Source organism: Sciurus carolinensis, chromosome 14, assembly GCF_902686445.1.
Source record: "Sciurus carolinensis chromosome 14, mSciCar1.2, whole genome shotgun sequence".
Taxonomy (NCBI): Eukaryota; Metazoa; Chordata; class Mammalia; order Rodentia; family Sciuridae; genus Sciurus; species Sciurus carolinensis.
Window position 1 is genome coordinate 63341672 of NC_062226.1, and position 288358 is coordinate 63630029.

A 288358-nucleotide genomic window follows, 5' to 3' on the forward strand; every position below is an offset into this window, starting at 1 on the left:
CACCTATAGAATGTACAACATAAAGAGTGAACAGTAGTGTAGAGGAAAGACTTTAGTTAATGTATAAATATTGGTTCATCAATTGTAATAAACGTGCCTCACACTAACTCAAATGTTAGCAGAAACAACAGGGGGAAATAAAGGAACATATGGGAACTCTGTACTTTCTTCTCACCTCTCTATAAACCTAAACCTACTAAAAAATAAAGACTGTTGATTTAGAAAGAAAAATTTGCAACTTCATCTGATAGTAGAGAAAATTATTAGAAATTTTTTAAGCCAGGAAGAGCCATCATCATATTTTTGTTTTTATGATACTGTATCACTCCGACAAATGGAGGACAGGCATGAGCTCAAGTGGAAATGCAGACTCGAGTTAGGAGATGAAGGTGGTAGTCCACCAAAAGTCCAAGGCCTTTTGAACTACAGTATGACCATGATGATCTACAGAAGCATACAGAGTTGGGCACAGAGGTGCAGTCCTGAAATCCTAGCCACTGGGGAGCCTGAGGCAAGAAGATTGCAAGTTCAAGGCCAGCCTGGGCAACTTAGCAAGAACCTATCTCAAAATAAAACACCTCTGGATTTAATCCCTAATATGAAAGAACAAAATAAAAAAGTATGTAGATTCATTTGAAAGGTATGATCCTTGGGTGGGAATAGATTTGATGTGATGAGATGATTAAGACTACTGCTGCGGGCTGGGGAGATAGCTCAGTTGGTAGAGCGCTTGCCTTGCAAGCACAAAGTCCTGGGTTTGATCCTGAGCACCGCAAAAAAAAAAAAAAAAAAAAAAAAAAAGAGAGACCACTACTTAGGGCCTGTGGGGTTGTGTAGCTCAGTGGTAGAGCATGCCCAAGGTCCTGGGTTTGATCCTCAACACTAAGGGGAGAAAAAAAAAAAAAAAAAAAGACAGTTGGCAAGTTTTCAAGTTTTTCTGAAAGATTCCTCTGACTTCTGCCAGGAAAACATTTATTTTTCTCTCTTGAGTAAGGCTTTCCTATTCAGGATGCAGAAAGTAAACATTAAAAGTTTAATCAAGATGGACATGGTGGCGCATACCTACCATCCCAGGATTTTGGGAGACTGAGGCAGAAGGATCACAATTTCAAAGCCAGACTCAGCAATGTAGTGAGGCCCTAAGCAATTCAGTGAGACCCTGTCACAAAATAAAAAATAAAAAGCGCTGGCTCAGCAGTTAAGTGCCCTGGGTTCAATCCATTGTACTTCCCTCATAAATAAGTTTACTAAATAAATAAGTTTAACGAAGTCCAGCTCAATGGTGCACATCTATAATCCCAGAGATTCAGCAGGTTGAAGCAGGAGGATCACAAGTTCCAAGCCAGCCTCAGTGAGATCCTGTCTCAAAACAACATAAAAAATTAGTGATCTGTTCAGCGTAGAGCATCGCTGGGTTCAATCCCTAGTATCACAAAAATAAACATAAATAAATATTCAATCAAAGTGAAACTTAACAGAGGCCAACAAAGTGTCAGATGAGGGGGAAGGGAAATACCTATAAAAAACAGTTAAGGAAAAACTGCACTGTTTTTTGAGTTCTTCAGGGAATCAGAGGAATGAGAGGAGTCTCTGTTGAGGACCTCTTTTTTGGACTCAGTCCCTGGTAGTTCTCTCTTGGCCCCTTACCCTTCCCAGGTCTTCTGTGTCATCCTGGCTTCAGGGATCTGGCTTCCTATTGTCTGACCCTCACCATGGTCACCAGTGTCCTCTGTGTGACCCAGACTTTCTCCTCCCTTTGCACTGAGTCCTGTCTAGTTTAAGCCTCTGAGACCAGAAGCCAGTGCCTCATCTACCCTGATTAGATAAAGCTTTGGTAGCTGTTAGTAGCTACCCGATGTTGAGCATCCGCTCTGCACCAACCACTTTTCTCTGCTGAGAAGTTATTTTGTCTTGTTGAATCCCTTTAACAACTCTGAGGAAGAAGCATCAGTGATGACTGATCACATCTTAAAGTTAGGAAACATGGAGAGATGAGGACCAAGGAGTTTAAGTATCCAGCCCACGTTTATAATGCCGTATTTGGCAAGGCAGAGGTTCAATTGCCAGTCCACCCCACCCTATAACCCTGACTTCATGGGGTGCTGGGTCTGCATTAGTCTCTTTCACCTCTAATGTGTGAGGGTTCCTTGACTCTGCCTGTTTGCAGACCTGTATGGGGCCACCACTGAAGTATTTGGCACCCTACCACTCCGGCATGGCACCCTACTAACTCTGCCATCCTGGCATACAGAGAAAGGGTAAGACTCCACCTCTGAGAAAATCACTCTGACAATGTCAGTCAGAACACTAAGGACAAAAGGATTAATTCTTGGGCAGTTTAGTGTACTTGATCATTTGTTCTGTTCCTGAAGTTTTTTGTTGTACCCATTACTTCCTTCTTCTCCTTCTCCTTCTTCTCTTTTGGATTGAACCCAGGACCTTGCACATGCTAGGAAACACTCTACCACTGAACAATGAACTATATCACCAGCCCCAGCCTTTTTTTAAAATTTTATTTTATTTTATTTTTATTTATTTATTTATTTATTGTAAACAAATGGGATATATGTTGTTTCTCTGTTTGTACATGGTGTCAAGGCATACCATTTGTGTAATCATAAATTTACATAGGGTAATGTTGTTTGATTCATTCTGTTATTTTTTTCCCTTCCCCCCAACCCTCCCACCCCTCTTTTCCCTCTAAACAGTCCTTCCTTCCTCCATTCTTGCCCCCCTCCCTAACCCTAACTCTAACCCTAACATTTTAAATTTTATTTTGATACAGGGTCTCACAAAGTTGCTTAGAGCCTCACTAAATTGCTGAGGCTGGCCTCAAACTTGTGATCCTTCTGCCTCAGCCTCTGAATTGCTGGGATTATAGGCATGCACCACTGTGCCTGGCCCTTCAAGACTCTTGATAAAAGCATTTTTCCATGTTCACTATTATCTTCCTCTGAAACTCAACACAGACATAGGTATTAGTCTGTGTGTACAGTTATTTACCTCAGCTTTATCTTGTCTCAGTAAGAGTCTGAAATAAACCACGTGTCCGTATTAAATCTAATATAGTAATTTGTAAAAAAAGAGCTCAATGCAGTCACTTTAAAAAGTTACAGAATAATTTTTCATGGAAAAAATGTTAAAACTGTAGGTAAACTATTGCATAAAAACAGACACACAGACCAGTAAAACAGAATAGACAGTCTAGAAGTAAATTCACACATCTAGAGTCAACTGATTTTTATTTATTTATTCAATTTTTGGTTTTGGGAATTGAACTCCAGGGTACTTAACCACTGAGCCACGTCCCCAGTTCTTTTGATGTTTTATTTTGAGACAGAGTCTTGCACTGAGTTGCCCAGGACCTTGCTAAATTGCTGAGGCTGGCTTTGAACTCTCCATCCTTCTGCCTCAGCCTCCTGAGCCATTGGGATTATAGGTATTTGCCACGGCGCTTGGTGCAGCAACTGACTTTTAAAAAATTTTTAGTTGGCAATGGACCTTTATTTTATTTATTTATTTTTATGTGGTGCTGAGAATAGAACCCAGTGCCTCACACATGCTAGGCAAGCACTCTGCCACTGACCCACAACCCCAGCCCTCCAACTGACTTTTGACAAAGGTGCTAAGAACATCCTTGGGGAAAGGACAGACTTTTCAATGGATGGTGCTAAGAAAATTGGATATTCACAAGCAGAGAAGGAAGGAAGCTAGACTCCAGTTACAAAAATCAACTCAAAATACAAAAGACTTAAATGAAACAATGACGCTACTAGAAAAAACCTAGGAGAAATGCTTCAGGACATTGGAATGGGCAAGAACTTTTTTGGACAACACCTTCCAAAGCACAGGAAACAAAAGTAAAATTAGACAAATGGAATTAAATCAAAAAGGTTCTGCACAGCAAAGAAAACAATCAACACAGCATGGAGACAACCTATGGAATGGGAGAAAATATTTGCAATGTATACATCTGGGAAGGGACTGATATCCAGAATATATAAGAAACTCCAAAAATAGTAAAACAAACAAAACAAATAAACGAATTTAAGAATTAACAATAACGGTAGCTGACAAGACCAGCGAGCTCTCCCAAAGTTTTCCATGTTGGCTTTGAATTTGTGATACCCCTACCTCAACCTCCTGAGTTGCAGGGATTACAGGGTCTTGCTAAATTGCTTAGGGTCTCCCTAAGTTGCTGAGGCTGGCTTTGAACTCAGGAGCCTCCTATCTCAGTCTCCTGAATCCCTAGGACTGCAGGCAAGAACATCACCTCAACACAGCGACCTGACGGGACCTGGTGCAAGCAGTGGAGGGTGAAAGAAGGCTCTGTGCCCTAGGACGAGGTCTCAATGTCTGAAAATAAGTATGTGAAGTTTTTCAAAAGTAAACCAGAGTTACCTCCAGGGCTCAGCCCTGAAGCCACCGCTCCTGTTACCCCATCAAGACTGAAGGTGGTGAACTAGGCCTCCCCAAGACAGTCAATATGAAAGGAGAGGCAGCAACAGAAGAAAGGAGAGGCAGAGAACTTGAACTGGACTCCTGATAAGGTGTCACTGGGACAGACAGTCCAACTCCCCAGTGATTTACAAGTCTCCCAGGTAGCCCCAAGAGCTGCTTCTGATTCAGCTGCCACCACCGAGGAAGTCAAGAAGATAAAGAACCTAAAGGAAAAGCTTTGGCAGGCGTAAGAGCTGCAACAGCAGCTCCAAGCTGGAAAAGTCATTCAGCCCAGCAAAGAGCCGCTGGAGAAGCCAGCACGGAGGCGGGCGCTGGAGGAGGAGCTAGAGGACTTGGAGCTAGGCCTGCAGAGGCCTTTGGGAATAGGGCATGGACTGCAGAACAAACCATGGACTCTCTGGGGTCCAGGGAAGTGTGGGCAGCAGCAGTCAGGAGGGGAACCCCTCATACTGACTCACTTCTTGCTGCCCAACTCTGCCCTCCAGAGCCTAGTTTCTCCTCATTTCTTCCCTTTTCTTCCAACTCCTAATATTGGGACTTTCTCCCTCTCATTCCCAGTGTTCAAAATCTCAGTCTCTACCCCAGGTACCTTTGCTGCTGATTTGGGTGTCTTCTTTAAAAGAAAATCAGGTGGGTGGGACTCTCTTGGAGAAGTGAGGTGGAGGGTAGAGGACGGACGCCCAAGTCTTGGAGTCTTGGTTCCTGTTCACAGAGTTTGAGTTACTTCCCTGCCCGTCCCTAACACACCTGTCTCCCTCCTTCCTTCCCTCCCTCCCTCTTTCTCTCTTTCTCTCTCTCTCTCTTTCTTTCTTTTTTTTTTTAAAAGAACCAGAATAAACTCAAGTTGACATGTCTGTCTTTGTCTCTTTCTTTTCAGCTCCTAGTAGTTATTTTATCCCATGAATTTGGCACAGGAAGACACATGTCGGGAATAATATTCCTTCTAGTTTAAAAAAAAATTACGAGTGTATGACCAAATTAGCAACACTGGTTTCTGTACACGTCTGCTCAGATATCAGTATGGAGAAATTAGTCTTAGAATCTAATGAAACTTGGAAGTTTTTTTTTGTTCTTTTTAGATAAACATCACAGTGGAGTGTACTTTGACATTATACATACACGGAATATAACATTCTAATTAGGATTACATTCTTGTGGTCACACATGATGTGGAGATTCATTGCGGTGCATTCATATATATATATATATATATACACACACACACATAGGAAGGATTCATTCTACTGTCTTTCCTATTCCTATCCCCCCTCTCTTCCCTTCATTCCACTTTGTCTAGTCCGCTGAACTTCTGTTCTTCCCTTCCCCCTGCTTGTTGTGTGTTAGCATCCGCATATCACACAGAACATGTGACCTTTGTTTTTTTGGAATTGGCTTATTTCACTTAGCATGATAGTCTCCAGATCCATCCATGTACTGGCAAAAGTCATAAGGTCATTCTTTTTTATGGCTGATGATAATATTCCATTGTGTATATATACCTCATTTTCTTTTTTTTTTATTGTAAACAAATGGGATACATGTTGTTTCTCTGTACATGGAGTCAAGGCATACCATTTGTGTAATCATAAATTTACATAGGGTAATGTTGTTTGATTCATTCTGTTATTTTTTCCCTTCCCCCCACCCCTCCCACTCCTCTTTTCCCTCTATAGAGTCCTTTCTCATTTTCTTTATCCATGTGGACAGATTTTTTTTGTGTGTGCTAGGGATTGAACTTATGCTAGGCAAGAACAAATTTAATTTAGCCCGTTAATTCATGTGTTGTTATTTAAAAAACAAAATTTTAGTGGTAGATAAACACACTGCCTATTTATTTATTTATTTATTTATTTATTTATTTATATGTGGTGCTGAGGATAGAACTTAGTGCCTCGCACATGCCAGGCAAGCACTCTGCCACTGAGCTGCAACCCCAACCCTCATGCGTTGTTATTATTGTGCCATAATAGCAATGGGACTTCTGTACATTGTTTCTGAAGAAAATCTTGACCTACTTCACAGCTGCATCTAGGGCAGCTCTTCTCAGATACCATACTAACATGGCACTATGGGGTAAACTAATGATATGGGTAGAGAATTTATAGAGAATTTATAATGATATGAGTAGAGAATTTATCTACGTGTTATTTAATTTTTTATTACCTGTGATACCCACACCCTCGGTTAATCACAGTCATTCTTTCTAGCTAGCTGCTAGTGAAGACATGAAGGGAGGAAAACCTCGGCTGAAATCAACTATCTCAAGAATTCAGATTTCTTAACTTGACCCGCAGTGTCCTACGTAATCCAATCTTACTTAACTCCAGCATCATTTCTTTCCATTTTCCAACTCTGGTCAAATTATACTCCAAATAAACTGAACTGCTTTCAGTTGGAAAAAAAAATTAATAATAATCAGATATGGTGGCACACACCCATAATCCCAGCTACTTGGGAGACTGAGGCAAGAGGATTACAAATTCAAGTCCAAAATCAGCAATTTAGCTAGAGTACAAACACTAATTCTTCTTAGTAGTTTCAAAGAGGAAAGCAAATTAAACTGTCTAGGATTTATTTTCTCATATTTTGAATAGAAATAACAATTAACTCAGAAGGCTGTGGAAGACCTGAATGAGAATATGCCTATGTAGCAACTGATGCATGAAAATTCTCAGTGACCACCACATTACTGCTAAAAGTAAAATTCCACAAACCGGGGATCCAATAATAAAACAATATTAAAATGGTCCTTGCCAAGGACAAGTTCTGAATTATAGAAAGTATCTGATTTTTAAAGTGAACACTAGATGGCAGCATTCAGGCAGGATTTTCTGAATGAGCCCAAATAGGTTTTTTCCCACCAGTCTCCAAATGGCCTCCTCACACTCCACACACACACACACACACACACACACACACACACACACAATCCTCTGATGATCTGGGTTGCCTCTGTTGGAACAGCAATTGAGGGACAGGAACTAAACTAAAAGGGTTACACTTGGGAAAGGAGGGGAATAATAATAAAGGCATAAGGGCATATAGTATTTCCTTGTGCCAGGCCTTCACTGTTTTAAGCTACTTTTTCTTTTTCTTTTTTTTTTTTTTTTAAGCTACTTTTTCAAACAAAGAGCAAATAAATAAAACTCCAGCCCAAAACCCCCTCCGTATATATGTGTGTTTTGTGTATATATGTATTGTGTTTATATGTGTATGTATAATACATATATATATGTATATACACACATATATATTATACTTAGAAAAAATAAACAAGGTGATTTTATCTTCAGTGTGTGGAAGGGCAGGTGGATTTTTTTTTTTTTTTTTTAAGTTATAGATGGACACAATACCTTTACTTTCTTTTTTTTGCGGTGCTGGGGATTGAACCCAGGACCTTGTGCTTTCGAGAACAGCACTCTACCAACAGCTATATTATATCCCCAGCCCCACCTTTACTTTTTATTTATTTTTATGTGGTGCTGAGGATCAAACCCAGTGCCTCATATATGTGAGGCAAGCACTCTACCACTGAGCTACAACTGCAGCCTCAGGTGGATTTAAAAAAAAAAAATCCTTTCATTCCAGAGCCAAGTCGCACTCTTGTAATCCCAGCATTTTGGTAGGCTGAGACAGGAGGATCTCAAGCAGAGCTAGGCTCAGCAACTCACTTAACATAGAAAAAAGGAAAAGGTGCCCCTGGGTTCAATCCTCAAATTAAACAAAAAAAAAAAAAAAAGAAAAAAGAAAAAAAGAAAAACACTATTCCTTGTTTCTCTTTTGTTATTACTTATTTTTGCAGGAGGAGGGACAGGGGGCAGTACCAGGGATTGAACTCAGGGCCACTCAACCACTAAACCACATCCCCAGTCCAATTTTGTATTTTATTTAGAGACAGTCTCACTGAGTTGTTTAGCACCTCACTTTTTGCTGAGGTTGGCTTGGAACTCGTGATCCTCCTGCCTCAGCCTCCCAAGTCGCTGGGATTATAGGTGTCTGCCACCACCCCCAGCTCTTTTGTTATTACTTTAATTCTTGCTTTCAACAGATATTTCTTTTTTTGTTTGTTTGTTTGTTTGGTTGGTTGGTTTTGGTTTTCGGTACTGGGAATTGAAACCAGGGGCATCTAACCACTGACCCACATCCTCCCCAGCCTTTTTTTTTTTTTTTTTTTTTTTTCCTGAGACAGGGTCTTGCTAAGTTGCTGTGGCTAGCCTCAAACCTATGTTCCGCCTGCCTCAGCCTTCAGAGTTGTTGGGATTGCATGTATGTGCCACTGTGCCCTGCAGTCATTTTAAAGAGTAACAGAAGAGAGATTTTTCAAAGTCTCCCAGAGACTGATGATGCCTGTGAAGTACATAATTTACAAGAGTTCTCCATTTGACCCAGCACTTTTCTCTGGATCAGCCCCTGTGTGTGTTTTCCCCTACAGTTGAATAGTTTTGACTTACTCAAACACATGCCTTTTTACTTTGAAGGCAAAGACATGCCAAGTACTGGGCTGTGAGGTATGTGTACAAATGTAAACTTTATGAAGTCCCTGCTTTGGGTCATTCCCTGCAAAGCTTTGTTAAATTGACAATTCCTAGAGAATTGGGGAAGGGGGGGGGGCACATGTGGAGTGCCCCCTTTGTATTTTCTTGCATATATGGATGGTAAAGCATGGGCTTCAGAGTCAGACAAACCCAGTTTCCATTTCATTGAAACGGAGTGAAAAAGAAAAGTCGAATTTTTTTCTTTTTCTTTTTTGTGGTATAGCGAATTGAACCCAGGGACTTGCACTTGCTAGATATTGAGCTACACGCCAGCCCTTTAAATTCTTTTCTTTTTTTTTTGAGATGGATCTCTAAATTGCTAAGGTTGGCCTCCAACTTGTGATCTTTCTTGCCTCAACCTCCCAAATCGCTGGGATCACAGGCCTGCACCCACTTGGAGCTCCTATTCTGAAGAAGCACGTGTTCTATTCTGAAGAATATTGACAGCGACACTGTGCTGCTGCTTTCTTAGTCTCTGTGTGCTTTTGCGCACACTTAAATTTCTTGATTAGTATGTGCGGGCTTCAAGCTGCTGAAGCCACTAAAAGCACACAGTCTCTGCTCTCATGAGGTGTGCCTCTCTTAAGGAGTGCCTTCTCACCAGGAGTGCTCCTGGTCATTCTTATCCTGGGGTCAGGCCAGCGCTCCTGCTCCTGCTTCTACGGAGAGAAGAGCATGGGACAGGGAAATCATTCCTTTGGAGACTGAGTTGGTTGGTGTCTAACCTCTCGTGATCCAGAGCTTCTCTCAACCCCAGTCTTCTCTCCTGCTGGGATAATTAACAGAAGAGACAGAGGAGTGCCCATGGCTAATAGGAAGGGATTAAAGATGTAATTGGCAATGAAATATTAAAGGAGCAGAACCCTGAAGGTAGCGGATGAAATCTAGATCCATTAAGGTGGAAATTTTCATTAAAAAGGGAAAATATGGTCAAGCATGGTAGCACTTGCCTGTAATCCCAGAGGCTCCAAAGGCTGAGGCAGAAGGATCGCAAGCTCAAGGACAGCCTCAGCAACTTAGCTAGGCCCTAAGCAACTAGCAAGACCCTATCTCAAAGTAAAAAGGGCTGGGGATGTGGTGGCTCCATGGTTAAGCTCCCCTGGGTTCACTCTCCAGTACAAAAAAAAGTGGGGGCGGAATGTGTTCTGTAGTGTAGCTCCTGGTCATTCTTGTCCTGGGGTCAGAGGTCAGCACTCCTGCTTCTACAGAGAGAAGCCCATGGGGCAGGGAAAGCATCCTTTGGAGACTGAGTTGGTTCCTGTTAGCTACTGCTCTTTGCTCTTCTGAGCTAAGAGGCAGAGCTCCCTGGACAGGCCCAGTTCTTCAACTTGCCTCTGCCCTTGGGACCCTTTCTAGTACTGGACGAGAACCCAAATCCTGGGATGAGGTTAGACTCAGGAGCCAGGAAGCTCAAGGACTCACCTGACTGAATGTATCCCTGGCAGTGTTTGACCTGGTTTGGGTCCCAAAGCCCTCTCACTTGGTCCCCAACTACCGGCCTTGACCACCTCAGCCTCAGGTTCATCTGCAAGTCTATACCTCAGCAGGGAAAATACTTAAGAGCTGAGATTCTTGATAGCATGAGGTGAAGGGAGGAGTGGGGGTGATCACTGGACCTTGTTCTGTCCTGTCGCTGGTAGAGTTCCTGTAAAGGAAGACTGACTCAGGACAAGTGGGGTCCTTGGCAGGTACTAGTCAGAAACACAGATTTACTTAGGAAAGCAGATACACTTTCAAGGGAGAATGCAGGCTATCCCAAGATAGAGATGTCTTTTTAAAATTTTGACACAGGGTCTCACTAAGTTTCTAAGGGTCTTGCTAATTTGATGAGGCTGTTCTCAAATTTGCGATCCTCCTATCTCAGCCTCCTCAGTCACTGGAATTACAGACATGTAACACCACATCTGGTTCAAGAGACACATCTTTTGGGGGTTGAGTGAGAAAAATACATTCTAGGGAGAATGTGGGCCATCTTTAGAGGGAGGTACATGACCCCTTGGGGCGGGGCATTAATATTTATAGAGATGCAGTATCTAGAGACTGGGATAGAGGTAGAATTAGAGCAGAGTTACAAGATTTGGTGTCCTTTTGTTTTTGAGCTTGAATCATCCTATCATGCAACTTCCTTCAGACAAGGATGTGGGCCAAGGACATAAGCTAAGGACAAGGGCTGGGTTACTCAAGAGTTGCTTATTTTGCATCTCAAAGGTGCATGGGTCTTTCCTGCATTCCAATAGTTCATCAACTCTTTTGAAACTTAGTCTATCTATTTTTTTCTATATCCCCAAATTCCTATCTCACTTCCAATGACCGAGTATGCCTGGAATATAGCTCCTACTTTGTACTTCAGTTTTACCAACAGTTGCCTAGCATTCAGTATCCTGCCACCCAGATGATCTGCAGCTCAAATGGGGTTCCCATTACCCCAGTGTCTCTAGGGCTTCAGCACTGCTTCCTTGCAATGTAGGAGTCTGTTCTCAAATTCAAGTGTCAGGATCTTTCTTTAGGTTATGGCCTGCTAGAACCTCTGGTACTACAATTTAAAAGAAAAGAAAACAAAGAAAGATTGCCAGAGGCAAGTTCTCACTACTGGTTGTGAAAAGCCTCTACTCACCCACAGGGGACTACCTCTAACAGTTGAACATCTCAGATTCCAGCCTTCTGAAGGACTTGGCCCTACCTTTATATCTGAACTGTGAACTGGCCCCTGGGCTCCCATCCCCCAGGCGCTCTAGGCCACTCCACAGGAAGCCCCCTCTCACCACCACCAACCAGTCGGACCCTTTCAAAATTAGGGGTTTTCATGTTGTGTGGTTGAAGGGTGCTAGATTATGTTACCCCCAAATATACCTCTTTAGCATTTGAGAACCCTTGAGAGTCAGTAGATGCAAGAAAAGTTCTAAACCTAAGGCAGAAGTTTTTCTTTGTTAAAGAAATGTACCTTTATAAATGACATTACCATTTGTAACTACTCTTATTTATTGGGGAGGCACCAGCTTAAATCTGCTTAACGATCCTTACTAAACAACCTTTGTTCACTTTACTTTCCCAGGTCACTTTCCTAGCACTTGTCTCCCTCACCCTGGCCCCAAAGCTCCAACATCTTTTCCTTTTTTGTGGTGTGAGATGTTTTAGAAGCCCAGAGTCTAAATTTTCTTTTGGGTTATTCATTTGGGCATACCCATGTATACTTTCAAAGATGCATTTGTTTGCCTTGCTGTGGCTAACCTATCTTTTGCCAGCCAGTTCATAGGGCCCCAGATGTAGAACCCCATGGTTAGAGGGCAAACATTATTTCTCCTCTCCGTTTGTTTCGCCTTGACTCCTCTCCACCTTTCCCTCTCATTTATTGAGAAGACTGTCAGGGCTTCAGCCTCCCCAACCGTGGATGTGCTGTTCATCTTCTTGCAAGGTCTTTATATCAAAAGTACTCACTTTCCACAACATGCAGAGGATTTTCTGTGTGCTATTCCAGAGGTCATTTTTGTAGAGATAATGGGATTTGAGAGAAAACACCCATGGTTTATTTGCTCTTTTCACAAGTTGGCCACCAAGTGAACTTTGGAGTTGACTCTGTGATACCTGTTGATGTAAAGCTCTGACCAGGAAGTGCTGGGTTACACCACCAGAGCCAGCACCAGCCAGGAAACCCATGTGGAAAGACCCACATGAATGTATCACCCACTGCCATGGAGCCCAGGGAATGTCTGTTTTGAAAACTTTCTCCACATGGTTCTCTTGAGCTAACCTGGGATTTTCCTCCCATCTTTATTCACTAAATATCTTGAGCAGAAGACTGGAATATGCTGCAGTCCTTCCTCAAAATTCACTCTTTCTAGCCCAGTACGGACAGGCTCTAACCCCGGGAGTTGCTCCTGGGATTTCCTCCAGTGTATCTTTTCCTGTTTCTCTTCCCTTTGAGTTCACTGGGCCTCTGGTCTCAGTGTCTGTTTTAGTCACCTTTTCATCACTGTGACCAAGAGACCTGCTAAGTACAATATAGAGGAGGAAAAGTTTATTTTGACTCACAATTTCAGAGGTTCAGTCCTCGATTGGCCAACGTCATAGTTCTGGGCCTGATGTGAGACCAAACATCATGGTGGATGGGTATGAAGGAAGAAAGCATCTCAGGACACAGTAATGAGAAGGCAGAGAGCTGGGCTCACCAGGAACAAATTATAAACTCCAAAGGCATGCCCCTAGTGACCTACCTCTTCTAGCCACACCCTACCTCTCTAACCACAATTACCACCCAAGGTAATCCATGTCAGTGGACTCATCCACTATTAGGGTATAGCTCTCATAATCCAATCATTTAATCTCTGAAATTTTTGGGTGGGGGTACTGGAGATTGAACCCAGGAGCACTTAACCCCTGAGCTACTGCCCCAACCCTTTGTATTTTTCATTTTTCACTTTTATTTATTTATTTTTTGTACCAGGGATTGAACACAGAGATACTTAACTGCTGAGCTACATCCCCAGCCCTTTTTCTTTTTTCTTTTGAGACAGGTCTTGCTAAATTGCTTACGGCCTTACTAAATTGCTAAGGCTGACCTTAAACTTGCCATCCTCCTGCCTCAGCCTCCTGAGTCACTGGGATTATAGGTGGCAACCTTTGAATGTTCTTGCACTGTCTCACATCTGAGCTTTTGGAGGATACCTCACATCCCAACCATAAGAGTATCCTAATCAGTGGCTGCTATTTTTCTCCTCTCTCATCTCCAGGACTCTATGCTATCCTGTCACCTCTTTCTCAAGAATTCTCCTATGTCAGGCATGGTGGCACATGCATGCCTGTAATCCCAGCAGCTTGGGAGACTGAGGCAGGAGAATCTCAAGTTCAAAGCCAGCCTCAGCAACTTAGTGAGATGCTAAGAGACTCAGTGAGACCCTGTCTCTAAATAAAATACAAAAATGGGCTGGGGATGTACTCAGTGTTAAGTGTCCCTGAGTTCAATTCTCCCTACCCCCCCAAAAAAGAGAATTCTCTATGTTTCCTTCAGGAGACCCTCAGGTTTGGTCAAAACTGTTTGGGTGAACCCAAGAGAGTCTACTAGGATACACTTGGTTTCCTAACCCCTCACCCCATCCAGAGGTAGGCGGCTCTCAGGCCTCATCCTAAGATCTGACTTCTGACCTCCACCCAACATTGGCATTGGCCTGGTGTCCTTCCCCTTGAATTTCTCCCCCTCAAACTCACCTTTTTGGGGCCAAAGTCAGCTTCCTGCAATCCAAAATCCCTCTTTTCTAGACTTTTTTTTTTTTTTTTTTTTTTTTTTTTTAATGTCTGCCAACATCCCTCCTTTTTCTAGAGTCAAAACTCATGGTTTGAGGATGTGGCTCAGTGGTAGAGTACTTGCCTGATGTGCATGAGGCAACTCCCAGTACTGCAAAAACAAAACACATCCTCTTTTCTTCCTCTTGTCCTTTGCCTATAAATAGTAAGGGTCTTCATTATATCTTACTAATATCAAGTAATAGTTTTTGTTTTTATATTCTTTCCTGCTACAATCCCCCTTGCACTTAATATGGGGCTTATTTATATATCTTATTTATTTCTGTGTCAATGTCTTATTTTATTTTTAGTATTAAGGGTTGGAACCAGGGCTGCTTTCCCAGTAAGTTGTAGTCCCAGCCCTTTTAATTTCTTATTTTGAGACAGGATATCTCTTAGTTGCTTGAGGCAACTTATTACTACTTAAAAATACAACCATGCTTGAGGCCCTGGGTTTAGTCTGTAGCACTGCTAAAAAATAAGTATGTAGTCAAATATACTTCTATTCGACTTTAAGGGAGTCCCAACTCCCTTCTCCTTGACCCGTCTATAAATATACAGGCTGGAAAAGTATAGACTCTCCAGTATGCAGGAAAGGCCATGTGATCCAGTTCTGACCAGTTAGATATGAGGAAGTCTGCTGATTCATCTGTTGTATGAGGGCTTAAATATATGCTGACTCAATTTCTTAACCCAATCCCTATATTTCCTATTAAATAAACAGAATAATTTCCCTTAGGGGGTTCATGTTCTGTAATCATGGTCTATAACCTGGCCTGTCACTTAAGGTCAGAGAGACAACCTCTTAGCCTATACCTGCCAGTCTCCATGGATTTTGGTAAGAGAGATATAATCAAGCAAGAGTCCCAGGGGCACAGAAAACAGGTGGGTGATTACCAAAGTTGGGGAGAAGTAACTGCTAACTAGGTATGGATTTTCCCTTTGAGGTGATGAAAACATTTTGAAACTAGGGAGAAGAGGTGGTTCCACTGTGTTGTGAATACAATGGATGCTGCTGAATTGTTCCCTTGATTTATATATTTATTTTTGGAGCTGGGGATTGAATCCCAGGCCTCACATGCACGCTAAGCATGTGCTTTATCACTGAGCTATATGCCCAGTCCCAAATTGTTCACTTTAAAATTATTAAGGAGCCTGGTCGATGGTGCCTGCCTATTATCCCCACCATTCAGAAAACTGAGGCAGGAGACTTGAAAGTTCAAGGCCAGCCTGGGCAACTTAGTAAGATGCTGTCTCAAAATAAAAATATTGTTCAGTGATAGAGCACATGCTTTGTGTGTGCAAGGTCCTAGATTCCATCCCCAACACCAGGGGGAAAAAAGGTCAATGTTATGTCATATGAACTCCTTAATGAAAAAAAAAAAAAAAGTTGGCACCAGCAGAAACATCATCTACCCATTCTCTCTTTTAAGGAAAACGAGATGGATGATGGTGTGGTACCAGAGGTATATGGGCCCATGAATCACAGATGGATCAAGACCAAGAGTTATGCACCCTCTTTAGTTTTTCTTCCAAGTTTCATTTTGGGGTATTGACAGGGAAATGGACTGGCACATGTCAGACTGAAGAGAAGAAGAAAAAACTCTTTAGTGACAGGAAAAGCATGTAATGAAAAACATTTTCGTTATGAAAGGACTCATAAAATACATATGAAAAAGGAGTTAGTTACTTGACAGAAATGTAAAAATCCTTTGGTAAATAGCTGCTTTTTTTTTTTTTTTTTTTGCTGTGCTGGGGATTGAATCCAGGGCCTTGTACTTGTGCAAGGCAAGCACTCTACCAACTGAGCTATCTCCCCAGTCCCGTATATAGCTTTTTAAAGTTATTATTTGGGCTGGGGATATAGCTCAGTTGATAGAGTGCTTGCCTCGCAAGCACAAGGCCCTGGGTACAAATACCTAGTACCACAAAAAATAAATAAAAATAAAGTTATTATTTAAAACGAAGTTCCAGAATAATGCTCTGGTTTATATAATTCTGAGAAAGAGATTCAGCAATTCACCCAGAAAAATCACTTCCAGGGCCATTTTCATTTCATTCATGCCATCAAGACCATTCTCAGAGGTCCTCACCCCTTGAATCATTGTAAAAACCCTCAACTGTTCCTCAGCTTTCAAGATTACTTCCTTTCAACAAAAGACTATTTATAGCCATGTCCCATCATGCTGAAAGGAAGGTCCTGACTGGCCTGGGACTTGTATGTCTTTTTCTCCTCAGCTGGGACCAGTTACCCTGTACTTGCAGGCCTGGTCTGGTGCCTCAGTCCCTGGGACAATTCCAGAGTCTTGGCGGGTAGCAAGGCCTGCTGGAGACAGAGTACACCCCACTTCAGCTAATAATTTGGAGTTCTTTTTGATACTTTCCCGGAATTTCTTTAATGGGATCTATGCTGATTCCTTTCAGGGAATGTCTGTTTGTTTGCTTGGTTTGTTTATTTCTATTTATTTTATCTTTTAACTTTTATTTATTTACTTTTTCATTATCTTTTTTTTTGACAATGATAAATATTTTTTATTTTTTAATTTTTAAAAAATTTTTTTGCGGTGCTGGGGATTGAACCCAGGGCCTTGTGCTTGCGAGGCAAGCACTCTACCAACTGAGCTATCTCCCCAGCCCTAAATATTTTTTAAAAAGAATTTTTTTTTTCCTGTTCTTTTTAATTCTCCTTGGAGGGAGTAGAACAAGTTGAGTTTTGGCTGGTGTATAAGTGCTTCTTTAGAAACCTGGGTGATGGGTCAGCCCCTTGAATTGGTGCTCAGGTCATGGCTTAAGTGATCCACCTGTGATTTGGACCTTTTTCAGTACCTAAGTGACTTAATATCAAATCAGTATTGAGGTTGTCCATCCTGGGATTACAGGTGTGCACAACTGCACCCGGCTCATTTCTCAGATCTGGGAACAATATGGCTTTTGCCATTTTGACATTTATGGCATTTATAGCAAGATTTTGACCCACTAAATGACCAATTTCCAATTGCAATGTTCCAATTGCATCATGTAGATTTACCCAAGTTAGGAAATTGTGATGAAAGCAAAATAAAAATAGCAGTCTCTTTAAATATTTGGAGTTGTGAAGATTAACACTTGTGTAGTACAAGAGGAGGAAGGGAAGGAATATGAAAAATATTCCTAATTCAAAATGATTATATTTTACATACGAATAACAGGTAGAGCAAGGTTAAATGATCTGCTACAATGTATACTTTTGGGAAGTGGCAGAGCAGGAACTTAGCCATGGGGATCTGGTCAGAGCTGAGTTCCAACTTTCCCTCTCTGCAAATGGGTCATTTGCTTAGGGTAGTTTGTTTAGGTCACCTGGCCAGGGCATGAATGTCTTTGTGATTTTTTTACCATGAAAAAGTATACTGCATTTTAAAAAATAGTTCTATTTCTAAAACAAAGCTTCAAAGAGAAGAGATAAAACAAGAAGAAAGAACAGTACTTACTATTTATGCAATGAAATTTGCATTCTGAATGAGGCAGTTCAGATAGAGCCAAGCAGTGGTATTGATCCAGTGACCAGCCCTGCACTGACATCCTGTTACATAGAATTGCCCTCAATATCCACACATTCCGCATCCAGCAGACCAGAAATATTTGGCCAGGCCAGTGGTGCACATCTGTGATCCCAGTAACTTGGGATGCTGAAGCAGGAAGATGGCAAGTTTGAGGACTGCCTGGGCAATTTAGTGAGACCCTAGCTCAAAATAAAAAAATAAAAAGGACTGGGGTGGCTGGGGTTGCGGCTCAGTGGTAGAGCACTTGCCTAGCACAGGTGAGGCACTGGGTTCGATCCTCAGCACCACATAAAAATAAATAAATAAAATAAAGGTATTGTGTCCACTTACAACTAAAAAAAAAAAAAGAAAAAAGAAAGAAAGGAAAAAGAACTGGGGAAGTAGCCCTGTGTTCAAACCCCAATACTAAAAAAATTTTTTAATATTTTAAAAATTCAGTTGTGGTGGGCTGGGGAGATAGCTCAGTCAGTAGGGTGCCTGCCTTGCAAGCTCAAGGCCCTGGGTTCGATCCCCAGCACCGCAAAAAAAAAAGAAAATTCAGTTGTGGTGGGAGGTGCTGACACAGTGTCTATAATCCCAGGAAATCGGGAGGCCGAGGCAGGAAGACCCCAAATTCACAAGTTCGAGGCCAACCTTGATAATTTAAAAGACTTTGTCTCAAAATAAAAAATAAAAAGGGCTGGGGATATAGTTCAGTGGTGAAGCTCCTCACTCATGAGTGAGGCGGAACATGTGTAGACTTGTCATTATTCTCAAAATAATATAGCATAACAACTGTTTACATAGAACTTACATTGTATTAGGTATTATAAGTGTTCTAGAGATTTTTAAAAGTATATATGAGGGGCTGTGGTTGTGGTTCAGTGATAAAGCACTTGCCTAGCATGTGTGAGACACTGGGTTTGATTTTCAGCACCGCATACAAATAAATAAATAACGGTTCATCAACAACTAATAAAAATATTTTTAAAATAAATAAAGTATATATGAAAGTGCACTTAGGTTATATGCAAATGCTACACCTTTTTAGGTTTGTGGGTTTTGTTTTGTTTTGGTGCTGCGGATTGGACCCAGAAGAACATGTGTGCTAAACATATACTCTCCCACTGTACCCTCGGTACTGTTTTTGGTGCTGGAGATTGAATCCAGGGGTATTTAACCACTGAACCACATGCCCAGCACTTTTTTATATTTTATATACAGTCAGGGTCTGGCCAAGATGCTGAGGCTGACTTTGAACTTGCCTTCTTCCTGCATCGGCTTCTCAAGCCACTGGGATTACAGGCGTGCCTGGCTCCTTGATACAGTTTTATATAAAGGAATAAAGCATTTGTGGATTTGGGTTTCCTAAGGGAGACCTGGAAACAGTTCCCCATAGATGGTGAGGACAACTCTATACCAGAACAGCCCAGATCTGGAAGCAAAGGTTGTATGTACATTGCTTATCTTCAAAGTAAATTAGTGGTCTCTGGGCCTTGAATCAGTCTGTGCTCCCACACTGTTATGCAGGTCAATGAGAAAGACTTGAATTCTGATTCTCTTAAAATGTATTTTCTCTGCACAGGTCACAGCTCACTTTCTACATCTGCCTTCCTTCTTTAATTGTAATAAATGGAGACAGTATCTAATTCATAAGGTTGATGTTTGCTAAGTCCAGGGATTCCAGCCAGATCCTTACAGGGCCTCAGTGAGAGCTGAGTCGATTGTCTGTTTAAAAGAATTCATACTAAGTTGTTAATGAGGCTCAGCAGGGCAGTAATTGCTTTTAAAAGAGAAACTAGTTAACATGCTTCTTATTGGTTTGTACCAGGAAGGGATAATTTTTTGGACAGAGGCCACTGGTATTCTGTTTTCCAATCTCCCACAACATCCTTAGCCAGGAAAGAAAATTTAGGCACCCATCTGGCATCTAAATCAGTATACAATTCTGAATATCTGGGAAAACAAAGCATCACCTGGGAGCCAGTCCTCCTTGGGAAGCTATAATTTACATATGTCATAATTCCATCTTTCATAAAAGAACCTGCAGATTCACAGCATGGCATCCTGAACTGAAGTTCTCTGAAGAAGCTGTATCAGTACTGAAGATCCTGGAAACTTGCTTTGGCTAGGACAAAGTGATTGTAGAGAGATAGGATGTTGTAGATTAGGATCCCAGATTATCTTGGGCTGTCTTTAGTCCCTTTTAATAATCATTTACTACCTACCTCTGTATCTGAACTAACATCCTGAGGACTGCTAGGTTAAACTCTTAAGAGTGTGCCTAATGCTTCCACCAACATAGCTAATAAATGTGTGGATTTATGGCTTTTGTCCTGTGGCTATAAAAATTCATGTGATCTCTTCCACGGTGAAACACGTCACTCAGGGTAACTGGAATCCATGTTCTTGGGCATGATAACTTGTATTTGACTCAGAATAACGATTTTCTTATTTTCTTTGAAGCAGGTTGTTATGTCAAAAGCATTAAATTCAGTGCTGTAACGATGGCATTCAATTAAATTCGTCCTCATTCCTGGTATCTCACAGTTAACTTAGGAGCACTCATGGAAAGGAGAAATGTGACAGAGGTTTTAGGACTTGGGATCTAGATGCTACTAAATTATGGTTTCTGCCCCTCCTTTCTAGCTTTGTGACCTACATACGTCATGTATACAGAGAAGTCACCCAAAGGAAAAATATGTGAAACTCACAAAAAACTCAAAAGAGGTGGTTTTGAATTCAATCTTAAATGTCTGAGACAAAGAAAGAGGGGTTATGGAGGAGGTGGCCAGGAAAAGCACCTCAAACAAGGGTAAGGTTGGTTCTGCAGAATCGAGTTGCTGCTTTCTCTGCTCATTAAGAGTTCCTAGTGTTTTTAGACCTTCACAAAAGTAAATAAAAAATAAAGCCTTCTCTTCTCATATGAACAGGAAGCACCCTTATAAATGGAGATTTCCTTTATAGATGCAAATCTCTCTCACAAAAAGGAATTTCTACTCTATTTTCACTATCTCCCGGTGTCTGCTCTTTCCCAGAACTACCAGTTCAAAATAATCCTTGCCTCAAAGAGGTATATTTTGAGGTAATATATTTCACACCTTTACAGTCATCTTTTTAGGCAGTGTGTTTTGGACCCCATCTGCCCAATGGCCCCAAGTCCCCTCAGAAGTCACCTTCTATCATTGTGGAACATGTTTCCTGGTCTGTGAGTACTGGTGTCTGTGTGAAAGAGATCGTTACTTGTCCTCTTTATTATTTATTTATTTATTTATGTTGGTAGTGACAATTGAACCTGGGGGCACTTTATCACTGAGTCATAAGCTCTCACTAAGTTGCTTAGGGCCTCTCTTAGATGTTGTCTTAGCCTCAAATTTGTGATCCTCCTGCCTCAGTCTCCCAAATCGCTGGGATTATAGGTGTGCACCACTACACCCAGCAATAGCTATCTTCTTTAAGAGGTTTTCTGTCACTCATGACCTAAACTAAATAATAAGGTCCACCTATCCCAAAGGGCAGGAATTCCGGGCTTGACAACTCCTTAAAAGAATACAACCCCTGTTAGTTTCCTTTTAAAGAAGATAGTAGATGCTAAATCAGGATATCATTTAGTTCTGGTTGCAGAGAAAACTCTTAATATGGATCAGGCATAAAATATTTGGAGGTGTAAATATCATTAGAATTTGAAGGGAGAGGTTGGGTGCCATGGGGCATGCCTGTAATCTCAGCAATTTAGGAGGCTGAAGCAGGAGGACCACAAGTTCAAGGCCAGCCTTGGCAATTTAGGGAGAACTTGTCTTAATATAAAACATAAAAAAAAAGGGCTTGGAGACATAGCTCAGTGGTAGGGCACCCCAGGGTACAATCCTCAGTACCTGCCTCCACAAAAAAAATTTTGAAGGGAGGAGGAAAAACACCAGTAAATGTTGATGTTTGGAATGTTGGTTTCATTTCTCTGACTGCTATTCCTTTAGGCTCATGTCCCATTGCCCTTTTTTTTTTAATGGAATTTTCCCACACAAAGGAAAAGAAAAAAAGAAAAAGTTAACATAACAAATACGTCTTTCATTGACTTAATTCAACAACTACATACTATTGGCCACATTTGTTTTATATGACTGTCTTTTAAATATCTGTACTACTTCAAAATGAGTGGCAGTCATCATAACTGCTCTTTCTAAATACTTCATAGGTGTCTCCCAGATATAAGAATATTGTCCTACATAGCCATTAACAGTTAGGATAACAAACACAAATTCCTTAATGTCATGTAATATTCAGTGTTTTAAAAGTCCTGTCCTCAGAAGACATGGAGACATACCCATATAAGTACAGTAACCTCATACTAGACAAAGGTGCCAACAACTTACAATGGACAAAAGATAGCATCTTCAACAAATGATGCGGGAAAACTGGAAACCCATATGCAGTAAAATGAAATCAAAACCCCATCTCTCGGGCTGGGGAGATAGCTCAGTTGGTAGAGTGCTCGCCTTGCAAGCACTAAGGCCCTGGGTTCAATCCCCAGCACCGCAAAACAAAAAACAAAAACACCCCATCTCTCACTCTGCACAAAACCCAACTCAAAATGGATCAATGATCTAGGAATTAGACCTGAGACTCTTCACCAAATAGAAGAAAAAGTAGGCCTGAATCTTTATCATGTTGGCTTAGGACCAGACTTCCTTAACAAGAACCCCATAGCACAAAAAATAAGTGCAAGAATTAATAAATGGAATAGATTCAAACTTAAAAGCTTTTTCTCAGCACAGGAAACAATCAATAATGTGAAAAGAGAGCCTTCAGAGTGGGAGAAAATCCTCTCCACACACACCTCAGACAGAGCACTAATCTCCAAAGTTTGTAAAGAACTTAAAAAATGTTACAGTCAAAATACAAAGAACCCAATCAATAAATGGGCTAAGGAAATGGGCAGACATTTAACAGAAGAAGATTTATAGGTGATGAACAAATATATGAAAAAGTGCTCATCATCCCTAGTAATTAGAGAAATGCAAATTAAAACCACCCTAAGATTTCATCTAACTCCAATTAGAATGGCTATTATCAAGAACACAAGCAATAATAAGTGTTGGTGTGGATGTGGGGAAAAAGGTACACTTGTACATTGCTGGTGGAGTTGCAAATTGGTGCAGCCACTCTGGAAAGCAGTGTGGAGATTCCTTAGAAAACTTGGAATGGAACCACCATTTGACCCAGCTATTCTGCTCCTCAGTCTATACCCAAAGGACTTAAAATCAGCATTCTACAGTGATACAGCCACATCAATGTTCATAGCAGCTCAATTCACAATAGCAAGATTGTGGAACCAACTGAGATGCCCTTCAATTGATAAATAGATAAAGAAACTGTGGGATATATACACAATGGAATATTACTCAGTCATAAAGAAGAATAAAATTATGGCATTTGCTGGTAAATGGATGAAACTGGAAAATATCATGCTAAGTGAAATAGGCCAAGCCCCAAAAAACCAAAGGCTGAATGTTTTCTCTGATAAATGAATGACAATATATAACGAGGGGGGGGTGGGGAGAAGAGAAGAATGAAGGAACTTTGGATGGTGTAGAGGAAAATGGGATGGGAGGGGGTGGGAGACAGAAAGATAGTAGAATGAAACAGACAGTATTACCCTATGTATATGTATGATTAGATGAATGGTGTGAATCTACATTGTGTTCAACCTTAGAAATAAAATGTTGTACCCCATTTGTGTACAATGAATCAAAATGCAATCTGTAAAAATAAAAAATAAAATAAAATAAGTTATTTAAGATCCTTAAAAAATAAAAAAGAAATAATAAAGTTCTATCCTCATTACGTTTTTTTTTTTTTTTTTTTTTTTTTTTTTTTTTTTGAGACAGGGTCCTGCTAAATAGCTAAGGCTGATCTTGAATTTGCTGTCTCCTGCCTTAGCCTCCTGAGTCTTTGGGATTACAGATATGTGCCACTACACCTGGCCGATTGTTTTCATTTTTACAAGTCACAAATAATGAATTTTTACTTCTATTTGATACTTCACACTTGGGGTGTGTATGTGTGTGTGTTACTGGGGATTGAACCTAGGGCCTCACATATGCCAGGCAAGTATTCTATACACTGCGATACATATCCCCATTCCCTTTTTTTTTCCTTTTTTGGGTACCAGGGATTGAACTCAGCCCTGGGGATTGAACTCAGGGTCACTCAACCACTGAGCCACACCCCCAGCCCTACTGTGCATTTTATTTAATGACAGGGTCTCATTGAGTTGCTTAGCACCTTGCTTTTTGCTAAGGCTGGCTTTGAACTTGCAATTCTCCTGCCTGAGCCTCCCAAGCTGCTGAGATTACAGGGGTGCACCATGGCGCCCAGCTCCCATTCTTTTTAAATTTTATTTTATTTCAATGTAGGGTCTTGCTAAATTGTCCAGGCTGGCTTTGAATTTGTGATCCTCTTGCCTCAATCTCCCAAATAGTTGAGATTACAGGTGGGTGCCACCTTGCCTAACCTCTTTATGTTCCTTCTTTATTTCTTTAATTTTTTTTTACAGGACACAGTTAAAACAGTTTAATAAACCATAAAGCGGTAAATCCAAAGCAGTAAAGAATATTCTAGACACTCGTGGTATCTAAATATGTACTTGGGTTCAAGGAGGACATCCGAAAGGGAGGAGCAGTATCTTTAAAGATTGAGCTTCTCTTTCATTAACTGTAATCTGGAGCTCTTCCAAGTCCTATGGATTTAATGTGTACACTTTTGGTGAAAAACAAGAAATCACACAAGTCATCAGAAGGAAGTGGTAAAGAAGCAGCTTTCTGACTAAGTCTCTAACACGTACAGCAATTCTTCTGGCCTTTGTTTCCAGGAGCTAGTGAGGGGCTATGGGTTCTTGTTAGGACGAGTTGAGAATTGCTACTTCAAAATTCACTTAGAAGAGCTTTTAACATGCCTGTGTGGGCACAGCATTAAATTGCATTGGTTTTCTGTTGTCACTACAAACTTGATGGCTTAAAAGCACACAGATGTTTTATCTTCCAGTTCTCTAGATCCAAAGACTCACAGTGACCTCACAGGCTCAAATCAAGGGGATTCTGCAGGGCTGTGCTCCTCTGTGGAAGATCTAAGGAAGAATTAATTTCCTTACTTTTCCACCTTCTATAGAGGTCACTCTCGCAGCACCATTCACCGACTTCCAAGCCAGCAATGTTGTAACCCTCTTCTGTAATCACACCTCCCTCTGGCCACCAATGGGTTTGAAGTCTTATATCATTACATTAGACCTAACCAGCTAATACAGGATAATTCTCAATCTCAAGGGCCTTAACTTAACCTTACATGCAAAGTCCCTTATGTTATGCAAAATAATTTAGTCACAGGACAAGGACATCTTTTGGAGGACTTTATTCTGGCTTTCATATTAGCTAAATAATCTTGTTTTGACCACATGATAAGCTGCTTTTTTTTTTTTTTTTTTTTTTTTTGGTACCAGGGATTGAATCCAGGAGCACTTAACCACTGAGCAATATCCCAGCCCTTTTTATTTCTAATTTTGAGACAGGGTTTTGCTAAATTGCTTAGAATCTCACTAAGTAGCTGACAGTGGCTTTGAACTTGAGATCCTCCTACCTCACTCAGTCTCCCCAGTCATTGCATTATGGCATGCAACACCGAGCCTGGCTTAATGAATTTTCAAGCTTGAATATAGGGCCATGGTTTCCAGTGTGAAATAAATCTGTCTATCGTGGACATCCTTGTTTGTTTCCATACTTGTTTCACAACCATTTATTTATTTATTTATTTATTTATTTATTTGCGGTGCTGGGGATTGAACCCAGGGCCTTGTGCTTGCGAGGCAAGCACTCTACCAACTGAGCTATCTCCCCAGCCCCACAACCATTTATGATGCTTACTGTATCCATCTAGAACACCTTTCAAAGTATCTTTTCATCCACTGAGTAGCTTACAACTCTCTTTAGTTATATTCTGGTTCTGAAAGAAAAATCTTAATTGAACTTACATGTTTCTTAGGAATACTCCAGATACCATATTTACACATCACTTAGAGCTGAACTCAAGGAAGCGACTACACAAAAGAGGATCTGGGTGTCTGGGAGTGTCTGCTTGGACAAACCTAAACCAAAGTGTGGGTGACCAGCAGAGACGTTTTTGCTAAGCTGGGAAATGGTAGATGGTGGAGACTGACCCCAAGGCTGTCCAGGACCTCATCTGGGCAGTGAAGACACTTCTGCAACAGATGCAAGATAAATTTCAGGCCATGTCCAACCAGATCATTGGAAGAATTGATGATATAAATAGCCTCATTGATGATCTGGAGTAAAACAGACCTCATGACCCAGGCTGGGGTGGAAAAACCCTCAGGTGAAAACAGAAGAGTTGAAGGTTTCCAATTACACTGAAATCTGTGACACATTTTTTCCAAGCCAAGAGAAGACTGATTTTTTTGCAACTGTGTATAGACAGGTTTTTATATTATAGTGCATTCTTATCACATAATATAGAGAGAGTTGTTAGAGTGATTCCTCCTCCTTCCCCATTTTCTCAAACATGTTATCTTCACATCTTGGAACTTGATCCGTTGTGCTATTAATTATTAAACACTAAAATTTTGACAGTTCCTGGAAAAAATAATCAACAGTGAATGGAAAAGATAGAGGAAAGAATCAATGAACTTGAAGGCAGAGCAATACCAATTACCTAACCTAAAGAACAAAGAGAACAGATGGGGAAAAAAGTACTCAAAGAAATAATGTCTGACAATGTCACAAATGTGTGTGTGTAATGGGAATCCTGCATATTTAAGAAATGGAGTGAAAGCTAAGCCCAATAAGCCCAGTGAAATCTATGCCAACACAAATCATAGTCAAACGTCTGAGTAGTAGAGACTGAAGAAAAATTCTGAAAGAAGTACAAGAAAAATGACATCTTATCCATTGTGGGTAAATCATTTGAGTGACAACAGAGTTCTCATCAGAGATCACACAGGCCAGAAGGAAGTAGCACAACATTATTCAAGTACTGAAAGAAAAAAACTGTCAACCCAGAATCCTACTTCTCATTATAATAATATCCTGTGGGAATGGAGGAATATAAGTCATTCTTGGGGCAGGTGGTGGGGGTGGGGGGGAACTAAGAGAATTAGTTACTGACTTAAAAAAAAAAAGGTCAAAAGGAACTTTCTGTCTCTCCCTCCCTCTGCTATTCTCTCTCTCTCTCTCTCTCTCTCTCTCTCTCTCTCTCTCTCTCTCTCTCTCTCTTTGCATTGGGGATAAAACCCAGGGACATTTTACCACTGAGTTATATCTCAAGCTTCCCCCACTCCCCCTGCTTTTTAAAAAGTTTAAATTTTGAGACAGGGTCTTGCTAAGTTGCTTAGGATTTCATTAAGTTGCTGAGTCTGGCCTCAAACTTGCAATCCTCTAGAGTGGTGGAATTACTAGTATGTGCCATTGCACCTGCTTAAAGGAAGTTCTCTAGACAAAAAGAAAAATGATTAAATAAGGATTTGTAACAGCAGACAGGAACAACGAATATTGGAAAGAGAAAAACTATAGATAAATATAGGACACTTTGCTACTCCTACATTATGTTTCATAGCTGAAGCAAAAAATGGCAAGACTGTCCATCTACTGTGAATGGGGGAAGAGAGGGAGAGAGGAAAAGAGGGACAGGGAGAGAAAAAGAACACTTCCGTGATACCTTTGAACCTTTTAATTCTTTGATCATGGCACAAATAAACATAGGTTATTCCCCAACAACGCATTATTATTGTTTCTGGTTTCCTATTTTGGGGAACAGCAATTCCAACTTTCACTTGGAGCCAGGCCACACCTATAATCCCAGCAATTTGGGAGACTGAAGACAGGAGGATCACAAGTTCAAGGTCAGCCTCAGCAATTTAGCAAGGCCCTGTCTCAAAAAAATAAATAAATAAAAAGGGCTGAGGGTGTAGTTCAGTGCTAAAGTGCCCCTAGGTTCAATTCACAGTACCAAATAAACAAACAAAAGATAAATTCAAAGGCCCACTGTCTGTCTGCACTGTGAGATGAACTTAAAACAAGTCTTCATTTAAATTTGTACACATTAGGTGTAGTGGTGTGGTCCTACAGTCCCAGCTAATTGGGAGGCTGAGACAGGAGAATTGCTTGAGCCCACGAATTCCAGACCAATCTGGATAACATGGTGAGATACTGTTTCCAATAAAAATAAGGGGTAAATATGTATACATTAAAGAATACTCTTTGTGTTACAGGTTTTGATCCATACATAGTGTTATGTGTCCACCACTGCAGTATCATACAGAATAGTTTCACTACTCTAAAAAAAGTCCTCCATGCTTCCTCTATATTACCCTCCCTTTCCTCTTCCATCTCCCCACTGCAACTACTGATCTGTTTACTATCTTTTAGTTTTTTTTTTTTAAATGTTTAGATGTTAGTAGACCTTCATTTTATTCATTTATTTATATGTGGTGCTGAGAATTGAACCCAGTGCCTCACATGTGCTAGGCAAATGCTCTACCACTGAGCCACAACACCAGCCCTTACTATCTTTTAGTTTTGCCCTTTCCAGAATGTCATGTACATGGAATCATCTGGTATATAACCTTTTCATACTGGATTCTTTCATTTAGTAATATGCATTTAAGATCTCTCTACATGGCTCAATATTTTATTCCTTTTTATCCCTGTATTCTATCGTGTGGGTGTGCCAGTTAGTTTACCCATTCGTTTACTGGAGAGCTTCATTGCATTTGGCTTTTGATGCCTATGAATAAATCTACTATAAACATTTGTATGATGAGTTTTGCACGGATATACATTGTATTATTAGATGATTAAATACCTAGGACCATGATTGCTGAGTCAAGTGATAAGAGTGTGTTTAACTTTATAAGAGACTGCCAAAGTATCTTCTGAAACACAATTATTATTTTTCCCCCACATACCATTATCATTTTTTAATTCTCAACAATGAACATGAGTTCCTGTTATTCTTTGCCAACAATTGGTATTTCCAGTTTTTAGGGTTTTAGCCATTCTAATATGTGTGCACTTATATCTCATTGTTTTATTTTGTATTTGTCTAATGACAAATGATGTTGAACATCTTCTCATATGCTTATTTAACTTCTGTATATCTATTTAACTAAAATCCATTTTTTAAAAATTTGAGTTGTTCTGCTTTTCTTTTCTTTTTTTTTTCTTTTGGTAGAGAACGGAACTCAGGGGCACTTTACTACTGAGCTACATCCCCAGCCCTTTTTAAATTTTATTTTTAGGCAGGATCTCTAAATTGCTGAGACTGGTCTTGAACTTGTGATCCTTCTGCCTCAGCCTCCCTAGTCTCTGGGATTACAGGCATGAGCCACCATGCCTGACTGTGTTTTCTTTTCATTCTCTCTTTTTTTTTTTGGTGGGGGGAAGGTACTGGGGATAGAATCCAGAGGTGCTTTACCACTGAGCCACATTCCCAGCCTTTTAAAAAAAAATATTTTAGATACAGAATCTGGCTAAGTTATTTTAGGGCCTCAAGAAGTTGCTGAGGCTGGGTTTGAATTTGAAATCCTTCTACCTCAGCATCCCAAACTGCAGGGATTACAATATATTTTTCTCTATTTTGTGAATTATGGTCAATTTTTTTGGTGATGGAAATCAAACCCAGGGCCTTATGCATGATAAATAGGCAAGCGCTCTACCACTGAGTCAAATCGCCAGCCCCTATTTTGTGAATTATGATTTGGTGTTATATCTACCAATTCATCACCAAACCCAATGTTACACTGGTTTTATCCTAGATGTCTTATAGCTTTGCATTTGACATTTACATCTATGATTTATTTTGAAATAATTTTTGTCTGAGGAAGACTTTCTCCTCTTTTGAAAAATAATTTCATTGGATAGAATTCTAGGTTTTTTTTTTTTTTTTTCTCTCCATTCCCCCAGTACAGAATTGAACCCAGGGGTATTTTTACCACTGAGCTACATCCCCAGACATTTTTAATTTTTATTTTTAGTCAGGGTCTCACTAAATTGCCCAGGCTGGCTTCAATCTCCCAAGTAACTGGAATTACAGGTGTGTACTACCACACCTGGTTTAGGCTTTTAAATACTTTAAATATTTTATTCTATTCTTTTCCTGCTTGCATTCTTTTCACCCCCACCCCCATCCCCCACCCCTGCTTCAGTGCTGGGGATTGAACGCAGGGCCTTGTGCTTCCGTACCAACTGAGCTATATCCCCAGCCCGAATTCTTTCTTATAAGAAGTCTGCTGTCATTCTATCCTTGATCTTCTGTAAGTTGCTTGCTGTTATTTTTTTATTCTCCTTCCTAGCCTGGCATCTTTTTTTTTTTTTTTTTTTTTTTTTTTTTTGTAGCGGGCAGTGGTTACTGGGGATTGAACTCAGGGGCATTTGACCCCTGAGCCACATGCCTGGCCCTATTTTGTATTTTATTTAGAGACAGGGTTTCACTGAGTTGCTTAGCACCTGGCTTTTGCTGAGGCTGGCTTTGAACTCTCAATCCTCTTGCCTCAGCCTCCCTAGCCACTGGGATTACAGGTATTGGCCACTGCTCCCTGCCCAGTCTGGCATCTTTTAAGATTTTTTTTAATTGTTTTTGTTTTCTGCTATTTGGAGTGCTTGGATGTTCTGGTCTTTTTCATTCTTTGTATTTCTGTGTGGAAAGCTCCTATCAACCTATCTTCAAGTTCACTGATTGTTTTCTCAGTCACATCAATTCTACTCATGAGCATTTATAAGGCAGTTGCATTCTAGCATTTATTCTTTATTATTTATTAAAATCTCCTTATCTTTGCTCACAATGATCATCTGTTCTTGTCTGTGTCTACTTTTTCCATTAATCTTTTCTTTCTTTCTTCCTTTTTTTTTTTTTTTTTTTTGGTATCAGGGATTGAACTCAGGGACACTTGACTACTGGTCCACATCCCCAGCCCTAATTTGTGTTTTCAATTAGAGACAGGGTCTCACTGACTTGCTTAGAACCTCTCCGTTGCTGAGACTGGCTTTGATCCTCCTGCCTCAGCCCCCCAGCCATTGGGATTACAGGTGTGTACCTCCACACCTGGGGTTACTTTACATTTCTTACCTGGTAATTCTAACATCTGTATCACATCTAAGTTGTTCTAATCATTGCTTTGTCTCGTCAAACTGTGTTTTTTCTTTCTTTTGGACTTCTTATAAGCCTTGTATTTTTTTTTTTTTTAAGTCTAATATGCTATATTGGGTAAAAAGAAATGAGGTAAGATTTAGTGTGAGGATTTATATTAATTAGGTTAGGAGTTAACTGTGTTTAGTTTGTTGTGGCTAACAATGCCAAAGGCTTCATAGTCCTCTAGTGACCTTGTATTTTTTGTCTCCCTTGTTGTTTTGGGGTTTCCCTACATTTTCTTTCTCAGAGAAAGTCTGTGTCTTGTATCCCCATTAGCTGTAATTATTGAACCCTTGTTGGGCTTGTGGTAAGTTATAGGGGAGAAGGAATGTTTTATAATGTTCTGATTAAATGTGTGTGTGTGTGTGTGTGTGTGTGTGTGTGTGTGTGTGATTTTTGGTTTTTGCCTTTTTTTTTTTGGTACCAGGGCTTGAACCCAGGGGTGCTTAACAACTGAGTCATATCCCCAGTCCTTTTTATTTTTTATTTAGAGACAGGGTTTTGCTAAGTTCCTTAGGGCCTCACTCAGTTACTGAGACTGGCTTTGAACTTTTGATCCTTCTGCCTCAGCCTCCAGAGCTGCTAGGACTACAGGTGTGCACCGCCACACCCTGCAATATTAGTGTTTTCATAGGCTTGTATCTTGGGCTGTGAACTTCCCATATTTCTCCAGTGATACCACGTTTTTCACCTCTGCCTTACTCATTCCCTACCTGCAATTGATTTCCTCTCAGCACTTACCCTGTTGATTATGTTTATTTTTCCATTATGTCAAATGAGAAGGCTGGGGAGGAACATAGTGAGGAGAATTCAGTTACCCAGTTGGGATAAAGTTCTGGTAAGATACTTTTTCTTGGAGAGTAGGCCTTTTTTATGAAGAAAGCTCTGGACGTATTTCACAATGGTTATTCCTCATCTTCGCAGTCAATACCATGAGGTGATATTCCTTGAATCTTCATCATGGAAATTTAGCAGGGTTCCTTGAAGTAAAGCCCATGAGAACTCCTCCAGGCCTTCATTCCCAGGGGTTTCTTCCCCTCAACCTAGCCCAGCAATTCATCAAATCATCATGTGCACAATCTTATCAGTTTATGGCTCCAGCAGCTTCTGCTCTGGTAAGCAGATCTTAACAGATCTGGTAACTACCAGATTTTACCAGAAACAATCATGTATTTGTAGGGAATCACATATGTTTATTTATGTCATGATCAAAGAATCAAAGATTAAAAGATATCATGGAAGTGTTCTTTTTCTCTCCCTGTCTCTCTTTTCCTCTCTCCCTCTCTTCCCCCAATGATAGATAGTCTTACCATATTTTTGCTTTGGCCATGAAACAATGTAGAAAACTCAGGAGGAGGAAAGTCACTATTTATCTATATATCTATATGTTTTTTGGTACTAGGGATTGAACTCGGGGGTACTTAACTACTGAGCCACATCCCCAGCCCCTCCCCCCTTTTTAAAATACTTTTTTAGTTGTCAACGTACCTTTATTTTATTTATTTACATGCAGTGCTGAGAATTGAACCCAGTGCCTCACACATGCTAGGCAAGCACTCTACCACTGAGTTAAAACCCCAGCCCCTCCCCAGCCCTTTTTTGTATTTTATTTAAAGACAGTCTCACTGAGTTGCTTAGTGCCTTGCTAAATTGCTGAGACTGGTTTTGAACTCGTGATCTTCCTGCCTCAGCCTCCTGAGTCTCTGGGATTATAGGTGTGTGCCAACATGCCCGGCTACTTATCTGTATTTTTGCTCTTTCCAGTATTTGTTTTTCTGCTCTCATGTTACAAATCAATCCTTCTTTTATCATTTTTCAATCCTTCTTTTATCATTTTTCTTTCTGTCTAGAGAACTTCCTTTAAGCAGGTGCAATGGTACATACTGGTAATCACAGTCTTTTGTTTGTTTGTTTGTTTGTTTTTGGTATCAGGGACTGAACCCAGGGGTATTTAACCACTGAGCCACATCCTGAGACAGGGTTTTACTAAGTTGCTTAAGGGCTTTGCTAAATTGCTGAGGCTGGCTTTGAACTTGTGATCCTCCTGCCTCAGCCTCTGGAGCTGCTGGAATTACAAGCATGCACCATGGTGCCCAGTACCCCAGCCACTCCAGTACCTCTTAAGACTGAGGCAGGAGGATTACTGGATCAGGTAGCTAGGATTACAGTTGTGCACCACCACGCTGGTTGGATAAGATCCTTTTTCAAGGATCTTGTCTTTCTTTTTTGTTTTTGTTTCTTTAAATTTATTTTTTCCATACTTTTTTATTGGTATATTATGGCTGTACATAATGGTGGGATTTGTCATACATGTATACAAATAACAATATAATTTGGTTAATATCATTCCTCAATATTTCTTGTGTCCCTCCCCTCCTCCCTTCCCCTAGTCCTTTTCCTCTATTCTACTGATCACATTTACTTTCATGAGTTCCCCTCACCCAACACACACACCTTTCTTTTCCTTTTTCCTCTTTAGGTTCCATATATGAGAGAAAACATATGACCCTTGACTTTTTGGGGGGGTACTGGGGATTGAACCCAGGTGCACTTAACCACTGAGCCACATCCATAGTCCCTTTTTATATTTTATTTTGAGACAGGATTTTGTGAAATTGCTGAGGGTTGTTTTGAACTTGTGATCCTCCTGCCTCAATCTCCTGGGTCGCTGGATAACTGGGTTCCAGTTATCCTTTCTTTCTTTCTTTTTTTTTTTTTGTGTTGGGATTGAACCCAGGACCTTGTGCATGCAAGGCAAACACTCTACCAACTGAGCCATATCCTCAGCCCCATTGCATTTTTTTTTTTTTGAGGAATATGAATGAAAACTTTATTTGCTCATTTCTTGCATTTGAAGTACTCTTCGATGACATCCTTGGCCTGAGATTCTTTGCCATAGTCCTTAAAAATAAAAAATAGATCATATGCAATTTCTTATTAACACTTCAGTTTTACCCAAGTTCTAAGCACTAATCACATACTAAAGTCTTAAAAACTGAATGTCTTATGAAAAATGTTCCTCATCACTATTTGTAGCCATTTTCAGGGACCTTAAAGACTTCAGTGTCCTTAAGGCTCGTAACATGGCATTATTATTGCCAGCTTTTCCTAAAATTTCTGCAGAAACACATGCAGGTAAGCAGAGTCACTAGCTGGCTTCCCATTGTATTTTTAAAATACCATTTTGTTCTGAGAGATGAGAAGACAAATGCTCAGAAAGGTTGAGTAATCTTCATAATCCCACAAATATAAAAGATCTCATTTGCTCATAAGGTTCCCATGAGATATGTCAGGAACAGATACCCTAAAATTAAGGAATGGATACTAACTTTTCGTTTATGTTTTGTAGTGTAAGGGTTTAAACCTAGGACCTCATTCATGCAAAGCTAGAGCTCTATCACTGAGCTATATCCTCAGCGCCTAACGAAGAAGTCTTTGAGTTTGCCCTTGCTGTGAGAATCATCTTCCATTTCAGAGTAGTGCCGCAAGAAACTTCTCCGGGACTCTTAGGGCTGTCTACCCTGACACTCTGGCAGGGGGCACACGGCGCATCCCGAATCCGGCATCAGCCAGTGATGGAAAAGGAGGCTCCACCCGGGATGGCAGACTCCGGGCCAGGAGCTGCAGTACTCCACCGAGGGGCTGAGAAGAGGGTAGGAAGAGGGGAAGGGGCGGAAACAGCCCCGCCCCCGCCCCTTCGTCCACTCCCATTGGCCAAGGGCTTCCTGGCCCCATCCCCCGCCCGCCTCCCGGGCGACGCTTAAAGTGTGCGGAGCAGGTGCTTCGCGTGCACTAACAACTTTGGGCCAGTGTTGGGGTTGACTGCTGCCCTCATTCATTGCTCCCAGGCATTTATCGTCTGTCCCGCCGCAATCCGACTGGAAGGGGCTCAAGGCCGGACGCAGCTGCCACCCAGGGACTGAGGCCAAAGGAGGAGCCCAGAGTTTCGCTGAGCCTCGCGGGTTGGGGGGGAGAAGGCGACTGAGTCCATGCAGTCGTGTGCCAGGACATGGGGGCTGCGCCTGGGGCATGGAGTCGGGGGCGGCCGCCGCCTGGCTGGGGGCGCGGGACCGAGTTGGGCGCCGCGGGGCCGAGACAGCAGTAGCGGCGGTGGGAACAGCGGCGCGACTGGGGCCTCGCGCCTCCTCGAGCGCCTCCTGCCCAGACACGACGACTTTGCTCGGAGACATATCGGCCCCGGGGACAAAGACCAGAGAGAGATGCTACAGGCCCTGGGGCTGGCGGTAAGGACCTCCACCTGGCCCTTGGGCCTCCGCTCCGCCCTGCGCGGATTCTGCCAGCCCAGCCTCTGGGCTCCAGCTTTAAACTCTGCTGCCCTCCGCGTGGGTCCCCGGCCTGAGCTCACGCATTTGATCACGGCTCCTTCCACAGCTTACTTTCCGCCCGACCCGCTCTTCTTGTCTCAAAACCGTGCATTTAAAAACCGCCCCTAACCTAAGCAGCCAGGCAGATAAGCTGTAACTTCGTAAAAAGAGCAAACAGAAAGACCCCCGGATTAGAGAGGGTTTATCCCGTTATTTCCCAGTTGCAGCCTAAAATCCAACCCTGATTCACCACCCGCTTCATGATTTTTTTTTCTCCAAGTGATTTCTGGTTTGCACAAAGTTTTTCTTTTTAGAAAGAACACCTAATTAGGCGATTTAAATGAGGCTCTCACAAGCCTTTGTAGAGTCAAAACACAGAGGTGCCTCTTAACTCAGGGGCAGCTTACTCTGCCTTTAGTATTCACCTACTTGCCTTTTAATTTTAGAGCATTGATGAACTGATCGAGAAGACGGTCCCTGCCAGCATCCGCTTGAAAAGACCCTTGAAAATGGAAGACCCTGTTTGTAAGTGGCCTTGGAATCTCTCTTGAGTTCAGCTTGCTCAGGCCTATTTGCCTTCTGTAATCTCGGAAGATTCAGCTCTCGGGATAGGATTGCTCAAAATTGGAAATATGTTGACTAAAATAAAACAGTGACTGTTACCTTGGAGACCCGTAGAGAGTGGGATAGTTGGTTCCGGGAGACAGAGACGCTTTCTAAGCCGTTATCCTAGGGCCCAGCTAGGCTTGTGGAAGACTCCCCACTTCCTAGGCACCCCCACGTGCAGGGTTCTCCCTTCGTTTGTGTTGAGAATTGTCATCTCTTTGCAAATCAGGATAGAGTCACAAAGGAAAAGGGAACTGGCTAAAATCACGCCAAGTAGGGAAGAGACAGACATGGGAGGAGACCCAGACATCGCCGCCTCCCCGCCCCAGCCCAAGGTTCTGTATATCACAGTAGCTTCAAGTAGTTTATCTGATATCCAGATTTTGTGCTACTGAAAGGCAGCAGGACTTTTCAGGTCCCAACGATTTTTTTTCTAGAAAAACACACAAGATTCATGCTTGTTTATGAAAACTCAGTTTACTCAGACTTTCTTAGAATTTTATATTTGAGATGATTTTAATGGTCTAAAGATTGCCCTTCAGAGGTATTTATGAGGATATTTGCCTTTCTTGGAGTGAGGGAAGAATCTACAAGTCAAGGGCACAGGCAGCGCTGAAGAGCTCTTTTAAAAAAATGGGGTTGGGAGTGGGGATCTCACCTGGTCATCTCATTTTCAATCAAGGAGGTACTTGGCTCTTTTACTTCTTGGAGTAAAATGAAGAGAGCAACTGTTTTGTTTCGGTGATAGAAAAAAATTGAGTGCAAGCTTTGTTTTGTTTTAAAGCAGAGGACCTGAGATATCTCTCCCCACACCACTGGCAAATTCTGTTCCTCAAGCTGTGCTGAGGAGAGTTGCCCTTGTTGCTCTCCAATCTGCTGGCAGGGAGCTTGCTCATAAAAGAAAATCTTCACTTTTGTTGAGTTAAACCGATTGATACCTAGAGATAACTGGAAGCCTTATCTATTTCAATTTCTGAAAATCATAATTCAGATTCATTGTGTGAAAAGTGAAGGGTTGTATATTGTGAGTCTTAGGTGAGTATTTGAAAAAATGAATGCCTTCCTGAGACTTTCAAAGTCAGAATATTTGTTACTTTTTTTTTTTTTTTTTTTAACAATGTAATTAAAATAAGATGTTCTTTTAAGAGCATCAGAACCTGGGAAATACATCAAAATTGTCTATTCTTTCTTAGTTCAGCTACTTTGTTCTGCTGAGTAATTTGACCATTAGGTGATTCCTGTTTCTTCTCTCTTTTTGAAGCAGTCTCATGAGTACTTTGCAACTTGAGTGTAAACTTTAAACCTGGAAACTTCTGTGACATTTTGGTTTGGTTCCATCTGGTTAGTCTGAGGCGACTCAGAAAATACTGCATGGTCAGGAGTCCCCTTGCCCTGAAGTGGACAGGCTCTCCAGAGGCTGGGGGAGGGTACATTTGCAAGACATGAATGTTTTACTCTGAGGTGTGCTCATGTCATGGCTAATGAATGTTTTCCTAGTAGTGGGAGTAAATTGGTCCAGGTAACCTCTATAGGCAACATTTCCATTTAATAGTGGAACAGCATTGTCCAAACTTGATTTCATGTGAGTGTGCATTCTAGTGTAGTCAGAGAGGAATTTTGGACCAAGTATTTGCCATGTACAACCATAGCTGTAGTAAGAGCAACTTACAGGAGTCTTAAATGCCCTTATTGCTGACTAAAAAGATTGTGAAAATTTTGAGCAGTGTGGAGGTAGTTGAGCTAGTTCTTATGCATAACTGAATAATCTCAAACATTTATGTAGGGCTTATCATGTGCCCTACACTGCTTTACAGTGCTTCTCAGCTGGTCACGGTGGTATTTGCCTTTCTCAGTGACTTGGAGGCTGAGGCAGGAGGATTCCAAGTTCCAGGCAACTTGGTGAGAACTTATCTCAAAATAAAATTTAAAAGGGCTGGGGATGTAGCTCAGTGGTAAGGTGCTCTTGGGTTCAATCCCTAGCTTCCCCTCTCTCACAGAAAATAAAGTGCTTTTCATGTTTTATTATTACTTAAAAATGTCTTTTTAGTTGTAGATGGACACAATACCTTTATTTATTTATTAGCATGTGATGCTGAGGATCAAACCCAGTGCCTCACACATGCTAGGCAAGTGCTCTACCACTGAGCTACATCTGCAGCCCCTCATGAATTATTATTTGATCCTTATTATAACCCTATAAGGTGTATAGGGTTATTATTATCTATTTCTGCTCTCTTCTCTATTTCTCTTTTATTTGTTTTTTGAGATAGGGTCTTACTATGTTGCCCAGTCTGGTCTCTGACTCATGAACTGAACTGATTCTCCCACCTCAGCCTCCCAAGTAGCTGGGACTATAGGCATGTGCCACCATGCTCGGATATTATCTACCTTTTAGAAAGGTAGAAATCATGGTATACAGAGAATATGTAACTTGCCCAGGGTCACGGCCTGTGATCTTTTGGTGGAGGCAAAATACAAACACAGCTCCACTGCCCACACTGCAGCCACTACTCCGTATGTCTTCATGGTGCCCTATGCAAAGTAGAAAACTCCTGCCCTGACTCTTCTGAAGTACCTAGATAACAGAAATGCACAAACTCCTAGAGGAATCACTATGCCATGTATGTCAGCACCAGTGGACATGTTAAGGACTCTGTTGTGAGGGCACCCACGAGAACCACCTGGGTGGTTGAACTGTAGTACTGAGGCTAAGTAGTGAAGGAGCTCTGATGCTCTGCTGGAAAATCCTAGAGATACTGCTACAGGTAGAAGGACCAGCACTTACAGGGCAGAGCAGCCTGCCAATATTGGGGAAGTATAAGTGGTTCCATCAGCCAGGAGGGATGGACCTCCCCTAAGATACATGAGAAAGTGCTTTGAGAAAATGCTTTATCAATTAGCCTCTTAGTCATTATAAATAGAAACAAGCAAAACCACTCAGATCAAAACCTTATCAGTTTAATCCTAATCAGATAATTTTCCCTCTCTTATCCATAGATATCACCACCCCCCAACCAAAAAAAAAAAAAAAAAATTGAGAAGAATATATTTCAATGGGAACATTGGTTTCTCTGTTGTCATCATTTGTGATTTTAGCCTTTTCATTATTTTGCATATTCTGTCATACTATGTATTCATTTTGTAATTGATACAAATTAACTTTTTTTCTTTTGGTTCAGAACTAGATCTATATCTTCAGTTCTCTGTATTTTGAGGCAGAGTCTCACTAAGTTGCTAAGGTTGACCCCGAACTTGCAATCCTACTGCCTCAGTCTCTCAAATTGCTAGGATTACAGGTGTGTACCATGGTACCTGGCTAATTAATACAAAATTAAAAAATACTTGATTAACCAAGCCAGTCACTTTTAGCCACAGTATGCCTTGCTGTGTGGTGTTTTCAGTGAAGTCATCTTAAAATAGCCAGATTGAACTAGACTGAAATAACTTTACAAAATCTGCAGGGATTAAAGTTTACACAAAAGTACATTGCTTTTCATGGGCATACTTTGGTAGAAACTAAATTCCCTAATGTTCAAATTATTGAACTAGAGCTGAGGAGCTGAGCTGTTGGAATGAGACATCTGATAGACTTGTGAGAACTGAATGTTCTAATCATTTTAGAGTAATTTTTTTTTTTTTTTAAATAAATGGTTAATGAGGGCAGTGATCAGAGGGAAGGGGCATTGTGTAATGCAGCTGCAGGTGGTGACTTCTTCACCCCAGTTGGGTTGGACACGAGTTTTGGTCAAAAGGCAAGCCTTAGAGCTGTGAAAGGGAAACCTGTTGGCCCTGGAAACTGAAGGAGGGTAAACTAGAAGTGGAACATCCAAAGTGATTGGTTAGGGGTGCATATTTGGCTTCATCTGGTTGGTCCTAACTTGGAAGTGGGAAAAAAGTGGAGAAGCTGCCAGTTACTTTAAAACAATTGTTATGGATGTTTTTGTTCAGTTCCAGGATTGTCACTAGGGATAGCAATCTGGCTTTCTGCAAAGCTAATTTACAGTATGCTGTCTTCCTGGGTGTTTTTTTTTTTTTTTTTTTTTTGGTAGATTATTAGTTTACTGTATAGATTGTGGGTGAGAGTTCTGTTTTGAAATAGGGGAAGGCTCTTGCCCATATTAGTCCCTTACAACAGAATTTATCTTATCCTTATGTTTTTGTCATTAATTCTTTTTTTTGGGGGGTGGGGGGTAGGTACTGGGGCTTGAACCCAGGGTTGTTCTACCGCCGAGCTACATCTCCAGTCCTTTCTGTTTATATTTAAATTTTGAGAGAGTCTCACTAAGTGGCCCAGGCTAGCCTTAAACTTGTGATCTTCCGGTCTCAGCCACCCAAATTGCTGGGATTACAGCTTGCACTTCCACACCCAGTTTGTCTTTATATTATTAGGCATATACCTGATGATCTGACTAATACCTTGAACAATCAACCTGTTGCCTAAATTTTTTTTTTTTTTGTTTTGGGCCCTGAATTCAGGGGCACTCTACCACTAAGCTACTACATTCTAGCCATTGGAAAAAAAAAATTATTTTATGTATTTATTGGTTTTAGGGATTGAACCCAAGGGCACTTAACCACTGAGCCACATTCCCAGCCCCCATCTTTATTTATTTATTTTTATTTTTTATTTTTTTAATTTGAGACAAGTTCTGGCTAAATTGCTTAGGGCCTTGCTAAATTGCTGAGGCTGGTTTTTTATTTTGCATTGATTTTTTTTTTTTTTTTTTGAAAATATTTGTTTATTTTCATTAACATTTTGACAGTGATAAATTAAAAAAAATTCTTTTCATACGTGTATATAGGGTAATAATGTCTGTCTCACAATCTACAGTCCTTCTCCTCCCCACCCACCCTCCCCCTCCCCTCACTTTCCTCTGTACATTCCAAAGTTCCTTCATTCTTTCCTATCTACCCCCACCCCCCCACTATGGATCAGCGTCTGCTTATCAGAGAAAACATTTGGCCTTTGGCTTTTTGGGGGTTGGCTTATTTCACATAGCATGATACTCTCCAGTTCCATCTGAGATTGGTTCTGAACTTGAATTTTCAATCCTCTTGCTGTAGCCTTCTGAGTCCCTGGGGTTACAGGTGTGGGCTACCACACCAACTTTATTTTTTTATTTTGAGACAAGATCTCACTAAATTGCCCAGGCCGACCTCAAACTTGCCATTTTCCTGCCTCAGCCTCCCAAGTTGCTGGGATTACAGGCCGATACCATCACAACTGGGTGCTTAATTATTAAATGTTTGACTCTCTACTATAGCAAGCCACTATGAGGATATGCTTATGAATAAATATGGTCACTATCTTCAAGGTGCTTCTATCTTGCCTTCTTAATATGAATTAAGTGAGGATGTTAAAATGTTCCAGGGTCACCTGTAATTCCAGTGACTCAGGAGGCTGAGGCAGGAGGATCACAAATTTGAGGCCAGCCTTAGCAATTTAGCAAGTATCTTAGTGAGACCCTGTCTCAAAATGAAAAAGAGAAGGGCTAAGATGTAACTCAGTGGTAGAGATTCCTTCAGTGCAATCTCTGGTAATTAATAAATAAATAAATAAATTCCAGATGTCATGAGAACCTTGAATTAAAAAAGGTTGGGACTGGGGTTGTAGCTCGGTAGTAGAGTGTTTGCCTAGCACATGTGAGGCACTGGTTTTGATTCTTAGCACCACATGAAAATAAATAAATAAAATAAAGGTATTGTGTCCATCTATAACTAAAAATAATATTTTAAAAAATGTCATTATTCAGAAATGGAGTAAAATTGGGTGGGAAAATAGGGATTTCTGAATTTGAGTAGTAGTTGAAATATATTTTGTTAGAAGCAAAGATGATATATATATATATATATATATATATATATATATATATATATACTTTTTTTTTTTTTTGCAGTGCTGGGGATCGAACTCAGGGCCTTGTGCTTGAGAGGCAAGCACTCTACTGACTGAGCTATCTCCCCAGCCCCAAGATGATATTTTTGTATTGAATTTTTGTGTGTAAATGTGTTATACAAGAAGGGACAACCTCAAAGGCAGTAACTTCTTTGAGAAAAAGAATGGAAAAATGCAACATGCCAGGCATAATTGGGAAGTACTTGAGTATTTCTGCACTATCATCTTTGCTGGAATCTAAGAATAATGCTGTTAATCATTTGTGGACAGGTAAATGTGGAAGTATATCCTGATAGCAGTGGAGGGGTGAAAACATTTACTTTAAAAGAAATGAATCCTAAATCATAATTATTCCTCCCTTTCTCTTAAAATTAGAACACCATATTATAAATAAATAAATAAAATAAAGATCCATTGGCAACTAAAAAATTTTTTTAAAAAAGAATAAATTCATTTCCTTGAAGTTTAAAAAAATGAAATAAAATAAAATTAGAACACCAAATTAGAAATACCAGTCTTTATAAATACAATTTTTGGTATTAAAATATTTTGGGTTTTCTAATTGTTTGGTATATCAAGGGTATAAGCATGCTGGCATACAGTGATGAGGGGCCAAACAGGTCATGCTTGTCAGACAAAAAACTTAAAATGTAAACATTTTCCTCTGCAACTTGTTAAAGGATCATGGAATTCATTCAGTATCATCAAAGACAGTTTATATTTCAAAATCATAGTTTACAGAAATGATATCATTTCCTTAACTTTTTTTTTTTTTTTTTTTTTTTGTAGTAGGAATTTTACCCAGGGACACTATACCACTGATCTACATCCCCAGCCTTTTTTGTTTTTTATTTATTGCTGAATTGCTGAGGCTGGTCTTGAACTTGTGATCTTTCTGTCAGCCCTGGAAGCTGCTGGGATTACAGGCATGTGCCACCATACCTGGCCTTACATTTTTTAAATTGACTTTTTTGGAAAAGACATTGTATAGGCTATCCTTTGCTACATAAGAAATTACTGCCAAATTTGATAACTTAGCTGGGTTTGAGGCTGCATGCTTATAATCCCAGCTACTTGTGGGACTGAGGCAGGAGGAGCCCAAGGTCAAAGTCAGCCTGGGCAACTTGGTGAGACCCTGTCTCAAGATAAAAAATAAAAAGGGCTGGGATGTAGTTTAGTGGTGGCGTGCCCGTGGGTTTGAAAAAAAAATCGATGGTGTACAACAATAATAAATACTTAATTATCCCCAGTTTCTGGACTAGTAATTCAAGAGCAACCTGGCTTGTGGGCTCTGGCTTAGAATGGGGGTTGGAGTCTCAAGGGAGACTGCAGTCACATGTTGGTGGACACTCAGCTGAACTAGAGGATCCAGTCCAAGGTGACTCACGAATAAGCACAGCCTCCTTCATTATCAATGTCTCCCATCAGATTGATACATTTGTTACAATTGATGGTCCTACACTAATCATTATCATCACCCAAAACCCATAGTTTACATTAGGGTTCAGTCTTGATGTATATTCTAAAAGTTTGGATAACTGTGTAAAAGACCTATGTCCATCATTATAACATCATACAGAATGGTTTTACTGCCTTAAGAATCCTCTGCAAGCATACTTCTAAAATTATTACATCCATTGAAATTTGTACATGCTCCATATTTTAAATTATAATGAATTTTATGTAATTCTAAAAATGTTCATTGCTATCAAAATGAAATCAATTACATTGCATTGTAAATGTGGTATTATCCTTGGGATTAGTAAAGTACATAGGACCATTTGCCCATACATGAAATGCCATAGACTACTCAGCTTTATGGGTTTTTTTTTTTTTTTTTTTTTTTTTTTTTTGCAGTACTGGGGATCGAACTCAGGGCCTTGTGCTTGCGAGGTGAGCACTCTACCAGCTGAGCTATCTCCCCAGCCCAGCTTTATGGTTTTTGCGTGGAGTTTCCCATCACCTTTACCAGCAGGTTATTGAGTTTCTATTACCAAATTTGCTTCTACAGCTTCCTCTGTTTCTATTCCACATTTATTAAGAGATTTCTATGGAAGTACTGTTTTAGATTCTGACTGTGTAAGAGTGAGAATAAAGATATGGTCCTGGACTATAGGTTGTATCTGATAGGGAGATAGATAATGTAATGGTTCTGCAGATGGGATCAATACTCTGACCGAGGCTAAGGCATTAGCACAGGAATGGAAATATGGGAGGATGTGGATATTTTAGGGATGGTTAATAGACCATGTGAGTAGACTGTTAAGTTGCAGAGGAGTGTGGAAAACAAGGTATGGGACCCTGTCTGTAATGCGCAGAGCTGTAAAGGATTCCCCCACCTAAGCAATGGGGAAACTTTAGAAGTTATCACAGAAGCCATCATTAGGATTCAGCCTAGCATTTCATGCAGTGCAGTTTTGCAGATTGGAGGCAGAGAACCAGTTGAGAGATTGTTGGCAAGTTTAGATGTGATATATTAAATACTCACTAATTCTTTCCCACAGGAAGCAGACACCAAAGACAAAGTTAGATACATAAGACATTTATTGGTGATGGTAGCAGGAGAAGGCAGGAGTACTCAACTGATGCAGGTCTGAACCTGGTGGAAGGAAAATTAGGCAGAAAGAGTCTTCCACTGCTGCACAAATCTAAGAAAGGTTCATTCAGACCAAGAGGGAGTTATTGAGCTAAAGCAACCCACCTGAGAAGTCTCATGTCTTGCAGGAATGAGTCTGCATTTGTTCTCCTTTTGGACTACGTCAGTGGCTAGGGACAGTCTGTGGGAAGTATGGTTCTGGCACAAACGTGGTGGTTGATCCAGAAGGGCAGTAAGTAAGATGGTCAATTTCTAGACTGGGTGTTTCGTGGTGATGGTGATGTCATTAACAGGGAGGAAACAGGGTCCTAGAGAAAGGAGAGATCAAATTTTTCTTAAGTAGAATTAGATTTGAGGTGCTCCTGGAGCATTTGAAAAGTTGGGACAAGAGTCCAAAAGTAAGAGCTCAAGAGAAAGGAGATGACATTGCAGACTTAGTGAGTCTTTTGAATGATTTCATGGAAATGAGTGATATTACCCAGGGATGGAGTGTAGGGAAGAAAGTCAAAGCTGAGATGTTGGCAAATAGAGCATGTGGAGGATGGAGGCAGTGCAACCTGAGATCAAGACATCAGGGTCAGGAAGACAAATTTTCAGCAGGGAATTGTGGACCTTGTGCTGTATTCTAGACTTTTCTAAGATACAAGAGGGAAGAAAGTTTACAAGAAAACACAAGGACCCTCTGAGAGGGAGGAGTTGAGAGTCTGCCTAATGATCTCGCTGCAGAGGGGCAAGAAGGATTGAGACCGAGCACTAGGGAACAGTAGAGTTTTAGAAAAGCTATTGTGCATATCTGGGTGGTATGAAAGTCAGCCTGCATGGAGGACCTGCTGAGATTGAATGGCATGGATTTATAAGACTTGTCAGGGTCTCTTCTCCCTGAAATCATTTAGTGATTTTGGAGCAGGAAGAGAGGAATGTGGTGACTGGGTTCAGCTGAACTTGAGGATTGGCATTGCCAAGGACTTCAAGGTTCGCTAGTCAGTTCAGGTCAGCTGGTTTGGAGAGAGGTGAGGCAAACCCATCTATCCTTCGAGGGTCAATGCCCAACTCATGAAATGTGAACTTAGGGCCTGAGCTGCTTATTGTGATTCAGGAGCAGGTGCTTGATGACAAGGTTACAAGCAGTTTGGGGTCTGATTTCTTTAGTCCTCTTTCCACCCTGATTTACTTTAATCAGTCTCAGTTATATAATTATATAATGAATGAATAACTTTGATCTCATTTTGGCAGTTTAGGTTTATTTTGCCTATTTAGCAGAGAATTTTATTTCATTTATTTATTTTTGTAGAACTCGGGATCAAACCCAGGGCATTGCACATGCTAGGAATTCTACCACAGAATTATATCCACAATCCTCTTTTGTTTTGAAATGGGGTCTTTTTAGCCAGGCGTGGTAGTGCACACCAATAATCCCAGCAGCTCAGGAGGCAGAGGCAGGATGACAGGTTTGAAGTCAACCTCAACAACTTACCAAGGCTGTAAGCAATCTAGTGAAACCCTGTCTCAAAATTTAAAAAATGAAAAAGGGTTGGAGATGTAGCTTACAAAAAATAAAAACAAACAAACAAACAAAAAAAAACAGGGTCTTACAGGCATGGCATGCCTGGCTAACCCCAGAATTTTTTTTTCAAAACAAAAATTGCTATCTGAGAATTTTTGTAAGGATTCTCAATGCTTGCTCAACATACTAATTGATTAAACAACGAGAAAGTAAAAATCTTTCGGTGATGGGTGAATTATTGCAAATATTGAAATCTTTAGGTGAAATTTCATTGTTTTCTGAGCACTTACTATGTGCCTAGCAACCCACTATGTCTCTGTTCACAGAGAGAATAAAATTTACTTAATGAGATTCTGGATTGAATGAATTGAACTACTGATTTCCCCATAGGACTATTCTTGTGATCTATAAAAATTATTGTTCCTTCAAGCAATGCAAGTCATTTGAGTAAGGCTCTTGGAACATACTCTTCCTTTCTTGTTATTGCTCTGTAGGCCAAGCAGTGTGCCCATAGGGCAACAAAGAGGAAAAACAAATACTCCACCAATTCTCGTTCTGAACAACCATTTGGTCTGATTACATAGGTCATCTGATGTGCCAGATAAATATTAATTGCGATGTTTCTCTGTATGTTTCTTCGTTTCTTTTCCTTTTTTTTTTTTTTTTTTTTTTTTTTAACCCCCAGTACTGGGGATTGGACCCAGGGTCTTATGCATATTAGGAAAGCAAGTGCTCTCTCTCCCCAGCATTCAGACCTGGGGGTATAGTTCAGAGGTAGAGCACTTGCCTAGGATGTATGAGGCCCTGGGTTCAATCCCCAGTACTGCAAACAAAACAAAACAAAATATCATAGATTAAGGGAAGAGAGGCTATAAAGGAGCCTCCCATAGAAAGGAGTTATGATTCAAAGGAATAAAATGACAGACATGATGTTCCTACTTGTTCATTGAGGATGCTGCTCTTGTGATCCTATAACTGGAAGGATTTTGAAGCTGAGGCTTTTGGGTGAGCAGGACAAGCTGCATGATTGCTTACTTTGTGCAGACGAGGGACCAAAGAGCCATTAGAAACACAGACAAGATGTACCTCAGCTGCTTTGGGGTTATGGAAGTGTCCTGAGGAAGGCTCTAGTTTGAGAGTCATGAGTTATATAGTTTATTGTTTATTTTATTTAAAAAAATCTTTTGCCCAATCAACAAATGGGCTAAGGAAATGAACAGACACTTCACAGAAGATCTACAAGCAATCAACAGATACATGAAAAAATGTTCAACATCTCTAGAAATAAGAGAAATGCAAATCAAAACTACCCTAAGATGCCATCTCACCCCAAGAATCAAGAATACAAGCAACAATAGGTGTTGATGAGGATGTGGGGAAAAGCACACTCATACATTGCTGGTGGGGTTGCAAATTAATGCAGCCACTCTGGAAAGCAGTGTGGAGATTCCTTAGAAAACTTGGAATGGAACCACCATTTGACCCAGCTATCCCACTCCTTGGCCTATACCCAAAGGACTTAAAATCAGCATACTACAGAGATACAGCCACATCAATGTTCATAGCTGCTCAATTAACAATAGCCAGATTGTGGAAACAACCTAGATGCCCTTCAGTTGATGAATGGATAAAGAAACTGTGGGATATATACACAATGGAATATTATTCAGCTATAAAGAATAATAAAATTATGGCATTTGCAGGCAAATGGATGAAATTGGAGAATATGCTAAGTGAGATAAGCCAATCTCAAAAAACCAAAGGACAAATGATCTCGCTGATAAGTGGATGATGACACATAATGGAGGGTGGGAGGGAGGCAAGAATGGAGGAAGGAGGGACTGTATAGAGGGGGGTAGGAGGGGTGGGGGGAAGGAAAAAAAAAACAATGAATCAAACACCATTACCCTATGTAAATGTATGATTACACAAATGGTATGCCTCTACTTCATGTACAACCATAGAAACAAGTTATACCCCATTTGTTTACAATAAAAAAAATTTTTTTTTGCTACTAGGGATTGAACACAGGGACGCTTAACCTCTGAGCCACATCCCAAGCCCTTTTTTATATTTTATTTTGAGACAGGGTCTTACTAAGTTACTTAGGGCCTCACCAAGTTGCTGAGGCTGGCTTTGATCTCCTGACCCTCCTGCCTCAGCCTCCCAAGCTGCTGGGGTTACAGGTGTGCGTCACTGCCCCTGGTTTCATATGGTTCATTAATTGGCTGAGCAAGAAAGAAGATAGGAGTCAGAGCCCAAGTCAGGTCCACATGGTGCTGCTGCCCTGGCCACATCCTCACACATGCTGCCTCTCTTCCAGTCTCCAGTTTTCAATTTAAAGTCTGCATTCCACACCGTGCAGAGCATATGGTTTGGTTTGACTTCTTGTAATGAACAAATTCTGTGACTGAACAGAATTTGGTTGTCAAACTCTCCTGCTCACAGTGGAAACTTGACAATAGGATATATGGCTGTGGAAGTGGACTTGAGCCAGGTAGTTATGGGGGAACTAAAAAGTATTGTTAATGACTGGGTGACATGAAGGAAAGGCTAAGCATTAAGTTGGAATTTGTGCCCACATTCTGTCTTCCACTCAGAAAAAAAAATCAGAAAATCTTAAATGTGTGGTATTATTCTAGTCTTTTTATCCTGATTGATACCCGGACCAGCCCCCATGGTTTCCGGCGCAGCTTTGAAGCCAAGGATCTGCATGTTGGCAAGAAAAATCTGCCAAGGCGGTCTCTGTCCTCACATTCTGGTCCCAGCTTTCCTCTTTAGCTTCTGGCAGAGAAAGGCCTTTCTCAAACTGGTGACATTGTCTGGGCAAATTCAAATATGAGTGTGTTGGTTTTCAGTCCTGATGATTTCCTTGGAGACCTTTTCCTAGGATCTTGCCAAGTGCATGGAGGGTGAGGAGCAGGAGGGAGGCAGGCTGTGACGCTGGCTAGTGGCTGCTCTGTGCAAGGGACGGCTGGCTGGGCTGCCCAGGAAACAGCAGAGTCAGGGAGTGACAGGGCTGCCCCACTGTGTATTTCCCAGGTGGTATTTCATTCGAGGCATAACATTATTTATTTTAGTACCAGGGATCGAACCCAGGGGTACTTAACCACCAAGCTACATCCTCAGCTCTTTGTTTTTATTTTGAGACAGGGTCTCGCTAAGTTGCTTAGGGCCTCACTTGTTTGCTGAGTCTGGCCTCAAACTTGCAATCCTCCTGCCTCAGCTTGCAAAGTCTCTGGATTACAGGTGTGTACTATCACACCTGGCTTAATTTTTGAATAAGTAATATAGATTGTCCAAAACTCAAAAGCACAAAAAGATACACAGGGAAAAGTACAACTCCCTCCCATTTCTAATCTTATTTTTTTGTCAAATCATCTTTTAGAGATGTTCTGTTCAATATAGCATGTGTATATATTTATTCTTTTAAAATTACAAATGATAGCATAATTTATACACTGTGTAAAATGTTAGGCATAGCATTTTTAGATTGTTATAGAAGCAAAAGCAACGAATGGCTACATTTTTCCATATAATTAAGGCAAAGAATATATAGTAAGGTTGTATTTTGAGTAATGGGGTAAGGATGGGGAACAGTGTGTATGTGTGTTTCAATTTAGCACGTATCTTGACTTAGCCTGCCTATCCATTTCAATGGCATTTGTACAGTTCTTATGCAAATTCTTATATATGGGAAATTAAAATCTACCTCTAGCAATGTATTGGGTATTTAACAGCTAAATTGATTTATTCCTATTGGAAAGCATTTATTTAGTGTAGTGTATCTTGATATTTTAGGCAGAAATGGCAAGGAAGTTGCTTCTAGAAAGACTTGTGGAATTATGTAAGGAAGAAGGAAGTCTTCATTCTGAATTCTGAGAAGCAGGAGCAGTGCAAGTCATCACCTGTGACTTCTTAGGAAGCAATGCTGAGAGGTCACTGAACTCTGTTCCTGGTACATCAGGACCAGAGCATTATGCAATGCTCTGAGGCAGAGGAATAAACAAGGTCACAAGCAGGTGCTTATTCCACAAGAAAAGAATTTACTGCTTAGGTGCCTGAAGGATTGCTTGACTCCTCCCTGGTTGGGAGTACACAGTGTCTGACTGCCCTGCAGGGCTGTCAGCAAACATTTGGAACATGACAGCTTGTCTTCAAGCAGTTCTATTTTATAATTTTTCCCCCTGTGTTTTTTTTAATAGGTACAACTTGGTTGTACATACTGGTGGATCCGTTGTTGCATATTTGTATGTGCACATAATGTAACAATAATAATAATTTGGTCAATATCATTTCCCAGTATTTCTCCTTTCCTTCCCATCCTCCCTCTCCCTGGTCCCTTTCCTCTGCTCTATTCATCTCCCTTCCAAGCAGTTCTGTGGTGGATGCTCCCTTTCTTATTCTTTCTCATTTCCCCTTGGTTAGTTTCAGCGCAGTCACATTCAAGAAGATTGTTATAGGAATCAGCTTGTGCCCAGGAGTGAGCTGTTTTGTCAAGTTGGAAGGAAAAGTATAAGGAATGTGCATGCTTGATGTTGACTGGGGGGAAATCCAGTCTTTCCTTTGTACACAGAGATTCCTTAGGCTGTGCTGCCCAGGCTTTGGATGGCACAATTGCCTCTTTATAATGCTTCTCTTAATAGGTAGGGGAAAAAGGCTGCCACTTTGGGATTAAGTAAGGATCCCACACTGTTTTCTCTAGAAAGAGAGTTTTTTTTTTTTTTTTTTTTTCCCAACTGGGAAAAAGAAGTGACAGTGCTGGGCATTATGTGCTCAGGATTTGGAGTTTTATTTTGACCTAATCATGCTCCAGAACTCCAACTTAGAGACTGTATTTTGAACTTATTTCAGGTAAGTTCAGCAAGTAGAGATCTGTTTGTGGACTCCACTCCCTGCCTTCATCATTGCTGTTTGGACATCACTTATGATTATAACTGACTCTGGGTTCCTAAATAAATCATTTGACTCTTCTACAGATTTGACCAAAGTGAGATTTCATGAGTGGTTTTGACCAATGGCAACCAGAGAACAAATATTTGAAATAATTTAGACACTCACTAGGCTGGTGCTTGGAAAATCCTTTTTTTTTTATGTGTAGGTGGGGGAGCTTGAGGTCTTAGATTTTGATAATGGTAAGGAGCAGCTTCACTGTGTTCATTAAGTCACAAACTATCCTGGCTTCTAGATGGGGAGTTGGGACATGATAAAGAATGGGTAAATGAATGGGGAAGGCTTCTCATACTGTTCACACTTTAGGAAGCATGACCAAGTAATTGCCCTACTCCTAGTTGTCTCAAGAGTCTGTTAGCTTGGTGTACAGGGGACAGCTCATTCTATTCACACTCTTTTCTCAACTGAGTTAAAACTGGACATAAATATCAGGCTGTGATGAGGTTACATTGGGGGAAATGAAGGGCACATTAGTTCCAATCTGGATAGCTGGGAGTGTCTACCCATGTTTGAAAAGTTTGACTGATGCTATAGGAACTAGAGTTTTATCTTTATATCTTTATGGGATTAGAAAGTTCTATTTTAGCTTTGACTATATTCTAGATCTTATCCTAATTAATTAATTCTTTTTCATTTATGCTTATTGGCTTTTAAATTTTTCAGGGTTTTTGTTTTGTTTTGGGTTTTTTTTTTTTTTTTTTTTTTTAATTGCTTTTTTTTTTGGAGGGGAGTAGGGCTTGGTACTGAGGCTTGACCCCAGAGTTACTCCACCACTGAGCTACATCCTTAGCCCCTTTTACATATATATTTTTTTATTTTGAGACAGGGCCTCACTAAATTGTGCAGACTGGTCTTGAACTTGTGATCCTCCTGCCTCAGTCTCCTCAGTAGCTGGAATTACAGGTGTGCACCACCGTGCTGGGCTCAGGCGTTTTATTGAAGTGCATAAGACTTCAGTGGCTGCTGTAAGGGATGCTGATTTACATCTTGGGTTCCCCTTTCTGAGCTTCCTGTTAATTCACCTGCGATAGCCTGAGTTTTTTAGGGGGGAAATTAAAAAACTTTTAATCTCTGAAAGAAGTCATAATAGAAAAAGTTAAGTATGAGAAGCCAGGCTTGTCGGTCCTACCTTATCTATGCCCTATCCCACCACTCTCACAAGCTTTATAAACATTTGTGAGCTTCCTCACACCTGGGCTTTCTGCCCTCTTCTATGTAGCAGGTGCCATCTTGGTTCCTGTGCTGTCAAGTGAGGAAGGAGGGTTAGTCTACTCTGTCCCCTGCAGGACTCTCATTCAATTTAGCCTTTTACTAGTCTTGAGATTCTAGTCTTGTGGAGCTATAATAGTACCCCTTCTTTCAGGGACATGTGATGTATTTCCACTGATATGAAAGATAGTTTCTGTTTTGGATCCGTAACGGAGGTCCCCTCTGGGGAGGATTAAGATAGGTAGATAGATCTCCCCCAGGAGAAAGAATCTTTCATCTCAATGGGAATTTGCACACACAGCCAGAGGTACTATCAAAGAAGCAGAAAAGAAGACTGTAGTGAAGTGGAAACTTCTGACAGTTTACAGGCAAAATCAAAATGGCACATTTGAGTAACTCCTCATGAGGAAAAAGCAGGAAATTTTTACTGAAGGAAGCAGAAGACTGATATTTTGTGTTTCCAGAGGGAGGAGATCTGGGGTTTGGTTTTAATTTAGAATTCTCAGATTCTAGCTCCTGTTACCTCCCTGACTTCCTGAATTGGAGTCCTTGAAGTGCAGTTTTCAGATAATTTGGCTTAATGAGGTACCCTAGTCATGGTCTTGGCATGGTAGCCCAATTCCTATCTCTATAATCCCATATGTTCTCATGGGACAAGGAAAGCGGGAAGGAGACTCCTGTCCTGGAAGAATCATGTTGGCAGCTTAACTATGAAAACTGCAGATCTAAATAATCCTTTTGGCTCCTACCAGTTTCATTTTAGCTATTTCTAATTATATTACCTACCATTAGATTGTTTTTCCCCAGGTACAGAGCAAGTTAAACACTAGCCATTCAGTTGATTATCTGAGCCCTGCCAGTTGTGGAATACCATGGCTGCAAGACTCCACTGCCTCCCCCCCCCCATTAGGCTGTGAGAAAAGTGGGCAATGCCCAGGGCAGATCTTTCGGCTGAATAATTGGCTCTGACATTTGACCAAGTTACACTGAAGAGCTGTGGGGGAAATTCTATGTAGATTTTTTTAGTACATTCCAAAAACATAGCACCATCTCTCTTGTGCCAGTGGATAGGAAGGTTGTTTTTAGTGGGTGGGCGTATTTGGGTTGATTATTTTTGCTATTAGAATCTTAACACTGTAAGGAAAATCTTATCTGGCAAAATGCTGGAATTCACCAAAGCCTGTGAGTGTGATTGGACCGGACAGAGGGCCCAAGCACAGACCAGCTTCTCTGGAAAATGGTTGATAGAGCTGTCTATATTAATTTGCCAAGATTGACATAAAAAGGAACCACAAACTGATGGCTTAAACAAAAGGAATTTATTTTCTCATAGTTCCAAAGTTTATAAGGCCAAAATTGAAATGTGGGCAGGGTTGGTTCTGTTTTGGAACTCTGGAGATTTTTTGTTGTTGTTGTTCACCTTCTGGTCATAGCTGGCAGTCCTTGGCTTGTAGAAGCATCACTCTAATGTTTTCTTCCATCATGACATGCACGGTTTTCTTCTTGGGTCCATGTCCCTATGTCATTTTTCCTCTTCATGTAAGGATATCAACCATTGGATCAGGGATGATCCTAACCCCACATAATCTCATTTTAACTTATTTGGATCAATAAAGACTCAATTTCCAAATAAGGTTACATTCACAGGTACTGAACATTGGGGTTTTGTGGGACACAATTCAATTCACAACACTCCTCTTATCCATTGCCCTCTGGGACGTTTTACATACTCTGACCGTATCTCCCTGTGTCCAGGGTCTTCCCTCCATGATCTCTCAACACCATTAATAGAATGATCTTTCTATAATGTAGAAAAAAATCATTCTTCTGCTTGAAGATTCTCTGTGACTTCTAAAGTCTATATGCTTTTTGTAGTTTTTTTTTTTTTTTTTTCCCTGCTTGAGGGGTCGGGGATTCGAACCACGGTCCTTGCGCATGCTAGGAGAGCACTCTCCAAAAGGAGCTATTTCTTCAGCTCCTAAAGTCTATACTCTTGATTTGACACATTTCTTCACTCTGTTTTCATTTGAGAACTGGACCTTTGTCCTTATGGCATAATGTGGGGCAGGGACCTGTCCCTCTTTCACAGGATCTTATTTGCAGCTGGCTTTGCCTGCCAGGCAGTGCTAATTAGTCTCCCCTCCTACTGAGCTTCTGCCCCTTAGATTACTTGGGATTTCTTGCATGATTGTTCCTACAGATAGGTGCCTGTCCTTGCCTTTCTCCTCAGGTGTTGGTTATTGTACTTTGACTTACTTCCTAAACGTTCACTATAAGGCAGTTGGATTATATATACTCATGAAACTAACAACTCACAAAGCTATCTTTCCTTTATGTACTGTGGCAGTGTGACACATTGCTTATGAATTTATCTCCTGTGTATGTGGTAGAGGGTGACAATATTTTTCATTCAGGATAAAGATGTATTGATGAAAACAATATTGAGAGATAAAACACTGTGAAGTCCTAACCATTTTGCTAACTTGATTTTGCTGAGAAGGCAACAATAAAATCAATCAGTTCCAGGGTTTAAGTGTCTGAATCCCCAGGAAGATTTTAAGGATCTGAACATTTGTTAAACAGTTAAATTTAGTACCATGATCTATTTGCAGAAGGGCAGAAATCATGTTCAGTGGGTTAAAGTGTGGAATATGGTGGTAGAGACTGGATTAGTAATCCTTTAATTTAAATCCATGTGACCTCAGGGGAGTGATCCTCTTCAAGCCTTCATATATAATTCCTGGCAGAGTTTATGCTCAATAAGTATCAGATGCCTTTACTATTTTGTTGATTTTCATATGAATGACCTGCATCTGAGAACCTTATAATTCTTAATAAACTAAGTGCCTTAATGGGAATGCTTGTAGGTCTTATTTTATTTTTTTTTATTTTTAAATATTTTTTAGGTGTTAATAGACCTTTATTTTATTCATTTATTTATATGTGGTGCTGGGAATTGAACCCAGTGCCTCACACATGCTAGGCAAGCACTCTACCACTGAACTACAACCCCAGCCCCTGTCTTTTATTTTAATTGGTATTCCTTGTTCTTGGGTCATAAGTTTTTTATAAGTAGCCTTTTCAGTGACACAAAGGAAAAGTGTCTGATTCTGTGGAAGAATTATAGAGAAAATATAACTTATGTTATTAAAAACTGCCACCTTTCCTGCTTATAGAAAGTATAGGCAATTTAAAAGGGAAAACAGTAAGATAGAATTTTTATTTAAATATAACAGACATGAAAGGCAGACAGAATAAACATGGAATGAGGCAAGAGTTAAAGTTGGTCAATTCTGTGGGTATGGTGGTGTATATCTGTAATCTGAGCAATTTGGGAGGCTAATGCATGAGGATCACAGTTTGAGGCCAACCTTAGTAACTTAGTGAGATCCTGTCTCAAATAAAAAAATAAAATGGGCTGGGGATGTAGTTTAGTGGTAAAGTACCTGTGGGTTCAGTTTCTAGTACCAAAAAAGGGGGGAGTTGATCAATTCTGGCAAAGACCCCCCCCCCAAAAAAAAAAAAAAAAAAAAAACAAAACACTGTGAGGGGCCAACCTTGGGGAAAATATGAATGCTATTTGACTGGTTTTTATTTGCTTGCTTGTTTTTTATGGGGATTGAACCCAGGAGTACTTTACCACTGAGCTACATGCCTAGTCTTTTTTTTTTTTTTTTTTTTTTTTTTTTGAGTCAGTGTCTCACTAAGTTGCTGAGGCTGGCCTCAAACATATGATCCTCCTACCTCAGCCTCCTGAATCTCTGGGATAGCAGCTGTGTACCACCACACCCGGTCTCTCTCTCTCTTTTTAAAAGATTTCCACATACAGTACTTAGAGTTGGTTAGATAATTATATTTTACATGTATCTGTTCTCCTTATATAACTATTCAAACAAAATGAGGGTTTTAAATTGTACTTAGAGCTCCCTTCTGAGACATTTTCTCTCTGTAACATTTCTTTCTTTTCCACAATCAGGTGAAAATGAAATCCTTGCAACTCTGCGTGCCATTTCGAGCAAAAACCAGATCTGGAGATCGTATATTGGCATGGGCTATTATAACTGCTCAGTGCCACAGACCATTTTGCGGAACTTACTGGAGAACTCGGGATGGTAATGTATCTCCTGGTTACAGAACAGGAATACTGTGATCTGCCTGATTCTTCCCTTTCCCCAAGGTGCGTCAGAGCCCACATGCTGACACCTAGCCCCTGATACTGTCTCTAAGCTCCAGGAACCTACCTGGTTTCTCTGAATGGGAAGTCTCCTCACTCAAGTGTAGAGGAAGTAGAAGTTTCTTCCTGCTTTTATTCCCATGACATCTAGCACTCTAAATTGCAGATGCTGGTAATGACTTCCTCTCTGCAACTTAGTTTCTGTACTGTCTTTGAGCAGGATGTCAGACCCACAGGTGGTTGACTCAGGGCTTTATTTCTCTTTGGGGACCCTGAAACTTTAGACTAGGTCTGAGCTTCCTCAGTGAATCAGTGTTGGAGTCCAGGAGAGAACTCAGTGGGTTGTATTCTCTTAGGATTTTAAGGTGACAGGTAATACACCTCCCTGCCCCATATCTCTGAGTTCATGACCAACTGAAAATGAAAAGACAGTGTCATAAATGAAGATCATAATATTGATTTGATTACTCAGCACTTTATTGACAAAGAGAGCATTTGTATTCTGTGGATAGGTTCTTCTTCTTTTTTTTTTTTTTTTTTTGCATTTTTAATTTATTTTTATTGTAAACAAATGGGATACATGTTTCTGTTTGTACATGGAGTAACAGCATACCATTTGCGTAATCATACATTTACATAGGGTAATGATGTTTGAATCATTCTGTTATTTTTTGGATAGGCTCTTCTTGAAAAGACAAGAGAAGGGCCTGAGTTGTGCATGCTTGGTTACTTGCTCCAGTAGCCTCACCCCTCAGACAAGTCATTCCTGTTCTTCTTGGGGTCTGCAGATATGCTGCTGGTTTGTGTCCCATGTCCTCTCTGGCTCTCACTGATCCAACATCCTGAATGTATTTTTGCATTTGAGGAACAACTTGGAGGCTTCTTCTGTACTACTTTTTTGGTTTCCTGTTGCTGAGTGCTAAACGTCATAAAGAGCCAGAGGGGTTCACATCCCAGTGCTAAACAAGTAAACACCTTGGACATTCCCTGCCAGGCAGAGGCCATGGCTCCAATAGTGAATGAGGGCAGATCAAGGCATCTGCTGCTTCTGTCCCTTTGGAAATAATAGCTAACCACGGAGAAAGGAGGGCAGGGCCCTTCTGTCCCTCCTCTTTGGATTGGTGCCATTTTATATGGCAGAATATTTGAATTGAAACTTTATTGCAAGTGAAGCCTTAATCCAAAAGGAAGAAGTCTGCTTGGGAATATAGGTATACACCTATTCCCAGTATAAAAACAGAGCTAATGTGGAGTGGGGGAGATGATGATGATGATTCCTGAGTGATTTGTTTGTGTAAAAAAAAAAGCCCTTTAATTTCTAGTAGGACCATTATGATGTAAGGACAGAGTAAATGGTTGCCTCTGCAATTCAGATGTTTTTATAGCAAGGTGCAGAGATTGTCTTTCAGATTAACATATATAAAATCATCTTTAGTAAATGGCAAACCAAGGAATCACCTCAACAGGGTCTTTTGAAATACCCAAGTACTTTTCAAATTGACCAATCTTAAAATTTTGATCAATACTTTGCATCTTTTTTCTGCTTTTCTCTAAGTACCACTGTCATCTGGTGGGTGAGAGCTTCGTCCTAGATGCAGTTATCTGTGTCACATCTTTATAGGAACCAGATCTGTTGGCTCAATCACACATGCATTGCCATCCCTGCATGTCGCTTTTAGTTTCAATATGCTCTTCTTCCTGTTATTAATAGACCACCTAAGAACTTGTTTTTCTTTTTTTTTTCTTTTTTCTTTTTCTTTTTTGTAGTTGTAGATGGACACAATACCTTCATTTTGTTTATTTTATTTATTTATGTGGTGCTGAGGATCAAACACATGTAAGATAAGTGCTTTGCCACTGAGCCCCAGCCCCAGCCCCCAAGAACTCGTTTTTTTTCTGCTTTGGGTGTGTATGCGAATATGTTTGCATTGCTGAGGGCTTCTTTTCCACTGTGATATTAGTAAAAGTCTGAATGGTAATCTCCAAGGTTGATTTCGAAAGGGCTTCTTTTCCACTGTGATATTAGTAAAAGTCTGAATGGTAATCTCCAAGGTTGATTTTGAAAGCAAATGGCCTGTCTCTCTACCCCTACCCCACCTTAAAAAAAAAAAAAAAAAAAAGAAAGAAAGAAAGAAAAAAAAAAAAACCTCCAAAGTTCATGAATGGGCAACAACTCTCCAGCTGTCTGAGTACGGGCCTGCAGCCTTTGCCCTTGCCCTGGTGACATACAGAATATTCACCATATTGCTCTCTGTTCGTGAATGAATGTGTTAATTTACTTTAGAAGCAGCCAGCATTTTGAGAGGGAGGCAGTGTTTTTGTGTGGCCTTTCAGTTTCCATTTTCAGATGCATATTAAATATTGTTTCTTTTCATTCTCTGAAAGCTGATCTGAACCAGGGAGAGATACTGCACCCTGCCAGCACTGATAGGGAGGGTTGTGCACGCGTGGGTGGTAGACTTCACATTATCGTCTTTCTGAATGGTTTCCATAGTGATGGAACCAACAAATTCCGGTGACGTGAGGTGAAAATAAATGGGCAACACAGCCTCGAAAGAATACAAACATTTAGGCCCTTAAAAGAAAATGTACATCAAATCTAGAGTTTGTTTTATAGGGTCCACTGTTTCAACTGCTGATAACATCAGTAACTAATATCAGTAACATTCACATTTTCTTTTTGTCTTTCTGTTCTATATAATTTTGGTACCAGGATTAAAATGAGAGACACTCACAAGTGTTTGTCTTCCTGCAAACCCCCACTACCTCCCTCTTTTCTAGTTCCAAAAGAAAGTCACAGCCAAAATGATAGAGAATACTGATTCATTTGAATAAATGTTAATGTCATGTTGAAAATATCAGACATCCTATTTGAACAGAACTAAAAGCCTTCTTGGATGTGCAGATAATTTTTTTATATACATTAAAATACATGCAGTAACCAACTGAGTTAGTCAGGACATAGACATTATGGACCACAGACACATTTTCTTTTTTGGGTTTTTTTTTTTTTTTTTTTTCTCTTTGCTGTGTGCTAGGGATTGAACCTAGAGGTGCTCTACCATTGAGATACATCCTAGTTCTTTTTATTTTTTATTTTGACACAGGATCTGCTAAGTTGCTGACGCTGGCCCTGAATTTGCTATCCTCCTGCCTTAGCCTCCCAGTAGCTGGAACTATGGGTGTACATCCCATTTTATATCCACTCTGAGAACACATGACTCTTATAGGCACATGTAAATTTCCTAGAACCAGGGATTTAAAGCTTTTTTTTTTTTTTTTTTTTTGGTGCTGGGGATCGAACTCAGGGCTTTGTGCTTACAAGGCAAGCACTCTACCAGCTGAGCTATCTCCCCAGCCCCAGAGCCAGGGATTTAGAAAGCAATAATTATCAGTGTTCTTTTTCATTCAAAAGAATTTGCAATTGCCAATTTACAAATGTTGTTCACTTGAATAACAATTGGGCAGTATATTGCCATTTCCAAAATGTTTTATGTATGTGAAATCTGATTTGAGTGTTAAGAAAAACCTTTGGTATAGGTGATGATCTCCACTGATGGCCAAGAGGAATCAGCTGGAGAGTTTAGTTACTTGTCCAAGTTCACAACTAATAAGTTAAAGAATTAAAACTAACTGGGCATGGTGGTGCACACCTATATTCCCAGTGGCTTCAGGAGGCTGAGGCAGGAAAATCAAGAGTTCGAAGCCAACCTCAGCATAAGTGAGGTGCTGGGTCTGGGGATATAGCTCAATTGGTAGAGTGTTTGCCTCACAAGCACAAGGCCCTGGGTTCAATCCCCAGCAACCCACCACCGCAAAAGAAAAAAAAAAGTGAGTTTCTAAGCAACTCAGACCCTGTCTGAATAAAATACAAAATAGGGTTGGGGATGTGGCTCAGTGGTTGAGTACCCCTGAATTCAATCCCTGGTGTACACATGCACACACACACACAATTAAAAATAAAACCAAAAAAAAAAAAAAAAAAAAACCCAAAATCCAGTACTGTTACTACTATTACCACCACTTTTTCTTTTCTTTTCTTTTTTAACTGGTGTGCTTGGGTTGGAACCCAGGCCTTACGTGTGCTAGGCTAGCACTCTACTACTGAATTATATCCTTAGCCCTTTTTATTTTATGTTTGAGACAGGGTCTTGCTAAATTGTAGGGGCTATCCTTGAACTGGTATTTCTTCTGCCTTGACCTCCTGAATGACTGGGAATACAGGTGTGTGCCACTATGCTGTGCACCCAAGCTTCTTAATACTAGATATAGGAAATCTTTGAATCAATGTGCTACTTACAGGAGTATAGACAGGTATGAACTTTCTGGAGAGGAACATGGCAATATGTACTGAGAACTTTGAAACTAATTATCATATATGAATTAAAATTCTACTTCTAGGAATTTATCCTGAGGAAATAGACCTAGATAAGGTTGTTCACTATTATGCTATTTTTAATATTAAAATCAAATATCATTAAACTTGAAAGAACTTGTTAAATGTAAATTCATTTAAATGGGTAACATGAATTAAATAAAATAAATGAAATAAAATTATTTAATACCATAGAACAAATTATATTTTTAAATAATACGTAGTTGTTAAATTGTTCATGGAATAATATTAACTGAAAAAAAAAAGGATATAAGACTTGATGATGAATACAATCCTCTTTTCAGATATAAATCTGATTTATAATGTAGAAAAGAGACTGAAATAAATGCACCTGAATGTTAACTATAGTTATCTTGAAATTTTAGGTTTATGAGTAATTTTATTTTCTCAAATAGTTATCTGAGTTTACCAGCTTCTTACAATAAATATGTATAACATAATCATAAAAAAGATAGTAAATACATTCCTGGCATACTGAAGGTAGTTAATAAATAGTATTTGATGCATTTAACTTATGGAACATACAGTGAAATAAAAATTAGTGTTATTCTTACCATGCAGAGAAAATAAATCACTGTTTAACATTTGATTCACTAGCTTGTTTTTGCAAATTTGCAAAAATATCATAGTTTTTATTTCACTTTGAAAATTAATATCTTGAGCTTCTTCTAATGTCAGGAAATATTTATTTATAGCATATAAATAATTGCATAATATTAGATGCATGTTTTTAGGTTATTTCACTATTCCTGCTGGTGAACCCTTAAGGTTGTTGCTGGTTCTCACCATTCAGTGCTGCTAAATTCTTTCGGAACGCCACTCTCTACCTGTTGTTTATTCTAGGTCTTTCTCTAAGGATATACTAAATCTTTGCTGTTTTTGAGATGAGCTAGCTGGTACGTGCATATGCTTCTGTGTGTCTGCATACCAAATGATGGTTTTGAGTCAAATGAAAGTGCTGTGTTAACCAGGCAACTCAAGCATATGGCAGGAATAGTGCCATGTCTGTCTTCATGGCAGCAAGCCGAAAACGAAGGTCTAGTCTGATTTGAGATCACAGCGGCCTGTTGTCCATGCCTTTTGTGTGACCCCATTTCTGTGCACATTCCCTTTTTAATTGCCTGCACCATGCATTGTGTGCCTCATTCATTCCAGTTCACCACCTGCTTAGAATTTGGCAAAAACTAATTTACAGTTGCTAAGCCAGAGTATTCAAGGAATTAACTGAAGCAAAAATTTATTCTGCTGTATACACACATACACATATATATTATTATACTGGCGAGTTCCTGGAAATTATTTAAGTCTTGATATTGTACTGCTTGCTAAGACAAACTCCTCCCCACACTTCCCCTGAGAGAGGAAATGTTTAAAACAAATACAACCAAAAAGATAAGATATTGATTTCAAAGACTTCAAAAAATGAATGAATGGAAATATTCCAAAAATGATGACCAGAATAGGGGTGAAAGGAAAAGCATTTGAAGAAACGAAAAGCAAATCAATCACCAAAAACTTTTTTCTAAAACTCTTTCTATTGGAAATATAAATATAATAGAGATATTTATGAATGTCAGTCTCCTGCAGGTATAAGAACTCAAAACTGACCCACGTGGTAGTCAGAGCAAATGGGTTTTTGGTGAAAAAAGTAGCAGCTCTGTTATAAGTCCTAGTCATCCCCATCCTGTCACATTATCTTATTTAAAACATCTATCACTCTGAAATCTGAAACGATTTTATTGTCTCTTTTCTCCCTTAAAATACATTTACCTTGGGATCAGGGACTACTAGCCACATTGTTTATGAACCTATAATAGTTCCTGGTACTAAGAATATAGTAAATAATTGAAAGATGGGTGAACGAGTGAAGAAATGGAAAAAATGAAAAAAAGAAGGAACTCATGGGGTTAATTTACATATCTAAAGCCACATTCTTGACTGACAACTAGCAGACATAAGATTAGAATCCATGTCTATGTGACCTTCTAATCATTGTCACCCCTGAATTTTGGTAGCTATGGAGTTAACATTCATTGACTTAGTAGCTAGATAGTGAGAATTTTTAAGTAAATGTGTATTAATTTCTTCTTCTTCTTCTTCTTTTTTTTTTTTTTTTTTTTTTTTTTTTGTACTAGGGATTGAACCCAGGGTACTTACCATTGAGCTACATCCCCAGCCCTTTTTACATTTTCATTTTGAGACAGGATCTTGCTAAGTCGCTGAAACTGGCCTCAAACTTGCAATCTTCCTGCCTCAGTCTCCTAAATTGCTAGGATTATAGGCATGTGCTACCACGCCTGTGCCCTACAGATATCTGTTAATTTCTTAGGAATACATAGAACTTCTCCTGTTTAATAAAAAAGCAAATATAAAAAGGTTTCAAATGTTAGATACTAATTCTTGGATGCTCTCATATTATGAACTGTGAAAAATAATGTGCTTTTTCTTGAGGAAAGATAAGAGGAAGTGAAAGTTCTGTTTATAATATCATAGGTAGGCTCATGTGGATTTTAAGAGCTAGTTTACAATGAAACACATATGTGCAATAAGATCATTAAAATAGTAATGTTCTGCCAGGTGCAGTGGTGCATGTTTGTAATCTTAGCAATTTGAGTGAGACAGAAAGATTGCAAGTTCAAGGACAGTCTGGGCAATTTATTGAGACCCTGTCTCAAAATAAAAAATTAAAAGGTCTGGGCATTTAGTTCAATGGTAAAATGTCCCAGGTTCAATCCCCTGTGCTCACCTTTCTCACAAATAGTAACATAGGTTAAAAAAAAAAATTGTAGAGGAAGAAAGATAAGCACTGATTATCCTCCAAACAAAGGATAATATTTTTACTATGATTTAATTCTGCTCTCCCTTACAAAAGCCAAAAGGGATCCTTACTGATGTATAAATTCTTAAGAGATTCAGGTACTGAATTCTAAAATGAAGGCATTTCATGAGCTTCTCTAAGCATCAGACAGTTTGAGCATGGTCTTGTGTTTCCCTCCCAGGGTCACCCAGTATACCCCATACCAGCCAGAGGTGTCTCAGGGGAGGCTGGAGAGTTTACTCAACTACCAGACGATGGTGTGTGACATCACAGGCATGGACATGGCCAACGCATCTCTGCTGGATGAGGCGACTGCGGCTGCAGAGGCCATGCAGCTATGCCACAGGTGAGAGATTCAGCCTGGGGTTCCCTCCAGGACAGAGACATCCTCCAATGTCCCTGTCAGTGCATCTGTGACTTGTCTCTCTCTCTCTCTCTCACACACATATTGGTATACATGAGAAACAATGTATTGGTAACACTGCATTAGTTAGCTGAGGTAACCAAAAAATCTGATTGATATAATAGTGGTTTTTGAAAAGCCACTATTGCTTAACATTACATAAGAGAGATATTTCATTTTCTCTTACATAATGTTAAGTCCAAAGATAACATTAACTTCAGGGATGTTATGGCATCCCTGAGATATTACCAAGGACCCATGTCTGTCTCTCTGCCATCTTTAGCAGGCTTCATCCTCGTGGTCAGCGGATGGCTGTGGGAGCTCTGGTGGTCACATCTATACTCAGGAAGAAGGAAAGGATAAAGGGGACTGCTAGTTAAATACATCCTGTTTAAAAAGGTTTTTGGAAGCCCTCACTCAATAACTTCCACTTATATTTCATTGATCACCCTTTCCTGCAGGTAAACCTGGGGAAATAAGGTGTGTTTAGATGGGTATATTGCTGCACCCAACATTTTGGGTGTCTGTTACTTTGGGGTGAAGGAACGAATGAATACTGGGAGGAATTGGTAATATGGAATGTAGTATGTAATGAGTATCATACTCTTACGACGATATCGTACTCAGGTTACATTAATATCTGAGTGGGTTTTTTCTAACCTTGTTTTCTTTTCCTGTTTTATAATACATCGTGAGTACCTCTCGATTTCCTTAGTCTGCTTTCTATGCCACGACTTATGTCTCCATGGTAGTACTCAAGTGCATGGAAGCACTGTGATTTATTTAACTTCCTCTCTATTCTTTGTTTCTACCACGTATTATTAGTAATAACATTTCATGTGCAGCCCTATCATAAATCTTTGTCAAAACTTCTGATTATTTCCTGAGAATTCATTTTTAGAAGTAGTTACTGTGTTGTGATGTACAGTTAATTTTTCTTCCGTTCCTCACCTTCCTTAATTCTCTGCCTTGTGAGTGTGTTAGAGCATACCTTCCTGGTAGAATTCTCATGCTGATGGTCATCTGGTAAATCTACCCATGTTCACGGGGTGTCTGTCTGGTCCCGAATGTCCATGGAGTTCTATTTCTTGGCTCTGGCAGATTGGGGGTGAAAGAAGAGGCCCAAACTCACTCAGCAAATGTGGAGGTCCCTATGGTGGATTCCAGCCATAGGCCCTTCTGCTTCCTGAGCAGCCTTAGGGTGAGTTCAGGTTCTTCTCTCTGTGGGGGAATGGACGGCTACAAAGAAATGTCATCCATCTATGCCTCTGGTTACTAGTTTCAGCTTTTATTATTATTTTTCCTTTGGATGGTACTGGGTTTGAACCCGAGGCCTTAAGTGTGTTAGACAAGTGCTCTACCACTGAGCTACATCCTGACCCATACACCTATGGAGGGAGACACAGAGAGAGACAGAGACAGAGAGACAGAGATGAGGCCTGGATAAGTTGCCCAGGCTGTCTTCAAATTTGGGATCCTCCTGCTTTAGCCTCCCCGGTAGCTGGGATTACAGGCATGTGTCAGTATACCTGGTTATTCTGTTTTTCACTGATTTTCTAGTCTTTCTTATTGCTACCATCTATCTGCTCTCCCTCTCCCTCTCCTTCTTCTTCTTCTTTTTTTTTTTTTTTTTTTTCCTTTTTGGTACTGGGGATTGAACCCAGAGTTGCTTAACCACTTAGCTAGCTTAACCACTTAGCTACACCCCCAGCCCTTTTATTTTTTATTTAGAGACAGGGTCTCACTAAGTTGCTGAGGGCCTCACTAAGTGGCTGAGGCTGGCTGTGAGTTTGCCCTCCTGCCACAGCGTGCCACCTGCCCCTCCCCTCTGCCCCAGCCTCTGGGATTACAGACTGCATTACCACTCCCAGCTTCCCTTGCCTCTTTGTTATGTGGAAAAGTTCACCTCACACTTGCAGAGCCCAGGGGCTTTCTACTCATGGGCTGCTCACTCTCTGCAAAAGGCCTGACTTGCATCTTCCCTGCATTCTCATTCCTTGATGTCTGCATTTAGCATTAATCTTTTTTTTTTTCTGGTTAACATGTTTAGTGTAGTATTTGCTTTTAAAACTCATCAGAAAACGAAGACAATGGCCCCAGAAGGAATGCACAGTTTGTTTTAGTTTATAGCACAAAGATCTTTTCTCTTAATGGGAATCTGCTCTTGGTTTCAGCAATAGGTAAAGGAAAAAGGTCTTGCCCTTTGAAGTTCTGAGGGGAGGTGTGGGTGTCCCTGTTGGTATGCTGGATAGGATATGCTGTCACTGCAGCCCTTCAAGGTCAGAAAGGTCTTCTAGTCTCTGTGGCGTCCACCTGTGGTGTTAGTTCCAGATCTTGAGGAAGCTGCCACAGGACCCTGTTGCCATGGCCATGCCATCATCGGTCACCCCCTGTCTGCTTTGAGTGCATCCCAGACACTGCAGTTGAAGTCATCTGCACCTGGACAGCAGCAGGCACCCACTCTTGGAGAAGGACACAGACGTGATCCCGCATATGATGTTGTCATGGGAGGTCTTAAGCTTTTGGTCTGCACTGAGGTCAAACAGCCTGCAGGTGGCATCATCCCAGCTGGTGGCAAATACATTGCCGTTTGGAAAGAAGCAGATGGCATTGATGTCCATCCGAATGGTGGCCTATGAAGGTCTGTCTGCACATCCCCTCCTGGACATCCCAGAGCTTGGCCCAAGCATCACAAAGCATCAGAGACAAACAGTCTGGTGTCAGGAGCAAGAGACAGGCTCATGACATCTCCAGTGTGTCCAGTAAATGTGGTCGTCTGCTGGCCAGTCTGTGTCCCAAAGAGCACACGTGATGTCTCCAGAGCGGGTGATGATCTGATTGTCACCCAAGAATCTGCAACAGGACAAGTAACCTGTCAGCTCACTATTCACAATGCACATTCCCTTTGTGAGTTTCCAGGATGTAAATGGAGCAAATTGTTGTTCAGGCCACCACAGGCCATGTAGTTCCCAGGAGGGGCGTAAGCACAGGTCATGACCTAGGAAGAGTGCAGAGGAATGGCCTGGACCTTTTTTCTGGTGTAGCTATCCCCCGTAATGAGCCTTCCGCCCTGTGAACCGCTGACAAGAAGACTGGAATCTGTGCCCCAATGCATCGGGTAGATCTTGGCCAGGTGCCCCCTCAGTGTTCTCCTGGTGTGCATCTGGATTCTTCCCACTGGGTCGATGATGTTTGTGATCCGGCAGAGAGTTACATCTGCACATGCTTTTCAAGCATCTCTAATTTGGTTTTTAAGTTGTTCTGCCTGCTGCCACGACTGGTCAAATTCACTCATCTGCAGTTCTTAGTGCTCTCCATGCCACCTCAAAGGATCGGGCATCTTAATTCGGAAGTGCTTCTGGTCTGAATTCCAGCACATATAACTTTGTCTCTCCCTGACCCGACACCTTGACTCGCCCATGCCGCCATCTGGTGGTCGTGCTTGCAGCCCGCAGGCAGAGCTGGCGAGACTGGTTGGGTCGCTGCGGTCCCTGCCACTGCCCTCAAACGCCTCCAGTCATCCAGATGGGCGCGGCGGCCCCGTAGCTTTACTCTTGAGAAGCAGCCCAAAGAGCTTATTTCTAGAAAAAAAAAATTAAAATAGTGCTGTTTCTGTTTGCACTTCAGGTCATCGAGGCCCTCAGAGTTCTTTTTCTCCAGGTTTATTTAGATTCAGACTGTGCATTCAATGCATTGTGCATTGGACAACCAACCATTTTTGTATTTTCCCGATTCTACCAATTCCTTTATTAAACTTCTTATAAAATACCTGTACACTGTGAAAAAGATCCAGACAGTCGAGTGGGATATAAGAAAAGTAAAACCTGCTGTTTTCTCGTCTTAGTCCTCTGAAGCCACTGTTAATAGTACATTATGTCTCCTTCTGGGATATTAAGCATGTAGCACAGTGCCGGTGTACAAACCCACATGTTTTTTCTTTTTATCCCAATGTGTTCATGATAAGGAATTGTGAGCTCCCATACCACTTTTGTTGCTTGAAACCATGGGATGGTTGAAAGTTCCCAGGGTGTGGATCTCACTGGTTCCACTCTGCTCTTTGTGGTCCTGTACACCTCACAACCCACGTCCTTTTCTTCTTGTATTGAGTGAAGGAACTTAATTTAGATGTATTTTTTAAATATTCCTCTTGCCAATAAAATTCTAAAATATATTTATGAGATTTGTTTTAATTTTCATTTGTATCTAACCATTGGCCTTTTCTTTGTTATTGTGGTATATTTTTTAAAAATTTGAGCCATTTTTCCAGGTGTAGGGTGCATGCCTGTAATCCCAGCACCTTGGGAGGCTGAGGAAGATTGCAAGTTCAAGGCCAACCTCAGCACCTTAACAAGACCCTGTCTCAAAATTTAAAAAATGAAAAGGACTGGGATTAGAACTCAGTGGTAAAGTGCCTCTGGGATCAATCCCTAGTATGAAGAAAAATAAAAAAATGATTTGAACCATTGTAAGACTGCTTTTACTAAATGGGGTTAGAATGGGAATCTGATTTAAGTGGAATCACAGTTAATATCACTAGGAATTAATGACTTGGTACTTTTTGCACTATACTCAGTCGTTGCTAAGTGCCATGTTTGCTTTGCATTCTCAGATACTTTGATTTTTTAATGTTCATGTTTGTGCTTTTTCTTTTCAATAGATACAACAAGAGGAGGAAATTTTTTGTTGACCCTCGTTGCCACCCACAAACGATAGCTGTCATCCAGACTCGAGCCAAGTAATTAACTTTATTTTAAACCCAGAGTAATATCATTCTCATCTCTTGCTCTTTCTCACTTCCAATCTGATTAGAGGTGAATCTGCTTTTTGTTGGGGCCTTTGAGTTTTATTTTCCCTCCTACTTTCTTCCAGGGATTTCTGTGGCAACCTCACTGTCATAATCAAGGGGGATACACAGTGGATTTAGTCACTTTGCTTCTCAGTAATTTACCATGCTGTTTCTGTTACCGCAAAAAGACCCGGGTAAATGCAAACTTCACGAATCAGCCAAAAGTTTTTATTCAGGAAAGGAGTCATGGTTCTGATGGACCCACTTTCCTGGTGGAAAATGAGTCACTGAACAAAGACAGGGACTGGGTTTATATAAATTATTTTGAGAGGTGGTCTAATGAGCATATCGGTTTTCTTGGACACTCAAGAATTTGAACTTTTTTAGGTTAGGGGACTGTGGGCAGCATCTGGAGAGAATTTACAGTTGAAGGAGATTAACACTTCTCAGAGACTGTTACTTTAGGGGTGATAAAACACCTCCTCCTTGTCTGCAACCAGCACATGGAAAACATTTGTCTTGGGAGGTGACCTTCTTTTTCACTCCCTTTTCCCCAGGCCATGTTGTCTTGGAGAGTTTTCTTTTTCCATGTCTATTAGTTTCATTGTCTTTTTTATTAAAAAAAACATATATATGTGTATTTATATATATATATATATATATATATATATATATATAACATATATATATCTTATTTCAAGTGTTTCAGGAAGTTTAAAAAACAAAGGGAAAAATAGAACTCACTTGTAAGTATTATGATTTTTTTATGTATCCCCTGCAAACAGTTTGGGGGAACCCACATGATACCTAGGTGTAATACAGTGGAAGGTGTATTGCATTTGTTTAGTTCTCTAATCAGATGAACAGACCTAGCACCACCTCCACTTGTGTGCCTTTGCTTTCTCCTTTGGAAACACCTGGCATTCTTCCCCCACCCCACACAGCCATCCCTGTACCCCTTCAGAAGTTTTTCTAACATGATCATAGAGTTTTAGAAATCTAAGGAAGTTCTTCCTCCTTGTCTTACTAATGTTTTTCCACTTACCTAAAAGTGATCCAAGGTCAAAGTGGTGGTGGTTCTGTTGTTTTAGCTGTTGTTCCTATTGCCCTAGGAAGTGGTGCTCCTGGTTCTCCCTCAGTAGTAGGTTCTCCTGGGAAAGGTTGAAGGAGGGGAGTGCTGGGGGTAGAAGAGAGGGGGAGAAGCTGAGCTGTGGATGCCCTGGGGTTGGTGTGAGGCCCTGTTACCATGGAGGGGCCAGGTATGAAGAGGGTGGGGCTGGGAGGACACAGAAAATGAATGCTGTTTCACTGAAAAGAAAATATAGTTCATTTAATTTTTCCTTGTAAAATGAAGGCATGATTGTTCTTTGTCTTCTTTTTTTCCAGATACCGTGAGGTCCTCATTGAGCTGAAGTTACCCCATGAAATGGACTTCAGTGGAAAAGATGTCAGTGGGGTGTTGTTCCAGTACCCAGACACTGAGGGGAAGGTGGAAGATTTTACAGAGCTTGTAGAGAGAGCCCATGAGACTGGGGTAGGCAGACCCCTTGGGGGAGTTCAGGGAAGTGTGTCCCAGCATTTGTCTATCTATCCATCTATCTTTTGCTTCGTCTTAATTTCTTTACCGTTATCATAGGGAATTGTGAAACTCCTACCTATTCCTTTCTCTTGGTTTATTTTGTTCACCTGATTCCTGGCACACAGCAGGCACTCTGAATATTTGTTGAAAGAATGAAGGAGTAAATGGAGTTCACAGAACACGAGCCAGCTCTGCCTTTGTACCTGTCATAGATTATTTGTCATGTCCTCTGTTCTTAGGAAGGTAGCAACTACTCCACCCTTTCTTTTCCTTTCCAGAGCTTGACCTGCTGTGCTACTGACCTTCTAGCCCTGTGTATCTTGAGGCCACCTGGAGAGTTTGGGGTGGATATTGCCCTGGGCAACTCACAGAGATTTGGAGTGCCACTGGGCTATGGTGGACCACATGCCGCCTTTTTTGCTGTCAAAGAAAGCTTGGTGAGGATGATGCCTGGAAGGATGGTGGGGGTAACAAGGTAAAGCAGCCCCTGTGTCCCACCCCATCCCCTTTATTGTGGCTCCTTCTGATCACAAATGTTGATTTTCCTTGGAATTTAACTGGGCATGTTGAGTTAATTAAAGAAATGTACAAAACAGATTAAAATGAGAGTCTGGAATATGAACTAGTACTTCTCAAACACCCTACATTTTGTACATATTTGAAGAAGTGTGTGTATAATTTAGAATGTATTGGTGTTTAGTCATGTAAGTACATTCGTTTAGGTTGACAGAAGCTTTAAGACACTAACTATTTTAGGTGTGTTTGGTGTCTACCTAGTTTCCTTGTCAAAAGTATTCTCACGCCACATAGTTACGTAAAGACACGTGCAATGAGAGATGATGAAGAGCACATTCAGTGATTCCTATCACTTCTCAGAGGTATCTGCCACTTTTCAGATGTACTTTCTTGAGTGCTTCTTATTTACGAAGCTTCTCAGATGAAGAATTGAGGAGTGCCAGGACTATTATTGGGGATATTTATTATTTATTTTTTTTGGGTGCTGGGGATCGAACCCAGGGCCTTGTGCTTGCAAGGCAAGCACTCTACCGACTGAGCTATCTCCCCAGCCCCTATTATTGGGGATATTTAGCATCATTGTTTTGCTAAAAGCTGGACTACTGAGCATAGTGAATGATGTAAGGGTGACATAAAATTTTGAAATACTCTCAATTTGTGTAACAACTTTTTAGTGTAGGAGCAGTTTCATCAACTACTCTTGCATAGGCTTATTTTATTGATGCCTCTTTCTTCATCAGAGATGAGACAGAGGGCTTTCATTTAAAAAATTTTTTAAAAAAATTCTAATTAGTTATACATGACAGTAGAAAGCATTTTGACACATCATACATAAATGGAGTATAACTGCTCATTTGTCTGGTTGTACATGATGTAGAATCACACTGGTCATGTAATCATATATGTACATAGGGTAACAAAGTCTGATTCATTCTACTATCCTTCCTATCCCCATGCCTCCTCCCCTCCCTTCACTCCCCTCTGTCTAGTCCAAAATAGTTCTATTCTCTACCCCCTGTCCCAATGTGATTTAGCAGAGAAAACATTCAGCCTTTGGTTCTTTGGGATTGACTTATTTCACTTAGCATAATATTCTCTAGATCCATCCATTTACCAGCAAATGCCATAATTTCATTCTTCTTTAAGACTGAGTAATATTCCATTTTGTATATATACCACATTTTCTTTATCCATTCATCTGTGGAAGGGCACCTAGGTTGGTTCCACAATCTAGCTGTTGTAAATGGAGCTGCTATAAACATTGATGTGGCTGCATCATTGTAGTATGCTGATTTTAAGTCTTTGGGTATAGGCCAAGGAGTGGGATGACTGGATCAAATGGTGGTTCCATTCCAAGTTTTCTGAAGAATTTTTATACTGCTTTCCAGAGTAGTTTCACCAATTTTCAGTCCTATCAGCAATGTATAAATATAACTTTTCCCTCACATCCTTGCCAAAATTTATTGTTGCTTGTATGCTTGATGATTGCCATTTGAGACAGAGGGCTTTCTAATTTAAAAAGTTAGTATATTAATTATTGTCAGGTGTTTTGTTTTTTCATTTGTTTGGTACCAGGGATTGAATTCAGGGACACCCAGCCACTGAGCCACATCCCCAGTCCTATTTTGTATTTTATTTAGAGACAGGGTCTCACTGAGTTGCTTAGGACCTTGCTAAGTTTCAGAGGCTGACTTTGAACTCGAAATCCTCCCATCTCAGCCTCCCTGAGCCTCTGGGATCACAGGCCAGTGCCAACCATGCCTGGCTTATTGGCTTATTTTGATAATGAACTTTTTTCTTTCTGAAAAGTGGACCCCATGAGTTATAGGTTGATGAAGTTTTAGATCGAGTCTTGTCTTATCAAAATTTCCATTTGTATTAGGGAGAGGAATATTTTAGAAGCAAGTAAGCCTATTAAGATTATTTTTTGTGTGATAATAGCATTCAGTTCTTTTTGTACTTCTGGTACAAAAATTCAATTTTGTCAAGTATTTCCCTTTTTCCTCTGTTGCCAAGAAGCTCAGAGTAAAGTTTAATTTAACATTATTATGTTAGGCAGTATATTCCTGGGAACTTTTATTTCCATATTTCTAGCCTTATTGTATATGAGTGCCTCTAAAGTATAAACTAAAACGCATTTAGTCCTACTTAAAAGAAAAAGTTTTGGAAATTTCTTTTGAACTCACACCCAAGTGAATTTTCTGAATTCACTTCATCTGGGAAGGAAAGAAGCTGTTCTGCCGATGGCACCTCCTAGTGCTATGATTACCTGTGCTAACTGGACACCTTGTCTTGGTCCAGGGATGCCGCTGGGAAAGAAGTGTATCGTCTTGCTCTTCAAACCAGGGAGCAACACATCCGGAGAGACAAAGCTACCAGCAACATCTGCACAGCTCAGGTAAATCACGTATCTGACCTGAGTACCAAACTGCAGAAGTGAGCTGCCGGGGTCCAGCCCTAGCAGGTGATGGAGTAGGCGTCGGTGAGGTGGAGAACAAAGCAACACAAACTCAAGGAATGGATGCTAAGTTCTAAGTTTTATTTTTCCCAGCCAGCTTTTTATACATTAAAAGGTAGGCAGTTACACATGTTTTTTCAGAACAGGAAAAAGTCACAAGAAGAAAAACAAAAATATCTTGTATGATCATTATTAGACTAGACAATGAAGTATTCTCATTATTCTAGTAATTGTTTACTTGTGATAACCTATAACTAAACAATAAGACATATTAATATTTAACTGATCATAAAGGTTAAAGCAAGTTCAGTAGAGTTGAATAAACGTCAGTCATGTGACTACTGCTGTAGTTAATAAATGCTAGACATTTTGAGCTAACAAATATATGATATCGTCTCATACTGTGTGAAATTAACATTGAGGAACCCTTTATTTCTTCTGTTCCTATTATTCCTTCCTGATGGGGTTGGAATTATTTGCCTACGTGTTTCAGGTCATCTGAGAGTAGTCAACAGGGGATCGGCAGCTAGAATCTGTTTTTGTATTTTCTCATAGCAGTCTTGGTTACTCAGAGTTTCATAGCAAATGAGTAAATCTGAAATCACTGTTCCATAAGAAGTCTGATTTTTATGTTCTAACCCTGGTTCTGTTAAGACCCCTATTTTCAGGGAAAACACATAAAGCATTAATAGTAAACCTACACATATTAAGCAAGCAAGGAAGGAAAGCCCACAACCCAAATTCCCAATGAGATGAGACTTTGCAAACATCTTTATTACTCAGCAGAATCCTTGTCAAGCACTGAGGGGAATGCAGGTGGCGTAACAGTGAGCTACCTTACAATCTGCAGGAATGAGCTACTTGTTCATTCATTCCTCTGATCACTCATTCCCCAGCTGCTGAATAGTGTGCACACCAGAAAGGCAAGATCTTGATAGAGAAGTCTTGTGGTCTTGTCAGAACCAAAATAGAGTGTCTTTTACTGATGTTCTGTGTAGGCACACGTATCACCTATGTATTCACTTCATCATGAGTGTTTTAATAAAAAACAAAGAACATTTTTCATTTTTATTTTACCTAAAAAACACATCTTCAGATCTTGGACAGGCTAGAGAAAAGACAAAGGGGCTATTCTTGATTATTATTTTTTTTTTTTTTAATTAGCTTGTCTTTTAAGAGTGTTTATGACAGATGGGGATCAGCGTCTGTACCTTTCTTGGCCATGGGGCAGATCCATTCTGGGTGGAGATTGGGGCACTCTCTTTAAGACTGGAAAGGACATGCTCCAGGAGTAGGATCTGGAGGGCAGAGGTGCTGGAGGGGATGGTCCACATTGGCCAACTGTTGGTGGTTATGGGGCACTCTGAGTTCATGAAAAGCATTCCTGAAAAGGATGGGATAAACGGAGGCACTTTCTGGGCTTTTGACCTTCATCAAAGTTGCTCCAAGACTTAGGTCAGAGGGTTTTGAAACCCAACCAACTCTTAGGACCAAGTGGAAGACAACTCCTGAGCATAGTGTCCTTGCTAGGTGCATCTCTTCCACTAAGGGTTAGGGAAAATGAAAAATCTCAGACACTTCAGTGGGAGGTTTGGCATTCTTACTTCTGAGGGTTTTAGCTCCAAGAACCACCGGTAGGTTTTAGAACACGTTTCCACATTAGCAGTGGATAATAAGGTCTTTCTAAAGTTGGTTATACAGCCACTGCTCTTGATAATTTTCCTGTTTTTTTCTGCATCACTTTTGGCCTCAGGAAGGTGGCTACCCATTTTCAGGTGAAAGATCTTCCAGTCAGCCAGTGGCACAGGAAGGAGCCAGTTGTTAAAGGCTTTGTTTGCCTTGAACAATAAATTGATCTTTATATGATGCTTTTCCTTTCTGCAATTTCTGCTCCATTTGTTGAATCCTCTGCTTCTGTGTCTTCTCTTCCTTGGCAGCTGACTGCTCCTATCTTGCCCTTTATGCCCATGTCCTTCCAGAAGTTGTTTGGTCCTGAGTCTATTCAGGGCCTCAGTTTCCTGCTTCCAGGGTTGAAATTCATTTTCCAGGCCAACTGGGGCTGCCTTCAGGGAACAAAAGTTATGTTTCTGCTTCTTAATCTATTCCAGTTCACATATAGCCCATATTTCATTGTTTACCTTGGGTTGTAAAAGCTCTATATATTTTTTTGTTTTGGTACTGGGGTTCAACCCCAGCCCTTTTTATTTTTTATTTTGAGACAGGGTCTTGCTAAGTTGCTTAAGGCCTCACTAAGTTGCTGAGGCTGGCTTTGAATTTGCGATCCTCCTGCCTCAGCCTCCTGAGTCCCTGAGATTACAAATGTGTGCCACCATGCTAGCAACTATCTTTAAAAAAAAAAAAAAAAAAAAGCAATTATTAAAATTATGTTTGCCCCTGGAATTGCCAAACTTGTCTGGTTTTTGTCTTTTCATTTTGGTAATCTTCTAATTCTCCATCATCTATGTTTCTTTTTGTAACTGTTGCATAAAACAGCTATGCATATAGCTCCACCATTGGCCTGTTTGTGAGCATGGAATTACCCTTCTTCGTTAGGAGATGACTGATGTATTTTGAGTTGTTCCTTCTGTGCTGTACATTGCTGGCCTTCTGCTTCTTGTAGCAACTAGTTCATATTCTTTTCGATGCTGCATTTTTGCTCTTGGCATTATAGGGTCCAAAATGGATTTCTCTTATTTTTGAATCGTTAATGGGGCATGACTGTTTTTTAAAACATCTCTGGAAGTCTCTTAATGGATTATTTTAAAAATCCTTCTATAAACTTGTGACATTACAGATGTTGGAATTCTCATCATGTTCTCTTTATGTTCTCCTATTTCTCACTGTCAGCCACAGATTGCTCTTTTTTTAGCTTTTCCAAAGTCAGGTGCATTGAGAAACAATTTACATTTCATTAGCTTTAAAAAAAAATTTTTTTTATTGAGCTACAACTCACCACCAAATTCACCAATTTAAAGTATACAGTTCAGTGGATTTTAGTATATTCACAGAGTTGTGCAACTATCAGAGTATTTAATTTCAGAATATTTTCATCACTCCAAAAAGAGACCTTTTCCCATTGAGCAGTCATTCCTCATACCTCTCCCTTCACGTAGCACCTGACAATCTACTTTCTATCTCTATGGATTTGCCTACTCTGGGTGGTTCATATAAAGGGGATTGTACAACACAGGGACTTTTGTGCAATGACTTCTTTAAATTCGCCTGTTTTCAAGGTTCATCCATATTGTAACATGAATTGGTTCTTTATTTTTATGGATAAAATTGGTTCTTTATTTTTATGAATAATAGTTTCCTGTGTGGATGTACTACATTTTGTCTATCCACTAATCCCCTGATGGACATTTGCATTGTTTCCACTTTAGGACATTATAAACAAGGTTTCTGTAAACATTTTTTGTGCAAGTTTTTGTGCAAACATGTTTTCAGTTCTTTTGGATAGATGCCCAGGAGTGGAATTACTGGATCATATGAAAATTCTACATTTAACTTTTTGAGAAACTTCAGACTATTTACCAAAATGGTTGCACCCATTTACATTCCTACCAGCAGATGAAGGTTTGAATTTTTCCACATTTTCCCCAAAACTTGTTACTGCCTGTCTCTTTTGGGTCTAGCCATCCTCATGGGTATGAAGTGGTATCTTGCTGTGCTTTTGATTTGCATTTTCCTAATAACTCATGACTTTGAACATCTTTTCATGATTACTTGTTACCTTTCATTAGATATCTTGATTATATTTTTTAAGTTTCTCTATCAAAGAAATTTGAATTTTCTGTTCTCTTTGTTTCTCTGATCTTGCTATTCTAATGCCTTTTCAAACTGAGCACTGAAAAAAATGCTTTTCAAAGGTTTTCATTTTTAATGTAAAAAATTTTTAATTTAGTTTACATCTAGTTTTATTTATCATTTTATTTATTTATCATTTTATTTATTTTTCATTGGTGGGGATTAAGCCCAGGACTTCACAAATGATAGGCAAGCACTGTACCACTGGGTTATACCCTTTTCAAAGATTTCTAAAAGTGATTTTATACTTCTCATCAATTTGTTGTACATTCATATAGTTGTCCAGTCATACAGTCTCCTGTTTGTAGAAAGAGTCATTTCTGAACTAAAAAGGGACTTGAACCAGCCTTCAGAAGGCTGTAGTGAGGGAAGCTTCTAGGGCATTCTATGAATATCAGGCCTGTTTCCTGTTCCCTGGCAGTGTGACCATGAGCATTTGAGCACACTGTGTCCTGGATTCTTTACTTCATGCTGACCCTCTCCACAGGTGCAAAGTGCTGTGATCCTTTATCTATGATTGGTATATGAGGTCTGTAAGCATGTCCCAGGGACTTCCAGTCCAGGAAAGTCTATTTCTTTGTTCCCTGATATCATCTCTTCTTCCTCATTTTCTTCATTGATTGCTAACTTCCTTTATGACATCATTTGCAAGCTGTTTCTTGTTTTGCAATGACCCCCTAGAGCCCCTAGAGAGATTTCTTCTAGCAGAGAAAAGGTGTATCTAACAAAATAGATCCCATATTGAACATTATCCAGCTTTTTAAAAGTATTTATTGTATTTCTCTGTTGAGTACAGTGTCTGTTTTGTGAAATGCCCCTTCCCACCCTGGAGTGATTGGCCATGAAGGTAGACCTTGAACTGTTGACCTTGAACTGCTCACCAAGTGCATTAGAGATCACACTGCTGAACAAGTGAGATAGGAGGGACTGTGGGAGAGTAGAGTGGGCTGGGCAGGTAGCAAATATGAGACTTGAATTTGGACCAGTTCCCTGGGGTGACAGTGACTGGTTGGAATGTTGCAGATTCTAAGGTGAAAGAGCAGTGAGCAATTAGACCAAGAGGAGAAGTAGGAGGTTGGGTCTCCATCATTGTCCCCTGAGACACCACTCATTTTGGCTTCTGACCCTAGTCATCTTCTTTTTATCTCTCCCCCACCCTCTTTCTTGTTCCCCAAGCAGGACCCTCTCACAGAAGCATCCTGAAGTTGGGTCCCTTATCTCAAAGAGTTTCCAATGCTCTTCTTCTCCAATTTCTGGAGAACTCAATTCAACTCAACTCACACATCCCTATAAATACTTTTTTGAAACTTCAATCCAATGACTAAAAGAGAGATCTTTACTTTAGAAAGTGACCTTGTTTTCACTGGGTCATCCAGTGTATGTCCTACCAGCTCATTTTGGTTTTATTTCTGTTCTTCCCACATTTTTATTTTTGGCAGTCCATGGTCACAATTTCTCCATTTCTTTTATGAGGGCAAGTGTTGGGGATCAAACGCAGAGTTTTTTTTGCAGTACTGGGGATTGAACCCAGGGCCTTGTGCTTGCAAGGCAAACACTCTACCAACTGAGCTGTATCCCCAGCCCTTCAGAACTTTTGATCACATACCAAACTTGCACTTTGCCATTAGCTACAACCCAGCTCCTGATTGGGTGAAATTCAGTTTCTGGTGTTCTATCTGAGACCTCAGGAGAATTGTTATTTCCTGCATTTTGTTTGTTTCTTTTTTTTTTTTTTTTTTTTGGTAAGCAGGGATTGAACCCATGTACACTCAACCACTGAGCCACATTCACAGCCCTTTTTATGTTTTATTTTGAGACAGGTTCTCTCTTAAGTTGCTTAGGGTCTTGCTAAGTTGCTGAGGTTGACTTTGAACATTTAGTCCTCCTGCTTCAGCCTCCCCAGACCCTGGGATCATAGGTGTCCCACCTGGTATCACTGAGTTTTTGAGTGTTTGGAAATTGCTTACTGCTTTAATTAAATTAATTAATTAATTAATTAATTGGCTTTATTCCTGAAGAACTGTTTAAATATAAAATTCTCAGATCTCACTTCTTTCCTCTGAAGTTTTTCTTGCTCCACTGTTTTCCTATATCAAATATTGCTTTTTAATGTCAGATGGCAGCCTGCTTGTCTCCTCATGGGTGTCATGGTTATGTTGCATCAATAAGATTCCCTTTATAGTGATTAAATTTGAAGGTTTAGTATAGTGACTTCAGAGTGTTTCAGATGCTGTCTTTACCATCAGGTAGTCAGGCAGTTCACAAATGGTCCCCGACTACCATAGAAAATGCAGGAAATATGGTCATTTTGTGTAGTTCCTGTTTTCAGTTTTGGCATCCCAAGGCATGTAATTTCTCCCTCCCACTAATCACCTTCTGTGCCATTGTTGCACATGATTCTCTAAATGTTCTTTATTCTTTTAGGCCCTCTTGGCAAATATGGCTGCCATGTTTGCAATCTACCATGGTTCCCACGGGCTGAAGCATATTGCTCGGCGGGTACATAATGCCACTTTGATTTTGTCTGAAGGTGAGTCAATTATCTGTTTCAAAATTTTGAGGCATAACAAGACTGATAAATCTGAGTAAGAAAAATTGAAAACTTGGAGCATGTTTAATACCGAATGCAAAATTCAAAGTCGAATGAGAAACTGGGAAAAATATTTTCAACATCTTTGATAGGCTGAGTGTTAGTAGTTTTAATATATAGAGTGCTCTCTCCATACCCATAAACACAAAAAAGATGAACATTCTGATGGAAAAATGAGCAAAGGACACTAAATGTAATTTAGAAAGAAAGAAATATACAAATAAATGGCCAATGAACATACAAAATTTCAACCTCACTGTTAATGAAGGAAATACAGTGGAAAGAGTATCATAGTATTTGTCTATCACTTTGGCAAAGACTAAGAATGCTGAGCTAGGGGCAATCTACATGCCTGTACTCCCAGTGACTCAGGAGTCTGAGGCAAGAGGATCCCAAGTTTGAGGCCAGCCTCTGCAATTAAGCAAGATCCTGTCTCAAAGTAAAAAAAGGGTTGGTGATATAACTCAGTGGTAGAGTGCCTCTGGGTTCAGTCCCCAGTACCCTAAAAAATAAGAAATGCTGATAACATGTGGGTGACATTTATGGATGACACTTATATATATATCAAATGCTTTAAAAATGTCCCTACAATTTTATCTAGAAATTTTATTTCTAGGAATATATCTAAAAGTCATAATAAAATAAGTATGTAAAGAATGGCCATTCAAACTTTGTTTACAATAGCTGAGTCTTGGAAATAGCCTACAAGTTTGTTTGTTTGTTGCAGCAGTAAACTTGATGTTTAGTAATTAAACTATCACTTAAATTTAAAAAGTGCATAGAAAATAAACATGTTTAAAAACTTCCTTTTTTATAACTGTGTATACTTTTTTACTTTTACATTCAGTCTTTTGTAGAGAGCTTTCAGTATCATTGTTTTTTGAACTATTAGATTATTTTCCTTCATCCTTGTCACAGGGATGGACTTTAGAAACATTTTCCTTCCCCTGCCCCACCCCAAACCAGAAATTTGAAAGAACACAAGGAAAAACAAATAAAACGCAAGATCTGTTTACATAATAAAGTTTAACAATGTGATTAAATTATGGTGTACATCCATGTTTGACAGTTATACAGCTATTGAAAATAATGATAGATATCATGTTTTAGTTATAAAAAAGTACAACAAAATATACATACCCGGTCCCTACCTCGCCCACATGCACATATCACCATTTCTGGAGAAATATATACCAAAATGTAAGCAGTACTGATTCCTTGTTGGTGTTGATGTTGATTTTTCTTCTTTTCTAATCTGTATTTCATAATTTTCTGTAGCATAGTAATAACGGTACCTATTTTTTAAAGCAGCCACCAAAACACTGGCTCGGACCAGGAGTAGTCTGTGGTAGAAGTCCTAATCTCTCTGTGGGATGTCAATGGGTGAGGAGCAGGTTTCTGTGTCAGTGACTGGTGGCTCCCCATCTTGTACAGGTCTTAAGCGAGCAGGGCATCAGCTCCAGCATGACCTATTCTTTGACACCTTGAAGGTTCAGTGTGGCTGCTCAGTGAAAGAGGTCTTGGGCAGGGCCACCCAGCGGCAAATCAATTTTCGGATTTTTGAGGACGGCACAGTAAGTCAAGTTTTCTGCATTTTTACCAATTCCTTAAGTTTTCACGAGTTTTTCTCATTTAAAGCTTTCCTTTTCATTAAAAAAAATATTGGGACTTTGGACACAATATTTGTAAATAACTTCCAGTTTAGAACACTGGGACCTTTTCAAATAGTTTGCCTACAGCTTTCCTCAAGTCTTTGTGTTTTCATACAGACTGTTCAAGGACAAGGCTCTATTAAATGATATAAATAAAGGAAGTTAAGCGGAGAAAAAGTTAAGCATACTTAGTTCTAATAGGAGTGCCCTCGGACTTAACAGCCATCGGACTGTTAGAATCCATAAGTGGCTTGCAGAACTCTAACCTTGTGAGGTCGCAGCCTGGTGTAGTTGCCATCCCTTAAGGGTCAACTTGGACTGACTGGTATACTGATAATTGCAATGACCAGGAATTTTGTTCAGGACTTTCTGCCTTTGATTTTTCCTCTGGTTCCTCCACCGATCTTGGAGTTTAGAGTTGATGTCTTTTGTTTTGTTTTTGTTTCTGTAGCTTGGTATTTCTCTTGATGAAACAGTCAACGAAAAAGACCTAGATGATTTGTTATGGATCTTTGGCTGTGAGTCATCTGCAGTAAGTAAAATAAAATCACGCCTTCCTCATAATGACTCTTAGACGGGGCGTTTAAGATGGCTTTGCCACTTGTGGGCCTGAGTGTGAGGGAGAGAGGGCCCAAGTATGACACTGGGTGGCCTGCTGTTAAAATTATGTCACTGACTGTTCCTTGTTCCTGTGAGTGCTGGCAGCTCAAGGTCATTGTTATAAGGCTCCAGCTAGGACCGTGCAGCCAGGCTAGTTAGAAGTATCACTAATGGTGTTTAATTGAAACTGTTCCTAATACAAAGATTCATGACATTAGCATCTTGGTTTATGTCATTTCTGGAAAAAAATTATGATACTCATTTATTTATAAATAATTATCGAGAACCTAATATATGACAAATACTGTGCTAGGCTCATACCATAGGTGATGTGTGAGGATGCTCTGGGGCCCAGAGGATGTGCTCCTCCGCAAGACTTGCGTTAATTGGTCTGAGATCTGAAAGACGAGTAGGAGTTGTCCCACGTGGTCCAATGGAGGAGGGAGAGTTTAGAGGAATTCCAAGCACTGGGGGGAAATAGCCACAAAGACCAAGAGGAGAGAGATTGCATGAGAAATGTGATCACTCCAGCATGACTGAGTTGGTTTCTGAAATAATGAAGTAGCAGGGATAAGCCAGGAGCAGGGTTCTGGTCCCATGGGAGGAGAGTAGTCGGCACCTACCTAGACACTGCACTGCTCGGTGCATAGTGATCACTCAGTGACTATTTGTTGAATGAGTTAATGAAGGAAAACCATACTGCCGAGAAACAACCCCAGAGTGCTCAATGGCACCCGATGCCAATCGTAAATGGCAAAAGAAGCTTCACAATATTTTTTTTCAAATTTCACTTATTAATTAACCAGGACTGAATAAGTTCCCCTCTGGAACACTGCACAAAATTTAATTACATTTATTTGGTCTCTCCATTTGTAGACTGTTTCTGGGGCCACTCATGCAGGGCTCAAGATGGCCATGTATTTAATCACATGTTCTGGATATTAAACTCTTATCAGATATGTGGGTTCCTACTCTGTGGGTTCTCTTGACGTTCTTTTTCTTTTTTTAATACTTTTTAGTTGCCAATGGATCTTTTATTTATTGATTGATATGTGGTGCTAAGGATGGAACCTAGGGCCTCACACATGCTGGCAAGTGCTCTACTATTGAGCCACAACCCCAGCCCGCTCTTGACATTCTTGATAGTGTTCTTTGATGAACAAATGTTTTTAATTAATTAATTTTGTGGAGCTAGGGACAGAACCCAGGGCCTTATGTATGCCAAGCAAGCACTCTCTAACTGAGCTACACTCTTCCCAGATGTTTTTGATTTTACTGCAATCGCAATTTGTCTTTTGCTGTTCTTGCGTTTGGTGTCTTATTCAAGAAAACCAAACCCAAGGTTTTATAGATTTTCCCCTATATTTTCTTCTAAGAGTTTAATAGTTCTGGGTTTTAAATGTATGTCTTTGATCCATTTTGCATGTTCTATGGTCTAGCTACCTGAAAGCCTGGATGTCCACTGTGCTCCCAGGCACAGCTCTGGCCCTTGAGTTTCTCTTGTCTCTCTGTGTAGGAACTGGTGGCTGAAAGCATGGGAGAGGAATGGAGAGGTATTCCAGGGTCTGCATTCAAGAGAACTAGCCCATTCCTCACACATCAGGTGTTCAACAGGTTTGTGTGGCTTGGATGACTTCTGTGTCTTGTGTCACGGCAGTAAGCTAGGGAGCCCAGTAAGGAGCTGCTTCTATACTGATTGTGATATGGTCTGGGTCTTTGTGGCTTACCTGCTCCTACTAAAAATCAATACCATAAAGATATCATTCCTTGGATAAAGAAAATGTGATACACACACACACACACACACACACACACACACACACACACATTGGAATATTACTCAGCTTTGAAGAAGAATGAAATTATGGCATTTGCTGGTAAATGGATGGTGTTGGAGAATATCATGCTAAGTGAAATAAGCCAAACCCAAAAAAACCAAAGACTGAATGTTTTCTCTGATATGCAGATGCTAATTCACAATAAGGTGGTGGGGGCTCTAGGGAAGACTAGAACTACTTTATATTAGGTAGAGGGGAGTGAAGGGAGGGGAAGGGGTATGGGGGTAGGAAGGATAGTAGAGCGAAACAAACATTATTACCCCATGTATATATATGACTATATGACCAATGTGATCCTACAATATGTACAATCAGAAAAATGAGAAATTACACTCCATTTATGTGTGATCTTTCAAAATGTATAAATGCATTCTACTGTCACGTACAACTAATTAGAACAACAATAATGACAAGATATCATTCCTGATTTGGGCCAAGCATGCCTTGTTACTTGGCCCTGCTCTGCTGGCACTGTTGGGGGAGAGGGGAGTTTGGAGGTATAATTGCCAAGCTGAAGTTTTTACCCAGGAACCCTGTCTTCTCTTCTTCCCAACTTCCTCTCATGCCCACAGTCAGCTTCTTGAATCAGGTGTTCTCTGTAGTCATAGGGGTTTTGTACCCTTCCTTCTGATGTATAGCTGACATGTTGCCCATGACCAAAATTTCTCTGTATTTTGAAGGTAGATGTCAGTGTGTCTCTGAAAGATGTGCATGGACTTATCTGATATCATTGGCCCTAACCATGTATCTTGTGTTCACAGCTATCACTCAGAAACAAATATCGTCCGGTATATGAAGAAACTAGAGAACAAAGACATTTCCCTTGTTCACAGCATGATTCCACTGGTAGTTGTTTGTGGCCTTCCTTCTTACCTCTAGTCCTACCCTGATCTGACCCCTTTGGGTCATATCTAATACACTGCAAGAGGGGTGAAGGGGCAGCCATGTGGGGAGAGAGGAGGGTTGACGGATGACTGTAGCAGATCACTAATGTGACACATGTTGGATGTGCTTCTTAAAGGGATCCTGCACCATGAAGCTCAATAGCTCATCTGAACTCACAGTAAGTAGGTCACTTCTGTTAAGAGGGTATTTACTAGGTGTTTTCTAGCTTGTACAGAAACTGGTATCTATAGAAATCTACCAGGGCTGTGACTTAATAATTCCTTTAATAATTTTTTGCCTTGCTGTTCACCAATCTTGGGAGAAACATTGATACTTCATACAACTTGACCATTTAAATGTATGGGTAAAATTACCTTTTTTGGGGGGTGGGTGTGCTGGGAATCAAATTCAGGATATTGTTCATATTCTATTATTATTATTATTATTACTACTACTACTACTGCTACTACTACTACTACTACTACTATTATTATTTGGGTTCTTATTATGTTGCCCAGGCTGGTCTCAAATTCATGGTTTCAAGCAACCTTCCTGCCTCATCCTCTCAAGTAATTGCAGCTATAGGCATGTACCACCATGCTTTGCTATGTCAAATTATTTTTTTTTATTTTTTTATTTTTTTTGGGTGCTGGGGATCGAACCCAGGGCCTTGTGCTTACAAGGCAAGCACTCTACCAACTGAGCTATCTCCCCAGCCCCGTCAAATTATTTTTTAAAAATTAAAATAATTAGATGTATAGTATTTGTGCCTTCATGTCCTTTTTAAAATTTAATTTTTAATTTTTTGACAATATAGGGACTTGAACCCAGGGTGCTCTACCACAGAGCTACCTCTCAGCCTTATTTATTTATTTATTTGGGTACTAGGGATTTAACACTTTATTACTGAGCTACATCCCCAGACCTTTTTATTTTTTTTGTGTGACAGGGTCTCACTGAGTTGCTGAGCCTGGCCTCTAATTTGCAATCCTCCTTCCTAAGCCTTCTGTATCCTGGGATTACAGGGTGTACCACCATGCCTGGCTTTATTTATTATTTTAAGGCAGGGTTTTGATAAGTTACCCAAAATGACCTTGAACTTGGGATCCTCCTGAAGTCCATGGGGTTATAGGCATGTGCCACTGCATCAGCTTGATTTTATTTTTTTAATCTGTCATAATAAAAACTTTAATTTTATCAATTTGTAATTGTTAACCTCAGATAAAATTAAGAAACTTAAGCTTTCATTCTACAGAACATTGTGTCAGAAGGGTATGAATTTGGGTCTGGGGTTGTAAGTCAGTGGTAGAGCACTTGCCTAGCATGTGTGAGACACTGGTTTCAATCCTCAGTATCACATAAAAATAAATAAATAAAATAAAGGTATTGTGTCCATTTACAACTAGAAAAAATACTAAAAAAAAAAGATGTGGGGGGATGGAAAGAGAAAAGTCAGAATGAATTGGACATCACTTTCCTGTGTTCATATATGAATACAGACCAGTGAAACTCCACATCATGTACAGCCACAAGAATGGGAAGTTATATTCCATCTACATATGATATGTCAAAATACATTCTACTGTCTAACTAAAAAGAACAAATTTAAAAAATGAAAAAGAGTATGAATTTGAAGCTTAAATTTTTTCCTAATGCCAACAGAGTATTTGTATAACCCTGTGTTTTGGTTGATAAGTATCTCTACAAGGCCAGGATCCTTTTAACAAAGTAACTTTCCTTTTATTTATAGGATTATTCGAATGTGACAAATCACAGCAGGCAAAGGAAATCATTTTATATTTTGAAAGGATATATTTGCTTTTATATTTATGCCTTGTTCTGCTTAATGAAGAGAGAATAATATGTGTACATGTAAGAGTTTGAAAATACTCACTGTGTTTCATGGATATAAATCTACTTGGGGACCTTTTTGTCCTTAAATTTTTTTTATAGGTTCCCTTTGTGACCTTTGTGTTGCATTGTACGTTGAAGATAGTGATAGCACTGAGTTAATAAGATTGTGGTGAGACTAAGTGAATTAATATGTTTAAGTGCTTGGAATTGTCCCTGGCACAGAGGAGGCATTTTTTGGTGCTAGGTATTGTCATCATTATCCTTAAAGTTGTTGCAATTACAATATTCATGTATGCATTTTTGACCTTTTTTCTTGTTCTTTAGCCCATCACATGGAAAGAATTTGCAAACATCCACCCCTTTGTACCTCTGGACCAAGCTCAAGGATACCAGCAGCTTTTCCGTGAACTTGAGAAAGATTTGTGTGAACTCACAGGTTATGACCAAGTCTCTTTCCAGCCTAACAGGTAAGGGGATTTATTTTCCTCCTTTTTGTTATCCATTGTCATATAACATCCACCCCCAAACTTAGAGACTTAAAATAGCATTTTATTTTGTGTCATCCTGCGAGTTGCCTGGACATCTCCTGTGAGTTGACTGGGAAGATAGGACCAGAAGGTCCAAGCTGGCCTCATCACCTACCTGGAAAGTTGGTGATGCTTTGTTGACTGGGAGTGTGTTGAGGATATTGGCCAGAGCCTTGGTTCTTCCTCTTCCTGTTGCTCCTTGAGCATTCTTACCTCATGGTGTCCAGGTTCATAATGGAATTTTCCAAAGTGAAGCATGCAGAACCTGCAAACCTGTATGGTTTCACCCCTGAAGTTACACAATATCACTTTTAAAGCATACAGGTCTGTTAGAGCAAGTCATGGTATCAGCCCAGGCTGAATGTGAGAGGCGACAGCATATAGGTCTGAATGTTGGGAAACATGGTTCATTGTGGGCCTTTCTTTGGAAATTGGCTACAACACCTGTCAGTAATACAGCATAAGAATACGTCTTCAGCACACATAGTAACTCCTAACAAGCAGCAGGGTCTTGATCTGATGGGGCCAGGCAAACTTGGGGCCTTCTTTGGTTCTCACTAGCTTTGAAAGTTCCCTTCCCCTCTTCCAGTCTCAGCTTCTTTAATTGTGAAGTCAAAACTGTGAAGAACAGTGATTTTTTAAAAATTATTATTTAGCTTTTAATTTTTTGCAGACTGCATTTTGATTCATTGTACACAAATGGGGTACATAATTTCGTTTCTGTGGTTGTACACAATGTAGATTCATACCATTCGTGTAATCATACATGTACATAGGGTAATGATGTCTGTCTCATTCCACCATTTTTCATACCCCTCTCCCTCTCATTTTCTTTTACATATTCTAAAGTTCTCCCATTATTCTCTCATCCTCTACTTATCAGGGAAAACATTTGGCCTTTGGTTTTTTGGGAGGAACAGTGATTTTTTTTTTTTTTTTTATACCTTTATTTTTTATTTTATATGGTGCTGAGGATCAAACCCAGGGCCTCACACATGCCAGGCAAGCACTCTACCACTAAGCCACAACCCCAGCCCGGAACAGTGATTTTTAAAAGTAGTCTTCAGCAAAATCTCCTGGGCACTTGATAAAAATGCAAATTCCTGGGTTCTGCTCCAGATCTACTGATCATAATCTCCTGGGATTGGTACTTAAGAATCTTTATTTTAAGAAGCAACCAAGTGATTCTGAGAGAGAGTCCAGGGGGCAGGGGAGGGAGCAAACAGGTGATCAGTGTGTGTAAGATGCCATCTTTGAATGTCTTCAGAGGATGAATCAGTCGTCTGAACTGCCTCTGTTCTAACTGTGACCACGGCCTCAGGCCGGGCATCATCTGGAGCTCATCAGTAATGCAGGATTTCTGTTTCAAAATAATGAAACTAAGCAATTTTAAAAAATGAAACATCATTTCTAAGAAAGCAGATAGAACCAAATCTTGCCTCTTCTTTGGTAACATAGGTTACACAGCAGAACCATGTAGTTTGTAAAAACAGTGTACCCTATAAAATACAAATGCTTTAGGAATAGGGCATAGGGCAAATGGAAGGATACAGCACTCTTTATAGTAGCCTCTCAAACTCTCATTTCATAAAGAGGAAGGCGTTGGTACCATAAAAATCAAGTTTTTGTGCACTTTTGTTGAAAACTCATCATTCTACTTTTAAAAAAATATGTATTTTTTAAATGTTGAAAATGAGCAAATTTTGCCCTCTAGTGATGGAATATGATCCATCTTCAGCATCATGACTCTTAACAGTAAGTTGAACTCCGCCAGGATCCCAGAAGTCTCACCTATGTATGGGAAAGGTCAAAGGTGACATAGAACTGTAATTCCAGAGACTCCAGAAGTTGAGGCAGGAGGATTGCAAGTTCAAAGCCAACCTCAGCAACTTAGTGAGACCTTGTGCCAAAACAAAACAAAAAAAAAAAGGGCTGTGGATGTGACCTCCTGGGCTAAATTCCCAGTACCAAAAAAAAAAGAGTGGAAAAGTTTGACTTTACTTAAAGTAGTTTTCCCAACTTTGGCAGGAAATTACAAACATGTGGTGCCTATAAAACACTTGATGTTCAGGCACAATCCCAGACTGAATTATACTCTCATCAGGGAATGGCTGGAGTTAGGGAAGGGACCCAGCATGTGTGATCTTTGTCTCCCCAGGTCATCCCAACTTGTGGTCAAGTTTGAGAACCACCTTGAATTTTGTGGTGGTATTTCCCCAAGTGTACCCAGTGCTCTTTGTCCTAATTCCTTCATTCTTATGATTGACAGTATGTCATCCCAGTCTTGCAGGAGGGTTAGAGATCTTTATCAGGATGTAGTGCCTGGAAGTGGTGTCTTACCTAGCTCCTCAAAGTCCAAAAAATATAACATCTATTTCCAAGAGCAGACTGGAGAGCAACAGGAGTTGTACACAGTATGTAGGTTTAGAAGAAGAGGCAATGTGATGTCTTCATTTGGGGAAAAGAGGAAAGGATGTACCACATATTCCATCATCCTCCTTACAACCTTATTTTGCCTTTATTTATTTTTATGTGGTGCTGAGGATTCAACCCAGTGCCTCAACCGTGTTAGGCTAGTGCTCTACCACTGAGCCGCAACCCCAGCCCCTACAACTGTAATGACCAGCTCCCCGTAAGTTCCACTTCCCCTGATGTGAAGATTGGACACCCGGGGAAACACTGTGGCAAGCGTAGAAAACAAGCTTTATTTAAAGAATAGTAACACAGACTTCTCCACAGAGAAGGGGGCCCAGAGCTGGGTGAATCTTGGCCTTTTATAATTTGCAGGCTTCTTACTTCTCATGTCCCTCCCTTTATACCACCCATGTGGTGAAAAGGTGGGAGAGGAGCAATTCACAGGGAGCCACCCAGGGAATACTCATTAATAATTCCCTGCTGGCAGGGACAGTCTCCCCGGAGGCAGGGGACTTTTGGTTATCGGTTAGGGGAGGGGGATGTGTCCTGTAGGTATCAACATTCCATTCACCTTTGAACCAACTTCCATCTTTCAGATCTGACCCAAATTCATCTCTCTACACTAAGTGCTTGATCTTTGTTTTTGCTTCACAACCTTATTTTGGTTTGTTTGTGCTAACTTCTGTATGAATGGATTGTAAATTCCTGGTCTTATAATCCTTCTGTATATACTTCAAAACTTCCTACATATTGGTTAATTCATTATGCTTTACGGTTGGCTAGCATCCACTTAAATCTAAGGGGCCTATATAGACTTCATGTGTATTGTAAGAAGAAACAGTTTGACTACTGTGCACAGAGGAAGAAATTCAGTGTACCTTGTGGACCACTATAGTTATAGAGGGTGCAGTCATAAATATTAAGGGACCATTTCCTTATATTTTCATTATACCTAATTAGAATTGTTTAGCGCATCTCTAGATTCCTAAGTCACAAAACAGTTTAAATCTGAATATATTTCCTTTTTTGTTACTGTATGATATCTAAAATATAATTTTTAGGAAAAATAATATATACACATAATTTTTAGGAAGTGTATTGTATATACATATAATTTTAGGAAGTAGTAATATTTTATAACTAAAATTTTTATTGGGATAAAAAATTTGTGTGCGTGTGTATGTATGAGATATTTACTATTTCAACCATTTTTAAGTTTACAGTCTTTACCTTTTACCTTCAGCACCATCCATCTCCAGATTTTTAAAATTCTATTAAACAATAACTCCTTTCACACTTTCCCCAGCCCCTGGTAACCACCATTCTGCTTTCTCTATGAATTTGTTTTATTTATTTATTTAATTATTATTATTATTTTTTTTGCGGTGCTGGGGATCGAACCCAGGGCCTTGTGCTTGCGAGGCAGGCACTCTACCAACTGAGCTATCTCCCCAGCCCTTCTCTATGAATTTGACTACTCCAAGCATCTCCTACATGTGGAATTGTGCAGTATTTGTCCTCCTGTGCCTGGATTATTATACTGAGCATGATGTCTTCAAGTTTCATCAGTGTTGTAGCAGGTGTTAGACTTTCCTTCCTTTTTTTGAGTCTCTTATCTTGTATGTATATGCGACATTTTATTTATCCACTTAGCTGTCAATGGACATTTGAGTTGTTCCAAGCTTTTGGCTATTATGAATAATGTTGCTATGAACACCAGTGTGTAAATATTTGAGTCTCTCTTTTCAGTTATTTTGGATATACATCTAAAAGTGAATTATTACATTTTTAACAATTCTATGTTTAATCTTTCAAGAAAGTGCCATAATGTTTTCCACAGTGGCTATACCATTTTACATATCCACCAGCAATGTGCAAAGGTTCTAGTTTCTCCACATCTTTGCAAACCCTTGTTAGTTTCTATTTTTTTTTTCTTAAATAATAGTCATTCTGATAGATGTGGAGTGGTAGTTCTTTGTGATTTTGATTTGTATTTCCGTATGACTGGTGACATTGAATATCTGTTCATATGCTTATTGACATTGGCATATCTTCTTTGGATAAAAAGTCTACTCAAGTCTTTTGACAGTTTTTAATTGGGTTATTTGGAAGTTGTTTGGAAGTTTGTAGTTGAATTGTAGGCATTCTTCACATATTCTGAATATTAGTCTTTTATCAGATATACAGTTAGTGAATATTTTGTCTCATGCCATGAATTGTCTTCCCATTTTGTTGATAGTGTCTTTTGATGCACAAAAGCAACTCTAAACCTTTTGGTTTGTATGTAAAGAATTTATACCTCATCTAATGCTCTGTAGCTGTGGCCTTATTCTGGTAAATGTTATCCTTTTGTCAACAAGAATAGTCTCTCATCAGTTTCTACTATTGTGACTTACTGTGGTGCAGTTTAAACTGATCTGTGTTATTTGCCCTGAATGGTCCTTGGGTATCTAGAGAGAAGGGGTCCATGCTGGAAATTTTATCTGTTGGCCTAGATACGAGCCAACCCTGAATACTGGCAACTCTATCAAAAGAGCCATTTTTCTTCAGTATGCTTGTGCCTTCATTTGGGTTTCCTAAAATCAGAAACTGAAACAGATTTAAATACAGTGAGTTAATCTGCAGGCTCATCACAGAAAGCACAGTGAGAAAGTATGGAAGTAAGTTGCAGAAATGAGAAAAGCCAGAGAAGATAGCAGGTTGTCACTGATGTTCTGGCACTCAGTCCCATTGGGGGCCATCATGGTGGACTAGTGGAACATGCCTCAGATTTGTCCCAGTAGGAAGTAGGGAAGCTAGAGTATTTACCAACTTTTGACTGAAAGCCTCTCCTGGGCACTTCTGTACTTCTGACTTGTCCCTTCTCTGCTCAAGCACATGCCAGCAGAGAACACCCAAAAATGGAGAGACACAGGTGCTTGAGTTACAGTGCTTTTATTTTGAATCATAACTGTCTACAGAGACTGCAAATGAGCTTCAGGAAGAGACAAAGGACTATGGGCAGGACAACAACCACTCCATAACGGCTTGTTTCTAGTAGGTATGGTCTTTGTAAATGGATACTAAGGACCATAAGAAGGGTAAGGAAGGAAAAGAGATGTTAATGCACTTTAGAGGAAGATGACAGCCCAAATGGGTCCAGAATGGAGAAGTAGACTGACAGGCAGCTGGGGTCAGGAAGCAGAGCACTTGGAGATATGGAGGCAGGGAACCCTGGAGTGAGGATAGGAGCTTTTTGGAGCCTAAAGAGATTTAAGCTCATGAAGATCTACAAACCCTAGATGAGAAAGCAGTCAATCTGAAGGAGTCTTCCTGTATAAACTAGAAGGGTTCTTTGGTTTCTCCAAGGAGTTTCAAGGGAAAGTAAGATTTGGACCACGTCCTCTCTAATTTTGAGGCTGAGAACATTCTATCCTTTGTAGGTGGGGAGATTCTCCTCTTAAGACACCTGGTGTCCTCAATAGAGGACTGACAGTTTGCAGGCTGGTTCTGCTGCCGAATATGTTGGAACAGTTTGTAATGAGCCCCAAGGGTAAATGGAGCTATATCAGACAAAGGAAAAAAAGCCATGTGCTTCATTAGACCCATTAGCAGAGAGAGTCAGAGCCTACGAACAGGTGGTCCTGTGCAATTAGCACTGCAGGCAATGGAGTGAGGCAGAGTTACCCAAAAATAACCTCAAACTATAATCCCAATATCTGTAATCCCAGACATTCAATGATAAGTAAAAAAGACATTCTTCTTTTTTTTTTTTTTTTTTCAGGGCAGGGGGATAGATACTGGAGATTTAACCCAGGGGTGCTTAACTACTAGGTCATATCCCCAAACTTTTTAATTTTTTATTTTAAGACCGGTTCTTGCTAAGTTGCTTATTAGGTCCTCACTGTTCCTGAGGCTTGAACTTGTGCTTTTCCTGCCACAGCTGCTGTGATTACAGGCATGTGCCACCCACTGTACTTGGCTTATAAAAAAGACATTCTGAAACTAAAACTATGGGCTGTAATTCTAAAAAATCAGGGTGGTGTACTGTTGAAAACCAACTTAAGTGACTTGGAAAGTTTCTCAAAAGAAATATTCCAAAACACAAAACAAAAATAGAGAGATTGAAGACGTGAAGGAAAAGTTAAAAACTCAGAAGATAGATTTCAGAGCATGGCATTTTGGAAGGAGAAAATGGAAGTCAGTTCATATTCATCTTAAGAATTGAGGAAAAACAACCATATAACCAAAGTGATTATAGGACAATGGAATTATTGAGGATAAAAATGAACATGAATGGGGCTGGGGATATAGCTCAGTTGGTAGAGTGCTTGCCTTGCAAGCACGGGACCCTGGGTTCAATCCCCAGCACTGGAAAAAAAAAAAAAAAAAAGGAACATGAATGACATAGAAGACAAAATATAGTAAAAAGAATAAATACAAAGCCGATTATTTGAAATGTCCAATAAAATCAGTAAGCCCCTGGACACAGAGGTACATATGCATGCCTGTTGAGCATTTGAGCCTGGGGACTTCTAGCCTCCAAACTGTGAGCTGTGAGCTGAATAAGTCTCCTTGCTTTATAAAGTAAAAGAGAGAGAGAGAGAGAGAGAAAACCTCTTTTTATACCTGACTATTGAAATATGTGTGTATGTATAATATATATATGTGTGTGTGTGTGTGTGTGTGTGTGTGTGTACACACTCACACATATGGAGTGAGAAAGGAAACAGTCATAGATATATGCAAGATTTAAAGAACTATAAAAGAATATTAGCATATGCTACCATATATATGTCAACAAATATGAAAAGTTAACAGAAGGTCTGGGGATGTAGTCCAGTAGTAGGGTGCTTGCCTTGCTTGCTCAGGGTCATGGGTTTGATCCCTGTACCACACACACATACACAAACTCATACAAACTTAACAGAAGTAAATGATTTCTTAATGAAAGGTTGGGGGGAAATGGTGTGTTAAAAGCAGATTAAAAAGCGATTTCTCTCAATAGGAAGCTTTACAAAAAAATCAGAGCTGTTGAAAAGAGAATACTGCTGCAGGCAGATTTGAAATGGAACATTGATTTTATTTTGATCAATAAATCCAGATAACACAAGGGGTAAAAGTGATTTCTCTGATCACAAAGGAATGAAATTAGAAATTAATAACAAAACCCGGAAACTTACAAATGTATGGAAACCGAATAGTATATTCATATATAACCAATGTATCAAAAAGAAATCCCAGGGAAGTTAGAAAATATTTTGAAGTGAATCAAAATGAAGACACAGGGCTAGGAGTATATGTAACTGAGTAGTCAAGGGCTTGCCTAGCATAGGTTCAGTTCCCAGCACCACAAAAAATTAAAATTGAAGATGCAACCTACCAAACCTCGTGGGATACAACTAATGCAGCCTTTAAAAGGGAAATTTATAGCTGCAAATGCCTACATTAAAAAGGAAGAAAATGACAAACCAAAGAACTAAAACAATGGAAAAAGAGGAGCAGTTAAACCCAAAGCAAGCAGAAGGAAGGAAAGAATAAGGATTAGAGCAAAAATTAATGATGTGGAGGGTGGGGCAGGAAAGGAGAAAAGTCATAAGAAAATAAGGTTAAGTAAAACAAAAATAGCATACAGATCATGAATGAACCTGGGTCCTGGGCCTCATCAGAATGCATCTGCGGCATCTTGATCTTGGGTTTCCCCGTCTTCAGAACTATGAGAAATACTTTGGTTGCTATAAGCCACCTCATCTATGGTATTCTGTTATAGCAGCCTGAATGGACTTAGGACAGTAACCATAAACTTTGGCATGAAAACTTTGCCTAATGTAGCCAAGTTTTCCCTGATCTTTTTATTTCTTTGGGACATTTAGAGCTGGAGGATATTTAAAGGGCTGAAACAAAAATGTCGAGAAACTTATTCCTATTTTCTCTTATTTATTTGTCAAACCACAAACACAGGGAGTTTCCAGCTTAGTGGAGAAAAAGGCAAACAATATTTAATTACCTTTACATTTCCCACTGAGCCTGGCGTGGCTTGCACGGGCTTATTCCCCATAATACTCTGTCCCTCTTGCAGTCATTCAGCAGCATACAAATACACTCTAGGATTTGCTGGTTTAGAGTCATGATATAATGTTTAAGCAGACAGAAACAGTAATTAACCATTTCCATGGACAGTCACAGTGAAAGACAAGCCAGAATGTTGTTAGCTCATGGGGCTTCTTGGGTTGAGGAAGTTGTTTTGCACATACTATGGTGTGGACGAGGGCTCTCAGTGGTTCTCAAGATTTATTGTACATGAGAATCACTTGGAGGGCTTGTGAAATTGCTAAGCCCCAGCATTTCTGGTTCAGTCAGTCTGGGTTGGGGACTCAGAATTTGCATTTCTAGCAACATGATGATGGTGCTGCTGGTTTGGGCATTACCCTGTGAAAACCGAGAGGGTTGCAGAGGTATTCAGACCTGACTGCAAGTTAGAATTACCTGGGGAATCTTTAAGAATACTGATGTCCAACACCCCTCAAACCAATGATCTTTGAGTGATTGATGGGTATTGAGGATTAAACCCAGGCATGCTTAACCACTCAGCCACATCCCCAGCTCTTTTTATTTTTTTATCTTAAGACAGGGCCTTGCTAAGTTTCTGAGGCTGGCTTTGATCTGGTGATCCTCCTGCCTCAGCTTCCTGAACTGCTGGGATTACAGGTGTGTGCCACCTTTCCTGGTTTTTAAAATTTTTTTACTGTTAAAACTTACTAAATTTTTTGCTGCATTTATATTGACTAGCTGCCCTGAATATCCCCACCTGTGATGATAGGGCCTAGATTTAGTCATCACAAAACCATTGAAGTGCATCAACTCCAATTTATTTTCACCTGTGATTTCTTGTACTTACATAGTTGTTCTAGTTTCTTCTAGAGCACTGAAATTCTCCTGGATTTTTTTGTAGATGAGTCTGGGCTTTGGAAGAAATCGTCTGCTTGTTTTCTCTAATTCTGTGTTAAAGAGTAAACATAACTTCCTTCATCAGCCTAAATGACTGTCCACTGGAGGAACTTTAAGACAGTGTCAGTGTGCCTTCCAGTATTTCTGTGGGTTTGAGGCTCCCCATGCATTGGCATCATCCTCTCTGAGCTCCTGACTGCTAACCACCTCATTTTAATAGATGTCAGAAAACCACTGTCCTGGCTTCTCTCCACAGGTAGTGGTTTTCTGATCGAGGATACGCAGATTATACTTTTCCACCAACAGATGGCACTAGTAATTCCCCAGTAGTAAGCTATGTATGGCATTTAAACATATTTGTACTTTTTGCGTTGAAATGTATTTGATTTTTAAGAGCATCTAAGGCAAAAAACATCCAACATTTCCAGGCAAATCTTTTGCATGTTGCCTTCCTTCAAATTACTGGCTTATAGCTCAGTCTCTTCTTTTACTTCTAGTCTACACCTTGATTGGTTTTGCAAAAGACAAATACAAGTGATGAGAAAAACATAGGGGTAAATAGAAAATAACATTTGTTGAAGTTCCCTACTGTAGGGGAAAGGATGACGTTTGTGTGGCATTCAATTTTGAACAAATTTTCTAAACATTTATTGTAGAGCTACTACTTGCAGAGTACAATTCTATGCATTCTCTGTGGGGAAATGTTCAGAACTCCAAGTCCCCGCTCCTCCTTTCAAACCTTACTCTAATTGAGATAATACAGGCATGGGAAGTGTGACATCTATAATAATTTTCCATGTATGGTGCATATATATGGTGGTATTACCAGATGAACATGTGCAAGAAAATGCTATGACAGTTTGAAAGAAGTAGAGGGTCATCCATTCAATCAGATTTTTTGTTGTTGTTTTTGTTTTAGTATCAGGGATTGAATCCAGGAGTGCTTAACCACTGAGCCATATCTCCAGGCCTTTTTATTTTTATTTTGAGACAGGTCCTTGATAAGTTGCTGAGGCTGGCTTTAAACTTCCTCCTACCTCAGCCTCCAGAGTCTCTGGGATTACAGGCATGTGCCCAGCACCGGAAGATCATTCAGTATTTATGGAACATCCTTTTTGTCAGTGTTTTTGGGATAGAGAATAGTTAAGAACAAGATTCTTGCCTCCAGATAAAACCTCTCTGAGGAAGTAGCACTTAAGCTAAGGCCTGAATATTGAAAAGAAGTTAGACCCAAAAGGATCTAAAGGAGGAACTTTACCAGTACAAGGAATTGACTTGATATATTTCAAGGTCGGTAGGACACCTGGGTGGCTGGAGCATGTTAGAAGACACCAGTGTAGGCAGGCTACAGGATGCCCTGGGGTTTGTAGGTGCTTGCAAAAAACTGGATTGGTGAATTTGGAAAATGCTTTGTAAAAAGTTAGAACTATTCGAAGAATGGGTAAGATCAGTCAGACTAGCGCTTTACATGTATTATCTATGTATCACATCTACCCTATGAGGTAGGTGCGGTTGTTATCCCCACTTTACAGATAAGGACACAGGCAAGGGGAGACTAAGTAACTAGCAATGTGAGTGGCTTGTTGAAGTGTGGCATGTACATTTTTTCATTTCTTAAAGTAAAAAGCATTAAGTGGGCTAGCACTTGTTTTTCAGAAGCCAGGAAAACAGGAGAATAGTCTATGCCTTTCTCCCTGGAAGACGGTTGAGAATGGTGAGGCTGATTCAGTGCAGGGAGCAAAGAGTTGGGTCTCAGGTCTTGTGAGATAGGCTTTTTCTCCTCCTCCTCCTCTCCTTCCCCTCCTTCCCCGCAACCCTAGCTTTTCACTGAACCTCCTAGTTCAATCAAGCAGATGAATGTCTGTGAAGAAATATCAGCATTTGTTCTCGTGATTCTCAATCCTCGGGGAACCAACATAAGAAGCAGCTCTGATTGCAAAGAAAGCACATGGCTCCTTGAGACGAGCTGTCCCCACAGGAAGTTTCCATTTGTCACTGTCGGCTCTTTGGGTGGGTAACACTTTGACATTAGTTTCTTCATGTGTAAAATAGTGCGCAACGGAGGACATGTGCATTTTGAATGGCACTAAAAAAGCTCTTACTCATTTCCCTTTCCTTCCTACGGGGTACTAAGAACATTAAATAACAGTCTATAGTTGACTCAGCGCTGCTCACTGGAATGTTAGTCACTGTTCTGAAAGAGATGCCTGCAAGGATGTGGAGATGAGTGTGGCAGCCATCCGCACGTGGGTCTTGGGAGAGCAGAGACCCCAAGACTTACAGGAATGGTGCCACATTAAAAGTGCAAAGTTCCCTTGGGGACATCCTGGTCCCTGAATCAATATTTGATAATGTTAAGAAATTAGTTCAGTATCTTAGGTGTGATAATATTGTTGTAGTTATATTTTTTTTTTAAAAAGCTTTCCTTTGATAGATTTATATTGAAGTGTGAGCTGATAAAAGATGATGTCTGAGGTTTGCTTCAAATGACTTAGCTCAGCATGAAGGGGGTTAAGTGAGGGTAGTTGGGAATGAGATTTACCATAAACTGATACCTGTTAAGGCTGAGTGATAGCTATATGGTGGTTCCTTAATTTTTTAGTTTATTTCCATATCATTTTGAAATTTTCCACAATAAAAAAGTTTTTTTTCAGTCCGTGGTCCTGAGTGGAAAGTTCCATCTTTGGTTAGGAGTGGATGCACTTTAGTGCATAGACCAAATGCTGTTGTATTGGTTGTTCCAGACCTTTTGGCTCATGCCGAGATCCTAGGTGAGCTTTCCTCTGTGTCTGGGAAAGTGACAAAGTTTCACACACTGGTGAACATGTGGCCGGCACCCAATAAATATTGAACAAGTCAATAAAAGCGAGAAGATCAAAGCCCTGATCCTTTTCTTCTTGTCTTTGCAGCGGAGCCCAGGGGGAATATGCTGGACTGGCCACTATCCGAGCATACTTAGACCGGAAAGGAGAGAGGCACAGAACGGTGAGGGTGGACAGGTGGGACTTGCTCACTTGGGGTGGCAGTGGGCCCAGCTCTTAGGGTCCCTATTGTTCTGTGGGTTACTCCCTCTAAGCTTTCTTGGAAGCAGATGAGGAACATATAATCAAGGAACAAATTTCTGTGAATGGGCCATTCGGATCCTGGCCTCCAAGGCCATATTGAGGGAAAACATTCAGAGATAAAAGGTTTTTGCTCAGACCCAGAATGTAAGAGTCAGCCAGTTGGCCGCAGAACTGCCCTCTCTAGGGAGCAAAGGAAGGAAGTGGGCAGGAATGTTGCCATTGCAAGCCTCCTCTTCTTGGCTCAGTCCAGGCCCTGGGCCTGGACAAAGTGCAGAGACCACACTTTAATTCTTCTATAACCCCTACTGTGCCTAAGCACAGTTCTCATCATATGTATGCTCAAAAAATATTTATTGAGTAAATAAATTCCCCACTAGATGACTCTCATCTCTAAGCAACAAAAAAAGACATGGAACTGAGCTCATGTTTCTGCTTCATTATTTGCTTTGGGTATGAGAGTCCAGTCTCGAGGATCCAAATGGCTCTTGGGGACCCTTTGGGGACCAGCAGGTGTTAATAGGCATCACTAATCCCCAGTGGCAAGGCTTTTTGATCCATTTCAGGTCTCAAGTTGAAGCTGAAGGTGGCCCGTGTTCCTGGTTCCTTTGTTTTGGTGGCCAGAGCTATGCTAGGGTTTCTACTGAGCTGTGGAATTGGTTTTCTTAGAGGAGCATTAGGTAGTGGGCTGGAGCAGGGCAAAACCCTTGCCTTTCCCGGAAGAGTTTGAGAAAAAGGTGCAAGGTGGTTCTAGCTGCCCAAGTAACTGGTATGGGGTGGGTGAAGGCCCAATTTTAGTTCTTATTAAAACTGGAAGATTGTTTTGGCCAGCTGCCTGGCTTGCATTGAAGATATTTGAAACCATTTCACTTCTTCTTCAAAAAGGGAAAAGAAGAAAGATTTTCTCTTTCCTTCCTTTACTTATCCATCCTGATTTCACAGGCATGTCTTCCCAGGCCTTTGTACTTGTCGAAGGATATAATTGATTTTTAAAGATCTTTGAAAAACAAGCCATTCATGAATTCAATAAACTGTTGAATCCTGGCCATGTGCAGGGAGCTTGTGCCAGACAGAGAGAGATCAAGGGAGAGCCCGGCAGACACAGACCCTGACCTTCCAACTTGGGTTTATTCACTGAGGTTTTCTCATGGTTTTGAATTCTAAACTTTCTAAGGAAGGGTTAGTTTAGACTTGTAAGTGCCTCAGAGGCTCAGCACTTTTATAGAATCAGAAAGGAAACTTTGGATCTCAGGTTGTCCCATGAGAGGATGCCAGATGCCACTTTCCTGTTTTTCCTTCATGGTTCCCAAGTGGCTTAGGTATTCCCTGAAGCTCCTGGTCATTACCCTCTTTCTCTAGAAGGTGCTGGGGATCCTATATGATCCCACATTGCTTTCCCATTACCTGTCAGGCCACCGAGCTTCGTGTTGGCAGTGTTTGTAGAAGGGCCAGCTAGAATCCAGGTTCTTTCTGCTCTGAGGCTACCTACCCCTTGATGTGTTCCCATTTCTCCAGTCTGACACCAAGAAGTAGCTGTGAAGTTGTAGAGGCTGGAGCTCAAGCCAGAAGGGTCAAGGAGGATGAGCAATCTTGTGATTTGGCCTGGGCAGCATTCTTCGGTGGCTCAGTGATTCTTCCTGGCTCCTGTTCCTCTGTCTGTGCTTTCCCATCCCCGCATGGCTCCCCATCTCCTTGTGTGTGACGTTTCTCCTGACGTCATGTCTATACTGCTCTCAATGAAGTGTTGTGAGGGGGCATTGCAGTCCGAAGGATGGAGAGGAATGGGATTCTGCACTTCAGGGACAGGGGGAAAAGGGAGAGGCAGGAAAGACCACCGGGTTATTGAACTTATAGAAATATAAAAATTATGACCCTGGAAATATTGGCATCCTTTTAGATTAAAGATTTTAATTAAATCCTACTTTAAAAAAAAAAAAAAAAGAAAATGATTTATTATTCAAGTAATCAGGGAAGATTTTTCCACATCAGCGATGTCTGAGGCAGCTGCTCCCACACAATAGGCTCTAATGGAATCTAGTAAAATAAGATCCTTCTGTTTGGAAAAGGAGTGTGGAAAAATCATGTGCTATAGAACCGCCTTGGTTCCTGATGATTCTCTCCTTTAAGCTCTGAAGTTATTTTCACATTTGCTCTTGGGTTAAATTTCAGAGGTTCCTGAAATGGAATGCCTGCATTCTTGATTTACCAGTTTAATTTGGGAAAATACAAATTTATCTAACAAATACTTTTTTTTTTGGTAGTGCTGGGGATTGAACCCAGGGCCTCGTGCTTGTGAGGCAAGCCCTCTACCCACTGAGCTATCTCCCCAGCCCTACCTAACAAATATTTATATAGCGATTACCACGTGCCAAGCACTATCCCAAACAGCTTATAATTAACATCTCAACTTGCTAGTTAAATATTAACTTGTTGGCTGATTAGAGACTGAGTTGCCTATAAGAAGGGCAAATATTGAGCTCCCCAAATACACGTATTTAAGAATTTCTTTCTCTACCCAACTGCCTGCAGCCTTTAGTCGGTGGGTTTTATCTATGGTAAAACATCAGCCCCCCTGTGCAGCAGCACGTCTCCTTGATTCTCTCCTTCAGCGAGTCTTTGAGGAAGATCCGTGCCCAGCTCCTTGGAAGTTAGGAAAACAGCCTCACTTAAATGGGTGTAAATGCACCAAAAGCTGGATTCACTTTGGATAAATTAAAACATCAAATCTGGGTTCTTTTACTTTCAGGTCCCTCATGATGCTGATTTTTCAAGTAAGGGAAAATTAACATTGTCATAAAGTTCCTTCAACTCAACTTATTTGTGTGGAAAACAAAAAATGTCCAACAGCAACATATAAATGAGCCATTGATAAAACCACTGAAAAATTCTTTTTCCTCTATTCTTTATACCAGAATAGGTATTGGTTTCCTATGGCTGCTATAACAAATTATGGTGGCTTAAGATAGCACACATTTATTTTCTTACTTCCAGAGGCCAGACTAAGTCTGAAATTAGATTCACCAGGTTTACGGTCACAGGTTCCTTCTGGTGGAATGTGGAGGGTGGGGGATCTGTTTTCTTGCCTCTCCTGGTTTCTGGAGGCCATCTGCACTCTCCGGCTTCAAATGTCACATCTCCTTCCTCTGTAATCCAGTCTCTCTCTGATGTGGACACAACCAGAATTCCAGAATAACCTCCCCATCTTAAGATCCTGCCTAAACTTGCTCACATCTGCAGAGTCCTTTTTGTCATAGTATGTAATGCCCACAGGTTCCAAGGATCAGGACTTGCAGATGACTTGGGATGGTTGGCATTTTCAGCTGGAATGCTTTTGTTACATCAGAACTTTCCTGGTGGGAATCCTTAATTTTGGCCTTCTATGAATATTTTATATTCATTGGTAATATTCTCCTTTTCCTTCCTTTATCAGTATTCTTCCCTGAGGAATTCTTTATTCATGATCGTTTCATAGAATAAAAATGCCTTGTGAGAGAGGACAGTGACTCTAGCTTTGGTCTGAGAAATTAAAGGAAAAAAGTTAGCTACCAAAGGGAAGCATTTAAACAAGAAAAGTGTTTGTGGCCAATAGAGCATAACCTGCATCTGACCAATAGCCCTTCAAAAGGGGCATGAGCCTTCTATCAGCAGAAGAGTGACAAAGTAATTCCATTTTGCCTTTGGTTAAAGTTCTGTGTGTGTGTGTGTGTGTTCTGAAATAGACTACTTGGCTGTTTTTGAGAAAATAGCTGGAAGCTAAGTTTTCCCTTCATAAGCCCATTTTTATAATGTCCCTTTCTCTAAAAAGGGGTTACAATCTTGATTCTGGGATTAAAAAAAAAAAAAAAGGAATATTAGTTTTAGAGTAATCATTGCTTTTCATTGTTGCTTTCTGCTGAGGAAAACTTTGTGATGTACTTTCCTTTCGTGGTGCACCATTAGATCTGTAAGAGCGTGTGTGCTTGCCTGCATTTGTATGATGGCTTGGAGGACATGAAAAAATGATTTGAATCTGGGAATTCTAACATTTCACCTCCATCCACCATCCCTAAAAATTCAAGACTGGGCTGGGAGTGGCACTCAGTGGTAAATCACCAGCTTAGCAGGTGTGAGGCCCTGAGTTCAGTCCCTAACACTGCAGAACAACCAACCAACCAAAAGTCCAGCACATATTTAATCTGTAATTTAGTAGCTCTCAAGAGTTACGATGGCTGCTCTAACAAATTACTATAGATTCTATGGCTTAAGACAACATGCATTTATTAATTATAGAGGCTGGATATCTGAAATTAGTTTCACTGAGCTTACAGTCAAGGCATTGGCAGGACTAGTTCCTTCTTGAGGAAGTTTCCTTTGATTTCCCTAACTTGAAATTTCACCCCATTTTTTCAATTTCCTGTTGTACATCGGACTGTAGACATGCTACATACGCCAGTGTTGTCAGTGGGCAAGTCATGTGAGCATAGGGCAGGTGCTGATTGCTTTTCATCCTTAGTTTGATTCTTATGGTAGCTAACAATTGGTTGTAGAGTAAGCATCCATGAAATGTTGGCATAACTGGTGTGTTGTCACTGGGAGGCCCTGGGTTGCATCTGTTATTATCATCTGTCCTGGATAAGCCCAGAGGGACACTGAAGCAGCTGTGGACATTTGAGTCCTAGAGTTTAACTCCAATGTCATGTTCTTATAAGGTGCTTTCTATATATTTTGACTAAGGCCAGGTTAGAATAAGTACAGGCCTATTTTTAATGGCCAAAATGAGGGGAGATATTTTAAACATCTTTAGGGAACAGTATTTGAGGATTCAAATGGAAACTGTTTAGACATTGTTTTGTTCTAACAGTTAAAAATTAAATTGTAGCAGATTTTAAGGCACTCAAGTTCAGCTTAAATAAAAGCATATGGTATCTAATTTGTGCTACAAGTGTGTTGTGGGACTTTTCTGTCATTATTAATAGCCTGTGATTATTTTTTTTCCCTCTTTCTTGCTTCCTTTCCATTTTCAAGGTTTGCCTCATTCCGAAATCAGCACATGGTACCAATCCAGCAAGTGCCCACATGGCAGGCATGAAGATTCAGCCTGTAGAGGTGGATAAATATGGGAATATCGATGCTTCTCACCTCAAGGACATGGTACTCATCTTCCCCCTGACAGATGGGACAGGTTTGGGTTGGGAAGAGGAGGTGGGTGGGGAGCAGGGACTTGATAGACTATGTAAACATTATTTTCTCTTGCATTCTTTTTTTTTTTTTTTTTTTTTTTTTAAATATTTTTAGATGTCGATGGACCTTTATTTTATTCATTTATTTATATGTGGTGCTGAGGATCAAACCCAGTGCCTCACACGTGCTAGGCAAGTGCTCTACCACTGAACCACAACTCCAACCCCTTTCGCTTGCATTCTAATGAAACTACTACAGTTCCTCCTTTGAATGGGTCTGAGGGAAAATGGTGTAAAGTCAGAAACCTAACAGTCTCTGTAAGAAAAAAGAAAAAGAAAACACAGCAGTCGTGTTTTTTACCGTGTCTACTCTACCCCTCCCTTCACCAACTGGATGAAGGTCCTTTAAACTGAAATCCTCATCTTCTAATCATGCCTGAGAAAGACACTGAATGAATTATTCATGGTAGGAAGAGCACCCCTTGCAGGATCTGCCCGTTTCTTATGACTGACCTTCCCTTCTCTTTACTTCATCATCTTCCTGCACTAATAATCACAGCTGGCAGTCAGTGCCACACAGTTTTCGTGTTGGGAATTAAAACACAAATATAGATTTTGCAAATGTTTGTGAATGTTCCAGCCATACTGTGCTGAATTCCAGGCAGCAATCCACCCTGTTTCCTCCAACACCAACCCCCACTCTCAACCTCCCAACCTCCAGGAAGAGGTTGCTTAGCAACCATATCTGCTTTCCACCAGTGGACTGGAGGCTGCATGTTAAGCGGGAAGGAAATCCGTGGAATAGCAATGTGATTTTGTCAGGGTTATTAGGCATCGAGACTGGGAACCTCATGTAACTCCTCTTTCAGAGGGAAGCTGCAAATTCATGGCACTACTCATCTCTTCCATTCACCCCTACTCTTCCATCGCCTGATGGAATTTTTTCCAACAAATATTTTGGGCCAGTCGTTATAATTATCAAATCTCTCCAATATAGGATATGACTTTATTTTTCTCCCATTTCCACATGCCCCTGCTCTGACTTCCTGTCTAGAAAAAAAAAAAAAAAAAAATCTAAAAAGCAAAAAACCAGACAACACCAGTAACTAGTCTTTTATATATACTTGCCTTCTGCAAAAAGGAAATTTTTATCAAATCAGTAATGCTTCTTATGGGTTTTCTAATTTCAAGAGAATATGAGGGAAAAGGAGTAGGGATGGGTGTGGCAAGATGAGCAGAGATTAACTGTGAGAATAGACATGTCTAGAACCAAAGTAGCCCAAAATAGTTATTGATAGGAATCAATTAAAACCACCTTAGAGAGTTAGGCCCAAAATATCAACAAATCTTCTGAATAGTCCCCCACCCTCACTGTGTTGGGGATTGAAAAGGTCTTGTGCATGCTAGTCAAGTGCTCTACTACTGAGCTATACCCCAAACCCTTTTTATTTTGAGACAGGATCTTGTTACGTTGCTGAGGCTGTCCTCAAACTTGTGAACCTCCTGCCTCAGCCTCCTGAGTCCCTGGGATAATGGACAGGTGCCCCTGTCCCCAGCCTAAACAGTCTTTTAGGTGTTGACTATACATAGAGTCCTAGCCTGAAAGGATCTTGATATTTCTTGAGAAGATTCATGAGGGGGATAATGGCTGTTTATCTTTTATTGCCATTATTGTACTTTGATACAGTGCCATGAATGCAAAGACTAAGACTTCATCTTTCATTAATTAATCTTTTAGGAAGCAAGGGTTTAGCCAAGGAAGAAACCTTTCCTCCCTTTGTTTCCCTCTGCCTTCTTCTCCCCCACAGGTGGATAAACACAAGGAGAACCTGGCTGCCATCATGATCACCTACCCATCCACCAATGGGGTGTTTGAAGAGAACATCAGTGATGTGTGTGCTCTGATCCACCAACATGGAGGGCAGGTCTATCTTGACGGGGCAAATATGAATGCTCAGGTGGGAACCCTCAGAGAATTCTCTTATTTCCCCTGAAAAAATGGATACCCCCCCCCAAAAAAAAAAAAGTTCCCCTCTGGCTTTTTGAGGGACCTCTTAAAAGATAACACTCAGCTGGGTGGTCTCAGTGACTCAGGAGGCTGAGGCAGTAGGGTCACAAGTTCAAGGTCAGCCTCGACAGTGTAGTGAGAGCCTGTGTCAAGAAATAAAAAGGACTGGAGATAGGGCACAATGGTAAGGTATCCTGGGTTCAATCCCTAGTATAGCAAGAACATAAAAAAAAAAAAATGACTCTAAATTCAGCACTGAGGCTGAAATTCTTTGTTGCCAGCTTCCCATGGAGCACCCTAATTTCACTGGGATTATAGATGCTGGAAGAAATGATGGGGGTCCCTGGGGAGGAGGTGTAAAGACTGAAAGGAAGTTGGGGTGAGCTGAATTTCCTGATTATCAGGGGGTACCACCCCTCTGGCAGTGCTTCCTGCCCATGCCTCCCAATTCCTTGGCTGAAGGAATTTAGACCCACATTGTGGCATGCTGACCTCCCGTGGCCTTGGACAAACCACTTGAGCAGGTTTCTACTTGTCCGCTGTAAAACAGCAGCCCAAGGGTATATCCTGACTACCTGAGGGGCTGAGGGGCTGTGTAATGTGAACCTCCTAGGAAATCTGCCGGGAGCCACTAAAGAGAAGATTGTCACAATCTCCTTGAGAGTCTTCTCAACTTCTTAGTGTTTCTCCTTCCTTCCCTCCTTATGCTTTACTTTCTGTGATTCCTTTCATAGGTAGAGTCCAGGAATTGTCTTCTGCTTGAATAGCATAGAGCAAATTATCTTTGACCACAATCAAACTTGGCTCTAATGCCAAAGGGGCAGAAATACCTGTTGGATGTCAAGGCCTGTATCTGGATCATCTCAGGAGAACGGCAGCTTCATTCCCTCTCCCTCAGTTCAGAATCATCTTTGGTGGCCCTCTGGGCCCTTCCGTCAGTGTGCCTGAAGGGGCATTTGGTATTGTGCCTAGTACCTAGATCTGAACAAGCAGAAGAGGCAGAACAGCTGGGGGAAAGGTCGCCGACTTTAATAATAAGGAGGTCCTATCTTTTCTTGGTTTAATGACACTTCTCCCTTCTTCTTTTGGAGCAGATAATTAAAAATATACTGTTTATTCAAATCTGTATTTTTAAATCTCAGTTGGGCTCAATGGTCAGCTGCTGTTTCCATAGATACCACAGCTACTCTGTAGGATGCCAGGTTTCAACAGCAGAATTAGGCCAGTATGAAGGACATTTTTGTGAACACTGTGGATGTGGCTTGCTCTACCTGCCTTTCCTCATGGGGAGAGGCAGCACCAAAAGATCATGGACTTTGCTGCAGAGGGCCCTGCCAAGCTCTTGATATTTACCTCTGGCTCTTTCCCTTTGTGGCAGGTGGGAATCTGTCGTCCTGGAGACTTTGGGTCTGATGTCTCGCACCTAAATCTTCACAAGACCTTCTGCATTCCCCATGGAGGAGGTGGCCCTGGCATGGGGCCCATTGGAGTGTGAGTTCCGGGCCACTGGTTTCAGGTTGGCTCTGGAGACAGAATGGCCCCAAACGCACTAATTTTCCCATCAAGGTCTTCAAGTGTCAAGGATGCCTTTGTATGTAGGGGCTGGGCGAGGACCAGAGAAAGGAGAGCTTCTGGGGTGTGTCCAAAGACAGTGTGTGGCTTCACTGAGCCAGTGAGTAGTAGGTTTGTTAACAGAGGAAGGAATGAGAGACGTTACTTGAATATTAGGAGTTAGAGTTGGAATATTGGTACTTGGAAGTAACTTTCAGACTTAAATCTAGATTTCAAGAAAGTTTTTGTTTCTCTTTTATTTTTCTAATCAACAAATGGTTATATCGAAAGTGAAGGGGAGGAAAGGCATTGAAAAATTTATAGTGTGAATTCTTATTACATCTGAGATAAGAAAGGGGAAAACAACCCTTATAGATGGAAACAATTGGATGAAGTCACAATAAGACTGAAAGAATCCTTGTCAGCTTTTATACTGTGGTGACAGCAGCCCATTCTGGGAACTTCTTCCATATTCCACAAATGTGCCAGAGGGGACAGTTTTCAGGATTGAGGGGATCGTGACTCTCTTGCTTTTAAAAGTCTTTGATTAGTGTTATTATAGTTAGTGGGTGATCCCCAGTGCCTCAGCAGTTTGTGTGTGTGTGTGTGTGTGTGTGTGTGTGTGTGTGTGGTGGTTTATGTACTGACTTCCAAGAGGCAGGCCCTGGGGCATCTCCTCAGCACTCTCCTATGCCTCATAGATTGTGTGTGTGTGTGTGTGTGTGTGTGTGTGTGTGTGTGTGTAGGGGGCTGGGAGGGAGGGCTGCAGGACTAGAACTGGGGTGTTCCACATCTTGAGCCCATGGCTCTACATGCTACCCCTGTTGAATCTCCTCTACATGGTGAGCTGCTGGGACTCTGATGGCTGGCAGAGGAGGAAAGAAGGAACTCTTTCTTCCTCGATGCCTTCCTTCCCAGCCATCAGCCTCTTAGCAGATTTCAGGTCCCTTCCACAGTTAAGTTCCTCCACTAAGAATAGGCCTTCCCAGGAGGAACTTGCCTGTTTGGTTCAACTGGATCTTTTTTACATCTTTAAAAAAAAAAAAAATACAGGAAGAAGCATCTTGTCCCCTTTCTGCCCAATCATCCCATCATTTCAGTAAAGCCAAATGAGGACGCCTGGCCTGTGGGGACCGTCAGCGCAGCTCCATGGGGCTCCAGTTCCATCTTGCCCATTTCCTGGGCTTATATTAAGGTGAGACTTTGAGGATATGTGTGGGTGGGGAACGGGAGACTGCATACTTCCTTCTTGAGTTAAAATCGAAGAAATTCATGATGCGAGCTGTTGTTCAGTGACACTGCTGATGCTTAGGTGGGAGAAGTCTTCCTGAAGAGATCTGCTAAACTTCGTCTCTTCTTCATTATGATGTTTGCTTTGGGTTCTCCTAGAGAAACTGATGATCCAGATATATTTTTCCAGACACAGTTAAGTTCCATGAGTCATGTGGCTGTTCTGGCCACGTCATTTGGTTTCCTGTAAGATTTAGGCAGCCTCTTACAAGTGCACATACTAATTATTACACTTTGTTGAGATCCTGGGACACATTTTAGGAACAAATCTCACTTCACTTTATATTTCTTGGTGACCTGGAGGATGAGATGAATCAAAATGCAGTCTGTAAAAATAAAAATTTAAAAAAAAAAAAAAAAAGATGAAAAAGTAGCAGAAATTTGCTTATGTAATGTTTTCAAAAGCTCTTTGCCCTTTAGGGCTTGTGGAGCTGCGTTTTCAGGGGTAATTAGACGTTGTCAGAGACCAGGCTTCCTTCTTTTGTCTTTCTCCAAAATACACTGGGGCCAGAGTTTATTTTATACAGCTTGTGTTCAAATAGGCCTGCCCACCTCCTGACTGTCAAGCCTGTGGATAGGAATGTTGTGTAAGCTGCTAATTAGAGCAACTTCCCCAAACCAGTGGCCCTCATTAAAGGAAGGGTGGCTGCTGGTGGAACAATATCCCAAACTCAGCTAAGCAGATCATGCCAGATGACTCTGTAGGGTGGCTGTTATTCATGAACAGTGTGGCATTTACGATTCTTAATGAAAAGTTTCTTGGAAGCCGGAACAGTTCTGCACCTCAGAGACTAGAATGTGTTTTTAGAAATGATACTCAAGTTATTTTGCAAAGAGTCGTAACAAAAACAATCAGAATAAAGGTCCGTTTCTTTGCAAACTGAGTCAAATTCCCATTTCCCTTTGATCCTTGGATTCTTTAAATCTGGGTTATTTGTATGGACATATTTGGGTTGGAGATGATTTCCCACATATAGAAAATAAATGTTCTGCGGCTGGTTTGGCCATATGCCTGGAATACCAGACAGAGTCTCAGTTTAAACACTAAATAAATAAAGTAGTGTTTAAGCTAGTCCTCTGACCTGGGGCTTTCTCCTATTTCAGGCTGTTGTTGTTTATCCCCTAGACTCTAGCAGGAGTCTCTCCTCTCCCTGCTGTGGTCCTTGGACACTCCCACAGGATCACTAGACTCACCAGCCTCTCCTGCTTCCTACTGTCTTTACCACTGGTTCTCACCAGCATACGCCATGTGCCTTGGCTCCATCCCAGGGACAGCATATATAGGGTTGGTCTGGAACCATCAGCATTTTCAGAAAGATGCTTGGTGACTCTGAGATGGATGTGGAAAGGCAGCTGAACCAAGGCCATCCTTCTTAGGGAAGCTTTGAGACTTAGAAAATGTAGTCACAATCCACCTTGTCCTACAGTGACTCCCAGATGACAGGCATGTGCCTTCTTCTACACTTTGGATTTTGTCTTTCTTCTCACTTGGAGTGCCTCCCCCTTTCTCTTTGCCTAACCAAATTCTGCCCATTATTGTTCCCAGTCAAATTCTAACTTGTACTCCAGGGTTATCTTTCTTAGACTAACCTGGGAACATATGTCCTCTCCTTACTTTGGATTTTGATACTCCTTGTTGCTTTCTTTGGTGATTTTTTAATTTACTTTATATTAGTTATGTATGTAATATATGTTGAGCCTCCATCATATAGGAGGCCCTTGGGGAAGAAAGTAGGCAATGAAAACTTAGAGTCTTGAAAATTTGTCAGTCTTGATTTTAAGCTCTTTGCTAGTGATGACATTTCCTTATATGATCACAAGGACTTATTAACCGCTAGTATAGAGTAAGATTGAACCTGGTACTTGTTAAACATAAATGGCCTTCTCTGTGGACAATAGGAAAACAAACTGTACAAAATTGGTTCAGTGGAGATTTTGACCAAGATCTCATGAAATTCCTGACAATTATCAAAATATCTTAAATTCTTAGTAATCAAATAAACAAAAAACTACCCCAAAAATATCTGTACCTAAAGTTATTTTTTCTCTTGAGATAACACAGTAGCATCAACTTTGTAGATTTTATTACTATAATAAAAAAATGTAGCTGTTCAATATCATATGCCTATAATCTCAGCAACTCAGGAGTCTGAGGCAGGAGGATTGCACGTTCAAGGCCAGCCTTAGCAACTTGGTGAGACCTACAGCAACTTAGAAAGACCATGTCTCAAAATAAAAAACAAAAGAACTGGGGATGTAACTCAGTAGTAAAGTGCCCTTGAGTTCAATCCCCAGTATGGGTTTTGGGGGTTGGTGAAGTAAAATTAATGCTTAAAGGAGAAAACCAAAAATTATTTCAGGCTCAGAAAAGACTGACAGATATCCTCCTTAGGGTTTTCCATTCATCCTTAATCCAGAGATTAAGATTATGGTAGGCTGACATCTTTTTTGGGTGAGGTTTATCTGGGGCTGTCTGATTAGTATCTAGATGGGTGGGTTTACCTGTTCAATGATTGCTTTTTTTTCTCTTTGTTGCAGATGATGGGAGGCAAGGGCCTTAAACAGGCCACAGAAATTGCTATATTAAATGCCAACTACATGGCAAAACGATTAGAAAAACACTATAGAGTCCTTTTCAGGGGTGCAAGAGGTAAGTGTCAACTTGAGACTATCATCACCCTTTTTTTTTCCTTGGCCCAACTAAGTTGACTTGCGATGTGGGAGGGAGAGTTCTGTTTCCTAGCACATACTAGAGAAAAGTGTAGAGTTGGGTTTTTTTGTTTGTTTGTTTGGTTTTTGTTTTGAGGGATTGAATCCAGGGATGTTTAACCACTGAGCAACACCCCTAGACCCCTTTTTATATTTTATTTAGAGACAGGGTCTTGCTGAGTTGCTTAGAGCCTTGCTAAATTACTGAGACTAGCTTTGAACTCATGATCCTCCTGCCTCAGCCTCCTGAGCACTGGGATTACAGGCATGCACCACCATGCCCAGCAAATATAGAGTTCTTGAAAATAACTTTGGTTTAGTTAATAGTATTACTATAAGAAGGCTATCCTAGGCACTGAATCTATACAGCCCATTTCAACAAGGCACACACACCACTGAGAGATGTGTGTACATAAATACTATGAGCTGGTTACTATCGGGATGCTCCCAAAGAATGGAGCCATTCAGATTGAGAAAGGCAGAGTGGAACAGTAGAGAGAGCCTTCTGGCAGGAGCTAGTTGAAATGATCCTGGAAGGAAAGCAGCAGGTGAGATCCTGGGTGAATAGTTACAGGAGCAAGCCAGAGAGAAAGGAGTTACCTGGGCGGCTGAGTAGAAGGTAGGGGGAAGAGGGTTGCTATATAGGATTCATTAAGAGACTATTAAAATCATTAAGACAGTGGCAAGGAATAGACCTGCCCTTTAGAAGCAGAATCAGTTGAATGTAATTACTGATTAGTTGAGTATGAAGAGGAATTTTAGGTAAACCTTATAGGCTTACAACAGAGGGACTGATGAGTTGGGGAACAAAGTCACCCTAGAAGTGATGGGAGGTGATGGAACTAAGAGCCAGGTAGACATTTAGACATTGGCCATGACCACAGAGTCTAAGAGCAGAGTCTTGGAAAGAAACCCGAGGAAGGAGTATTAAGAAATGGCAGCAAAACACCTCCACAGGGTGGAGACTGTGTGCTCCATTTTTCCAGCACCCATACCTGGCCTGTCACATGTAGTCAACAGATAAGTGGGTATGATGTTGTATGACAAGGAAAGGAAGACTATAGAGAGTGAGGAGCTGATTTTATTTCATGAATTCATATTTTTCTATAGCTTTATTGAGGTGTAATTGATAAATCTTATAATATGAGTTTTAAAAAAGAACCTTTGACTTCAAAAATTAAGAAGCCTTTGGTAACCTTTAAAAGTAGTTTGGGCAAATGATGAGGCACATACCAGATAGAAATGGAAATGGATCGAGGTGTTAACGCAGGATTGGGAAGAAGAAGGGAGAAGCTTTCATGGTTTAGAAGTTTGGTAGAAGTTAAGGTGTTTCAGTATGAAAGTTATGTAGTTATATAGTTATGTATTCTTTTTAAATAGGAAACTTTTTAAATTTTAAGCTGCCAGGGGAAAGTCGATGAAGCAAGAGTGAAGCTACAATAAAATAATAGATGGGGGAATAGAGTCTCTTGAATGGGAAAGGCTTCCAAGTAGCCCTTTGGAAGGCTGGTTGTGGCCCTGGAATGAAAGCAGAGCAGACACTGAGACCAGCAGAGAGAAGTCAGGCACCAGTGGGCCAGACCTGGGCAACAGCAACCAGGCCCCTCCTGGGCTCTTGATTTCTCCAGCCAGGCAGAGTGCACATCTACATCTGTGATCTTAAATTTAAAGTCTGGTCTCACCTTATAAATATGTATCCAAAGGGCTGGTTCGGGAGTTTGAAAATAGGAAAGAAGTAAATATCCAGAAGCTCTGGTTAGGAATGCTCCCCAGAGAGTGGAAAAGACCATGTGTAGGCCATATGTTTCTAAGCAACATGAGAAGATGCTTCTGAGGTGAGTGCTAAAGAAGCTGCTAGAGCTACTAATTAATTCAAATTTAGCTCCTGTGTGATATGTATCCTGCTTGTTGGGTATTTGCTTTAAGGATTAGCATAAATATTTTGTCTGGTTATATAAATAATGTATATTATTCAACATGGACATTTTAGAAAATAAAAAAGCATGAGGAAGAAAAATTAAATGGTCCATACCTCCATCAATTAGGCAGAGCCAACTATTAATATTTTGCTGTGTTCCTTTTAATCTTTGTTTTATACAGTGAGATTGTCTTTAAAATGCAGGGTTTTTTTTGTTTGGTTGTTGTTTTTTGGTAGCAGGGATTGAACCCAGGGACACTTAAACACTGAGCCACATCCCCAGCCCCTTTTTTATATTTTTATTTAGAGGCAGGGTCTCATTCAGTTGTTTAGGGCCTTGCTAAGTTGCTGAGGCTGGCTTTGAACTCGAGGTCCTCCTGACTCAGCTTCCTAAGCCTCTGGGATTACAGGCATGTGCTACCCCACCCAGCTAAAATATAGTTTTTAATCCTATTTTTAAACTTCATCTTATATCAGGAGTATTTTCCCATGGCATTAAATATTCTTTGACATTGGCTATGTTGACACAATTAAAAATACACTTTTTTACATTATTTTTAAACTTTGTCTTATGAGTATTTTTCATGGCATGAAATATTCTTTGGCATTGGCTATGCTGACTGTTGTGTGGATGTGCCATTATTTAACCAATTCTTTAGTTTTCTTATCAGTTCTTTGTATTTAAAACAACACTCAGTGAGAATCCTTCACTTAGATTTTTTTTTTTTTTAATTTCTGATTATTTCCTTAGGTTAGAGTCATAGAAGAGAAATTGTCATCTCAGAGGATAAGAATGCATTAAGCTCTTGATACCTAAGTCCTCAATTTCCCCCCAGAGACTTTGTGGCAATTTATTTTATGCTAATAGCATATGAGAGTGACCATCACATCAGGGCCTAGTGAGGACAGAGCATCAGGTTAAAAACAGTAAAGTAAAAAAATGAAATACCTTTGCCAGTCTGATGGATGAAAAATGACCTCATTGCTTTAATTTATAAGACTTATTTTTTGCCTAATTGCTTCTTTATTTTTTTTTTAACTTTTAATATTTATTTGACTGCTTTATTGAGATAGAATTCACCTATTATACTAAACAATTTACCCATTTAAAGTGTACTACTATTCAATGATTTTTAACATGTTCACAAAGTTGTGCAATGCAACATTTAGTTACTTAGACAAGAATGAATGCAATTTAAACTGTGTGGGGTGGTTGGCGCTCTGGGGGAGAGGGGACAGGTACTACCATGTGCTTAGCAATTAAATGCTGGCTTTAAGAAGGGACTCTCATGGGGGCTAGGGTTGTGGCTCAGTGATGGAGCGCTTGCCTAGCATGTGTGAGGCACTGGGCTTGAGTCTCAGCACTGCATATAAATAAATGAATAAAATAAAGTTTCATTAACAACTGAAATATATAAAAATAATTAAAAAAAAAAAAAGAAGGAACTATCCATATCCTCCTCCCTCCCCCTGCAACTTGCTCACTGTCCTGGGGGATGTGTGGTTCAAAAAGATAGATGAAATTTCCATTTGTTTTGACATTTTACCCCAGAATTAAATAACAAATAGTATTTCTCATTCCAAACAGAAATAGATTGGTACATTTATTACCCAATACCAAAGTTTATGAAACCAAAAATTATCTCATATTTGGTCTGGTAAACACATTCGTTACACAATTTGTTACACTTGGGTCAGCACTGTACTTCCCTAGGGCGCCAAATAGAAACATCCTAATAAACACATTGTATTCTAAAACATCTAATGGCAATATTAGAAGACTGCCATTCATCTTAATCATGTTTACCAGCTCTAAGGAAGACTTTGGAATTGCGTTTGACTATGAGGCAATTGCTTTAATGAACTCCAGGCTTGCCTTCATATGAGCTATTTCTTTGCAAAATTTGAATATCAGCTAAACTGTCCGAATCTTATGGTTTTTGAAACAAGGAAGTAACAAGCAAGAATTGGCAAGGGTGAGGTTGGAGGAGCAGTGGTATGTGTTCTGTTAGGATGAGAAAAGAAAGGAGTTACCTTAGGTAAAATGATACATTTTTAAAGGAAGCATTTTAGACATTTTGCAGGTTTTTGATCTTGGGAGAGGTCCTCAGCTCCCTATGTGAGCTGAATAGAGGTCCTATGAGCAGGAAATGACTTCTTTATACCAGTGACTTATTGTGTTAGTTTCTTATAAGCTATCTAGGCAGACCTAACTCTGCCTGCAAATTCTTGTCCAGATGGCTCCTGCTTTGTAAATGGGCAGAGGCCCTAGGGCCTAGGCCCTTATATCCCCAGTCCAAACTGACCCTGCTGAGACCAGGGGCCCAGTGTATCTGGCCACATTTTCAGGAAATCAGTCAGAAGTTTAGATTCTGTTGGTCATGGTTCCTGAATTACCACTGAAGAACTTGAAGGAGCTTTGATTGCCTACCCAAGTTTTACAGAATAATTGCCTAGACCCGGTATTCCTAGGCAGCCTCTTTTTCAGGGGCAGGGTACTGGGAATTAAACCCAGGGATGCTTTACCACTGAGCTACATGCCCAAACCCTTTTTATGTATTTATTTAAAAAATTTTTGAGATAGGGTCTAAACTGCTTAGGGCCTCGCTAAGTTGCTGAGGCTGGTCTCAAACTTATGATCATCCTTCCTTAGAGGATTACAGATGTGTACCACCATGCCCAGCTCCTAGGCAGTCTTTGAGGACATGGGGTAATCAGGGTTCAGTTGCTGCCCTTAAGAAGGGTCTTTGGAAGCCCTACTTTCCCACAGCATATTCCCATGTTGTTTTCAGCTTTGCAAGATGATTGGAATGAGGGAAGGTGGAACCAACAGTTAAGCCACTTTTCTTTTGCTTTTTCCATCATCCACTTTTCTTCTCTCTTTCATGTTCCTTTGCTTTACTATCTTTTCACACTTAAGCTCTAGTTAGTTGGGCACAGCTAAAAAAAGCTACTTGGTAAAAATTAAAACTTGCACTAATCAGTTTATGCGATTTCTACTTCAGATTGTCCTGACTCAACCAAATGCTATAGGAGGTTTCTTTCTCCTAAAAGTTGCAAAGATGAATATCTTGCTACCTGGCCTCTGATGACCACCAAGTTTAAATTTCATCCTTCTCAGGGCTCATGTAGAGAAAGACATGCTGAAGTTCCGTTTGAATGCAATAGAATATGGATTTACACAATAACATCTGAACCTCATTTTATAAAAATGGAGCTCTTCCCAAACCACTTGGCTGTGGTGGGGCCTCTGCAGATGAAGTCTTGGTATTAGCCATGCTGGGTTGGGCTTGGCTTGATGGTGCCTTTCAGCTATTACAGAGCCTTTGCTTGGAAGACTCTCCTCTCAGCCTGCCAACAAGAGCGATTCCTCTCCCCCTGACTGCATCACTGCCTTCCTGCTGTCTGCATGTCCTTCAGAGCAGTGAGCTTCCATTAGCCTTCTGTCTTTGCCATAGTACCATGACCTATTGGCAGCCAGAGGTTCAAAGAAAGGGCAAAGGTTGGCACTGAGCTCCAATAGTGGGATAGTATAGCAGGTCATTGAAATTAACAGTTGATAAGGTCTTAAGTATTCTCATGGTTTTCTCCTTGAGGATTCTACTGGCTATTGCTTTTTAGCACTTTTCCCAAGTTTACCTACTCATGCATAGAACTTTCTATTTTTGAATTACACTCTTTACCAATTCACTATTGTTAGAAAGTGTATTGTAAAGATGTACAGTTTTAGTGTCTTGGGTTCTCATACTTTTTTTTCCCCCAAACAAAACCAATCCTTTCATGTTTCTTCATTATATAAGATGCAGAACAGTTCACAGACCATCTGCAGGGGTTGTTAGTGACTGGAGCTGTTCTTGACAGGCTTGGGAAGTTTTGTCTGCTCTGCTCATTTGTAAGTGGATCCACTATTTGCTGAGAGTCTGGAAAGCAAGTTGAATATGTTATTGTCTCATGATTAGAAACTTCCCTTAAGAGAGACTCACCAGTTGGTCAACTGTAGAATTTGGGAAGCCCCCAGAAATGTTTTGTTATCAAATGCTGACTCACTTTTTTTTTTTTTTTTTTTTAATTGACAACGGAGGGGTGGTCAGAAGCTCATCTGTGTACAAATTAGAACAAAGCGAACTGCCGCAGACTTTGCCTCACGGCTTCATTGCCACTTTAGCATACTGTTTGACAGCACCTATGTCTAATTCTTGGTCTGCATGCGAACACTCAAAGCTCTTTTGAAGAATTACATAAAATTCTGTATGTGTTCTATGGACATATGTTTAATACACACACACACACAGAAGAAACTTAGTTGATGTTTAGGGTAAAGTTGCTAACATCTACATGGATCTTTGGCTCTAGAAATATTTTGTGTGAAAGGAGCAGTACTACAATGTTATATTTAATTGTTGCACATAGATTTTAGGTCCTCAGAGTAGAAATAATCTCATCTCCATACACCACCTGCTGAATGCTCCAGTAATGCCTCCCACTTCCCATCAGCTGTGATCAGGCTCATGGGTGTGTAGTGAAATCAGATACACATGTAAGAGAGTAAATGAAGGCTTCATTGCCAGCTATAAACTTACAAAATACTCATAGCTTCTTGGTCCTCACTAATATGCATAAAGAGCTGAATTATTTGTTTGGGTAAAACAAACTGAGGCTAATCTTGAAGTGAAGCAGTTTTTTTTTTTTTTTTTTTTTTCCTGAATAGGTTTTGTGGCTCATGAGTTTATTCTGGACACAAGACCCTTCAAAAAATCTGCAAATATTGATGCTGTGGATGTGGCCAAGAGGCTCCAAGATTATGGTAAGTGAACTTAGGGTAAGTAGCTCTGACATTCATGCAGACCTCCCTTATGGCTACAGACCACTTCTTCAAAGCACAAATGGAATATTCAGGCACCACTACCTAAACTGATTTGTGGGACAAATGGAATCTAGGGTTATTGGCAGCCTTTAATAGTGAAAAATTTTTCCTCTATGACTACACTCCAGCCCTTGGAAAGACATTAAAAAATGCATCCTGGATGCATCAGAGCCAAGAAAAGGAATCTTGATAGTTAAAATGTCAAATCCCAAAGAAAAGGATTGCTGTTTCTTTCCTGTGTTTCTGATAAACTCCTGCCCCTCTCCCATTCCTAGTAAATATGGGGTCCATGAAAAGGTACGCTGGTGGAACGGGGAAGGAAGTGGACGGGTGACCTGTAGGAGTGATAAGAGACACATGGCTCTGGAGTTATACAACCACCTCGGTCAAGGCATAGCCATTGCAGCTGCTTCTGGAGATGAAGAAATAGGTGCATGTTGTTTTCTCAAAAACTCAACTTTCTCCAAAGTATTTTGAGAGGCATAGGTACCTTTATATCTGTATTTGTAGGAGTTCATTTGCCACATACCTCAGTATAATAACATTTTCTTAGTGAAACTACGAATAATATCAAGGATCCTTCAACTCACAGAAAGGCTAAGTAAGGTGAGGAGAACCTTGCCTTTGGAGGGATGTGGAGTTCCATCTGAATTTTAATATCTTGCTATTACATCATAATGGGAGCTCTGCATGTGTGATTAACTCCTCTCTTGAATGAATAATATTATGCAGAATTACACTGATAATGGAAAAGCCAGAGAAAGTTGTTATCAGTGAAATTAGCCATCATAGCTCCCATTACCTGACAGTAGAACTCTGTCCTTCTGACTCACCCACCCAGCCAGGAATTGAGCAATGGCCAGTTGCGGTGAAGATTTTCAATGCTTAGATGCATTGTTTACATTACCACACCCAATTACACTGCACTGACAGAGAAAAGGGTAGGTGGGAGGTAGCAACTGATATCACAACTCACTGTGTCCAAGTCATACTTTCTCTCCCAACTTTGATACTATTTTGATGTTTGATAGAATTTCCACACTTGTCCAAAGCCCAGGTACCTGGCACATAGTAGGCACTCAGCACATGTTTTAATAAATGAGAGTTGGAAAGAAAATGAGTTGGAATGAATAGCTAAGTGAAAAAGAAAAAAGAAATTAACAACATAGGTTCTCTCTTAGCCATACCTACTGAATCTGGATTTAATCTGTATATTTTACATGTACTCACTGTCTTAAGTCTTAGGCCAAACTAATTATCAGGCTCATTTTCAGAATCTGCCTGGAGTTAATATTCAGCTCCTACCTGGACTTCCTGAACCAGCGTCTAGATCCAGAAATGTGCTCCTAAAACATCTCTGATAGTTCTAGATATACAGACCACTAAAAATGTTGGACTGAATTTTCTCACACAGTGAATTGAGGGCAGACTTCAATGAAATCAGATTATGGTTAAAAAATACATAGTCCTCTACTGTTGGATGACATAAGTGTAGGGATTTGTTAAAACTCATCAAAGGTACAGATAAGACTGTGCATTTTGTTGAAGATTTTCTCAAAAATGTGTGACTAAATATTGAATTTTAGTTAATGATATGCATACTGAAGTAGTTAAGAGCTAAGTATACTGATGATTGCAATGTGCTTTGAAATGCATCAAAAATAAGCTGGATGAATGTGATAAAGCAAACATCATTATAGAAACTAGGTGATAGGTATTTGGGTGCTCACCTACAGTGCTTTCAAATTATTTGTATGTTTGAAAATTTTTATAATAAGATGTTGGGGACATAATTCCTTATGGTATGCAGATATGACTACAACACTCCACATCATAATGCATGCCAGAATTTGAGAACCACTGAACTGTGGGATAAGATTAGCTGACAGGTGTTATCAACCTGGGAGTTACTCTTTTTTTTTTTTTTGAGTGCTGGTGATCGAACCCAGGGCCTTGTGCTTGCAAGGCAAGCACTTTACAGACTGAGCTATCTCCCCAGCCCCCTGGGAGTTACTCTTCATCTTTTAAAAGTCTCACAGAGGGGCTGAGGATGTAGCTCAGTGGAAGAGTGCACAGGGATTATGCACGTGGCTGTGGGTTCAATCACTAGCACCACCCCTAAATTTTTTTTTTTTCACAGAAAAATGTAAAAATTTTGCTTTTGTTCAGGAAAATTTTTTTTTAAGTTATCAATGGATTTTTTAAAGTTTTATTTATTTATATGTGGTGCTGAGTATCACATGTGACCCAGGGAGTCACAATGTGCCAGGCAAGCGCTGTATCACTGAGCTACAACTCCAGCCCCTGTTCAGGAAATCTTTTGATCACATTTCTTGTTGATTCATCTTACATATGAAAACATTTGGAAATAGGGCTGGGATTGTGGCTCAGTAGTGGAGCACTTGCCTAACCTGCATGAGGTACTGGGTTCAATCCTCATCACCACATACAAATCCAAATTAAATAGTTATAAAAAAATCCACTTAAAAAAGTTTAGAAAGAGAATACCGCATGCTGTGTTTATGCTTTCTCGGTACTAACCAAGCCTTAGTTTCCTCATTTATAAAATGGGGACAATATTTAGGCTCCTTAATGTCTATTACCTCATTACTTAAATTTGCATAGGTCATATTTTTATTTCTCTTAATTTTTAGTAAGGTATGATCATTGTAGAAAGGTATTTGTTTTTTGTGCTGTGTGTGTGTGTGCATGCACATGCATGCTGGTTATTAATCTATGACCATTGAATACTAAGCACATGCTCTATCACTGACCTATACCCTCAATCCACTGAAGGTGCATAGGTGGGTCAATCCACCGAAGGTGCATAGGTGCTGGTACTTTATTCACATGTCCCACCGAGTAGGAAATGGTGTCTGGACAGTATGCTCAGAGAGCCTAAAACAGGGGCTGGAGATATAGCTCAGTTGGTAGAGTGCTTGCCTTGCAAGCACAAGGCCCTGAGTTCAAATCCCCAGCCCTGCAAAAATAAAAAAAATAAAAAAGCCTAAAACACACTCAAAGTGAGACCTGGTGATAACCTCTGTTAATGTTTAGTATTTGTCTTTTTTGTTGTTTTTCTACCAAAGTGGGATATAAGTAACTTGCTTTTTACACTTAATTTTGAAGGTTTACCCAATTTAACAAATATGAATTTATATATTTTTGAATGTTTTCAGTTATTGTATGGGTGTCCTATAAAATGGACTCAGCCAATTCCTATTGCTGGTGATTAGCTTATATCCTAAGTTTTTGGTAACCATGCTAAGATGAATCTCCATGTATATATGCGTGTGTATACATGTATATGTGCAGTATGTATGACTATACATTTATAGTTGCACGTATGTGCGCACAAATTTATTTGATGATTTCCTTAGGGTAAATTATAAGGGGAGACCAAAGTAAGTGAGGCAAGTTCTTCTATCTCCCTTTGCAGGATTTCATGCCCCTACCATGTCCTGGCCTGTGGCAGGAACCCTCATGGTTGAGCCCACTGAGTCAGAAGATAAGGCAGAACTGGACAGATTCTGTGATGCCATGATCAACATTCGGCAGGAAATTGCTGACATTGAAGAGGGCCGCATTGACCCAAGGGTCAATCCACTGAAGGTGCATAGGTGCTGGTACTTTATTCAGATGTCCCACCGAGTAGGAAATGGTGTCTGGACAGTATGCTGGCAACTCCTGAACTCTCATCTGAAGATATTCTTGCCTAGAATAAGACAATTCTTCTGAGAAGATGTAGTCATTTCTTAGCAGTTTAAATCTTCTTGAACAAAATGATTACTCGGATATAATGTGGCGGTGGCAGCTACATACCTACACGTATCCAACTGATTGCCAAAGGAGTGGGTGGAGGCTGAAGGACTTGAAGCATTCTTATCCTTCTAAGTCTCTGCATTATAGTCAGATTTATAGCATAAATAGAATTTATGCATTTACTTCTGAACTGTATAAACATGTGTTCTTGTATTGGAACAGTGGCCTCTGAGAACATTTGATCTGGCCTGGATGTTTTGCAGTGTATATGACCCATGTTGGAGAAAAGCTTGTTAGGCATTACCCTGCCTCTTCCACAACATGTTAATTTTCTATCTGGTTAGAGTCTTAAGTTTTGGTTAGGTTCAGATATTGGGCTGGAGGACCATGAATTGAATATACCATGAGGGCTATCTATGTGGTGTCTTTATGACTATAAGCCAGAAAACAACCTAAGGCAAGTTGGTGTGTAGGGGCCACTGCCTAGGAGAAGGCAGGCCCTTGCTAAATATGAGGAATATATTTTTACTATCATTTCTTTTTTCTCCCTGGATATTGATTCTTCCAGGATTTAGGCTATTTTAAAAAATGGTAATAGATATCTCAAAGAACATAATACTGAGTTACAGAAACAGGTGGAGAATGCTTCTCATAGGTTGATATGTTTAAAAATGTGCCAAATTATGCTATGTGCTGTTTGTTAATGTGTAGTAAAAACATGAGACTGATCAAACCCACATTCAGGAAAGTGATTATCACTGGGGAGGAGCATAAGCCGTGAGAAGCAGAGGGAAGTTACAGCTTTAACTATGTAATGTCTTATTTTAGAAGGTAAAGCAAGTATGACAAAATGTTCATGCGACTTTGCTGGGTGGTATATGAGTATTACCTACCCGTCTAATATCTGAAATATCTCGTCAAAAAATTTCCTGTCCCCCAAATTGAAAGACAGCTCTCCCCTATGGGCGTCCAGCAGAAGCAGAATGATTGAGGTGTAGTGCAGAAGGCAGGCATTGCTCTGACTGTCATCCTTGTCTCTCACAGATGTCTCCACACTCCTTGACCTGTGTCACATCCTCCCACTGGGATCGGCCATATTCCAGAGAGGTGGCAGCATTCCCACTCGTAAGTTCTCGGAAGCTGACTGTGTCAACTGCATTGGTGTTTACTTGCCTAGGCCGCATCCCCTGAGGGACTGATTCCCTTTCCTGCAGTCTCATTAGAGAAACCCTGTGTGTCACACCTTGTGATACGTGGGTCTTGGTGAACACAAGACAAAGGCACCTGAAGTCAGAAGCAGGACATCTACCACAGGTCTAGAACTCCCAGTAACAGAGGGATAGAGGAAGAAAACTGAATAGTAGGGGATCTCTATCAGGTAGATTAACATGTTTTCTACTACCATTCAATAGGAAGTGGACCCAAGTGCAGTCTGCCTTCTTTCAGATATTTATATGGAGAAGATACACTGTAGTCTGTTGGGAGTGACACAGGGACAAGGCTCCAACATTGGACTTTTATTTAAATATATTATTTAATACATTTGATTGAACCCAAGGGGCATTCTACCACTGAGCTACAGCCCCAGTCTCAGACAGGTTCTTGCTAAATTCTGAGGCTGGCTTGCTATCATCTTGCCTCAGCCTCAGGTTGGACTACAAGAATGTGCTACTACTAAGGCAAAAGTTGAAGTTTTTGGAGGGGTTCTGGGGATTGAACCTAGAGAGCCACATATCCAGCCCTTTTTATGTTTTAAGATGGGGCATCCCTAAATTGCACAGGGCCTTGCTAAGATGTTGAGGCTGGCCTCAAACTTGTTATCTTCCTGCCTTAGCCTCCCAAGTTCCTGGGATTATAGGTGTGCGCGACTGCACTGGCTAGTTTTTTTTTTTTTTATTTTATTTTTTTTATTATTACAGAATAGCTTTCAGTACTTGTTGGGCTAATGGTATTTTGGGCTATGGGAACATCTTTGTGGCTTCCTTTTCCCCAAGAACAAACTCTTACAACATCCCCTAGTATTTTCATCTTTTGTCCTTTCCAGCCCTTTGTGAAACCAGAGAACAAATTCTGGCCAACCATTGCCCGGATTGATGACATATATGGAGATCAGCACCTGGTCTGTACCTGCCCACCCATGGAAGTTTATGAGTCCCCATTTTCTGAACAGAAGAGAGCTTCTTCTTAATCTTCTCTCCTTAAAGTTCAAGGTACTGAGTTGGTGCCTCTTCCTGGAGCATTTGATAAGCAATAAATATTTCATCTTTAAGTAGGCTTTAAGTAGGGGTTTTATGTACTTTATATTTTTGTAATCTCTCTCAAGGTAAATGTAAATATAGTTAGCAGAGCAAGTGGCAGCTGACTTTGGAAGACTGGTTTTGCTTCAGTACTCTGTATCCAACATGTACCAGCTGATTGGAAGCCATTTAATCTTTTTGCATAGAAAATTTGGGATATACTAGAAACTTTTTCAATGTGGCAAGTTTGCAGAAGTTAGAGGCTTCAATAGTCACATTTTTGTTCCAAATAAGTCCTTGTGGACTGTGCCATCTGTGGGAAATCCCAGGGCAAATGTTTACATTTTATATCCACTGAAGAACTTTTTTCCTGACTAATTTGCCTAGTCTGTAGTAGCACTTCAGTGTGTTCGTTTTCTGTTTTTTTTTTTTTAAATCTGCATTTATTATTCTAATAAACAATTCAATATGAAGAATGCCCCCTTTTATAATTTTACCATTACACCCCAGATTCAAGGGGAACTGAAGGACAACAAGAGTACCCAACCCAACAACCATAGTTACATTATCCGTTTTGCCTTTGGCTAAAGAAAGGCTGCTTGTCCTGGTCACCAGTGAAGGCTACTTTGGCCCTTTAGAATTGTGTTGGGATGCATGTAACTAACATTCAACTATAGAATTTCAATTTAAATAGTAGCTTATTTTTTTTTTTTAAGTCCAGAGCTAATGAGCCAAGGGCTGATGCTCGTTCAGTCTTGCTTGTTCTGCCTGCCTTTGCATTTCAAAGTGTCTACTGCACATCCAGGTATCACATAGCCCTTTAGGATAGGAAAGAGGAGGAAGAGCAAAAGACGTCAGGCACATTCCATCCAAGTTTGCTGCTTTCGAAATGCTCTCCAAGAAGTTCCGTCCAGGAACTTATTACTTTTAGCTGGTCAGCATTGGTTCAGATCACCACTCCTAACTACAAGGGACGTGGGGAAGTCTTTTACTTGGGCGTGCTTCTGCCCCAGACAAAATCAGGAGTTTGTGAAAGAAAAGGGGAATGGTTTGGGGTAGGCAACTAGCATGTCTGCCACAACTTTCCCCCAGAAATAGCAAATGCTTGAGATGCTCTTGATAGTTATCAAGCACTTGCTCTACCACTGATTTCTTGGTTCTTTGTGTGGCAGGTTACAACAATAACTCAGTATCACTAGACTTTATACTAATGATCTGGACAAAAGATCTGAGTGCCCTATTGAATTCTCTTCAAGAGGCCACACTCAAAGTTTATAAAACAATATTAGCCTAACAAAGTAGTCCAGAAACAATGGGCTCCATGGTTCCTTTTTTACATAGTACCTGAAATGTAATTAAATATTAATTACTACTCTAAGCGAAGTGTTTGAAATCTCATTTGAATACTTCTCCACTTTTACACAAGGGAGATATGGAGAGATGTTCATGGATGCACAGCTGGTACAACTAGGCTGACCAGCTCTAATGCCTCAGCCCAAACAGGATACCCACTGCCATGGTGACTGCAAACTTGGAACCTTTGCCCTTCCTGAGCTGGAAACTGTTTTCTCAATACAGGCTAGCTATCAGGGCATGGAGCAGCCCCTTCTCAGGAAGTACCAGCAAATGAAAATAAATAATTGAAGCAAAGAGTGGTTCTCTTCTATTTTGTCAAAGAATTTATAATTGAGTGTCAAAGTTGTTTCCACAGCTGGTCATCCATTGTTTGCCTCCAGAATATATCAGAGGCAAATGCTGGTAGTTGGAGTGTCAAAGTGAATCATATGTCCTTCATTATTAAATCACTCATATATTTACCTAATGGTTGTGCCACTCTTTCCCACCTCTGGGTGTTGGCTTATATGGTTTCCTCCACTTGGAGCACTCTCCTCAGCCACCTTTGCTTTGCTGGCTCCTGTTCACTCTGCATGTTTAGGCATGGAGGATCTGCTTGATCATTTGACTGTGAATGTAGGAGGGATCCTGGGATGTATGATTAATGTTGAGCATGTTTGTAGGTGTCAATGACTGATTTTCTTTTTCTTACTGCCGCATCTTTCTCCCTTTTCTTCTGTTCATATCATGTAATTCCCATCTGTTGGGCCACTGAATATGTTGTCTCGTCCTGTTACTCCTTTAGTATTTTGGTTAAGGAGCATTGTCACTCTTTGCCAAACTAGCTTCTTAGCCTTCAGACATGTTGTACCTTTCACCTGGAGCTTTCTCCACTTCTGCTCCTTACCTCTCAAACATAACCTCCTGGAGATGGGGCTAATTCCCTGATTTTTATAAGTTCTAATTCTGTCAGATCACCCATACCATATGTTTAGAAAATGTAGTCAGTTTGGGACATGGGTGATCTCTGGTAACTAGAATTGGCAAAGGTTTTTTTTTTTTTTTTTTTTTTTTAAATAAACAAACAGTACTATTAAATTATGATTTAATGGACTTTGATTGGCTAACCAGGTAACCAGTAACCAACCCCTTTTCTCTATACCATTATTCCAATGGGGAATATTTGTACAAATTCATACAAACAAGATCATTTCATTTTTCCACCTGCATCAAATCAAAGACTAAGACTTTCATTTCTTTTACAAATTAACTTATAAAATGCAAGTTGGAGATTGTGTATGATTTCTTTTGAATTCAACAGGATCTATGGGTTTGGGAAGAAAAAATACATTTTTTCTTTTTTTAAACAGAACTACACAAAAGCAAACAATTTCCTGGGTGCCCTAAGAACAGTTTAGGGCTAAACTGATGCAACAAAAATTTCAGTATGGTTTTGATCTGTTTGCTGCATTGCATTTTAACTTCACTAGTCAAAATATTTGTATGCTTGGGTATGACATTTAAAAAATTTTAAATTTTTTAAATTTAAATTTAAAGAGTTATTAAAGATCATTTGAAAAAACAAAGCTGAAAACTTGGTAGACCCGGAAGACTTAAGTGCTTTAAATAACAGCCAAAGTCATAAACTTCCAGAAAAAAGGGTGGAATCCAAAGGCACTAGGATGAGGTCAGTCAGTCTAAAAAACTGTAGACTTTCCCCCATGCTGTTACCACTGAGAACTCGATCCAAACTGCTACTCACTGCAGAAGACCAAGCAGTCAAAGAACTAGACGCAAATATTCTTTCTTAAAAAGTCTGGCATAAAGAAGGAATGGAAAAAAGTTATTTGTGTTCAAGATATTTTGTCCAATATGAACTATCCACAATATTAAAGATCCACCAAGTAAAATGTTCTTAGTGGTTAAAAGCTGCTGCTTCAAATACATTTCAAAAGACAATAAGAAAAATATTTCCATGGAGGGAGACAGCTGGGTAGTCTGTTAAACAGATTTACCAATAGCAAAGCAGTGAGTATAGAATGTGATACCAATCATTTTGGAAGGTGTAAGTGGAGGGCTAGCTGGCAACACTGTTTCTCTATTTTATCAAGATAGGCTTTATCCTGGGCTGGGGCTGTGTAGAGCATTTGCCTGGCATGTGTGAGGCACTGGGTTCTATCCTCGGCACCACATAAAAATAAATATAACACTATTTAAATCACGCAGTCAAATGCACAGGACAGAGTAGATACTCAAATTAAAAAAAAAAAAAAAGTTAGGCTTAAGCCTGGGACAGCATCTGCCAAAGAAGCACTGTCAATCTGAAGTCTAATGCTACTGAGCATGAGGCAGTTCTGGGAATTGCCAAAAAATTGAACAAGGGTCCTTAAGCAGTCTCATTATTTCCTAGAAGTTAACTGCATCTAGGGATTATGGTTTGAAAATAAGTATCTAAAAATTGCAATAATGATTCTCAGGTAATTTTAGATGCAATTTAGTCAGGTTGCACATTATTTCTCTTTGGAACAGTGTTCAACTCGTTTGTCAAATACTTTAGTGGAGAGTAATATCCTTAAGTTTAAATTCTAGACCCACCAATGAATAGCTGTGACTTAGGGCAAGCTGTTAAGCCTCTTCCTTGCCTGTAGAATAGAGATAATGCCATTTACCTCAGAGTATGAATGGTAAGTACTAATCCAGGGTAATAGCAGGAAACAAATTTCCCACCTCAGGCCATGGGTTGAAACAGTCACCCAACAAGAAACTTGACTGCGTGTTACTGCAGAAACCAATTCAGATCATGTACATAGTGAAGTCACATTCAACAAAAATATAACATCTTGTTCAGTTTCAGGAAACTATGCAAGGCCCTAAAAGAAAATTCTCTACCCCAAAAGAAAATTCTCCAAAAGAAGAAACTGTCCATAACCATGCAATGAACAAAAGCTTCTCTGAAGAAAACTTCTTTGAAAGAAGAACTTACAAATACATGAGTTCACAGATTCAAAATTTTGAAATTCAATGTTAAGCACCAAGAATTATTAAATGAAATGAGAAATATTAGGGCTTTGAAATATGTTTAAATGCTCAGAAATAATGGAAATACTAAAATTCACAAATGAGAAAATATTATAAGAACAGAAAAACTGGAAAACAAACAATAACCCTGGAAGTAAAAGAACTTATTTAGATGGGTTAAACAGACTCAAATGAGAAAATTTAATGAAAGAATGATGTGAAGGAATCAGAACACAGCATAGAAGGAATAATGAGGAGTAATGTAACAGATATTAGGTTATGGAGGTTAAACTGAAAATTTCTAGCAGTTCAGGAAAGAAACTGGGAGAGAGGCAATATTTAAAAAAAATAAAAACTGTCCAGAACAGAAGATGTATAGTTTCAATTTGAAGAACAATGAGTTCTAAAAGAATACAAATTATTACAGACTTATATTAGTTTCAGTGAAACTCAGAAGCTAGTGAAAACATATCCTTCAAAGAAGTGACAAATTGACATCCAATTTTTTCAATAATACCTGCCAGAATACAAGATGCTAACAACAGAATTGTAAACCCAGTCAAATTTTAAAAACCACTGTAAAATCTAAAGGCATTTTCAGACCTACAAAGATTGAGAAAATTTCCTGTTCGTAGACTATTATCAAAAGGTCTAAAGGTACAAAACATCTTAAAGTACTCAATAAGAAACAATGAGTGAAGAAATAGACAAAACTGGTCAGTAAATTTGATGCCATCCCTCTTATTTCTTGTGCTTAGTCTCATTAAGGAAGTTGGTTCCTGTGCTGACATGTTGGTGTACTGACTGGGTCTACATTTTCTTCTACCTGTGGCAGTGTCTGGTCTAATTCCTGATCCACTTTTGAGTTGACTTTTATGTGGGGTGAGAGGGAGGGGTTAAATTTCATTCTTCTATATAAGGATTTCCAATATTGCCAGCACCACTTGTTAAAGACTATCTTTTCTCCAACGTATGTTTTTGGCACCGTTGTCTAGTAGCAGATAACTGTATTCATGTGGGTTTGTCTGTCTTCTGTTCCATTGGTTTTCATGCCCATTTTCATGCCAGTACTATGCTGTTGTTATAATAGGTCTGTAGTATAATTTTACTGCACGGCAAAGGAAACAATTTAAGAACATGAAGAAAGAGCCTACAGAATGGGAGAAAATCTTTGCCACCACTTCCTCAAGGCATTAATATCCAGAATATATAAAGAAATGATCAGCAAATATATGAAAAAATGTTCAACATCTTTAGCAATTAGGGAGATGCAAATTAAAACTACATTGAGATTGCATCTCACTCCAGTCAGAATTACCAAGAATACAAACAACAAATGTTGGTGAGGAGGTAGGGGAAAAGGTACACTTTACACAGTGTTGGTGGGACTAACTGCAAATTAGTGCAACCACTCTGAGAAGCAGTATAGAGATTCCTCTATGAACAATGACCCAAACTATGGAGCCAATCTAGATGCCCTTCAACAGATCAATGGATAAAGAAAATGTGGTATATACATTATGGTATATATATTATGGAGTATTAGCCATAAAGAAGAATGACATGATAGCATTTGGTGGTAAATGGACAGAACTGGAGACTATCATGCTAAGTGAAATAAACCAGTCCCCAAAAGTCAAATGTCAGTCAAATGTTTTCTCTGATATGTGGAAGCTAATTCACAATAAGGTGTGTGTGTTAAAATATAGAAGAAAGATCAGTGGAGTAGACAAAAGGGATTGAAGGGAAGGGAGGATGGATGTGATAAGAACGGAGGAATTAATCTGACCTAATTTTCCTATGTGTGTGTATATATATATGTATATATATATATGAATACATCAGCAGTGAATCTCACCATGTATATCCACAAGACACTACATTAAAAAAGAAGCTATAAATAGCAGAAAGATCAGTAGAGGGAGGGAAGAGGAAAGGGGAAGTATTGGACACTGAATTAGAACAAATTATATTCCAGGCTTTTATAATTTTGTCAAAATGAACCCTAATGTTATATACAACTTTAAAGAACCAATAAAAAGTAAAAAGAAAATGTATTCACAGATGAGTCACTATGAGATTAAAATTTAAGTAAATTAAGTTCATAATAAAAAACTATTTTGAAAAACATTCAAAATACTAAATATGGAAAATAATGTCTTAAATGTAAGGCGATTAAATTTACCTATTAAAAGAGAAGGCTATCCTAAAGGATAAAGTAGAATGAGCCAGTTCAGAATACATACAATATGTCATTTGTATAAATTTTTATTATAATACTTGAAATACATTTTGTTTATAGCTACCTGCATGCATCCTTACCTATGTGTACATGTAAATAATAAAGTGAAAAGGCATCAATAAAGTCATGATGTATGAATACACTATCAGTGTAACTGTACTTCATGTTCAACCACAATAATGGGATCAAAATTGTAATGGGTTGCACCCCATGGATATATGTCAGAATGCACCCTGTTATGTATATCTTAAAAAAAAAGTCATGATAATTTCTAGAGGGGAATGGGAAGCATGCCAAGTTTATCAATTTCATTTATATTATTTTGTTCTTTTAAGAAATAAAACACAGGGGTTGAGGATGTATTTCAGTGGTAGAGCACTTGCCTACCATATGCAAAGCCCTGGGTTTGATCCTTAGCGCCACAAAAAAGTAGAAGTTGCATAAGAAATACAATGTTAACAATGATCAATAGTGAGCAGTCTATATGCAGTGTTTGTTATAGAGCTGTTATTTTCTATGTTTTAAAAACAAATCTAACAGGCTTAGAATGTGGCATACATATTACTTTTCTTCATGGGCTGAGCATTCCAAAGGAATGTGAAAAAAATGACTCAGTAGGAAAAGGCCTATTTGATTATATTTATCCTATCCCAGGTAAATACCATGGGGGAAAAATACCCATCCCCTATCACTGAGTCTGGCTGAGGCTGTGGAATAAGCCCTGTAGACCATTCCTGTCCTGCACTGAGTGACCAGCTGTAAAGTGGCAGCTCCCCACTACCCATCCTAACTAAAGGTTGAAGGAGGATTATGGAGAGAAAGGAACTTGAGAAAATAATTCTTTAAATCTTTGTAGGATGTCCTGGGCAGACCCAAGCAGATTGTGCATGGCTTTGAAAATTAAACTGTCTAGCTTATGAAAGTGGGCCAGACCATGCATTCTGAACTGTGCATCAGCTTCTTCACTACCATAATGAGAAGACCTGACAAGAACAATTTTAGAAGAGGAAAAGTTAATTTGGTAGCTTGTGGTTTTGGAGATCTCAAGCCACAGATGTCCAACTCCATCACTCTGGGCCTGAGGGGAGGCAGAACATCATGGCAGAGGGGTATGGTGGAACAAAGCAGCTCAGGACATGGTACCAGGAAGCTCCAAAGTTCTTCACCAGGGATATAATATATACCTCAAAGGGACGCACCCCCCTCCCCCAATGACCCACCTCCTTCAGCCACACTCTACTTGCCTACAGTTACCACCCAGTTAATCCTTATCAGGGGAGAAATGCACTGATTAGGTTAAGAATCTCATAACCCAATCATTTCATCTCTAAACTTTCTTGCATTGTCTCTCACATAAGTTTTTGGGGTGCACCTCAGACCTAAACCATAACATGAATGAATGTTTTTACTTCCTTACAAAATAAGAAGGATTTAAGTAGGAACCAGAATATTACACTACTCAAAATGTCCTGGATAGAATGCAAAATTATCACAAATATCAAGGACCAGAACAATCTCACTTTAAGATCATATAGATCCAAATATAAATTTTAGGATTAAAAACTACAGCAAACTCACTGGAGTCAAAAGAAGAATGTAGATGACAAATGAAACAGTGAACTTGATCATTAGGGTTATCCAATCTGAACAGAATATAAATTGAATTGAAAAATGAACAGAACCTCAGATTTGTGGGACAATAATAAAAGGTCTAAGAGTCATGGAGTTCTAGAAAAGTGGGGCAATGAAACCATGTTTGAAGAAATAATGGCTAGAAACTTCCCAAATTTGCCAGAAGACATATAGATTCAAGAAGTTGAGTGAAGCGAAAACAAGATAAGCCCGCCAAAACTCATTTTCAGATATATAATCAAATAACTGAAAAAGAAAAAAAAAATCTTGAAAGTAACAAGATCATAGTAGATTTCTTATCAGAAGTCAAAGAGGCCAAAAAGGAAATGGCAGGACATATTCAAGTGCTAGAAGAAAAGAACTGCCACCTAGAATTCTATATCAGGTAAAAGTACCCCTCAGAAAACAATTTGATAAAATGAAGACATTAGACATTACTGGACTAAGAAAACTAAGAAATTATCACCAGCAGATCTCATCTAAAGGAATATTTGTGGGGTAGGGGATGGGTACTAGTAATTGAATCCAGGGACACTCTACCACTGAAATACAGCCCTTCTAGGTTTTTCAGACAGTGTCTTGTTAAGTTGCTGAGGCTGGCAATCCTCCTGCTTCAAGCCTCCTAAGGATCTAAAATTACAGGTGTGTGCCAGTGCAACGGCTAAAAAATAATGAGTAAAATAAGTTCTTCAGGTAAAAAATAAATAAGAAACTTGGAAAAATCAAGTTTGGAAGGAGCAATTGCAAGGGAAAATATCTGGATATAAATTATTCTTCTAGAATTTTAAAAGTTATGTTTGACACTAAAAGTATGATCCATAAAACCCAAAATTGGTAACTTAGAGATTATATCATAATTAAAAAGCCTGGTAACATGAGAACACAACAGGATGGGAAACAACTACAAATCACCTATCTAATAAACAACTAGTATTCAGCTAGGAAAGAACTCTAAACAGTAAGAAATGATCTGATCAGAAAGTAAGTCAAAGATTCACTAGATACTTCATGGATACATAAATGGCAAATAAGTACATGAAGAGATGATTAAACCATTAGCTATTTTGGAAAATATAAAGTCATAATGAGATACCACTATACATCTATTAAAACAAAAATAGAGTGCTGGCAAGAATGCAGGGCAATTGGATCTCTCAAATTACTGACAGGAATGTAGAATGGTATAGCCCTTCTGGGAAACAGTTTGGCAGTTTCTTATAAAGTTATACACATACCTATCATACAACCTTGTATTATGCCACTGTGAAAAGCTTACATAAATGCAAGAATCTGTATATGAATATTCAATAGCCTTGTTTATAACAGACAAAAACTAGAAACAATATGTTAAGTCCTTAAATGGGTGGATGGATTAAAAACCTAGTACACTACCTAACAATAAAAAGAAATGAAACTATTTGATATATGTAATAACTTAGATGGATGTCAAGGCTCTCATGCTGTGGGAAAAAGCCTACCTCAAAAAGGTACATATTGTGTGATTCCATTTACTATCATTCTTGAAACGACAAAATTATAGCTATGGTGAACAAACAAGTGGCTGTCATGAGTTAGGATTAGGGTATGACTCTAAAGGAGGAGTATGAGGGAATTGTTTGATGATGATGGAACACTGAGCATCTCCATCAGGGTGATGGTTACATGACTCTATATATGTGATAAAAATTTCATAGAACTACACACAATCCAAAATGAATTCATGTAAAAACTATAGTTAATATTGTGCCTTTGCCAATTTCCTAGTTTGGACAATTTACCATGATTATATAAGATACTATTATTGGGGGAAGCTGGGTGAAAAGTACATGGGAACTCTATTGTTTTTGTAACCCTAGTCATATTATTCTAAAACATGAAGTTTTTAAAGGTTTTAAATGTGAACTTAGGGTACAATATATAACTGAAGTGTTTTATAAAGACTTATTGTTCTGGGAAGATCACACATATTTGAGACTTTTTTTTTGTTAATGTCATTTGTGACCCAAATAAAAAGTTTATATTTGTGGGTGGGTGAAGTTTAATTTCGTGGTGGATGCATATAAGCCCAAAAAACTCATAGAAATTTTACTATGATTTCTTAACCAGACACCAACTAGAGAGTACCTAATTCACAATCTTTCAGACAAGTAGAATAAAGGGTAGTTGTGTATAAAATAAGGGGCACCTCAAAAATTTCATCTACAAGTCTAGCAGAGATTTAGTTAGAAGGTGCTTGAAGACAAAGGATTTCCAGGTAACATATCCATTAGATTGTTGAACATCCTACCAGTTATTTCTCATCTATTGTAATTGACTAGAATTTTTAAAAATATATTTTCAAGAATAAAATGCTATCAATGAATTTTAAAAACCTTGGCTATGGTAGGGAAAGAGTATTTCAGAAATAAGTGAATACTTGGTTACATCATAATCTCAGTTGAGACTGTCAATAAAGCAATCTTATCTGGGATGTTTTAAAGAGGAAAAGTAAGTGTCATTCATGACCATTTTGGAGTAAAAAGTACAAACTGGATTTGTCCTGGGCCAACTGGCACTTAATGTCTATTTGTATTACTTGTCTTTGGCTGCTTAAGAAATTATCCCAAAACTTAATAAATTAAAACTACAGCATTCATTATCTATTTCTATGAGTCAGGAATCCCGGAGTCTTAGATGGATACCTGTGACTGAGGGTCTTTCACAAGGATGCAATAAAGTCTCAAGGTTCCATTGGAGGAGAGCCCACTTCTAGGTTCACTTGTGTGGTTTTGCTAGGTTGCAGGACCTTGCTGGAGGTTGATGAGGCATAACTTTCTTGCCACATGTGCCTCTCCATACAGCAGCTCTTAACATGGCAGCTGGTTTCCTCCAGAGCAAGAGAGACTGGGCATCCAAAGTGGAGGAAAAGTGTAACCTTGAAAGTGACATCCTATTATTTCTGCTACATTCTAATAATTTTAAGAGAATCTGAGTCCAGCCTACACCTAAGAGTAGATTAGAGCAGGCATGACAACCAAGAAGTGGGAATCATTGAGGCCACCTTAGTGTCTTACACATTTTCAATTGCTCAGTCAATTGACTTATATATTATAAGACTTAGTTTAAAAACAGTGAAAGTCCTATGTAGAAAATTAAAAGACAAATTAACATATAATTCCATAGCTATAGGTAAGTTGAGAAAGTCAGGAATTTTTCTGTCAGAATAAACTTAGATCATACTGTGCAAATAACTCAAAAACTTCTTGGGTTTGAAAATTTACTTCTCATGTTGAATGACCACCACAAGTTGGACTGGGATTTTGTCATTCTCAGTCTGTGATCCAAGCTAATAGAAAAGTCTAACCTGCAGTGCTATTGGTCTCCATGGAAGGGAAAACTTTGGAGGGCAATGAATCTCTGACTAGAAATGATACATGGCATTTCTACTCACAAGTTACTGGCTGTGTTCGTCAGCTTTCTATTACTTTGACAAAATACCTAAAATAAACAACTTATTAGGAGAGAAGTTTTATTTTGGCTCACAGTTTTAGATATACTGATTTATGGTTGGTTGGCCTGTTGCAATACAGCATATCCTGGCAAGAGCATGTGGTGAAGAAAGCTGCTTACCTCATGGCAAGTGGGAAGCCAAGAGAGAGGAAGGGCTGGTGTTCCATTATCTCCTTCAAAGGGATGCCCCCAAAGACCTAACTTTCTTCCCCCGAGCTCCACCTCAAAATGGTTCCACCACCTTTCAACAGTGCCATGGCTGGGGACAAGCACAGGGGCCACTGTGGGACATTTAAGATCCCCAAACTATACCATTCCACCTGTGGCCCCCAAAGGTTCATGTCCATCTCACAATACAAAATGCATTCAGTCTATCTCCAAGAGTTGCCAAAGTCTTAACAATTCAAAAATAGCACTGCTCAAAAGTCCTAGTCCAAAGTCTCCTCTGAAACTCAAGGCAGACTCTGAGCTGTGAGCCCCTATTAAAACAAAACAACAATGCTACAATGGTAGGACAGGCATAGGGTAAACTTTCCCGTTCTAAAAGGGAGGGATAGAGACACAGAAAGGAAGGATCATACCAAAGCAAGACAGAAACCAGGGGGTGGGGGGCAAACATTAAATGCTGTCTCCATGTCTGGCATCCAGGACACTCTGTGGCAGAATGTGGGTTCCCAAGGGCTTGGGCAGCCCTGCCCCTGTGGCTTGCTGGTTGCCACCCACATATGGCTACCTTCTTTTGCTGCAGCTGCCCTTGGCAGGCATTCCACTTTCCTGGCTCTCTAATTTCCTGGAGTCTCCTTTGCAGCTTCAGATTCACTCACAGCTTCAGGCATCACCATGTCACATGCTGCTTTCAGGAACTTTGACCCTGCCACACACTGCATAGGCTTCAGATGAAATTTTGAAACCTTGGTGAAAGTTAAGATCCCATAACTTTTGCATTCTGCATGCCTGCAAAACCAATTTCACAAGGATGACACCAAGGTCTGTGCTGTGTCCAGGCTGCTTGAATCAAGACAAGCAGTTTCTGAGAAATAAAATGAATCATTGGACAAACAGTACCCTAGACAGTCCTGCAGAAGTAGCATGAGTTTATACTTTCACTTAAACAGTGAGGATTGCCAAGATGCTTCAAGTTATCTTTTCTATTGTCCTGGTGCAAAGTAGTTGCCTTTTTAATGATATTGATCTCTTGAGCAACTTCACATGCTTGGCAGCACCTTTAAGCATACTCCTTTTATAGTCAACTGCAAGTTTTCCAAAGTTTTGTGCTCTGTTTACCCTTGCTCTGGATTCTTATAGCATGTTTGGCTAAAACCATTCAGTAATACCCATATCACTGTCTGCATAGTTTGCTGCCTTGTAATTTTCTCTACTGGATTAACTAGTCCATCACCTTTCAATTCTGTTTCCACAAAGTCTCAGTGTATAAACACAATGTATCCAAATTCTTTGCCAGTGTAAAAAGGATGGCCTTTAGTGCAATTCTTAATTGAGTCTTTATTTCCATATGAAACGTCATAAACATTACCTTTACTCAGTTTCTCTCAGCATTATTTTTTTAACCCCTCATTAGAAACACCCACTAAGCTCCACTTATTGCATTCTAGGCTTTCTCTAGCTCACTTCTCCAAACTTTTCCAAACTCCTCCACAAACTAATTCCAAAAGCTGCTAAACCATATCAGGAATAGTCACAGTAACAATCCCATTCTTGCTACCAATTTTCAGTGTTAGCTTTCTGTTGCTGTGACAAAATACCTGAGATAATCAACTGGTTAACAATGGAAAAGGTTTATTTTGAATTATGACTTCAGATTTCAGAGCTTTCAGTCCATGGTCACTTGGCCCTGTTGCTTTGGGCCTGAGGTAGCACAGTACATCATGGTAGGAGTATGTGGCAGAAGAGGGCTATTCCTTTCATAGTGGTCAGGAAGAAAAAAGACAGAAAGGAGCTGGGGTCCCAATATCCCTTTCAACAGCATGCTCAATAGTGACCTCAACTTCTTTCTCTTAGACCCCACTCTCCAAAGGTTCCACTACCTCCCCATAGAGCTATGGGCTGGGGCCAACACTTCTACATACAGACCTTTGGAGTAGATTTAAGATCCAAACTAAGAGGTGTGCAGCGCAAGTGTGGATGAGGCGAAAAATCTAATGTAGAAATTTGTGATTAAGAGTGTGACTCACCTGGATCAATGAACCAGTAAACTCAAGGAGAGTCCTACAGAAATTTACACTGCTGAAGATGTCCCAATTATTTCAGAAATACATATGATTTCTGAGGATGATGACATACAGACATAAGACAATTCCCCAGAGAGGCTCCAAGAACAAACCGATGAAAGAAAAACCACTAGCCAAACTTTGTAAAATTCTTGACAAGAGCCTAGCTTTGAATGTGACTGCCCAGCAGAAATGGCCTTTACTGAGAGCTTATAGAAGTGGCCTCTATAAAGGTGAACTTTGCGAATTCAATAGTAAACATTTTTCTGATTTAAAACAGCCTGTGATCTGAAGCATAAACATACTGATTCAAGTGTGTGTTAAGTATACAAGGAAAGCTTCTGTACAAACATGCTTCTGATTGCACATGCCAAACTACATGAAGATGATCCCTAAACTTATAAACTGTGATTACAGGACAGTAATTTTTGAGAACCTCACCTGGCATATTGCAGAAACCCACTTTAGTGATCACCTCTATTGGTATGAGTGAACTCTACCACATTTCCAGGAGAACAGCTGCAATGTCAGTATGTGTCAGCTCTGTGAACATGAAATGAATGATCCAGAAGACCTCTATAGCCATATGGTAAATGAGCATGCATGTAAAGTAATAAAACTACAGCCTCTTAAGCATGTTGCTATTGAACATACTGAAATATATATATATATATGTATATATATATATATATATATATATATATATTTTTTTTTTTTTTTTTTAAAGATTCCACCTATAATATTTGCCAACTGGTCAGATGTCCCTACCCAAATACAAGGAGGCTAGGAAGTGTAATCCTATCATGTGTACTTCAGATCCAGAAATACTTGAACAACACTTCAAAAACACTTGAACAAATGACTACCACAATCCATTGTTGTCACCAAATATTCAGTTCACTCACCTCTTACTCCCTCTATATTCTCTCTAGAATGATTACAAAATTACAAGTGATTAAAACCAAGTATGAGGCAACCAGAATTCTCCAACACTGCTGGCATGAATATACAATGGCCTAAACCACTTTGAACATATGTCTTTATTTTTCTGAGTAAATAACTATTAGTGAAATGGATGGGTTGTATGGTAAGTACATATTTAATTTTTAAAGAAACTGTCAAACTGTTTTCCTAAGACTTACATGTGATGATTCATAGCAGCTTTATTCATAATAGCAAAACCCTGGAAACAACCCAAATATCCATCGGTAGATGAACAGATAAACTGTGGCATATCCATATGCAACAAATCACTTGGCAATGCATTCAAGTTTTGGCAGTATCCATTCTGTTTTGTCTGTTGCATTTTGTTTATACAGTCATGTTTAGTTCCAAGAAATCTTATTCTCAAATTACTCTTCACATAGCTTGTTTTTACTCTATCAATATAATACAACTTCATACTGGAGGATATAGTTGTAAAACTTTTTTTTTCTTCTTTTTTCCATTGGTGCTGGCGATTACACCCAGAGCCTCACACATGCAAGACAAGTGTCCTTACCGCTGAGCTACATCTCCAGCCCTTATTCTTTAATTCAGTTTTTCAGTGCCAGTCATCTGCCTGCTTGGCACCTTTGAGCAGTTTTTGATTGCTTATATCCAGTGACTGGTATTTAGTTTTTTTAGTTAGTCCCCCACCCCTCCCTCTATAGGATCACATTAAGCCAGGTTACTAGATACTGGGTCCATTCAGGCATTTTTAAACTCTAGTTGTGGGGAACAGTCAGCATTCAGTGGACAAGCAAGAATAACTCTTTTCAATGTATGCTAGTGGTGAATGGGTCATTAAGCTTGATTCCCTCAAATGAAGGGTATCTTGAATAATAGGGAAGGTTTAATCCTTAATGAGAAAATAGCAGGCAATGGGCAAGGCAGAGCAGAACTCTACCCAGCTCTTACAAGTAAGCTATATGGTGAAATCCAAAGCTGTAAGGATAGAGATAATGCCCCTTCTGTTACCTCAATTGTCATATACATACACCAGGTTTGTGGAAAAGCTAAGGGTATATGTTTAGATTGTCAGCTTCACAAAGTTTGGGTTACCTAACATCTAGCATACACATAATTGTTGAATAAGCTATATTAGCTAGAAGTGAGTCTTAAAACTAGGGACTTCATCTACTCTAATTAGAAAAAATTTTTTAAAAATCCATGTGTATGAAAGTGATTGAGTATTTAATAGTAATCACTATAATCTACTAGTGTATTAAATTCCAGATTCTTTTTAAAGCTCATCTTTCAAACTTAAGCCTTAGAGACCCTCAGATGTTATGTCTCTGGAAGGACAACCACACAACCTATAAAGTCTTACCCTCTTCCCAAAGTCAAATCCAAATCATATCATGATTTAATTCTACTACCAATTCATAGAAAATGAAGATAAACATTTAAGCTGCACTAAAAGGTTACTTCACCAAAATCTACTTGTTCAGAAACATTTCAGAACCAACTCAATTTCAACATGCAAAGTATACATGGTAAATAAAGAAAAAAATATTTAAGAGGATAAAATATTAAGAGGATATATATATATATATATATATACTTAAAAATACTTAAATGATGGCAATCACAATGTGAGGTCTTTATTTGGATCCTAAATCAGACAAACCAACTAAAAATAAAACACCCAATGTGTGGGACAAGGGAAATTGGAACATTTACTAGATACTGGATGATGTAAAGAATTTAATTTTTTTAAAAATGTGTGACAATAGTACTGTGGTTTTTTTCCTTAAAAGTACCTATTTCCTAGGCACAAACTATAGTACTTCCTTAAAAAAAAAATTAAGCTCACACACAAAAACTGCTTACCTTTGGGCCATTCTTGGTACTTCAGCAGTACTAAACTAGTTCGAATAGCTGAAATTCAGGCATATTTCCCACCCTTCATTTAATATGGCCTATCCTAGAAGGAATGCAGCACTGGATAATACAAATTAATGATTCACTTTCAATCTAAGAAGGCTCTAATTAAATTCAATTCTTCACAAATTTAGGGATTACTTACCAAAGTTGGAATCATTGTCACCTCCTAATTACTATGCTATAAGTGTTTCTCAGAACCAGATTTTAAATTTAACTGAATGCAGGGAAAGCAATGAAATTAGTATGTTATATAGTCAAGGGCGAGAGTCTATGTAGCAAATGTAAACAGAAGTAAAGATCACCAGACTGCCTAAGCTTACAGCACAGTTCGGCCACTTATTTGGCATATTATAGCCTTTGGAAAGATATTTAACTTTTACCATGCCACTGAGGTTCATCCATAAGTGGGTGTAATAATACCTACCTCTTAGAGTTGTTTTGTAGGATCAATCAAATACATATAAAAATGTACAAGTGACTAGTACTGATTAAATGTTCAATAAATGTTGGCTATCTATCTATAGCTATATCTGTTTATAGATATGTATATCTAGGACTCTAGGGGTGAGAAAACTGACTAAATTGCATCTAAAATTGTCTCTGATGAAAATACAGCAGTATAAAGAATAGTACAATGTTTTAAGATATTCTTATGTCTGAAATAAGCACTCATTATATTAGAGGTGAACAAAAAAAAAGACAGGAGTTACAGATCAAAGAATGGTCACTGTGTTCTTATTTTGAAAAATTTCCACATCTAGTAAGAATGAAAAAAAAAAATCAGAGTGAGGATGAAATTTATTCTTAGACTTCATTCTAGTTCTCATGACCAAAATCAGTTAAAAAAAGTCTGTTTCGATAAAGAGATTAAAAAAAAAAAAAAAAAAAAAAACACCTCTGGAAATACCTGATTCTTAAAAATCCATAATATAACCTGGAAAAATGTAGGAAAGTAAAGCAAAATGAGCTGTTTTCTGATCATAAAATATTTATTAAGGTATACTTTAAAGGAATATAGTGAATATAAAATTTAGGATCACAATATGAAGCAATTTCAATCCTCTCAAAAGTTAGCACAGCCCTCAATATTCTGCAGATGTAAAAACACTGGTGAGACTCACTAAAAGCAGTTTGACTAGTACAGAAGTGGCTTTTCATAAACATTTACAACTAGAACATCAGAATACCTCTTTTAACTGCAAAACCACACCACATTACACTAATGCAGCAACAATGCATTCATATTGTTCTCATTAGTCATTAGTAGTCAACTTGCATAAAACACCAGGAAAAAAAGCACAATGGAGCTCACAAAATGGGCTAAAAAAATGAACCTTTCCTTGCAAAACACACACTTGTAATGGAGGAAAAGACATTAAAAAAAAGTATTATGCATAATACAGAAGCTGCGTTCATTCCAAGAATCTCAAGTTTCATCTCCTTTTCTGTAAAATCAAATTACAATAACCAGGCACAACTAATATTTGGGAGGCAGTGTGTAGCTAAAATCTCATTTAACTAATTATTCAATGATTTTTAAAATCCCCATAAATCTTTTCTGTCCTGAGGTAGTTGCAAAATAAATGATAACTTGGATATCAACTAGAGAGCTGAAGCTTTGACTTTTTACTCATTAAAACTAGTTGTTACTGACAGGAACTACCTTTTGATATTTAAAAGACAGTTGAGAAATGGGCCTCTTACTACACACAAGATCATGGCTATGTGGGAAAGAGGAATAGCTGCTTCAGAACGTGAGAGAAATGGTCCACCATTGCTTCCACCTCCCCAACAATATTAGATTCTTTATTGTCCAAAAAGCTACCAGGAACAACATAGAAGCAGGCAGATCATCGTCCTTTGCTGTATCCAGGGAAGAAAAGGTCAAGTAGAGTCTGAAGAATCTCGTTGGGAATCATGATGTAATTCTGGCCAAGATCATGCCGACAAGCAGGGCAGGAGAAAACTTGGGCTTTAAAAGAGCGTTGTAAGCAATCCTAAGGTAAAAACAAAAAAGGAAACACACACGTACACCCAATTCCATCAGAGGGTCAAGAATGAAGAACTAACCAACTTAGGCTTTTAAACAGAAATCTGAATCTTAATGTTTGTTAACAAGAGAAATATACAAAATAAACAGCCATAAAGGCCGAATCTGCACTATAGTCATGGCTTTAGTTCCACATGACACATATTGTGAGATTTTAGGTAAATGACCTAACTATTGTTTCAGTTTCCTTATTCAGTAAAATAATGATATTGGAGAGTATATGTGGTTCCACTAGACTAATATATTATGTTGGATTTTAGTCCTGTTCTTTTCTGATAGAGCCCTAAAGAAGGAAAAAAAAATTCAGAATTCTCTTAAAACTAAAGTATATATTTTATCAAGTTGCTTAACATATAATGAATCTTCCAAAAATATATTTCACTTTACTAAATAAAGAGAATTAACTGACACAAGGTCAGGGACAAACACATTTGTAGGAGGTTTATTTCCACTTTACAAAGGAAACTAAAGTTCTAAAGTTAGGTTAAGGTACAAAATCACCACTTGGTAGAACAAGATTCCAACTCTAGTTTGACTAAGACTCAAATTTTCCTTTTATACCATACTGATAACACAACACTCAATTCATTTGAGCTTCCTACCAGAAACAGGATGCTTTTTAGATTTGAACGTTATATATATGAAATGATTTTAGATTTTTAAATTAAGTGCATGAAACTATTTTAGTTTGCACTATAATATATAAAACATATATAAGCCATTACATAGAAAGGAGCAATGATACCTTAATTTCTTCTCCATTTTAATCCCTCCTCAATAATTCCAAACATGGTGGATTACCTCAAATAACATATTAGAATTATATTATTAAAATATATTTACATATTATATTATTCATGTTATATTAGAAGTATATTACTTCAAATAGTATATATTAGGAATAATATATATTATAATTATTTTTACCATTGAATTAAAACATGTTTTTACTACAAAGATGTAATAAATGCTTCTTAACTGAGTTACAAGAACGTTCCTTAATGTTTTAATGTTCCTATTCTCCTTCATGGAAAAATGCTTCACTGCTAAAGCAGGTATACAGTTTAGTGTACTTTCAGCACTATCAAGGTAAAGTGAGAGGGGAACTCTACTTACTTTACAGACATTGTGGAAGCACTCTGTTGTCACAGGCTGGTAAACTAGCTCCTGGCAGCAAACACACATAAAAGACTGTTCCAATTTTTTCAGAAAATTCTACAAGGGTACCCAAGAGGAAGGAAAAAGGGTTATCAGTTCATAATATACTCAAGGAATTCTAAATTATCAGGAGAAAAAGTGTCTTCATCACATTTAGTATGTATTCTATTAAGAAAACCAAGTAGTGATTTTTTTTTTTTTGTACAGAGATTGAACCCAAGGGTTTTTACCACTGAGTCACATCCCAAGACCTTTTTTTTTTTTTTAAAATTGTAAACAAATGGGATACATGTTGTTTCTCTGTTTGTACATGGTGTAAAGGCATACCATTTGTGTAATCATAAATTTATATAGGGTAATGTTGTTTGATTCATTCTGTTATTTTTCCCCTTCCCCCCCACCCCTCCCACCCCTCTTTTCCCTCTATACAGTCCTTCCTTCCTCCATTCTTGCCCCCCTCCCTAACCCTAACACTAACCCCTCCCACCCCCCATTATGTGTCATCATCCACTTATTAGCGATATCATTCTTCCTTTGGTTTTTTGAGATTGGCTTATCTCACTTAGCATGATATTCTCCAATTTCATCCATTTGCCTGCAAATGCCATAATTTTATCATTCTTTATGGCTGAGTAATATTCCATTGTATATATATATATATACCACAGTTTCTTTATCCATTCATCAATTGAAGGACATCTAGGTTGGTTCCACAATCTCATCCCAAGACCTTTTTAAAAAAATATTTTATTTATAGACAGGGTCTCACTGAGTTGCTTAGGTCAGCTTTGAACTCACGATCCTCCGGCCTCAGTCTCTGAAGCCTCTGGGATTACAGACGTGTGTCACAGTGCCTGGCTCCAAGTAGCGATTTTAATTAAGACAAGCTAACATGATAGAAACTGAAGAAACCCCCAAGTCCAGCTAAACCTCATCCCAGGGATAACTATTTTTCACCTAAAAAATAAAAGCAAAAACAAAATGGGCTGGGGTTATAGCTCAGGGATAGAGCACTGGCCTAGTATGCAGAAGATCTAGGTTCAATGCTCAGCACTGCAAACAACAACAAAAGAAACAAACAAAACATGGGCAGCTAGTCTCAAAGTTATTATATATTGATCTTTTTATCCATCAGCTATACTAAATAGCATACTAGTATATGAAATGCATTACCTAGTCAATTGTTTGCTGTTATAAAACTTCATTTTTTTGAAGTTTAAAAAGAAAACTCTGGTAGTATCTATGCTACAAAGTATCAACGTATTTATTTTTCTAGAATTTTCTGTAATATTTTGTCTCAACCCCCAAATCCCATATTCTCCTAATGCTAATGTTTCCTTGAAGTGGGATGAAATTATAAAAAAAATAAAGTCATTTAAAGCAAACATGATCAAACATGAAGATACAGGATACCCTATATCTTCCGAAGCTATTACTGGTTCAGAAATTACTCTGGTAATATTTTTGTTTCAAACTAGGGGAAAAAAGGCATTTTTTGAATAGTTATAAGGATAATCTTCCATTCAAGTACTTTTGGTAGTGAGTATATTTTGTTTTCCCTTTTTATGAATAGAAAAAGTAGAATTTACAAGAATTTTAAAAAGTGTTACATTTCAAAAGATGCCTTGATACTGATATATTAACATGGATTATGAAAGTAAAGTGAATAATAAACACATTAAAGGATTATGCCACTTAGGGGGCACAACCAAACTTGCTGGGCGTGGTGGCATATGCCTATAATCCCAGCAGCTTGGAAGGCTGAGACAGGAGTATCGCAAGTTCAAAGCCAGCCTCAGCAATGGTGAGGGGCTAAGCAACCCAGTGAGACCCTGTCTCTAAATAAAATACAAAATAGGGCTGGAAACGTGGCTCAGTGGTTGAGTGCCCCTGAGTTCAATCCCTGGTACAAAAAAACAAAGCAAAACAAAACACCCGAACTTTATACCAGGCACCCTCTCTTTGACAAGTTACTTTGTTAATAACTGATATGTTCCTGATACCTCTACCTCCACAGTATCTAAAATATGGGCATATAATATAGATATTTTGAGTTTTCATAATGTGCTAGATACTCATCTACACAGTGGTAATAAAAAGTCTCTGCTCTAATGGAATTTATATTCCTATAGAAAAGCAGACAAAAAAATAAACTTCAGATAGTGGTTACTAAGAAAAAAAAGCAAGTTAAAGTAAAAAATCCAATAGAAGTTGTTTTAGAAAAGGGTAGAGAAGACTCCTCTGAATAGTGTAATATGAAGGAGTGAGACACATGAAGCTAGAAAAGGAGAGAATTCTGGTCAGAGACAAGATGTATGTAAAGTCCTAGAAAGTTCAGTGTGTTTAAGTAGCACAGACAGAAGTGCAGCCAAAGCAGACTGAACACAAGGGAGTAGCAAGAGGAAATTATTGAGTAGGTGCAGCTGTCAATAGTAGAGGGAGTTTGGTCATAAATGTATACATATGTATTTATATAAAAGTCCCCATTGGCTAACAACTTGTTTTCCTGGCTTACAACAATGTTCCTGGTTATCTGAAGAGAATGGATATGAAACATATCCAGGGTAACATTACATAAATATCCAGAGTAATCACTAGCAGCAAGGTCATAATAATCTAATCTAGGCAGGTCAGATCTTGTCATAAGCAGGACAACATCCACAGGGAAGAGAATTTCACATGTCCTCAGGTGATTTTTCCTCCATCTGTATCTGTTACTTTTTCCCCTCCCCACCAACACTTGGGACTCACCTGATTTATTACTAACCAGGTGTATCCTCCCCAACAGCAGAATAATTAGACACCAATTAACAACTGATTGTTATATCCTAAATAAAAATGCATCTAACAGTCATACTGTACAGAGTCTCTAGGCTAAAAAGCAAATAATACTTCTCAGAGAGCGAAATCACTTTCCTCTGTCTTTCAAACATACAAGATTCATTTTATCAAGGATAACCCAACATACCACATTTATAGGCAAAGAAAATGATGATTCCAATGTAAATCGAAAGAGTATTTGATAAGTTTCACTAAACTCTACTTTCTCACAATATAGAAAGATATTAGGAAGATTCTTAATACAATAATGATGACTATCTCCCAAACAAAAGGCAACACATAAACTCTTAGAGTTCCCTTCAATTCTAGACAAAAAGTACAGAGATAAGCCCATTTCAGACATGACAAGTTCTAGCAATAAAGGGAATGATAGAAGGAAGAAATTACTAAAAGATGCTAAGATGGAGTTTTAATTAGAGTTCATCCACAATAGCTGCACATTCCAATACTTTGGAAGTTAAAAAAAGAAAAAACCCTAGAAAACTAACTGTACTGTAAATAACAAGAGGTCAATATCTAACAGATGATCCAAATTTAAAGCAAAGTTAATACATAATAAAAGCAAATAAAGAAGAACTGATAATTCATATTTGAAGCCTCCAACTTTGGGGATTTATTTTTTTTTAAAGCTTCACTTATAGAACACAGTTGAACACAAAATCCAAACATTTACCTTGTAATTCTTTTTACTTCAAAATTTTATGAATACCAGAGGGGAGAAATTAAAAAATATATAAAATATTTAAATAATACTGGTTCATTTTATCCCTAAGTTAACACATGGATTTTGAAAATTATGTACCAAATTGCTTAATAATTATGTTATTAGATAACTGAACTATGACAAAAACTTTCCTGGTGAGTTTTAGATTCAGTTGACTGTTTCATAACTGAAACTTCTTCCCAGGAATAGTACCTCAATGTAAATTATTATCTTCATACATACAGAAGTAAAAATTCAACCTCTAAGAGGTTTAAAATAAATCTAAAAGCATTTAAACTTATTGCCTCTAATCATAATGCAGTCTGTAAAAAAAGAAAAAAAAGGCAGAAAGTTTCAAATCTGTTGTGATTATGCAAAGCTGGCCTGCAATTCCTGTTTCCAGTAGTCCATTCCTAGTGTAATTTTGCCAGAATCTTTTGCTATTCATTATTGTAATTTCTCACAGAATTGTTGGTATGAGTGTTTTCTTGACGTCCTTACAGATGTAAATATAGTTTAACATTTTTCCCAAGTTAATTTCCAACACTGTTCATAGATTAAACTATTTGTTTAATAAGGGGAAAGATAAACTTATTGCCTCTGATATTTTTGAAAGGTGGATGAGAAAGCTGAATAGAAGTCAACAGAAGTCAATTTTGACTGACTTGTAAAAAACATACTTCATAAGGAAATTACTTTTCATCAGTTGTTAACAGTACAATATTCTTGTTTTAAAAAGCCTGTACATACTGGTCCTTCCACAAGAGATGCAAGCACTTCATCCCACAACTTTTGGTTCTGACAGTCTTCTCTGATTAGGTGCTGCTGTTGAGGGGTGAGTTGGAAAGCTTCGACTGCTTCTGCTGAATCTGATGCTTTGAACACTTTAGAGGCACTTGGACACTCATCTATATTTATTTAAAAAAAAATGTCAGCACACAATCACAGTTCTGTTTAAAACTATTAAATAGAACCAATAAACAAAAGAGTTAACTGGTACCAGTAATATTTAGCAGGAAGATACCCACATAAAGTAGCATCTGACTTTTTAGCATTTAGGATAATATAATTGCTTCATTATGGTTCTGACACTACTAAAATGTACAAAAAGAGCCATCTCTTCCAAAACAACAACAAAAGCCCTTAGGTTTTAATTTCTTGTAATTCTCTCAATTAAGATTTCCTATATTAAAATGTATGTTATTAGGATATATACTCTGCAATCATTACTCACCATCTGAAACTGGTCTTTTTGTGGCTTCGCTGGCCTGCTTCTTTGACTGTCCTTTAGTCTTCTTCCCTTCTTTATCTGAAGGGTAACCTGCTGGATACTGATGGGGGTGGTGGAAAGGACAATAAAGACTTATGCCTCATAGAGAGGGGAAACTCTAGATCCCAGTGAGAAATGTTAAGGGGGGTGGTCTATACTTTCAAAAATTTTAAGAATTTACACAAAGGAGATACACAATTAAAAAAGAAGATTTCAAAGGATAGAAGGCTAGTAAAATCTCAATCCAATATAAAACCAAATAACTTTTCTAAAACATTTCATTTTATAATATAATGATCTTGGTTTCAGATGTAAAAAACAAAAGAAATCCTGAGTTATGTCTAGGTAGTTTGAAAAGTTTAAGAAAAGGAGAATCAAGGTAAAGTGAAGATCAACCATGGAGCACAACAGACAGTAATCAAATAGATGGGATTACAGCAAACTGGCGTCAATCTAAAATAAAGAATTAAGGAACAAATTTCTTATCTTCCAATATTAGGTAAGGTGGTGGAGGGAGTTTTAGAAAACCTAAAGCAACTTAAATTATTAAATTTTCTACCACCTAACAGACTTTTTAAAAAATGCTTTTATTAGTGCATTACAGTTACACATAATAGTTGGGTTCATTTTGACATAATCATACATGCATGGAATTTAATTTATTCCATTTCAGTCTCTGGTAGGCCCCCTTTACTTTCCTTTCCTCTATTCCCTCTTATTATACTCTACTGGTCTTCCTTTCACTAATTTTTTATTTTTAATTGGTGCTTTATACATAAAGCCACCTAAAAGAGTTTAAGGGATAAATTCTATCTATCACCCTTATGTTTTATTGACTACCTTTCTCATGGGTTAGAGGTGGAGCAGGTGGGGAAGGCTTTTGTGAAAATGCGCTTGTTTAAAGATCCATGCATTTAGGGTTTAATCAATGATATTATTAACTCAATATAGTAGATGGACTTACATGCTTCTGCTCACAGTCTCAAATCTAACCTATCTAGAACACTCTGAACATTGAGATCTGAAAAATCTCTCTCTTTTTTGTACCAGGGATTGAACCCAGGGACACTCATCCACTGAGCCACATCCCCAGTTCTTTTTTTAATTTTATTTAGAGACAGGGTCTCACTAAGTTGCTAAGGCTGGCTTTTGAATTTGTGATTCTGCTGCCTCAGCTTCTCAAGCTATGGGGATTATAGGTATGGGTCACCATGCTTAGCTTGAAAATTTTTTTGAAAATGGATTTGAGAAAGGATTTTTTGTATATTTAGTTATAAAAATAATTTCTTTGGTAATTATTTTAGCAGCTAATGGATCTCATTTAAACAATTCTATGTATTTAAAAAGAAAACAAAACAGAAACAGACTTGCACTAGAAGACACACACTCACCTGCCAGGGTGGTCAGACACTTGCCCATAGTTCAGCCCCTACACATGCAGTGTGGGCAGAGCCAGGGGAAATGACAAAGCTGGCAGTCTTTACGGGAAGCACATCAATGGGGAATGATGGGGGATGAACTCAAACCATGCTCTGACATCAGTGTTAGGGACAAAGTCTAGGGTATACAGGCAGTGAAAGGGGAATGCAGTCATACCATCCAGTATGCACACAAAACCAACAAAGTCTTTTATGGGTTAGCAGCTGAACATGGGCAAAGGGGAAAAAAAGGCAAAGCACTAAAAGTGATGACAGGGCAGGAAGCAGCTTTGTGGGGGAAGAGAGAAAAGGGGTGAGGAAAAGTGAGAAGGGTAAAAAGCAGAACACTCTTAAAAGCCACCTCCCCACCCTTCCCCTACCAGAGACATACCCACTGTGCCCTCTAGGATAGATGTGTGACCTCAAGTCTTCCTAAACTGAAATTTCATGAATCCCTTTTCTTCATACTTCAAATCATTTCCAAATACAATTGGAAATATTTCATTTTTCATTGACAAGTTCAGTTTTTCCCAAGTACAACCCTTGGTCCTAGGGTAGTTTGACAACTGGGATGACACTTTCTTACTTCTTTTGCATCTATATACTTGCATGATCTTATTCCTCACCCCTTATATTCCACCGATCAATTGCTATGAGTTAAGTCCACTGTTAGGCACATAGATAGTATAAAGGTAAACATTCTTATGAACAAGTAGCCCAGAAAAATGTAATCTAACCTGTAAACGCAGACATAATCTCCTTGATCGTTCTATTCCTTCTGAGGTCCAAGGAGCAGGTTCAACATCATCTCTTCTTAAAAGATAACGCCAAACCAAGAATCCATGGCTGGACGAAATCTCTGGCCAGTATTTCACCACCTACATCATAATATTTCAGTACGAGATTGAGATTTAGAGTTTAGATTTATTTATAATCACATCAGTGGTTTAAGTAAATTTGCCAGAATTAAGTATAACTTCAGAAGAAGATACTTGCTTTGCTGTAAGAACAGTAAATAAGTCAAGAATATTCACTAAAATATTGTTTTGATCTTGTCTTCTATTAAGATAGTACTGATGTAAGGAAATGTTGCTTAAATTTAATGTATTAACAAAATTTTGCTTATTCAATGAATTTTCCATATTAGGTAGATAATAATGGTGGCAACTGATGCCACTATTTCTAAACAAAAGATACAAATCTATTTTAATATTATAACATGTTCTGCTTTGAAAATCTATTATAATCATTAAAATCAAAAGCAGTCTTATACAAGGCCCCGGTTCAATCCCCAGCACTGCAAAAAAAAAAAAAAAAGCATTATTGTGGGTGCAGCGGTGCACACCTATATTCCCAGCAGCTTGGGAGGCTGAGGTGGCAGGATCCAGAGTTCAAAGCCAGCCTCAGCAATTTAGCAAGGCTCTAAGCAATTCAGTGAGACCCTGTCTCTAAATAAAATATAAAAAAGGGCTGGGGATGTGGTTTAGTGGGGTTAAGTGTCCCTGGGTTCAATCCCCAGTACCAAAAAAAAAAAAAAAAAAAAAAAAGCATTCTGAAAAGATATAAGAATCAACACAACATTTATAATGGCCAAATTATTTAAATGTTTATCATAGAGAATATATACTTATTTAAAAGATCTTAACCCACAATAACTGCACTTAGGAACTTCAAATAAGCTTTTTTAAAAAAAGTATCAAAGTTAATTCACTTTGTGTATCTCTTCGATTTCTAGAAAAGGTAAAAAATAACAACACTAACCCTACTTTTCCCCGTAGCCCACCCAACAGTAGTTCTTTGTAGCAGCCCTGTCTTGAAAGCCCAGGAAGAATGACTAACAAGATGTCATGCCAGATAGAGCACCTTATAAATGCCATCATATCTGTTGCCTTCTTCAGGAGCATATTTGCTGATCTTCCTCCCTTTAAAACTGCGTATCACTCTGACTGGCTTACCAGCTCTCCAATTCCGAGATTCTGCTCCAATTTTATCATCCAATGGAGCATCACAGTTTAGGGCCAATGCCCTAAAAAAATAAAACAAAGTCTTTATACCAAGTAATCTTTCTTCAAGTATATAATCGAGTCATTAGTTCAATTAAAAGGTGAATTATGCCTTACCTGATAGTTAAGATTCTATGATTCTTTCCATATTATTCCAGATAATAGGATTATGCTTTCCCCCACCAGCAGAGAAGACAAATCAGTTTTCTGATGTCACCCCCAAGCCAGGGGATTGGTTCTCAGATAGCCTGTAGGGTTCTTCTGAAAGTAACAACATCTGTGCCACGTATAATAGAAAACAACTAAAAATACATGGAATTTTCTTTAAATAACGTTTGTTGAAGGGAGGGAGAACGTTGGAAAACTAAAGCAAGTGATTGTTTTAATAGTTATTTTTGATAAGGGAGTGAGGCAAACTGCTGGAATAATGTAGAAAGAAATCCGGAAAAATAAATTTGTCAGTAAGGTACAAATGACCTTCCTATTTTCCACATTCCAGACAAGAAAGTCCTGAAAGTTTAAAGGATATTAAGAACAAGGGTAATAATGAGAATATTCTTTTAAGGTCTCCATAGAAAGATGAATTTAAATAAGAATGAAGAGTCAAAATGCTTGTGCTACATCATGACCTTAAAAATTTTTGACTATTTGAGATGTCACTATCAGTTACAGACAAGGAGGAACAGTGAGTTGGAATGAACATCTGACAGCCAAATTTCCTTAGTGTGTGTACTCACATAGTAGTAATAAATCAGTGAGCTAATCAGATGTTAGAAGACCTTCCTTAGGAGAACCTAATTCTACCAAAAATATTACAATTTGTTTAAAATCAGTATTCTCCTCTAAGATACCTATTTTCTAACTTAAGTGACAAGAAAACATTGAGAACACAGAGGCTCAGGAAAAAATAGTATGCCCAATCTGGTCAAATCAGATATGATATAAAATACTTTTTCAGGGCATGGTTCTTTTATGTAGTCTTAAAAAGTAAATGTTAAGACTAACATATTGAAAATCAATCTCTTGATCACAGTTATATTTTTAAAGTAAACAAGCTTAAAGTATTTTGTTTTTAAAAACAACTTGTATAGCTGTGACCAGAAAGCTTGAAGTATTTTGTTTTTAAAAAAATCTTTTATAGCTGTGGTCAGAATAAAGTTTACCAAATTATCTTTTTTTAAAGGGAGATAGATACTTTTTACAACTTTGGGAAGTAGAAGAAAATATAGCCCTTAACTCTATGGTTAGTATTATGTCTTACTTAAGGAATACTTATTAAGACATACATACTTTAACTGGGCACAGTGGTCCACACCTGTAATTCCAGTAGTTTGGGAGGCTGAGGCAGAGGATTACAAGTTAAAAGTCACACTCAGCAATTTAGCAAGGCCCTAAGCAACTTAATAGGACCCTGTTTCAAAATAAAAAATGAAAAGAGAGCTGGGGATGTGGTTCAGTGGATGGGTGCCCCTAGGTTCAATTCCTGAGAAAGAAAGAAAAGAAAAAAAGAAAAGAAAAGAAAAGAAAAGAAAAGAAAGAAAGAAAGCAGCAGCATACTTTATTTTCTTAAAGGGCTAGGATAATTACTACCTTCATTTCAATGAGTGACATGCTTTAAAGCTCAAGGAGTCTTCACTCATAATTACTGCCACCACCGACTGGCACTGTCAACTTAGTTCTGGGTTCAGGTAAGTATAAACGTCATTCAAGAATGAATGACAGATGAAACTAGGCAAAACAGCAACAAAGCTCTTCCACTACTCTATCTGTTGCTCACCCAATCATTTTCCTCTAACTTCCCTGATAAAGGGTGGCCAGATTATCTTGCTACCTTCTTCAGTTCCTTAAAGTCGAAGAGCTGGGAAGAATTAGGAATAAACTTCTCAGAAGCAAAAAAGTGTTAAACAACTTCTCAGCTGAGAAGCAAAAGAGGAATTGTTCTATATTCTGTTTGGGAAAGAGTATCCTAATGGGTTAGACCTAAAAGACTCTCACCCCAGTTTTCATGTTCCTAAGATATAGGTCTCTTTGCCCTGAAGGTCTTTACAGTCAGAAGGTGTAAAATTTAATGTTTAAAGTAGCCAAGTGAATGTTAAAGTCTACATGGTGAGTCAACCCTAAATTTTCTTCAGTTGATATTTCATTTTCACAACATTTTTATTGGTCAATTATTTTCTAAAGAGATTTTCACAATGCTTATTAGGTTTGTATGTACAAAAGCTTGAAAGGAATCTACAAATATGGGTACTGATGAAAGAAGTTTCATTCAAGTAAAATAGTCTCATTATTAACAGGAAAATATAATTTTCATATTTGACAACTTTAAAAAGTCATTTTGCACATTCAAGATATATTTTCATTGACAAATATGCATCAAACTATTTCTAACTTCTTTTAAGATCATTCTTCCTGAAGAACTGCCTTCTTGGTAGAAAAGGTCCAGCTATGGTCTGGACTCCTGCCTCAGGAATTTTTTTTTTTTTTTTTTTTTTTCACCAGCAAATCTGACCTGTCTCCTCTGCTGGTTCAGTAAAATAATCCTATTGTCAGAAATAATATACAAGACATAAAAACAGATTCTGTGTAACTTGGTATGCAATCAAGTGTTGAAATCATATTGGTATGTTCTCTACTTCACATGGTAATCAGAAATTAAGGAGACACTATTTAAAACTGAGTGATTTAGACTCAGTGAAAATACTTTTACTAGATAATGCACAAAATACTCTTAATAGGATACACAAAATTTTAATTATATGAAATGATCACAAAAATTTGGAGTGACATGTTATAATGTGATCTTTGCTGTCTGATGTTTAGGTTACTTATCTATTATTAATATTGATATGAACATGCATTTATAAAACAAAATATTATGAAATCAAATTTTCTGTTCCCATGGAGCTAGAGTGTCATTAATATTTCTACAGAATAAAGGTAGGCACAAGGTGGCTCTTCCGTAATGCCTTAAGATTTATTTTGAAAAGACCATTTGTAACTAAACAAACCTCATTTATAACACTCAAAAGGCAGCCTATGAATATAAATGCTTGAGTGCAGATCTGATTAAGTTATTTGATATTTCACTTATTTGCACATGTGGCTCCTAAACACAATACTATTTCGCATGAGTGAGTCTCCTCTAAAATGAAGTTTGTCAATTTAAAAGAAATCTGTGTTGAATAGAACATCACTTTATTTTAGCTTACAGCACAGTAAACAAGCCACCTTGTCTTCAATTTCATTTAAATTATATAGGTTCCTTTCCTTTAAAGGTATCAACATTTTAAAAAAAAAGTACAACCACATGTATTAAATAAGACTTGGAATTATGCCAATTGAAAATTAATAGTACGAAGAAATAAGTTAGAATGCTTATAATTATATGATCAATGAAATTTTAATTTCAAATCTTTATGCTCTGTAGCATAAATTATAAGTAATGACCCTACAATCAAATTTTCATACAACATCCAAATTCTAAACATCTTTATAATAGTACCTGTTCATGTTTGTTAATGTTTGATCAGCTGATGGTGCACCAATTCTTTTATTACCAGCAAGATTTTTACCACCACTTCCAGTATATGTGAATTCATCACCTCGGTCCTATAGGAGAAGATTTTTACATTAAGATACTTAAACTCAAGTATATTCCACCAATTCTCTTTTTAGAGTTAGAATGTTTGGTTAGGATATTATGAACTGACACGTTCTCTTGTGGTCTATCAAAATAATGCAAAATTCAAATGCAATCTTGTGTGTAGTACACCTTCAAGTTATATCACTTGATTTAAAGTTTCCCTTTTAAGTTATAACTTCCAACATCTCCAAACATGGATATTCTCAAGTTATATATGTAGTCAAATAATATACAGAATATTACAAGACAAGGTCTTATGGGCTGGAAATATCATAGTTCATTTAGTTCAATGTTAATAAACATATCAATACTAACTTTTTTTTTTTTTTTGCACAATACAGGGTGTTGAACTCAGGGTCTCACATCTGCTAGGCAAGGGCTACACCACTGAGCTAGACCCCCAACCCTTTTTATTTTATCTTGAGAAAGGGTCTTGCTAAATTGCCCAAGTTGGACTCAAACTTACAATACTTCTGCTTCAGTTTTCTAAGTAGCTAGGACTACAGGTCCCACCATATCTGGCTTTTATTTTTGTGGTCCCGGGGATTGAACACAGGGCCTTGCCCATGCTAGACAAATGCTCTGAGCTACACCCTCAGTCCTTACAGTCTTTATAGAGCAGTACCACTTTCACAAATACTCCATAACTGAATTCACAGCTGTCATCTATACCATACCTAAAACTTGGTGATGAATATTGACATTCTAATGTTGGTATTAAAAAATTTTAGGAGGCAAGTTTATCTTAAAACTTCATATTAGAATTCCAATAATTCATTTTCTACATTTCATACTCTGAGTTCATCTGTAATACGGTCAGGTAAAATAATCATTTTACTATTAAAAAACTTGGAAATTAATTTAAAAATTAAAGTAGTATTTAATATCTACTACATGTAAAAGAAAAATACCAAAAGAGGATATTATACCAACCAGTTGCACAATTATTTCTGTAGTAGCTAAAAATTTATAGTGTATTACTAAGTTGCTCAGTAACTCAGAAGAAGTTGAGAAAAGTAAAGTAACTATCAACACAACTGTTTTGGGGGGTGCTGGGGACTGAACCCAGAGTTGTTCAACCACTGGGCTACATCCCAGCACCTCTGCCCCCCCGCCCCCATTTTTGAAACAGGGTCTTGCTAAATTGCCAATGCTGGCCTCAAACTTGTGATCTTCCTGCTTCAGTCTTCCAAGGTGTTGTCACTGGGATTATAGACATACTCCACCACACCCAGCATCATACAACTAATTCTATCAACACTATCTAAATATTGATTTTTCTTTAATGCAAAATCACTTTAATTGGTGTTTTTCCTGATGTTTTTATCATTTTATGTACTAAATTTTTACTTGCTATGAGGTCAATTATACACCTCTGGCTTTTTTCCTTTAGATTAAAAGCCTAACTAAAACCCCGTGCTTTAAAAGTGTTTTTACTGGTCTAAAACCCTTGAATTCACTTTTTGTTGATGCAATATTGAGGTCTCTATTTAAAGAAAATAAGACATCGAGGAATTTCATCTTTAGTGTATATTATAATTGAAGGAATTCTAGTGAGTGTATCTAGAACCCCTTTTAAAAAATTGTCTCATTTAAAAAAATTAATTTTATTTACATTTTCAGTACTGGGGATTGAATTCAGGTGCTCTACCACCAAGATATATCCCCAGTCCTTTAATTTTTATTTTTAGAGACAGTTTTTGCTGCTGAGCCTGATCTGAAGTGCAATCCTCCTGCTTCAGCTTTCTGAATAGCTGGGATTACAAACACATTTCTGATAGTTCCTCAGGTAACAAATAACCAAATAATCAAGGATCAAAAATAAGAGTTGAAATTCTGTAATATTAACTCATCTGTAATTCAATGATTATAACAAAAACAACTTTATATTATCAGAGGAATAAAAAGATTTGCTAGATTCTTGAGAGTTCAGTCAACATTATTTGAGACTATTTTTCCTAAGGAAATATTATCAGCCTAAATTTGTTGCATCTCCAAGTCCATGATCCACTAACTTGTGCTCCTAGCAGGAGCCTAAATGAGGCTGCTGCCTAGGAAGAGCTCACAGAAAAAAAAGCTGTCTCTTCACAAGGGACATGATTCTGCCCCAGAGTAATGCAATTTCCCAGTCTCTCTTCTTTCAAGTTGTTGAAGCAGCTGCATGTTCCCATTCCTACCATCAACCTTATCACATAGAAGACATTCATCTTAATCTTCTCAACATCCCCCATAATCAGATAAACTATCTTAAAGCACAATTAAAACCACAATACTTTTTCCAGATACTATTAATGATTCTTTAATTCAAGTTTATGTAGAATAGAACTTCATTTTTTTGCCAGTTTCTCTTCAACAATACCCTTTTCATACCTGCAAAACTGGGTACCACTACAACTGATAATGCCTACCTTGCATACACTTACTGTGTATGTGGGGTTAATAAGCACTTTACATGTAATTAATTTAACCTTCATGTCAAGCCTATGAGCTAAGTGTGTAAACTTCATTTTACAGATCAGAGAAAGGTACCATAACATGCTTAAGGTTACAGAGCTAGGAAGAGATGGCTCCAGGACACAAACCCCAAACAGTGTGGCTCCAGAGTTTTTTTGATTGCTGAGTAAACTACTTTTCAAAACAACTGAGAAGAGGCAGATCACTTTTTAGGGTCCTTACTTTTCAAGTAAGGTCACCCAAACACGGGACACAAAAACTAGCATTTGATTAATTCTCAAGTTACTAGACTCAGTATTAACTAGTTTACCAACAGGTACTCAAGAGTTTCATGTCCATTCATCCAAAGAGAACAAAGATCACTGGTTACATGAAATTTACACCAAATTCAAGGTTTCAGAACAAAATTTCTCTCAAATGAGAAAAGCTTATTTAAGTTTCCCTTATCTATTCCTTGCCTATAATAGAGCAAAAGGTTGAAAACACTTATGCATTAATATCTGCAGGTACATCTTAGCAGGCAAACAGTCTGTATGTCATCTCAGTCCTAAAGTAAATTATTCTTTACATTTAACAGACTCAGAATTAAATATTTAACACAAATAATAACAGTTCATTTCTCCATAAATATTTTAGTGTTCAACTAGTAACTATATTCCAAAAATGGAAAAAAAAAAAAAAGGAAATAGAAACATCATTCTACCACTTAAACGTGGTACTCATTTTTAGCTTTACATGTAGTTTGCTTCATATCGTTAAGATAAGCTTCTTCTACAGAGAATATAATTACCATCTGAGTCCTTGTTATGTTTCCAGGACTACATAATTTCATATAACTCTCTTTTTAATATAAATAATGTTACTATTTTTTCTATTTGACATATGGGGAAGTTTACTGGAGTTAAATAATTTGCCCAAAGTTTCATACACAACAAATGTCAGAGTCCAGATCAAATATAACTTCCCAGATGTTAAAAAATAAATGCTAAAGAGATTCCATTTCTAGTTGGTTTTATTACAGAGTTCAAAAAGTTCTAAAGACTTTAATATACTACATAATATCAGCACTACCTCTGATGAAGATATAGCTTCAGAACATGTATATTAAAGAAGTATGCAAATGACTAATGAATATTTCCATTTTCAATGTCCTCTGCCATGTTAATATAAATATGCTGCCAAATTTGCCTATTAGAAAGCTGGCAAGCTTTGCTATTTTTGTCTAAAAGCACACCATAACTGTGCTCTATAGCTACTCTAATGCATCATAACATCCCATGAAGGCAAGCAAATAAAACAGACTGGGAGAAAATACAGGTTGAACAGCAAGAAAACAAATAATCTAATTTAAAAATGGGCAAAAAACCTGAAGAACTACACTACCAAAGAAGCTATAGAGATGACAAATAGCCAATTAATGATGTTCAACATCATCAGCCATTAGGGAAATACAAATTAAAATAAGAAAAACTGCAGGGCAAAGGGGCATGTACCTGTAATCCCAGGTGCTTTGGAGGCTAAGGCAGGTGGATCTCAAATTCAAGGCCTGCCTAGGCAATACTGAGATCCTGTTTCAACAACAACAACAACAACAACAACAACAACAAAAAAAAAAAAAGGAAAAAGCAGGACAGCACAGGCAGTGGCTAGGGACATAGCTTAGTGATAGAATGCTTCTGGGTTCAATCCCCCCAAAATCCTAAAAATGAGATAAACTACACACCTATCATTGTGGCTAAAATAAAAAGTAGCAAAAGCAGCAAATGCTGTTGCAATGCTGAGAAATTTAATCACATATACCTTGCTGATAAGAATGTAAAATGGTACACAATGTAAATGGAATGTAAAACGTTTGACAATCTTTCTTTTTCTCCCATAGCTTTATTGAGGTAAAATTCAAAAGTCTGGCAATCTTTTGAAAATAAATATGCAACAATCATATGACCTTGGAACTGTACTTCTTGACAAGAATTGTACTTCTTGTTTATCCCAGAGAAATAAGGATTTATGCTTACAGAAAAACTGTACACAAATGTTTACTATAATTTTATCCATAATAGCTAAAAATTGGAAGTAATCCAGATAATTCTTCAACAGGTGAATGGTCAAATGGTGGTACATTCATACCATGGACTAGTATTCAGCAATAAAAAGGAATGAACTATTGACATGTCGAAATCTCTAGAGAATCATCTTAAGGGAAGAAAGTCAGTACCAAAGGTTACAAACTACAAGATTCCATTTATTAAAAATAAAAAAAAATTCCCCTCCATGATGCTATTGATTAAACTAAGGGCCTGGTATATGCCAGGCAAATGCTCCATCACTGAGGTACATCCATAGTCCCATTTGTAAAAATTTCTGAAGTGACAAAATTATAAAAATGAGGAGCAGATTAATGGTTATCGGGTTGGGGAGAGCTTGAGGATCTAGTATAACTATAAAAGGGCAACAAAACAATGGAAATTGTGATAAAAATGTTCAGCATCCTTACTGTGTCAATGTCAATATCCTGGTTGTGATATTGTGCTGCACAGTTTTGTAAAATGTCACTACAGGAGGAAACTGGGTGGAGGACACAGGATGACTGCATTATTTCTAAAGCTACAATTAATTATTGTGATCTACAATTATCTCAAAGTAGTAAGTTTAATTTTTAAAAACTGAGTTCCATTGAGAATGTAGTATCCTCAGAATATTCAGTTATAAATACAAATGTGTGTGTGTGTACATGTAAAGATTAGATACTGCCAACTGATTTCCCTTATAACTGTATACAACTGATTGCTTCAATATAAAAACAATGCTTTTAAAAAGACAGTTTTTGTTGTAGCCTAGACAAAGCTTTTGTATTTTGCTGAATAATCAAGACAGATTCTAAAGAAAAGGTCATATCATGACTTACTACTTCGTCTGCAAATCCACCAGCCAGGACAAGAGAATAAGCCCCATCATTACTGCGACCATGAATTCCACCAACATGGGGCCTATGAACGCCTGCTTCGCTCACCTGTAAGATAAGTAAAATGAGTCCACATTACCTCTGAACAGATGAGTTACATTTAGAAAATTCTTTCTTATATATTTTTGGACCTTAAAAATCCAAGAGCCATGTCTCACCCAGAGTTGGATCTTTTGCTTTCTCACTTTAGTTCCTCTCCCCAAACCCCTAAAAGCACTGAGCGATAAGCCTAAAATGAGTAGGCCTAGAATTCTGAGTTTCATATTAACTATTAAATAATGAACTTCTTTTGTAACTGGAACTCCCAGCTCAACTCAGCTAAAAAGGAACTTTTCCCTCTTTATCATCTTTGTAATTATTCTCTATCCAGTTTGTCAAATCATTCTAAACCTCATACTTCTCCTGTATTCCCCCAAACCATTGGGTCACAGGGATTCACAAGGATTTACCTTCTAAATCCCTGAAATCCATTTTTTTTTCTATTTCAATTGTGCAACCTCAGTTTGAGACAGGAATGCTTATAATAGACCCTTTTTCACTGCCTCCAGTTTTAGTTATTCAAACCCACTGTATCTATGATAAACAAACTTCAAACCCATTGTATCTATCATAAACAGAATGATCCTTTTTAGAAGAATTGAGTCTGATTTTTAACTTCTTCAGAATATATTAAATGGTCTCACATTATCCAGTCCAAGTTAAGCATGTCAATCAACCTCTCTCAATCTGGCTTCTATTTTCCCAGCTGTATCTCCTGCATCTCCTTCATGGAAACTATATGCTTATACCAAAACTATTTGATGTTATTCAAATATTCTAGCTTAGTGATGCTATTCTATTTCAATGGCCTTCTGCTTTTTCTCATATATCTTGAATTCTGCCTCACTGAAACAAGTGATACTTCTTTGTTTCAAACTCCCTTAGAAAGGTATTATAATTTATCTCTTTGTCATAAGACTGCTCTTAGTCAAATAAAGGAAGCTGATATTCAAGCTTGCACAGTGAGCTTGAGAAAGATGGCACTCTAAAAGCCAACAAGAAGTTCATAAGAGCAACAGAACCTGGAAAGGCTTAGACCTTGAAAACACCCGACACTTCAGCAGGAGACGGGGCTACTTGCTTTTCCCACCTCACTAACTATGGTAAAAATAAGTCTGTTCTGTCTCTTTTTCTCTAAATGGCAAATCCATCTAATTAGCTGCTGAGGCCAACAACTTCATAATCATCTTAGACCATGTTAAAGGGATTTTTAAAGTTTGGGAATGACTTAGTGACAGACACACACACACATACTCAATGAAGCAAATAAAAATATTTATGGTATTTTATATTACACTTTTTAATGGAATTTTATCATACTTAGAGTCATAAAAATGTAAATCCTGATTACCAATTCAGCCAAAATTATGATACAACTATTTCAACAATGCAAGGACACAGTAAGTATTAAACTAAATGTTCATCTTCCCACTAATGTATGAAGGAAACAAAGTCATATAAATACATTATTTAGAAATAAGGAGGTAAAAAAAAAAAAAAAAAAAAAAAAAAGAAATAAGGAGGTAAATCCAAGGGAAATAATTAAAAATTTTATCTTTGAGAAACAGAAATGGGGATGAAAAGTAGGGGAGGTTTTAAAAAATACAAATCAATTTAACTTTTCAATCTATTTTCATGTATTATGTTATTTAATTTTAAAACTCAAAGGTCTAAGTATCAGGGTCACTGAATATAAATCCTAAATATCTCTAATTTGAAACTGCTCTAGATATTTTGTTTTATTTTTCACATTAAGTTTCCCATGATGGAACTAATATTCTGAAAAGGAAATCAGGAATAAACAAAACACAGTCTTCTTCAAGAGTAAAAGAGAAATAATTTTATTCCTGGATTAGCTGGCATTTCCTTCTGCCCAATATCTCAGCATTCATTCAGGAGAATAAACCTCAAAGAAAACACCCAAACCAAGCTTAGAGTTCAAGGACACTAAATTAGAATTTACCACATGACTTCAAGAAAAATTTATAATTTAAATATAAAATTTTTAGTAAGAAAAATTCTTTAGAAAACTGCCTAGTAATGTTAACATTAAGAGTAAATCAGAGGTTTCAAGATGGTGGACTAGAGGGTGGCTGCATTTCATGTTGCTCCAGGACTCAGGATTCAAGAAGAGGAGACACTGAGAGACTTGGGAACAACTCAAAGCTGCTGGGTCTCTCCCGTTGGGGAGGCCTCCCGGATGGGGCGATAGTCCCAGAAAGCAGGGAACTTTGTGAAGTAGAGTTGCCCAATGAGACACCCCTCCCCCCGCTGGAGCAGTGAACACGGACAACTGGGAGCATTGTAGAGGAGGCTGCTCAGTACAATGCTTGGACTCGGAGCAACCCACCGGGGCTCCAGGCGGCTACCCAGAGGAGGAGCTGCACGGCGAGCTGTTTGTACTCAGAGCGACCGCTCCTGAACACTGGGGGGCTGCCCGGAGGAGAAGGAGGAGGAGCGCGGCAGGTCGCTTGGACTCAGAGCGGCCAGACCAGAGCTCCAGGTGGTTGCCCGGAGGAGGAGGAGTGTGGTGGGTCGCTTGGACTCAGAGCGACCACTCCTGAACTCCAGGCGGCTGCCCGGAGGAGGAGGCATGCGGTGGGTCGCTTGGACTCGGAGTGACTACACCAGGGCTACGGGTAGCTGTCGGGAGGAGAAGGTGCACAGTGAGTTGCCTGGACTCGTGGCGACCGCACTGGAACTCTGGGCGGCTGCCAGGAGGAGGAGGAGGTACGTGGCGGGTCACTTGGACTCGGAGCAACCGCACGGAATACCGGGCGGCTGCCCGGAGGAAGAGGTGTGCAGTGGGTCGCTTGGACTCGGAGTGACTGTACGGGGCTCCAGGTGGCTGCTCAGAGGAGGGGCCGCATAGCCAGGCAATTAGGTGCAGAACAAGGTCCCAGGACCTACGCGACTTCTTGGTGGAAGAGCTGAACAGAGACAAGCTGAGGGGCGGAGCGAAGGTTCCAGGACTGCGGGCAGCTTCTCTGAGGAGGGGCAGCCTAAGGAGACTCGTCTACGAAGGGCGAGGCGCCCAGGCCCAGGAAGTAGGTCCGGGTCCCTGGGAACATTGCAGAGGGAGACTGCCCAGCCCAGGTGGTAGTTGTGGATTGAGGGGAACCTCTAGAAGGGGAACTGACCAGCGAGACCTCCCCACCAGGTGAGTCTTCTCTGCTGGGTGAGGTTTTCCCACAAGGACGGTAAAACCAGAAACACAGGCCCAAACAGGCCTTGCCTCAGCCCACAGCCTAGTTCCCCTTTAGATGACCATTGGTCAACAAGTGGAGCCACCTCTGTCCACTAGCAGGGAATATACCCCACCTGAAGGCCACCACCCCTAGAGAGGCAGCTTCCTTGTGTAGCACAGCATTATCACCTTCCTCTAAGACTTAAGGCTACTGAAGGCTAAGAGGGGATATACTAGAAATCTTCAGAGACATTATAAGTCAATAAAGGAAATCTGCAATATCTCAGCGGTCCACTGATACCTGAAAAATATGAGAAAACAAGGGAAGAAAATGCCCCAAACAAATCTAGATGTTACATCAATAAAATCCAATGACACAAAGGGAGTTCAGAATGTACAAAATTAAAATGATCAGGAAAGCAAATGATGAGATGAAAGAGCAAATGCAGGCACTGAAGGATGAGATAAAAGGGCAAATGCAGGCATTGAATGATCAAACCAATCGACAGTTAAAAGAGCAAAGACAGGAAGCAAGAGATCATTTCAATAAAAAGTTAGAGATATTGAAAAAAAAAACCAAACAGAAATCCTTGAAATGAAGGAAACAATAAACCAAGTTAAAAACTCCATAGAAAGTATAACCAATAGGATAGAACACCTGGAAGACAGAACCTCAGATATTGAAAACAAAATATTTAAACTTGAAAACAAAGTTGACCAGAGAAGATGGTAAGAAATCATGATTAGAATCTCCAAGAACTATGGGATATCATGAAAAGACCAAATTTAAGAATTATTGGGATTGAGGAAGGTTTAGAGAAACAAACCAAAGGAATGAACAATCTATTCAATGAAATAATATCAGAAAATTTCCCAAATCTGAAGAATGAAATGGAAAATCAAGTTCAAGAGGCTTATAGGACTCCAAATACAAAAAATTATAACAGACCCACACCAAGGCACATTATAATGAAAATACCTAACATACAAAATACAGAATTTTAAAGGCTGCAAGAGAAAAGAACCAAATTACATTCAGGGGGAAACCAATACGGATATCAGCAGATTTTTCAATCCAGACCCTAAAAGCTAGAAGGGCCTGGAACAACATTTTTCAAGCCCTGAAAGAAAATGGATGCCAATCGAGATCTTATACCCAGCAAAACTTACCTTTAAATTTGACAATGAAATAAAATCCTTCCATGATAAACAAAAGCTAAAAGAATTTACAAAAAGAAAGCCAGCATTACAGAACATTCTCAGCAAAATATTCCATGAGGAAAAGATAAAAAACAAAGAAGCAAATCAGTAAAGGGAGGAACTATCCTAAAGGAATTGTCAAATAAAGGAGGAACCAAGTTGTATCAAAAAATAAAAAAATTTAAAAAATGAGCCAAATGATCGGGAATACAAATCATATCTCAATAATAACCCTGAATATTAATGGCCTGAACTCATCAATCAAAAGACATAGACTGGCAGATTGGATTAAAAAGAAAGATCCAACAATATGTTGCCTGTAAGAGACTCATCTCATAGAAAGAGATACCCATAGACTAAAGGTGAAAGGATGGGGAAAAACATACCATGCACATGGACTCAGCAAAAAAGCTGGGGTATCCATCCTCATTTCAGATAATGTGGACTTCAAGCCAAAGTTAGTTAGAAGGGATAAAGAAGGACATTTCATTCTGCTTAAGGGAAGCAGAAATCAGCAAGACATAACAATCATAAATATCTATGCCCCAAACAGTGGCTCATACATGTATGTCAAACAAATCCTTCTTAATTTCAGAAACCAAACAGACCACAACACAATAATACTAGGTGATTTTAACACGCCTCTCTCACCACTGGACAGATCTTCCAAACAAAACAAAGAAACCATAGATCTCAATAACACAATCAATAATTTAGACTTAATGGACATTTATAGAATATACCATCCAACCAAGAGCAAATACACTTTCTTCTCAGCAGCTCATGGATCCTTCTCTAAAACAGACCATATATTATGCCACAAAGCTAATGTTAGCAAATACAAGAAGATAGAGATACTACCTTGTATTCTATCAGATCATAATGGATTGAAATTAGAAATAAATGAAAACAGAAACTACTCTAATACCTGGAGATTAAACAATATGCTATTATATGATGAATGGATAACAGAAGATATTAGGAAGGAAATTAAAAAATACTTACAGGTAAATGAGAACAAAGAAACATATCAAAATCTCTGGGAAACTATGAAAGCAGTACTTAGAGGAAAATTTATTTCATGGAGTGCATTCAATAAAAGAAGTAAATATCAACAAATAAACGACCTAACACTACAGCTCAAATCCCTAGAAAAAGAAGAACAGACCAACACCAAAAGTAGTAGAAGACAGGAAATAGTTAAACTCAGACCTGAAATCAACGAAATTGAAACAACAAAAGAAACAATACAAAAAATTGACAAAATAGTTGGTTCTTCAAAAAAATAAACAAAATTGATAAACCCTTAGCCACACTAACAAAGAGAAGATGAGAGAATACCCAAATCACTAAAATTCGGAATGAACAAGGAAACATCAGAACAGACATGATTGAAATACAAAACATAATTAGAAGCTATTTTGAAAATCTATACTCCAACAAAATAGAAAATTCCAAAGACATGAACAGGTTTCTAGAGACATATGAATTGCCTAAACTGAATGAGGAGGACATACACAATTTAAATAAACCAACTTCAAGTAATGAAATAGAAGAAGTCATCAATAGCCTACCAACAAAGAAAAGTCCAGGACCAGATGGGTTCTCAGCCGAGTTCTACAAAACCTTTAAAGAGCTCATTCCAATACTTCTCAAAGTATTCCATGACATAGAAGAGGAGGGAACCCTCCCAAACTTATTCTATGAAGCCAATATTATCCTGATACCTAAACCAGACAGAGACACATCGAGGAAAGAAAATTTCAGACCAATATTCTTAATGAACATCGATACAAAAATTCTCAACAAAATTTTAGCAAATCGCATACAAAAATGTATTAAAAAGATAGTGCACCATGATCAAGTGGGTTTCATCCCAGGGAGGCAAGGTTGGTTCAACATCAGGAAATCAATAAATGTAATTCACCATGTCAATAGACTTAAAGTCAAGAATCACATGATTATTTCAATAGATGCAGAAAAAGCATTTGATAAAATACAGCACCCCTTCATGCTCAAAACACTAGAAAAACTAGGGATAATGGGAACATTCCTTAACATTGTGAAGGCCATCTATGCTAAGTCCATGGCCAATATCATTCTAAATGGTGAAACACTGAAAGCATTCCCCCTAAAAACTGGAACAAGGCAGGGATGCCCCCTTTCACCACTTCTATTCAATATTGTCCTTGAAACTCTAGCCAGAGCAATTAGACAGAGCAAGGAAAATGAAGGGATATGGATAGGAAAAGAAGAACTCAAACTATCCCTATTTGCTGATGATATGATTATATACTTAGAGGAACCAGGAAATTCCACCAGAAAACTTTTAGATCTCATAAGTGAATTCAGTAAAGTAGCAGGATATAAGATCAATGCTCATAAATCCAATGCATTTTTATACATAAGTGATGAATCTTCAGAAAGAGAAATTAGGAACACTACCCCATTCACAAGGGCTTCAAAAAAAATAAAGTACTTGGGAATCAATCTAACAAAAGAGGTGAAAGACCTCTACAATGAGAACTACAGAACACTAAGGAAAGAAATTGAAGAAAACCTTAGAAGATGGAAAGATCTCCCATGTTCTTGGATAGGCAGAATTAATATTGTCAAAATGGCCCTACTACCAAAAGTGCTATACAGATTCAATGCAATTCCAATTAAAATCCCAATGATGTACCTTACAGAAATACAGCAAGCAATCATGAAATTCATCTGGAAGAATAAAAAAAACCAGAATAGCTAAAGTAATCCTTGGCAGGAAAAATGAAGCTGGGGGTATCGCAATATCAGAACTTCAACTATACTACAAAAGCAATAGTAACAAAAACGGCATGGTATTGGTACCAAAATAGACAGGTAGATCAATGGTACAGAATACAGGACATGGACACAAACCCAAATAAATACAATTTTCTCATACTAGACAAAGGTGCCAAAAATATGCAATGGAGAAAAGATAGCCTCTTCAACAAATGGTGCTGGGAAAATTGGAAATCCATATGCAACAGAATGAAACTAAACCCATATCTCTCACCGTGCACGAAACTAAACTCAAAATGGATTAAGGATCTTGGAATCAGACCAGAGACCTTGCAGATTATAGAAGAAAAAGTAGGTCCAGATCTTCAACATGTTGGCCTAGGACCAGACTTCCTCAACAGGACTCCCATAGCACAAGAAATAAAAGCAAGAATCAATAACTGGGATAGATTCAAACTAAAAAGCTTTCTCTCAGCAAAGGAAACTATCAGCAATGCAAAGAAAGAGCCTACAGAGTGGGAGAAAATCTTTGCCAATCATACTTCAGATAGAGCACTAATCTCCAGAATCTATAAAGAACTCAAAAACTCTACACCAAGAATACAAATAACCCAATGGGTTAAGGAAATGAACAGACACCTCACAGAAGAAGATCTACAAGCAATCAACATACATATGAAAAAATGTTCCACATCTCTAGTAATAAGAGAAATGCAAATCAAAAACACCCTAAGATTCCATCTCACCCCAATTAGAATGGCAATTATCAAAAATACAAGCAACAACAGGTGTTGGCGAGGATGTGGGGAGAAAGGTACACTCATACATTGCTGGTGGGGCTGCAAATTAGTGCAGCCACTCTGGAAAGCAGTGTGGAGATTCCTTAGAAAACTTTGAATGGACCCACCATTTGACCCAGCTATCCCACTCCTTGGCCTATACCCAAAGGACTTAAAATCAGCATACTACAGAGATACAGCCACATCAATGTTCACAGCTGCTCAATTCACAATAGCCAGATTGTGGAACCAACCTAGATGCCCCTCAATTGATGAATGGATAAAGAAACTGTGGTGTATGTGTGTGTGTGTGTACGTACATATATACATATATATATATGTACGTACACACACACACAATGGAATATTACTCAGCCATAAAGAATGATAAAATTATGGCATTTGCAGGCAAATGGATGAAATTTGAGAATATCATGCTAAGTGAGATAAGCCAATCTCAAAAAACCAAAGGATGAATGATCTCGCTGATAAGTGGATGATGACACATAATGGGGGGTGGGAGGGGTTAGTGTTAGGGTTAGAGTTAGGGTTAGGGAGGGGGGCAAGAATGGAGGAAGGAAGGACTATATAGAGGGAAAAGAGGGGTGGGAGGGGAAAGGAAAAAACAGAATGAATCAAACAACATTACCCTATGTAAATTTATGATTACACAAATGGTACGCCTTTACTCCATGTACAGAGCAACAACATGTATACCATTTGTTTACAATAAAAAAAAAAAAGTAAAACAATGTAATACGAAAGCATAGTTCATCACTAAGTCCGTGGTATATGTTTCTGTCTGTCAACCTCTGAAGAAGAGCATACAACCCAAAGAAATCTTTCATTCTAACAAATGAACACCATGTGCTACTAGCAAGGTTAATCAATAGATTGTTAACATTTTTTTTGATTGTTAACATTACTTCTGTTTTAAGTATATCCAATTTTACCCTTTCAACTAAGCCAATTTAAAAAACATACCTGAACTCTAAATCTCCAAGTTGATCCAACAGGAATACCAGGAATAGGTCCATAATGATTAGAGGGGACAATAGTACATTCTTTTGTACGACCAACACAAGCCATTCCCTATAAAGTCACAAAATGAGCTGTGTGAGAAATCAATTATATTAAATCTTAATGAAAGACAAGATGTGAATAAAACAGAAAATCAACTATTTATGTAATTTAAGTATTGTTGATAGTAACAATTATATTGCTTAACCTTTTATTTCATTAATACTATTGGTATCAAAACATTTATTACATAGTATAACTTGCTACTAGGAAAAAGAGGAATTTCTTCTTTACCCTGCCCCAGTCTCTCCGGCTTTCGGTACTAGCAGATGGCATCTTTGCTTTCTTTTTACTCATCTTGAGTCTTTCACCAGCCTTTACAACCTCACTGGAATCAGTTTTACAGCAAGGACAATACCTTTAAAAGAAAAAAAAAAGAACAAATGAATTTTGATAATACCATATTAAGGTCAGTAACAGAATAATGGCCTTTCTAGTTTAGAATAAGTTTTAAGATGAATTGCGGGGGGGTATATTACAGAGTGTCAGCTGGCATTAAACTTCTTAAAATATTTATATGACTAGACTGCTGTAAAAAATATTCCTGTCATTCTTTTAGAGAACTTAAATATTTAGTGTTAAAAATCCTCAAATATAGTTCAAAAAGTCAGACAAAATGATGAGATTCAAATGACATCAAGAATTCTAACCTCATCACTAACCCCAAGAACAGATATTACTCATTCAAAATTCTTATAATTAAAACAAAAATAAAAAGAATTGATGGTTCTGGACCAAACACTGAACCATACAACAGATACATATCCTCATCAGGGATGAAGTGGTGGTTTGGAATGGGATGGGAGGCTCGTAAAAAGAAAGATTCTAGAGAACAAAATTTACTAATATATTAGATGTAGAGTAGGGGAGGGGCAAAAGAATAATCAAGGGTGAAGTTTAGCTTTTGGTATGAATAAGTGGATGACAGTACTACTTACCAAAGATTGGGGGAAGGGCAGGATTTTAGGGGAAGTGTTTGTGAAAATCAAATCTCCATTTGGACTAATTTTGTGACAGTGGTCAAGAAGGCAAATGGGTATAGGAATATAAACTCAGAGATTAGATTTCAAAACAAAAATTCAGAATTATTAGCTTGGTATTTTAAAATCTCATGATTGGATGAGGTCATCAAGGAAGCAAGCATAGAGAGAAAATAAGGAGGCAGTGCTTTAGGTGAACTCTTGAAATTTAGTAGGTGAGGGGGAAATGAGAAACTAAAAAGGAAAGGCCAATGAAGTGGATGAAAAATCAGGATCATATAACATGATAGAATCTATAAAAACAGAGTAACCAGCTCAGCAATAAAGAGGACTGAGAAGTGACCACCATGTTTATAAACAGAAAATATCTATAAAACCTACATAAGCACACATAGGAATAGTGGGAAGGAAAGCCAAAATGGAGTGCTGTGAGGTGTGAAATGGGAGGAGAGAAAATGAAAACAATCAGTGAGGACAGCTCTGGAGAAGCTTTTCTATAAATGGAGTAAGAAAAAGGGTAGGCAGATGGAAATCCAGATAAAAATGGAATCAAGAGAGGGGTTTTATGTGTTTTGAAGACTCAAGAGACTCTAGGATGCTAATGATGTGATGTGATCTAGTAATAGCAATTCAGGAAAGGAACTAATTGCAGGAATGAAGATCCTGGAAAAGCAAAAAGATATGTAGCTTGAGGTCAGGTAGAAGGGTTTCCATTTCCATTTTAGAGAAGCAGAAACAAACTATCCACTGAAACAAGAGGGAAGAAAAATATATGAGACTTTGGAAATAGAGTTAGTAGCAATGGTAAAATTTAGAGTATGACCATGCAAGCTGCTGTGATAGGAAGAAGTTATATTCTTTTTCCCTTTCTTTCACTCCTCCAGTCTCTGTCATAACACAGCAATTACCTTTCCAAATAGGCTAAGACGAAGGATTGGAGAACAATCTGTTCTTCATGTTGATACTGGTTATATGCGTGTAACATCGGTATTTCTACCTGTCATATCCATTACTTTTTAAAAGACTCTCAATGACAGTAATATGGCATATAGTTAAAAAAGACAACAACTCCTCAATATGGTATTAAAAAGTTCATTATTGAGGCTGGGGATATAGCTCAGTTGGTAGAGTGCCCACCTCGCATGCACAGGGCCCTGGGTTCAATCCCCAGCACCACTTTGGGCACATTTTCCCCAGTCTTTCCTCTAATCACTTTTTAAAACTGTATTTTAAAACTTCTTTGTAATGGTGCTATATTTGTAATGCACAAAACATAATGATCAATTTCACTCCCACATTCACAGTACCTTCCTTTTCACTCCCCATTTCCTTGTTCTACTGATCCCCCTTCTATTATTTTAATTACACATATGGCAGGACTCACTGTGTCATATTTGTACATGGACATAGCATAATTTAGTAGATTTTGTTTCCTAGTACTTCTCCGTGCCTTTTCCTTCTCTCTCCCTCTCAATACCCTTCTTCTCCTCTATTGGTCTCCCTTCTATTTTCATATTTTTTCTTTTTCTTTTCTTCCTCTTCTAGTTTGCACATGAGAGAAAACATATGTCCCCTGAGTCTGGTTTATTCCACTCAGCATGATATTCTCCAGCTCTACCCATTTATCAGTAAATGAAATAATTTTATTTTTTCTTTATGGTCAAGTAAAACTTTGTGTATATATATATACCACATTTTCTTTATCCATTTATCTGCTGATGGGCACCTAGGTCAGTTTCATAACTTGACTATTGTGAACTGTGCTACTATAAACATTGTTATGTTTTATCATTGCAGTATGCTGATTTTAGTTGGTTTTTGTTTGTTTTTATTTTATCTATTTTGGACAAATTCCAAGAAGTAGCATAGCTGGGAAATATGGTGGTTTCATTCCTAGTCCTTTGTGTAATCTCCATATTGCTTTCTAAAGTGGCTGTACTACTTTTTGGTCTCACCAACAATGTATAATTGTACTTCCCCCACATCCTCACCAGCAATTATTGTATTCTTGTTGACCGTCATTCTAACTGGAGATGAAGTCTCAGTGTAGTTTTGATTTGCATTTCCCTGACTGCTAAGGATGTTGAATAATAGTTCATGTTTGTTGGCCATTTGTATTTCTTCTTTTGAGAAATATCTCTTTTGATCATTAGCCCATTTATTGATTGGTTGTTTTTTGTTTTTGTTTTGTCAAACTATTTAGATTCTGGAAAGCATACTTGGTGCCCTCTTCTACTTATCAACTTCATGGGATTAGATATAATCTTCCATATACAGCATTTTTTAAGTGTCAAGCATATTAAGTATATATTAGTTATTAAGTATGATTACAGAACAAAACAGGAACATCTAACATAGTTGGAAGGGGGAAGCATCCAAAAAGTCTTATTGGAAAATGTCATATTTAAGTGAAAAGTTTAAGTATGATATCATCTGAACCTAAGCATAAGAGGAAAATACTTCCAAGAAGAAAATGTGTCAAGTGTAAAAACCCAGATATGAAAAAGAACATGACTTATTTAAGGAGTTGAAGATATTTAATCTAGCCAGAGTGTACAGTATTTGGGAAAATGGGAGAGGAAAGTAGTGATACAGCTGAAAAAGCAATGAGATAATGTCATGCAGGGTCCTGTAGGCACAAAAAGCCTTTGAAGCAAAGTAGTAACACAATCAGATTTGCATTTTTGAAAGAACACAGACTCCATACTGGAAAAGGAACTGGAGGGATTAAAATATGGAGCTAGAGACCAGTTCAGAAGTTGCTATGGTAATTGAATAAAGGTATCAATGTCAAGTAAGCATTTGTCTCTTAATATTTTAAGCACTTTACTACACACCATTTATCTTTAGAAATACACTTTTGGTAGTTCAAATACATATTTTACATTTGATTCTTTATAAAGCAAAAACAACAACAAACCCTGATGATCATACCAGTATTCTTCTTCTGGGACTTTATCCAAAGGTGGAGTCAGGCAGTAAATATGATAGGCCATATTACATTCATCACACAGAAGTTGCATGTTTGGGTCACGCTTCTCACCACATTTATGACAAGAGCATGTATGGCATTTCTTATCTGGATCTCCACCACACAGGTCACATTCAGGGTCATTTTTCCCTGTCAAGAAAAAAGTATAGTAAGTACAAGATGTGCCACTGCACCCAGCTAGTATACACCTTTTTAAATGAAAGGAACCAAAAGAGATAATCAAATGTGAGGCTTTTAAAAATAAAAGCCTGAGTCTCACCCTATACTTACTACATTAAAATTTCAAGGATGAGGCCCAAACATAATTCAGTGAAAATCTAATGACCTCTAAACAGGATGATAATATTTTTTATTTTTGTATACTTTTTTCAAGGCTGAGGATTGAACCCAGGGCACTGCACATGTGAGACAAGTGCTCTACTATTGAGCTACATTCTGGCAATATATACTTTTGCCCTAAAATCTTTCTTGTAACTGGGCATGACGGCACATATCTGTATTCTTAGTGACTTAGGCTAAGTCAGGAGGATTCCAAGTTCAAGACCAGCCTTCGCAACTTAGTGAGAGCCTATCTCAAAATAAAATACAAAAAGTGGTTGGGGTTGGGGTTCAGTGGCCTAGCACATGCGAGGCACTAGGTTTGATTCTCGGCACCACACATAAATAAATAAAATAAAGGTCCACTGCCAACTAAAAAAATAAAAAATAAAAAAAAGACTAAACACACTTTAAAAAATATATGTATATATATAAATAAATAAAGTGCTGGGGATATACTCAGTGATAGAGTGCTTGCTTAGTATACGTGAGGCCTTCGGTTTAATACACAGCACTACAAAAAACAAAAACAAAACCACGCCCTAAATTACATACATATTGATCCACAGTTTCCCACATATGCACTAGTTTGGCCCATGTAATGAACTCACAGGGCACCAGAGGGAAATATAATTCGTTGAACAAAATAACTTAATAAATGGAACTGTTCAGTGTTTCTTTTGGCCTACAGATGCCATGAAAAAATTACTGAGACATTAATGAACCAAGAAAGCTTGAGAAACTCTGGGCAAGACCTCAGGTAAATTCTTAATTCCACCCAAAGAGAGACAAATTGATACTTGGGGTCTTTAATCCTATTAGAAAAAATTTTTAAATGTTCAGTATTGATAAGGAATTGGAAAAACTAGCACCTGTTGGTGAGAATGCAAATTGATAATACATTTGAGAAGTCAATTGACAATACTCAGAAAAACTTAGATTCTTTTATTGGAAGGAATTCCTTCTCTGTCATCTTAAAAATAAATTTGTGTCTTCTAATTCCTCCAAGTTATCCACTTGTCAGTAAAAACAAATTTCCAAAATATACACACAATCTAAATTCAAAAGAAAATACATACTTAAAAACTTTCCATCTGCAAATGAAATAGGATGCGCTCCAGGCTTCTCGATCTTGAAGATTTCATCTACAAATATTACTCTGCAGTCATTTAATGTACCTTCAGAACCTCTGTTTAAAAAAGGAAGAAAGGTTAACTTCTACTGACAAAACCTAAACCATGTGCAAATATTAATTAGAAATCAGTGTGGAAACTGAATTTTGTCCATTTACATATTGAGATTGTAACTAGTCCAATCACTATATATTATGACTTATCATAGTAGGAAGAGTCCAACAGTGATTACTTAATATTCATAGTTATAACTTTAGGGTATAATCAGGAAAAAAAATTCAGAGACTTCATTACTAAGGTTACTTGGGAAGAAGTAGCTATCTTGTAAATTTAGCATAAAGAAAAAATTACCCTGCCAATTAAAATGAAGTATTTCAACATATTTCTAATAAGTATAGTAAATTTCTGGGCAAAAATAAGATGATCTCTTCTCAAAAACAAAAATCTTTAAAATACAAAGCTGTAGTTGTCTCAGTTTATACCTATTTGCATATGTTTCTTCAAGTTTCATACTACTAATGTGAATTTGTGCATTTCTCCTTTTTATTCTGTTGGCTTTTGCTATTTCTGAAGATACATTATTAGGGGCATATAGATTTAAGAATCCTAAATCATTTTATGAAATGTTTCTTCTTCTAGTATTGCAGTCTGCATCATGCCTACATTTTTCTTTCTTTTTTGGTTAGCATTTCCTTGGATACTTCCCCATCCCTTCAAAACTTTTAATGTCAAATACACACAAATGCAGAAAGCTACATAAATGAATAGTTAAACCAACTGTAATGTGCATATCCTTTAAAAGCAGCCATCAGAGAAGACAGAACTGTCAACTATCTGTGAAGTCCCAAACAGGCCCCAATCAATGACATCTTCATACCGTCCCATGAGTTACATTTACCTTAATTTTTCTTCAGTATTGTCACCTATCTCCCTACACCTACAGTGTAGCTTTGCCTGAGTTTTAAAAGTGGCTAATCTATAAATCCCAACACCATTACTCTCTTCCTTATAATTTGTTGAAAAACCCCAAACATGTATCCAATAATTTCTTAGACTTGATTTTGAAACTTGCATTCCCAAAGAGTACTGAACCAACTTTTTTGGGTCATCTATGTCTGTATATTAGGAGCTGGATCTAACGAGGTCAAAAAATCTTGGTCCACTGTGTTTTTGTAAATGAAGTTTTATTGGAACTATAACAACTTATGTATCTATCATCAATGGTTATCTCATGCTATAATGGCAGAGTTAAATAATTCTGACAAGAGAGCATATGAACCACAGAAGTTAAACTATTTACTCTCATGCCCTTTACAAAAAAATTAAAATGTCAGCCCTCACATAAGGCTTCATCGGATTTAGGTTCATATTTTGGTAAGCTATTTTATAGGTCTCTTTCCATTTGGAAGTGGTTGTTTTTTTTCCCCCCATCATGACAGTAGTCACTGATGCTCAATGCCTGGATTAATTCATTGGAGGCTGAAAAATATTGACATTTTAGTTCTATTATTTCCTTTATACTTTACTTGCTGAATAATTTGAGAAACTTTAAAAGGAAATATTTTTCAATATTTGATGACCCACTGGTATAGTTCATATAACACGCAGTTAAATGCTTATTTGGTAGGGGTTTTTTTTGGAAATTACTTTTTTTCTTTATATTAGTTTAACATACCTAAATGTGTAAAATACATATGCTTAAGAAATATTTTCATTCAGGTTTTTTAATTTGCTCTTTTTAGGTAGTAGAGTGTATTCTGACATAGTATATATAGATGGAGCATAACTTAATCTAATTAGAATCCCATTCTTGCAGTTGTACATGATGTGGAGTTTTACTGTTCAGGTATTCATATATGAATATAGGAAAGTGCTATTCAATTTATTCTTCTATTTTTCCCATTCCCATCCTCTCTTCCTTCCCTTCCTTCCCCTTTATATAAATCCAATGAACTTCTACTCTTCCCCACTCCACTTATTGTGTGTCAGCATCCACACATCAGAAAGAATATTGATTCTTTGATTTTGGGGCACTGGCTTATTTCACTTAGCATGATAGTCTCCAGTTCCATCCATTTATAGGCAAATGCAATAATTTCATCTTCTTTATGACTGTGTCTACATACCACATATTCTTAAGCCACTCATCTGTTCAACGGCACCTAGGTTGGTTCCATAGCTTAGCTACTGTGAACTGAGCTGCTATAAACATTGAGGTGGCTTCATCAATGCAGTATGCTGATTTTAAGTCCTTTGGGTATATGCTGAGGAGTGAGATAACTGGGTCAAATGGTAGTTCCATTCCAAGTTTTCTGAGGAATTTCCAAACTGCTTTCCACAGTGGTTGCACCAATATGCAGTCCCACCAGCAATGTATGAATGTACCTTTTCCTCCACAACCTTGCCAACATTTGTTACTTGTTTTCTTGATAACTGCCATTCTGATTGGAGTAAGATGAAGTCTTAGGAGAGTTTTAACTTACATTCCTTTAATTGCTATTTTTTCATATATGTTTTGGCCCTGTGTACTACTTCTGTGAAGTGCCTGTTCAGTTCTTTTGCCCTTTTATTGACTGGATTTTGTGTGTGTGTGTATTGAGTTTTTTGAGTTCTTTGTATATCCTGGAGACTAATGCTCTGATGTGCAGGTAGCAAAGATTTTCTCCTGTAGACTCTCTGTTCACACTCTTGGTTGTTTCCTTTGCTGGGAAGCAGCTTTTTAGTTTAATATCATCCCATTATTGATTCTTGATTTTACTTCTTACACTGTAGGAGTCCTGTTGAGGAAGTCACTTCCTAAGCTAACATGATGGGAGAGTTGGTCCTACATTTTCCTCTAGCAGGCTCAGGGGTTCTGGTCTAATGTCTAGGTCCTTGATCCAATGAAGAGTTGTTAATCTGCATGCAGGGTGAGAGAGCGGGATTAAATTTCATTCTACTACTTATGGATTTCCAGTTTTCCCAGCACCACTAGTTGAAGAGGCTAACTTTTCCCCAACGTATGTTTGTGGCACCTTTGTCTAGGATGAGATAACTGTATTTATGTGGGTTTGTCTCTGTGTCTTCTATTCTGCTCATGTTTGTTTTGGTGCCAATACCATACCAATTTTGTTACTATAGTCCTGTAGTGTAATTTAAGGTCTGGTATTATGATGCCTCCTGCCTCACTCTTCTAAGGATTGCTTTGGCTATTCTAGTATTTGGCAGTTTTTAAAAAACCAGTTCTCTAATAAGTTTTTGTACTGCTATGAACTCATGGATTTAAACATAGTTGATGTGATTCAATCTACTATAATTATATTCTCCTTATTAATGTTCAAATTGTTTCTTCACTGGACAACAGAAGCTTCCGGCTGACTCCTAAACCCTACTGACAAGAACTCAGCAGCCTTTGTAGACTTTGTTATTTGTATGATAAGATATTCTAGGTTATCCTGAACATGTTCTGTCCTCAGTCTGGAGTACCCATCTCCAATATACACTTTTTTTTTTATTTAGCTTTTAATTTTTTTACAGACTGCATTTTGATTCATTGTACACAAATGGGGTACATCATTTTGTTTCTGTGGTTGTACACAATGTAGATTCATACCATTCATGTAATCATACATGTACATAGGGTAATGATGTCTGTCTGATTCCACCATTTTTCATACCCACCTCCCTCTCATTTCCTTCTACATATTCTAAAGTCCCCCCATTATTCTCATTCCCCACCCCCTCACCCCCATTATGTATCATCCTCCACTTATCAGGGAAAACATTCGGCCTTTGGTTTTTTGGGCTTGGCTTATTTCACTTGGCATGATATTCTCCAATTCCATCCATTTATCTGCAAATGCCATAATATTGTTTTTCTTTATGGCTGAATAGTATTCCATTGTGTATATATACCACAGTTTCTTTATCCATTTATCTGTTGAAGGGCATCTAGGTTGGTTCCACAATCTAGCTATTGTGAACTGAGCTGCTATAAACATTGATGTGGCTGTGTTACTGTAGTTTGTTGATTTTAGGTCCTTTGGGTATAAAGCAAGGAGTGGGATAACTGGGTCAAAAGGTGGGTCCATTCCAAGTTTTCTGAGGATTCTCCATACTGCTTTCCAGGTCAGTACCCTGGGTTTTTTAAGTGCAAAATATTTCAAGATCACAATCTGGCATTAGAAAAGCTTATTACATCTCAGTTGATAAGTGTTCATAGATTTTTTCCAGCATATGAAAGTGTAAAATTTAAATAAAGAGTACGACACACATTCAAACAAAGTATGAGTTCATATTAACACTTTCTGTTCAAATTCAGCACTGAAGGGTATTTGCATACATATATTTATGTATACACACACTTTTTTGAGGTACTGAAGAATATGTTTTTTCTTTTTATCTTCAACTAGAAAATCCTGGCTCTCAAGGACTTCAGGGATGACTAAATTAAAATAGCAAATAACTTTTGCTTTAGCACATGCAAGACATTCTTGCCAGTGATCAATATAAAGTTTGAACTTTTTGTATATTTTCCCCTTTCTTACATTTGCAATGTAGTTTTTTCTTTTGGTGGTGGTGTTAAGATCAAACCCAGGGCCTTAAGCCTTCTAAGCAAGTGCTCTAGCACTTAGCTACACTCCAAGCCCCCTAGTCCTAGTTCTATATATAGAAATATTTTAGCAGAGTGAGGTGGTACAGGCCTCACTGCACCCGGAGACTCAGTAGTTTGAGCCAGGTGGATCACAAGTTCAAAGCTGGCCTCAGCAATTTAGCGAGACCCTGTCAAAATAAAAAGGGCTGGGGCCTTAGCTTGGTGATAAAGCACTCTTGATTTCAATACCTAGTATGTATGTATATATAAATAAATATTTTAAATATTTGTCACCACTCTTTATTTCAAATTCTCTTCAGTCATCTTGGTTGTCTAAAGCTAGTTCCCAAGATGATTTCTCAGGTACAGTTGATAAATACAATATCCCCCTAGTTCCTACAAGTTAAAAGAGTTTGTCTGCAGCTACATACTATAAGACTAATTTGACTAGAGTTAAAATCTTTGGCTCTTTTTTTAAAAAAAAAAATTTTTAGTTTTAGATGGACACAATACCTTTATTTATTTGATGTGGTGCTGAGGATTGAATTTAGTTCCTCACACGTACTAGGCAAGTGCTCCGCTACTGAGCTACAATCCCAACCCCTTGATTCTCCTTTTCTTGACTCATGCTGTCTTTCTGGGATACTTCATTGTCAGCAAGGATTTTATCCTGTTCCTTATTTTCTATTTCTCTTGTAACTTTGTATGGAAATTGATATGCTTCCCTTTTTATTGTTTTTATGAAATAAATTTCCTGAAATTAGAGGCTGTGATTTCACCTAGTTTTTTATTAATGAACAGCAATACAACTCACCCTTTTTTTTTTTTTTTTTGGAGAATTCAAAACTCTGACAGCTAAAATCTAACCCGATAGGAAATAAATCATTGGGGCAACCCCTGTTGGGTTCCCTCTATCCCTGTGGGAGTTCTCTCTTTTCTTCTCACTTAAATAAATTCTACTCTTTTATGCTAAATAAATAAATAAATAAATAAACCCCTGAGGATGGTGGCAGTGACTGTAATGGGGCATATGAGAAACTTTTGGGGTGATGAAAATGCTCTTGATTACAATGGTAGCATGGGCATATACATTTTTCAATGTTCACACAACTATACACTTAAAATAAGTACATACAGTCATGCCTCAGTATCTGCGAAGGACAGATCCCAATACCCTTCATACCAAACTCTGCAGATATTCAAATCTTTTGTATAAAATGTTACATTTCATTTGCATATCACACACATTCTCCTATATATATCTTTTTTAGATTACTTATAATACCTAATACAATGAAAAAGCTAAGGAAATAGTTACTACACACTGTATTGTTTGGGGAAAAAAAGTCTTCATGTTCAATGCAGATGAACTTTCAAAAATATATATTTTTGATCTGTGGTTGGTAAAAACCATGGGTGTAGAACTCCTGGATATGGAAGGTCAACTATATTATTATTGTATGTAAACTATACCTCAAAAGTGACTTACAAAAAAAAAAAAAAAAAAAGACACTGTGCTCCAGAGGTTGAGGTAGGAGGATTCCAAGTGTGAGGATAATGGATAGCACCTTATGAAGACCATGTCTCAAATAAAAATTAAAAGGGTGGAGGGAATCTGGGGATGTGATAAGAGTGCCCCTGTGTTCAAACCCTTGTTTTCTGCAGTCTCCTCTCCTGGTTCTATTCTCCTCTTGTTTTTGGACTCCTTTTTCCTTTGTCTCTATTTTTCTTGACCTATTCAATTTGGATTCTACACTTGTTTCTTCTCAATATGAGCTTCTCTCCTGGAATAGAGCTTTAGTTGATTTTATATTTAAAGAGTTTACAGGAGTCTGATCCCTTCAGACCTGACTGTAAATTATTTGTACTTATTTGAATGGGAATGTACACTCATTTTAGCTTTAGCTGCTAAATTAGTTATTTATTGCTGAAATCAATGCCACCAACCTGCACTAAAATGTATTCCAATTTCTATGGGTCAGGAATTTGGGAACAGGTTAGCTGGGTATTTATGGCTTAAGATCATTCATGAGCTTGCTGTCAAGCTGTTGGTCAGGGCTACAGTCTCACCTAAAGGCTGTACTGGGGGAATATTCACACATCGCCTGAATATTCTCATGACATGTGGTTGATTCACCCTAGAAGTGATTCAAGAGACAGTCCAAAATGGAAGTCATCTGTTTACAACCTAATTGCAAGGTGGTATACTATAACTTCTGCCATATTCTATTGGTCACAGAGAGTCACCATAGTTAAATACAGGAAAGAACTATATGAGAGTAAGTACCAGACAGCAGGAACGGGGGGACATCTTGAAAGATGGCTTCCATAACTGCTACTCTCAAATTAGATGCTAATTTGTTATTACTTTGGAGTTCTTCAGACCATCACACATTGAGGAATTACCTTCTCTTTTCTCTAGCGATATCACACAGGCTTTGAAGTTTTCTGTAGTTTATCTCACCAGCTGTTTTGGGACTTATGGGGAATAAAACATAATCCCATTTTATTGTAGATGTTGCCTAAGAATTTTTGAATCTTTTAGTTGCACTTTTTGTAGGTGCAGGCAGTTTATTTAACTATGATATGCATTCATGCAACATTCAAAAATATTAGAATTCACATAATACATACTGTCCATATTGTAAGTGCACACACAACACATGTTCATATGCAGTAGTCATAGATTTATCCTCCATACAATGACTGCGTGGATATGTACTTTCAAGGGAATGCCCTATTAGGCTCAATCTCTAAACCATGTAGCTAAACTATGATAAAACTGATTTGGGTTGTGCCAGAAAAAAATAGAAGACCCAGATAATGGGAATAAGGAATTTTAAGTTTTTTTAAAAGAAATAATACATTAATACATTTCCTTTTTGTGGACATTTGAAGAGTTTAACAGTCTGTGCTGTTATGTTCCTAGAGCCCCAATTATCCTTCTCTTTTCAACTTCTATGACTTTATATTCAAGGAATGTTTATTATAAGCAGCATATGGAATTTTTGCTTTAATCTGTTTATTGATCTTTGTTTTTAACTGGAATATTAAAATAACATGTAGTTAATTTAATGGTTGATAGAGGTAGTTTGTTTCTACCACTTTACTATATATTCTCTTTTTTATTTATTTTCATCTCAATTGCCTTTTAGATAAATCTAATATTTCATTTCCATTATAAAGAACTGTCAATAAACCCTTTCAATTTTAGTTGTTATCCATAAACTAGACTTTGCAAACCTACATATCAATCTATTTGGTAAGATTTAGTCTGCCTGTTTGCTGCAGCCAAGCAGTTTTCAAACTAAGAGATCATCATGTATTTATTTGTGAAGTCACTCTACCGGTGATCCCTAATTTTAATATTTTGCCTTCTAAGAGTGAAAATTCCACTCTTTTTTGCTTACAATTTTAGTCTCCTTCCTAGCAGAAACCTGGTACCTGGCAAAGTCCAAAGGTGAAAACATGCTATAAGCTTGAAACATCCAAATATCTGCTGAAAGCTCTGATTTCTGTGCCTACCCTGCTCCCACTTGCTCTCAATAAGGTTTTTCACTAGATCCAGAATTGGATTCCCCAGGGCAAAACACAACTACAAAACCAGCGGCCTCCTAAGGTTATTCCTTCTTCAGTCACAACCACAATAGTTTTCTTTGACACTCTGCTGCCCTCAGGTAACTATTTGAGTTGGCTGCTCCAGTTGTTTTAGCTAAGAGTGCTGATCTACTGCCAGCCATCCCACCTTATCTGGAAGCAGATGCCTTTCTGTGAACTTCTTAAGTGATCCCATAATTGTCACAAAACCAACAACTTGAAGGCGTAAAATTGCCTTTTCGCTTATTTCTCATTTTAGTTTAAGGCTTATCCAGACAGCTATTTTCTGTACACATAACTGATGGAGTCACAGAATATACAAAACATACAAATGAACCGTCAATTCATTCCCTCAAGAAATATATTTCATTCAATTACTGGTTTAAAAAAAACAATACTGGTTTAATAAACCAGTAATTGTAAAACATTATTTTATATATTGCCAAAAAAGAAGTTGACCTGAAATGGCACAATCCAAGAATCCCCAAATAGAGCTGAATCCCCAAACAAACCAGTTATAAGGCACATTATACAATTTAACAAAATAAAGACTCTCAAAAGAACATCCCAGCCAGGCATGCTGGCATATGCCTGTGTAATCCCAGTGGTTCTGGAATTTGAGGCAGGAGGATTATGAGTTCAAAGCCAGCCTCAGCAAAAGCAAGGCACTAAGCAACTCACTGAAACCTTGTCTCTATAAATAAAATATAAAATAGCGGTAGGGATGTGGTTCAGTGGTTGAGCGTCCCTGAGTTCAATCCCCAGTACTCAATCCCCCCAAAAGACAGATATCCAAAGGTCTCTTATTGTTAAAGATAAATGGGAAGGGCTAGGGTTGTGGCTCAGTGGTCAAGCACTTGCCTAGCATGCTCAGTACCACATTAATAAAAAAAAAAAAAAAAAAGTAAAAATAAAGTTAAAATGATAAATGAGAAATAAACTACCTTAACCATAGAGAAAGTATTAATATTACCACTGAGTATATGGAGAAAAAGCATTCTCCAAGGATTGAACCAGGACTAGGATTCATGAAGTTTCAAGGGTCTGAATTCACCCTATGTGTGCTACCTAAAAAAGTTTAAGCAGAGAATTTAAGTTAAATGGCACTGCCAGAGGACTGATAGAAGCAAACTCAAATCTCTAGAAAAATTTAACTTTAGTCAGTTCAACAAACATTTTAAGATAAAATTTGATTTCAGAGATATTAAAATATTAAAAAAAAACTCTTCTCAGAATCGATGAAATTCTCTGTTTACAGAAAATCCATTAAAACTAGTCCCTAGAACAGGGCCTGGCACATAGCAGTAATAAAAATAGTAGTAGTAGTAGTAGTAGTAGTAGTAGTAGCAGTAGTAGTAGTAATAATAATAATGGCATTGGTGATACACATGACAGACAAAATGTGGGCCCCAAAGGAATCCCTGTCCTATTCCCAGGAAACTATGAACCTTTACATGGCAGAAACTATGTTACTTTACATGGCAGAAAGGATTCTGCAGGTATGATTAAGGGCCTTGAAATGAGATTATCCAGGTAGGCCCAATACAATCACAAGGGGTCTTAAAAGTGGAAGGGAAGAGGAAGCAGAAGAGCTCAGAAGGAAATCTGACTAGGAAAGAAGGGGCAGAAGTTACAAAGTGGCTGTCTTTGAAGATGGAGGAAGCAGACCACAGGCTAGGGAACACAGGAGGTCTCTAAAGCTAGAAAAAGCAAAATAAAACAAAACAAAAACTCCAAACCCAAAACAGATTTTCCCTTAGTGTCTCCAAAAACGAACACATTCTTGGTAACGCTTTGATTTTTGGCCAGTGAAATTCAAACTCAAGAATTACAACTTTCAGAACTGAAGTTGTATTGTATATGCCACGAAGTTTGTGGTAATTTGTTGCAGCAGCAATAGAAACTAACACAAATGATATGAGACAAATAAGTGTCTGGTGATAATACTATTTAAAAATGTCAGAGTAAAGGAGAATTCAAGTAACCCATGCCCGGTATGTGCGCTTTTACATAGGGAATTGAGAAGACCACTCTGAAGTGATATTTAAGCAGAGATCTGAAACACAATGAGCAGACCGGACAGACAATAAGTACAAGGTCCTGAGGTGGGGGGGCATGTTTTACATGATTAACCAACATGTGGAGGGTAGCTTGCTGGAGCACAATGAACTTTGAGACCTTCATATGGACATAAAATACATATTCTGTAAGAACAACATTCACTGATGATAATATTACTGAAGAAATTTTGTGATAAACAGGTACGAAAAAAATTTAGTATGTAGTTTAATAAAATAAATCTTGAAAACAAAGCAAGTATATCTACAGTTTTAGTAAGACTGAACAAATTTTCTTGCTAAGGATACAACTATTATTTTACTTGTGAACATTTAAACTATTACAATTCTATGTGGTATTTAATATTAAACATATTACAATGGCGGTAAACAAATTATTTTGAAAATGTTATTTAAACCCCAAAATGTGTTGTGAATTTTCTCTACAACTAAATAAAAACAGAAAAATAACTTAAAAATAGAATCTGTTAACTAGAATTAGATATTTCAAGTATATTCACTTTTTGATACTCACAAATTAAAAATAGAATCAAGCATGAACACATTCCAAGTTCCCTTATCAAATCTCCAAAACAGATTAAAAATCATGTCCTGTATTTGTTTCTTTACACCTTCAACACAAAAGAGGGAATTAAAGCTGAAGGTTAATCTTTGCAAAAGTCTAACAAAATTGATCAATTTGGCTAGAGATTGGTCAAAAAGTCACAAACTAAATTCAGGAATAAAAAAGAAATTTTACAGTAGATACTGCACAAATTAAAAAGATGTGGCTAACATTTTAAAATTCAGATACAAATTATCAGAAGTAAATTCTAGTTCAATAATAAAAAATAAGTGATCCTATAATCATTAGAGAAATTAGAATAATCACAAAAACTTCCCACAAAGAAAACTCAGCCCTAGGACTTTACTGAGGAGTTCTACCCAATACTGAAGAACACAAAACTCTACCATAAAACAGAAAAAGTATATTCCACATTACTTTATGAACTACCATAATCCATAAAGGAGAGTTAGGAATATTTACATGCAAATTTACTTAACACAAATGTAAAATCCTACCCCAAATATTGTGAAACCAAATCTAGGAAGCATATCTTAAAAAAAACACCTATAATCAAACACTATGATTACTGATGAAATTTTAAAAATTCTCTTGGCAGTAAGGAAGAAAAAAGATGCTATATACTGAAGGGCCCAGTTACTGAATAGGATGAGGAAGAAACAAAATAAAGGACAAAACAAAAATGTCATAATTCTATTATTATAATCATAAACATTTCAAAACATCTACATATAAATTTTAATCTACATGTAAATGAAAATTAGTAAATTATTAAAACTACAAGATCCAAGATCAAACTTAATTTTATTCCTATACAGTAGTAAGAGAAAATGACTAGAAAATTCGAACTCGAAGTACACAGAGCTAAAAACGTGTAAGACCTACCTGAAGAACAAAGTAGGATGACATGGGTAATAAAAGAGCAACTTTATGATCTCTGGGAATGAAAGTTTCTTAAGCAAGATACAGAAAGCAAAAACGTAAGGACAAACTTTCTTGAATTTTGGAACCTCAAGTATGTGAAAATTAAGAAAATTACTATTCAAACATTACAAGGAGAAAAAAGTCAGAGTTGAAAAGATATTTTGGTCACCTACAACTGAAATGATCTAGTATCCACAACTGGAATTCCTAAAAACCAAAACAGACTACCCAGCTAACAACAAAGAAATGCAACAATGTTTGGAGGTAGATGGTCAAAAAAGATATCCAAACTGCCCATCAACAATCAAAAAATATTCTGAACTCCATTAGCTAGTGAAATGTGAACTAAAGCCACAAAGAGATACTATTTTATTATGCATTCACCTGATAAGCAGAAACTCAAGTTTGACAAAATTAAGCGTGAACGTGAATGTAGCATAATGGAAACTCTCACACTAGTGCAAAACTGTAATCTGATACAGTCACTTAAATATTTGGTTCTATCTACTAAAGTTAAAGATGCCACAGGTTCTATAATTCAGCAATACTACTTCTAGACATGTTACACACTAGAGTAAATAATGTACATATGCACAAGGACAAGGGTTCAAGAATGCCATGGCAACACGTTTGTAACAAGCCTGAAGTATTAAGAGCAGAATGCATTTATACTTTCATGCTAATTATTTATCCACTCTTATCTGTGAAGGGAAAAGATTTCTTGTGAAAAAAATTTTTTTTCTCATCCACAAGCCACCCTAATTTTTTGGCTCTTATGCTTCTAACACTTTCAGTAAAAACTTACATGATGGGAAAACAATAATTTACAGGACAGTGTGTTTTACTGTTGGGATAGTTATCCCAATCATTCTGTTAAGCTAGTATTTGCCTATCCATCATTTCCACCAAATCGTAGGTCTAGTCTCTAAGCCACACAGTACCCTCTCAGAATCATGTGGAGAAACATTTTCAATACTGAGGATTTTTTTTTTTTTTTAAGCTCAGTGCTATGAGTTTTGTGGTCTCTTCCTATTGTGTACACATGCTTTTTAAGACTTCCTACGTTCAAGTACATTATAAGGCTCCCAACACAGCTGATTTATTTAGGTGGTTTCTCCTTCATGAGTTGTATCCATATCAGAATTTAAAGTTGTTTAGAAGTGTGTAACTGAATCAAATACTTCATCATCCTGTTTCTATAGAAAGTTCTGAAATGTTTCCTATGAGAACAGTTTTGATCTTTAGCACCATGAATAATAAAATTTAAGTATTATTCACACATTGTAACATTCTTTTTCCTTCTCTCAGGAATCAGCAGACTTTTTATACATAAAGGGCCCATCTAAGTTCTACAAGTCAGATGAGATGGTCTCAGTTAAAACTATTCAACAATGCTGTTTAGTATGAACCAGCCAGAGATAATACATAAATCAGTGGATATTGCTGGGTTCCAATAAAACTTTCTTTACAAAAGCAGGCAGTTGGTGGGCTATAGTTTACTTACCCTTGCTTTATATTTTTAGTCATAAGCAGATGTTTGCTCCCAGATTTGTCACCTTGTGTTACTAACCGAGTTAACTAGAACTTGACAGGAACATAAGTTTGTTATTTTCCTTATGTAAGAAAACTGTCAGTGCCATTTTAAATCCTCAGTGCTCAATACAACAAATTAAAGAATTCATTATCAAGAAAACTGCACAAAAGTGAATATAGAGGGGCTGTGGTTGTGGCTCAGTGGCAGAGCACTTGCCTAGCCTGTGTGAGGCACTGGGTTTAATCATCAGCACCACATAAAAATAAATAAATAAAAGGTATTGTGTCCATCAACAACCCCCAATTTTTTAAAAATAAATATAGAAGGATGCTTAAACATTATTTATGGCAAAGCATTGGAAAGTTTAATAGATTTTCTTTATTAAAAAGAGTAAATTAGGGGCGCAGTGGCACATGCCTGTAAGCTCAGTGGCTTGGGAGGTTGAGGCAGGAGGATCGAAAATTCAAAGCTAGCCTCAGCAAAAGTGAGGTGCTAAGCAACTCAGAGAGACCCTGTCTTTAAATAAAATACAAAATAGGGCTGGGGATGAGGCTCAGTGGTCAACTGCTCCTGTGTTTGATTCCTGGTATCCTCCCCGCCCCCGCCACCCCCAAAAAAGGCACATTAGTCATTATTCAACCAATAAACTGTTCAGATTAAACAGACAGAGGTGGTAGTAATAATCTCCTAGGTTAAACAATAACTGAAACAATACCTAGTACTTCATTATGTGAGATAAACCTTTAAAGTATTTCTTAAAGAATTAATAACAAATATCTAAGTGACTTGGTATTTCAGGTGACTTTTTATATTCTGAATTATCTTCATTAAGTTTGTCAAATTCTTTAGGTTGAGAAAAATTCTGGTTAGTGTTAGAAGTCTAGCAGATAGCCATTAGATAGTCATCTATTGTTATTATATCAATTTAGCTATTAAGATGCTTTTGTATATTGTTTAATTTAAAAGAATCCTGTGTATAAGTAAATTTTGTATATTTCTCTAATGAGATATTCAGTTATTTCCAAGATTCCTCCAAATATCTCCAAACTTAAAATGGAGATAACGATTTAAGACAGTCTTAATAAAACTTCTCAAGATATTCTCCTATAGTAAGGAAATTTCCATCTTTCATAAACTCCACCTTTAAAAAACAACAACAACAAAAAAAACTAGCAACATGTGCTTTATACCTGAAAGTTCATTCCTTAATTCAGTGACTAAGTAGCATGTGAAGAGAATCTTACCCTAGGAAGATTTTCACACGAAGTTCCTTTTTGGTCCTTGAGATTGTCTTCAATGTGGTAATTTCTGCATCATACCAAAATCCTCTTTTTCCTGGATTTTCTACATTGTAATTAACCATTACTACATCACCAACATTTAGTTCATTCCATTTCAAAATGGTTCTAGCTCGTGGTCGAAGATCCTGGACATTCATTTCTAAAGTACCACTTTCTGGGTATCTGAGAAGAGAGAGGGGAAAAAAAAAAAAAACACAGAACACAACCTATGATAATCACCAAAGATGACTAAATCATTTGCAACATTTAGAAAAAGTTAAGACAGTTAGTAGTCTAGGAGAATAAGTAAAACAGGTTGCAATATCTTTAAATAGAGGGTATACTGTGTTGACCTCTCACCTGTACTGTGATACATATCTACAGGCTGGTTTCTTAAGTGTGAGCATGAACCGTTCCCTACCCTTGCTACCCTTTAGGGATGCAGGCCTCTTCATGGCTTACAGTATGCCAACCAAGCATACACTCCATGTTCAAGAATCACTATCATATCAACTTTGAGGGGGCTACATACTATTTATGTAACATCTATTTAGTCAAATATTACCATTATAATCTGGATATTATGAATGAGTGTGTATTCTTCTTAATGACACTTAAATGATATATAGTAATGATTTTAATTACCACAGCAAAACAATTCTTATTAAAATTTTAGGAAGATATTCATTATCAGCTGCAGAGTAGAGGGTGTGAGGGTGGTAACTTCAAACTTGCTTCACATTTTTTTAACCCAAATTTCAGAATTATCTTAATAGGCTTAGATGTTGGCCTCTCTCTGATCTAGGAACCAAGTCATTGAATTCTGTCATTTGCCTATGCACAACAAGAACTTGAACCTAGCATGCTCCAACAGCTTTCACTTACCCAGTAAGAGAAAACTCTACTTCAACATGTCCAGCTTTCTAGTAATGTTTAAAAATAAAATAAAAGTATAGAAATTTATATGTATCAGAAAATAAAATTGTGTAAAAATTCTAGAAGCACTAGGCTTTATTTCCTTCTATAGTTTTAGAAGAGTCTTCAATTTTAGGCCTAACTTACTGATATCATCAGGACTAAAACAGCAATTTAATAGTCCACACTAGTTTTTGTAAAATTAAGAACTGCTGTCTTTATATATTAGGTAGTAGAGGAAAAAAAAAAAAAACATGTAATATTGAATTTCTGCTCTTAAAAAAAAAAAAAAAAAAATCAATCTGTTGAGGTAGGTCAAAGTGCTATAGTAGTGGTTCTCCAAGTGTGTTACAAGGACAAGCAGCATCAACACCAACTGGAGATGTGTTAGAAATATATATTTTTGGACTCCACTTCAGACCTGAGTTAGAAATTCTGGCAATGAAGCCTAGTAATATATTTTTAAGTCAGTGGTTTAATACAAGTTCAAGTTTGAGAATTTACTATGCCATAGGAACATGAGAGTAATGAAATATTATATACCCTAAGTGACAGCATTAACAGGGTAGAAACTAAGTTGTTTAGGGGTTAAAGATTTCTTCCTTATGTGTCCTGTTCAATATGGAAGTGGGTCTGAAGTTGGAAGATATTCCAGCAGTTAGTCCCTATTTCTCCAATCAAACAAGGACTATGCAAGTCTAGGACTGAGAGTACACTGAACTCATTTAGAATAAATGATACTATTTATGGATGAAATCTTTAATCAAGTCTCTAAGTATTAGTTAATGGGGGACTGACAGGGATTGCAGGATTGGCAAAGGGCCTCACTCAGAGAGATTATCTGGTTCATTTATCAGTGGCTTCATCAGTGCCATAATTCCTTTCAACAAGCCTTCCAAACATCAGCCTCTGCTCAGATAAATTTTTAAAAAAATTTTAAAAATTCATTTTCAGACAATAAATTATGAGGGCTTTCCCCCCACCTTGGGTAAAGAGTTATTTACCCACATAAACAAAAGTTCAGGAATTCCATAGGGGCTTAGTTTATGACCTGTGACCCTAAGAAAAGCCATGCTGTTTTCACAAAGTTCTGATGCAGGAAACGACACTTGATGGATCAAAGATAAGCTTTTGCAACTTACTCTACACTTTAGTTCCAAGAAGAAATATCTCCACAATGGACCTAATATTTGACAGTTTAAATCTATCATCTTCAATCACCTTCTCTAATCAAAACATTATTTTTAGGGAATTTTCTTCAACTCATATTACAAGATTTGAACCCATTTATCATTCTAGTGTCTTCACCCAAAATATGTTCTATTTTCAACCTGGTTAGGTTTACACTTCCAGTTTTGGTTCTTGCTACTGTCTATCCTTTGGAAAGTTACTAAACATCTGTAATAATTCATTATCTGTAAAATGTAACTAATGGTAATTGTACTTCTTATGGAGGTTTCGAGAACTAAAGCCAGAAAATCTTTATCGTGCTTAAAACAGAACATGAAGAAAGTATCAGTTGTACTGTTGCATTTTGTCATTATAACATAGTAATAATCCTAAAAAAGGAAACTGACAAGTACAAAGTTGTGTCCATATTTCACTCTTCTTCCTATTTCAATCATACTTTTTGATGGTCAAACCAAATTTCAAGTTTTTAGCCCATCATCTGGTATTTATATGTTCGTATTGTTTCATATAATTTGGTCAGAAAATAAACAATATTTTTCTCGGCCTATAAAATGAAGGTAAACTTTATCTTTTAAGGTTTTACTAATTCTAAAGTTGTGATTTTTGTTTTCTGCCTCAACACTCTTAAGACCAAATGAGAAGGAAGACTATTTTAGATGAGATTCTTTTCTCAGCTATTTTAAAAGTTGTAATTTGGGCTGGGGTTGTGGCTCAGTGGTAGAGCACTTGCCTAGCATGTGTGAGGCACTGGGTTTGATTCTCAGCACTGCATATAAATAAATGAATAAAATAAAGGTTCATGAACATCTAAAACTATTTTTTTAAAAAGTTTTAATTTGACATAATGACATTATCATCATGTTTTAAAAACAACACAGTAAAAAACCATGTTTCAATGGCAAAAAATAAAGTTCTCCATTTGAGTCTGTCAAAATTACATACTTAGAATGTAAATACCTTGAACAAAATAGAGAACTGGAAGAAAGTTTTAAAATTAAATTTACAATAATGTTTATGTGGAGATGAAGCAAAATAAAGTCATCTCATACACAAGAACAAGGGAATTTGTGTTTACAATGTCAAAATAGAATAATGTAGGTTATATATATGTACACAAACATGTCTGTAAAAGATATTTCATGAAAATGAATACTTTCTAATTCTAGCCAGAGAGATGCTATGCTAATTGCTACATTAAAACAAAACAAAAAAAGAAAAAAAGGAAGTGGTACCATAACACTACTTTTGACAAAGTCAAGAGCCTGTCAAGTGCTCAAATATTACCTAACATTAATGTTATTTTTTAAAAAAAATTTTTTTAGATGTTGACAGACCTTTACTTTATTCATTTATTTATATGTGGTGCTGAGAATTGAACCCAGGGCCTCACATGTGCTAGGCAAGTGCTCTACCACTAAGCCACAACCCCAGTCCATGATGTTATTCTTTTTATCTACATATATCTTAACATTTACATAATGACAACTCTAGAATTCCTATACTTTTCGAGGCCAGGTCCATTGTTGCACACCTATAATCCCAGTGACTTGGGAGGCTGGGGGGGGAAGGTTGCAAGTTCGAGACCAGCCTCAGCAACTTATCAAGGCCTTTAGCAACTTAGTAAGACTCTGTTCAGATAAAACATAAAAAGGGCTGGGGATGTGGTTCAGCGGTTAGGTGCCTCTGGGTTCAATCCATGGTACTAAAACAAACAAACAATAACAAAAAGAAAAAATTTTTATTCCTATTTTTTAAAAATATTTTTTTAAGTTGTTGATGAATCTTTATTTATATGCAGTGCCGAGAATCAAACCCTGTGCCTCACACAGGCTAGGCAAGCATTCTACCACTGAGCCATAACCCCCAGACCTTGGATTCCTGTTTCTAACTATACCTCTAACCCGGAAGTCTAGAAGAACCCCACAGGAATCCCCCTACCCCATAAGCTGCTGTTTAGTTGTAGTCTCTGGTAAAAACCCTTCATGCTCAGAAACTGGGGATTTATCCCCAGTTATATATTCTTTTGATTCTAATTATATATATATATTTTTTTAGTTGTAGATGAACACAGTACCTTTATTTATTTTTATGTGGTGCTGAGGATTGAACCCAGTGTCATACATACTAGGCAAGCGCTCAACCACTGAGCGAAAACCCAAGCCCTAATGACATCTTCTTTTGATACTAATTTATTGTAATGCTACAATTTTAGTTAAGATCTGCATTTCTCAGATAAATGCCAAGGCCCAATGCATCTATTCATTTTTAAAGATCACAACTTCCAATCCTTATCATACTTCTGCCAAAATGAAGATTCTAAAACACAGATCTACTTAAAATGTTTTGTGAAGCTTGATATAGACTAGGGAAATCAGGTATTCTCATACATTGCAGACAGAAATACAAAGTGGTACTTGACTCCTTGTGGAGGGGACTTTGGCAATGGCCAGGAATTTTGCCTATACATTTACCTTTTGACCCAGGAATTCCACCTCTAGAAATCCATCCCCAACATAAATAACAAAAATCTTCACAAAGAGACACATATAAAAAGCTATTTTACAACTACACTATTTGTATTAACAGGACTAGAAACAATCGAACATCCATAATAGGAAACCACTTAAGATAACATGGTACACCTATATAGGGAATGTTATGTTCCTATAAAAAAAAGAATGAGGAACATATATGCTGGAGTAATCTCTGGGCTATAGTAAATCAAAAAGAAAGGGACAAATCAGTAATGTGCTATTTTTCTATCTAGTATGTAAATGTGTAAATGCAAGTATTTGCCAGAAATGGAGTCTGTTTCTTTTCCTCTGCCTTGTTTTGGAGATTTAACTATAAACCATGCAATGTTTCACATAATTATAAAACAAACTAAATAAAATGTGAGAAGTTCCTAAAAACCTAAAGCAAAATGAAAACAAAGTACACAACTGGTGACTTAACTACACTGAGAAAAAACTGTGACAAGTGATTTGAAAACACAGTAAGTTGACTATATAGCCCAAATGATATATTTCCTAAGGACAAAAAAAATTTGAAAAAACAACCTTTAATTAATCACATCATTTGTGGTAGTAGTACTAAAGGTTAGTCTGAAACTACCATGTGAGTAGGATAAAGCAAATTAATGGTAATATTAGGAACCATGATTGTTAGGGTAAAAGATAACATAAAATTAAAGCTATTAAATTACAGTCCTTTAATTCTCAATTCATTGGAAATATCAATATAAACCCAAACTATATTTCCTAGTTTTGTCCTATGAAAAGACCTAGACACATGCCCAAATAAGTATCAATGAGTAGTTTAAACTGTGTTCTAAATATAATTTCTTACTAAAAATAACTGAAGATTCTTGAGGAAATGGCTGAACCCAGGCCTCGGACATCCTCTTGTACCTGAATACAAAGAAGCACTCAAAAATTATGTTAGGTTCAACCTGAAGAAGTCTCTATATGCCAAAGTGGGGACAATTTGGACACCCCAAATCAGATTAAAAGTGTTAAAGTCCATTAAGTATCTAATTATACTTAAAAGAAAAAATCTCAATCCTTTGGAAGATACTAAGGAAACTGAAAAAGGTCAAGAACCAAGGTCAAGACACTTAGTAGAATCACACAAAACATGCTTAATTCCTTAAACAACAAATTGTGACATGTATAAAATATGGTCTACCAGGGCAGCTCATTAGAGAGATTATTAGGGGTTGGTCATAGCACTGCCTATCATATACCAAAATTGTCAGGTTCCCAGAAATAGGTGCTTAGCATAAGTCATATTGAAAATCCTCCTAAAACCTAAGTTATCAAATATGGCCCAACAGTCAAACACATAAGTAGACCTTTTAAGGGTAGCAGTCTCATATCTAATATGTTGACTCTCCTGAAAACTCTAAAAAGATGTATTTTAGCTACTTTTTCAGATGTTTTTTTCAGGAAGCAGATATTAAGGTGAAGGTGACACCTATGAAAGAAAGAGAGAAACTAGACACAGGAAATAAAAGCCCTTGAACCAAACAATGATCATCAGTTGTGTTGAAAGGAAAGGAAGGGCGGACGTTGGGCAGGAAAAGCCAGAGTATGGTATAACTCTGACAAATTCTTGGCTAACACAATGCAGAACTCAGGTGTATAAATTAACCATAGAGTTCCACTTTGGGCAGAAATTATCAGGCACCAGAAGCCTTATCACACTTGATCACTGACTGGGGGATTCCAGGAAAGGGAATAACCTTGGCTCAAAAGCTACAAATCTCGAAAGTGCTATGGTTGAAGGTTATCAGCTAACACTTCGTGCAGCTGGTCAGTAAAATTCTTTCTTGAAGGGAAATCTTAGCAGTGTACCTACCAAGGCCACTAAAGTCATACATAAGGCCATTAATGGTTGAACATGATGTAAAGTCTGGGGTTTTCTTTGAAATAATCCAATGATGTTCAGGATGCTGGTATAAATAATACAAAATGGACCATAAATTGATAATGGTTGAAGTTAGGTGATAGGTTCATTATATTGTTCTCTCAACTTCTGCATATGTTTAAAGATTTCTATAATTAAAAAAAGTAAAAATACTACAAGTTAAAATCCCAAAACTAGCTAAAAACAAAAGGTTCTCTCCATTTTTTTGAAGTATTGTTCCATATGCAAGCAAAATTCAAAAGATAACACTCTTACAATAAGCTTACAATAAAGAGTGTCTTGTCCCAGCCCACCATGACCACTGCCTTCTGTTCCCCAGAGGCAATCACTTTCAATTCTTAGTTATCTCTTAATTACCTACATATTTTTAAATAGCAAGCTTATATTTTTTGAACTGTTACTCTACCAATTTCCCACATCCAGTTCACTTGCCTATTCTATTATTCTTTATAATTACTAACATGGACAAGGAACTCTAAGTAGTTACATTTATTTACAATAATCCTTATAACACGAATAGGAGTCATTATATTCCCATTTTCCAGAAAAGGTACAAAAGTTAAATAACTTATTCAGATAACTGGAAGGAGCAGAGACATGGTTCAAATTGATCATCTGGCTCTATATTCCATATTCTTAACAAGGGTTGACAAACTTTTTCTTACTCTCAAGCACATTATACAAAGTATATAGCTTGTAAAAAAAAAAAAATCAGTTTTTTTTTTTAACATTTTGACTAAACAGTATTCACAGTTAAGCAATGAAATATTCTTTAATTATATTTCTTTCATAGCTTTGCTTTCCTTTCTTTTTGGTCACTAATTTATTTCCATTCCACTACAGTTGTAAAACTCCTCTATGATCAAACATTTTGGATACTCAACTAGTATTTTGTGTTTCAAAACAGCTTTTCTAGAGGCCTTATTCCAATCTGGACAGCTTGCTCTGCAGGTCTAGACCTGTTCCACAGCTGTCATGTTGCGATCTCCTTCCATTACTTTCTGTGCTGAATTCTGTTTCCTAGATATCACTGCCATGTCTTCTTCCTTGATTTCAACCCTGAATAGGGTAGAAGTGGTTAAAAGGCTCTTCATATTCTACACGCCTACCTCCGAAGTACCTAGTGAATCCAAGGCCTGAGCCTTACCCAAGATTTCAAATGGTAATTTAACTTGCTTGTTCGTTGGCTTTTCATCTTTAGGTTTCAGCTTTCTTTGGCCTGCTAAGTTATTCATTCATTTGTGTTTTACATTTCCAAAATTTTGCTTCATCTTGTATTTTTTTATATCTATCTTTTTTTTGGTCCTGGGTGTTCATATGAATGAACTTTTACTGTCTTCTAGAGGGGTATAGAAAGAAGTGGAAACATATGCATCTTAATTTGCAATGTTTAACTGGAAATTTTTGTTCACCTTTAGTTTCATTACTTTTTACTCACCACGTATCTTCTGTAGTTACATAATCTACTCTCTGCTTCTTTATCCTTTGGTATCCTCCTATTTTCCTTCAGGAACACAAAAACATTCTCAACTCTGTACTCTTAAAGAATGCATATTTCTATCAGAGCACTTACAATGCAAAGCAAGAATTTTCACTGAGGAGCAGGAACTATGTTCACATTTTAGGGTGCTTGGGATGTACCAGGCTCACAAATGTTTGGAAACATACCCAACTCATTAAGTAGAAAATTCTGCTTTTTATGTAACTGAAGTTCTTGGTTTAATATAATAAACTATGATCACTGCATTTGAAAAAGATCTCCTTGATTCTGATACCTCTTTTCTTCCTGAAAATCCTTGACCTAAATTGGTAGGTGGCATATTAGTGCATTTTGTATTACTATAACAAAATAGCTGAAGTTGGTAACTAAATTTAAAAAAAGGTTTAAGCTCACAGTTCTAGAGGTTCAAAGTATAAGATCAGTGGGATTCACTGGTTCAACCTCTGGTGAAGGCCTAATGGCAGATTTGTCACAGGGATGTGTCCCAATGATGGGAGAGATCATATCTTGAAATAGGAAGCCAGAAAGACTGGGATCCCATAATATTTTCCAAGGGCACACCTCCAAATGATTTAAGGACCTTCAATAAGGCTCTAACTCTTAAAAAGTTTTACTACCTCTAACATTACCACACTAGGAACCAAATTTTCAACATATGAATCCTTGGGCACACATGCAAACCATATCCAAACCACACCGAGTGGGAACATAGAATTCCATACAGAGAAAATAAGAAAAATGTTTTATTATGTTTTTAGTATTCTTAAAAGAAAACAAGAACAAAAACATATAGACAACTAAACTCTTAATTATACTAGTATTTAAGTCTATTCAAGTATAGGCAGTCACTAACATAGCACTCCCTTTCCCATGAGGTTTAATGTACGACGCAGAAGCTAATCACTAGAAATTGGTCCAAGCATCTGACTTCTTCCAGACTTTGCACTGACTGCAAAGAAGAAGCAATTGTGCCAACTATATGAAACATTTTGGGAGAAGTGAAAACTTGAACCACTTCTAAAACAAGTCTTAAGGTATTCACAAAGAACTGGAGCACAGAAATGTATCAAGGTCAACTTTACTTACCACTGTTCCAAGGCCAACCCTATTCCTATAATGGAAGAAACTAGCCATTCCTCTTTCTTTTGTAAGCATGACCTCTTGGTTTTCAGAATCTGCAAGTCATTATTCTACTATGGGTTCAAGAAAATCACATCTTTGAGAGTTTTGAACCAATTAGGTGAGACAGAGATTTTATTTCCAGTGAGCCTTAAATATATCTGAAGTTTAAGTTTTCCCAATAAAATTTACAATGTTCCAAGTACAATATTCTTCCAGTTACCGTTCAGTGTATATGCTTTTGATAATCCTTAACTATATGACATTCTTGCCAATTAAAAACAAAACTGGTTTTTTAAAAAAAATTTTTTGGTACCAGGGATTGAGCCCAGGGGCACTTTACTACTGAGCCACATCCCCAGCCCTTTTTTGTATTTTATTTAGAGACAGTATCACCGTGGTGTTTAAGGTCTCGCTAAATTGCAAAACTGGTTTTTACTAACAGCAAACGATCAAATGACTAGAACCCAGGGAATTAAATTTTAGAGAAATAGATTAGGTTCTCAAAAAAAAAAAAAAAAAAAAGGTGTACTATACAATAGTGAAACTACATTTTCATAGGTGGTTTGTAAGCTATTAATTCTAAAAGACTCAAACTGCTTTAATAAAGTAGTATCAATGAAACTATTCCTTCAAACCATGGCTTCCTGTGGCTAATATGTTTAAATAAGGACACCATTCGTCTGCAGGCATGTTCTAGTTTAGCAAATCTTTAATGTTATACCACATGCAAAAAGAAAGCATTTCTTATTCTAATAGACAACATTATGAAGTTTCACACCTTAAATTTAGAGCTTACTCACAATTAAGAATAAAAACTTACTTAAAACTGCTTACAGTAGGATTTTACATATTACATGGAAAAACTCAATTTTAGAATACATTAACAATTTTGGATAACTATTTTGATAATAGTGGAAAAAACATAATCAGGTTAAAAGCACCTATGCAAAAAACACAATACTTCAGTATTAAGAATACTTACCAAAATAATCTATCTGTATTAATCAGTAAGTAAAATGCAGATAGTATGATTCTATTTTACTACTAGGTATTTTTTTTTAAAGTTACAAGAATAAAGAACATATATCAAGTTGATGTTTACAGAGGAGGAAATTAATGCTGAAAGATGTAAAACAAAAGCTTACCAATAAACTGAAGATCTGGAATTCAAATCACATTCTTAGTGTCTAAACTATATAGGCTGAAAGAATCACTACTCTGTATACTTTATAATAGAGTCCTGGGATTATCCATTTGAAAAACAAATTTCTGGGCTCTACTCAAGGCCCACACATCACAGGGGTGGGAGAGTCCCCTCAATAATCTGCATCCTAAACACCTTACCTGGGAGAATCTGTAGTGTTTCTGATGTTTTGTTTTGTTTAATAGCACTGGGGATGGAACCAAGGGACACTCTACCACTGAGCTACGTTCCCAGCCTTTTTTATTTTGAGACAGGGCCTCACTAAGTTGCTGAGGCTGGTTTTGAACTTTCCATCCTGCTGCCTCAGCCTCCCGACTCTCTGGGATTACAGGAGTGCACCAACGTGACTGGCCAGTTTTACTACTTCACTGAAAAGTTATTTTCAGCTAAAAATACCACTTGGTTTTATTCAAAATTGTTTCACTGACTTCTATTTGTAATAGCCATAATTAAGACTACTCAATAGCATGTACTTGACTAAAAATAGCTTCAAAAATCAACACCAGAAGCAACGATATAACGAACTCTTAATTACTGCCCAGTGTAAATTAGCCCCAAAGTTCTAAGTGTTGCTGTGACATTTCCACTCAATCCCATGGCAAAGCCTTGATATTTCCATTAAAAGCAACAGTTTAACTTTTTTTTTTTTTTTAAACCTTTTTAATACTAATTCATTGTGGGTAATGCACAGGCACTTACAAGTAAAGAACTTCTGGCATATAGTATCTCTTCTACAGAAACATTAACTACAGGGACTAAAATTTTTTAAAATTTATACAAACTCCCTGTGCTATAAGTAGATAATGTTAATAATAAGGTATTATAAACAGGTATAGATACCTCTTTATAAACATGCTTCTCCCAAAATGAGAGATAAAGTGGCAAGTATGCTTTCCTGACTATAAGTCAACTACTTACTAGCTTGTAACAGTTATTTCCACTTTACACATAAAGTATCTACTTCACTGAGTTTTTATGAGGATTACATGAGATAATTCAGGTAAAGTACTTGTAGAGTGCTTGACACAGTGCTATTTTAATAGAAGAATTACTAGTTTAAGCTACTATAACGTTGGCATCACTATGAAAAGGTTCTTAGCAATCATTTACCTATATTTAAAGCTTGCAACTTTATATAGCTCAGACAATAATTCATTCTTAAGATATGATACATAAATATAACAACTTCCATAAAAACTTTTCCTTCTTTAAATATATACTTTCTCAAACTGTCAGATGTTTTCTAACTTTTCTCCTTAATAGAAATCAGCTAAAGGGTTGGGTTGTAGCTCAGTGGTAGAATACTTCCCTAGCATGTTTGAGGCACTGGGTTCAATCCTCAATACTGCATTAAAAAAAAAAAAAAAAAAAAAAAGATTGTGTCCATCTACAACTAAAATAATAATAAAAAGGAATCAGCTAAATTTGTAAATCAAAACCTTTAAATTAGACCATTATATTTAACAAAACAATAAAAGATAAAGCAAGTCACTAACAAAGTTTTCTTGAACTTACCTTTTTAATTGGCCCATAAGACTGACAAAAGGAATACAGTATTAAATCCTTGATAGACACTATAGAGAATAGGTAGTGTGATAACTATGGCAAAAATTCAACTCTAGATCACATGATTAAGAACTTTATGTTGGGCTGGGGTTGTGGCTCGTGGTTGAGTGCTTGCCTGGCCATGTGTGAGGCACTGGGTTTGATCCTCAGCACCACATAAAAATGAATAAATAAAAGAAAGGCATTATGTCCATCTACAACTAAAACATTTTTAAAAAAAAAAAAACTTTATGTCAATGTTTCTTTAGAGAAACTCTGAGTGAAAATTTATTGGTTGAGTATGCTATAATGAACCGAGTGTGAACTGCTTCATCTATTGACAACATTTCAAAGGAAAGCATTTTACAATCAGGAAAAGCTGAGATCTAGTTCAAGTCTATGACCTTCAGGAAGAGCTTGACTTACGAGGACTGACTTTAAGAGCGAAACAGAACATGAGAACTAGATCTCAGAACAAGCACTAAATGATTACACAATATATCCCCCCTCAAGAATTTAATAGAGCTGGGTGGCAGCATGTACCTGTAATTCCAGTTACTTGGAAAGCTGAGGTAGGAGGATTCCAAGTTTGAGTCGAGCCTGGGCAATTTAGCAAGAACCTCTCTCAAAATAAAAAATAAAAAAGGCTGGGAAAAAGCTTTTTAGTTTGAATCTATCCCAATTATTGATTCTTGCTTTTATTTCTTGTGCTTTGGGAGTCATGTTAAGAAGTCTGGTCCTAAGTTGACGTGATGTAGATTTGGATCTACTTTTTCTTCTATTAGGTGCAGGGTCTCTGGTCTGATTCCAAGTTCCTTGATCCATTCTGAGTTGAGTTTTGTGCAGGGTGAGAGATAAAGGTTTAGTTTCATTTTACTGCATATGGATTTCCAGTTTTCCCAGCAACATTTGTTGAAGAGGCTATCTTTTCTCCATTGTATGTTTTTGGGCACCTTTGTCTAGCATGAGATAACTATTTATGTGGGTTTGTCTCTGTGTCTTCTGTTCTGTATCAATGGTCTACCTATCTGTTTTGGTGCCAATACCATGCGATTTTTGTTAACATTGCTCTGTGGTACAGTTTAAGGTCTGGTATTGTGATACCACTTGCTTCGCTATTCCTGCTAAAGATTGCTTTAATTATTCTGGGTCTCTTATTCTTCCAGATGAATTTCATGATTGCTTTCTCTATTTCTATGAGGTATGTCATTGGGATTTTAATTGAAATTCAATTGAATTTGTATAGCGCTTTTGGTAGTAGCAAAAAGCTTTTTCTCAGCAAGGAAACAATCAATGATGTGAAGAGAAAGCCTACAGAGTGGTAAAAAATCTTTGCCACACACACTTCAGATAGAGTACTAATCTCCAGAATTTATAAGGAACTCAAAAACCTTTACACCAAGAATACAAATAACCCAATCAATAAATGAGCTAAGGAAATGAGCAGACACTTCACAGAAGATCTACAATCAACAGATATATGAAAAAATGTTCAATATCTCTAGTAATAAGAGAAATGCAAATCAAAACTACCCTAAAATTTCATCTCACCCCAATTAGAATGCCTCTTTTCAAGAATACAAGCAACAATAGGTGTTGGCAAGGATGTGGGGGAAAAAGGTACACTCATACATTGCTGGTGGGGTTGCAAATTGGTGCAGCCACTTGGAAAGCAGTATGGAGATTCCTTAGAAACTTGGAATGGAACCACCATTTGATCCAGCTATCCCACTCCTTGGCCTATACCCAAAGGACTTAAAATCAGCATACTACAATGATGCAGCTACATCAATGTTTACAGCAGCTCAATTCACAATGGCTAGATTGTGAAACCAATCTAGATGCCCTTCAATTGATGAATGGATAAAAAAAAACCCTATACCAGAAAATTAAAAAGTTGAATAAATTCCCCATAAATACATTATGAACATTACTTTCTAAACAAAGTAAATGATGTGTAAAGATTGCATAGTGCAGAAATGATTCCTCATTTAAAGTAATCTACAGATCATTTAGTTTGAATAAAATATAACCTTTTAGGAAAGAATGAGTTCTAATAATTTCATCTAAATGGAAAAATACACAAGCTACAGATGGATATGGTGGCATATGCCCGTAATTCCAGCAACTTAGGAGGATGAGGCAGGAGAATTGCAAGTGTGAGGCCAGCCTCATCAACTCAGTGAGACCCTGGCTCAATACAATAAAAAGAGCTGGGGATATAGCTAGGTATAGCTAGGTAGTGCACCCTTGGGTTCAATTCCCAGTACTTGGGAGCAGGGGGAACTATAAGCCTAATCATGTGCTAAAATAAGGAAGAACATAGAGCTTCTTCAGATACTACATATTACCCTTGGCCTTTAGTAAAATATATTTACTAGTTCCACTGCCATATTAACCTCTTTCCCCCATGTTGCTCTTTAGTAGTGGGTATGTGATAGCAATGGTTAAACCTAGGACAAAAGGAAATCCATCAATGAATGGTTGTTAGTCTGATGTTAGTGTTCATCAGAATCACCCAGAGGACTTAAATATCTTTGACCAAATTATGCTTTGTGCATGTACAAATTTATCACAATGAATCCCACTTCTATGCAAATTATAAAGCACCAATTAAAAGATAAAAAGAAGGGAGACCAGTAGAGTAAGGGATCAGGGGGAAGAAGAAAGGGGAAAAGGGTAAATTCTGGCAAATGAAATGAAGCAAATTATATTATGTGCATATATCAATAAATTACAATGAATCCCATTATATATAATTATAATGCACCAATAGAAACATTTTTTAAAAACCCACATAGATTTCTGGGCCACACCTAGAGATTGATGCATTCTGTCTGGAGTGACTCCAAGAATTTGCATTTCTAACAAGCAATGCTGATGCTCCTGGTCAAGGACCATAAGTTGGGAACCACTGGTCTAACACAGTAGGTCTCAACCATGGCTGCACATTAGAATCACAGGGAAAGAACTTTTGAAAAGAGCAATGCTCTGGGATCCCTCAGGATCTGTACTACAAGTTCTGCAGGGGTAAGTGTCAAGAACTAATATTTTTTAAAACTTCCTAGGCAACTGTATCCAGGATTGAGAACCACTAGTCTCAGTGATTAAACAGAATCTACACTAAATCTACTGAGAACATATGCTTCTTAATACAAAAAAAGGATAAATATTTTAGCATTTATTTGCTGATAAACCAGTAAAATAATCAGTACCAATAAAATTTGATGGGAGGGTCTCATTTGCTGACATACCTATGGTTTACCTCAACAGAAGTTACAGGAATGCTTTTTGCTCCAGATCCTAGGCAACATCTAAAGCAAGTCTTTAGATCATATTAGCTTTATATATATGTACTGGTTGATCTTTGAAGGCAACAGACATGAATTCAATGATATTAACCACCTTTGGGCTGAATGACAATACTGCATTATTAATTCTTAGGTTCTGAAGTCTGACAATTTAATGGATACAACCTTTGGCAAATTATACAATAAATCTTGGTTTCCTCACACATTAAGGTAACCAATACAATCACTCTAAAGTTTATATGCATATTCATGTAAGAAGTTGAGCTTTAACCCAACGCATAAGACTTAACATTGTCTAAAGCACTATGATACAAGTAGATAATGTAAAGCAAACATGGAGTAACTATATTATCCATCTCTGTGCCATACACATTACCTATTAGAATCACTAAGAAAATGATTGTCTTCAAGATTACCTTGTCCTCTTCAGTCAGCATCATGGCTCTTCATCAGAAGTTTCATGGACTCTACTTTTCCAAGACTATTGTGAATTTAGATGTGGAGGGTCCTTAAAAATGTTAATCTTAACTTTTAATAACTACAGAGAAGATAACTGATGGGACTAACAAACAAATAAGAAGTTATAAAACTGAATAGTACAAGCTTACAAAAATAAGAAAAATTTTGATATTCTCTCCCTTTTTTTTTTAATTGGCCAGTTAATGATTTATAATTGCCTGTTTACCTTGAGATTTGCCCATTTCTTAAACCTCTTCTCTTTTTGATTTCTGTACAAATATCACTAAAAGAATTTTCATTTAGGCTTCTCCTCAGTAATTAAGGCTTTGGTAGGGTGGAAAAGGGAAGCAGCTTTCCTCACAGCCATGTTGTGTATGCTCACTAACCAGGTACTTTTAAAAATGATTTAAGAATTCCTTCCAATCTCTGGAGTCTAAATATTCCTACTGCCAACTTTCTCTTCAAATATGAACTAGGTTGGTTGAGTCCTATTAAAACAAGGATGATGACAGATGTAATAGCAATCAAGGAAAGAAGAGAAAAAAAACCAAACCCATAAATATCTACCCTGTTCCAGGCACCCTCATGTTTATCCTATGCTTGTTTCACATTATCTACAGTAAGATGTTAATCAAAGAGTTGACAGTGTAACTATATATTTTTTAGTCCATACCCCATCAAGGAACCAAGAGAAAAGGGACATTTACTAAAAGTAAAACGTCAAATTTTAAAAAACATTTCAAATCTGTTTTACATAACCTGCTTTTCATGAACTTTAAGTGTATTTACCTATAATTTTGAGAGGAAAAATGTAGATTAGGAAACAAGTGATTTCATTGACATGTTAGAACAATGTCCAAGTCTTAAGTTTTTTGAAACCACTCTACATAATAAATGTCATGGGTCTACAATGCTTATTGTTCTTCATAGACTAAAAATTGTTTTAAAATCTACTCTGAGTGTAGTGGGAATTGAAAATGCAACAGGATACCCATTTATCCTGATCTGATTCTGCAAACAATTTTAAAGAAGTTCATTCCAAGGCTAAGAATTCATCTGGTTTGATAATATACTAGATCTGCAGTCTATTTGAAAAATAGCTTTTGGTTCTGACATGGTGGCATGCACCATGCGTGGCCTGCAGTCTAACATATATGGAAGATTGAGACGTGACTGCTTGAGCCCAGAATTTAGGGCCAGCCTGACCAATTCAGTCCAGTACAGGGCATATACCTATAATCCCAGCTACTCAGAAGGCTAAGGCAGAAGGACAAGTTCAACATCAGCCTGGGGTACTTGGCTAGACCCTGTCTCAAAATTTTTAAAAAGGGCTGGGAATACAGCTCAGTGGGTTTAATTTCTGGAAAAAAAAAAAAAGGAATATTTTTAAAAATATGTTTATTACTACTGCTGGGTCATATACTCCACCAGCTCTCTGAAATGTATACGCAATCTAAAGAAGAACTTGTTTGATAATTTGTTAAAATCATCACATACTTCACTATATTTTCAAATTCAGTTTGCTAATTACCACAAGGAATGAAACTTTAAAAGACTGTCATATCCATATCAGATAATGGTTCTTTCTAGATGCTTACACCAGCATTTAGTTATCCATGACTTTTATCCAAATACGCTTGTACTTTATAAAATTTTACGCTGTATTTTATATAGTTCTTTTCTCTTTTCTAAAGATGTAAATGAAATTTACCTATCATTACACTTCTGTTATCTTTTATTTCTCAAAGAGAGAGCAGCTATTTTATCTTTAAGATGCCAACAATGAAATATTTAGTTCCATCATGTAAAACTACTTAGAGACGATAATTTTAGTTTTCTTATGCATGTTGGGTTTAGACTTCCTTTTTATTATCCTTCCTTCTAATCAAGACAAATTTCTCCATTAAAAAAATAGCCAAATAAACACTAAGGAACCATGTTTTGTGCTCTAGTATCACACCAAACTCAAGCACTGGACCTATCCCTTGGATAATCTTAATCGAAAAACAAAAATTTAAGAGCCTCTAAACTATAAAATTTAAAAAGCTTTGGTTTACTTAGTATTAAAAGCTTCTGCGTCTATGTTGTGTCATTCTGCACAAAATTTCTAAATAATTCTTTTTATTGACCAGAATGAAGTCCCATGTAGCAGTTTTCCTAGTTATTCTCCAATTCACTAAGAGATAAAAATTAAGAACTTAAAACATTCTACTGTTGATTATAGACAATACAGAGAGTTAAAGTCTCCCACTACTTAAGTAACCTGGCACTTATAAATTCAGAGACTGCTATTATCAACACAAAGACTCCAACCCCTTTCTGTACCAGCACTGATTCACCAATATTGCTAGTTTGGTCAATCCCATATTTTAATACTCACTCTCACTGTTAGTTCTATTACCATCTACTATGAAAAAAGTAAAATGATGGCTCATTTGAAGCAAGCAGTGTTGGCAGATTAACTACCACAACAAGAAGTATCAAAAAAATAAAGATTGAAAGGGTCTAGTTTTGACCCTCTCCAAAAAATTTGACACCAAAGTCTTCTTATACCATCTTGAGGTAGGAAAATTCACAACCATCCTAGGATTTTGAACTCTTATGCAACAAGAATTTGGTAACAATATTTTTCATATATACTGAGGTATTGAGTGGTAACTTAAGTTCATTCAGCATGTTTAATAAATATTTAAATCTATCTCAACAGTAACCTTTGTACTACAATTTTCAAACTGGATAAAGAAAATTTAGTGTTAGAATCTAGGCCCTAAAGGCCAAGTTCTTAATACCATTTCCTTCTGAACATTTCGGAACATATTTGGTCTGGGGTGAGGAATATTGGACAGTGACTGCTAATGAGTACAGGATTCCTTTTTGGGAGCAACAAAAAAGTTCTAAAATTAGTTTGTGATAACGCATAGTCCTGTGAATGTGCTAAAAACATTGAAGTTCACCCTTTAATTGGGTAAACTATATGTAAGTTATCTAAATAAAAAGTTGGGCTGGGGTTGTAGCTCAGTGGTAGAGCACTTGCCTGGCATGAGTGAGACACTGGGTTCAATCCTCAGCACCACATAAAAATAAATAAAGGCATTGTGTCCATTTACAACTAAAAAAAAAAAAAAAGTTGTTTAGACATACTTTTACTTCACTCTAGTGGTTACTACACTATGTTATAAAACACTTTCTAAAATACTCTTAAAGTACATATCAAAAAACCTAATGGAGACAATCAGAAAATCTGTACATCCTAAAATTAGGAAGATAAGACAAACCACTTAAGAGCCAGAGATGACCAAGAGGTAAAGGACCCTTGTTCATTAGTTAACAATTACCAAACAGAACAAAAGTAATAGATTGAACATGACCTCTAAATGATTTCTTCAGAATGACTAAAATAATCTTGAAATGTAAGGTTGTGCTTCTATAAACAAAAACATGAATTTTCACGAAGTCCTCAATAGCATGAGCACTTACTCATCATACTCGATATGATAAATAACGTCTTCATCAGCAGCAACAGAGTCTGAATTAGACGTAGAGGGTACATTGTCCAATTTATTTGTGTTCTCTTTGGAATTATGATTTACATTTCCATTAGTCCTTTTATAAGAACTGCCATTCTTCAGTGGAGTTTTGCCACGTGAATGTCCATCAGAAGCTCTAGTAACACTATGTATATGTGCTTCAAACCAAGCACCAAGGCCGACATCTCTGGCATCCACCAATTCATTTACCTAAAAAAAGTTTAAAATTAGTTAATGAAGCTTAATTTCACTTTTTGCTGCAAAAATCTTAATATAACTCAAATATTTCAGAGTTATCATAGTAAACAATATTTGCAGCCACTGATGTTTACAGTGATTAAGTCAAAACTAATCTTTCCAGATTATACTATCTCAAACCTGTTACTAGTATGAAAGTTAACTTTCCTACCAATTCCTTCAGTGAAACAAGTGTTCTAACTACTCTGTACCCATATACCCATGTCTATACTATACTTTAAATTTTTTTTTTTTTTTTGGTGGTACTGGGGCTTTACCCTAGGACCTTGCACATGTCAGGCAAGCAATCTAATTTTCACACGCTAGCTGCAAACTTGTGATCCTCCTGCCTCGGTCTCCTCAGTAGCTGGGATTATAGAGGTATGTCACCGTGCCCAGCTGAAAATGAAATTTTTATGTACCCAAGAGTCAATCTTGCGAGATGAACAATAAGAATACCACTAATGAAAAGTCAGAGTTTAAACTATTATGACTATTGCTAATTTATTCCATTAATTTCTATAATCCTAAAGATAAGTTACATAGCCAATCCAGTCAGAAAACAGTAAGGTATTAACAGAACATAAAACTTACAAGAGAAAATTATGCATAAGAACAAAGTGAACTGTCTATTGTACAAAATTGGAAAAGTTCCACTACTAGTTAGTAACTCACTAGGAAAATACATTTATTTATCACCTGAAAGAACAAAGATGAAATTTAAGGACAGGCTTATAAGATACCAAATGGGAAAAAAAAAAGAGATAAAAAATGGATATAATCAAATCCATGTATGGAAGTATATGAACTAGAACTAAACCATGTAATCAGATAAAAGGAAAATAGTATTAAAAAACAGTATTAAAACAAAGGTATGTCGGAGAATTAAGGAACGGAAACAGGTTTTTTTTTAAAAAAATTCTCTCCTAAAACACCTGAGAACATTAGTATAATAGGCCGAAGGTTCTTTCAGGACAATAACAAAGGTATCTCTTCAACGTTTACTTTTTTCTTTCTCTTAAGTCTTTAAAATGAAAACCTGAAATCAATACATGATCATCTCATCAAGCTGGCTCTTCTTAAAGAGTAGAAGAGACCACTTAGGGCGTTTAATATAATTCTGACAAATAGTATAGCTTGGGGAAGAGAGTATATACTAAAAATTAAATACCCATATGCTAGATAATATGCAAGGTTTCTTTCTTAGGTTTGTCAACCCCTAACAAATGATGATTCTTATTTTATAAGAAAACAAATGCTTTAGAAGTTAACTTGCCCTAGGTGAGAATTATGGAAATATAAAGCCAGAAAGACATCCTGACCTTGAAACTTAAAGCCAACCTGACAAAAGAAGGTAGAGAAAGTACAGATAAGCCAAAAAATATTAACTTTCACAACCAAAACAGATATTTAGCTAAAGGTAGTACAGGTCATGAACACAGTAGTAATGAAAGAGCTTGAAAGACATAAGAAATAAGAGTTAAGGAGAAAATAAAGACCAAAGGGTCAACCAGGTTAAGTATGACAAAGAATCAGAGATGGAACATATTACATGCTGTATAAATTAATTTACATATTAAATGGACATTGGCTCATTCTTTCCATAACCACCCCTGACAAATTTAAAGACATTTTGTTTTTTCTAGGCAACACAGCTAAAACAAATATAAAATAATCAATGTTAAAGTCCATAATACTTGGGAGAATAAACTGAGGTTACTACTCTTTCACTGCAAGTCAAAATGTAAGGTTTCATAGAGCACTATGTAATTATTGTTGCAACAGAGAATATAACATACAGTTGATACTAAGATGGTAACAGCTAAAACACCTTAAGCCTTATGATGGAGTAATAAGAACTACAAATCCAATACTGAATTTGCCTATTAAGTGTAAGAAACTAGCAGGCAAATGTAGCATGTGGATACCTCAATAACTGGAAATAAAATAGAATTAAGAGAAACCAAAATCAACTGAAAAATACTGCCAATGCTTAAACATCACCGAGAGAATTTAAAACTCAAAGGTAGGGCATTATTTGAGTAGAGTAAACCTACATTTATAAGTGGAAATGAGCTATAAGTTTTATTATTTTATTAATGATAGTGAATCACTCACAATAATGCATATAAACGGGGTGGGGGTGTCTCAAATTCAAAAATTTTGCACATTACCTAGACATACTAATTTACATGGGTCAAAATGTGTGCCACAGATTAAAGCTTTTTTGCAGAGCATGAATTTTGATGGCAGTTTAGAAGAAAAATACCTAAACCCATATAATTAACATGAAAACAGGATACTGCCATGGTAACTTTAAATAATCTAGCAGAAATTAAAAACCAAAGTAATTAGCCAGAAGAGTTAGCAAAACTGAAGAGATCGCATGACAAAAAGAGGAAAACAGAACGTGTGTGCATATGTGTGAGCGAGAGACAGAGAAAGAAAAAAAAAAAAAAAATCGATTCTCAATTCTCAATTGTATTCACAGGATTTTAATTTATGGAGGTAACTGAATCACAACATAGAGAAACTAATGTCATTGAAAGAATTACTTCGCATTTCCCAAAAAAGGCAAGTAAAACCAGTAGGGAATCACCAGGTTTGGTCAGGAGGCAGAAGAAACTAGGGGAAAGTATAACACAGAGCCTCTATTGTGTTTCTCATGGGAAAGGCAGGGCAGACAGGGAAAAAGGTTAATATTAGTATTTGAATAATGTGGGTGAGCTCTGGGCTATAGGGGCAGTCTCAAGTTGTACCTGATCCTACATGTTCAGTACAGAGGAATATTGGTTTGATGTGTGAGAGTTAAATAGAGAGGTGGTTGAGATATGGACTCAGGATTGGTTGCTTGTAAATGAAAGGCAGGCTCAATGACAAGTTGTTGACTGTCTCTAGGAATTAGCTTGCCATACCATTCCCAGCGCTACCAAAATAAAACAGGAATTAGCCCTAGGAAGACCAGTCTCACCCCAGTAAGCGAGGCTCCTCAAAGATGTCAAACATTAAATATACAAAATTTTAAAAATATATACGGAGTGCTGGTTTGAATTGAAAAGTTATGGAGGAAAAACCAATAATATGACTCTACACTTAAAAGCTAAATTTATTCATATCAAAGAAATAGCCATATACAGAGTAAAGTCTTCCATGTCCACGTACTTGATACGTAAGGGAACAGGAAGGAAGGAAAGGAGGAAGAAAAGAGAAATGAACTAATGCCATTGAAAGCATGGGAGGCAAGGAAGGATAATTTAAAAAATAAAACAATAATACAAAACAGTAAATATCAGATTTTTACTGTATGTCAAGTATATTTGTAAATGCTTCATTTATTCTCAGAAAAATCTCCAGCTTAACAGGTAAACCTGGGTTCAAGTCCTTCATCTGTCACCTTCAAAGTAAAATCTTGAACAATTTAACTAGTTCCAGTTTCATACTTTGCAGATACAAGAACATACCTTGCAGTACATTTGAGATAAGGTTTGGTGCAAATTTCCTTGCCCTAAGTATCAATATGTCCTAGGTTAAGACTCATTAAAACTCAGTAGCCTTAATTTCCCATATTCTGCTTAGTAAACATTAGCAGTTTACTGTTAAGGTATATTATCTCCTCTATTGTAATACAAAATCATTCCTATTTTCTAATGAGATTTATACATGAAACAGACTCAAGAGATAGCACAGCTAAAAAAATTAATGGATGCTAAGCTGAGAACATAGGTTTTTCCAAATTTGAACATGATTCTCCCATAACATTTTCTTTAGAGTTAAAAAAAAAAAAAACAAAAACAAAAAAAAAAAACTGCTATGCGGTTTACATAAGTTAGAAAAGTTAGAAAAGGTTAAATGTTAGTAGGTTGCTAAAGATTAATAATAGGATCAAGTTAAACAACAAAGAAATGATTACTACAGAAGTTTGGGTGGCAGTTACAAGTAGAGAAGAAGGGTTTGAATAAACAAGGAGTATGTGGGAAGGAGTTCCTGGGATATTGCTATTCTATTTCATAATTTGGGGTGGTATTTATAAACACAGTTCATAACATTTCATTAAAACCTACTCTTTTATAGATTTGTATTGTCTACTTTGCAATTCTCAAAAAAAAGTTAAATATCAAGAACTGCACTATGGACAAAAGATAGAATGTGATACACTAAAATATAAATATTACTTAGATTACTAATGTTTCTTTTTTCCTGTGTTTCCTATGATGAACATAAGAGGCAATATGTAAGAAGTTTAATAGTGCCACATACTTAGCTAAACCTTAAAAATCAATTCTAAATACATCATTTAGGCTGGATCTTATTTGAGTCATATAAATCTTCCATATTCAAACACCAGAGTTAAAAATCAATTTAGGTATCAAAGTCCACCCCATTTTGGAATGTAAATCATTTCCTAATCCAGAATCAGTGTGATTAGCTGAGTGTGGCTGGGCACTCAGAAGCCACAAACCACTTAAAACCCCAAAAGGCCAGGTCCAGTGGTAAACACCTGTAATCCCAGCAGCTCCAGAATCTAAGGTAAGGATCACAAGTTGGAGGCCATCCTCAGCAATTTAGTGAGGCTGTAAGCAACTTAGTGAGACTCTGTTTAAAAAAAATAAAAAATAAAGAGGGCTGGGGATGCTGTTCAGTGGTTAAGTGCCTCTGGGTTCAGTCCCTGGTACCAATAAATAAAAAGAATCAGTGTGATTCAAATTTATATTCAGTGTACAATGAGGATGAATAAACCAAGTCCTTTGTGCAATCTTCCACAGTGATTAGCGATAGCTAGTTTCTGGAACATATGAAAAACTCTCAGACTAACCAAATACAGCTCAAAGATATAAAATATAGCAAAACAAGAACGACACTGTGTAATAAATAACTTCAGGTTAAAATTTCATTTTACCATATTATTTAAATGTTTATCATTATCAGTTTTGAATACAGTTAATTCTGTATCCTGTTGATCATGAGGTTCAAAGAATATTTTAGTAAAAAGGAAGGAAAAATCAGGCAATATAGTACCCTCCTATATTCACAGCAACTTAAGAGGCTCAGGCAAAAGAATTCCAAGGTCAAGGTCAGTCTAAGCAATTTAGCAAGACTTTATCTCAAAACAAAAAAGGATAGGGATATAGCTTAGTGGAGCACCCCTGGGTTCAATCCCCAGTACTAAAAAAAGAAAAAGAAGAGCAAAATTTTAACAAAGCAAAGTGACATGGGCAAGATCTCAAGATAAAGAGAAGACCTCATGGTTTTTAAATAAACTAAAAATAATTTAATGAAATTTTGATATACTAACCAACCAAATTTATACTATAAGAAATAAAGAAAATTCAAAACAATTTAATCCAAAAGTAGCAACTTCTAAATTGTTCTCATTTTAGCTAAAAAGTATCTTAAAGTAAGTTACAAGAAGACAGGGACAATCATTTGTTTACCCTTTACCCCTAGTATCTAGTATCAATATACACTATACCAAATATTCATGGAATGTAAGAACTGTTCTGAAATAAGCACCTCTAAATGCAAAAAATTCACTAGTCAAAAATCTCAAATACTTAAGGAAAATTACCAAGCTTCATTCAAAAAAACCAAACCAAACCAAAGAAAATCTGTTAGTCTCTTCAACAAAGGGTAAATGAAGTTTTAAAAATATTACTGTATGAGAAATAGAAAAAAAGCAATCATGAAATTTATATGGAAAAATAAGAGACCCAGAACAGCCAAAACAATCCTTATTGAGAAAAGTGATGCAGGAGGCATCACAATAGCAGAACTTAAATTATACTACAGAGTTACGGTAACAAAAACAGCATGATATTAGTATCAAAACAGACATAAAAAACAATGGAACAGAATAGAAGATACAGAGATACACCCACAAAAACAGATATCTCATCTTAGACAAAGGCACTATAAACGTACATTGGAAAAAAGATAGCCTCTTCAACAAATGGAGCTGGGAAAACTGTAAATTCATATTTAATAGAATGAAATTGAACCCCTACATTTCACCCTAGACAAAACTCAACTCTAAGTGGATCAAGGACCTAGGCATTAAACCAGACACCCTGCATTTACTAGAAGAAAAAGTGGGCCTAACTCTCCAACATGTTGACCTGGGAACCAAATTCCCCAACAAGACTCCTAAAGCCCAGGAAGTAAAATCAAGAATCGATAAATAGGATGAGCCGGGCACACCTGTCATCCCAGCTGCTTGGAAGACTGAGGCAGGAGGAAGCAAGGCACTAAGCAACTTAGTGAGACCCTGTCTCTAAATAAAATACAATAGGGCTGGGGATGTGGCTCAGTGGTTAAGCACCCCTGAGTTCAACACCCAATGCAAAAAATAAAATAAATGGTTGGTATCAAACTGAAAATCTTCACAACAAAGGAAACAATCAAGAATATGAACAGAGAGTCTACAGAATGGGAGAAAACCTTTACCACACACACCTCAGATAGAACATTACTCTCCAGGATATATAAAGAACTGAAAGAACACCAAAAAAAACAAAAAACAAAAAACAAAAAAAAAAAAAAAAAAAAAAAAAAAAAAAACAAAGCCTAATCAATAAATGGGCTAAGGAACTGAACAGACCTGACACAGAAGAAGAAATACAATCAATCAACAAAACTATGAAAAAATGTTCAACTTCTCTAGAAATTAGAGAAATGCAAATTAAAATTACACTGAGATTCCATCTCACATTTATTGTTACTTGTAACTGCCATTCCAATCAGAATGGAAGATAAAATAAAAGGGTTGGTATCAAACTGAAAACCTTCACAGCAAAGGAAACAATCAAGAATATGAACAGAGAGTCTACAGAATGGGAGAAAATCTTTACTACCCATACCACATGCAGTACCATTCTAGTCAGAATGGCAGTTATAAAGAAAACAAGTAACAATAAATGCTGGCAAGGATGTGGGGAAAAAGGTACTCTCATACATTGCTGGCTGGACCACAAATTGGTGCACCTACTCTGGAAAGCAGTATGGAGATTCCTCAGAAACCTTGGAATGCAGCCACCATTTGACACCCTTTTCCCACTCCTTAGTATATACCCAAAGGACTTAAACACAGTATACTACAGTGACACAGTCACATCTATGCAGCTCAACTCGCAATAGCCAAGCTATGTAAACAACCTAGGTATCCTTCAATGGATGAATAAAGAAAATGTGGTGTGAATACACAATGGAACATTATTCAGCCAGAAAGAAGACTGAAATTATGGTATTTGCTAGTAAATGGATGGAAATGGAGGATATCATGATAAGTGAAATAAGCCAATCCCCAAAAACCAAAGGCTGAATGTTCTGATTTTGTGGATGCTAACCTACAACAAGGGAGGGTGCGGATGGGGAGAATAGAAGTCCATTGGATTACAAAGGGAAACAAAGGGAAGGGAGGGAGGAGGAGAATAGGTAAGATAGTCCAATTAATTGGTCATAACTTTCCTAGCCTTGTATTTGTATATATGACCAGAGTAACTCCACATCATGTATGATCACAATGGAAGCCTAAATAGAATAAGTTATACTCTATGTATGTATATTCTGCCAAAATACATTCTACTGCCATGTATAACTAAAAATTAAAAAAAAAAAAAAAAAAAAAAAAATCATTGTATGAGGTTGATGTGGGGCACACACCTGTAATTCCAGCAACTCAGAAGGCTAAAGCAAGAGGATCTCAGGTTCGAGGCTAACCAAAGCAATTCAGCAAGGCCCTAAGCAACCTAGTGATACCCTGTTTCAAAAAAAGGGCTGGGATGTAGTACAGTGGTTAAATGTCCTGGGTACAATCCCAGGTACCAAAAAAAAAAAAAAAAAAAAAAAAAAAAAATAGATATACATATATATGCATATATATTTATATTTATATTTACATAAATAAAATAAATAGTAGTCTTCTAGAGTTTAAGGGCCAGACTCCAATGTGTTCCTAAATGAACTCTGAATGCAAAATTGGGATTTCAAGTTTATATGACTAAGAAGCAGTTTAAGTGGAAACTGAAACCAGGTCTGAAGACAAAGCTAAAATCTTTAGCCTCTATACATTAATGTGAAACATAAAAATTATTAAATAAAGAAAAATGTCTAAGGAAGTTGAAAACCAAAGCACTAACACTGAGAATAAAAAGCAAAGATTTGCTGAGAGAAGTAGTTTCTCCTGATAATCTTCAGAAGTAGGGGAAGGGGAGAAACAGAAGTTTGCTAGACAAAAAAAATTTAAGTTGATCTGAACTGCTTAACTGTGATTACTTTCAGATCTGCAGATATACAAACTGGCCCTCCTATGTGAACAAATTCGTCTCTTCCCAAAATCAATTCAAAAGTAAACTTCTAAACTACAGCCAAAAGAGGGTGAAACGGTAATAATATTAACTTAATATGTAAAGAGATGGCTACATATTCATAGACACATGTATATACATGTTTTAGCATACACACATATACCTCCTTACTCAGCTCAGGGCCCTTGACACCCCAGGAACAAAGTGAAAGAAGTACACATAAAGCCCAAACAGAGTTTCTAATACCATTCTCCAATTGAAGAAAAAAAGAGTACCTTGGAGAATGGTTGATTATAGGACTACAGCAGGAGATAAGCCTGAAGCATCTTGTAGTGCCAGAAAGAAAATGCTTTAAAAATAGAAAAAGAAGCCGGGTGCACTGGCTTGTAATCCCAGTGGCTCTGGAGGCTAGGGCAGGAGGATTCTGAGTTCAAGCCAGTCTCAGCAAAAGCAAGGCACTAAGTAATCCAATAAGAGTCTCTAAATAAAATACAAAATGGGGCTGGGGATGTGGCTCAGTGGTCAAGTGCCCCTGAGTTCAACCCCTGGTATCCCAAAGAAAAGGAAACTCCCTAATAAGGGGCACAAGAAGGACATGAAAACATTTCCAATGATCAAAACTAGAATAATTTGAGCACCAGTACACACACAGATAAAAATAACTGAATAAATGGGAGAGAAAAGACAAATCTCCTATGTTGAACTCCAAATTTTTGTAGATATTCTGCTTTCAACACCATGAAATACATAATTTTCTTCTCCTTAAGTGTGAGCTGCACATGGTGGCTTCCTCTCAAAAGAGTACAGTATGGGGGAGGGTGCAGATAACAGTGGAAAAACTTGACAAGTACTATCTCAGTCAGGTGAGTGAGGTTCACCTCAACAATATTAAGTTCCTGCTGATGTAAACCCAAGTTATATTTAGTAAACAGAATGTTGTTAATACCTACCATACTGTAAGATATTAATAGGAGAGACTGAGTGTAGGATATATGGGAACTCTGTATTCTATTCCCAATCTTGCTATAAATTACAAACTGTTCTAAAATGTAACAATGTGAAAAAATATCAGAGTACTGGTATTGTTATGGTTAATTCCTTCCAAAGCTTGTGTTGTATTTTAAATCACATTGTGAGGTCTAAGAATGTGAAAACAGTCAGAAACATTGTGTCTGTGGGTAGGCCCAGCTACTAAAGAGGCTGAGACATTAGGACTGCTTACGTTTGTTACAGCCTGTGCAACAAAGCAAGATCCCATGTCTTAAAAAAATAAAGATCAAGAAGTCAGTAACAATGACCCATGTCTGAAACACCAGGAACTCAGGAGGCGGAGGCAGGAGGACCACAAATTTGAAGTTAGCCTAATCATTTTAGTGAGACCGTGTCTCAAAAAATAAGGACAGCGATGTAGCTCTGTAGTAAAGTACCTCCGGGTTTAATCCCCAAGTTACAAAAAATAAAGTGAAAATTTATAAGAAGGAAAAACACACACACACACACACATCCATCTCTTGCCCTGCACCTTGAGAATGCCAACAAGAAAGCAATCACCAGATGCAGCCCTTTGACTAGAACTGTGGGCTAAAATAAACCTTTTCTTTATAATTTACCCAGTTTGCAGTACTGTATTAATACCAAGAGAAAACAAACTTAAGACAGTTATCTATAAAAGAAATGAAATGAATGGGCGATATTAGACAAAGTAGCAAGCTGGCTTTCAGTACTTTACTTAGCAAATCAACAGAAGTGGTTCTTTTGAAAATTCCATGAAGAAATGCATTGGAGCTGTTCATCATTGCACACCTAGCACCTTAGCGCCCTGCACAATGTGGGTTCTCAAGATTTGTTTAGGAGAACACAGGAGAGAGGGAAAAAGGCAGGCAGGAAGGAGCATTACACAGAGCGCTCTTTTAATTTATATAAGTTTTATTTCCAGGTTTTACCTTTTATTATTGCTTTTCTTTCTCCTCTACTAACTGATTATAAAAGCTATTAGTATCACAATATTAACTTTGAAAATGGTCATCTTACTGACTGCTCATGTTCTAAACATTTATTTTTCCAGTCTTCTCAGGTATATATAACTTTGCCCTAACAATTATATTTTATTTTGTTCTCCTGCCTCTCTTATCTAGCATTTCCAGAAAGATGTCAAATAAAGGCAACATTAATTAGCTTCCTTGATGGGCTCCTGTCTTCACTGGGAATACTTTTAGTTTTTCCCCACCATTAAGCATAATGCTGAGCATGATTTAATATATTCATCTGTTTTAACTGTTCCTCTTTAACAAGGACTTTTTTTTTTTTTACATAAGGAACTCAAAATTGTATTTAGATGTAGATAACATTTTAATTTAGATAATTTTTCTTTAGTTTATTAATGAATTCAACTGAAACATTTCCAAATAATGAACTATCCCCATTTTCTGGCAAACTACATTTTGTCAAGGTAGTATAGTCATAATTCTATTTGCTAAATGTAACTTGGGTTTCCATCAATGTTAGTGATGCTGATGTGCTTTTGACCATGTTTTAGTATTAGTATTGAGCTAATAGGACACTTTCCTTCCTTCTTTATGTTGTGTGTCAATTTAGGTAACATCAGAATTATCTATTCCTTATAGGTTTTAAAACAGTTTATCAGTTTAGCTACCCAAGTCTGATACTTGACTTTTTTGGAGCTAAAGCTCTTCGCTAGTTTTTTTGAATCTTTCTATATATACAGATGTCTGCATTTTTCCACAGATGCAAAATTATCTTCATTTACATTTTTTTAAATAATGTATTTCATCTACCAATTTTTAATTTCTAATCTTGAAAATGTTTTGAGAAACTTAATTTAGGTGCTAATTTATCCCAACTGATTAAGAAAAATGAGTTATGAAGATAGGAAATGATGAAATTAAAGTATCAATTTATTTAGAATTTGGAAGAGTTGCTGGATACAAAAGTCAATAAGTCAATTGCGTTTCTATGTATTAGTAAATAAATTACTATTAAAAAAGAACCATTTATAATAGCATCAAAAGTGTAAGGTTACTAGAAATAAGACATGTAAAGAGAGAATTCATTAAAACATCAAAGGTCTAAATGGAGAGGTCTGGAATTAAGACTCAACACTGTAAAGACATCAATTCTCCAAACCGATCCATAGATGCAATCCCCAATGAAATCCAAGAAGATTAGTTGTAGAGTTTTGACAAGCTGATTTCAAAATATTATTTTGTGTACGTGTGTGTGTGTGTGTGTGTGTGTGTGTGTGTGTGTGAAAATCTTTAACCGTAAGTGTTAAGAGTCAAATAAGGAAGATACCAATTAGGAGATTAATGGAACAAATTAAGAGCAGTTTGGTAGCATCCTTTGAGTGAACCATCGACATTTCTATTCCTAGTTAGGAATTTCTAAGAAATTCTTGAACACACAAAGAAAGTTAAACAGCACGTTAAAAAACAGCTAAAGCTGGCCAGGCACCATGGTATACACCTGTAATTCTACCTACTCAGGAGGCTGAAGCAAGAGGATCACAAGTTTGAGGCCAGTCTGGGCAACTCAGCAAGACCCCATCTTGAAAAATAAACAGAGCCAAGGGAGCAGCTCAGAGGTAGAGTACCTCTGGGTTAAATTTGCAGTACCAAAAACAAACGAAACCCTAGCAAAAGCTGGAAACAGTCCAAATATCTATTAATTATGGATTAGGTTTGTGGCATGTTAATAAAATGGAATACTGTAATGGTATAAAGTAGTAAAATTTAGCTGTATGCAATCAGACTCTTTCAATGTTGAGGAAAAATAGAATTCCATTATATAAATTCAAACACAGACGAATCAACCTGTTGTTTAGGGAAATATATATAAGTAGTCAAACTAAAGAGAATGATCATAAAAGTCAGAACGAACAGTTTACCTCATAGGGAAATCTGTTCTGGTAGGGGCACACAAGAATCTTTAAAAAGGTATTGGCATCCTACTTCTTAACCTTGGTAGAATTACATGTGTTTGTTTTGTTATTTAAACTGTACATATGCATTTTACATTTTGTCTATAAAGTTCACAAATTTTTAAAGACTTCTTTTACAAGTTAAAATATTAACAGCCTAATCTTTATTTTCAGAGGCAATCAATGTTTACTTGTTCACAAGATACTGAAGAGAACAGACATCTGAATTCTCACAACTAAGTCTGAAGACAACATACCTTATAAAGTCCAATGCCAGGATCAATAAGACAAGCACGAGTTGATGTAGATGGTTGGCTGGAAGATCCCACCTTTGCAGTTTTCTTCACTTTAGGTGGACTATTAGAACAGGGTTTAGTCTGTACATCAGTCTGTTTAGATGTGCTAGGAAGATCAGGATCTGGACGAACTAGTAGCTGAATTATATCATTCAGTCCAACATCATAGTCAAATAAAGTATATCCATTTTCCAGCTAGAAAAAAATTGAAAAATATATTAAAATGCTTCTCTTAAAACTTATCTTTAGTTGCCCAAACATGCTAGCCAAACTATTAAAATTCACAGCATTATAATTTAGTGATCTGAAACCATTATTATTTTTGTATGCCCTCTGATGTCAGCATTTTCTCCAGACCCCAGTCAATTCTGAGATAACTACTCCACAAGTCAGGCACAGTGGTATATGCCTGTAACCCCAGCTTAGGCCTTGGGAGGCTGAGGAAGATAGATCATAAAATCCAGAAGAGACTCAGCAACTTTAATGAGACCCTGTATTAAATATATATATATATATATATATATATTTTTTTTTTTTTTTTTTTTTAAGGGGGAAGGGAATGGCTGGGATGTAGCTCAATGGTAGAGCATCAGTGGGTTCAAGCCCAGTACAGAAAGAAAATTTTAAAAACCACTGCACAGGAACCTACAGGGAATACTGCTAACTTTTTAAAAAAACAGGGTGGTGGGGGAGAGAAGCATCCTTGTGACTGTGATCTCATGCCCTGGCCAGAAAAATTCTAAACTTGATTTAACTTATCACCAAATGTTGCTTATTTTAACAAACAGTGTCTGAACCTACTGCAAGGGGAAAAAGGTGAATTTTGAAAGCAATGACCTTATGTTGGTAAAGATAGGTCAAACCCTATCTTTCTAAAACATTGCTGAGATACACACATAAACTTCCCTTTTTTCTTCTTGTTGTTGATACTGGGATTGAATTAAAGATCTTTTTTTGTTTTACGACAGTCTTGCTAGATCACAAAAATTGACCTTAAACTTGTGATCTTCCTGACTCAGTCTCCCGAGTCCTTGAGCATTGCTGGGATTACAGGCATGTACCACTGTACCCAACTTATTGATACATTTTAAAAATCAAGAAGGAATAATTATAATTCTTTCTTATGATATATTCCATAAGATTCTATCCATCTACAAACATGACCAAGTTTTAGCATGAAGTCTTCCAGGACAAATAGCAAATAAATTATCTTGCAACTCACCCATGAATTGTGCCTCCTTTCCCAAAAGAGATGCTGATGCACCTACTTAGGGTGCAAAGGTCCTGGGTTCAATCCCCAAAACAAACAAAAAGTACTCCAGGATGCGACTGTATTTGGACAGAGTCATTAGAGGCAGTCAAATAATACATTTGACTACAGAAGTGCAAAAGCTATTGTTATGGGTCGAGTTGTGCTCCCCCTCATTCTGGGGGGCAGTACCAGGGATTGAACCCAGGGGTGTTTTACCACTAAGCCACATCTCTAGCTTTTATTTTTTTGAGACAGGGTCCTGCTAAGTTGCTTAAGGACTTGCTAAATTGCTGAAGTTGATCTCAAATTTGAGATCCTCCTGCCTCAGTCTCCTGAGCTGCTGGGATTATAGGCATGCATCATGACAACTGGCCCTCCCATGCCTCAGTTCTAATCCCCAATGCCTCAGAATATAACCCTATTTGGAGACAGTATCTTTAAAGAGGTAATTAAAATGAGGTCATTAGAGGAAACCCTTAATTCAGTAGGACTGGTATCCTTATAAAAGGGGGAAATGTGGACACAGACACAACACAGGAAGATCATGTGAAGATACACAGGAAAAAGGAAGCCATATGACTACAGTAGATACATCTTCAAGGTAAGAAACAGGATTTCCTGCAAACACAGAAGCACAAGGATTCTCCCTAGAGTTATCAAAAAGCACATTCCTGCTGACTAAACTCTAGAACAACAAAATTTTTGTGGTTTTAAAACAACTAGGTTTTGATACTTTGTTACAGTAGCCCTAGGAAACTCTCTCCACTTTGTTTCTTTGTAAAATTCAATGCTATTTCACTGATACAATGAATCAAGAAAACTAAATTTCTTGAAGATCAGATCATTTCCCCCAGAAATACGACCATTCTCCCCTTTCATATATATTTATCACCATTCGCAACTGACAGTATGAGAAGCCAACCAAAAATGTCTGTTCTTTAATTATAAACTTACAAATATACTAGATCAGTGATTTTAATTCCTATAGTTCAAGAACACACCTAACCCAATCCCCTACAAATATTCATATTTGTTAAATAGAACAAAGGAGCAAGAATTTCATAATTCCCCAATGAAGGATTAAATTAGATACTATCTCAGTTAACATGCTTAGCCTAGGACTGAGGCTATAGCTCAATGGTAAGAGTGCTCACATAGCATGGGCAAGTTCCAGTGATTGATCCCCAGCAACATATACAATATAAATATAGCCTAAATAAGCCTAAGACGTATACCAAGGCAGTAACTAGATAAGCCCTTATAGGGGTAGGAACGTTAATATTGCTTACTTTACTGAAAACAATGAACTCCTCTAGTCCTGAACTCCTGTGGGGAAGGGGTAGATGAACTCACAGAGCAAAAACTGGGCACTGATACCTTCGTTTTTATATTCTCCAATAATCAAAAATAAAATAAGAACACCCTAACTTTCAAAGAGTTGAAAAAGTACAACTTCGACTCCACATGCAAACTGATAAACATTCTGACAATCATAAAAACTATTTAAAGTAGAAATATGTTAACAGCACAAAATATGCAAATTAACTGGTAAGGGCATTCCCAAAAATAAAGACAGCAGTTAAAGTGGTGAAATAATTAAAAACAAAGTGTTTCCATAAACATTTTTCCATTAAAGTTTGAGGCACAAGAGTCTGAGGGATCTGGGGACATTCCTACACTCAACGTCTGACAATTTTCTACCAAATGACTGTCAAAAGTAAATATAGGTTACTTCAAATGGTACCCTTTCTCAACTTGGTTTAAGAGAAAAAGTAATGTCTAAAGTCAGTGAAACACTAAACACATCAAGGCTGATAATAAATGTTACCTCCTTTCTTCATATTTGCTATGACAAACTTTCCACCTATATTATCCATTCACCTATCCCTAATTCATAGATATCCTTCTAGTCTTCCCAAAACAAGTTACTATTATCCACTGTACAGAAAAATCTCACACAGCTTTACTCTAAGTTTCACATATATGAAGAGCTGTTAAGTGTTGAGATAATTTAAATACCAGAGTTCTTCTGTATTAAGTGCAGATTCAAAGTTATGTCATTCAAATTACGCCAAGTGGGGAGAAATAGATGTCATCTAGAAATTACAAACAGGGATATAATCATAATCTATCAATGACTCAAAGTGGTGAATCTCTGAAAACTGCCATACTTGGAATTTGGAGGGGGGGGGGTGCAAGATTTTCAATTCTGACGAAGCAAAAATGGTTAGGAATTTTAGTCAGGCTGCACTCTTGAATTTTTACTGAGTTGAAAAATGTTTCAGGAAACAAAGAACTACAAAAATGATGCAAGGGAAAACCAGGAAGAAGGAAAAACAAAATTGACCAGCAGTGACCAAAAAGACAGGGAAAAAAAATCATTCCCAAGGAACATGGGTAGAAGGCATAACTTCCATGTTGATCTTTCAACTCATATATGTAAGTATATATGCATGTATTCTTTTAAATAGGCAAAAACTTTGACTTTTACTCCATGTGAAAAGGTATGGAGGCAAAAAGCAAATACTTAGTTTTTCTTCAGATATTCTTCATGCCTCATATTTACAAACCACTTAAGGCTACCAAGATAGTGATGACAAGGCAAGAAAATGAGGGGAGAGGAAGTCTTTAAAAAACAGTACACTCTAGATTCTCAAAAGATTTAGAGATCTAGAAACCACTTTAAATTCTACATTCTTTTAAAAGACCCACTCCCCACAGTGCCACAAACCCAACCTCACAGATAAAAAAGTCCAAATGAGGATACCCTATTCCAACCAGAATTTATAGCCCTGTCAATTATAGGCTTTTCAAATTTAATTTGCACATAAAAATCAACTAAAGACCTTGTTAAACTACAGATTCAGCTTCAGTAGACCTTGTATGAGGTACCTGGGCCAAGCTAATGCTTCTGGTCCTGAGAACACAGTATGCATATTTTCAATAGTAAGACACTATAGGAGACTATCCTCTCAAAATTCATTTTCACACTCTGGTGTTCATCAAAATCTTCCCTGGGTTCTTGGGTGCATTTATTTCAAACCTTGGGATCAGAGCCAAACTGCAGTCTATCAATCCTACTATGTATCTGCAAATCTGAGATGAGGTAAGCATCTGTAATAATTTTCTGTAAGTAAATCTGATATACATCAAAGATTAAAAGAAGCAGAAATAATAAACAGGATGGGGGAACTTAAATTGTATAAACTGTAAACTTATTTAGAGGCAGGGTCTCCCTATGTTACCCAGGCTGGCCTCCAACTCCTGGATTCAAGGGATCCTCCCACTCAGTCTCCAAGTAATTGGGACTACCATGCCCAGTTTGTGTAAATTTTGTTTTTATTTATGACATTTTCCACTGTGTGGCTGTAAAGGCACCTTGAGAAAGGGATGCCTTTTTCCTAACGTGCACAAAGTCATTTTACAGGATAGGAACACCTCCATGATACCAATCCAGTAGCAGCCTGCTATAGGCACAGAATGCTCTCCGTGGACTGTGGAACTCCAAAGACAAGTGGAGATAATTACTGCCGTGGCTATTTGTCATTAATAAGGAAGTGAACACAGCCAGCAGCAGTGTCTTCTTTTTCTCTCTCCAAGTCAATGAGCTGGCACCGAAAGTCTATTCCTCATCCCTATTGGTTTATCACTGGGCTGAAAAAAATCAAAGCAGTGAATTATCGACTGTCCTGGGAGAAGCACAAAGATTGTTATCCTCAACAGTTTTTCCCAGAATCTGGAACCAACATCCTGGTTTACTACAAGTCTACTTTGTTGCTCTGAATTTAATTCGACCCCAACCTTTTCCTCAAGACAGGTAGATACACTTTACATCAGAATATTTGATAGACTTTTAAGGGCATGTATGAGACTTCAGGGTGAAATTAATTCATTAGAATATATTCTTATCCTTCATTTCTATCTCTGGTGCTGAAATTACCAAAATACCCTAGGAAATCATGCACTAGTCTCCCTGGCTAGAAAATAAGCAGAAGACTTGATTGCATGCTTTTCACCTGTGATGAAAAGGAAACATCAATCTGCCACCTGAGGCACAGCAATACAAAGCTACATAGTAATAAACACAGGACTGGTTACTTCCAAAGCAAAGCTTACAACTAAGTTGAACACCTGTTTAAAACAAAAATCACAAACAATAAGGAATCTATAAAATTGGCTGCAGTCACAAATCAAAGGGCTATACCATTTTTTAAAGGGAAAAACAAAAACCAAAAGAAAAAGAAGAACAAAAACCGTGGCTCTCCCTTTTACAGTTAACAGTGTTATTCTGAAATTTCTGAACAGTCCTGGAAAGGTAAGCCTATGAAGAAAAAAATATTCCTTCCAAACTCTTTGCAGTTAGTAGGTTATTTCTACGAAATCAGAGATGCATTTATTTCAAACCTCAGAACTGGAGCCAAACTGCAGTCTATCAACTGCAGGATAATAACTTTTCAGTAGATTAACAACAAGACAAAAGAAAAATGCTATGGGTCTGGTCGTATGAAGTATATACCATGAGAGACTTGTGGGATAGGAAATAGACTGGTCAGACCACGGTCCATTTATAACAACTACCAGAAATGTTCACAAACACCCTCACCATCGAAAACACATTCCACCTTCAGCTTTCAAGTTATTGCTAGCTTAATGGTTAGATATGAATGAGGGGAATATTCGAAGGTGAGAAGAAAGAATAGCATTCTGGGAATAAAATCCCTGGCCCTAAACTAGGCAGTGTTAAAGCCCGCTCCAGGTTACATTAATAGCTCAAGTCCAGGTCTCTAACCTCACCCAACACTGATTCCAAGTCTAGGAGAGGCAGGGAGAGAGGGACCAAATGTTCTGGAAGTCCTTCGGATTTTCAATGTGTGCAAACCCTTCCACAGTGAAGTGAAAGGTTAACATTCTTGTACCTGAGAGTAATGCCCAAGATTCCATCTCCTATCTGAGAGCATGGACCGCGAAAGGGCCACAAAGCTCTAGCGCCCTTAGCTGGGTCAGCGCAGCTGGGAGCCTGGGGAGCTGGAGGTGCCAGCTCACCCCTCCCGCGCTGTGGCATGGCCGCCAGAGCTCACTGCCCTCCCCATTCTCCAGGCGCCCCGGCTCCACCGAGCGCGCAAGTGAGGAACCCAGGGCCCTGGTACGCTCTGACTGCAGTTTCTGCCTCCGTCTAATAGGAAACAACGAGGTCTCCACACGCTTGGTGCCCTCACCTCTGTACTACAGGCGCACCTGTAGCCTGAGCTGGCAGGGACCGGCTGCAACCCCTCCCCACAGGCCCGACCCGCACCTGGGGCTGCCCACCCGAAGCAGAGCAGGGTGCGCGCCCTGCCAATCCCTGGGGCCTACTTGTCTGGAGGCACCCGGCTGCTCCCTCCCTGAGGCTCCCAACGGACCGGCGACTTGCCTCACCTGCTTGCCCCGGTAGAAGAGACGCTGGCACTCGGGCCGCACGTCGAACAGCGCCCAAACCCGCTCGCGTAGCTCCTCGATCGTGGCTTTCCGAGAAACGTCCTCAATGGTGCGCGTTTGGGAACCGTCGATGGTACGAACCTGGATCCACATCTCGGTACTGGGAGAGGGGGCTGGCCCCCTTTGTCTCCCCCTGTGCTCAGGACGCCGCGCCCCGGCTGGCCCTTGCGCGCCGCCTCCCCAGCGCCTCGGGTGCTCCGCGGCGGGTAGGCGAGCGCCCACACAGGCGAAGACGACCTACCTACCGGACTTGGGCCCGACAGGCGACAGGCGGTGGCACCTCCCAGACCCCGCGCACGCCCAGGTCAGCTGAGGAGAGAAAACCTGAACTAGCCCGGGGCGCTACCGCAGCCTCCCCCTCACAAATAGGAAGGAGCCATGTCTCGGCCGCGCTGAGTGTTTACTTATAGAGCTGTAGCTCCCACATGGAGGTCACGGCGCCAACCCGAATCTCGCGAGATCCATGCGGGGCTCCGCCTTAAAGAGGAAGCGGTGGGGGAGATGGTTACAGACCTCGGGGTGCGAAAATAAGAAGGCTTGGCGAGGGCGGGGTTCAGGGGCGGGGCTGCCGAAAGCCGTTATTTGCCCAGTCTTCACCTGGGCCCTGGGCACGCCTTCGTGCCCTCAGATCTCAGCAGGTTCGGCGCTCTCTTGGCAGTTTTACCCTTTTAGATCTAGTTTCGGGCCTAGGTGGGGGGAGACTGCTCAGGCCTAGCAGATAACGCTCTCTGGTCTCAAAAACACATCAAAAAATACCCCTGATACGCACTTGTATGTTCATGGAAAGCGGGCAGAGCTCAAAGTCTGAGAAAACAGAAGGAATGAGCAAGCTGGACCGCACTCAGCCGAACAGCACCCTCCACGCAGCACTGAGGGGCCGGTGGACTGGGAAAAGGCCCCGGGACTCTTCGGGAACTCGTCCCCACCAGTTCAGACTGCTGCCTTAGCTCGGAACCTGCTCCCTGGGGTTTCCTCCTGCGGAGCAGAGGTTGTGGGGGGGGGGGGGGTCCCAAAGACCAGGGGGCCTGCTGAACACGACCTGGGCCTCGCTCTGCGCTTCCACCCCGGCCTCAGATGGTGGAAGGCGCAGTGCCTCCCCAGCTCCCTCCAGTCCCCACCCCCGCCCAGTTGCTGGCGAGACCTGGAATTTCCGTTTGCGGACCTTCAGCTTTAAGGGTGTCTTTGGCCTAAGGGATTGTGGGTTTGCGGAAAAGAGTTTTGAATAATGCGGAACTACATACCTCGGAAGAAAGAACTCCAAGGAGCCTACTTGAAATAAATTCTCGGAATTCGCTCAGCGCAACACTACCTAAAAGGGAGTCTATTTGAAAATGAAAATACAACTTAGAAGAGAAAAAGCATATGAAAAAAAAAAAAAACTTGTACCTTGTATTTGCCTAAATTGGTAACTTGAGTACTCAGACCAGTGCTAACTAATCCCATAGAGTAGCATTTTAAAAATCACCGATTAAAACAATTATAAGCACAGACAAGGCCAGTATTATTTTCTAAAAGAAAAAGATGGCCCTACTCGGGACAGGACAAATAACGGAATATACGTAGACATTTGAGGTCTCTGCCCTTGCTGAAGATTTCACATTCACCTAGAGATTCTAAATAAAATTCACCCCGTTTTCTCCCGATTATGCTAAAGCAAATATTGAGTGTTCATTATGTATGCAAATGAGATGATAGATATACCTAAAGCACACTTCTGATCTGCCCCAACAAGGGATAACTAGATGGTGTTTTAAAATTGTTACGCTTTTGTGGAGCAATGTAGTTTGTTGTTGTTGTTGTTGTTGTTGCTTGCTCACAATTTAGTAAAAAATTAGCAAAAATAAAAACATTAAAGGATAATTTAATAATAAACAGTGTGATGTTAGCGAAAACCTTCATTAGAGATGCCAAAAGGGGGACTAAGATGATGTGGAAGCTTAAGAACAGGCGTAAAACAGCCTGAGTTAGATGGTATATTGTAGTCTAAGGCAGCATGTAACTGTTCAGTTTGCGGAATGGAATCGATCAGAATTGTAATCCCAGTTTAGTTCTTTACTTAAGATGTGAATCTTGGACATATTACTTGCTCCAATTTCCTCCATGTAAACTGGTGCTTATAAACCTAATGAATGTAAAATACTTATCTCAGTGCTTATCCCTTAGTACACAATAAATTACTTTAGTGCTATTGTTATGGAAAGGATTTAGATAAACAGAATGCCCAAAGAGGCAAGTATGCATTTTGACAGATAGAAGAGACTGCATATCAGAGAAAGGTTGACTAAATAAAGAGCAGTGTGTGATGATTAGCATTCAAAACAGTAGCTTCCCCCGACTCCAGGGTTGGGGAGACTAGGGTTTTTTGAGAGGTGCATTGATGTGATTAAGTACATGGAGACAGTGGAATGCTCTAAGGAGAGGTGAGGGGGAGAGATTGTTGTCTGATTATCAAGAGGTAATTGTGCCCATTTTGGCAAAATTAGGGCAGTGGATAGGAGAGGAAAGGATGTATTCCAGAGTGTTCTAGAAATAAGCTTCTAGAGAGCCTACAGAATGGGAGAAAATCTTTGCCATGTGCACCTCAGAAGAATAATCTCCAGGATAAGGAACTCAAAAAACACCAAAAAACAAAAAACAAAAAAACAAAACAAAACAAAACAAAAAAACAACAAAAAACCCCAATCAATAAAATATTTAGGAAACTCAACAGATGCTTCACAGAAGAAATACAATCAATCAACAAATATATGAAAAAATGTTCAACATCTCAGCAATTAGAGAAATGCAAATGAAAACTAAGATTGCATCTCACTCCAGTCAGAATGGCAACTATCAAGAATACAATTAACAGTAAATGTTGGCAAGGATGTGGGGAAAAGGGTATTCCTATATATTGCTGGTGGGATCGTAAATTGGTGCAACCTATATGGAAAGCAGTATGGAGATTCCTCAGAAAACTTGGAATGGAACCACCATTTGACCCAATTATCCCACTCCTCTAGTGACCGGCCACATCAATGTTTATAGCAGCTCAATTCACAATAGCTAAACTCTGTAACCAACTTAGGTATCCTTCAACAGATGAATGGATTAAGAAAATGTATATAGACGCAATGGAATATTTCTCAGTCATAAGGAAGAATAAAATTGTGGTATTTGCCTGTAAATGGGTGGAACTGGAGATTATCTTGCTAAGTGAAATAAATCACCCAAAACCAAAGGCTGAATGTTCTCTCTGATATTTGATGCTGACTCAATAGGTGTGTGTATGGGGGGAGTGGTTGTTCACTGGATTGGAGTGGGGGAGTGAGGGGAAGGGAAGTTGGGAATGGGAAAGACAGTAGAATGGGGCATAACTTCCTTATGTTCACATTCAAATAAAAGACCAGTGTAACTCCACATCATGTACAACCACAAAAATGGGAAGTTATACTCCATCTATGTATGTCAAGATACATTCTACTCTCATGTATAACTAAAAAGGAACAAGTTTTTAAAAATCTTTGTCCATGGTAAAAAAAAAATGATAATAAATGATCAGACACACACACATAAAGACAAAGACAGAAAGACAGACAAAGATAGAAAGAAATTTGAACTTCTAAGGTTTGTGGAAAACATGGATGTGAGGAAGGATGTTATGGAATGTTGACAAGTCTTAAGTTTCTAGTTTGGAAGCCTTAAATGGATGAGTTGGATAAATAGTGTTCTTAACTAGAAGAGGAAGCAAGTTGGGAAAATTCAGTGAGTTCCATTTAAGTTGTGTTGCATTTGAAATTCATCCAAAATATACCAAAATGAAGACGTCTGACAGTTAAAAATACAGGTCTAAGATATTTGAAAGAGACTATTTGAGACCTCCTGTACTCCTGTGAAGAACTTCATCCTTCTTAATGTAGTGGGACTTTCATAGAAAAGTCAAAACTTCAACAAGTGGGCATGGGACAGGATTGGTGGTATTGACTGAAAAGGACACAAAGGAATCTTCCGGGTGATGGTAATATATTTTGACCTTGGCAGTGGAGTACATATGTAAACATTTGTTGAACTATAAATATGATTTGTTCACTTAGTATTTATGTATGCCTACAGTCACAGTTATATAGAGGTCCTTAGGAAAAAAAAAATGGACTTTGTGTGTATGGAACTGGGAATTGAACCAGGAGCACTATATCTCTGATTTACATACCCAGGCCTTTTCATTTTGAGACAGGGTCTTGCTAAATTCCCAGGCTGGCCTCTAACTTGAGATCCTCCTGCTTCAGTTTCCAGAGTAGCTTGGATTACAGGCAGAGCTACCACACCTGGCTGAAAAGTAAACTTTCATTTTCTAACTTTTTTTTTTTTTTGGGGGTGCTGGGGATCGAACCCAGGGCCTTGTGTTTACAAAGCAAGCACTTTACTGACTGAGCTATCTCCCCAGCCCCTCATTTTCTATCTATTGGTGGTATAAATGAAAACATAAATGCTGATCTCAGGGTTGATACGTAGAGAAATATTAAAAAAGGAAAAACTTTGTTCTTCCTCTTTCTGAGATTAATTAGGGAGAAAGCCCAGTGTAAGAATTTGATCTGTTCAAATGTAAAGAAAAGCCAAATTTAAAATCAGGTTATACAGTTAGGGATACTAAAGAAAGGTTGACTGATCTGGTTTTGAAAAGGTATGGTAGTCGAGTACATATGTACAGCGTGAGTATTATAAAAGTACGCTCATAAAAACAAAATTTTGTTATTGTACCCCATTTGTGTACAATGAATCAAAATGCAGTCTGTAAAAAATTAAAAGATAAATAAGAAAAAAAGTATGCTCATATATATTTTTTTTCTTTTTTGGTACTGGGGATTGAATCCAGGGACACTTAACCACTGAGCTACACCCCAGTCCCTTTTTTTATTTTAAGACAGGGCCTTGCTAAGTTGTTGAGGTTGGCTTCGAACTTGTTATCCTCCTGCCTCAGGTTCCCCAGACGCTGGGATCACAGGCATGCACCACTACACAGGCTGCTTATGAGCTTTTGTACATGCACGTACATGTACGCATGTGAGTGAACATGTATCTTATGTGTGGATAACTATGTTTTCTACCAAATGCACACAGGAGGAGGCACGGCTTTGCTCTAAATTAGCGAAGGTTTCATGAGAGGTACAAGCTTTGAATCCTAAAATGTGGAACTATTCTGAGTTTGCATCTGCTGTTATTCTAGACAACAATGAAGATTTGGGGAAATGCTCAACTTCAAATGAATTGCCCTAGGAGAAGGTGGGCACAGAGCCCAGAGTAAGCATATCACTCTTGCGTTATGAGATAGGTTATTTCTAAAAAATGGCAAGGTGTGGAAACTCACTGTGAAGAGTGAAGAAGGGATTCTCCATGTCAGTGAAATTTGAAGGAAGGAGGTGGGAGCAAGTCTAGCAACTGTGGTGCTACCCAGAGGGACCCATAGAAAGGCTCATTTGTTTTCCCTTGGACCCATAGCACCTAGTTCTATGCTTTGTCTTACATTTTAATTCACTATAGCTTTTTCTCCAATTTTTCAGAAAAGTATATCACCCATTCTCCAACTTGATAGTCATGTTGTAGAAGCAATGGGCAGGGCATTAAGAGACAAGGCAGCAAACAGCAGAGTAGACTTACTAACTCACCTGCCCCCTGAAGCCAATGAAACTGGAACTACATGGTATGAAAAGGGAAGATGAGGATTCTAGAATTCACAAGGTCATGAAGAGTGAAGTGAACTAAACATCACTGCAGAGTGAGGGTTGGGAGCTACGTGACCACAGACTGTTGTAGCATGAGCAAATGGGAGACTTTAAGCCCTTAAAGTAAAACAGAAGTAATGAAGGTGGGGCAGAGTGAGTTCGACTTACAATGTTATTTATCTTCTTTGATAAAGGGACTTGAAAAGTCGGGAAAAATAAGATTTGACGGATTTTTTTTTTCTTCATGTATTGAAGTTCCATGTATACAGGTTTTTTGTATCCTTGTAGTAGGGATTGAACCCAGGGATATTCTACCATTGAGCTACCTCCCCAACCCTTTTCATTTAATTTTAGATGTCTCCGAAACTGCTGAGACTGGCCTCAAACTTGCCATCCTCCTGCCTCAGCCTCCTGAATAGCTGGGATGTGTGCTACCATGCCTAGCTTCATGTGCATAATTTTAAAAGTCAAAAAGGAGGAGCTCATATCTAATTTTATTAAACTCAGATCATGAGGGTTTTGTTGTTGTTTTGCAGCACTAGGGACTGAACTTGGTGACACACTACCACTGAACTCCAGTCCTTTATTTTTTTGCAGTGCTGGGAACTGCACCTTGGGCCTCACCCACACCAGGCAAGCATTCTACAACTGAGCCACATTTGCAGCTTATTTTTTAATTTTTTTTTTCATGGTGCTGGGGATCAAACCTACAGTCTCACACAAGTGCTCTACCACTGAGCCACATCCCCAACCATATTTTTTTGTGTTGTTTTTGTTTTTGGGTTTAGATAGTTTCACTAAATTGCCGAGTATGGCCTGGAACTTGTGATCTTCCTGCCTCAGCTTCCTGAGTCACTAGAATTACAGGAGTACATTGAGGGAACGACCTGAAGCAAGTACACTTTTTAAAAAGAGAAGGTTACACCCAAAAGCACTCCTTGAGGGACTGAATTATTCTGAATTATTCTTAAACCGGTGAAAGAAAAACCATGGGTTAGAAAATGAATGTGGTTGGGGCTGCAGCTCAGTGATAGAGGGTACTTGCCAAACATTTGCAACGTGCTGGGTTTGATCCCTGGCACCACCCAGAAACGGAAACACTCAATGATTGAAGTTGGTGCATATCTTTTACAACTTTATCCAAAGTTAGCAACTATGCTAAATGAGTTCTAATCTTCCTACAGGCAAAAAACTCAGAGTGAAAGCAATTGAATTGGGAGCATTTCCTTGTAAGAATTTACATTCAATAACTTCAGCTAAGCAACTCATTATGATTATTAAAACATTGCTAAAAGATTTTCATATATCCCATAGTTTGAAATATAAGTACACATAGAATATAGGCCCCTGACTGTCTTCATTGAAGCATAAAGTCTAGTCAGATTACTACTAGATGTGGGTGGTATATAAAGGAAGAATGATTAAACTGATGTCCTTGTATCCTTTTTGGGACCAGCCTCAGTCCCTATATATTGATTAAGATGGCAATTCTGAATATGATTCAGTTATAGGGCTGTCTGTTCAACCCAGCATAATCATTAAAACATCCAGACCCATGTAGTCATTCTATTTTCTATTATAGAAACAGTTATTACATTTTTACTTACTGTAGATTAAACTAGGTGCAAAACTCCTGAAATGTTTCTATTTTAACAGGTAGGTATTTATCTACAGCCTAAAAATATTTTGTGACTTAATGCTTCAGATATTATATTAGCAATTTGCTAGTGTCACCACAACAAGATAAAACAAACCAGATGGCTTAAACAACAGAAATTGGTTTTCTCACAGTTCTGGAAGCTAGAAGTTCAAAATCAACGTGTCTGTAGGTTTCACTTCTTCTGGGGCTCTCTCCTTGTCTTGCAGATGACTGTCTTCTCCCTGTGTCCTCACATGGTCTTTTCTCCATGCATGGGCAGCCTTGATGTCTCTCCCGCTTCTTGTGAGGCAAGTATTCTACCACTGAGCTACACCCCAGCCTTCTCCCTCTACTTTTAAGGACAACGACCATTTTGAATTAGAGCCCCAACTTATGACTTCAATTAACCTTAATTACCTCATTAAAGGCCCTGTCTCCACAGGTACTTTTACTTTGGGGATTAGATTTTAAATATATCAATGTGGTGACAGGGAGGCACAATTCAGCCTATAGCAGATTTCTAATACTATTCTGGAATTGCTTGGCTTCATTCTTAACTTTCTTCACTCTTGAAGACTCTCCTGAACCCCCTATTTTACTCCTTTTATGTTCTATCCAAAACCAGGAATTTAATTTTTGTGTATACAGTGAACAGCTTGAAAGACCAATGGGCTATTAATGTACTCAGGAACTTGAAATTCTCTTATTAACCACCTTCATTTTAAGTTTACAACTTACTCCTAAATATAAAAACTGAAATGTCTTAAATATAGAAAGAATTGCTGCATGAGGATCTAGGTTCCAACCCCTGGAACTATTTGAGGAATTTGAAATTTACTTCAGCCACGTAGAACTTCATATTGCTAAGAACTGAATGAATTGTAACCATGTGTTGAATATTAAGCTTAGACAATTCAATTAAATTATCTAAAGTGGGAATAAGAACACTGGCAAATGATAATAATAATAACAATAACTGAACAAAAAACTGACACTGAGAAAGAATGGGATGATTTCATATTTTTTACTTTACAAATTAAAAATAACCTAGATGAGATTTTTTTGGAGTTCTTTTTCCTTTTAATGGTTCATATTAAATCCTAAAACAGTAAAGAGGGTTTTTTTTCCTCAAAAGCTAGTTAATATTAAATGTTTTCTTTGAAAAAACAAATAACCCCAAAATTCAAATTAATAAATTCTAAAACTATGCAGTGAGGAAAGTGTTTTGTATTTATAACTCAATGAGAAGTTATATGTACTTTGGTCTTAAGAATAACTCTTCGTTTCAGAAATAGAAGATAGAGTATACTGAGATAAATCATTTTGAAAGATAATTGTTCTAATTTAGGTTTACTCTTTTTTAAATAAGCATGGTATAGTTGCAGGAGAAGGGGCTGTATGCTTTCTTGGCTTGTGTTCAGATCTGCAGAGCTTCTTATTTGCTGGCAAGTTTTGGTGGGCTTGTCCTCACAGAAATTCTCCATCTATTAAAAGTCCAAACTTCTTCATTAAGGTTTAAAATTGATATTATTGTGACTGAGGATGTAACTCAGTGGTAGAGCACATGCTTACTGTGGGCACAAGTTCCTGGGTTCAGTCCCAAGCACCATCACAAAAATTATGTTAAAAGTGATATTATGATCACTTAAAGTTAAACGTATAAAAGATGTTCTTCGTTTACTTTTGAAAATTCAGATTAGAAAAATTTATAACCTGTTCCTTTTCCCCAGCAACTGTAACTAGACATTTACAATTTTAAAAATTTTATTAGTTTTTAGTTATACCTGACAGGAGAATCCATTTTGATTAAATTATACAAGCATAGGATATATCTTAGTTTAATTAGGACCCCATTCTTGTGGGTGGGCATGATGGTAGGGTTTACTTAGGCATTTTCATATGTGTACACAGGAAAGTTATATTAGATTCATTCTACTGTCTTTCCTATTCCTTTTCCTCCTATAGCTACACATTTTGTACACTGTAAATATCATTTTTTAAAAATCCAGGTAAGATATTTCTGTTTCTGCCACCCTGTAATGTTTTCTGAAAGAAAAGGAATTTTTATATACTTATATACCTCACCTTAATATTTTCTAGAATGGCTTAGGAAAATCAAAAGAGAAATTCTCCCCTCTCCCCAAAACACATATTTGTACTGTACTGGTGAATAAATGCACTTCAAAAGGCCATGAAACAATGAAAAAAATCTATTGCAATAGAAACACCATTACAATGAGAAGTTGCCTTCTAAAGACACATGTCCCTTCTTTGTGGAAGGAAATTCAGAGAATAATGTGGTAATAATTCCCATCATGTTCCACAAAGATAAAGATGTTGTTGAGTACAGTAGTCAAAGAATCAGAACTGACCAATTTTAAAACCACGAAAATTGCCTTTCTAACCCCTAAACTTTTTTCATTTTACTTTTGTTATCTTTAATGCCTAGGCAATATATGTTTGTTGTAGAAAGTAGAGATTTACAGACTGGGAAAAAAATCATGAAATTATTTTTGATAAATGACGTCCATAATGAATTACTAAAGATTGTTTTTTCATTTTGCAATACTGAGGACTGAACCTAGGGGCATTCTACCACTAAACAACATCCCAACACTTTTTGGTTGTTATTTTGAGACAGGGTTTCTGAGTTGCCCAGGCTGGTCTTGAACTTTCAATTTTCCCACCTCTGCCTTGTAAATTGCTGAGATTACAGGTTTGTTCCACCATGGTTGACCTCCCACCTCACCCATCCCCCCTTTTATTGTTCCAGGGATTGAACCCAGGGGTGTTTAACCACTGAGCCACATCCCCAGCCCCCTACCCACCCCCACCTTTTTTTTTTTTTTTGAGACAGGGTCTTGATAAGTTGCTTGGTGCCTTACTAAGTTGCTGAGGCTGACTTTGAACTTGCAATCCTGGGATTACAGGGTGTACCACTGTACCTGGCACCCCTCCACACACTTTTTTTTTTTTTAAAGGTAGAGTAAGAAATTAAAACATTTATAAAGGCATCATTCCAAATTTTTACTCCTTCCCCAATGTTTTACTCCTAACTTGATACTTGTATGTACGTGATTTGCTTTTAGGATCTATCCAAAGCATTCAAATTACTTTCCCCTGAAACAATTTTCCTCTTATACATAACATAATATTGATTAAATAAAATAATAACAGAATAAGTATATCAACAGAAAAGTTTTTAACACACACACACGCACAATTGACTCTTAGAAAGCAGATCACTCAAAATACCAAAAACAAATCAAAGTAGCCTACTGGTATCAAAGACTCAGGGGTCCCTGATCTCAGTATGATCTGTAGAAGAAACAATGTCAGTTTACCTGATGACTTGGGTTATTTTGGGTTGAGTGAGTTTCTACTAAGCTACCTTCCAGGAAAGTTTCATTGATTTGTCTTCTCAGAAGCAATTTCTGAGAGTGTTGATCTCCTATTCTAGTTCTCAACTTTAGTGTTCATAAGAATCACTTGGAGGGCTCATTTAAAATGTAGATTCTTGACATGTCATCCTAACAGATTCTGATTTGGGGTGAGTCCCAAGAATCTACAAAATAATCAATTTCTTCAGCAGGTGATCAGTCAAAGTATTTGTATCCATGATGAGATAATACTTTACTTCTCATTTGTCCATGGTCTTCTAACAAAATTTGGTCATAGCAAAATAATCCATGTGGGTCATTTGTCCTATTTTTCAAACCTATTATTTCTAGAGAAATGACTCTCAGGGAAGGAATTCTCTTGGCCCAATTTTTCTATGATAGAGATTTTGAAAATCTAATATTCACATTTCTGAAAACAAATTGAAGCAAGATGTTTGAAAATTCTAAATGTGTCTTGATAGTAGGGGTAGATCATTTAAGGCACATCAGGTAGGTTTTTCACAGAGTTGGACTAGGATTTGTTGGTAACTTGAGTATAATATTAAACAATTTCAGAGTGGCAACTCCCTGCTGGGAGTGGTAGTGCACTCCTAATCCCAGCTGTTCTGTAGGAAGTGTCAGAATGATGCAAATTCAAGGCTGACCGGGGCAATTTAGCAAGACTCTGTCTCAATATAAAAGTAAAACAAAAAGGTTTGGGGTGCAGCTCAGTGGAAAAGCACCCCTAGGTTCAGTCCCCTGTACCACTCTCACACCCACAAAACAACAAAGTGTAGCCTCTACTTAGTTTTTATACAAGTTCATTTGCCACTAAACTAAATTTAAATACTCCTCAAACCAGGTGAACGAAGGGATTTATCTTCTAAAGACCATGTTTCTAATAAGTCAATGAGGTTAAAATCTGCATTTGTTAAAGTAGCAGGTAATGCCTGTTATCCCCTAAAGAACAACAAATACCTATTTTTAGAAAATGAATTAATTTGTTAAGTCTTTTACAGGTTCAGGAGCTTAATCCATCTTGACTAAGTTGCAGTGTAGATACCCAGACCTGAGAGAGGAGTGGAGTGATATTTATCCGGTTTTCTCACTGACTTGTCAAGGTTGAGGGGATGGTACTCACCTACAAAGGAAGATGCTTTTCTTTTTGGAGGGAACCTTGTTGAACTTTCCTTGCCAAGTTAGGGCTCTAGAACACTGAATTGGCATGGAGAGCCACGGCTGGCCTGCTGGTATCAATGAATGTGAGCAAGGAAAAGAATACTGAGGGGTCAGAGCAGACTTGAAATCTGAGAGATGGTATTTGTGGTTCTAAGAAGTTGGAGTATGGGTCTTATTATAAGGTGCTTGAGGCTTACATCTATGAGTTAGGCAGAAACTGTTAAACACTCCAGCCTTTAAGTATGGGAAAAAATATAGGTGAACGTTGGTCTGAGATGTACCAGATTACCACTGAACACCACTGAACAGTTCCTTTATTGATGGAACCACCTTGGGGAACAAAGAGTTGATATCAGAGGTTCTTTTAGTGAAGTTCAACAGAGAAAGGAACTCACATTAATGGTTACTTTCTTATACACATCTTCTCATTTAAACGAAGTTTTACAATGCTTGAATTAAAAGGCAAAAATGAATAAACAAAAGGTAGTAAAAGGCACTAGCTTTGTAGGTTTGCTTTTCCATTTATGGCATGGGATTTTTTTTTTTTCTTTTTTTGACCAGGAATTTTGAATCCAGGAGCGCTTAACCACTGAGCCACATCCCTATCCCTTTTTATTTTATTATATTTTTAAATTCCATTTTATTGTACACAAATGGGATACATCTTGTTTCTCTGTTTGTACATGAAGTAGAGGCACATACCATTTGTGTAATCATACATTTACCTAGGGTAATAGTTATTGATTCATTCTGTTACCTCCCCCAACCCTCTTATCACTCTGTAGAGTCTCTCATTCCTCCATTCTTGCCCCCTTCCCACCCTCTAATGTGTCATCACCCACTTATCAGTGAGATAATTCGTCCTTTGTTTTTTTGAGATTGGCTTATCTCACTTAGCATGATATTCTCCAACTGCATCCATTTGCCTGCAAATGCCATAATTTTATTATTCTTTATGACTGAGTAATATTCCACGGTATATATATATATATATATACCACAGTTTCCTTATCCATTCATCAATTGAGGGCCATCTAGGTTGGTTCCACAATCTGGCTATTGTGATTTGAGCAGCTATGAACATTGTTGTGGCTGTATCTCTGTAGTGTGCTGATTTTAAGTCCTTTGGGTATAGGCCAAGGAGTGGGATAGCTGGGTCAAATGGTGGGTCCATTCCAAGTTTTCTAAGGAATCTCCACACTGCTTTCCAGAGTGGCTGCACTAATTTGCAGCCCCACCAGCAATGTTTGAGTGTACCTTTCTCCCCACATCCTTGCCAACACAATCGTTGCTTGTTTTCTTGATACTCGACATTCTAATCGGGGTGAGATGGGATCTTAGGGTACTTTTGATTTGCATTTCTCTTATTACTAAAGATGTTGAACATTTTTTTTTCATATGTTTGTTGATTGCTTGTAGATCTTCTTCTGTGAAGTGTCTGTTCATTTCCTTAGCCCTTTTGTCCATTGGGTTATTTGTATTCTTTGTGTAGAGTTTTTTGAGTTCTTTATACATTCTGGAAATTAGTGCTCTATCTGAAGTATGAGTGGCAAAGATTTTCTCCTACTCTGTAGGCTCTCTCTTTGCATTGCTGTTAGTTTCCTTTGCTGAGAGAAAGCTATTTAGTTTGAATCTGTCCCAGTTATTGATTCTTGCTTTTATTTCTTGTGTTATGGGAGTCCTGTTAAGAAGACTGATCCTAAGCCAACATATTGAAGATTTGGACTACTTTTTCTTCTATAAGATGCAGGGTCTCTGGTCTGATTTCAAAGTCCTTGATCCATTGTGAATTGATTTTTGTGCAGGTGATAGATAGGGGTTTAGTTTCATTCTGTTGCATATGGATTTCCAGTTTTCCCAGCACCATTTGTTGAAGAGGCTATCATTTCTCCATTGTATATTTTTGGCCCCTTTGTCTAGTATGAGAAAATTGTATTTATTTGGGTTTGTGTCCGTGTCCTCTATTCTGTACCATTGATCTACCTGTGTATTTTGGTGCCAATACCATGCTGTTTTTGTTACTATTGCTTTGTAGTAGAGTTGAAGTTCTGGTATTTTGATACCCCCTGCTTCACTCTTCCTGCTAAGGATTGCTTTAGCTATTCTGGGTTTCTTATTCTTCCAGATGAATTTCATGATTGCTTGCTCTATTTCTGTAAGGTATGTCATTGGGATTTTAATTGGAATTGCATTGAATCTGTATAGCACTTTTGGTAGTAGGGCCATTTTGACAATATTAATTCTGCCTATCCAAGAACATGGGAGATCTTTCCATCTTCTAAGGTTTTCTTCAATTTCTTTCTTTAGTGTTCTGTAGTTCTCATTGTAGAGGTCTTTCACCTCTTTTGTGAGATTGATTCCCAAGTATTTTATTTTTTTCGAAGCTATTGTGAATGGGGTAGTTTTCCTAATTTTTCTTTTCAAAGATTCATCACATGTATAAAAATGCATTTGATTTATGAGCATTGATCTTATATCCTGCTACTTTCCTGAATTCACTTATGAGTTCTAAAAGTTTTCTGGTGCAGTTTCCTGGTTCCTTTAAGTATATAATCATATCATCAGCAAATAGGGATAGTTTGAGTTCTTCTTTTCTTATTCATATCCCTTTAATTTCCTTGGTCTGTCTAATTGCTCTGGCTAGAGTTTCGAGGACAATATTGAATAGAAGTGGTGAAAGAGGGCATCCCTACCTTGTTCCAGTTTTTAAGGGGAATGCTTTCAGTTTTTCACCATTTAGAATGATATTGGCCATGGACTTTGCATAGATGGCCTTTACAATGTTAAGGAATGTTCCCACTATCCCTATTTTTTCCAGTGTTTTGAGCATGAAGGGATGCTGTATTTTATCGAATGCTTTTTCTGCATCTATCGAAATAATCATGTGATTCTTGACTTTAAGTCTATTGATAATGGTGAATTACATTTATTGATTTCCTGATGTTGAACCAACCTTGCATCCCTGGGATAAAACCCACTTGATCATGGTGCACTATCTTTCTAATATATTTTTGTATGCGATTTGCTAAGATTTCGTTGAGAATTTTTGCATCGATGTTCATTAAGGATATTGGTCTGAAATTTTCTTTCCTTGATGTGTCTCTGACTGGTTTAGGTATCAGGATGATATTGGCTTCATAGAATGAGTTTGGGAGTGTTCCCTCCTCTTCTATTTCATGGAACACTTTGAGGAGTATTGGAATGAGCTCTTCTTTAAAGGTTTCGTAGAACTCAGCTGAGAACCCATCTGGTCCTGGACTTCTCTTTTTTGGTAGCCTTTTTCTTTTTTTTTCTTTTCTTTTTTCTTTTCTTTTGCAGTGCTGGGGATTGAACCCAGGGCCTCGTGCTTGCAAGGCAAGCATTCTACCAACTGAGCTATATCCCCAGCCCTGTTGGTAGGCTTTTGATGACTTCTTCTATTTCATTACTTGAAATTGACCTATTTAAATTGTGTATGTCCTCCTGGTTCAGTTTAGGTAATTCATATGTCTCTAGAAATCTGTTGATGTCTTCGAGGTTTTCTATTTTGTTGGAGTTTAGATTTTCAACAAGCTTCTAATTATGTTTTGTATTTCAATCATGTCTGTTGTGGTATTTCCTTGTTCATTCCGAACATTAGTATTTTGGGTTTACTCTCTCCTTCTCTTTGTTAGTGTGGCTAAGGGTTTATCAATTTTGTTTATCTTTCAAAGAACCAACTATTTATTTTGTCAATTTTTCGTATTGTTTCTTTTGTTTCAATTGCCTTGATTTCAGCTCTTATTTTAACTATTACCTGTCATCTACTACTTTTGGTGTTGCTCTGTTCTTCTTTTTCTAGGGCTTTGAGCCATAGTGTTAGGTCATTTATTTGTTGATTTTTTCTTCTTTTATTGAATGCGCTCCATGAAATAAATTTTCCTCTAAGAACTGCTTTCATAGTGTCCCAGAGATTTTGATATGTTGTTTCTTTGTTCTCATTTACCTCTAAGAATTTTTAAATTTCCTTCCTGATATCTTCTGTTACCCATTCATCATACAATAGCATATTATTTAATCTCCAGGTGTTGGAGTAGTTTCTGTTTTTTACTCTGTCATTTATTTCTAAGTTCAATCCATTATGACCTGATAGAATACAAGGTATTATCTCTATCTTCTTGTACTTGCTAACAGTAGATTTGTGGCATAATATATGGTCTATTTTAGAGAAGGATCCATGTGCTGCTGAGAAGAAAGTGTATTCACTCTTTGTTGGATGGTATATTCTATAAATGTCCATTAAGTCTAAATTATTGATTGTATTATTGAGATCTATGGTTTCTTTGTTCAATTTTTGTTTGGAGGATCTGTCCAGTGGTGAGACAGGCATATTAAAATCACCTAGTATTATTGTGTTGTGGTCTATTGGATTTCTGGCATTGGGAAGGTTTTGTTTGACGTATATGGATGAGCCACTGTTTGGGGCATAGATATTTATGATTGCTATGTCTTGCTGATTTATGCTTCCCTTAAGCAGTATGAAATGTCCTTCTTTATCCCTTCTGACTAACTTTGGCTTGAAGTCCACATTATCTGATATGAGGATGGATACTCTGGCTTTTTTGCTGTGTCCATGTGCATGGTATGTTTTTCCCTATTTTTTCACCTTTAGTCTGTGGATATCTCTTTCTATGAGATGAGTCTCTTGCAGGCAGCAAATTGTTGGGTTTTTCTTTTTAATCCAATCTGCCAGTCTATGTCTTTTGATTGATGAGTTCAGGCCATTAACATTCAAGGTTTTATTGAGATATGATTTGTACTCCCGGTCATTTAGCTCATTTTTAAATTTTTTTTACATGACTTGGTTTCTCCTTTATTTGGTTGTTCCTTTAGGGTAGTTCCTCCCTTTGCTGATTTACATTGTTGTTTTTCATCTCTTCCTTATGGAATATTTTGCTGAGAATATTCTGTAATGCCAGCTTTCTTTTTGTAAATTCTTTTAGCTTTTGTTTATATTGGAAGGGTTTTATTTCATCATCAAATCTGAAGGTAAGTTTTGCTGGGTATAAGATTCTTGGTTGGCATCTGTTTTCCTTCAGGCTTTGAAATATGTTGCTCCAGGCCCTTCTAGTTTTTAGGGTCTGCATTGAAAAATCTGCTGATATCCATATTGGTTTCCCCTGAATGCAATTTGATTCTTTTCTCTTGCAACCTTTAAAATTTCTGTCTTTATTTTGTATGTTCGGTATTTTCATTATAATGTGCCTTGGTGTGGGTCTATTGTAATTTTGTGTATTTGGAGTCCTATAAGCCTCTTGGACTTGATTTTCCATTTCATTCTTCAGATTTGGGAAATTTTCTGATATTATTTCATTGAATAGATTGTTCATTTCTTTGGTTTGTTGAAAGCCTTCCTCAATCCCGATAATTCTTAAATTTGGCCTTTTCATGATATCCCATAGTTCCTGTAGATTCTGTTCATAATTTCTTAATGTCTTCTCTGTTTGGTCAACTTTGTTTTCAAGGTTAAATATTTTTTCTTCAATATCTGAGGTTCTGTCTTCCAGGTGTTCTATCCTATTGGTTATGCTTCTATGGAGTTTTTAATTTGGTTTATTGTTTCCTTCATTTCAAGGATTTCTGTTTGTTTTTTTCAATATCTCTAACTCTTTATTAAATTATCTTTGCTCCCTGTATTTGCTCTTTTAACTGTCGATTGGTGTGATCATTCAATGCCTGCATTTGCCCTTTTATCTCATCCTTCAATGCCTGCATTTGTTCTTTCATCTCCTCATTTGCTTCCCTGATCGTTTTCATTATGTACATTCTGAACTCCCTTTCTGACATTTCTTCTGCCATGCTGTCATTGGATTTTATTGATATACCATCTAGGTTTGTTTGGGTCATTTTCTTCCCTTGTTTTCTCATATTGTTCAGGTATCTACCCCTCTAGTAGTGAAACTCTGGGATATTGCAGATTTCCTCTATTGACTAATATTGTCTGTGTAGATTTCCAATAACGCACCTCTTAGCCTTAAGTAGCCTGAAGTTTTAGAGGAACTTGATAATGTGATGCTCCACTAGGAAGCTGCCCCTCTATGAGTAGTGGCCTTCAGGTGAAGTATATTCCCCAGTGGCTGTGAGTTGGTCCTGAGTGTCTCAATACCTCCTCTTCTTGGCTCCTGGGTCTTGTCAAAGGTCTTCTAGCCTCCTGTAGGTGTCTCAGGAAGGGAGTTTCCCTTCCAATAATGATGACCATGCCCACAGCAGTAATTCAAAATGTCTGCACCAGCCTATAAAGAAGCCTCTGGCTAACTCCGTGATGGGGACAAACCTCGGCGTGGTGGTCAGATGGGGTTGTTCAGTGATGGCGTCTGTCTTCGCCTGGTGGTTGGGCGGGTTGGTTACTCACCACCCAGCTCCGCATGGCAGGTGGGTTGGGTGCCCGCCTGCTACCTCGGCAATGCAAGCGACCTGACTCGCCCGCCAGCTCGCTCCTCCACTGGGACCAACCAGTGATGGCACTAATCTAGGTGCAGGTGTCAGGCGTGGTCGCTCAGTTATGACCTCTGTCCTTGGCCTGCAGGCTGGACAGGATAACTGCTGGCCACCTATCTCGGAGATTTAGGTGACCTGGCTCACCCGCCCGCTCGCTCTGTGACTCCCCTTTTTATTTTTAATTTTGAGGCAGGTTCTCACCAAGTTGCTTAGGGCCTTGCTAAATTGCTGAGGCTGGCTTTGAACCTGCAGTTTTCCTGCTGCATCATCCTGAGCCACTGGGATTATGGTGTGTGCCACCACGCCCTGCTGGTATGGGATGTTCTAAAGCAGAGATTTGGCCAGTGTTAGGTAGTGATGTGTATCAGATACTATAGTCCTTAGTTCATGATATAATGACAAAATGTGTTTAAGTACTCAGGCTCTTCTGTGCCTACCCTCAACTCCAGTAGTAGAGACTGAATCAAGGGGCTCTCTACCAATGAGCTACATTCCTCTCCTTTCTATTTTATTTTGAGACAAGGGCTCACTAAATTAAATAGACTGGCCTCAAACTTGGGATCCTCCTGCTTCAGCCTCTCCAGTAACTGGGATTATAGATGTGTGCCACCACACCTGGCTCTGAGCCCTTTTGTGACTAGGCTTCAACATTGGTCTATATGGACTGCAGACTCTCAGTACAAATGATTTCATTTCCCGCCCCCCCACAACACTGCCCCAAGAAACTTGAGCAAACTTTAGCATGGTTTCTGCAACTCAAGGTTTTATCTTGGGATGACCTACATCCTCCCTCCTTTAACTTACTACTTGAGAGTGCTCAAAATTGCCAAAAGAGTATACTGTGTGTTTCAGTCAACGGCTGAAGATAGGGACCCAATTTCCCAGTCTGTGGTAGAGTAGAACCCTAACTTAGATAAGTGTTAGTTAGCAAACTCAGATGGCCTAATTATATTGACTAACCTCGTACTTGCTTTTGTAATTTCCACTTCTTTAACTTTGCTGAAGCCCCAGATTTTCCCCCACCCCAACTCTCTCTCCTTCCCTCTCTCTCTCTCTCTCTGATATCATGACAAAGGGGTACTTTACCACTGAGATATACCACCATCCCTTTTAAAACATTTTTATATTTTGAGAGAAGTCCTTGCTAAATTTCTGAGGCTGACCTCTAACTTATAATCCTCTTGCTTTAGTGTCCCAAGTCACTGGAATTACAGGTGTGTGTTATTGTGCTCTCATTTTCTCTTTAAAACATCTGGTCACCTCTACATTTACATTGGACTCTTCCTACTCCAGTAGTTACTGAGTTAATTAGGTCTTTTCTACCTTTAACTAGTGTCTAGTTTTGTTTCTCTTTGGAAATTTTCATAATAAGTTTATATAGCTCTAATAGAGAATATGCCCCCCCCCTCTTTTGTGCTAATGGCCATACTAGACCTAGCTTTTGTGCCTTCACAGATTCATTTAACTCTCTTGGTTTCATGGTTCTTTACTGCTTATGGCAGGAACGCTAGGGACCTATCTGATCTACCTGGAACCAGTGGATGAGGAAGTACATGGGCTTTATGACATATAACAAACATGACTAAAGAAGGGAAACAGGAAGGAACCAGCAGGTAAATTGACCACCTTTCTTTTTCCTGGCAGATGATTTCAAGACACAGAGGTTCTAGAGAGGCTCGATGGCAGTAGTCATCTGCTTTATAAAGTTTGGTGGTCAACTTAGTAATGTCTTCTATCCTTCTTTGTCTTTACTATTGCTTCCCTGAAATTGTACCCACATCCCAATACAACGTTAGCACAAATGCTTTGCCTTTGTTTATTAGGGAATTGAGGCTAAGAAAATGATTTCCAGGATTAGCCCTAAAAAGCAAACTCTCAGGATGGGACTTCATTTGCCTACTTGATTAAAGGCAATGGGGACCACATGGCTGGTGATGAAGCCATGGTAACACCTTGACGTGAGATCACAATTGATGACACTTTTGCCTGTAGCTAACTGGGAAGGAAATGCCAGGCACTGGAATATCAATGCACTAAAAACAATAATTATAAGGTTTGTAAGACGGGATGGTTCTTTTGGTGACAGCATTAAGTCTTATAAAAATAAAATGGTAGGTTCAAGGCAGCTAATTGCTAACTTAAGGGATCTTCTGAAAATCAGAGCTCTCAGTAGCAATCAGGGCCTCAGGGTAGAATGGGCTGAAAATCAAATCCAAATTCTAATTATAAGGAAAGGCGAGATGTTTTAAAAAATCAAATTTGCCACTTCAATGAATACACTATGTTAAAGTCAAGGCCAAGATGTGAAAAGGGTACAAAGACCTGGGGTGAGGATATATGATGGATAAAACTAAGAGTTCTGAACTGAAAATTTTTCTGAATGTTTCTGGGTCAATGGAATCAACCTGCACCCCCTTGCTGAAGGAAAACAGCTTCCCCTTGCCTACAGATGTGCAATAACCTCACCTGAAGCAGGTGGTTTTAGGATAATACTTGTACTCCTTAAAAGCTGACTACACCGTACATGATTGTTTCTAGGCTAGTAGCCTGGATCATACTTCGACACAGCCTGAGAGGAAAGGTACGATTAGGAAAGAAATAACTTACCTATAAGACAAATGATAGAATCTGGCTATTGGCTGGTTTACCATAAGGGAAAAGAGGAACATATGGGAATAGATTTGGAAGCTGTAAGATTGGGGGAAGAATATAAAGCTGAATAGGGGAAATTCACTGGTGTGGGGTAGTCTCCCCACTTAGGATTCAATGTTCTGGGACCTAGTGCAGATCTAAATACATTGATAAGTTGACTCCTTGGAATTTGAACATGATAATGGTCTAGAATATGTGAGGTGAAGTTACCAGATATATTCACATTATATTAAGGACAGGGCACAAATGAATCAGAGAAATGAGAATATTAGAATGGATTTACCTGAGAATTATGATCACATTCCCTGGGAAGAACCAGCAGACATTCCCATCTCTAAGGCAATAGAAAATGTACTACTTTTGGGTACCCTGGTGCCTTAGGAATTTTGGTTCTCTGCAAGCCAGGCCTACAGATGTGGTCATGGAATTAGGCTGCCTGATATCAATGAGTGTGAAAGGATTCCAGAATAACTGAATCAAGTGGCAGCACTTAATTCTCAGAGGCAAGATGGATAAGATTATTGTAATGGGCATCAGAGTGGCAATTAGAGTGTTATGACCTACATGGATTTGTGGCAATTTTAGGGACAAGATAGATGGAGAACTGACCAGGATGTTTTTCGATTTGAATGATCAAAGAGAATTAAGAACTGGAAAGCAGAAAGTTGACAACAGTGCTACAATGGGAAAACCTCCCAGATTCAAGAACTAAATTGATTCACAGATCCAGAGTTCATTGACTGGGACACTAGGTCTCCTTGAGGAGGATCTTGGCAATACCACCAAAGGAAGCATTGTGATCTTTCCCTAAAAGAACCTTTGGCCACTTAACAGACTAACTGTGCCAGCTGGAAGGGGGACTATCCCCCGTTCTCAAATTTGTTAGATTTGAAGTCTGTGCTTGCACTGATAATTAGAAGACTTAAAATGCCATCCTGGTCATCCAGTTGGAAGGGTATCCAGATGATAAATGGAGTTTTAACCCAAATTCTATTCACAGTAGGACCAATGAGTCAGCTGACTTATCCTGTAGTTTTTTTCCCTATGTATAGTTAGAAAGTATAAATGAAATAGGTATTAGTTGGAATAGGAAACTCTTACCTGAGTTTCCAGCACTGTGTGGATTCAGGGCCAAGTAGAAGTGCCAGAAATTGGCCTCACTCTCACTCCCAATCAATGAAAATTAAGCCCAGTGCAGTGACACACAACTGTAATCCCAGTGACTAGAGAGGTTGAGGCAGGAGGATGGAAAGTCCAAGGCCAATCTGACCAATTTAGTGAGACTCTGTCTGAAAATGAAATAAAAAGGTCTGGGGATATAGATTAATTCTAGAGCATGCCTGGGTTCAATTTCCAGTCTGAAAAAAGAAAGAATGAAAATTAAAAGCAACACTTCATCCCAGAAAGGATTGCTGTGATTACCACAATTATCAGACTTGAAAGATGTGTGGTGGGTGTAGGGGTAATTTCCACCACATTCCCTTATTCCCTTTAATTTCATCTCTCTGCTTCTGTAAAAACCAAAGGGCTGGCTCAGTGGTAGAGCGCTTGCCTAACACATGTGAGGCACTAGTTTCAATCCTCAGCACCACATAAAAGTAAATAAATAAAATAAAGGTATCATGTCCATCTACAACTAAAAAAAATTTTGTTCTTAAAAAAACCAAAGGGATCATGGTAGATGATGGTGAAACACCATGTACTCAGTCTGGTGTTAGTCCCTGTCAAGGCTCATGGGCAGTGCTCATTTTTACAAAAATACATCATTTTGTCCTCTAGTATTTACCATGCAGAATCCATTTAATGAATGTTTTTCTTCCAGTTCCCACCAGTAGGGAGAATCAAAATCAATTTACCTTTATATTACAGGAACATCATGGAGTTAGGGTTCTATGGGACAAATTTTATCAATGGGAGAGAGTCATGGAAAAAAACTGACAGGTAAATGTCTAGCTCTTCAGATTTTTCTCCAGCCTCTCTGGAGATATCCCACATTACCAAGAAACTTGTTAGACCTCTTTTAGAGGTGTGGCCAGCTCACTAAATATGCAATCTTTTTCTCCTTTCCTGCCTCACTTGCCTTTATACCCTCACTCTTGACTCCTTGGGACTGAATCTCTAATGAAGAATTAGCACAAAGTTTGCTTTGTATTCTATTTTCTTAGAATCATGAACTAGAGAAATGGCCCTCCCACTTTTTTTACCCAACTAGGTGGCCGAATTTAGGAAGGGAAACATAAATATGTAGATAAACAGAAGTAAGTTTTGAAAATTTCTCTGCTGTTTCTATGAAAATTAATAGGGTGAAATAACAATCCCAAATAGATTATTATTATTTGTTATTTTGTGGTACTGGGGATTGAACCCAGAGGTGCTGTACTCCTGAGCTACATCCCCAGCCCTTTCTCTATTTTATTTTGAGAAAGGGTCTCACTAAATTGGTCAGGCTGGACTTGAACTTAAAATTCTTCTGCCTCAGCCTCCACAGTCACTGGAATTACAGACCTGTGCCACCACACTTGGCAAATAGATTGCTTTAAAAAGTTAATCATAGATCACATTTAAACATATTCCCACAACAGAAATATAAATTTGATTTTCCTCTATAATAACCAGTCAGGTATCTTAGTCTATAAATGAATTTACTATTCCTTAATAAAATTGATATTTCACAGATCTTTTGAGTAGCCATAAAGATCTGATTATATTTATCATTTAATATGTGTGACCTAGTGTTCATGAGCAGTTCTTTTTAAGGTAGCAAGTATTAAATATTCAAATTTTTGTACCAGAATCCAGATATGATTGACATTCTGACTTGGAATGAAATATTGGAAGGTCAAGACGGTGACATGAGCCAGATCATTGCATATTCCTCTGTTGAAGCTGTGACTCAGTCATACATCATATCCCCTCATTCCCCTCAGGTTATCCAATAAAGTATTATTTGGTATTATTTGCTACTAGAGCTCAGCAAACAATGGTATTCAGAATTAACTAGACTTTTGGCTTCACTTAGCACAGATCATTTTCTCTGTTTTTCCTCTGTCTCTCTCATGTGTGCAAGCACACACAAACACAATTCTGCTAAAGCAGCTAAAACAATTTAGTAATCTGAATTTATATAAACTTAATTCTGAACTTTGTTTAAGAAGTGTACTTTTATTAGATATGCTTTAATAGTTTTCATGATCAAAAGGTCCGAAGAAGCTACAATTAAACTTCTTTCCAACCTTGACTTGTTTGTTCCCTTAACTTTCTAAGCAAGTGAGACTAAACCTTTGCTTTGATTCAATAAGAATCAACGGATGGGCTAGGAATGGAGAACTGAGGGCTGAGGACTTCCAGAGTTCAAGGGCTGAGGAATAAGACATTGTGAGAAACTGTGATTTTTAACTTGTTCCATTTTGGCAGCTCCTGGCTTGATTTCTTTACTTGCATCCACTGATTTTACAAATTGATCCCCTTGCTTCTTCCTTCACTGCCACACACAACCTTTTCCTTCAGAGAAGTGTTTCTGTCTTCTCATTTTGGATTTAGAGAATTAGAACAAAAAGTCCCCTGTGTTAGTCAACTTTCTGTTGCTAGGGCCCAAATCAAAATATCCCTAGACTTTGTTCTGAATTCCGTGAAGTTAAGAAAAATCCCTCCCCCCGCCACCATCCTCTTCTCATATTGCACCTAGATTCTACATTATTGTTTGAATCTGGAATGTCTAAACTGAAATCTCATGTATTGAAGGCTTGGTCCCCAATGTGGCAGTGTTCAGAGGTGGGCTTTCAGAAAGTGATTGGTCAGGAGGGCTCTGACCTCATTAGCAATAATCTACTGATAGCTGAATGACCTACTAGGAAATGGTGAAAACTGTAGGTGGTAGAACGTGGTTGGAGAAAGTAGGTCACTGAGACCATGCCCTGGTAGGATATTTCTAGTCCCAGGCTCCTTCTCCCTCTCTTCTTCCTGGCTGCCATAAGCTGAGAAACTCTTCACTGCCACAGCCTTCTGCCAAGATGTTCTGCTCATCTAAGGTCCTATGAAATGGAACCAACTGATACGAACTAAAATCTCTGAAAGTGAGTCAAACTAAATCTTTCGTCCTTTGAGTACCCCCCACCTCAGGTATTTGTTACAGCAAACAAAAGCTGAATAACTCAAAAGGTTAAAGTCAGAACCCTAATTAATGGTGAATCTTTTTCAAATCCTTAAGGAACTGATGTGTGGTTTATCTACATTTCAGGGGGAATCCTAGATTTAGGCATTCATAAACATTTCTTCAAGAATTTTGGCTGATGAGAATTTGGGGGTAAAGAGCATGACAATTTGGCTCACGTGGTACAAAATGGGATAAAATGACTGTATGGTTAGCATCCCCTAGGGCTGAAGAGAAGTTGTGAGTTGGGGAGGTGACTGGAAGAAGGGATGTATTACAGATTGTCTCTCTACCCTTTTGTCCTAAATACCCTCCTTCAGATGCTGGGCCAGGCTGCTCAGACAACTCTGAACAATGTGTTTAAGGTAACTCAAGAGAGAGTACCAGGAGTGAGACCACTACTAAAATATCATCAAAAGGGACCAGGGAGAGAGGGGAAATTCGAGTGGTAGACAATGAAATGGACAGTAGGGGAAGTTGGCCAAAGCAAAAGATTACCAGCATAGCCTGGGAAGACTCTGAGCTGCTACCTGGGGTAGGGGTTGAAGGACTGTAAACCTTTTCTAAGACCCTCAAGACTTTGGAGGGAAGGAAATGCCTGAATAGATTTATCTATTAATCCCTAGATCACCACCAATCTTTCCTGTGCCATGGACAAAAGAGTGCCAAACAGGAGCAAAGAGAATTTAAAGCATTCTGGAGGCAACACCTGAGCAAATGAACCAAGCAAGAAAAGGCATAGACGGTCATGTGGCAGTATTAGTCCTTGGATGCCTGTGTGCCCTTAAGATTGTAGTGACTTCAGACGTCTCTCAGTTTGGACCTAGTTTGCTCCTCTGACTTGTTCTACCCTGATCTTCTGTGGAATTTGATATTTGTCATTGTGATGTCCCATTCTAAAAGCAAACCAGGTCTCTCTCTCTCTCTCTCTCTCTCTCTCTCTCTCTCTCTCTCTCTCTCTCTCTCTTTTTGATTTTGGACCTGCTTTCCAGATCCAGCCAACCCCTGGACTTTCTTCCCTTCTGTCATGTTTTTATTGCTCACTCACTCTGTGGTGGATACTGCATTAAATTCTAGGGATTAGGGCTGCAACATTTAAATTTTGAAAGGGGCACAATTCATTCCATTACAGATGTTGCATAATAAAGAATGTGGTTGGTTTTGTCCCCAATTTTGAAGGAAGCCTTTGAATCTTTGGAATTTTCTGAGGTCTTTGTAATTCATAGTGAGTTCCTTGGACCACATCTGTATTTTTGCTAATGAGATCACTTTGTGGTGGGCCCCAAGATAATTTCAGGCTAGGTGCTAGCTATGCTGGAAATAAAGTCATGTGATTAGAGGTTGGGGGCTTTGAGCCACACATTAGCCCAACTTCTGGAGGTAGAGTGGTAGAGATTGAGTTAATTCATGTGGCCCATTGTAGGGGTGCCAGGCTAGCGCAGGTGCAGGTAAGGGCCACAGAGTAAAGACCCCCCGACTCTGGGAGTTGGGTGGAAGCAGACTTGTGGTGAACAGCCTAGAAACTCGTTTATTGCAGGAACAGGTATACATTTTATGTTTCTTGCCCAATCACAATGTGACAGGGGAGATCAGACCACCAGGCTCCTATACAGGTTCCCTTGGTAACACTAGGTCAACTTGGGGCAGTTGTTTACATTCCTAGGTGGTCAGAGCAAAATGCTCATCTCTGCAAGTTTACACATTTGATACATTAACTGCTATGAGCAAAGAACTAGGATTTCGGCAGTTGTGGAGTGAGCTGGCGGGTGAGCCAGGCCGCCTACATCTCAGAGGTAGGTGGCGGGCAGCTATCCCGCCCAGCCAGCAGGCCAAGGACAGACGTCATAACTGAGTGACCCCGCCTGAATCCTGCACCTAGGTTGGTGCCATCACTGGTTGGTCCCAGTCGAGGAGCGAGCTGGCAGGTGAGTCAGGCCACTTGCATTGCAGAGGTAGCTGGTGGACACCCAACTCGCCTGCCTTGCAGAGCTGGGCGGCAGGTAGCCAACCCACCCAACCACCAGGCCAAAGAAAGACGCCATCACTGGAAAACCCCGCCTAACCACCACGTCGAGGTTTGTCCCCATCATGGAGTTAGTCAGAGACTTCTTTATAGGCTGGTGCAGGCATTTTGAATTACTGCTGTGGGCATGGCAATCATCATTGGAAGGGAAACTCCCTTCCTGAGACATCTACAGGAGGCTAGAGGACCTTTGACAAGACCCAGGAGCCAAGAAGAGGAGGTATTGAGACACTCAGGACCAACTCACAGCAACCGGGGAATATACTCCACCTGAAGGCCACCACCCCTAGAAGGCCAGCTTCCTAGTGGAGAACTGCATTATCAAGTTCCTCCAAGACTTCAGGCTACTGAAGGCTAAGAGGTGAGTTATTGGAAATCTACAGAGATAATATTAGTCAATAGAGGAAATCTGCAATATCCCAGAGTTTCACTACTAGAGGGGTAGATACCTGAACAATATGAGAAAACAAGGGAAGAAAATGACCCAAACAAATCTAGATGGTATATAAATAAAATCCAATGACAGCATGGCAGAAGAAATGTCAGAAAGGGAGTTCAGAATGTACATAATGAAAACAATCAGGGAAGCAAAAGAGGAGATAAAAGGGCAAATGCAGGCATTGAATGATCACACCAATCGACAGTTAAAAGAGCAAATATGGGAAGCAAAAGATCATTTCAATAAAGAGTTAGAGATTTTGAAAAAAAAAAACCAAACAGAAATCGTTGAAATGAAGGAAACAATAAACCAAGTTAAAAACTCCATAGAAAGCATAACCAATAGGATAGAACACCTGGAAGACAGAACCTCAGACATTGAAGACAAAATATTTAGTCTTGAACACAAAGTTGACCAAACAGAGAATATGGTAAGAAATTATGAACAGAATCTACAAGAATTATGGGATATCATGAAAAGGCCAAATTTAAGAATTATCGGGATTGAGGAAGGCTTAGAGAAACAAACCAAAGGAATGAACAATCTATTCAATGAAATAATATCAGAAAATTTCCCAAATCTGAAGAATGAAACGGAAAACCAAGTACAAGAGGCTTATAGGACTCCAAATACACAAAATTACAATAGACCCACACCAAGGCACATTATAATGAAAATACCGAACATACAAAATAAAGACAGAATTTTAAAGGTTGCGAGAGAAAAGAATGAAATTACATTCAGGGGGAAACCAATATGGCTATCAGCAGATTTTTCAGTCCAGACTCTAAAAACTAGAAGGGCCTGGAACAACATTTTTTAAGCACTGAAAGAAAATGGATGCTAACCAATAATCTTATACCCAGCAAAACTTACCTTCAGATTTGATGATGAAATAAAATCCTTCCAATATAAACAAAAGCTAAAAGAATTTACAAGAAAAGGACCAAGATGGCGGACTAGAGGACGGCTGCATTTCACGTTGCTCCAGGACGCAAGATTCGAAACAGGAGATAGTGAGAGACTTGGGAACAACTCAAAGCCGCCGGGTGAGTCTCTCCTGTTGGGGAGGCGTCCCGGATGGGGCGGTAGCCCTGGAACGCAGGGAATTTGTGAAGTAGAGTTGCTTGGCGAGACGCCCCTCCCCCCGCTGGAGCGGTAAACACGGACAACTGGGATCATCATAGAGGAGGCGGCTCAGCACAGCACTTGGACTCGAGCAACCACTGGGGCTCTGGGCAGCTACCTGAGGAGGAGCTGCGTGGCGAGCTGTTTAGACCCGGAACGACTGCTTCTGAACACCGGGGGGTTGCCCGGAGGAAAAGGAGAAGCCCGGCGGGTCGCTTGGTCTAGGAGTGACTGCATCAGAGCCACAGGCGGTTGCCAGAGGAGGAGCTGCGTGGTGAGCTGTTTGAACTCAGAGCGAGCGCTCCTGAACACCGGGGGACTGCCCGGAGGAAGAGGAGGAGCGCGGCGGGTTGCTTGACCTAGGAGTGACTGCATCAGAGCCACAGACAGTTGCCAGAGGAGGAGCTGCGTGGTGAACTGTTTGAACTCAGAGCGAGCGCTCCTGAACACCGGGAGGTTGCCCGGAGGAAGAGGAGGAGCGCGGCGGGTTGCTTGACCTAGGAGTGACTGCATCAGAGCCACAGGCGGTTGCCAGAGGAGGAGCTGCGTGGCGAGCTGTTTGAACTCAGAACAACTGCTCCAGAACACTGGTGGCCTGCCTGGAGGAGGAGAGTGGTGGGACGCTTGGTCTAGGAGTGACTGCATCAGAGCCATAGGTGGTTGCCAGAGGAGGAGGCGAGTGGTGAGTTGATTGGACTAAAAGCGACCGCTCCTGAACACCGGTGGCCTGCCTGGAGGAGGAGCATGGTGAGTCACTTGGTCTCGGAGCCACCGCCCCTGAACACCCGGGGGGCTACCCCGAGGAGGAGGAGGAGGAACAGGGTGGGTCACTTGGACTTGGAGTGACTGCCTAGGGCTACGGGTGGTTGGTGGGAGGAGGAGACCCGAAGTGAGTTGTTTGTACTCCTAGTGACTGCGTCGGAAACCGGGCTGCTGTCCGGTGGAGGAGGTGTGTGGCGGGTCTCTGGGTCTCGGAGCTATTGTATGGGGCTCCAGGTGGTGGCTCAGAGGAGGGGCTGCATAGCCAGGCGATTGGTGCAGAGCAGGGTCCCAGGAGCTAGGTGGCTTCTTGCTGGAAGAGCCGCACAGAGACATGACTAGGGGCGGAGTGAAGTTTCCAGGGTGGCGGGCAGATTCTCTGGGAGAGGCAGCCTAAGGAGACTCGTCTGCAAAGGGTGAGGCTCCCAGGCCCAGGACGTAGGTCCGGGCCCCTGGGATCGTTGCAGAGGAAGACGGCCCAGCCCAGGTGGTAGTTGTAGATTGAGGGGAACCTCTAGGAGGGCAACTGACCAGCGAGATGTCCCCACCGAGTGAGTCTTCCCGGCCGGGGGAGGTTTTCCCACAGGGACGGTAAAACCAGAGACACAGGCACAAACAGGTCATGCCTCAGCCCGCAGTCTAGTTCCCCATTGGATGACCATTGGTCAACAAGTGGAGGCACCTCTGCCCACTAGCAGGGAATATATGCCACCTGAGGGTCACCACCCCTAGAGAGGCAGCTTCTTCGTGGATCTCTGCATTATCAACCTCCTCCAAGACTTCAGGCTACTGGAGGATAAGAGGGGATATACTAGCAATCTTCAGGGACATTATAAGTTGATAGAGGAAATCTGCAATATCTTAATGACCCACTGATTCCTGAACAATATGAGAAAACAAGGGAAGAAAATGCCCCAAACAAATCTAGATGTTACATCAATAAAATCCAATGACAGCATGGCAGAAGAAATGACAGAAAGGGAGTTCAGAATGTACATAATTAAAATGATTAGGGAAGCAAATGATGAGATGAAAGAGCAAATGCAGGCATTGAACGATCGCACCAATCGACAGTTAACAGAGCAAATTCAGGAAGCAAAAGATCATTTCAATAAAGAGTTAGAGATATTGAAAAAAAACCAAACAGAAATCCTTGAAATGAAGGAAACAATAAACCAAATTAAGAACTCCATAGAAAGCATAACCAATAGGATAGAACAGCTGGAAGACAGAACTTCAGATATTGAAGACAAAATATTTAACCTCGAAAACAAAGTTGAACAAACAGAGAAGATGGTGAGAAATCGTGAACAGAATCTCCAAGAACTATGGGATATCATGAAAAGGCCAAATTTGAGAATTATTGGGATTGAGGAAGGCTTAGAGAAACAAACCAAAGGAATGAACAATCTATTTGAAGAAATAATATCAGAAAATTTCCCAAATCTGAAGAATGAAATGGAAAATCAAGTCCAAGAGGCTTATAGGACTCCAAATATACAAAATTACAACAGACCCACACCAAGGCACATTATAATGAAAATACCTAACATACAAAATAAAGACAGAATTTTAAAGGCTGTGAGAGAAAATAACCAAATTACATTCAGGGGGAAGCCAATACGGATATCAGCAGATTTTTCAATCCAGACCCTAAAAGCTAGAAGGGCCTGGAACAACATTTTTCAAGCTCTGAAAGAAAATGGATGCCATCCAAGAATCTTATACCCAGCAAAACTTACCTTCAAATTTGACGATGAAATAAAATCATTCCATGATAAACAAAAGCTAAAAGAATTTACAAAAAGAAAGCCAGCATTACAGAACATTCTCGGCAAAATATTTCATGAGGAAGAAATAAAAAACAAAGAAGCAAATCAGCAAAGGGAGGAATTATCCTTAAGGAACTGTCAAATAAAGGAGGAACCAAGATGGGTCAAAAATTTTAAATATGAACCAAATGACCGGGAATACAAATCATATCTCAATAATAACCCTGAATGTTAATGGCCTGAACTCATCAATCAAAAGACATAGACTGGCAGATTGGATTAAAAAGAAAGATCCAACAATATGTTGCCTGCAAGAGACTCACCTCATAGAAAGAGGTACCCATAGACTAAAGGTGAAAGGATGGGGAAAAACATACCATGCACATGGACTCAGCAAAAAAGCTGGAGTATCCATCCTCATTTCAGATAATGTGGACTTCAAGTCAATGTTAGTCAGAAGGGATAAAGAAGGACATTTCATATTGCTTAAGGGAAGCATAAATCAGCAAGATATAACAATCATAAACATCTATGCCCCAAACAGTGGCTCATCCATGTATGTTAAACAAATCCTCAATTTTAGAAACCAAATAGACCATAACACAATAATACTAGGTGATTTTAACACGCCTCTTTCACCACTGGACAGATCTTCCAAACAAAAATTGAACAAAGAAACCATAGATCTCAATAACACAAGAAATAATTTAGACTTAACAGACATTTATAGAATATACCATCCAACCAAGAGCGAATACACTTTCTTCTCAGCAGCACATGGATCCTTCTCTAAAATAGACCATATATTATGCCACAAAGCTAATGTCAGCAAATACAAGAAGATAGAGACACTACCTTGTATTCTATCAGATCATAATGGATTGAAGTTACAAATTAATGAAAGAGTAAAAAACAGAAACTACTCCAACACCTGGAGATTAAACAATATGCTACTATATGATGAATGGATAACAGAAGATATTAGGAAGGAAATTAAAAAATTCTTAGAGGTAAACAAGAACAAAGAAACATCATATCAAAATCTCTGGGACACTATGAAAGCAGTACTTAGAGGAAGATTTATTTCATGGAGCGCATTTAATAAAAGAAGTAAAACTCAAAAAATAAATGACCTCTAACACTTCAGCTCAAAGCCCTAGAAAAAGAACAGACCAACACCAAAAGTAGTAGAAGACAGGAAATACTTAAACTGAGAGCTGAAATCAACGAAATTGAAACAAAAGAAACAATACAAAAAATTGACAAAATAAATAGTTGGTTCTTCGAAAAAATAAACAAAATTGATAAACCTTTAGCCACACTAACAAAGAGAAGACGAGAGAAAACCCAAATCACTAAAATTCGGAATGAACAAGGAAATATCACAACAGACACGACTGAAATACAAAACATAATTAGAAGCTATTTCGAAAATCTATACTCCAACAAAATAGAAAATTTTGAAGACATCAACAGGTTTCTAGAGACATATGAATTGCCTAAACTGAACGAGGAGGACATAGATAATTTAAATAGACCAATTTCAAGTAATGAAATAGAAGAAGTCATCAAAAGCCTACCAACAAAGAAAAGTCCAGGACCAGATGGGTTCTCAGCCGAGTTCTACAAAACTTTTAAAGAAGAGCTCATTCCAATACTTCTCAAAGTATTCCAGAAAATAGAAGAGGAGGGAACACTCCCAAACTCATTCTATGAAGCCAATATTACCCTGATTCCTAAACCAGACAGAGACACATCAAGGAAAGAAAATTTCAGACCAATATCCTTAATGAACATCGATGCAAAAATTCTAAACAAAATTTTAGCAAATCGCATACAAAAACATATTAAAAAGACAGTGCACCATGATCAAGTGGGTTTCATCCCAGGGATGCAAGGTTGGTTCAACATCAGGAAATCAATAAATGTCATTCACCATATCAACAGACTTAAAGTCAAGAATCACATGATTATTTCGATAGATGCAGAAAAAGCATTTGATAAAATACAGCACCCCTTCATGCTCAAAACACTAGAAAAAATAGGGATAGTGGGAACATTCCTTAACATTGTAAAGGCCATCTACGCTAAACCCATGGCTAATATCATTCTAAATGGTGAAAAACTGAAAGCATTCCCTCTAAAAACTGGAACAAGGCAGGGATGCCCTCTTTCACCACTTCTATTCAACATTGTCCTCAAAACTCTAGCCAGAGCAATTAGACAGACCAAAGAAATTAAAGGGATATGAATTGGAAAAGAAGAACACCAACTATCCCTATTTGCTGATGACATATATATTTAGAGGAACCGGGAAATTGCACCAGAAAACTTTTAGAACTCATAAGTGAATTCAGTAAAATAGCAGATATAAGATCAATTCTCATAAGTCCAATGCATTTTTATACATAAGAGATAAATCTTCAGAAAGAGAAGTTAGGAAAACTACCCCATTCACAATAGCCTTGAAAAAAATAAAATACTTGGGAATCAATCTAAGAAAAGAGGTTAAGGATCTCTGCAATGAGAACTACAGAACACAAAAGAAAGAAATTGAAGAAAACCTTAGAAGATGGAAAGATCTCCCATGTTCTTGGATAGGCAGAATTAATATTGTCAAAATGGCCATACTACCAAAAGTGCTATACAGATTCAATGCAATTCCAATTAAAATCCCAATGACGTACCTTACAGAAATAGAGCAAGCAATCATGAAATTTATCTGGAGGAATAAGAAACCCAGAATAGCTAAAGCAATCCTTAGCAGGAAGAGTGAAGCAAGGGGGTATGGTAATTCCCGAACTTCAACTATACTACAAAGCAACAGTAACAAAAATGGCATGGTATTGGCACCAAAATAGGTGGATCAATGGTACAGAATAGAGGACATGGACACAAACCCTAATAAATACAATTTTCTCATACTAGACAAAGGGGCCAAAAATATGCAATGGAGAAATGATAGCCTCTTCAACAAATGGTGCTGGGAAAACTGGAAATCCATATGCAACAGAATGAAACTAAACTCATATCTATCACCCTGCACAAAAATCAATTCACAATGGATCCAAGGACCTTGAAATCAGACCAGAGACCCTGCATCTTATAGAAGAAAAAGTAGGTCCAAATCTTCAACATGTTGGCTTAGGATCAGACTTCCTTAACAGGACTCCCGTAGCACACTAAATAAAAGCAAGAATCAATAACTGGGACAGGTTCCAACTAAATAACTTTCTCTCAGCAAAGGAAATTATTAGCAATGCAAAGAGAGAGCCTACAGAGTGGGAGAAAATCTTTGCCACTCATACTTCAGATAGAGCGCTAATTTCCAGAATGTATAAAGAACTCAAAAAACTCTACACAAAGAATACAAATAACCCAATGGACAAATGGGCTAAGGAAATGAACAGACACTTCACAGAAGAAGATCTACAAGCAATCAACATCTTTAGTAATAAGAGAAATGCAAATCAAAACTATCCTAAGATTCCATTTCACCCCAATTAGAATGGCAAGTATCAAAAATACAAGCAATGATATGTGTTGGCAAGGATGTGGGGAAAAAAGTACACTCATACATTGTTGGTGGAACTGCAAATTAGTGCAGCCACTCTGGAAAGCAGTGTGGAGATTCCTTAGAAGACTTGGAATGGAACCACCATTTGACCCAGCTATCCCACTCCTCGGTCTATACCCAAAGTCCTAAAAATCAGCATAATACAGAGATACAGCCACAGTGTTCATAGCTGCTCAATTCACAATAGCCAGATTGTGGAACCCAACCTAGATGACCCTCAATTGATGAATGGATAAGGAAACTGTGGTATATATATACCATGGAATATTACTCAGCCATAAAGAAGAATAAAATTATAGCATTTGCAGGCAAATGGATGCAGTTGGAGAATATCATGCTAAGTGAGATAAGCCAATCTCAAAACACAAAGGACAAATGATCTCACTGATAAGCAGATGATGACACATATAGGCAGAGAGAAGGGGGAAAGAATGGAGGAACGAGGGACTCTCTAGAGGAATAAGGGTTGGGAGGTGTAGGGGGGGAGAAAAAAATAACAGAATGAATCAAAAACTATTACCCTAGCTAAATGTATGATTACACAAATGGTATGCCTCTACTTCATGTACAAACAGAAACAAGATGTATCCCATTTGTTTACAATAAAAATGAATTAAAAAAAAAGAACTAGGATTTCTCCCAACAGCCCATGCATCAATCAATTATGCCTACATGATGAAATTCCTCTTTAAACTATAGATACCTGAAGTTTGGTAAATTGGTAATCATACATTACTATGCCAGGCAAGCAATGCATTCAGGGGACATGGAGACATCATGTTTACAGCCATTCTTGACCTCATTCTATGAATCTTTTGGCTCATTCTGATTGTATTCTGTATAAAACTATAATCAAAATTATACCTGGGTGTGGTGGTGCATGCCAGTAATCTCAGCAGGTTGAGGTAGGAGGATCACAAGTTTGAAGCCAGCCTGGACAATTTAGTGAGATCCTGTTTTGAAATAAAGTAAAGGTCTGGCGATGCAGTCCAGTGGTGGAGTGCTTGCCTAGCTTGTGTGAAGCCCTGGATCCAATCCCTAGTACTGAAAAAAAAAAATTAGGAACTTTGAAGCCATACTGTCAAGTGAAATGTGATAACAATAAAAAGAGAGGCCAAACAGGTGTGAAGCTAAACAAATTAACATATAATCTGTTCTTACCAGTTCTTTTTATAAGGTATTCATAGCCATAGTCAACAGTCATGGTGGGTCTTAAATTGTATGATGGATACATGGCTATTTATGATGTTATAATTTAATCCCCACTTCACATGAACATAGGAGCTCCAGAAGGGAAGGGTTTTTTTCTTTCCACTGATGTGCCTCTGGCAACTAAATAGTGTCTGATACATAATAAATGTTTAATAAATATTTGTTGGATGAAAAAATAGGTTCCTTTGTTCCTCCTCCGGGTTAGGGTGGTAATATTTCACTAGCTTTCTCACTGGTTCCAAGACTGCCCCTCTGACCCATAACAACTTTTCTTGTTTTTTAATTTTATTTTTTTAATTAAAATATTTTTTATTTTTATAGACACATTTTGATTCATTGTACACAAATGGGATACAACTTTTCATTTCTATGATTGTACACAATGTAGATTCACACCATTCATGTAGTCATACATATATATAGGGTAATACTGTCCGTTTCATTCTACTGTTTTTCTATCCCCACCCCCTCCCACCCCTTTTTCCTCTACACCATCCAAAGTTCCTTCATTCTTCTCTTCCTCCCCATCACCCCCCCCCTTGTTATATATTGTCTTGCACTTATCAGAGAAAACATTTGGTCTTTGGTTGTTTGGGCTTGGCCTATTTCACTTAGCATGATATTTTCCAAAGTCATGTATTTACCAGCAAATGCCATAATTTTATAACTTCTTTATGGCTGAGTAATATTCCATTGCATATATATACCACAGTTTCTTTATCCATTCATCAATTGAAGGGCATCTAGGCTGGTTCCACAATCTGGCTATTGTGAATTGAGCTGCTATGAACATTGATGTGGCTGCATCACTGTGGTATGCTGATTTTAAGTCCTTTTGGTATAAACCGAGGAGTGGGATAGCTGGGCCAAATAGTGGGTCCATTCCAAGCTTTCTGAGGAATCTCCATACTGCTTTCCAGAGTGGCTGTACCAATTTGCAATTCCACAGCAATGTATGAGTGTGCCTTTTCCCCCACATCCACACTAACACTTACTATTGCTTGTGTTCTTGATAATAACCATTCTAATTGGAGTTAGATGAAATTTTAGAGTAGTTTTAATTTGTATTTCTCTAATTACTAGGGATGATGAACACTTTTTCATATATTTGTTGATCACCTGTATATCTTCTGTGAAGCATCTGCCCATTTCCTTAGCCCATTTATTGATTGGGTTCTTTGTATTTTGAGTGTAAAGTTTTTTAAGTTCTTTATAAACTTTGGAGTTTAGTGCTCTGTCTGAAGTGTTTGTGGGAAAGATTTTCTCCCACTCTGTAGGCTCTCTTTTCACATTATTGATTGTTTCCTGTGCTGAGAAAAAACTTTTTAGTTTGATTCTATCCCATTTATTGATTCTTGATTTTATTTCTTGCACTATGGGGGTCTTGTTAAGGAAGTCTGGTCCTAAGCCAACGTGATGAAGATTCGGGCCTCCTTTTTCTTCTATTTGGTGAAGGGTTCAGGTCTAATTCCTAGATCCTTGATCCATTTTGAGTTGAGTTTTGTACAGGGTGAAAGATAGGGGTTTAATTTCATTTTACTGCATATGGATTTCCAGTTTTCCCAGAATCATTTGTTAACAGGCTATCTTTTGTCCATTTAAAGTTTTTGGCACCTTTGTCTAGTATGAGGTTACTGAACTTATGTGGGTATGTCTCCATGTCTTCTATCCTGCACCATTGATCTACCTGTCTGTTTTGGTGTCAGTACCATGCCGTTTTTGTTACTATTGCTGTATAGTAGAGTTTAAGGTCTGGTATAGTGATACCTCCTGCATCACACTTCTTGCCCAGGATTGCTTTGGCTATTCTGGGTCTTTTGTTCTTCCAGATGAACTTCATAATTGCTTTTTCTGATTCTATGAGAAAAGTCATAGGGATTTTAATCAGAATTGCATTAAATCTGTATAACACCTTTGGAAGTATGGCCATTTTGATAATATTAATTCTGCCTATCCAAGAACATGGGAGATCTTTTCATCTTCTAAGATCTTCCTCAATTTCTTTCTTCAATGTTTTGTAGTTTTCATTGTAGAGATCTTTCACCTCTGGTTAGATTGATTCCCAAGTATTTTATTTTTTATTTTAAGGCTATTGCAAATGGAGTTGTTTTCCTCATTTCCCTTTCAGATGTTTCCATATCAACTTTTCTAGTAGGAAAAAATACTAGAATTTTGCCAAATGTGACCCTAAATCCAGATCCAAATTTAGTTGTTCAATTGTTTTTAAGGAAGATTGAGGTGGTACAGAGTCAAGAATATGGCCTGACTAAGCTGAAGATACTAAATAACTGGAAGAGTTTTTTTAAAAAATATACAGGGAGAATCAGAAGGCTAGAGTTTGATTCTTTTCCTTTAATGAAATTGGTGATTCTTCTGTTTTCTGGGCTGAATATGAGACATGATGAGTTCCAAAGCTTTCTGTGGTAGTTAAGTTCTTGCATTACGACCCAGTTGATATAATAACCTATCCCCAGTTCTGGCTAAACTCACACAAAAACTCTCTCTGGATGTCTTCTCTGGTCTTAAAGGAAAAGTTTTCAGTCTTTCATCATTGAGTAGATTGCTTGTGGGTTTTTTCACATAAGATTTTATTATTTCAGGATAGTTTATGTCATTTCTACTTTCTAGAGTGTGTTTAACATGAAAGAGCATTGAATTTCTTCAAATGTTATTTTTTTCTTTCATCAGTTGAGATGATCATGTATTTTTTCCTTTATTCTTTAATGCGGTGTATTACATTGCCAATTTTTGTTATGTTGAACCATCCTCATATTTCAGAAATCAACCTCAGTTGATTGTGGTGCATAATTCTTTTACTATGCTGCTGAATTCAGTCTGCCAGTATTTTGGTGAGGATGTTTGCCTCAATGTCTATAAGGAATATTGATCTGTTATTCTCTTGTAATGTGTTTGACTTTGGTATCAGGGCAATGCTGACTTCATAAAATGAGTTAGAAAATGTGTCCATCTCTTTAATTTTTGGAAAACTTTGAGATGGTTTGGTGTTATTTCTTCTTTAAATGTCTGGTAGAATCCAATAGTAAAGTCATTGGGTCCAGGGCTTTTCTTTGTTGGGATATTTTTGATTACTGTGCCAACCTCCTTACTATTCATATTTTCTTTCTCTGTGATTTACTCTTGGTAGTTTTTATGTTCCTAGGAATTTGTTCAATATCATCTACTTTGTATCATCTACTTTACTGATGTATTCTGTCACAATTATTTATTTATGTAGAATCTGTGATAATGTCTTCACTTTTGTTCCTGATTTTAGTGACTCTGTTTTCTTAGTACATATAGCTAAAGCTTTGTTAATTTTGTCAATCTTTTAAAGTAATCAACTTTAGTTTTATTAATTTTCTCTATTTTTGTAGCCTCTATTTTGTTTACCTGTGCTAGTCTTTATTATTTTCTTCCTTCTGTCTGCAAATGTGGTTCATACTTTTTTGTTGTTGTTCCTTAATTTCCCACTGAACGCTGCTTTTACTGTCTCTCCTAAGTTTTGGTATGTTGCGTGTTGTTTTCATTTGTCTCAAAATTTTTATAACTCCTGATGTAATTTTTTCTTTGATACATTGATTATTTAAGAGTATGTTGTTTATTTTCCATAACTTCATGAATTTTTCAGTTTTACTTTTGTTATTGATTTCTAACTTCATCCTGTTGTGGTCAGAGAAAATACTTTATGTGATGCCTATCTCTTTAAGCCTATTGAGACTTCATTTGTGGTCCAACATGTAATATATCCTGGAAAATGTGTGGTGTACACTTGAAAATGTGTATGCTTGAAAATGTGTATGCTGGTTGTTGGGTAGAGTGTTCTGCATATGTCTATTAGATCAAAATGGATTATTGTGCTAAGTTCTCTGTTTGCTCATGTGTCTTCTACCTGATTATTCCATCCATTATTGAGAATTAGGTATCAAAGTTTCTAACTATTAATGTAGAACTAATTATTATTGTAGAACTGTCTAGACAGTTCTAGATGGTCTCCCTTTAATTTTGTCAGTTTCTGCTTCATAATTTTTGATTATTTGTTACTAAGTAGATAAATGTTTATAATTATCTTTTTCTGTATTAAAACTTTTGTTAAAATATATCATTCTTTGTCTCTTGAAAATATTTTTTTATCTGAATTCTATTGTGCCTGATAATAGTATAGACACCTTTGTTCCCCTTTACTTTCTCTTTCTCTCTTTCTCTCTGCAGTTCTGGGGTTTGAACCCAGGGCTTCACACATGCAAGTTAAGTGCTCTACCACTGAGTTACATCTCCAGAAACCCCCTGCTATCTTTTGTTGGCTACCTGCATGGAATATCATTTCTTATTCTTTCACTTCTGTTCTGTTGTGTCTTTGGATCTAAGGTAAATCTCCTACAGGAAACATATAGATAGATCATATATTTTTATCCTTTTTGCCAGTCTCTTTGTTTTTACTGGAGAGTTTAGTCAATTTACATTTAAAGTAATTACTGTATTGGCTAAATTATATTGTGTGTATGTAATAACAAATTATATTGTGAATATGTAACAACAAATCCCAGTATTATGTACAACTACAATGCACCAATAAAAATGAGGAAAAATAAAGTGCTTAGAACAACAACAAAAGTACTTACTGGTAAGAAGGAATCTACTAGTTTCAATTTGCTATTTGTTTTGCACATGCATTATAGCTTATTTTTTAAACAACTTTTTTTTAGTTGTAGGTGGACCTTTATTTATTTATTTGTATGTGGTGCTGAGGATTGAATCCAGTGCCTCACATGTGTTAGGCAAGTGCTCTACCACTGAGCTATAACCCTAGCCCATAGCTTATTTTTTTAAATCTCATATTCTGCATTAATGTCTTCTTTTTTGCTTAGCTGATTTTTTTGTAGTAAATTTTTTGAATTCCTTTCTCATTTTATCATCTCTTTGTGTACATTCTTTATCTATTTTCTTTGTAGTTACCATGGGCATTACATTTAAGATCTGAAAATTAATAACACTGTATTTTAGATTTATACTGTTTTCGCTTCAGTAACATACAATAACTGCTCTTTTACAGTTCTGTCCCTAACTCTTTCAGTTGTTAATGTTGCAGAATTACCATGTTATATATGTGTGCTCCCAAACAAACTGATAATTTGTTTAAATGTATTGGTCTCTTAAATTATGTAGCAAATAAACACTAGAGTTACAAAACAAGACTACAATAATACTAGCTTTTAGACTAATAAAATGTTAATGCATTAATCTCCTAAATTATGTAGAAAACAAAGGTAGACATGGTGGCATTAGTTCTAAGTTACTCAAGAAGCTATGACAGAAGGATCACTTGAATCCAAGATTTTGGGCCAGCCTTGGCAAAATGAGACCCCCATCTCTTTAAAAAATCATGTATAAAACAAAAAGTAGAGTTAAAAACCACTGTTACAACAATACTAGCTTTTATAATTGTCCATGTATGTATCTATATTGATATCTTTATTTCTTTTTATGGCTTTCAATTGCTACCCAGGATTTTAATTAACCTTGCAGGTCTTCCTGCAGGGAACATATAGTAGTAATGATTTTTTTTTGCAGGGAACATATAGTATTAAAGAAGTCCCTCTGCTTTTGTCTGGGAATGTCTTAAATTTTCTTCATTTCTGAAGCAAGTTTTGCTAAACATAGAATTCTTATTAGGTAGGTTATTTTTCTTTTAGCACTTGGAATATATTGACTTACTGCCCTCTGGATTCCAAAGTTTCTAATAAGAAATCTGTTAATAGCTTATTTAAGGAGAACTTAAATGTGATGGGTTGCTTCTTTTTTACTGTTTTCAAGATTATTTCTTTGTCTTTGGTTTTCAAAAGTTTGATTATAACATGTTTCAGTGTGAATCTCTTTGAGTTCATCTAATTTGGTATTTTTGGGCTTCTTGGATATTTATATTCATGTATTTCATCAGATGTGTGAAGTTTTCAGTCATTATTTCAGAAAATAGTTTCTCTATTCCTCTCTCTCCCTACCCCCCAATCTTCTCCTCCTCTTTCTGGAATTTCCACATAGTATATATTGGTTGACTTGATATTTCACAGGTTCCTTAGGCTCTGTTCTTCAATCTTCTTTCTGTTTCTCAGACTCAATAATTTTCAGTTTTCTTCTTCAAATTCATCTATTCTTTTATCTACCTGCTCAAAACTGCCTTTGAATTTCTCTACTGAATTGTTCATTTCAGTTACAATTTTTTTTGGTTTGTTTGTTTGTTTTGTTTTTTGTTTTGGTGGTGACTGGTATGTTGCCAAAGCTGGGCTCAGTTAGAGTTAAATGATCTTTCTGCATTAGCTCACGAATAGCTGGGATCATATCCTGCTCATTTACTGTATTTTTCAGCTCCAGAATTGTTTTGATTTCTTTTTAGGTTTTTCCTCTATCTTTATAGATGCTTCTGTTTTTTTTTTCATGAATCATGTTCTTCAATTTCTCCCAATCTCCCTTTAGTTCTGTGAGCTTCCTTAAGACAGTTTTAAAGACTTTGTCTTTACATTTGCCATCAGTTCTTTCTTAGGGACAATTTCTTTGGTTCATTGTTATTCTTTGAATGGGCTATATTTTCCAGTTTCTTCATATGCCTTATGGGCTTTTTTTTCTTTTAAACTGAACATTTGGATCTATAATGTAGTAAATTTGGAAATCAGATTCCCTCTCTTCCTCAGGGCTTGTGGGTTTTATTTCTCTCTCTCTCTCTCTCTCTCTCTCTCTCTCTCTCTCTCTCTCTCTCTCTCTCTGTTGTTGTTATTTATCATCATTTTATTTTATTTTATTTTTGATTGTCACAGGCTATCTTAGTGCTGATGCTCAGCCTGAGGTGAAAACTTAAGGTCTTCTCAGGACTATTAGAGTGTTTCTGTGGGCATGTCCAATCATTTTCTAATTTCTGCCACACATGCCATTGTTTTTTTTTTTTTATTGTACTAGTCTTTAATGTCTGGCTCCCAAACAGAGAAAAAGAAAACAAAATAAGAGTGGTGAATAAAAGAGCACTGACCCATTTAACCCCCTGGAAGTCACTTTTGTCAGAGGAAGAGTTGCTTGCAACAAAGAACATTGATTGCACACCTCTTTGTGTGCACCTCTATGATCAGAGGCAGCAATCAATGATCAGAACACAGGTATTCAATATTTGAAGGTCAGTGTCCCTCTTGTCAACTCTGGCTCCCGTAAGCTGTGTATAAATTGCTTCAGGAACAAATGCATAGCTGCCTGCCACAGGGTTAGGGAGAGGTAGTTGCCACAGTGCTATGAATTGAAATTAACTGAAATTAGCCACACTTTACAGTCTAAGCCCTCCCCTGAGAATTTCAAACCTTCAGTAGATTCTAGAGTTCCAAAATATTTAAATCAGACTGATTCTGTAGGCAAAACTGTGTAAAAGGGGAGACATATTTGTTGTGCTTCCTATATCACCATATTCTCAAAATCCTCTCTATATAGCTATTTTGATAATTGTGCTCATTCTTTTTTTCTTGCATTTGAGTTCATGGGCAAGAAATTGAAATTCTGTGGTCCAGATGCAACTGATCCCATCCTTGGCAGAATCAACACATTGTATCATTGTGCCCTTGATGGGTGAGACCACCAAACTTATTACCTATACTGTCAGAAGACCTGCACAGTTCTGGGTTAGTGGTGACTCTGAATGTCATGAGCTTGGAGTATGTGATAATTGTAGTTTCTCTCAAATTTGGAGTTCAGCGTTTTGATGGATCAGGAAGAAGAAACAGAGCAGCCCCCAGAAGTTGCTGATGAATTTTTCTGGAAGTTATGCTAGCATTCTGTTGGGGTATATATGATGCTAATGAATATGGGCCTTGGTAATCTACCCCATCCTGGCTGGAAGCACAGAGTGTGATGTATGGGAGATAAAACTTTCAATCCTGTGTCTTAGTGCATTCAAGTTGTAATAACAAAAACTAAAACACTAGGTGACTATCAAACAGCAGAAATTTCTCATTGTTCCTAAGACTAAAAAAAGCCCAAGTTCAAGGAATAAGATTTACTATATGGTGAGGACCTGTTTCCTGGTTCATATATAGGGCCTTTTCATTGTTTCTTCTTTTCTTTCTTTCTGTTCTCTCATTCACTGGGTTTTCCCATGGTGGAAAGGGCAAATAAGTTCCCTTGTGAATATTTATAAAGGCACAATTCCATTCATGAGAGCTAACCACCTCCTCAAAGGTCCCACCTCCTGGTATCATCATCTTGGTGGCTAAGATTTCAACATATGAGTTTCGGGGGGATATAGACATTCAGATCATAGCACTTTTACTCTAACTTCTATTCTGACCCTTCACTTATATGGGCAATGAAAGCACAAGAAAACTGAAAGCCTTGGGTAATTTTGTTCAACATCCTTCCTACGTAGGGGTCTCAGGGGTTGAGCCAACTTTGTAATGGGCATTTTTGGGTGTGCACACGTTCCAGGAACTATTGGAAATTGCATCTTGAAGGGGCCAACTTAAACTTAAAATACACTGAAGTTAGGTTACACAATCCAAATAGGCCCAGCTGAGCAGAGGTGATTGAATTCTGAAGGTGGACAGGGTAGAGATTAAGGAGAATAAATGGATGTGAAGGGCAGAAAAAGAAGTTTCTAGGAAAGATGGGACATTTAAAGAAAAAATTTGAACCAAAGTCCGCATGTTTGTGGTGGCATTTTATTTGGTACCCATGGCCATGGATACAGTTATGCTGAAATATAATAAAGAAGCCAAAGCAAAATGAACCAGCTCCAGCTTCATTAATTTTACATTCTTATTATCTTGCAAATTCCATCTCTTTTCCATGCAGTGGATTCCTGACTTGGGAGATTCTGCCTCTTGAATATGTCTCAATCTATTTCTCTAGTGACCAGAGCAATCTATCTAAAACACAAATTTGACAGTTACTCTTTTACTTAAGTGCTTCATTCTTTCCATTTCCTACAGGATTAAATACTAATGTCTTAGGTGACATATAAACCCATTTACTTACGACTTTCCCCCTGCTTATTTTTCCATACTCACCACTTCTTTTCCCATTCTAGCCTTGATGACTTACTGGTATTTCTTGGATATTTATTTATACATTCCATCATGACTCAGTTCCTCTGGACACTGTCTGGAATGTTCTACTCTTGTCTGTCTGGCAAACTCCCCCTAGTCTCTAAGACTTTCTGCTTCTATAAAGTATTTACTGACCTACCAAGGCAAAGCTGAACACCCCTTCCTCAGGACTTCCTTCGTCTCTAGTACACAGTTCTATTTTTAGCACCTACTGTAGTGAACTGTCATTTGAAAATCTGAGTGTTTCTAGAGAGCATGGACTATGTGAAATTAACTTCTGTGCCTTTTGGGCCTGGCACAGCTCCTGATGATAGTAGGGTCTCAAATTATCTTTGAATATTAAAATTGCTGTGAATAAATGAAATATTTTTGCTAAAAAGCACGAGGAATTGTCAACCAGTTCATGTTGTTGATAATCCCTTGAGTCCAAGATACTTGGTATCTAAAGTATCTAATATTAGTTCATTGATATAACAAGAATTTTATTATCTACCCTAACCTAGACATAGAAATATAATGATCAACAAAAATAGATATATGCTTTATTGTTCTCATACTAGGCACTGTGGTACATTCTTGTAATACCTGTTACTTGGGAGGCTGAGACAGGAGGATTGTGAATTTGAGCCTATCCTGCACAACATAGTGAAATCTTGTCTCAAAAAAAATTGAGGAAATTGTTATAGCATTTTTTATCAATTATTAAACAAAATAGAGCACATTTTAGTTTGGGTCTATGATGTCAGTGTGAGATTGTACACACATACACACACCTTTCTGAAATATAAGATTAAAGCCTTTGACTGATGAACTACTCTTGTAACAAGGACTTAAGACTCTTCACTTTTGCCTGCATCTCTGCCTCCATTTTGCATATGTCTCCTTTGTTGAGTCACCTTGGATTCAAGGAACATTAGATCTGATCAACAGGTTTATCTTATGATGAGTTGAAACAATTCCCAAGCCAACAGCAACTTCCTTATCCCTAATAAGGCTCCGCCTGGCCAAGCCCAAGATAATAAATCAGACCACACTTGATCAAGATCACCTGCTTTGGCAGCTGTGCAAAGCCTCCAGGTATGCGAACCCCAACTCCTGCCCTTCTTCCCCTATCTGTAAAATCTCAAAGTCATTGTCCCTTAAAGACAGGGCTGAGGACATGGATCTCCTTGTCTTCCTGGGGTAGCTACACTGAAAGTTCTTTTCATTCTTTTCACTGTTAACAACTCTGTTTGGTTTTTGGGGTAGTGACTGGACCTGATTTGTTGGCACTCCAGTCAGGTCTCTGGCTTGGGACTCCAGTATCATTTTAACTTTTTACTCGACAGGTTTTCCTCTTGTTCTCCAGCACAGGAAATTATTTTGGTTGATAAACATAACAAATTTCGAAAAACACAGCATGTAAAATAATTATATATCTTGTTTTAATTCTAGCAAAAATTTGTTTTCAGAAATCTGTAGGTTGGGATACATCAGTGACTTTACAGTTTACCAAGTGCTTTTGCATTTATAGCAGTATTTGTTTTCATTGTAGAAAAACCAAAGGATAAAACTGGATCACCTTCCTAACCTAGAGGAACTAGAGAGCTATTAAAATGTACTTGAGAAAAGAAAGGTTCAAGGCACTTTGCTAAAAGTAAGACGCAAACTTCAGGTAGTGTGATTGAAAAAAGAAGTTGCCACTCATTGGCATTTTGAAAATGGAAAAGGAAAAAAATACAAACCTAAAAAAAATAACTTTGTGAAAATAAGATATCAAAAAGTTTGAACAACTGAAACCAAGTTCCTTTTGATCTAACAATTCCAGGAGGGTTGGGTCTACTTCCTTCTCATTTGGGGTTAGCTAAAAACAAGGGCAGACTTGGAGTTCAGCAGAGTAGGACATATATAATATCATATATGATTAATATATATATATATATAATCAGTTAAATCAATTCACAGGCATAACAGCCAGTATTACAGGGGACAGGCATTCTTTTAAAAATATTGCTTAAGACAGGGGCTTATCTTTCTTATATTTGGCCATACTATTTCTCTCCAGTCCCTCAACTGAATGTGGGACTGTGTCACTAACTGGGAATTGCTGCAGAACAGAGATGCAATTCTCTTCCTTTTAGGTGGCATGCTCCTATGGTATAGACATGCTACCAATAAGGGTTATACTTTAAAATCTTCACTTAATATATAAAGAGATTAAAAAGCACAAGTCAAAGTAAACTTGCATATTTAGTTTGGTCTAAAACAGTAATCTAAATCGAAGTTGAGTTGCTTTGCTGAATCTGGAGCTTTGAAAAAAATTAAGTTTTATAAAACTTACAGTATTACTGTAACAATTAGTTCACTACTACTATTTTTTTTCTCCATTCTGGGGGAGTCCCAGAAAAGATGGAGTTTTCTTTATCATTTAAAAAAAATAAAAGTTGTAGGGCTGGGGATGTAGTTCAGAGGCAAAGCATTTGCACAGTATGCATAATGCCTGGGTTTGATGCCCAGCACTGCAAAAAGTAAAGTAAAATAAAAGTTGTAGGCCAGGTGGAGTTTTCAAGGTGACTGTGTTCCTTCTGAGACTTAGGAAAGAAAGGAGATGGAGAGGGGGAAAAAGCCATAGATTATTTCATACCTTTTCCCTATACCTATTTCCTAAACAGAAATCTACTTTGGTCTTCTAATAGACCAGTTTTTCAAGAGATTTTAGGCTTCAGCCAAAGACCCCTTTGGAGTCATTGTCCTCTCCATTAAACCCAACCCCAGAAAAGCTAGTATAGAGATATATTTCATCTACAAATTTTAGTGTAAAATAACTAGGTACAAAACTTTGGGTTCTCTATCTAACAGCAGCAAGTATCTACGTACAAATGGGCACTTCTTTTCTTAAAACGGAACTCTGTCCATTTCCTGAATTAACTTTACCAGTGTGGTTGGGTTTCTTGTATTTGCTGGGCAGATTTGCAAATGTGATGAGGGAAGGGGGTTCTTGCGTTGGTTTGCTGGCCAGGCAAGGTTAATTAAGGGCTCATTCTGGCTCCACAAAAGGGAGTAGATGATCTCCAGGCCCTGGGATATTATCATCCTCATTCGCTGGAACCGGGAGCGGATCATCCCCACTCCCTGCTGCAGAAGGAAAGCAGTCACTGCCAAGCTCTCTGCCTCCTGCCACTCTGGACTTGATTGTCCCCATTAGACCTTCAAAAGATCTGAACGTGGCCGACTTCTTCATGCCTCCGAGCTTCCTGCAGATGGCAGAGCCCACGGTGGATAGGGCAGCTGATGTCTTCTGTTTCATGTATGCGTTGGAGATCTGAACATCGTGCCAGCTCTTGGACAGGTTCTGTCTCAGACCCACCAGGGCCGTGAGGCCCAACTTCCTCTTGAGCTCTCCACAGCGCCTCTCTTTAGCTGCCAATGCTTGGCGTAGGGTGAAGATTTCCGCCTCTAATTTAATGAGCTCTGATTTGAGCTCCATTTGCTCGGCCTCGCTTAGGTCTTCTGGTTCAGAAGTTGGGTGGAGTTCATATGTGCCCACAGAGGTCTCCGCTGTGGCATCTGGCGTGGCGAGGGAAAGATCTTCATTCAGGGAGTCCAGGTCCAGTTCTTGGTAGAGAGAGTCCAAATCTTGGCCGGCGGAGAAATAATCGTGGCCAACAGAGTCAAGTTCCAGGTTTGCCTGCTGGGATTCCTGGCCAGCCAGGTGGGGCTCCATTTCTTTGCCGCAGAACTGACAACTCGGCGGGTGGACGTCCGGAGCGGAAGTCCGGGCGGAAGCGTGCAGGCCTTGGGCGGGGCCGCTTCCGGGCGGCGGGGTTGGAGGTCGCGCGGGCCCCACCTGGCGGGGGACTTCCGGCCCCGGAACCGCGCTCAGGTCAGGGGCCAGCCGTACTTGTGGAGATACCTCGGCATCATAAGGACCTTGTGAGGTAGGCGGTGCCGCGATGATTATTGAGAGTAGGGAAATTACTCTCCTGCAGAGTAAACGACAAGTCCTGGTCTTCAGGTTGTCTGGCGCTTCTTCCTACACTAGTGGTTTTCCCAACCTTCAGAATCAGTTGAACCCTGTGCCAGCAGAAATGTTTGCAAAACCCCAGTACGTAAAGTGAGAAAAGCCCAGGGTTCCAGGCTTGTCCCCTTTCCTATCTTCCTATCCCAAGTTTCCGGAGTTGCCCGGAGAAACTCCCAGTACGACTCATACAGTGAGTTTGAAGGCGGTTGCACAGAACTCAATATAAATAACACGACCCCAGTGAAGTATCAGTAGTGTCAGAGACCTGGAATACCAGTATTGGGACTGAATCTTGAGCTGGGTATGGCGGTGCCCACCCCTATGAGAGAGTGAGTCTGACTAGTCACAATTGTCTTATATTTGTGAGGAAAAGAGGAAGAATGACAATTTATATAATGCACTTCCTGCCCCCAAAATTTATGCTTAATGAAAGCAAAGGCTATATTGCACTTTGAATTTAGGGGAGAAGGTATAACACATTTGCTCATGGACAGAATGTTGATTTTCAGTACTTTGGTTGCAAATCTTTTTACCCTCTATCCACTCACATTCTGAAAGTCTATGGACATTCATGATTATGACTGTGGGAGGTAATCTGCCCAGTAAAGTAGAACCAATTAAGTAGGGTCCAGTTAGAGTGTCAACCAACCATTCCATCCAATTCTGCCCAGAGCTTGTAATTTATACAGTGACGAAATCATGACATCTATCCAATGCAGGCATATGATCAGGTATTACATAGCTCATTGTCCAGTTGTTCATTTCCACAGAATATCCTTGTGCAAGTCTTACTGATTTTGCTGGATATTCTGGTATTCCTGCAAGCAGGGTCTTATGAAATATAGTATGATCCTCTGCAAGTTTGGGCAATTTGCCATGTCTGTGTGGCTACATCCAAACAACATTAACTCTCCTTTGGGTTTATATTTAGGAACCCTTTTACACAACCCATGTGTTTATTATTACCTTGCCCTGAAGTGTGTGCTTCCCTACATTAAACAATGACTATTGTTCTTATTGGAGACATGCACCTGATAGGGGATTTGGAGATATATATATATAATATATAATATATATAATATATATATATAATATATATATAATATATATATATATAATATATATATATATAATATATATATATATATATATAAACCTTTATATATATATATAAAGGGCTGAAAAGGGAGCAAGGGCTCCCTAAAAACCATTTTGTTCCTGAGGATAGATTTTTCCTCCATTGTCTATAAAAACTAGTGGTTTCCAGAATGCTTCCAGGCTCAACTTGAACTCCTCTTTCAAAACTGTAAATGAAGGGTAAAGAAATTCCCAAATTAAGCAAGATAACTTAGAATATCTGCTGTTCAAAGTTAAGATTCAAATCACCAGGTCTGAACTTTCACTTGATTTTTCTTCTGTGGATTGTTCCAACCACCAGTCTGCCCTCTTCACAATTCAAAATAGGAAATCTTCTGTTAAGCTTTGATTCCTTTGACAGTGGAATTGTTTTCCCTCATAGGGAAACTTAGTGAACCTCTTTCAGAGTCTTGGTTTCCAGATCCCAAATCAAGTCATGGTTTCTGGAAGTGGGGCTCCTAGTTGACAATGTTCTGACCTGACTAGATTTGGATAAATAAGTAGCAAATGGAATAATCCATTTTGTTGGGCTTGTTCCTAATCACAAAACAATGCTTATATTATGAAATCATAGATCTTTTAAATGAAATTTCATTTAATTTGTAGGGATTCTAATCAATTGATCAATTAATAATTCCTATAAGTTATCAAATGAATAAAAACTTAACAAAGTTTTAGCAGCCCTCCTTCTTGGACTAAGTATATCTTGTAAAAGCTATCCTTTTAAGGTGTAAAATACCAAACTATCACCCAAGTTTTATAATTTAACAACTATAGATCAGACAATGAAATAATCTAGATTACTAGTCTATATTATCAGACAATGAAATAATCTATAGGAAGACTTACAAAGCTGCTTCTCTGAAACTGAAAGCTTTTTGAGGCTATTTAGGCACTAAAAAGTAGAAAATTTGATTCAGGAACATATGAAGAAAGAACTCGATAATTATTTGTAATCCTACAGTGTTTTGCTATCCTTTGTTTCCAAGGAAGACATCATTGGCCTATTTTAAGTACTAAAGAATGCACTTTGAATTATTCCTCTAGTAGATTTCTACCAGTTCTTTATAAAGTAAAAATAAATGATATAAAATGTTTTTTTATTTTTATGTTTAGAAACTTGTATGTATTTATTTTATAAGTAAATTCTTAAAACTTGAATATAAAAATAAAGCTATACCTTCTTCCAGGACTAAGTTGTTTGGAAATGGAAGAAGTGAGATTATAGTGACTGATATGCAAGACTGAAAGTGATTAGGAACTTTTACCAAAGTCACCAGTTGTAACCATTTGATTTCTTTCACTATAAATGATCATTATGGAACTTTCTGATTGTATTGACTTGCAAAGTATTATCTATTGGTGATTCAGATTGCTTCTAAAGTGCTGACAGCTCACTTTGCAGTCTGGTTATTCATACTGCTAGATTTAACTATAGTGAATTCTCAAGGCTTTATTTCTGTTATTACAAAAGTACTACTATGAACATTTTTTCATTTTAGCTGAACACCAGGAAAAATATTTAAATATTTATTTGAGCCAGAAAATAAGGTATATAGTCGAAATCCTAATCCAGTCAGAATGTTTCAAGAATGAGAGGAGAAGATTGGTAGTTGAGCTTTTCTTGTGGAAAGCTAGAATGTTATATTTGATTTCAGTTTGTAAGTTATTTTTACTTCTATTTCCCATCATAGGCCAGCTCCATTAATAATGTATATAGTGAGTTACCTCCCCATAGATAATCTCCATCACAAACAGGAATGTGGGCTGCAGTTTGCAGTTTATTAATCTTCATATTTCAGTGGTTAAGCTGATCTTTATGTAGGACCAGAATTATGTTTTCTTTTAGCAGCCCTCCTACTTGGACTAATTAGCATTTAAAAAATGGTTAGGGATACCATGGAATAAAATTTTCCTCTCTGAAGCCCAAATATTACTATCAATATGTTAAATTGACATTAGAAAGGCTGGAGATGTAGTTCAGTGGCAGAGTGCTTGCCTGGTATGTGTAAGGCCCTGGGTTTAATCCCCAGTACCACAAAAATAATGTGCTAAATAATGTGCTATGTAGGCTTAAATTGACCTTAGAGTTTATTACTAATTATTATTCCTTCTCTTTGGTGGTATATGCAATATAATTGTGACAAGGGGTCCAGGGGGAATCAGATTAAGATTTGGAGACTGGAGACTGCTTGCCTCTGAAGAACCATATCCCCTCATTCCATGCCAGTTTTTATGAATCTGTCTATTTTACAGATCTGATAGGTTCAAGAAGAGGAATGATAGGGGAATGGATGGAGACAAGGAAAAGAAAAATAATCACAAGATTATTTAATCTAGGAATTTGCCTAGATTAAAAATGAGATTCTTACTGGAAACAAAGACTGTATTTAAAGCCTGTGCAGAGTAGAGAACTTCCTAAACAGTATTTTGTTCCAAAAAATGAACTTTTTCTCCAGTGCTTATAGAAATGCTCATGGTTCCAGGAATTCTCTCACACTGAACCAGAAACTATCATTTTACTACTGAGGATATAGGGCAAAGAAGCCCAGAAACTTTGGCTCTTGAATATGAGCAGACATTAGGGGGAAATTCACAATAAAAGGGAATCATATTCTTTTTTTCCATTTGGGTGGGGAAAGTAGGAGGAACAGATCCTCCCTTTCCAGACGTTTTGACCATCATTTTCTTTCATCTTAGAAATGGTTAGCATTTTGGAAAATAAGTCCTAGGGACAAAAGTGAGGAGTCATCTAAGAGAGGAAAGTGGGCAAAACTGGCACCTTGGTCAGAAAAGGGTTGGTCAGTTAAATTATTGTGAATATAAAGTTGTCTGTTCCCTGCCAAGGAAACAAGGACATGACATATTTCTTTAGTCATAATTGAGAAATTCACAGGATGTCTTAAAAGGGAGCAGGGGATGATAAAATAAGATTTCCACTTGCTTTTCATTATCCCCTTACTCCCAACCAACATTCTTGAATTACATGCAACTCCAACAGAGACATAGACTGTGTTGCTAAGATGTCTACAGGGGATCCAGGTTTCTTAAAGGAGTGAGTGGTATGTTTCTGTATGTATGACTCTGAAGCAGCAGGAAAATTCATCTGGAGGGTGTATGGATTTTGAGTACCAAGAAATATACTTCTTGAACTGAGAGGCAGTGTTCTCCTAGGTTAGAATTAGGAGTGGCAGCTGGAGCACTTCCCTCAACTGGCTGGGCACCCAGTGGTTGTTGGCAAGGACAGAACAGAGGCATATGGAAGGGTTAGTCCTGTGCAGAGTACTCAACAAAGTTATTGGGGGAGATTCAGAGTGTGTGTGTGTGTATGCTGAAGTCCTGAAGCTTAGCTCTGAGGGGTTAGAACCAAAAAAATGTGGGGGCCAAGGTAGTTTGATTTGTTTGTATCTACAGGTCGCAGAGGCTTCAAGACAATCAGCTTATTAAAAGAGAACTCATACTCTTTAAAGGTTATGAATGTTGTGGTGAATTTGCTGCAATGTAAAAAAACCTATGGACTTCTCTCCCTAGGAGATTAGCTATTCTTGTCTTAAAGTTGTCATGCTTGCTATGGCAACAGCATAATAATTACTTTATTTCTTCAATCCTGAGACACAATCAATTGTAAGACACATCTTCATTTTAATAAGAGGTTTCTAGGAAGAAAAACCTCCTATATTAAATTATACATTGATACAGTCCCAAGTTTAGAGACATTAAAATGCCACAAAATGTTCATCTTAGAATTGAAGAAATACAGTAGAAATGCAGCAAGCTTTAAACATTAATGGTTTTGCTGAATTCTTCTACTGGAATTTAGAATGCTCTATTTCTTCCCTTTCTGAGAAAAAGACAGAAAGAAAATTAGCAATTATTAAATATATGCTATAGTAATAAAAATAATGGAACCATCTAATGTTTATTGACTGCTTGTTATGTCCCAGGAATTGTTCTAAGTGGTTTCACATGCTATTTGATCTTCAATAATATTCTTAAGACAGGTAGAAATAGGAATATTGGGATGAGAATCTTATATAAGTTGAATCATACCTTAGGAATTTTTCTATGTCTTGCCCATTGTATTTAAGATTTATCCAGCTGGGCATAGTGGTACATGCCTGTAATCCCAGCCACCTGGGAGACTGGGACAGGAGGATTGCAAGTTTGAAGCTAGTTTCAGCAATTTAGCAAGACTCTGCCTCAAAACAAAAAAAGGCTGGGAATGTAGCTCGGTTATAGAGCACCCTGGGTTCAATCCCTGGTACTGGAAAGAAAAGATTCATCCATATTGATAGTGTTGCTATAGTTTATTCATTTTCTCTGCTGAATAGTATTCCATAATATGCATAAACCACAACATGTTTATGAATTTTATCATCAATTGAAGTTTACTGATGTGCCTTACTTGTTTTCAGGTCTATTTCTATACATATATTTAATGTTTTCTTGCATAAGTGATTTCCTATTTGTTCACACTAGACTTCTATTTCCTGAAATATATACAGAACCATGTTTGAGGTATTACTTCTCGAGCCTCATTTCTCATCACTTCCCATCATTCACTATATGCTATACTTTTGGTATACTAATTACTGCACTGTTAAAAGATTCAAGTTCATCGTGCTCTCTGGGCTTTGAGCCTTTGGTCATGTACTGTCTGCTTGGAAAGCTCATTTCTTATCTAACTTTTCTTCACTTTCAGGTGTCTCCTGGGTAGAGAAGTCGACTTCCACAACATTCTAGTTTTGGGTTTTTCCTTAAGTTAACATAAGGGTGCTTAATGCTATAATTTCAGGGGTTAGTCAAAATTGACTTCCCAAGGTATCAGATAAATATGGAAGACACCCCCACAGTTGTACTTGGTGCCTGGGAAGACTGAATAAAAAGCTTGTTTTGTATAGTTGTAATGAATAGGAAACCAGGAAATATCACTTAGTTTGGTATTATAAGTACCCAGCTTTTCAAATTCCATTAGGTTAGAGTTAAAGCACAAATTACATCCTTGTTAGTTAGAGTGAGATGGACAAATTACATTATATTTTCATTTGTCTTCGGGACTTTTGGCTAGATTCCAAAGAATTTTCTCCACAAGTAATAAGATAAAACTCACCTTTTTTTTGGCCAGGGGTTAGTTCTCTGGCATGGGAAAGAAAATCTGTCATTTGGTTCCCTTTTTGTGTTTATCTCACACTGGCTGCTTATTTATTAGACATCTCACCAAGAAATACCTCAATGGATAAATGGAAATGGGAAGTAAAAGTCAAATTGGTCAGTTACATGCTTTTTCTAAAATAAGCTTTTTATTTTAGAATAGTTTTAGGTTTATTTTTTTGAATGAGAGCACAGAGTTCCTGTATTGTTTCACTTAATTAACATCTTACATTAGCATGGAACATTTGTTACAGCTAAGGAACCAACATTAGTATATTACTATGAACTAAACTCTACAATATGAATTTGACTAGCTATTCCCTCATGTATTTTTTCTATTCCAGGATCCTATCCACTATAACACATTACATTTAGTCTGACTTTCCTTAGTCTGTGACAAATTTTCAGACTTCCCTTGAAGACCTTAGAAATTTCGAGGAGTGCTGGTGACATATTTTGTAAAATGTCCATCAATTTGAGGTTGTTCCATGAGTAGACAGGGGTTCTGCGTTTTAGAGAAGTTGATCACAGAGATGGGGTGCCATTCTTATTACATTATATCAAGGTTACATGCTATCAGCATGACTTAGCATTGAATTTACATAATTATTAATGTCTTTGGTTAAAATCTTGGTGGTAAGAGCATAGATTTTGGAGCCAGAAGACTGAATTCTAATAGCATCTCAGTCATTTATTAGCTGTGTTACTTGGGAAAGTTACTCATTCTCTATTTCTTAGTTTCCTTATCTGTAAAGTGAGGGTAATAATACTACATACTTCATTATTATTAAATGGAGGTAAAACAGTGTCTGGAAAATAGGAAGCAGGACATATACTTCGACTACTACTAATATTATTGACCATCATTGGATTTCTTTATTTCTATCATGTATATTTCCTTGGCTGTCTTTACCTTAGACAATTAAACTATTCATATTTAGTGACAAAAGTTATTTATGTTGTAAATAAGTTGGGTTTTAAACTTTGGACATGAAAAGATTTTTTTCCATGGAATTCTCAATTTTACGTAAAATATTGTAGTTTTCCTTAAAATTTGCACGACCTGCCAGGGGGATTCTTTTGTAGGATACTTATTTGGGCATTTTCTTTGTCACTTTGTATAGCTCAGATATGAAACTTGTATTCTATTCACTTATAATTTTCAAATTTTCTTTAGAATACTGACTCTTTTCGTCATTGAGCCACTGATATGCCTTCGTTCTTCAGGCCATGAGTGCAACTCTGATTAATAACTATAAAAAAGGGTTATTCCTGCTTTTTTTCCCTTGACCCAAGCAGAAGAATCCTAGGGTGTGTTTCATCATTTATTAGTATTACAAATGAAGATTTAATATTGTTCATTGCATAGTTAATGGTTAATAGTAACTCCTTTAAAGGGGAAGACAATTGTATTTGCAAATCTCTATGTCAGTTTTCTGATGCATTTCCAGTTTTTTATTTGTGATTCTAAGTGATAATGTTGAATGATTCTGAATATGAAGATATATTCTTTTGCTATTGGGATTTCTGAAAATTTCATTAGAAACTTTGTAGAATGTTTTATGCAAACCCAAATATGCATATCTTAAAATGGTCTAAAGCTTGCTTTATTTTTTTCATAGAAATGGTATTACCTAGGCTATTAATATTCTTCTTGTTTGTTCACCTCTTGGTAATTTAGCCAGTAGAATAGAGGCATTTTCAGAGACTGTGTGCAGTGTATGCACGCATGTGTGCATGTGTGTGCACGTGGGTGCCTACATGGGCACGCTTATTTGTTGGATGGACAAAGAGAATGTCTATGTTTACCTTTGGCAGAAGAAGAAACATTTATTGATTACTTACTGTGATCCACATACACTTTTTTAAAATTTGTTCTAATTAGTTACATGATAGTAGAGTGCATTTTGACACATCATACATAAAGGGAGTATAACTTCTCATTCCTCTGGTTGTACATGATATAGAATCACACCAACCATGTAATCATATGTGTACCTAAGTAATAATGTCTGATTCATTCTACTGTCCTTACTCCCATACCCCCTCTCCTCCCTTCACTCCCTGCTGCCTAATCCAAAGTACCTCTGTTCCTCCCATTGTGAATTAGCATCTGCATATCAGAGAAAACATTCAGCCTTTGGTTTTTTTGGGATTGGCTTATTTTGCTTACCATGACATTCTCTAGCTCCATCCATTTACTGGCAAATGCCACAATTTCATTGTTCTTTAAGGCTGAGTAATATTCCATTGTGTATATGTACCACAGTTTCTTTATCCATTCATCAGTGAAGGGCATCTAGTTTGGTTCCAAAATCTAGCTATTGTGAATTGAGCAACTGTGCACATTGATGTGGCTATGTCATCATAGTATGCTGATTTTAAGTCTTTGGGGTATAAACCTAAGAGTGTGATAGCTGGGTTAAATGGTGGTTCCATTCCAAGTTTTCCGAGGAATATCCAGACTGCTTGCCATATTGGTTGCACCTATTTGCAGTCCTACAAGCAATGTATGTGTATATATTGATTCTTGATTTTACTTCTTCGGTTTTAGGAGTCTTGTTAAGGAAGTCAGTTCCTAAGCCGACATGGTGAGGATTTGGGCCTACTTTTACTTCTGGAAGGCGCAGTGTGTCTGGTCTAGTGCCTAAGTCTTTGGTCTACTTTGAGTTGAATTTTGTGCAGGGTGAGAGATAGTTTCATTTTGTTACATATAGATTTCCAGTTTTCCCAGCACTATTTGTTGAAGAGGCTATCTTTTCTCCAAGGAATGCTTTTGTGCCTTTGTCTAGTATGAGATAACTATGTTTATGAGGGTTTACCTCTTTGTCTTCTCTTCTGTACCATTGGTCCACATATCTGTTTTGGTGCCAGTACCATGCCATTTTTGTTCGTATAACTCTGTAGTATTGTTTAAGGTCTAGTATTATGATGCCTCCTGCTTCACTTTTCTTGCTAAGGATTGCTTTGAATATTCTGGGTCTCTTATTTTTCCAAATGAATTTTATGATTGCTTTGTCTATTTCTATAAAGACTGTC

General features: G+C 38.1%; 3 protein-coding genes, 1 non-coding gene and 2 pseudogenes across 9 annotated transcripts; 2 read left to right on the forward strand and 4 right to left on the reverse strand.

Annotated features, from left to right (window-relative positions):
* The first annotated feature begins 334 nt into the window (after nucleotides 1–334).
* On the forward strand, nucleotides 335–34746 carry LOC124964128 (partner of Y14 and mago-like; annotated as a pseudogene).
* Nucleotides 34011–34141, reverse strand: LOC124965056 (small nucleolar RNA SNORA33). The gene has a single exon (XR_007105068.1). It is a non-coding gene; the product is annotated as a small nucleolar RNA SNORA33 (small nucleolar RNA).
* A 12-nt stretch (nucleotides 34747–34758) lies between the features above and the next one.
* On the forward strand, nucleotides 34759–130140 carry Gldc (glycine decarboxylase). Of its 4 annotated transcripts, none has more exons than XM_047525447.1 (26): nucleotides 34760–35226; nucleotides 35754–35832; nucleotides 56048–56183; nucleotides 63641–63805; nucleotides 68520–68597; nucleotides 70035–70182; nucleotides 70506–70702; nucleotides 73045–73141; nucleotides 79433–79538; nucleotides 81033–81172; nucleotides 81702–81782; nucleotides 83367–83464; nucleotides 84450–84534; nucleotides 84710–84751; nucleotides 86752–86894; nucleotides 99206–99281; nucleotides 104363–104488; nucleotides 106326–106475; nucleotides 107904–108016; nucleotides 109130–109271; nucleotides 111905–112016; nucleotides 118702–118797; nucleotides 122297–122469; nucleotides 123664–123744; nucleotides 124664–124829; nucleotides 129040–130140. In XM_047525447.1, exons 1-25 carry the CDS (start codon nucleotides 34972–34974, stop codon nucleotides 124805–124807), a joined length of 3063 nt encoding a protein of 1020 aa, XP_047381403.1. In that variant the 5' UTR covers nucleotides 34760–34971; the 3' UTR covers nucleotides 124808–124829; nucleotides 129040–130140. The 4 variants fall into 4 exon arrangements, 3 of the variants coding, with proteins under 3 accessions (XP_047381403.1, XP_047381401.1, XP_047381402.1); XM_047525445.1 differs by lacking the exon at nucleotides 129040–130140 and adding an exon at nucleotides 126283–127218; XR_007105031.1 differs by lacking the exon at nucleotides 129040–130140 and having other exon boundaries at nucleotides 34759–35226; nucleotides 122297–122477; nucleotides 124664–124888.
* On the reverse strand, nucleotides 66184–67157 carry LOC124964785 (guanine nucleotide-binding protein G(I)/G(S)/G(T) subunit beta-1-like; annotated as a pseudogene).
* Nucleotides 130141–142623: 12483 nt separating the features above from the next.
* On the reverse strand, nucleotides 142624–230899 carry Uhrf2 (ubiquitin like with PHD and ring finger domains 2). Of its 3 annotated transcripts, XM_047524149.1 has the most exons (17): nucleotides 229836–229975; nucleotides 227799–228074; nucleotides 223130–223363; nucleotides 210349–210608; nucleotides 191160–191378; nucleotides 176591–176700; nucleotides 175136–175322; nucleotides 171456–171579; nucleotides 171126–171233; nucleotides 162114–162218; nucleotides 156614–156720; nucleotides 152972–153134; nucleotides 151846–151986; nucleotides 149655–149751; nucleotides 149171–149328; nucleotides 144835–144933; nucleotides 142624–143665 (listed from the first exon to the last, which is right to left on the reverse strand). In XM_047524149.1, exons 2-17 carry the CDS (start codon nucleotides 227862–227864, stop codon nucleotides 143519–143521), a joined length of 2325 nt encoding a protein of 774 aa, XP_047380105.1. In that variant the 5' UTR covers nucleotides 227865–228074; nucleotides 229836–229975; the 3' UTR covers nucleotides 142624–143518. The 3 variants fall into 3 exon arrangements, with proteins under 3 accessions (XP_047380105.1, XP_047380104.1, XP_047380106.1); XM_047524148.1 differs by lacking the exon at nucleotides 227799–228074 and having other exon boundaries at nucleotides 142625–143665; nucleotides 229836–230893; XM_047524150.1 differs by lacking the exons at nucleotides 142624–143665; nucleotides 227799–228074 and adding an exon at nucleotides 144476–144519 and having other exon boundaries at nucleotides 229836–230899.
* A 47148-nt stretch (nucleotides 230900–278047) lies between these two features.
* Nucleotides 278048–278734, reverse strand: Tpd52l3 (TPD52 like 3). Its single transcript, XM_047524016.1, has one exon. The coding sequence runs from the start codon at nucleotides 278732–278734 to the stop codon at nucleotides 278048–278050; it is 687 nt and encodes a 228-aa protein (XP_047379972.1).
* Nucleotides 278735–288358: the final 9624 nt, after the last annotated feature.

Coding starts and splice junctions, on each gene's coding strand:
- Gldc (XM_047525447.1), top strand. CDS start 34,972: ATGCAGTCGTGTGCCAGGACATGGGGGCTGCGCCTGGGGCATGGAGTC. Junction 106,476..107,903: donor GGGCAAATATGAATGCTCAG/GTGGGAACCCTC, acceptor CCTTTGTGGCAG/GTGGGAATCTGTCGTCCTGG. Junction 112,017..118,701: donor CCTTTTCAGGGGTGCAAGAG/GTAAGTGTCAAC, acceptor TTTCCTGAATAG/GTTTTGTGGCTCATGAGTTT.
- Tpd52l3 (XM_047524016.1), bottom strand. CDS start 278,734: ATGGAGCCCCACCTGGCTGGCCAGGAATCCCAGCAGGCAAACCTGGAA.
- Uhrf2 (XM_047524148.1), bottom strand. CDS start 229,988: ATGTGGATCCAGGTTCGTACCATCGACGGTTCCCAAACGCGCACCATT. Junction 223,364..229,835: donor TCTTCTACCGGGGCAAGCAG/GTGAGGCAAGTC, acceptor ATTTTTTTCTAG/CTGGAAAATGGATATACTTT. Junction 156,721..162,113: donor GTGGATTTGCAGACGAAGTA/GTAAGTCATGAT, acceptor CTTCTCCTATAG/GACCGAGGTGATGAATTCAC.